General features: G+C 41.3%; 1 protein-coding gene and 1 pseudogene across 4 annotated transcripts; one reads left to right on the top strand and one right to left on the bottom strand.

The window, feature by feature from the left end:
• Nucleotides 1–53,934: 53,934 nt before the first annotated feature.
• Nucleotides 53,935–59,690, bottom strand: LOC143750700 (trace amine-associated receptor 13c-like; annotated as a pseudogene).
• Nucleotides 59,691–104,566: 44,876 nt separating this feature from the next.
• apbb1 (amyloid beta (A4) precursor protein-binding, family B, member 1 (Fe65)) lies at nt 104,567–262,345 on the top strand. 4 transcript variants are annotated; one of them, XM_077243453.1, is made up of 15 exons: nt 104,606–104,932; nt 135,831–135,898; nt 182,133–182,910; nt 186,229–186,419; nt 186,507–186,563; nt 186,646–186,722; nt 187,055–187,115; nt 187,190–187,336; nt 193,793–193,920; nt 208,306–208,420; nt 235,516–235,588; nt 235,867–235,947; nt 237,114–237,229; nt 240,127–240,303; nt 260,170–262,345. In XM_077243453.1, the coding sequence occupies exons 3-15, from the start codon at nt 182,142–182,144 to the stop codon at nt 260,329–260,331; spliced, it is 2,154 nt and encodes a 717-aa protein (XP_077099568.1). In that variant the 5' UTR covers nt 104,606–104,932; nt 135,831–135,898; nt 182,133–182,141; the 3' UTR covers nt 260,332–262,345. The 4 variants fall into 4 exon arrangements, with proteins under 4 accessions (XP_077099567.1, XP_077099568.1, XP_077099570.1 ...); XM_077243452.1 differs by lacking the exon at nt 135,831–135,898 and having other exon boundaries at nt 104,567–104,932; XM_077243455.1 differs by lacking the exon at nt 135,831–135,898 and having other exon boundaries at nt 104,651–104,932; nt 182,280–182,910.
• The last annotated feature ends 7,445 nt before the right edge of the window (nt 262,346–269,790 follow it).

Here is a 269,790-nt window from a genome sequence, read left to right as displayed (position 1 = left end):
TGGTATGCTTCGCCCCTGAAAGCAAACCTCAGGAACCTCCTGTGATGAGGATGGATAGATAAGTAAGCGTCCTTTAAGTCTATTGTGACAAACCAGTCCTCGGACTGAATCTGTGACACAATCATATTTAGCGTAAGCATAATATGCTGTTTAATTGACGCAGGTCTAGAGTAGGACGCAACCCCTCATCATCTTTCGGAACAATGAAGTAATGGCAGTAAAACCCTGACTGTCTGCCGGGAGGAGGAACCCCTTCTACAGCTCCTTTTGCAGAAGTGTCAGTACTTCCTGCTCCATAACCAAAGCCTGCTTGGGGTCCACCACAGTGGGGAGGACCCCTATAAATCTGGGCGGACAAGAACCGAATTCTGAACCCTTTTCTATAGTGTGCAGGACCCACCGAGAAATATGTGGCAGTAGTTTCCACGCTGCCAGAAATTCTACTAGGGGAACCAGTCTCTCAAGACTGGCCTCTGGATTTGGTTGAACAGTCAGTACGGTGCCCTGAAGCGGCGAACCGGCAGGGAACAACCGAACTGACCATTCTACGACCCTCCTCGGAGGATCGTATGGGGACGCTGACACCTCGGTGCCCTGAACGGCGAACCGGCAGGGAACAACCGAACTGGCAGCGCTGCGACCCTCCTCAGAGAGTCGCACCCCAGAGGGCGCCGAGGAGAAACGATTTCTCAAAACCGTCCCTGCCCCGAAGGAGCCCTCAGAAGCTTTATTAGAGATGACAGTCCTCAGATCTTGCCTCCCTTTAAATAACTTAGTTCCAATGGCCCTCCTCGGAGGATCATTGGAAAAAGCAGGCACCTCGGCACCCTGAAACAGCGAACCGGCAGGGAAACCGAACTGACTGCTCTACGACCCTCCTCGGAGGATCGTTTGGGGACACTGACACCTTGGTGTCCTGAACGGCGAACCGGCAGGAAAACCGAACTGGCAGCGCTGCGACCCTCCTCAGAGAGTCGCACCCCAGAGGGCGCCGAGGAGAAACGATTTTCTCAAAAACCATCCCTACCCCGGAGGGGACCACCCTTTAGAAGCCTGATAGCCTCGGCATCAGGGCTTCCTATTGTCCAAGCTTTTTTAGAGATAAAATAGTCCTCAGATCTTGCATATCTCTAACTGGCTAGACTGCTACCGCCACCCAAGTCCCCTTTGATTGTGGAGGAGCCCAAATGGCGATGCTCGCTGTGCTGCGAGGAGCTTAGTAGACTGAGACTGCTCCGCCCAGCAGTCTCAGGAACATAGATTGGTGAGGAAGAAACCTCTGGAACGCCGCTGAACGGTTTATTCTTAGTTTTTTGAAAGCGGAGCATCCAGAAGAACAGACATAATTTTATCTTATTTTTCTTTACTTTTAAATCAGAAAAACGTATAAATATATATATATATATATATATATATATATATATATATATATATATATATATATATATATATATCAGTCCGTGGCCACCAGCAGGAAAACAACCGAACTGGCCGTGTGCGACCCTCCTCAGAGAGTCGCCACCCAGAGGACGCAGAGGAGAAACGATTTCTCGAAACCGTCCCTCCCCAGTATAGTTTATCTGTTTTTGCACGACGCAATTCTCGAATAGCGTCAGTGCTGACAACCTCACATTCATCCATGTCTTTATAATTTACCCACCAGCGTTGCCTAATAAATTTTTTTTATTTAGATGGCTGGTGGGTAACGTCGGGGTTAAAGATTATGACGCCGACTCGGGAGAGAGAAAGCTAGCAAGCGTCTCTTTAACCCGAGGCACTGTCATACCATGATACTTAATACCCATAGCATTACTATAGTTAGACGTAGGGCATTAAACACATAAAATAGAAACCGACTTATTCCACGATCTTGACACCTCAGTGTGGTGTGGAGATAGGGAAAAACGGCAGTCCCCGACGAGGAGGCTGAGATACAGAGTTTTTCTGTTTTTAGATATATTTCATCTAATAAACTCCTTATTTTCACTCTCATAAAGCTCAGCTGGCCAGAAAATATTTAACTAGCAACAGCACTAGATAAACCTCCTTTTAAAGCTCCTCTTTATTCAACAGAGTTATGAGCTGACTTATTTATTCATTTATTGAAAACTCAAACATCTGCCTTTTTTTAATATCTTTATTTGTTTTGTTCTCTTTTTCTAAACAAAACACTAACGATACCAATTCCTCGGAACTGGAAATCGCCAGCACTGGATCTGGCAGGTGAAAGCTGAGAGAGGGCGGAGCCCGTCCCAACCCCCGCTGTCAGATCCGTTTGCGAACCCCAAAATGCGAGTCGCCGCCGTGCATCGGCAACAGCGGGACCCGCGCGGGGAGCGCGAACCGAACCGTCCTCCTCGAAGAACGCCCGGCGGGAGCGGAGCGTCCTCACGGACAGTTTCTCGCAATGCTCACAGTCAGCCCCCTCGAGAACTGACTGTGGCATGCTCCACTCCCAAATAGTAACAAAAAGCTGATGTGTGTGTCCCCACCCGTGATATAACGTGGGCAGGGAACAACACAAAAGCTGCTTGCTCTCTTTTGCCATAATATATATATATATTGCAACTTGACAGACAACAATAAATATGACAAGGACAGAATACACAGATCGCTTGCTGAAGGCAACAGAAGCTGTCGCGGTCTGTTTTCTGGTGTGCTTTAAATCTGGTGGATTCCTGGTCTATGACGTCACCGCCTATGACGTCTCGCTCTTCCATTGGACTGATTATACACGTGCTTCACGACGCAATCACGCAGAGCGTTCCCACCACCGCGTCTCAACGCAGCTCGAGTTCCCTTGAAAGGGAACTAACTTTAGCTGGAAAAAACATTTTTCAAGAGCCACTATAAAACCAAACCAATCTCTGTTACCTTAAATTATATCTTTATCTCTGTAAAGCTGCTTTGAAACAATCTACATTGTTAAAAGCGCTATATAAATGAGGATGACTTGACTTGACTGACGCCAAATTCCATTGGCTCGTTCAATAGTAATCGAAGATGATAGGCTCCCTAGCGTGATCCCATTTCAGTCGACGTCGACTACGTCTGACGTTATCGACTAAAAGGGAACTGGTGGATTCTTTATGCATGGGGCATTCTGAAAAAAATTCAAATATGGTTATAATTAGTAACAGACATAATTAAAAGAAAAAGTTCAACAAACATCTTCTAAACAATACCATGCGGGTCACGGATAAAGCAATTTTTTAAAAGGAAAATCAAAATTGCAGCTTAGTGTTAACATATGAACAGGACTGTTTTCATTGATGTTACAGTAATATGGCAATGACCATTTTTTAGACATGGGAATTCCCATAACACACCACACTTGTGTGTTTTTGTCTTTTTTTTTTGTTTAAGTTACAGATTTTATTGTTTGGAGACTTTCTTTTTACAATGCTCACATGCTCATGATAAAGTAGTCACTCGTTACGAGATGTAATTATTATTCCTGCAGTTACATCTTAGATTTATGTTTTTTAAACACTGTCGTGGGACACTTAATTTCATGATTTGTATGAACACGGGGAATGGTCAAAACAACAAAAATTCTTTACATATACATATATGTAAAGTGTAAATACACATATATATTTAACTTAGAAAAGCTAAGAGTGCCACGGCATTTGTTCATTCAATGTGTTTGACTTCCAGAGTAATATGCTTTCAATTTATTAAAATTGATTAATTAAATAAAGCTGTACAAGCTTTCAATTTCAAAAGACATTTTCAATTTTATTATCATAACCGAACACACTGGTTCATAGCACATGTACTTCACTTTGTTATTCTTCTATTCATATACCTTTAGATGGTAATAAATCGGAAGGCTCGCACATTCAAAGAAAATAGCTTACTTCCAATGGTGCAAAATAAGATGGATACTAAATGTATGTTTCTTAATTATATATTTTTTTGCATTAAATAATTTCGCAGACGCTTTTATTCAAAGCAATTTACAAATGAGGAGAACAATAGAAGCACTCAGATCAACAGGAGGGCTTAGGTACTGTATGGTCATAACACTGAATAGCTTGCTATAAATATGTTGCAATGTGTGCAAAAGAAAATATTACAATATGTACATTGGTAGAATTCTAACCCAGTCCTTTTCAAAAAACAATGAGAAAGGCCCTGTTCTTTCAGCAATAGAACTGTGATCACATTGCAAAATCAAACATAGCTTTGATTCATATGTCAAAGGGAAAATCCTCAAATCAACAAATCCACACATACCTTTATGATCTGCTTTCCTCTTTATTTGTCTTTTTTTCGTGAGGAAGAGACTAGGCCTGGACTGCCTAGCTCAGGGGACAGTTTAGAACAGGTAGAAAGGGTAGAGGCTGGTGGCAGAGGAGAAGCCAGAGAAGAAGATAAAGGAGACTGAGAGGAGATGAAAACGGGATGAGTCAGGGGGGAGACTGGAGGAGCAATGGATAAAGACATAGGAGATGTCAAGGAGGTCAGAACTCTCTCCCATCCTGCTTGCTTCTTTATCTGCAATTGCCACTGTTGGAAAAATAAAATTGTGATATGAACCTTTGCATAAGCTCCTGCAATCAACACATTTAAAAGAAAACTCTATTTAAAGTCTGGAATACACTATACAACTTGTAGCCTCCGTTCTGGGAACAATAAACTAAAATATATGTATGTGCGTCATTGCTTAGGAAACACATGACCAAATAAAACAATATGGCCCGGTTTCACAGACAGGGTTTAGATTAAGCCAGGATTAAGCCTTAGTTCAATTAGGACATTTAAGTAACTTATAAATGTGCCCTAGAAAAGTTAAAGTGGTTAAAACAGCTCAAACATGCATTTTAGTCTGGGACTAGCTTAAGCCTTGTTTGTGAAACAGGGGGAAAGTCTTATAAAAATTGTCTTAAATTATAAAGACAATTATTTTTTAGCTTCAGCCTGAAGCTAAAAAATAAATACAAATAAAAGTCTGCGGCTATCATACACTACTTGATTTTCTGTTAAGTCTTACTGCCTAGAATGTGTAGGCTGGCTCTGACCTTCGGCAACTAGCATCAATTTCTGAATCGAGGCAAAAATATGGGCAAAAGTCATGTAGTGTATTCCAGCCGCACAAAGAATGAACAAGTATACACCACAAATGTACAGTTACAGTTCATACAATGTCCTCACCTTAATATAGTATAATATAGTAATCTATGGAAAGAAATTGTAGAATTAAACAACATATATTTGTTGTATTGTGGTGTTGTTTTCAAGGATGAAATATTTATGATTTTATGAGTGTAATAAGTGTAATGAGTGTAACTCCTAGGGTCTGCATTTGGACAGATACTATTATTTGGTGCGTGACAGGTGATAAGACCACAAGACTGTTTGCTGTGCAAGAACATGTCAGTTCTATTGAATGAGACATTTTACCATTACATGTGAGGCGAGGTGTGGACTCTGATGCTGGGTCTGCTGGTGGAGTCTCTGTCTGTGAGCTCTCTCCCATGCTGCTTGCTTCTTTATCTGCTATAGCCACTGTTGGAAAAAAAAAACTGTGATGTGGACATGAGAATAATAATAATTCAATAATAATTCAGCAAAAACAAATAAATAAAATAAAGTTTTATTATGGCTTTGTAGTTTTATTCATTTTATTATTATTACGTTTAAGTCCACATATGAGTTGTATTTATTAATGTAATATCAATTTGACATTATCAAATAACACCCCGCTCAAGTTTTCTTATGTAATTTCCAATATGTAAAAAGGTTGGGAATATTATTTTTATATACATTTTTTAAAACCTAAGGTGAGAAAAAATAAAGTCTGCTTGGCCATGTGCAAATGTATATATACTGTCGGTAAAACCTATTACTACTGTCTTTTCAAATTAATTCTCAAATCAATTGAGGATGCACTAATATGCATTGCACATTTGTGTTTATTACCATTAAGAAGACTTTCATACAGCCTCTTTATTGTAAGAAAAGCATCCTGAGTATCTTCTGTATCCATCTTCCATGGACAGAAGCACTCAGCAGAAAAAACATTTGAGGTTCTCCTGGCAAGGATTGGGATTGGGAACCTCTCTAAAAGTTCCCACTTGTGGAGCTGGAATGAAATTGAGACAATTGTAAAACTGAGAATATTATAAATAACTACAAGTTCGCACAGACAGACAGACAGAGAGAGAGAGAGAGAGAGAGAGAGAGAGAGAGAGAGAGAGAGAGAGAGACAGACAGACAGAGAGACAGACAGAGACAGAGAGAGAGACAGACAGAGAGAGAGAGAGAGAGAGAGAGAGAGAGAGACAGACAGACAGACAGAGAGACACAGAGAGAGAGAGAGAGAGAGAGAGAGAGAGAGAGAGAGAGAGAGAGAACTATTTGAATTTACTGAGAGTTCAGAGATAGTTAACACATTTATATTTGGGCTGTCAAATCGAATAACGTGTGTGTGTGTGTGTGTGTGTGTGTGTGTGTGTGTGTGTGTGTGTGTGTGTGTGTGTGTGTGTGTGTGTGTGTGTGTGTGTGTGTGTGTGTGTGTGTGTGTGTGTGTGTGTGTGTGTGTGTGTGTGAAATAAATACAAACTTTAATTTTAGATTAAACTAATCACAATTAATCGATTTGACAGCTCTAGTTTATATTTAATCTGATAAAAAAATGAAAATGTTCCTTTTCAAGTTTTGGCTTCTTGTCTATGCATCTGAAATTTGCTTGAATGGGTTTTTAGTTATTGTGATACTACAGTATTTGTATTCTATTCCAGGGGTGTTCAATCCTGCTTCTGCAGGGCCACTATGCAGAGTTTAACTGCAACCCCACTTAAACACACCTGAACCCGAAGTTGGAGCTAAAGAATGCAAGACACTGACCCTCTGGGACCGAGTTTGGACATCCCTGGTCTATACAAATTCTTTTTTATTATACTTTCTAATGTCATGCACAAACTTCTAATTTAGTGTTCTTTATCAGACCAGAGTACACCGGAAAAATACACAGATGTTACACCTCAGTTGGTTTGCACTGAAAAAAGAATTGCTGAATTGCTGTATATAAATATAACAAATGCATGAGTAAAAGCTAAAGATCAGGGATTATTTACTTACTATTTTATGACTAACATCTGAAAGATAAACCTACCAGTAGATTTGTTGCATCATAAACTTTGTTCACACTGCTGTTTTTTTTTGAGGGTCTTTCCATTCTTAGGAAAGCTGTTCTTTTCTTTTCTCAAGCTTTTTCTTATATGGCTGCTTGGCACTACAGTGTGGACATGTTTTGCTTGCTATTCCAATTTTTTTACAGCACATGTAGCAATCCTTTAGAGTAGGCATCTGTAAAAAAAAAAAAAAAAAAAAAACATAAAACATAAAAAAACATAAATGATATGTGCTATGGGGGAATAATACATTTTTTGTTTTACCCCTACTATGTTGACAAGATTCAGTCTCAGAAAATATTAATAATAATAATAATAATAATAACTTCAATTTATATAGCGCCTTTCAAAGTACCCAAGGACGCTTAACAATCAACATGAGAAAGGGAAGGGTAGAATTAAGATAGGGGCAAAGGCCAGGGGAGCTAGAGTCCATAGGCCTCATTGAAAAGGTGTGTTTTGAGCTGGCATTTTAAGGTTAAAAGTGAGGAGGCAGAGCGGATCTCATGGGGAAGCTTGTTCCAAAGTGACGGAGCACCAACACAGAAAGCTCTATCACCAAATGTCTTAAGCCTGGACTTAGGAACAGCAAGCAGATCCTTGTCAGAGGAACGCAGGGACCGTGACTGAGTGTAGGGATGGAGAAGATCAGTAATGTACTGGGGTGCAAGTCCATGAAGGGACTTGTACGTCAGGAGGAGGATTTTATATTTGATGCGGGACTTAACTGGCAGCCAATGAAGCTTCATCAGGATGGGAGTAATGTGAAGACCAAGTTTTGTGTGTGTGAGCATCCTAGCCGCAGAGTTCTGCACATACTGTAGTCTGTCAGTGGCTTTGCTGGGTAGACCGAACAGGATGCCATTGCAATAGTCAAGTCTGGAGGTGATGAATGAGTGGATGAGGGCCTCAGCTACAGAGTTGGAGAGGCACTGTCGGAGTCTGGAGATGTTCTTGAGATGATAGAAAGCAATTTTAGTGACGTTTTTGATGTGTTGTTGGAAGGAGAGAGTGGAGTCCATGATGACGCCCAGGTTGCGTACTTGAGGAGATGCAGAGATTGAGCAGCCATCCACATCCAGTATGATGTCATCAACTTTTTTAAGAAGTGACAGCGGGGCAAACACCATGAGTTCTGTTTTGTCTTTGTTCAGTTTGAGAAGGTTACTGTCCAACCAGTGCTTTATGTCCTTCAGGCAGTTGATAAGTGCCACTGGTGGAAGAGAAGTAGAAGGCTTGGTACTGATGTAGAGCTGAGTGTCGTCAGCATAGCAGTGGAAGTGTAATCCATGCTTCCGGACAATCATCCCAAGTGGCAACATGTAAATATTAAATAGCAGTGGGCCAAGTACAGATCCTTGTGGCACGCCATGCAGGACTGGCGCCAATTTAGAGCAAGTCCCCTTGAAGGTGACATATTGTTGCCTGTCGGTGAGATAGGATTTAAACCAGGAATACACTGTATCAGTAAGGCCAATGAGTTCAGAGAGACGTGTGAGAAGAATGGAATGGGAAACTGTATCGAAGGCTGCAGAGAGGTCAAGAAGTATTAGAATGCTGACATGGCCAGAGTCAGCTGCCATGTGGAGGTCATTCGTGATTTTGATGAGGGCAGTTTCTGTGCTATGATGTGTCCTGAAACCAGATTGAAAAGGCTCATAGAGGTTGTGCTGTAACATGTGATGGTTGAGTTGGGAAGCCACAGCCCTTTCCAATAACTTAGAGATGAAAGGTAGATTTGAGATAGGGCGGTAATGGTTTAAATCGTCTTGGTTCAGGCCTGGTTTTTTAAGTGTAGGGATCACCACAGCAGTTTTAAAGCTGGTGGGGACCACCCCAGAAGACAGTGAAGTGTTAATGATGTTAACCAGTGTTGGACCCAAAGTTGGAAGACATGCCTTAACCAAGGCTGTCGGCATAGGATCCTGTTTGCTGGTTATGGCCTTTGCTTTTGATACTAGCTCAAGGACTTGAGCTGTGTTGAGCGGGGAGAAGGAGGAGAGGCAGTCCTGCGGCACGAGAGCGGTTGAAGAGTTTGTGTCAGACAATGGTAGTACGGTTGATTGAGATAAGCTGGACAGCTGCAGTTGTTGGTGGATGGTTTCAACCTTTTCCCGGAAATGAACCAGGAATTTAGAACATAAGCCAGCAGCATCAGAAGGTTGAGGAGGGTCAGGTGGGCAGAGTAAGCGGTTGATAATGGAAAAAAGCTGTCTAGGATGGTGTTGTTGTTTGCCAATGAGTGTAGAGTAGTAGTTATTTTTCACCTTGGATAGGGCATCTTTGTAGCTCTTAACGTGGTTCTTATAGGCTAGCTGGTGGACAGTAAGGCTAGATTTTTTATAGTACCTTTCCAGCCTCCGCCCTGTAGCCTTCATTGCGCGGAGTTCAGCATTGAACCAGGGAGCAGGAGAGGAGAATGAGACAGATCGCGTAATGAGGGGGGCAACAGAGTCCAGACTATGTGACAGGGCCAAGTTGTAGTGAGTAACCAAGTCATCAACTGTACAGGATGGAGGACAGCTGATAAGATGGCCTGCAAGAGTGTATGATAATTTGTGAATGCACACTTGTTTGATGTTTCGATATGCAATAACATTGTTATCATGCAATGATAACCTTTGGGACGCTGAATATTGTCACCACAGTGACCTAACTTTCAAAACATTTAAAGAAAACTGCAACAGTATAATGCTACTCAGAACCTGGTTTCGAAAATTGTTTTATCAACTTAAAGTCGACATGAAATCAAAATTGACCCTATTTGCTTTGTTAGTGTATATTTCTAGTCTTGTGGTGAACGTCCTGGTTGCGTATGCAACCCACCGTTCCCTGAAGGAGGGAACGGAGGACGTAGTCAACGGTCGACTGAATTGGGATCTCGCTAGAGAGCCTATCCTCTTCGAGTACTATTGAACGAGCCAATGTAATTGGCGTGCGTGATTCGCATCACACACTCCGCCCCCGCGGCGCGGGTATAAATACGGAAGTGGATGCACGCACTAGTTGCTTTTCGCTGAGGAGCCGAGAGTAACCCGGGGTCAAGCGTGGTCCAGCGGTAGTGGCAAGGGGACTACGTCCTCCGTACCCTCCTTCAGGGAACGGTGGGTTGCATACGCAACCAGGACGTTCCCTTTCAGTCGATAACGTCAGACGTAGTCGACGGTCGACTGAATTGGGATAACCTTTGAAAACGCCACTAACGCTGCCACCTTCCAGTGCCTAAAGCAAAGCCTCCTGATGCCCCCGCAAATTTAAGGCGGGGAAGGACAGGGCTTAGGCCAGGGAAGTCACTGCTGTTCCTACAGGACCACTGGGAAAGCGTTCCCCGTACATTGGAAGGAAGGGACGCTGCGGAAGCCACATCCAACCCAGAGGGAGATAACGTTGAGAATACACATATGAACTGGGCGGAAACCGGGCAGTCTAACATATGGAATGTCACTGGGGTGGCTCCAGCCTAAGACGGGGGGAGACACACCGGACAGTGACGGCAGAGAGACTCTGCCGAGGGAAGACACGGGCTCGCCGCAGGGAGCCGTATCTTGGAAGAATACACATATGGGGTCGCCGTAGGGACCGCAACATATGGACCCAGCCTAACACAGGTTCCACACTGCTTTCGAGTGGTAGGCCTAATACCAGACGTTCTGCACATCCGACGTCAGAGGGGTGTGGAGGAACTCAACAGGGTTCAATTTTAAGGGAACTCAACTGGAGTAGAAAGGCGCACGTATCCAGTCCATAGGAGGGGAATGGCGCAGCAAGCCGACACTTGAACCGGGCTCACAGTGAAACTGGCTTCATGAGAAGGGAGCCCACGGGAAGCAGCGGTTCAACTAGGTGTCGTCCAGCCCCCAACTCTAGAATCTGTTTAGCAAAGCATATCGTCAACGCCCAGGCGGAGCACTTTACACTCATCATAGAGGAGCTCAACACAAGTGGACATGTTGCATCTCGGATTTTTACCGAAATGAAGGCAAGCACTAAGTGCAACTTTGCATGGAAACAGCCTTCCCTCTCTGCTGAGTTCCAACAGATATTTGTAGAGCTGGTCTGAGGTCTATGTCTTGCATTCTGTACACGTCCAAGCGAATAGACAGAGAAGCCAGGGCTGGATCTGCCTCCTCCAGGGCAGCGCTTGCAGGCTCACCACCTGCTCTTATTACGGGAGAGGTAGGAACCTTGGGCACAATCCGAGCCGGGGTCTCAGCTTGTGAGAGTTAGCCGGCCCAGACTCCAGGCACAATACTTTGACCGAAAGCGAGCAAGTCCCTACCCTCTAGTAGAGACCACGTGAGCAGGAGAACTGATATAACAGAATTTTTAACTCACTGCCTGCAGTGGCTCAGGGGCGGTCTCTGCAGTGCAGTCGCACCAGGGACAAGGCCCAAGAGGATAAAGAGGGACGCAAGGATTTACAAGACCTTGCTCCTCAGGAACCTGACGATCAGAACGTGCGTCTGCACACTTCTGCAACACGATGAGCGTCGTTTAAACACCGAGGCAACATCATTTTGAGGGTGAAGGAAAACAGCCTACTCCAACCCATTTTGCAGGAAAGAGAGCACTGAAGTGATCGAAAGCTTTCAGGATCTCTTCTGGAGAGAAGACGCACTCAACGACTAGGTTCCACTACTAAAGGCGTAAGCACGCTACCCATTTCTAGGGGGTGCTCGCAGAAGTGATGGTAACTATCACATGTCCCTGTGATAGCCACCTGAAACTCCGCGTTCAGATGTAAGAACGCCCGGAATCTCTGGGGGAAGAACGCGGGTGCCCTCGTGCCCCGTCCCTGAAAGAGTTTTCAGGGGAAGTCAGGAAGGCTGTCGATGGGAACCAGGTCTAGTTGGGCCAATAAGGGGCAACTATGAAGACCTGTTCCTCTCCTGACTTGGCACGTAGGTGCAAGCGACGGGCGCAAAAAGACAGGAGCATTGCTCAACACAACATGTGAAGATACTGGGCTTCCGGAGCATTTTCTGCTCAGCACTTGAGTGTGATAAGTTCACTGAGCTTCAGGAGCATTCCTGCTCAACACCTGAGTGTGATAAACTCACTGAGCTTCAGGAGCATTTCTGCTCAACCCTTGAAGAACTTCACGGAGCACCAGGAGCATTTCTGCTCAGCACTGCGTGTGATGAATTCACTGAGCTACAGGAGCATTTCTGCTCAACACCTGAGTGTGATGAACTCACTGAGCTACAGGAGCATTGCTACTCAACACCTGAGTGCGATGAACTTCACTGAGTTTCAGGAGCATTTCTGCTCAACATGAAGTGTGATGAATTCACTGACTTGAGCAGACGCAAGGCGACCATGAGTCGCAGTCGCTTTTAGAAGGCTCACTGGGGTTAAACGCATTTCTGCGGGCCCCTGGGGCAGCTGAGAGCCAGTGTTTGTCCAAGGGTAGTCCGCTCGGTTTGTACAAACACTGGCAGGAAGACGAAACCGGAGGGGCAACTGAGCGGCCCCGGAATGGTCATGCCCCATCTGGACCCCGGGGATGGAGTCTCCACTTGCCCTGGCTATAACTGTCGTGAGGCTCGATGGCGGCACGATTGAGTAGAGCGGGAAGAGTGGAACAAAGCGTCCTCAGAAGCTTCTGACTCCAAGGAGGAGGTGACGGGTGAGTTGTGACATGCAAGGGAAGCTTGCGCAACGGTCGCAATGTCTAACAACTCGAGGCACGAATGCCCGTGTAGTCGAGGGTCGCCCAGGCCCCCGTTAAAACACGCCCTTTGTACATGGCCCCTCTGTTGAAGAGGGTTTTTCAGCAGACCGGGATGAACTATAGTCACACAGGGTGAGCTGCTCTGCCACGGTCACCTCGGGACTCGATCATGAAGCTAGCATTGAAGCGGTCACATATGGAGGAAGCAAATGGCTGCAACTACCATATACCTCAGGAGCCTCTGAAAGTTCTTTCAGTGGGACCCTTTCTCGTTTCAAACACCAGCTGAACACATTCTCATTGGAGAGACGTGTTAGACCGAGTCCATCTCCAAAACTGAAAAAGAGATACTCAGCCTGTGGGCGAGATTAATCTCTTCCAGTTGACCTGAAGACCCAACGGGCTCTGGAGCACTCGAAGGGAAGGACACTGTACTGATACTCCACCCTTACACGCAACCCACAGGATGGCCTGCGGTGCGGAAGGTAGAGATCTGTTTTAAGCACATGTCTTACAGGTCGGAGCTGCAGACCAATCTTGGGCCAAGATGGTCACGACCCACCATCTAGTAGCACGAAGAACGAGTTTACAACTGGCCTTCGTACCGGCTGGAGGAGCGGCTATATCAAATCCTTCGCCAGCAGGATAAGATAAGCACACACAAGTCAGGAGCACTGCTCAACACCCGGTGTGATGAATATCACTGAATTTTCAGGAGCACGTCTGCTCAACACCTAATGTGATGACTATCACTGACTTGAGCGGCAAAGTAGAGAGAGTGGTGTTAGTGTGCTGTGCAACACTTACCTGTCTCCACAAGCGGCAGGGGGTGCGTGAGAAGGCGGATGACCGGGTCCTCGAACGCACCAAGCTGCCTGCTGGCGACCAAGGGGGAGCTGAGGGGTGTAAGGCTATACAGGGTCACACCCGCCAGACTGGCCCTCTTGGGACCCAGGAACAGATGAAATTGCTCTCTCTTTGAAGTGTGGGTACCGCTTGCTCCGCTTTTTTCTTTTTTTTTTTTTTTTAGGGAGCCAGCGGCGGAACAGACAGACACACAAACAAAGGCTCCACCCGGCCCTCACCCGGGGGGAGGGAGTGACCGTGCCACTCCAAGAGCATCTCATCCATTCCTGGGCGGCCCGCTCCGGAATGCTTTCGCTGTCGCTTGCCACCTGGCTTGGCAGCGCCTGGAGCGGGCTGGGCGTCTCTACTGCGGCCGGCTCCATGCTGAGGCCTGGGTGGAGGCTGCTGCGGAGGGCCAGCAGGAGCGGCGGCCGGGGAACGCCCACGGCGACGAGCAGGCGGAGGAGCTGCCACCAGCGGCGGGTGGAGGCAGCAGCTGGCCTCCGGGGCAGGATGTGCCGGATGACCTCCGTCTGTGCTTGAGCAGTAGAGAACTGTTGGATGCAGTTCTCCACCGCGTCGCCGACCAGCCCAACCTGGGAAATTGGAACCGAACCTTGTCCGCAACCGCCATACCAATCAGGCTGAGCCAACGAAGGCGCTACTGGATCACAAAGGTGGACATCGTCAGACCGATCACGCATGATACGACACTCATGCCCCGGAGGGTGAGGTCGGATGCAGTGCGGTGCTCACCGATGAGCGCACGGTCTGGATTACCCTCGTGCATGCCATGGGTGCCCTAGCCTGCAGCAACGCCATGGCACGCGAGAGGAAGCGGCTTGCCCACAGGCTTTGTAAGCTCTGCCCGTCGGAACGGACGAAAACTCACAGGCCTTAGGGGGGAGACGAGGATCCCCCCAAAAGGCAGCGGCCGCCGGACACAGGTGCACCAATGGAGGGACACCTCGCAACCCTTCACCGTTCCTCCATCAAGGGTAATGAGGGAGAAAAGCTATTCAGGCAGTTTCTGGCAGAGAAAGATGCTGTTCACTACCTGATAAGCTCTCCATGCATTTCGGGAAAGAAAGGCACTGGGGCGGCTAGCTGAGAACCAGCGCGGCCCGCCCCAAGATACCAAACTCCAGATTCCAACCGAGACTGAACGGGACACGGTGGAGGTTCCACTCGAGCCCGGTAGCCTCGGCGGCCCGTTTCAGCATAGCTGATCATTCTGGATCCGGCTCGGGCAACATTGAACTCCCGGAGGGAGACAATGCAGCCGAGTCATCATCTCTAGAAGTCAGCTCACCCTCCGATGCTGCAATCGGCATCCTGTCCTCCAGGGGAGCCCCAAGTGAAACCGCTGGCCCACCCATTACAGATGGACCAGCAGACAACACAGGAGGCTCCAGTGGTTGCAGTGGAAGGGAGGAGTGAGGAGCCCACAGGGAATGGTTACCGGGCGGGACATCCAACACTATCCTCCGGTCACCCATCCCACACAGCACCCGAGGGTGGGGCATGGTAATGGGGACTCGCTCTCCGCGAACGAAGGCGAGTCTCGCCCTCAACACTGCAACAGTCATGTTCCCACAGTGAAAACATGAGCTGTCCACAAAAGCTGTCTCAGCGTGCTGTAAGCCCAAACACGTGACACAACAGTTGTGACCATCAGAGAGAGAGAGGGAACGACCGCACCCAGAAACGCACGGGCGGAATGACATCTTGAAAAAGACGCAAACGCACCCGTGTTGCTCTTTCAGAAAATAGGACCGTCATCAGTGCCGGAGCACACAGGGGAATGACCGCGGCAACACTGGACAGAGAACTGCAACAGTGAAGCACTCACTTTTCCGCCCTCTAACCAGCCATCAACACACACAAACATTTAGAAATTTGTTGCTGTTAAAACAGCAGTTGAGAGCTCAAAGCTCGCGATCACCGCTGCACTCGCGCTGTAGAACACCAGCACTGGGAGAGTCTTCCTGAAGAACACCGACACACTCGCTCGTTGTAGACAACAGCACTCTCAGAGACATCAAACGATCGGCTCCGAAGCGAAAGGCAACTAGTGCGTGCATCCACTTCCGTATTTATACCCGCGCCGCCGGGGCAGAGTGTGTAATGCGAATCACGCACGCCAATTACATTGGCTCGTTCAATAGTACTCGAGATAGTGCTAGAGATAGCGAGATCCCAATTCAGTCGACCGTCGACTACGTCTGACGCTATCGACTGAAAGGGAACAATTAATCCATGCAAGTTAATGCACAGAAAAAAAATTATTGACGTGGTGTTCTTTAATCAAAATCCGAAAAGTTACTTCCGGTCTGGAATGGTGTTCCAAACCGAGATTGAAATGAGGAGCGCTAAAGTAAAAACCTGCCCTCAGTTTACTATTCCCTTTCACTTGGAAATACATCACAACACTGGAGAAATGCCGTTTGCAACTTCCGGTTCACAGGGACTTTAAGACAATTTTTTGTATTTGTGGTAGCCTTCTATCAGAAGCACCAGAAGAGGGCTATAGAAGAGGTTTGAGATAAAATGTTATAATAAATAATTATAGACTGTTATAAAGAGTTATACATTATATATATGGTATGTTTGTATAAATACCCATATATATATATATTGAGGCACTGTGTTTGGGAAATATAATCTGATCATGCTTAAGTGAAAAGTGAAAAATCAACATCAGATTCCTTTTGTTAATCACCTTTGTTGTCTGTCCTCTAGCCTTGTTCGTCGTTCGAACAATGTTTGTTCTGTCCCTGGCTTTACACCTGTATGAAGAAATCAGAGAAAAATAGCACAATATACTATATAGGCAAGGCAAGGCAAGGCAAGGCAAGTTTATTTATATAGCACATTTCATACACAATGGTAATTCAAAGTGCTTTACATAGAAGAAATTAAAATAATCAAAAGAAATCAGAATAATTAAAACAGTTTAGAATAAAAGATAAAATACAGAAATAACCAAATCAAATCAGAATAATTAAAACATAAAATAAAATACAGTGCAAACAGTCGGACGAACAGTGGCACAGTGCTCATTCAGTAAATGCACAGCTAAACAGAAGTGTTTTGAGTCTGGATTTGAATGTGACTACTGTAGGAGCACATCTGATCTCTTCTGGAAGCTGGTTCCAGCTGCGGCTGGCATAGTAGCTAAAAGCAGACTCGCCATGCTTAGAGTGAACCCTTGGTATTTCTAGCCGATGTGATCCTAATGATCTGAGTGATCTGTTGGGTTTATATTCACTGAGCATATCTGCAATGTATTGAGGTCCTAGGCCATTGAATGATTTATATACCAGTAATAATACTTTAAAATCAATCCTAAATGTAACTGGCAGCCAGTGTAAAGACCTGAGGACTGGTGTGATGTGTTCATATTTTCTGGTTCTGCTCAGAATCCTAGCAGCAGCGTTCTGTATGAGCTGCAACTGTCTTATGGTCTTTTTGGGAAGGCCAGTGAGAAGTCCATTACAATAATCCACCCTGCTGGTGATGAAAGCATGCACAAGTTTTTCTAAGTCTTGACTGGAAACAAAGCATCTAATTCTTGCAATATTTTTCAGGTGATAGTATGCTGATTTAGTTATTGCTTTGACATGACTACTGAAACTAAGGTCTGACTCTAGAGACACACCCAGATTCCTGACTTGATTTTTAGTTGTTTGACCCCTAGACTGAAGGTATGCGTTCACATTGAGAATTTCATCTTTGTTTCCAAACGCAATGACTTCAGTTTTGTCTTTGTTTAACTGAAGAAAGTTTTGGCACATCCAATTGTTTACTTCATCAATGCATTGGCAAAGGGAGTCAATGGGGCTGTAATCGTTAGGCGATAGGGATAAGTAGAGCTGTGTGTCGTCTGCATAGCTGTGGTAAGCGATTTGGTTCTTTCTCATTATTTGGCTCATTGGGAGCATGTACAGGTTGAATAGGAGTGGCGCAAGAATTGAGCCTTGAGGGACTCCACATGTCATGGATGTCCACTCAGACTTATGGTCTCCTATACTCACATAATAACCTCTGCCTCCTAAGTATGACCTGAACCATTTTAGGACTATCCCAGAAAGCCCGACCCAGTTTTCCAGCCTGTCAAGAAAGATTTTGTGATCAACAGTGTCAAATGCAGCACTGAGGTCGAGTAGTACCAGCACTGATAATTTGCCTGTATCAGTATTTAAGCGAATATCATTTGTTATCTTTATGAGCGCTGTCTCTGTACTGTGGTGCGGTCGGAAACCAGATTGAAAATGGTCAAAGTATCCATTCGAGCTTAAGAATTTGTTCAGCTGATTGAAGACAACTTTTTCAATGATCTTGCCTATGAAAGGAAGATTTGAGATCGGTCTATAGTTGTTTAATATGGTCTTATCCAGATTGCTCTTTTTCAGGAGGGGCTTGACAACAGCAGTTTTCAGGGAGGTTGGAAAACTCCCAGAGAGAAGTGAGGCATTTACCACTTCTAGGAGATCTGCTTCTAAGCTGTGTAACACATTTTCGAAAAAAGATGTGGGAAGTGCGTCAAGGGCGCAGGTTGATGTTTTTAGGTGCTGTATGGTTTCTTCCAAAATTTTGCCATCAATTTCTTCGAAATCAGACATAGTGGCTACTTTCTCGTGCTGTTGTCTGATCTGCCTGACCCCAGCGCAACTCAAGGATGAGCTGAGCACCTTTCTGATATTATTGATTTTCTCAGAGAAAAAAGAAGCAAACTCACTGCACTTTCTCACTGAGAGCATTTCACTGGGAATCTGGCTTGGGGGGTTTGTCAGTCTCTCTACTGTAGCAAAAAGAGTGCGTGTGTTGTTTATATTGCTGTTTATAATATTCGAGAAGAAACTATGTCTAGCTTTGCTTAGTTCCTTATTGAAAGCATGGATGCTGTCTTTGTAGATGTTATAATGGACTACAAGTTTTGTCTTCCGCCACATGCGCTCTGCTTTTCTGCATTGTCTTTTCATATTTTGCACTGCTGTTGAGTTTCTCCAAGGTGCTTTTTGTCTGCCATTCTTCTTCCTGACTTTCACAGGAGCAATATCATCAATTACACTCTTAACTTTTGAGTTAAAAGAATCAAGGAGAAAATCAACAGAGTCAGCAGATATGCTTGGTGTTAAAGATATAGCCTTCAAAAATAGTACACTAGTGTTCTCATTTAAGCATCTCTTCTTGACAGACACAGATCTAGCTTCAATGGCAGGAGAGATCAATATATCAAAGAAAATACAAAAATGATCAGACAGTGCTAAATCCTTAATAACAATTGATGAAATGTTTAGACCCTTACTGATAAGTAAATATAGAGTGTGTCCACGATTATGTGTGGGTCGATGTACATGCTGAGTCAGATCAAAAGTTTTTAAAACAGTTTTGATTTCTTTTGCCATATTGTTTTCTGCATTATCTATGTGAATGTTAAAATCTCCAGCAATGGCAAAGCAGTCAAACTCTGAGGAAATTGTTGATAACAGTTCTGTTAAGTTCTCAGCAAAAGCTGGAGAGTATTTTGGAGGCCTGTAAACAATGATAAGTGAAATGCGTGGAGCACCTTTTAACACAATACCCAGATATTCGAAAGACGGGTAATTCCCAAATGATATTTGCTTACATTGATAGACATCTTTATAAAGAGCAGCTAAACCTCAGCCTCTTCTGACAGCTCTGCAGACACTCATAAAAGTAAAGTTAGGAGGGGCTGTTTCATTGAGGACTGTTGCAGTGCAACTTTCTTCTAGCCAAGTTTCATTTAGCAACATAAAATCCAGGTTGTATGTGGTTATTAAGTCGTTGACTAAAAGTGATTTATTTTTAAGTGAGCGGATGTTTAAAAGTGCTAACTTAACAGTCTTACTTTTTGTCCCCACAGCAATCTTGGTATGTCGTGTAATAGGCACCAGATTAGATGGGTTTGCTGTACGGCTTTTGAAGGCCTTAGACTTCCTATCATGTAATCGAACAGCAATAGAAAAAGATCCAGGCACACTGGGTTCCCGCTTGTTCTGTAAACATTTGAGAAAGTTATTGTTATCATAGCGGGGACCCGACACATATCACTGAGAGCTGGTATCAGTTGTTTTTGGTTCACCTCGAGCCGCTGGAGGAGAGTGTGGGCCCTGGCGCTGTGGCAGAGGCCGAAGAGCTCTCACAGGGGGAGGGAGAGGGCGAGCTGGGCCCACAGGCTTTGGTGGTTGTGGGGCCTGGCGTTTTTTGGTTGGTATCTGGGGGCTCGCAGCAAAAGAGTGGGATAGTCTAGTTCCAGCATGCACCAGTTGTTCCATTTTCTCTGAGAAGCACAGAAGTGGAGATGCTGGAGAGAGTGATAACGTTTCCCTTGAGAGGGATTGTTGCTCTGGTGTTATTGGAGGCTGTAATATGCTGTCCTGGTTTCCCTGGCTGTTTTCCAGAAAGTCGTCCTTGGGTGCTGTATCTTGGAGCAGTGCTGGTATGTCACAGTCTGTCTGTGGTGAGCTCTGTGGGCAGGGCTCAGCTGAGATTGTGTCCGTGAGCAGAGGTTGTTGTGGCTGAGTGGTGTTATCACTGTCCTTGTGTGATGTGTCAACCGCATGTCCATTTAGGTGCTGAAGTGAAATCCTGTGGTCATTCATACTGTATCCAGGTGTGTGTGTGCCATTCAGGTTGAGTGGATTGGCACACATTGCAGAAGGATGACGGAGGGAGAAGTAGATATTGTCCTTTAGCACTCTTGAACCAAGTTTGTTTGGGTGGTGGCCATTCTGTTGAAACAGTTGCCTCTGACTCCAGAAAAGATTGAAGTTGTCAATAAAGTTCACTCCTTTTGTATTGCAGGTTTTTTGCAGCCATGTATTAAGCCCAAGCAACCGTGAAAACCTGTTTGTTCCTCTTGCTGGGAGTGGTCCACTGATGAATGTTTGAACTTTCAGTCTTTTAAGTGTTTCAAAGAGCTCATTGAAATCCTTTTTAAGAAGTTCCGACTGCTCTTTATGAATATCATTCTTCCCCAAATGAATTATGAGTCGATTTGCAGTCTTATGTTTCATCAGAATGTTCTCAAGTTCCCTGTTTACATCAGATGTTGTTGCTTGTGGAAGGCAGCACGTTGTTGTATCCCTGCTATTAATGTTTCTGATTACGGAGTCGCCCACTATCAGAGTCCTGGGCTCGGCTGCACTGTGAGCTGAGTGCCGCTGTCTGCTCGACCTTGAGCCCCAGTTAGCATCAGTGTTAGCTACTGGCTGATTCAGTCTGTGTGCAATCACATTCATCAAATTTGGGGATTCCTCATTCATTAATACTTCAAATCTGTTCCCTAAGATGTATAGGCGGTGGTAGGAGACCAGTGTTTGCAGTCCTTGTCAGAGCCGTATCTGGGGTAGAGGATGCTACTGTAGAAATATGTGATGCTCGTGACAATCTGATGTCTCGAGCGCCTTTGGGTCTCGCACCCTGTTTGTGCCATCGATTAGTAAAACGATCGGCTTGTTTCTCTACACTCAGTATGGCCTGTCGAGAAGCACTAGATTCATGGGACTCACCGGCTGTATGCTGAGGACGTCCATGACGAAGCTCTGTTGTGTGTTCCGTCTGGTTTGGTGGTCCCGCAATTAACTTTGTTTCAAGAATTGCAATCCTTTGTAAAAGTCTGTGGCAGTTGGAACAGCAAGTGGATTCCAGAGGAGGCATTTTATTATCCTTATGAATGTAGGCAGTTGTGTTTTCTCTTCCCCGGAATGTAAGCTTTCAGTGGGAGGCTGGTCGAATAAAATAATTCTGCTTTTTTTGTAGTAATCCAAGCGTTTGAGCACTGTGCTGATTTGCTGAAGTTAAAATTAGGTGATAAAAGGAGATAAAATACAGAAATATAAAAGCGATAGAGCAAAGCGCGGAGCAGTAAGCGAGAGCGTCCGAACATGAGCTGAGCAGTAGCAGTATAATGCTTTTATTTGAAATAACCATTACAACTATTTTATTAAATATGTTAATGCGTATTTAGTATTAATATCATTTATTATGATTAGGCTATATTTCAGTATTTATTTATTAATTTCCACAATTGGATATTTCTGGAAAATATCATATCGAGTCAGATTAACGAAATATGGAAACTATGAACGTTTTAACAAAATGTGTAGACTTTTTACATGGTCCCTTACACACAACGTTTCAAATTTCCGAATAATTTCACACTAAATACTAACTTTAAAATTCTGATGTGACCTGCTCAAATGATTTAAATATGTTAAAATAATGAGAAAAATTGCGTCCCTTAATGGTTTGAGACGCGACGAACATTCAATAGGCCTATTGAATAGACGACAGAATCATTGGCCTAATATTTGTACAGTAACAATAATCGATCTATTTCTAATGTTGTTAAGATGGATATGAATAAAAGCGAAGATTAATGTCACGTATGATGTCTAACTTTTCCAATTAGGCCTACTTTTGGAGGTTTCATATTGTTTTATATTTCATACAACGTTATTCCCAAGTAAAAACCTGTAAGTTAACAAGTTACAACTAACGTTAATCACCACAAAGCAAGATGAAACAGCACAAAGCGCCTTGCATATTATTTTGTTCTAAAATTATATTAGCTATCAAGGTTCGCTGATAAAATAGCCTACCTGTAATAGCCTCAATTATCTCGTAGAAAACCCACAATGCATTGAGGCGACTCTGTGTGGCATGTCTCCGTTCGCCTTTAGGGGCACTATTTTAGGAAACGATGCAGTGGGTCGTATTTGAGGAAAGGTGCAAATGACCATTATGGTCGTATAAGTTGGAGCTTTTATTTCTGTTTTAAATCCTGAGGTGAGCTCTGAATGTCCTTTTTGTTTTAAAAGAGAAACTGTTTTTCATGCATTTATGGAGTGCTCTAGATTAAAGCCCTTATTTGATATGTTAGGGAATATTTTTGATGCTTTTAATGAAACCTTTTCCAAGGAAATATTTGTTTTGGGTGCAAAGTATGTGCAGAAAAGACAGATTGATTGTCAATTAGTAAATTTTATCTTGGGTCAAGCTAAACTAGATATCTATTCAAGTATAAAAAATAAGATTGAACAAAGGCCTGGACATAATGTTATTGTGTTGTTTCTAAATCTTATAAAGTCTAGACTCTAGAGTCTTGATTGATTTTAATTTTTATAAATCTATGGATGATATTATTTCATTTTAACTAAAATGGTGTAGTAAAGGAGCATTGTGTTCTATGATTGAAGATTAATTCTTTTTTACAAATTTTCTGTAATTTTATCCTCTGTGTTTGATTTATACCTTGTGAATTGTTTTATGTAGATTTGTAATAAAGAGCATTTAAATTCTAAAAGAAAAAAAATCTAAAATTTTCTCTCTCTCTCTCTCTCTCTCTCTCTCTCTCTCTCTCTCTCTCTCACACACACACACACACACTCACACACATCTTATCCCGCGATTGTCTTAGAGTATATTGTTAAAACGGCTGTCCCCAAATCAATATTTGACGCGATTTGCCCCATATTCTTGAGCAAAGGACTGTTCATTTCTCCCTCACTTACCGCATCTAGGTTTCTTAATTCCTTCGGATGAGTTTTGCCGCTTTGCACAACCAAATGTAACAGCCTGTTAAAGAATGTAAAAGAAAACACAAAGCCAATCAGTTTAGTGATATTCAGGAGGCGGGACTCAGATCTATTAAACGTTTGTGTAATTGGCCATTTCAAAAACTTAACTTTGCAGAACTTTTTCATCCACTTCAGGTTCTGGTTTGGAGAGGACGCTGGCGCACATTTTGGCTGCCGTTAGTTTGTTTATTATTTTAATTCATTTTTAACTCTCATTTTAAACTCGCTTGAATCATTTTAAACTTTGTTTCTGGTGTTGAAATCTTGCTCCTGGATTTGCACATACTTATCTTGTCTGAACCAACGTTTTAAAGTGTCTCTCCTGGTCTGTCTTATGCTGGTATCATCTGCTGCCGTGTTTTCCCTGCACTGTCCCTGCTGATTGCCTGTTGCTTGCTGTTGTCTCCGTGTGAGATCAGACGGGTCCCAGGTGTTGCGTCAAGCTCTCCGTGTGTATTGGCTGTATAACAACTTTTGAATGGCATCATGAGGCTTGACTTTATCACCTGGATTATCGCAGTCTTTTTATATCAGGAAGTAGCATTAAAGGTGGGGTATGTGATTTGCAAAACGGCCGGCAGATTTTGAAAATACACAACTCATAAGGTCCTACCTACTTCTCCTCCAACGCTGGCTCTGACTCCACCCATTCGAAAAACATGGACGCGCAATCAAGCACGAGCGAAAACTCAGATGCCCATAACGTTACATAGATACAATCGCTCACATCAGCTTCCTCCCCAAACAGGTTGTTTAGCTAGCTAGTTCTACATATGGCTGGGCTATAACGTTAGAACAGCTACAATTCTCGTGCACATATCGTCAGTAAAGACAGTTCCCTGATTAGTAGTAAATACTACAAGATAATCGGCTTCTCACCTGTCAAGCAGAAAAAATGCCACAGCCGCATCTGTTGGTAGTCCTTCCTGGTCCTTCAGTTGCCGCCAACGTTGAAAAGCATCGGCTAGAATGACCCTTGTTTTAGACCTTTCTCTTTCGGCCGTTTTGTTCGTAATTGCTCTCTCGAAAATAGATTTCCTTTTCTGTGATGGTGTCTTGTCTGACATTCTCCAAACGGAAGCAACTATACCTTCTCCTTCTCTCTCTGTACCGGGGTGACTTGCACTTCCTGTGACTGGGTCACGAGCTTTGAGTATGCGCACGAACGGGACACGCGCGCGAGGGGGGTGGGGGGAGGTCGGGATGGTAAGACCGTTTGAGTGACGCATTCTCTGTCCAATGATTCTAGACGGTCTTGAAAATGATTGGCTGGAGTTTTTCGAGTCCTGCCCGTTCCACAGATGATTAAATTGCTTAATTTTCATTTCAGTGCTTCTAATTTACAGCCAGCAAGTGGGTCAGGAATAGGATTTCAAGTAATTTTGAAAAAATGGTCAAAAAAGAAAATCACATACCCCACCTTTAAGCAGTGGACTGAATGCCTGGATATCATCATGCTAAGGTACTCTTTATCTGAACTTTTATCTCTGGATCACCATGGCCGTCCAAATATCAGCGTTATACAATCTCTGCGCTCCTTGCACCTCCTCCGCCGGCCTAGTTACTTTAACAGAGGCTCTCGTCAGAGTCGTTCTGTTGCCGGTACTGGAGTTGCTGGAGTTACTGCGTTTTGGTCGAACAGCAGGTGCTCGCTACGTCATACTTTTGTACACCGCGGAATCTGTCATGGAAATTTACGCTATCCAGAGGCTCTATCTCGAAAGTCGGTGGTGAATGTGTTCAGCAGCAATATGCGAATGGCTCATTTTAACACGAGGTCAATAAACAATAAAACGGCACATATCACTGACACTATTTTCGATAAAAATATAGACATTCTGTGTCTCAGCGAAACATGGCACAAAGACAATGACTATTTAAATCTGAATATGTGTGCCCCATCTGGATACAAATACATCGACGTGCCTCGAGCTTCTGGTAAAGGTGGTGGTCTGGCTGTAATATTTGGACCTAATTTATCAGTTAATGTTAATGACGTTCCTAGTGTTTCATCATTTGAATGTCTGACTTTTAAAATTAATGGTGTTTCACCTGTTCTTGTGCTGCTTATTTATCATCCTCCAAAACCAAATCCTGTATTTTTTTCTGAGTTTACTGAGTTGTTGACACTTCTTAGTCCACTCTGTCCTGCTATGGTGTAAACTGGTGCTGTCAATTTTTATATTGATAATCCTAATTGTGTTAATACTGTTACCTTTCTGGACATTTTGGATGATTTTGATTTTACACAGCATGACACTTTTCCGACCCATAGGTTGGGCCATACATTGGATGTGGTTTGCTCTGCTGGTGTTGGTATTCAATCCCTGGATACTATTGATATGAGTATAAGTGATCACAGATTTATTAATTTTGACATAAATGTCATGTCATCACGATCCACTTCTAGACGTATCATTAAATTCCGTAACATCAAGCACATGGACTTCACTTTCTTTTCCATTACTATTTCTGAGCTTCCTATTACTAACTCCGTAGAGCACTATAACTCCATGCTCTCTGCACTTCTGGATGAGTTTGCACCTGTGCGGGAACGGGCTGTTACATTTAGGAAACCCTGTCCATCGTATACTCCGGAGTCAAATGAAAGCTGTTGGAAGGCAATTAGAACGGCAGTACAAAAAATCTAACCTGACGGTACATGGGCTTCTCTACACTCAACAACAGTCTGCTTACCATTCTGCTCTGAATACTGCACGTAAGAACGTCCTGGTTGCGTATGCAACCCACCGTTCCCTGAAGGAGGGAACGGAGGACGTAGTCGACGCGACTGAAATGGGATCACGCTAGGGAGCCTGTCTTCTTCGAGTACTATTGAACGAGCCAATGTAATTGGCGTGCGTGATTCCCATCACACACTCCGCCCCCGCGGCGCGGGTATAAATACGGAAGTGGATGCACGAACTAGTTGCTTTTCGCTGAGGAGCCGAGAGTAACCCGGGGTCAGCGGTGGTCCAGCGGTAGTGGCAAGGGGACTACGTCCTCCGTTCCCTCCTTCAGGGAACGGTGGGTTGCATACGCAACCAGGACGTTCCCTTTCAGTCGATAACGTCGGACGTAGTCGACGCGACTGAAATGGGATCAACCATTGAACACGCCACTAACGCTGCCACCTTCCAGTGCCTAAACCAAAGCCTCCTGATGCCCCCGCAAACTTAAGGCGGGGAAGGACAGGGCTTAGGCCAGGGAAGTCACTGCTGTTCCTACAGGACCACTGGGAAAGCGTTCCCCGTACGTTGGAAGGAAGGGACGCTGCGGAAGCCACATCCAACCCAGAGGGAGGTAATGTGGAGAATACACATATGAACTGGGCGGAAACCGGGCAGTCTAACATATGGAATGTCACTGGGGTGGCTCCAGCCTAAGACGGGGGGAGACACACCGGACAGTGACGGCAGAGAGACTCTGCCGAGGGAAGACACGGGCTCACCGCAGGGAGCCGTATCGTGGAAGAATACACATATGGGGTCACCGAAGGGACCGCAACATATGGACCCAGCCTAACACAGGTTCCACACTGCTTACGAGTGGTAGGCCTAAAACCAGACGTTCCGCACGTCCGACGTCGGAGGGGTGTGGAGGAACTCAACAGGGTTCAATTTTAAGGGAACTCAACTGGAGTAGAAAGGCGCACGTATCCAGTCCATAGGAGGGGAATGGCGCAGCAAGCCGACACTTGAACCGGGCTCACGGTGAAACTGGCTTCATGAGAAGGGAGCCCACGGGAAGCAGCTTTTCAACCAGGTGTCGTCCAGCCCCCAACTCTAGAATCTGTTTAGCAAAGTATATCGTCAACGCCCAGGCGGAGCACTTTACACTCATCATAGAGGAGCTCAACACCTAAGTGGACATGTTGCATCTCGGATCTTTGCCGAAATGAAGGCAAGCACTAAGTGCAACTTTGCATGGAAACAGCCTTCCCTCTCTGCTGAATTCCAACAGATATTTGAAGAGCTGGTCTGAGGTCTATGACTTGCATTCTGTACACGTCCAAGCGAACGGACAGAGAAGCCAGGGCTGGATCTGCCTCCTCCAGGGCAGCGCTTGCAGGCTCACCACCTGCTCCTATTACGGGAGAGGTAGGAACCTTGGGCACAATCCGAGCCGGGGTCTCAGCTTGTGAGAGTTAGCCGGCCCAGACTCCAGGCACAATACGTTGACCGAAAGCGAGCAAGTCCCTACCCTCTAGTAGAGACCACGCGAGCAGGAGAACTGATATAACAGAATTTTTAACTCACTACCTGCAGTGGCTCAGGGGCGGTCTCTGCAGTGCAGTCGCACCAGGGACAAGGCCCAAGAGGATAAAGAGGGACACAAGGATTTACAAGACCTTGCTCCTCAGGAACCTGACGACCAGAACGTGCTTCTGCATACTTCTGCAACACGATGAGCGTCGTTTAAACACCGAGGCAACATCATTTTGAGGGTGATTTAGGAAAACAGCCTACTGCAACCCATTTTGCAGGAAAGAGAGCACTGAAGTGATCGAAAGCTTTCAGGATCTCCTCAGGAGAGAAGACGCATTCAACGACTAGGTTCCACTTCTAAAGGCGTAAGCACGCTACCCATTTTCTAGGGGGTGCTCGCAGAAGTGATGGTAACTATCACATGTTCTTGTGATAGCCACCTGAACCTCCGCGTTCAGATGTAAGACCGCCCGGAATCTCCGGGGGAAGAATGCGTGTGCCATCGTGCCCCGTCCCCGAAAGAGTTTCCAGGGGAAGTCAGGAAGGCTGTTGAAGGGAACCAGGTCTAGTTGGGCCAATAAGGGGCAACTATGAAGACCTGTTCCTCTCCTGACATGGCACGTAGGTGCAAGTGACGGGCGCAAAAGACAGGAGCATTGCTCAACACAACATGTGAAGATCACTGGGCTTCAGGAGCATTTTCTGCTCAGCACTTGGGTGTGACAAGTTCACTGAGCTTCAGGAGCATTCCTGCTCAACACCTGAGTGTGATAAACTCACCGAGCTTCAGGAGCATTTCTGCTCAACACTTGAGTACGAAGAACCTCACTGAGCGACAGGAGCATTTCTGCTCAGCACTTGAGTGTGACAAGTTCACTGAACTTCAGGAGCATTCCTGCTCAACACCTGAGTGTGATAAACTCACTGAGTTTCAGGAGCATTTCTGCTCAACACTTGAGTGCGAAGAATTTCACTGAACGACAGGAGCATTTCTGCTCAGCACTTGAGTGTGACAAGTTCACTGAGCTTCAGGAGCATTACTGCTCAACACCTGAGTGTGATAAACTCACTGAGCTTCAGGAGCATTTCTGCTCAACACTTGAGTGCGAGGAACTTCACTGAGCACCAGGAGCATTTCTGCTCAGCACTGCGTGTGATGAATTCACTGAGCTACCTGTGATGGACTCACTGAGCTACAGGAGCATTGCTGCTCAACACCTGAGTGCGATGAACTTCACTGAGTTTCAGGAGCAATTCTGCTCAACATGAAGAGTGATGATTTCACTGACTTGCAGGCGCAAGGCGACCATGAGTCGCAGTCACTTTTAGAAGGCTCACTGGGGTTAAACGCATTTCTGCGGGCCCCTGGGGCAGCTGAGTCCCAGTGTTTGTCCAAGGGTAGTCCGCTCGGTTTACCCAAACACTGGCGGAAAATTAAAACCGGGGGGGCAACTGAGCGGCCCCGGAATGGTCATGACCCAGCCGGACCCAGGGGATGGAGTCTCCACTTGCCCTGGCTATAGCTGTCGTGAGGCTCGATGGCAGCACGATTGAGTAAGCGGGAGGAGTGGAACAAGGCGCCCTCAGAAGCGTCTGACTCCAAGGAGGAGGTGACGGGTGAGTTTGTGACATGCAGGGGAAGCTTGCGCAACGGTCGCAATGTCTAACAACTCGAGGCACGAATGCCCGTGTAGTCGGGGGTCGCCCAGGCCCCCGTTAAAACACGCCCTTTGTACATGGCCCCTCTGTTGAAGAGGGTTTGGCAGCAGACCGGGATGAACTATAGTCACACAGGGTGAGCTGCTCTGCCACGGTCACCTCGGGACTCGATCGTGAAGCTAGCGCTGAAGCGGTCACATATGGAGGGAGCCAAAGGCTGCGACTACCATATACCCCAGGAGCCTCTGAAAGTTCTTTCAGTGGGACCCTTTCTCACTTCAACACCAGCTGAACACATTCTCATTGGAGAGACATGTTGGACCGAGTACCTCTCCAAAACTAGAAAAGAGATACTCAGCCCGTGGGCGAGATTACTCTCTTCCAGTTGACCTGAAGACCCAACGGGCTCTGGAGCACTCGAGGGGAAGGACACTGTACTGATACTCCACCCTTAGACGCAACACACAGGATGGCCTGCGGTGCGGGAGGTAGAGATCTGAAGCACCTGTCTTTCAGGTCAAAGCTGCAGACCAATCTTGGGCCAAGATGGTCACGACCCACCCCCTAGTAGCACGAAGAACGAGTTTACACTGGCCTTCGTACCGGCTGGAGGAGCGGCTATATCAAATCCTTCGCCAGCAGGATAAGATAAGCACGCACAAGTCAGGAGCACTGCTCAACACTCGGTGTGATGAATATCACTGAATTTTCAGGAGCACGTCTGCTCAACACCTAATGTGATGACTATCACTGACTTGAGCGGGGTAGCCGAGCCTGAGGTGGGGCAGCAAAGTAGAGAGAGTGGTGTTAGTGTGCTGTGCAACACTTACCTGTCTCCACAAGCGGCAGGGTGCGCGTGAGAAGGCGGATGACCGGGTCCTCGAACGCACCAAGCTGCCTGCTGGCAACCAAGGGGGAGCTGAGGCGTGTAAGGCTATACAGGGTCACACCCGCCAGACTGGCCCTCTTGGGACCCAGGAACAGATGAAATTGCTCTCTCCTTGAAGTGTGGGTACCGCTTGCTCCGCTTTTTTTTTTTTTTTTTTTTAGGGAGCCAGCGGCGGAACAGACACACACACAAACAAAGGCTCCACCCGGCCCTCACCCGGGGGGAGGGAGTGATCGTGCCACTCCAAGAGCATCTCATCCATTCCTGGGCGGCCCGCTCCGGAATGCTTTCGCTGTCGCTTGCCACCTGGCTTGGCAGCGCCTGGAGCGGGCTGGGCGTCTCAACTGCGGCCGGCTCCATGCTGAGGCCTGGGTGGAGGCTGCTGCGGAGGGCCAGCAGGAGCGGCGGCCGGAGAACGCCCACGGCGACGAGCAGGCGGAGGAGCTGCCACCGGCGGCGGTTGGAAGCAGCAGCTGGCCACCGGGGCAGGATGTGCCGGATGACCTCCGTCTGCGCTTGAGCGGCAGAGAACTGTTTGATGCAGTTCTCCACCGCGTCGCCGACCAGCCCAACCTGGGAAATTGGGGAGACCAGGAACCGAACCTTGTCCGCATCCGCCATACCAACCAGGCTGAGCCAACGAAGGCGCTACTGGACCACCAAGGTGGACATCGCCAGACCGATCACGCACGCTACGACACCCGTACCCCGGAGGGTGAGGTCGGATGCAGTGCGGTGCTCACCTATGAGCGCACGATCAGGATTACCCTCGTGCATGCCATGGGTGCCCTAGCCTGCAGCAACGCCATGGCACGCAAGAGGAAGGGGCTTGCCCATAGGCTTTGTAAGCTCTGCCCGTCGGAGCAAACGAAACTCACAGGCCCTAGGGGGGAGACGAGGATCCCCCCAAAAGGCAGCGGCCGCCGGACACAGGTGCACCTGTGTCGACAGACCGCTCCAATGGAGGGACACCTCGCAACCCTTCACCGTTCCTCCATCAAGGGTAATGAGGGGGAAAAGCTAGTCAGGCAGTTTCTGGCAGAGAAAGATGCTGTTCACCACCTGACAAGCTCTCCATGCATTTCGGGAAAGAAAGGCACTGGGGCGGCGAGCTGAGAACCAGCGCGGCCCGCCCCAAGATACCAAACTCCAGATTCCGATCGAGACTGAACGGGACACGGTGGAGGTTCCACTCGAGCCCGGCAGCCTCGGCGGCCCGTTTCAGCATAGCTGATAATTCTGGATCCGGCTCGGGCAACATTGAACTCCCGGAGGGAGACAATGCAGCCGAGTCATCATCTCTAGAAGTCAGCTCACCCTCCGATGCTGCAATCGGCGTCCTGTCCTCCAGGGGAGCCCCGAGTGAAACCGCTGGCCCACCCATTACAGATGGACCAGCAGACAACACAGGAGGCTCCAGTGGTTGCAGTGGAAGGGAGGAGTGAGGAGCCCACAGGGAATGGTTACCGGGCGGGACATCCAACACTATCCTCCGGTCACCCATCCCACACAGCACCCGAGGGTGGGGAATGGTAATGGGGACTCGCTCTCCGCGAACGAAGGCGAGTCTCGCCCTCAACACTGCGACAGTCATGTTCCCACAGTGAAAACATGAGCTGTCCACAAAAGCTGTCTCAGCGTGCTGTAAGCCAAACACGTGACACAACAGTTGTGACCATCAGAGAGAGACAGGGAACGACCGCACCCAGAAACGCACGGGCGGAATGACATCTTGAAAAAGACGCAAACGCACCCGTGTTGCTCTTTCAGAAAATAGGACCGTCACCAGTGCCGGAGCACACAGGGGAATGACCGCGGCAACACTGGACAGAGAACTGCAACAGTGAAGCACTCACTTTTCCGCCCTCTAACCAGCCATCAACACACACAAACATTTAGAAATTTGTTGCTGTTAAAACAGCAGTTGAGAGCTCAAAGCTCACGATCACCGCTGCACTCGCGCTGTAGAACACCAGCACTGGGAGAGTCTTCCTGAAGAACACCGACACACTCGCTCGTTGTAGACAACAGCACTCTCAGAGACATCAAACGATCGGCTCCGAAGCGAAAGGCAACTAGTGCGTGCATCCACTTCCGTATTTATACCCGCGCCGCGGGGGCGGAGTGTGTGATGCGAATCACGCACGCCAATTACATTGGCTCGTTCAATAGTACTCGAAGAAGACAGGCTCCCTAGCGTGATCCCATTTCAGTCGCGTCGACTACGTCCGACGTTATCGACTGAAAGGGAACTATTATTCAAGCATCATTGGTAATGCTGCAAGTAATTCTAAATCTTTATTTAAACTGTTGAAAACCTTCTTAAACCAACTAAGGCCACTGTTCATTGCTCTGTTGACCAGTGTAATAAGTTTCTTCATTATTTCTCTGCAAAGATTGAGGGCATATACAGCTCTTTAATCACTATCTCTCCTGTTGAGCTAGTTGATACTCAGCCTTTAAATCCTCCGAACACTTCTTTTTCATAAAATTTAATGGCCAATTTGTAGAGCTCTAATGGCAAATTTTTAAAATCAATTCTCACGTTTATAGGAAGCCAATGCTACTCTCTAGCGAGATCCCATTTTAGTCGACCGTCGACTACGTCTGACGTTATCGACTGAAAGGGAACTAAAGAGAAGTACAGTTTCTCCTGTCTCAGCTAATTATCGTTAATGTGTTCACACCCACTCGCAGAGCGCGCTATTCATAAGACAATGTGTTGAGGCGATCTATGCAAAATAGATAAACGCCCCCCAGGTAAATGCCTTAAAAGCAGCAAGTTCCATCATTCATTCACTTTCCTGCGGGTTTGGAAGATGGCACGCTACACCGGCGAAGAAGCTCTTCAGCTCGTCCTGGATAGTGACGACGACTTCACATTTTCCTCAGAAGAAGAGTGGGACTCCGATGACGAACGTTTGTATTTTGAAGAGCGACTTGATCCAGCCGTGGATACAATTTCGGATGAGTAAGTGTGAGGAAATAAACAGCAGGATGCAGTATGCAAGTAAAACTCAGTTTAATGGATTAAGCAGACTGAAACAATGAAGCAGGCACAAGTCGGGGACAACACTCAGATGGACAGTGAAGCAGGGACGAGATGGCGATCCGGTGGAAAACAGGTGATGACGTGCTCGAGTGAATCCCAGGGAAAGTGAACATCCAGATGACACGACGAACTGACGAACATCCAGACGACACGACGAACGAAACTCCAGACGGGGAACAGCAGACGAGGAACAGCAGGCGAGGAACAGCAGACGAGACACGAGCACAGGAAACACACCGGGGAACAACCACAACGATCTGACAACAAGGGAGAGAATTGCTGGGTATATAAAGGGAACTGGAATGGAAGACAGCTGGTGACACTTAATCAGCACAATGAGTAACCACACCCACACAATACACTCACGCAGACACATCAGCGTGAGAGAGCCGATTCAAAAACCGTGACAGTACCCCTCCTCCTAAGAACGCCTCCTGGCGTTCTCAGACTCCCTTACCTGTCGATTGTAATCATCGATAAGGGAGTGATCCAGGATGTCTCTAGCCGGTACCCAACTTCTCTCCTCCGGACCGTAACCCTCCCAGTCCACCAAGTACTGAAATCCTCGTCCCCTCCGTCTCGAGTCCGCAGAATGCGGTTAACCGAATATGTGGGTTCCCCATCTACGAGTCGCGGCGGGGGGGGAACCGGGGCAGGCGGATTAATGTGAGAATGAAACACGGGTTTGATTTTAGACACATGGAAAGCGGGGTGAATTCTCCTGTACGCAGGAGGGAGTTTGAGTCGGACTGTCACCGGACTAATAATCTTGGTGACAGGAAACGGGCCAATAAATTTAGGAGCTAACTTGTTAGACACGGAGCGGAGAGGAATATTCTTGGTAGAAAGCCACACTTTTTGACCCACGACGTAAACGGGAGGCTTTGACCGGTGGCGATCGGCCTTGGCCTTCATGCGCCTCCCTGCTTGGATTAGAGTCTCACGGGCTCTAGTCCAAGTATGGTGGCACCTCTGGACGAATGCGTGAGCGGAGGGGACCGCGACCTCGGATTCCAGACTCGGAAAAATTGGTGGCTGGTAACCTAAACTACACTTAAATGGCGAGAGGCCCGTGGATGACACTGGTAATGAATTGTGGGCGTACTCCACCATAGAAAGCTGTTGGCTCCAGGACGACGGATTCTTGGCAACCAAACATCGCAACATTCTCTCGAGGTCCTGATTGGCTCGCTCAGACTGGCCATTACTCTGGGGATGATAGCCCGAGGACAGACTGACCGTGGCCCCCAGCAATTTACAAAATTCCTGCCAAAATCTGGATACGAATTGGGAACCCCTGTCAGAGACCACGTCCATCGGGAGGCCATGTAACCGAAAAACGTGATCTATGACAGTGACCGCTGTCTCCTTGGCTGAAGGTAATTTGGGCAAGGGAATGAAATGTGCCGCCTTCGAGAACCGGTCCACTACGGTTAAAACAACCGTCATGCCATTGGAAGGCGGGAGGGCGGTGACAAAATCTAGAGCGATGTGGGACCAGGGTCTCGAAGGGACAGACAGCGGTCGAAGTAACCCGTCTGGGGGTTGGTTAGATGTCTTACTAGTGGCACAGACTGAGCAAGCCAAAACAAAATCGTGAATGTCGCGAGCCATCAATGGCCACCAAAATCGTTGTTTAACTAGAAACCTGGTGCGAGTCACTCCTGGATGACAAGCCACGTTGGAGCAATGACCCCATCTAATAACGTCGGACCGTAACCCCTCCGGAACAAATAATCGGCTCGGTGGACAACCAGGCGGAGGCGTTACCCCTTCTAAGGCTGTCTTGACCTTCGACTCGACCTCCCATACCAGAGTGGAGATGACAACTTTCTCAGGTAAAATACACTCGGGAGTCACCGGGCGTTCGGATGGATCAAAAATACGAGATAAAGAGTCGGGTTTGATGTTCTTGGACCCGGGGCGGTACGAGAGAACAAAATCAAAACGACCGAAAAAAAGAGCCCACCGAGCCTGCCTGGAGTTGAGTCTTTTAGCAGATCTGATATATTCAAGATTCTTATGGTCGGTCCAAACGATAAAGGGAACCCCCGAACCCTCTAACCAATGACGCCACTCCTCCAACGCTAGTTTGACTGCCAACAACTCTCTATTACCAATGTCATAATTACGTTCGGCAGACGATAGTCGATGAGAAAGAAACGCGCAGGGATGCATCTTGTCGTCTGAGGAAGCGCGTTGTGAAAGCACTGCTCCTACTCCCACCTCTGACGCGTCGACCTCCACCACGAACTGACGTGTGGGATCAGGGGTGGCAAGAATGGGAGCCGAAACGAAGCGACTTTTGAGGTTGTTGAACACTGCCTCGGTAGTGTTCGACCACCTGAACGTCGTTCGGGGGGAGGTCAAGGCAGTCAGAGGTGCGACTAGTTGGCTGAAATTACGAATGAAACGTCGGTAAAAATTGGCGAATCCCAGAAACCGCTGTAGGGCCTTACGGGAATCTGGACTTGGCCAATCTACCACAGCCTTAACCTTGTCAGGATCCATGCGCACTCCCTCAGAAGAGATGATGTACCCTAAGAAGGGAACAGACTGTGCATGAAACGAGCATTTCTCCGCCTTGACAAAAAGCCCATTCTCTAACAACCTCTGGAGCACTCGCCTGACGTGTTGAACGTGTTCCTGGAGAGACGAAGAAAAAATCAATATGTCATCCAGGTAAACATATATGAACTGATCTACCATGTCTCTCAACACGTCATTCACGAGTGCTTGAAAAACCGCTGGGGAGTTGGAAAGCCCGAACGGCATAACCAAATATTCAAAGTGCCCCCTAGGGGTATTAAAAGCGGTTTTCCATTCATCCCCCTTCCTGATGCGAACCAAATGATATGCATTACGTAAGTCCAGTTTCGTGAAAATGGATGCTCCCTGCAACCTCTCGAAAGCTGAAGACATCAACGGCAAAGGGTAAGAGTTCTTTACCGTGATGTTATTCAGCTCTCGGTAATCAATGCAAGGTCGCAGAGAACCATCCTTCTTCCCAACGAAAAAGAACCCCGCCCCCGCAGGAGAAGAGGAAGGTTGGATGAACCCAGAGGCCAGAGAATCAGAAATATATTTCTCCATGGCCTCCCTCTCGGGAACAGAAAGAGAGTAAAGTTTGCCCTTAGGCGGAGATTTACCTGGCAGTAGATCTATCGCACAGTCATAGGAACGATGCGGAGGAAGAGAAGCAGCGCGAGACTTACTGAACACCTCCTTCAGGTCTTGGTACTCCGCGGGCACGTTAGACAAATCCGCTGCCTCACTCTGAAACATAGAACCAGACACAGAAGGACAGGCAGACACTAAACAAGACTCATGACAGTGGTTACTCCATGTGGAAACGGTGTTAGTGCACCAATCGATCCGGGGGTTGTGCCTGGAAAGCCACGGGTGTCCCAAAACCACTGGTGCAAGTGGTGAGTCCATGAGAAAAAATGAAATGAGTTCTGTGTGATTTCCAGAAGTGATTAGGGTAATGTCTTCAGTAGCATGTGTAATAAGGGGAAGTTCTTGACCATTGAGTGCGTTGACTGTAATCTGGTGCGAAAGAGGAGTGACGGGAATCTGAAGCTTAAGTGCAAGTTTGAAGTCCATGAAATTACCCTCCGCTCCCGAATCCAATAGTGCGTTGGTGCAGTGCGTCGACTGTCGCCATCTCAGTCTTACCGGGAGGAGGGTTGATGATGGTGATGAGGTCTTCTCGGCGGAGATCCCACCCGATAGTAGCCTCATACTTACTACCGGGCTTGCTCTTTTACCGGGCAGGAGTGGATGAAGTGACCTGCCCGGCCACAGTAGAGACAGAGTCCCTGGGATCTCCGCCTCTCCCTCTCCTCCCGGGAAAGCCGAGCTCTCCCCACCTGCATGGGTTCGTGGTCGAATGCGGGGCTGACCGCGCTCGCGCCACCGAGCTGGTGGTCTTCCGGGCTGGACTGGGAACGGCTGGGGCGCGTCAGTCTGGTCACACGATTCAGGCGCGAGTCCACTCTCAGCGCAAGTTCCACCAGTCCGTTCAGTGTCTCGGGTAAGTCCATCGCGTATATCTCCCTCTGAACGCGGTCAGCCAACCCATGCAGGAACATATCCCACTGCGCCTCCTCGTTCCAACGGCACTCTGCGGCCAGGGTGCGGAACCGAATGGAGTAGTCCGCCACCGAGCCTTCTCCCTGTCGCAGTTCGGCGAGTAATCTGGCCGCCTCCTTACCCGCCACTGCACGGTCGAAAACCCTCTTCATCTCCTCGGAGAGTGCCTGGAACGAGGTGCAGCAGTCGTCTCCGTTCTCCCACACCGCCGTTCCCCAAAGTGCTGCTCTCCCTGACAGCAGGGTTAGCACGAAGGCTACTTTGGTCTGTTCGCTCTGGAAAGTGCGTGGCTGTAAGGCAAAATGCATAGAACATCTTGTGAGGAATGCTCTGCAATACTCCGGTTCACCGGAATATCCCTCTGGTGTGGGTAGGCGTGGCTCTGGTCTCTCAACTGCTGCAGGCATCGGTGGTGGGGGGACGGACGGTGTGGGGGGCGCAGTGGGAGTCTGTAAAAGTTGTACCTGTTGGGTGAGCTCGGACACCTGCTTCACGAGTGCTTGCACCGCACGACCTGTGCCCGAGATACTCTCTGCTTGTTGGTCCATACGTGAGATACTGTGAGCGATGAAATCGTTGAGCTGTGATGAACTTGCTGCATCCATGGTTGGTCAGATCGTTCTGTGAGGAAATAAACAGCAGGATGCAGTATGCAAGTAAAACTCAGTTTAATGGATTAAGCAGACTGAAACAATGAAGCAGGCACAAGTCGGGGACAACACTCAGATGGACAGTGAAGCAGGGACGAGATGGCGATCCGGTGGAAAACAGGTGATGACGTGCTCGAGTGAATCCCAGGGAAAGTGAACATCCAGATGACACGACGAACTGACGAACATCCAGACGACACGACGAACGAAACTCCAGACGGGGAACAGCAGACGAGGAACAGCAGGCGAGGAACAGCAGACGAGACACGAGCACAGGAAACACACCGGGGAACAACCACAACGATCTGACAACAAGGGAGAGAATTGCTGGGTATATAAAGGGAACTGGAATGGAAGACAGCTGGTGACACTTAATCAGCACAATGAGTAACCACACCCACACAATACACTCACGCAGACACATCAGCGTGAGAGAGCCGATTCAAAAACCGTGACAGTAAGTCTTTTAGTTTAACTTACATTAGTTGACAAGCTATTTTGTATAAACTTGTACATATTTTACTGGTTGGACTATTTCCAGACTTGCCATCCAGTATTGAAATTTAAAATATATCTTAATAGGCCGCTTTTAGTTACGTTTAAATTGTCTAGACTATGCTATATGCTGTATGATATGAAAAATTATATGTACAAAATATTATGTATGTTTAGATTATATTTTTGACTATAGTGTTTATGCTGCATCATTTAACTATAGTGCTGCTGCTGCATCATTTGACTTTAGTGTTTATGCTGCATAATTTGACTATAGTGTTTATGCTGCCTCATTTGACTATAGTGTTGCATCATTTGACTATAGTGTTTATGCTGCCTCATTTGACTATAGTGTTGCATCATTTGACTATAGTGTTTATGCTGCCTCATTTGACTATAGTGTTTATGCTGCCTGATTTGACTAGTGTTTATGTTGCCTCATTATCATCAATGAAGCGTGTGCTCGCTAATGTCTGTTGTAAATGTGCTGAAATGTGTAAATATTCCCGTTGATGAAGTGCACAAATGTGTTATGTTTGCAGTGTGCTATCTCCGGTAATGGCCCATTGACACGCATATACAGCCATTATTCACATCAGTTATTCATATAGGCTAATGGTACTATACTTGGAAATATTTATGTAATAATAGTTTTCAACTTTTTTTTAAAGGAATGTAGCTGCATTACTACCTTCACCTGCAACTCGTAGGGCGCACAACAACACAGTCAGAAATCAGAAAGAGTAAGTACATACAGTATTTATCCACTATTTTACAGATGTTAGTTAAATTTTGTTTATATACTTAGTGATGATACAACATGAGCTTGTATGACTTTATTATTTGTTTTTGGAGGTTGGTTGATAAGGTTACATATGTTTTCTTTGTGTTATCAGCACGCCTATGCCCATCAGTTATGCATGTGGTGAAATAGTAGCTTACTCTATAAAATATATGATAATAATAGTTTTCAACTTTTTTTAAAAGGAATGTAGGTTGCTCACTCTCACCTTCAACTGGAACTCACACTAGGAGGGCGCGCAACTACACCGGTGGAAATCAGAAAGAGTAAGTACATATTTACCCACTATTTTACAGATGTTAGTTCAATTTTGTGTATATACTAAATGTATATGTGCCTGTGTGGCTTTGCAAAAATTCTTGTTGTTATGAATGCACAAAATTAAAATTAGTGATTGGTAATGTTAATATGAAAGAGCTTATTTTCTGTTGTTTTATCAACATGTTGATTGCCCATCAGTTAAGCATGTGCTGGTATAGTACTTTGTTCAACCTTTATTAATATTAATATTTTTATAGGAATGTGGTAGCATCACGTCCCGGGTTACGTATGTAACCCTAGTTCCCCGAAGGGACGGACGCTGCGTGAAATCGCAGTGGGAACGCCCTCAGCGTGACGCGTCTGAAGCATGAATGAAATCAGTCAATGGAGAGAATGAGCGTACGGCGAGTGACGTCATCGACCAGGAAGCTATAAATATCCCCTGAGTACACGACACGCCAGCTTAAAAGTTACTGAAGCAGCGACACAAGGGGATGCCGAGAGTATGGCAGGACACGCAGCGTCCGTCCCTTCGGGGATCTAGGGTTACATACGTAACCCGGGACGTTCCCCTTCAGGGACTACCGCTGCGTGAAATCGCAGTGGGAACGCAATACCCGCATCCCCATACGACCAAATCCCCGTCGTGTGTCATTAGGAGACACAAACCGACGAGAGAACCTGAGCCCCGGGAGTGGAGCTAAGATCGAGGGAATAAAATCTAACGAAAGTGTGCGGTGAGGACCAGCCTGCCGCATCACAAACGTCCTGAAGAGAAGCTCCTGAAAGAAGAGCTGTAGAAGCAGCCATACTCCGGGTGGAATGAGCCCTTACAGCCAAAGTGAAGGCTGATGGGCCGAACCATAAGCAAGTGGGATGGCCTCGACCACCCACTTGCTCATCCTTTTTCTAGATGCAGGACACCCTTTCTTAGGTGACCCAAACAGACGAACATTTGTTCCGATCTCCTCCACAGGGCAGCTCTGTGGACGTAAGCATCAAAACCCAAACTGGGCACAGCAAATTAATTTTCTCCTGGTCTGACGTCAGAAAAGGCGGAGGACAGAAAACCTGCAGAACTATAGGTCTAACTGAAACAGTTGGAACCTTAGGAACATAACCTGGTCTCGGAAAGAGAAAGGCCTTAACCAACCAGGAGCAAATTCCAGGCACGAGGGAGCCACCGAAAGTGCTTGAATATCTCCAATTCTTTTTAGAGATGAGATAGCGAGAAGAAGGATAGTCTTTAGAGTAAGAAACTTTTCCGAAACTTCCTCGATGGGCTCGAAAGGAGCAAGGGAGAGACCTTCTAAGATGATGGCCAGATCCCAAGCTGGTACCCTTGTGCGAACTGCAGGCCTCAGCCTCAAGGTGACACGAAGGAAGCGAGACATAAGCGGGTGTTTCCCGAGGGAACCTCCACTTGAAGGGGTGTGGTAAGCAGCTAAGGCCGCCACATACACCTTCAGTGTGGAGTGGGATAACCCTGTGGAGAGACGGTCCTGCAGGAAATCCAGGACTGTACCAACCGGGCAGTTAACTGGGTCCTGCTGGCGCTCTCCACACCAAGAGGTGAAAAGTTTCCACCTCGCGGCATATAACTTCCTCGTGGAGGGAGCTCTGGATCGGAGGATGGTCTCAACGACCTCAGCCGAGAGACCAGAATCTATGAGCTGGGCCCCCTCAGAGGCCAAGCCCACAGCCTCCATAGCTCTAGACGGGGGTGAAGGATCGACCCACTCGCCTGAGAGAGCAGATCTCTCCTGATCGGTATCTCTAGGGGAGAGCCGTTGAGGAGAGACACTAGGTCCGCAAACCATACCCGGGCCGACCAGAACGGGGCTATTAGCAGGAGACTGAGCCCGTCCCGGCGAACCCTCTCCAGAACTCCTGGGAGCAGAGCGATCGGGGGAAAAGCGTACAAGCGTGACCTCGGCCACGGATGTACCATCGCATCCAACCCCAGCGGGGCTGGATGGCTGAGAGAGAACCACAGCGGGCAGTGTGATGTTTCTCGAGAAGCAAATAGGTCTACCTCGGCAAGACCGAAATGTTTCCATAGGAGTTCCACCACCTCGGGGTGAAGACTCCATTCCCCGGGCCTCGGCCCCTGTCTTAACAGGATGTCTGCCCCCTGATTGAAATACCCCGGGAGATAAAAGCTCTCAGAGAAAGAATTTTCCCCTGGGACCATAGAAGGATCTGACGTGCCAGTTTGTAAAGCGGGCGAGAACGCAAACCCCCCTGATGGTTGATATAAGAAACCACCGATGTGTTGTCTGTCTGGACAAGAACATGGTGGCCCCTTAGGTCTGGGAGGAAGTGTTTCAGAGCCTGAAACACCGCCAACATCTCTAGGCAGTTTAAGTGCCACAGACGATGATGGTCCTCCCACAGACCCTGAGCCCACCCGTGAGAGAGGCATCTGTCATTAGCATAACGCGACGACAAGGAGCTCCTAACACAGGGCCTTGGGACAGAAACCAAGGATCTTTCCACATGATCAGGGCGTGATGACACCGTCGCAAACTCACGATCATGCGAAGCGGATTTCCCCTCGGGGAGAATCCCTTGGTCCTGAGCCACCACTGTAACAGTCTCATGTGCAAGAGGCCAAGAGGTATCACGTTGGACGCAGCTGCCATGAGACCTAGCAGTCTCTGGAACTGTTTTACAGTGGATTACTGGCCTAGCTTGACCTGATCTACTGCAGCGAGAATCAAAGCAATACGAGCAGGTGACAATCGTGCCTGCATCGTCGTTGAATCCCACACTACACCTAGAAAAGTGGTTCTCTGTAATGGAGAAAGAACACTCTTTTTGGCGTTGAGCCTCAGCCCCAGTCACTTGATATGAGCAAGAACGACATCTCGGTGCCGAACCGCCTGTTGTTCCGATTGAGCTAGAATCAAGCAATCGTCTATATAGTACAGAAAGCGGATGCCCTGTAACCTCAGCGGGGCTATAGCAGCATCCGTACACTTCGTGAATGTTCGGGGTGACAGTGCTAGGCCGAACAGAAGAACCCGATATTGGTACGCTTCGCCCCCGAAAGCGAACCTCAGGAACTTCCTGTGTTGAGGGAGGATAGATACATGGAAGTAAACGTCCTTTAGATCTATCATGACAAACCAGTCCTCGGATCTGATTTGAACATCCCCAGTGACAGACACAGCGCCCTGTAACGTACTGGCAGGGAACAGCTGGTGTGGGCACTCCACAACCCTCCTCGGAGGGGGCGAGCGTCCCTCGGGAAATCGCTCGCCGAGTCTCTCTACGCCCTGTGAAGGCAGGGTTAGTAGAGCAGACCACTGAGGGCATCGGAAAAGACAGGGCACCGTGTTCTTGTGCAGTGAACTCAGGTCTTTCACGATAGGGACCACCCTCAGAACCCTGACGTTCAGCACGTCAGGATTTTTTTTTTTTTCGATGAAGTAGTATCCTAACTCCCTGCTGGGTGGGGGACCCATTCCGCCAGGAACTCTACTAAGGGAACCAGCGTCTCGAGGCTGGACTCCGGATGAACATCCCGAGTGACAGACACAGCGCCCTGTAACATACTGGCAGGAAACAGCTGGTCTGAGCACTCCACAACCCTCCTTGGAGGGGGCGAGCTTCCCTCGGGAAATCGCTCGCCGAGTCTCTCTACGCCCTGTATAGGCAGGGTTAGTAGAACAGACCCCTGAGGGCATCGAGAAAGACAGGGCACCGTGTTTTTGTGCGGTGAACTCAAGTTTTTCCCGATGGGGACCACCCTCAGAGTCCTGACGTTCAGCCCGTCAGGACTTTTTCGACGCGGCCTTTCTGGCGACAATGACTGTCCTCAGATCAGTCCTGCCCCGAGAAGGCCGCGCCGGAGAGCACCCCGCCTCGTCCCTCCAGTTTCTCTGCAGGGGGGCACGAGACGTGACACTCCGCTTCTGCTGTGCTCTTTTTGAAGACGAACTCGACGAAAGACTTTGCTCTGGTTGAACATTCTGCGTGACAGACACAGTGCCCTGTAACGGCGCACCGGCAGGGAACGTCTGGTCTGAACACACTAGAACCCTCCTTAGAGGCGGCGAGCGTCCCTCGGGAAAGCACTCGCCAGACCCTTCTACGCCCTGTTTCGGCAGGGTTAGTAGGACGGGCCCCTGAGGGCGCCGGGAGAGACAGGGCACCCTTAAGGGAGGTGAACGCAAGTCTCTCTCGGCGGGGACCCCCCTCAGATTTCCTTTGAGCAGGTCGGCCTGAAAAGCCTGCATAAAAGTCATCGTATGCAAACATGCAGCCGCCTGCCGAGCCACCGAGTAAGCCTTCCCCACCAGCACAGAGGTATATATATTTATTTATTTATTTATTTTTTGGTGGAAGAGCCGGTGCTTTAAGTGAAGACGATGAAGCAGGAGAGAGATAGCTCGCAAGCGTCTCCTCCGCCTACAGTATCGTCACATAACCAGCAGATTTAGCACCAACAATGTTACCATAAGCATTGGACTGATTTGTGTAAATTCTGCTTGAAACCGGTCTAACCCAGGTCTTTGAAACCTCAGCATGAAGATCTGGGAAGAACGGTAAGCACCGGCTAGAAGGTTGAGGTCGTGCAGACAGAAATCTATCATCTAGATTGCTTTTAATTCTAGAAACCTGTCTATCAGCTGGCCACTCGATACTGTTATTTTTTTATTTTTTTTAGCTTTTCAACAGCCCGAGATAATACATCCATCAAACCTTCTTCATTTGCAGTATAATGTGATAAACTAGTTTTCTCTGATAATAAACTTTCGACATCCAGCTCCTCAGAACTGGAAAATCTCAATTCAACATCATCATGTGCCTCCACCCGGGCAGAAGTAACCGCCGCAGCGCGTGCTTCCAGAGCCGGGTGAGAGGCACTAGATCTCGTCGGAGATAGCTGAGATAGGGCGGAGCCCGTCTCAACGTCGCCAGCGAGATCCATCTGCGAGCCCCAAGACAAGCGCCGCCGCTCAGCCTCAACAGAAGCGGGACCCGAGCCTCGGGGAGCTCGCAGCAAATCACTCTCCTCGAAGAGCGATCGCCGCGAGCGCAGAGTTCTCAAGGGAAAACGCTCGCAATGCTGACAATCGACTCCCTCGAGAGCCGACTGGGCATTGCTGCACTCCCAAACAAGCCACACTTAGCTCGTGTGAATCCCCACCCGTGATGTGCCGAGTACAGGGGGGAACACACTTCTTATACTGCTCGCTCATATTGGTTTTTTTATATAAAATATATATAGTGAAAACTCCTGACAAAACAGACAAACACAATCGACAGATTCAGACACACACAGAGCTGCTGAAGTAACTAAAAGCTGGCGTGTTGTGTACTCAGGGGATATTTATAGCTTCCTGGTCGATGACGTCACTCGCCGTACGCTCATTCTCTCCATTGACTGATTTCATTCATGCTTCAGACGCGTCACGCTGAGGGCGTTCCCACTGCGATTTCACGCAGCGGTAGTCCCTGAAGGGGAACTCTCACCTTCACCTGCAACTCGCACTGGGAGAGCACGCAACAGGAGTCGTTCAGTTTTGAGAACAATTGAAAATGATACTTAGTAAGTACACTTATTCCCTTCCTTTCAGATATTAGTATAATTCTGTTTACGTATTCCGGTTTTACATAGTCCATACAAAAATCATGTTTCTGTATGGCTTTGCAAACATTTTTTTTTGTCAATGTCTGGCCATTATTACTTTTAGTGATTGAAATACAGTTTTTTTTGTGTAATAAACATGCTCACAGTTGTTTGTTTGTTTTACAGCTATAAAGATGATGGTGATCATCAGACACCCGTTGCAAAGAGGGCCACATTTGATTTGCTTAGAGCAAATTTAGAACATTGAGTTCCTCCACATAGAGGAATTACAATAAAACAGATTGAAAAACAAAACCTTTGAATCTCCTCTCATTCATTATTCAGGCTGCTTCACTTGATGGGCCATTAACCATTGGGGGAGTGTCTATGTCACACCCCTGGTCTGAATCTCATTAATATTGATAGGCCATTACCACTCCCACGCATAAACCTCTTCTGACAAAAAACCTGTTTTTCAAAGTTTAAATCAATGTATTGTTTTATGTGAACGATTAGGCAGGATGATTTTCACATCATTTTGAAGCCAGAACTCGAAGCGACAACATCCATTAGTCAAAAGTCTTGTGGACACATTTAGTATGTGTTTTGTGGTCTTATTTCAGCAACTTTCATTTTTATTTTTTTCAATAACCACGCATAAACATCCACGCAACACACGGCATGTCAGCCACAGTGCTCAACGGTGGCTCTGAATCTGAGCCATTTACTGTAGAAACTGGGGTAAAACAGGGATGTATCATTGCACCCACCCTATTTGCCATCTTCATTGCAGTCATACTTCACCTTACTGGCCAAGAGTTGCCACAGGGGATTCCAATCCTTTATAGGACTGACGGGAGGCTTTTCAACCTCAACAGGTTTAAAGCCAAGAGTAAAGTCAGGAATACCACCATCATGGAGCTGCAATACGCCGATGATAACACCATAGCAGCGCACTCCCCTGAAGACCTCCAGGGCATTCTGAATGCCTTTGCCAAGGCATACAGAGCCCTGGGTTTGGTCTTGAATATCAAGAAAACTCAGGTTCTGTATCAACCACCACCTAACCAGCCATCACTACAGCCCATTATCAAAGTGGATAACACCACTCTGGAAAACGTGGACCACTTTACCTATCTTGGCAGCATTCTCTCCTCCAAAGCTGATATAGACTGTGAAGTTAAACATCGCCTGAGCTGTGCCAGCGGAGCCTATGCCAAACTTAGGACAAAAGTCTTTGATGATCGAGACCTGAGGGCTCAAACCAAGGTCCTGGTTTACAGAGCTGTGATTCTCCCAACTTTGCTATATGGAGCGGAATCCTGGACAACCTACAGCAGACATCTTAGAGCCCTGGAAATATTCCATCAAAGAGCCTTAAGGAAAATCCTGAGGATCAACTGGGAAGACAAACGTACAAACTCCAGTATTCTGGAAGAAACAAATATGCCCAGCATCACTACCACCATAATGCAGCACCAACTCCGATGGACAGGACATGTCATCCGGATGCCCAACAACCGTCTCCCAAAGCAGATCCTGTACTCCGAGCTAAAGGAAGGACAGCGAGCCCCTGGTGGGCCAAAGAAACGCTTTAAGGACAATATTAAGACCAGCCTGAAAAAGTTTAACATCATGTCCGGCGACTGGGAAAATCTAGCGTTTAACAGGGACTACTGGAGAAAGGCAGTGCTTGAAGGTGCAGCTCACCACGAAACAGAACTCCGCCGTGCCGCAGCTGTAAAGCGGAAACAACGCAAGGACAAACAGAGGAAGGCTCCTCCACTACACAATACCTCAACCTTCCAATGCCAACATTGCAGCAGAATCTGTGGATCACAGATCGGCCTTTACAGCCACCTGAGGATCCACAAATAAAAATGACCCGACGGGGAGGACAGTCATACTCGTCTCGAGTGACCGCCGAAGAAGAAGATTCTCTTAAAAAATACAAACATATACATACATGTTGATCACATATTATGGTAGCCCCGTTTGTGCTATATAGAGTGAATGTACACCTTTGCTATTAATATGTTTATAAGCAACTGAAAAAAAGCACAAATGTCAGGGCATGTCAAAACATCTCAAGGACCCCAAAAACACCTTGGACCCCAGAGGGTTAAAAACGTCCCGGGTTACGTATGTAACCCTAGTTCCCCGAAGGGACGGACGCTGCGTGAAATCGCAGTGGGAACGCCCTCAGCGTGACGCGTCTGAAGCATGAATGAAATCAGTCAATGGAGAGAATGAGCGTACGGCAAGTGACGTCATCGACCAGGAAGCTATAAATATCCCCTGAGTACACAATACGCCAGCTTAAAAGTTACTGAAGCAGCGACCCAAGGGGATGCCGAGAGTATGGCAGGACACGCAGCGTCCGTCCCTTCGGGGAACTAGGGTTACATACGTAACCCGGGACGTTCCCCTTCAGGGACTACCGCTGCGTGAAATCGCAGTGGGAACGCAATACCCACATCCCCATACGACCAAATCCCCGTCGTGTGTCATTAGGAGACACAAACCGACGAGAGAACCTGAGCCCCGGGAGTGGAGCTAAAATCGAGGGAATAAAATCTAACGAAAGTGTGCGGTGAGGACCAGCCTGCCGCATCACAAACGTCCTGAAGAGAAGCTCCTGAAAGAAGAGCTGTAGAAGCAGCCATACTCCGGGTGGAATGAGCCCTTACAGCCAAAGGTGAAGGCTGATGGGCCGAACCATAAGCAAGTGGGATGGCCTCGACCACCCACTTGCTCATCCTTTTTCTAGATGCAGGACACCCTTTCTTAGGTGACCCAAACAGACGAACAGTTGTTCCGATCTCCTCCACAGGGCAGCTCTGTGGACGTAAGCATCAAAACCCAAACTGGGCACAGCAAATTAATTTTCTCCTGGTCTGACGTCAGAAAAGGCGGAGGACAGAAAACCTGCAGAACTATAGGTCTAACTGAAACAGTTGGAACCTTATGAACATAACCTGGTCTCGGAAAGAGAAAGGCCTTAACCAACCAGGAGCAAATTCCAGGCACGAGGGAGCCACCGAAAGTGCTTGAATATCTCCAATTCTTTTTAGAGATGAGATAGCGAGAAGAAGGATAGTCTTTAGAGTAAGAAACTTTTCCGAAACTTCCTCGATGGGCTCGAAAGGAGCAAGGGAGAGACCTTCTAAGATGACGGCCAGATCCCAAGCTGGTACCCTTGTGCGAACTGCAGGCCTCAGCCTCAAGGTGACACGAAGGAAGCGAGACATAAGCGGGTGTTTCCCGAGGGAACCTCCACTTGAAGGGGTGTGGTAAGCAGCTAAGGCCGCCACATACACCTTCAGTGTGGAGTGGGATAACCCTGTGGAGAGACGGTCCTGCAGGAAATCCAGGACTGTACCAACCGGGCAGTTAACTGGGTCCTGCTGGCGCTCTCCACACCAAGAGGTGAAAAGTTTCCACCTCGTGGCATATAACTTCCTCGTGGAGGGAGCTCTGGATCGGAGGATGGTCTCAACGACCTCAGCCGAGAGACCAGAATCTATGAGCTGGGCCCCCTCAGAGGCCAAGCCCACAGCCTCCATAGCTCTAGACGGGGGTGAAGGATCGACCCACTCGCCTGAGAGAGCAGATCTCTCCTGATCGGTATCTCTAGGGGAGAGCCGTTGAGGAGAGACACTAGGTCCGCAAACCATACCCGGGCCGACCAGAACGGGGCTATTAGCAGGAGACTGAGCCCGTCCCGGCGAACCCTCTCCCGAACTCCTGGGAGCAGAGCGATCGGGGGAAAAGCGTACAAGCGTGACCTCGGCCACGGATGTACCATCGCATCCAACCCCAGCGGGGCTGGATGGCTGAGAGAGAACCACAGCGGGCAGTGTGATGTTTCTCGAGAAGCAAATAGGTCTACCTCGGCAAGACCGAAATGTTTCCATAGGAGTTCCACCACCTCGGGGTGAAGACTCCATTCCCCGGGCCTCGGCCCCTGTCTTAACAGGATGTCTGCCCCCTGATTTAAATACCCCGGGAGATAAAAGCTCTCAGAGAAAGAATTTTCCCCTGGGACCATAGAAGGATCTGACGTGCCAGTTTGTAAAGCGGGCGAGAACGCAAACCCCCCTGATGGTTGATATAAGAAACCACCGATGTGTTGTCTGTCTGGACAAGAACATGGTGGCCCCTTAGGTCTGGGAGGAAGTGTTTCAGAGCCTGAAACACCGCCAACATCTCTAGGCAGTTTAAGTGCCACAGACGATGATGGTCCTCCCACAGACCCTGAGCCCACCCGTGAGAGAGGCATCTGTCATTAGCATAACGCGACGACAAGGAGCTCCTAACACAGGGCCTTGGGACAGAAACCAAGGATCTTTCCACATGATCAGGGCGTGATGACACCGTCGCAAACTCACGATCATGCGAAGCGGATTTCCACTCGGGGAGAATCCCTTGGTCCTGAGCCACCACTGTAACAGTCTCATGTGCAAGAGGCCAAGAGGTATCACGTTGGACGCAGCTGCCATGAGACCTAGCAGTCTCTGGAACTGTTTTACAGTGGATGACTGGCCTAGCTTGACCTGATCTACTGCAGCGAGAATCAAAGCAATACGAGCAGGTGACAATCGTGCCTGCATCGTCGTTGAATCCCACACTACACCTAGAAAAGTGGTTCTCTGTAATGGAGAAAGAACACTCTTTTTGGCGTTGAGCCTCAGCCCCAGTCACTTGATATGAGCAAGAACGACATCTCGGTGCCGAACCGCCTGTTGTTCCGATTGAGCTAGAATCAAGCAATCGTCTATATAGTACAGAAAGCGGATGCCCTGTAACCTCAGCGAGGCTATAGCAGCATCCGTGCACTTCGTGAATGTTCGGGGTGACAGTGCTAGGCCGAACGGAAGAACCCGATATTGGTACGCTTCGCCCCCGAAAGCGAACCTCAGGAACTTCCTGTGTTGAGGGAGGATAGATACATGGAAGTAAACGTCCTTTAGATCTATCATGACAAACCAGTCCTCGGATCTGATTTGAACATCCCCAGTGACAGACACAGCACCCTGTAACGTACTGGCAGGGAACAGCTGGTCTGGGCACTCCACAACCCTCCTCGGAGGGGGCGAGCGTCCCTCGGGAAATCGCTCGCAGAGTCTCTCTACGCCCTGTGAAGGCAAGGTTAGTAGAGCAGACCACTGAGGGCATCGGAAAAGACAGGGCACCGTGTTCTTGTGCAGTGAACTCAGGTCTTTCACGATAGGGACCACCCTCAGAACCCTGACGTTCAGCACGTCAGGATTTTTTTTTTTTTTCGATGAAGTAGTATCCTAACTCCCTGCTGGGTGGGGGACCCATTCCGCCAGGAACTCTACTAAGGGAACCAGCCTCTCGAGGCTGGCCTCCGGATGAACATCCCGAGTGACAGACACAGCGCCCTGTAACATACTGGCAGGAAACAGCTGGTCTGAGCACTCCACAACCCTCCTTGGAGGGGGCGAGCGTCCCTCGGGAAATCGCTCGCCGAGTCTCTCTACGCCCTGTATAGGCAGGGTTAGTAGAACAGACCCCTGAGGGCATCGAGAAAGACAGGGCACCGTGTTTTTGTGCGGTGAACTCAAGTTTTTCCCGATGGGGACCACCCTCAGAGTTAGTGATCGACCGATGTATCGGTTTACCGATATTTTTCCCGATATTTAAGCATTTTCCCATAATCGGGAATCGGTTTTGTAATATCGGATTTTCCGATAAACGGCGCCATCTTGTGGCCGTTTTGAGAATTCCGCCATTGCAGCCCGCGTCTGAGGAGATCAGTCAATAACAACTCTGTGCACAGGTAAAGTATATGTTCTACTTGCTTTGCTTTAATTATTCAACTTTATTTAACATAACAGACATGCAGAAATGAGATTTGAGACATAAATGCCTGATATAGTTTATTTATGCAGCTTGGTTCTAAAAAATTGAGACTAACTCATTGAGCCACGTAGCTTAATCCGTCACGTCCTTCCCCAATAAAGACGTAACTTTACACTAATTAAATAAAACAGACATGAATGAGTGCATGTTGAAAATAAAAGCGCTGAATTTAATTCTCTATCTGTTGTATTTGCTCACCATTAGTCTCGAAAAAAAAGTTCGTTCATATTGCTGAGCACTCACTGGGTTGATGATCAGGAATGCTCGAGCACGGCCACTGAATGAAACTTTTGACAAGATTATCTTGTTTAAACACCCTAGATTATATTATCATTTACTACATAGCAATTATTTCGCTAATACACATCTAAATATACCGCTTTGTGGAAATTAATTATTTATTATCTGCACGCGCGATCGCGGTTGAGTAACGTATAGCCTAATGTTATAGTTATGTGTAAATGCATAGATAAACAGCACTTTGTCATAAAGCATTTCATGATCTAGACCGACAAAAATATTAATAATAATTAATAACATACTAGTTGGAAAATGCAATGATGTGTATGCTGTTTTATTTGTTACTTTCCTGATGTTATAGGCTATTCCAGCTAATATTATGCAGTGAATTAATATTACCCAGTGAATTATTCCTCACTCTTATTTTAAACCTATTAAACGACACATAAACCTTCTAAAACTGTTTAAAATGAATTACATTTCTGCAAAGGTGATATGACTCCCCTGTCAATTATTTTTTCCATATGAAAACATTAGACTTTTAACATTTATTTTGCCTATTGTTAACATTGTTGCTGCTGATGCTTATAAATATATAATTTAGATATAAATTATATAATGTAATAATATAAATGTTTTTATTGTAATTTGATTAGTTTACCATTTATGAAAACAAATAAACATATCCAAATATGTTAGAATAGTTTTTGTGCTTTATTTTTTACCTCATCAAAGCTTTTATTTTTAAACAAAGACACTTAGTAACAGTGCACTTTATTTTTTTAACTCAGACCCCTCTATTTATTTGTGTATAAATATCAATGTTTTTTTTTTGTATGCAAGGAGGGAGTGATTGTTATAAATAAAATGGTTTGTTCAGTTCATTTGTGTTGTAATAATTGTGCCAAAAACAGAAGTATAACAGTAAATAAATATCGGTTCTGCATATCGGTTATCGGGCACATACACATGCAAATAATCTGTATCAGTATCGGTTATAAAAAATCAATATCGGTCGATCACTACTCAGAGTCCTGACGTTCAGCCCGTCAGGACTTTTTCGACGCGGCCTTTCTGGCGACAATGACTGTCCTCAGATCAGTCCTGCCCCGAGAAGGCCGCGCCGGAGAGCACCCCGCCTCATCCCTCCAGTTTCTCTGCAGGGGGGCACGAGACGTGACACTCCGCTTCTGCTGTGCTCTTTTTGAAGACGAACTTGACGAAAGACTTTGCTCTGGTTGAACATTCTGCGTGACAGACACAGTGCCCTGTAACGGCGCACCGGCAGGGAACGACTGGTCTGAACACACTAGAACCCTCCTTAGAGGCGGCGAGCGTCCCTCGGGAAAGCACTCGCCAGACCCTTCTACGCCCTGTTTCGGCAGGGTTAGTAGGACGGGCCCCTGAGGGCGCCGGGAGAGACAGGGCACCCTTAAGGGAGGTGAACGCAAGTCTCTCTCGGCGGGGACCCCCCTCAGATTTCCTTTGAGCAGGTCGGCCTGAAAAGCCTGCATAAAAGTCATCGTATGCAAACATGCAGCCGCCTGCCGAGCCACCGAGTAAGCCTTCCCCACCAGCACAGAGGTATATATATTTATTTATTTATTTTTTTGGTGGAAGAGCCGGTGCTTTAAGTGAAGACGATGAAGCAGGAGAGAGATAGCTCGCAAGCGTCTCCTCCGCCTACAGTATCGTCACATAACCAGCAGATTTAGCACCAACAATGTTACCATGAGCATTGGACTGATTTGTGTAAATTCTGCTTGAAACCGGTCTAACCCAGGTCTTTGAAACCTCAGCATGAAGATCTGGGAAGAACGGTAAGCACCGGCTAGAAGGTTGAGGTCGTGCAGACAGAAATCTATCATCTAGATTGCTTTTAATTCTAGAAACCTGTCTATCAGCTGGCCACTCGATACTGTTATTTTTTTATTTTTTTTAGCTTTTCAACAGCCCGAGATAATACATCCATCAAACCACCTGGGTACATCCATCAAACCTTCTTCATTTGCAGTATAATGTGATAAACTAGTTTTCTCTGATAATAAACTTTCGACATCCAGCTCCTCAGAACTGGAAAATCTCAATTCAACATCATCATGTGCCTCCACCCGGGCAGAAGTAACCGCCGCAGCGCGTGCTTCCAGAGCCGGGTGAGAGGCACTAGATCTCGCCGGAGATAGCTGAGATAGGGCGGAGCCCGTCTCAACGTCGCCAGCGAGATCCATCTGCGAGCCCCAAGACAAGCGCCGCCGCTCTGCCTCAACAGAAGCGGGACCCGAGCCTCGGGGAGCTCGCAGCAAATCACTCTCCTCGAAGAGCGATCGCCGCGAGCGCAGAGTTCTCAAGGGAAAACGCTCGCAATGCTGACAATCGACTCCCTCGAGAGCCGACTGGGCATTGCTGCACTCCCAAACAAGCCACACTTAGCTCGTGTGAATCCCCACCCGTGATGTACCGAGTACAGGGGGGAACACACTTCTTATACTGCTCGCTCATATTGGTTTTTTTATATAAAATATATATAGTGAAAACTCCTGACAAAACAGACAAACACAATCGACAGATTCAGACACACACAGAGCTGCTGAAGTAACTAAACGCTGGCGTATTGTGTACTCAGGGGATATTTATAGCTTCCTGGTCGATGACGTCACTCGCCGTACGCTCATTCTCTCCATTGACTGATTTCATTCATGCTTCAGACGCGTCACGCTGAGGGCGTTCCCACTGCGATTTCACGCAGCGGTAGTCCCTGAAGGGGAACTACATGTTAGCATTAGAGTTTGTGCTATCAGTGGGGGAAAAATAATAACAAAATCAACACCCACATTCAATTATTCTTAATCCGTAAATATGTCCATGAGAGAGGAAGATGGCTCCAATATTTTAAGAGTTAGGATGTGTTTAACTGATATTTAAAACCAGCGGTAAAATAAAGCATAGATAATGGGATTCAGACTTGAGTTAAAATACAAAGTCCATATTAGACATGTCATAGTGGCAGACACTATGTCATAGTGTCATAGTACATAGTCACAGACAATATACAGTATGGGATATAGCACAGCAGATAAACTGTCACAATGATTCCTAATGTCATTGCAGCCTTTCTCTCAGATCTCCTCCTTACGGAACCTTCCATTACACATTTTCCACCCTTCATCAGAGAGTTTAAAAGTTTCACTTGCTTACGTGCAACATAAAATATCCTTAAATATAAAACTATAATAAGGGTACAAGGTAGCAAGAATGAAAGGAACAGGTCTATAAATGTCCATGAAAAACTAATTACTAAATAGCACTTTCCATAGCACACATCTGGTCTATGGGAACTTTCAAAATATCTGGCACTAATTAAATAGCCAATATTGTAGGTATAGGAGAAGAAACAGCAGAGACAGATGCTTATTAAGGTTTTAGTTGTGGTTATTTTATGTGGGTACTGTAAAGGGTGACACACAGCCACATATCGATCAACAGCAATTAAAACTAAATTACACATAAATGTTGAGATAAGCAATCCCATGATTATCATATACAGATCACACAAAGTGTCTCCAAAGAACCAACACAATCAGCTTGATGGCATCCACAGGCATAACAATAAGTCCAACAAGCAGGGGCCTGTTTCAATAAGGAGGTTCAACCAACTCTGAGTTAAAACTTGAACTCTGAGTTGACTTACCCTGAGATGGAAAACTCTGAGTTTTCGGTTTCAGAACAGCTGAAATGAGTAAGTACAATCAACTCTAAGTTGACTGACTCTGAGTTAAGCGTGCGCACCACAACTATAAAAAGCCATTATCAATGGAGCGCAGATATTATGAGTCACCATGGTAACAGCGCCAGACAAAAAGAGGTCTGCATATTTCTCACCAGCAATACGCAAACTTTTTTTTTTAAGCAACAATATAAACCTATATATTTTTATATAGGCTGTTTTTTATATTTCCATATATTTTACTTTGGGTTGGGTTTTTTACTGCTCCCAACAGATTCTGATGGTAATATCTGTATTTTGGAGCCTCCTGTCCCAACAGAACCCCAGACAGTTGTAAGTAGTCTACTAAATACACCAGAAATTATGACAAATAGTATTAAAAAATGTGCTCAACCAAATGCTCATCTTCACAGGACGATGGGGATGAAGAAACAGTTTCTGCTGCCACAGAGAGGGAGGAAATGTTAATATTATGTGTCTACACATCAAACAATCTACACATTCACATTTCTTCACATTATTTATGTGGAGTAGCCTATAGAATCTAAGTTTATATCTAAGTATAAACAGATATCTCTCCCCCGTCCCCAGAGTGTGGAAGAACAGTAGGAGGAAGGTCCATCAACTTCTGGTTAACAGATGAACACACTTCAGTGATTTTCAGTGAATGCCACAGTTTAATTCTGTAGAATTTGTTTAGAACTACATGATGTAACTCTAATCTACTGTATTTGCAGTTGCCAGTTAAGAAGTTATATAGACTTCATCTTATTAAAAAACTTGGGGGAAAAAAACAGCAATGAATAAATGTACCGAAAGAATGAATGAGGTGTTTAAACACTGCTTCCTCTTTAAAAAAGGGGAGGAAACCGAAATAAACTCTGGGTTTACGGACGTAAACCTGCTCCCGAACAGGTTAGGTTCACAGAGTAAGTTACCATGGTAACTGACTCTGAGTATAAGTTAGCTCTCTTTCAGAAATGGGCTTGACTTACCCTGCTTTCTCAGGTTTGACTTGCCTCCCATTCTGAAACAGAAAACCCAGAGTTTCCCTCATTTCAGGGTTAACATACTCAGAGTTTTCACTTAATCTCCTTTCTGAAACAGGCCCCAGGTCAGCCACAACCAGAGAGAGAATAATCAGGTTTGTTGGAGTGTGAAGCTTCTTGAAGTGAGAGATGGAGATGATCACCAGCAGATTCAGATACACAGTCCATGCTGACAGCAATGATACAAACACATACATGATATTGTATTCATGATTGGAGTGTTTTCCCTTGATACATGATGAGTTGATGGCAGCAAAGCAGTATTGAGTCTCATGATCCTCTGTTCGCGGGAGATGTAGACGTCAGAGTAGAAGAGTGAGCAGTTTGCAATTTGTTCATTTGTTATTTCATTACTGGCTCGAAAGTGCACACAGTAATTCTGTGTTAATAGTTTGTAATGATAATTTGCATTTTATTACATTTTGTTTCCTTTTGGTGATTTATTTTGGCGACTCACTGCGCCGTTTTGCCTACTAGTTGCTTTTCTTGTCAAAGTTAACTTGTGCAGTACTACAGAAGAGGACATAGTAAGCTAGGCTGAGTTAACTTTTTTCCTGATGAGGGAAGAGGGTGAGAGGGTCAAGGTTCAAGAGTCACAGTTTGCTCACACAAGGGCTAATGAGACTAACTACTAGACACAGCTGGAAACAGACCAACAAGGGGAAACTACAAACTAAAAGACTATATAAAATAAGGGCACAAAGACATACCTTGACAATGGGAGCTTTTCTCAAAACTTTTTTTTCACATTTTATTAGTATCTCTTGTGTTTTGATGAGCCGCTGAACTGTTATTCAGACAGTCACTTTTTATCTTTGTTAATTTGACCATCAATTACAAATTTCAGACAGAAACTAATCATCTAGGGACATCCACTTGTGTGTCTATTATGTATTTTAGAAGTTAACCTGAGGGTCCTGTTAACACCTGTTCTGTATTCAGAGTTCTGCTGCACTGACAATCCTCCAGTGATCTGTTCATTAAGGGTGTGAAGAAAACATAGGCAAACAAACACACGCAATACACTGACGTTGCATTGTGCCCAGAGGTCTGTGAGTTTGTTTTGATATTGCAAAACTTTTAAAACTTTTTAGTAACAATAAGCATAAATATATAACCACCAATTAGATAATTATTCACAATTAGTACCACACAAAGTTCAAAAAATCTTATTTAATGATGAATTATTTAATATTGCAGCGACAAGAAAGGTGGATTAGCCCTGCCTAAAGCAGTGTTTATGTGTGTGCATGTTTGTCCACTACAGCCTGTGGATACCATGTGTAAGGAATATAGGCCGTGACACACCAAGCTGACATTAAAGAGCTAATGGCAACAAATCTGACTGCTGTGTTGCCTTGCATCTTCTACATCTGCCATCAGCCAACTAGCATGTATTTTCTGTCCCTGCATGAGAGGAAATGTTGATCCCTTGGTCTTCACTTTCTTCATTCCAGAAGACCATGCTATCATGAAAATATTTGTGAATTGGAATACTCAGATAACATGATTTAAAAGTTTGTGTGGCTTCTTAACATTGTCATTTGCTTGCTTTCATCACTTTCATTTTTCTTCGTGTGCACCGATTCCCTAAACTGTACTGCCAACTAGAATGATCTCTCACACTGACAGCTACACAACACCGAAAAGCCAGTGATGGTGGTCGACTATGCCAACGCTGCAGAACACACTGCAAAAACTGACCTGAAAGATGCTCAACGACAGCCGACTGTCAGCTTGGTGTGCCAGTTTCTTATAATATAGGGCTGTTTCATATCAAAGGGGTCCAACGGGTGCTACCAGAAAGACTCAGGAGGCAAAATAACGTAACAAGTATGCATTATTAACAGCCCAGCAAGCAAGTATGCTTTACATTTCTTTGGCATAGGCCCCGTCCGTAGCTCGCAATCCGAGTGTACGGAATCTGTATTTCCTGCCTGAAGACGAAGGCAGGGAGGTTTTTGAAGGGACCATCCTGGTGGTGGTGGGGATGATGGAGGGGAAGGGACTATCCTTGTGGTGGTGGGGTGGATGGAGGGGAAGGGACTATCTTGGTGGTGCAGGGGACGATGGAGAGGAAGGGACTATCCTGGTGGTGGTGGGGAGGATGGAGAGGAAGGGACCAGCCTTGTAGGTGGTGGTGGGGAGGATGGAGGTGAATGTAAGCATCAGCATCTGTGAACTCAGACATGTGTAAGTACCGATCTTTTATACTACAAGTATTAGAACACGACTGGATAGATGAGAAGGTAATAAGTGACGTAACAATTGAGTCTTCCTGGCAGAATGCTAATGCTAAAGCTTGTATTTCCAAGTTGTATAGACATTTTACAGCAGAACATTAGTGCAGTAGTACTCATACTGGCCTAACAATCATCTACTACCTTCCCTGATGCTTCATAATGCAATAATTACTTTCTATCCACAGTATTAACCTTGGGAGTGAAATGTTTTTTTTTCTCCCTGTACAGACTAGATGGCTATGCACAAGACAAAAATGAAATCAGAAAATTCTGCTTTTATGTCATGTTATATCAACATTTACATAGATACTGTGATGCTAAGCAGTAATATCAGTGATAAATGGGTAAAGGTGAGTCTGGTGCAAGGTCAGCAACCTCTCCTAATTATTTAAATGAATATACGAGTGATGCTTTTATACATAAATGCTGTAATTTAGACACTTTATGTAAACCAGCCTACATAAGCAGTAGCTCTTCATGCAAAGAGCACAGGAGACTCAATTGATTTTTAAAGAGTTTGATGCTAGCATGTAGATTATATAATGTTGCGATACTTTAATAAGCATTAAAATACACAAAACACACTGTAACACAGTTTAGATGTTATGGGAAGAATGAGGCGGGAACGGGAGAACATTCAATAAACTTTAATAAATAAATAAAACAAATACAAAATGAAAGTAAAAGACATGTGCAGACAGCCCCCCCCCCCCCCCCCCCCACAACATCTGTTCTATAAGATTACTAACTAAAGTACTCAACAATATCAAGCTTGTAGCTTAAGATCACACATTTAAGAGACTTTGTTAGGTGAGCAGCAGACAGAGACAATCAAGCGTATAATGGGTATTAATAAATGAAACAATTTAAAACATACGACTACATTTAAACAAAGAATACATATAGGGTTGCCACCCGTCCCTTAAAATACGGAATCGTCCCGTATTTGTGAAATAAACAGCGCATCCCGTTTTGAATCAATACGGGATGCGGTTTGTCCCATATTTCCGATTTGTCGTAAACGCATCATCCCATGCAAATCAAAGCACCATCTCACAGTTCTTCATACCGCAAGCATCTCCCGAAGCAGATAGTGTAATGACAGTTTTATATCATTTATATTATTGACAGCTCAATAATGTTCTGATTGATTACGTTTTCATATGCTGCCTATGCCCATTTGTTAAGAAATAATGTTACAAAGTAAATGAATTATATCCATATTCCATACATTATGGTATGATTTGTTTATTATGGTTAAGGTACACAGTCAGACACATGCATTTTTTAAATAAGAGAGATATATATTTAAAGGGCACCTATTATGCAAAATTCACTTTTAAATGGTGTTTGAACATAAATGTGTGTTGGCAGTATGTGAGCAAAACCACCCTACAATGATAAAAATCCAGCAAGTCTTTTTTTTACAATCTCAATAAATCATAAGCACTGTCTCAGAACGAGCTGTTCTAAGATTCGGCTCAGTGCGACGTAGAATTGAGCAAGCTCCACCAACGTGGTTTGATTGACACTATGGTTTTGGCATAGACCCCGCCCTCGGTGATCTGTTCACCATCCTCCATTGTTTCAACGACAGCCGGTGTTCTAACGATTTGTCCTGCCTTGTCGAAAATGTCTCCTAAGAAACATAACTGTTCTGTTGTGGGATGTAATAATGTTCATAGTAGTTTTCACTTACTTCCGACATCAGAGCCACTGAAAGCGCAGTGGATGGGTTTTATCTAGGAAGGAAAGGCACCACTTAAACTTCCAAAATACGTTTATTTATGTGCAAATCATTTTCTGACAGACTGTTTTGTGAACGAGGGTCAATTCAAAGCAGGTCTTGCTTCAAAGTTATTCCTCAAGTGTTGATCGTTGCCTACTGTTCGCGATCCAACGTCACCTCCAGTAGAAGTAAGTGTATTTTATGATTTTTGAGCAAATAGTCATTTCAATCGATGTCAGCCAATTCAACAACAAATTTGTCTAAAGTTGTTGTCGTCATCGTAGGATGTCTGTGTCATAATTTAAACCTTGTTTGTATAGTGTGTTTATACACGTTTATAAATATATTTTTTAAAGATATTGTATTAAACATCAAAATTGCTGTTTCATCCGTCTTGTCACATATTATTTTTTGCAACAATTACAAATGTAAATAAATTAATACCTGTTCTATCTCCCTGCAGCATATATTTTCTTGTTCTGTAGCCATCTTCTCACATTTGCCACATAAGCACCTGGAGCCGATGTCACCAACAGGGCTTACGCCTGGTCTTAAGGTAAGTAGGTCTTAACTCAGCATTCTAAGTCCGACCTAATAGTTACGGCCGTTGCACCATCCAGGCTTAAGTCCTCTTCTCGCTAAGACCGGGCGTAAATCTTACGCCTAGTCAGTAGCAGGCGTAAAGTCAAAATCGAGGCAAGTTTCTATAGTAACCACTTGATAACTCAGCAGTAAAGACATGGCGCGCCTTATACACAGACTTTACAATGAGCGGGCTATTAGACGGGAGAGAGTTATTAGGGACAGAAACAATCCATTGGACATTTACAATGATGAGGAGCTGATTGAGAGGTTTCGATTCTGTCGGAGAGATATATATGAACTTGTTGAAGAGCTGTCACCCGACTTACAGTTTGTGTCGAACCACAACGCAGCATTGCCACCGGCATTACAGCTGTTGATAGCGCTACGTTTTTATGCAAATGGTGCATTTCAAAACACTGTTGGAGACCTGATTAATGTCCACAAATCCACCGCATGTCGGGCCATCCGCAGAGTATCACTGGCACTGAGCCGCCGCCTTCCGCGATCTGCTCACCTCCCCACTGAGGCTGAGTGTGCGGTGATGAAACACCGATTCCGCCGGGCCTCTGGCATTCCTGGTATTGTGGGCTGCATCGATGGGACTCACGTCCGGATCCAGGCACCATCTGAGCATGAGTATCTGTATGTCAACCGCAAGGGATACCATTCAATCAATGTGCAGATTGCGTGTGACGCCAATTATAACATCTTTAATTTGGTGGCGAGATGGCCTGGATCTGCCCATGACGCACACATCCTCCGGGAGAGTGCGTTATACCAGGATTTCGAGGCTGGAAGAGTAAACGGGCTGCTTCTCGGCGACAGTGGATACCCACTGAAACACTGGCTGATGACGCCAATAATTGCTCCGAGGACTGAGCAAGAACGACGGTATAACACCATCCACACCACCACTAGGTCACTCGTTGAGCGGTGCATCGGAGTCCTCAAGCGCAGGGAAAATCCTTTGCCTGTGCCGCTATCCATGGTACTGATATAGTGCGATCACTGAAAACTATATAAATAGACTAGGCCTAGGCTATATAACAAAATATAAAATTGCGTCTTTAACAGTTGCTGTCTGTCGCATCCTGTCACAGTAAACTGATCTGCCCATCATCTTGTCGCAGTTAAAATCCTCCACATTTCGTTTAATTTAATTTCCTACCGAATCGGAGAGAAATGCAGCAGCACGTTGACCTGCAGTCGCTGAGACTCTCCTCATATTAATGCATAATGATACATTTAAAAGTCAATGGCCAAACGGATCTTTATAAAAGCCCACATTGTTATTGCAGATACAATATAACACGGATTACATTAAATATTTTTTTTTATCAGGTTAAACTTTGATTAGTCACCAATGGGTAAGTAATCATTAACTATTTTTTCTAGGTTTCATTGTCTTCATGGAGAGATACGGATGCACCCTGAGCGAGTCTGCTCCGTAATATTATCGTTCACTGTCCTCCACAACATCTGTGTCACCAAGAGTATCCCTCTCCCTAGGCAACACTATCAGCCGGTGCCGGAGGAAGGTGTCGAACCTGTGGACCATGCAGGGCATGAAGATGTCGGTGGACGACTAGTCCGTACACGCATTATTAATTCTTTATAAATGTAAAACTATAAAATGTAAATGTAAACTATTATAAAACTATTGCTTCACTTAAAATAATTCTACTAATTATCTGCAGGTTGTAAACCATAAACCATAAAAAAATAAACCACAAAGAAAGTCCAGTAGGTCTATAATAAACTTTTTTTTAAATTTACATATAATTGTCATTGATTCATTGCACACAATTTGTCATTAGGTTTATTTACAGAATTACAAAAGACCGCCCATCCTCTTCAGAAATAGGCGAAGATGATCTGTTTAGGCCTATCTGTTGTTGGAGCAACTGTATTTCTAATGATATTTTTCGCTTTTCAAGTTCCAGCTTTTCCTGCTCGGTCTGTAATTTTTTAGTTTCAGCCTCCACTCTAACAATTTCTTTTTCAAGAAGTGTCTGCTGCAGATTATCCAGCCTCCTCATCCGTTTCGCCCGCGGTGCACCACTGCTGCCTTCATACGAACTTTGTGGAGTGACTGGCGGCTCTATCGAGTCTGAAAATACAGAGAATCTGTCATAGGGATACTGGTTATCTGACAACTACTAAAACTGTTATTGTAGGCTACTCTAATATATAGGCTACACACCTTCACAATTCACACTCTCGCTTGAGTGGTCGTCATCCATCTCTGGAGACACGGCAGTTTCTAGGTCGGTACCGCCACTTTCCGCACCGACCAAACCAATAAAAGCCGGGGAATCCTCTCCAAAGATATCAACAATTATGTCACTGTACACAGACGTTTTTGGGGGTGGACCCCCGCCGGTCGGGTGGTGTTTTTTTGAAGAGACATCTTTTTTTGCCTTGCTCAGGAGGTCTTTCCACTTTTTTCTTACATCGCTCTCTGTCCGAAAGCAGCCGGAGTCAGAGCAATCGTTAATCGCTTCCGTTATCTGTCTCCATGTTGTTTGTTTCTTCTTGTTAGTTATTGCGTTTGATTGCTTGGCAGTCAGTGTGTGTCTGTGCTGACTGTACATCTCTATTAGTTTTCGTATCTCAATGTCGGTGAAATTTCCTTTCCTTTTTCTTTGATCCTCCATTGATACGGCTACAAGTTAACCATACAGCGGAAGATAGTTTACAACGTAACCACAGCAACGCACGCTGCTAGGCAACCGCTATAGTTCCGTGGCCATTCACAGGAACGCGCATCGCTAAAACCAGGCGTAGTTATGCCTAGGCTTAAGTTTGGTTGGTGCAACCGACGTTAGGGCAACTCTAAAGACTGGTCTTAACTAAGACCTACTTAGCAGTTAGGACCAGGCTTAGTAAAGCCCTGTTGGTGCAACTGGCTCCTGTACGACAAGTAATGTAAACATGACGCAACAGGTCCCTTGCATAAATGTAATTTCGTTTGTACGTAGCAAACGTTATCACAGTATTTGTGTTTGTAGTTTCAAAAATTGCGCCAACGTTATCACAGTTTGTGTGTGTCTTTGTGTGTGTTGCACATCCATAATTGCAAAGGGGACGCTATTACAACTCTATAAGTACATAAATGTATCAAATAACCATTCCGAGGGGTCCTGGTCCATTCTCATTTGTGTTTCTTCTGCCGGAGTCTCTTCATCATCTGGGTCTGATTCCGGTTCAAACATGTACGGCTGAATGCCATACAAAACAGCGGGTCTCTCACTGTCAGCCATTCTGCTGACATTAAGTTTGCTTGTGAGAGCCAACTTACTGAAATCCTATTTAAACTTATTACTGTAAGTTGGCCTGTGAGAGCCAACTTACTGAAATCCTATTTAAACTTATTAAGTTGGCTTGTGAGAGCCAACTTACTGAAATCCTATTTAAACTTATTATTATTCTTTTTATGAGCGCTAAAATTTCTGACTCTAACTCCTCCTAGAGCTTTAACTCTACAAACTCCAAACTCGGCTCAGACACTCAAACTGTTCTGACTTAGTGTGCTATATCTTTTCTAACCAGTATTAATTTCGTTAACGAAAACTATGACGAAAAATGTTCGTTGACGAGCTTTTTTTCCCTGACTAAGACAAGACGATGAGAGACGACACCCACGCCATTAAATTATAACTGTGACTATATCAACACATGCAATAGCGTTGACGGAAAAAGACGAGACTGAAATGTGTTTTTTAAAAAAATTTAACTTGACCAAAACCAATTGTTTTTGTCAAATAAAAGAGAACGGAGACGACATCACATTGACTGTTTTTACGAGCGTTCAAGCTTACGGTTGCCAGATTTCAATCATTTAAACCCCAGTCAGAGCTTTTCTGATAAAAGAACACGTTTTTTACCCGGTCTTTTCAATAGTATCTGGCAACCATGCGCGCGCTCTCTCTACACTGCTGAAGAAGCGCGGATCTGAAAACACAGAAAAGTAAGCTGGAGTTCAGCTATCTTCATTTGAGATGTTCTGTGTTCTGTCACGAGCCGCTTGATCTGCGATCAAAATGCAGGCATCCAGCAGTGTTTTTAATGTTGATCATATTATTCGAGCAAGACTGCAATATGTTTCCTGAATATCCGATTTCAAATGTGACATCGATTTTATACAGCAGTTCAACAAACAAAAGGGTAACATTAAGTGATGTAGCCTACTACATTTAAAACAGTATTGTCAGTAGGCTTATTGCTCTATTTTGCTAAGAAATCCATAGCAGAACTGCAGAACACTCGATGACTCACTCATAAAGACAGTGACTTACCGCCACCTACTGGCGACTTTAATTTAATATTAAAAGTATCACTTCGTTTTTACCATCATTGTATATTTATTGAACATTGTTTTATTTAAAGCATTATTTATTTTTATAAAGGTAAAAAGGTAAAAATTGAACTGGATTTAAGAAGGCAAATATTGTCCACTGAACAACCACTGAACTAAGGAAAAGGGATATAGAATTGCACAAGTGCTACTGCTAAAGAGTGCAATGTCAATACAGCCTGTTACCATAATTAGAATTTCTCATAAGCTTAATTGAATTGGCCTAGAGAGAAAAATGATTATATGATATTTTTCTGAAGACTAGGCTACATATAAATAGCTACCAAAATTAATGTCGGTAACTGCAGTTTGACTAAAAGTTGACAAAAAATGCAATGACTTTTCGTCAACTAAAACTAGACTAAAACTATGAAAGACAAAATGACTAAAATGTGACTAAGACCATTATTTTACTGCAGACTTATCAACCTTATTTATTTACTGCAGATTTTATCAAAGGCACGAATTAACTCAATTCATGGCAGCAATAATAAAAGAAGAAAAAAAATGAACAATTGACAGATGAACTGACAGATATTTTATGTAAACAGGCAAAATCTCTGCATCTAATGATGGCCATGTGTTTTCGCCTAGCATAAGTGGTTCAAGCTCCTTTGAGATCAATATGACTTCTGCCAAATCAAATGTGACGGCAAATTGTAAGTGTAATACACGAGAAACTATTCAAACAGTTTTCGCCTATGTAATGTATAAAATTTATCTTAATTAAGCAGTCGTAGTTAACTATTTGGGGCCAATTTTAAGGAAGGTCGCATTCTGGTCTAACATTGGCATGTGCACATTTGAAATACAGATTTTTTTTTTTTTTTGGTACTATTGGATCGAGTTTTGTAGAATAAACCAAGATTAATTTGTTTTATGCGGTGTCTACTCCTGGATTATTCAGACTCAGAATTGTAACTATTACTACAGCCTTCATCAGCCATTTAATTTACTGCAGACTTATCAAACTTATTTATTTACTGCAGATTTGATCAAAGCCAAATACTGCCCAAACGGGGATACTGGGAAAGAAGAGAAACAGGATAACACAAGGTTAGACTCAATCTTTATATTCTTTCCCATTTTGCCTTCATTTTCCTTTTTCCTGTTATTGTTTTAATTTTTATATTCTCAGATCATCAAAGGTTTCTGAAAGCAAACACCAGTCAGTGGGTTGAAAAAGTGAAGAATATTGATCCAATAATTGACAATCTTGATTGCTCAATGAATCAGTTACAAATGTGCGAGCGAATCCAACACACCAGATGAAGACGAGGGAACCACTGGACTATATGAATTGTGAAAGCATTGCCAACGACCTGGTCAACGCTTTGTTCAAGCATGAAGAATCTCTCATGAAGAAACTGCAATAACAACTGTTGTAGCCTATTGTTTGGCATTATGTACCTTAAACAGTTTTTAAAAAAATAAAATGTTTTTAATAATTGATTGGTGATGGAGTTTTAATTTTTGTATTTAGAACCAAGTATATTGTACAAGTAAGAAGAAACCAAACTGGCCATATAATGATATATGGCACATAATAAACAATGGCAAAGTTTGTATTCCTTAAAAAACAGGCAATGTTTGAGAACGTCTCAGGTTACGACTGTAACCTATGTTCCCTGAGAATAGGGAACGAGACAATACGTCAACGACGTTATGGGGAACGCCTCAGGCGTGACAGGTGTCTGAAATCACTATCAAATCACGTCAATCATATTGACCGGCGACAGCCCGTGAATCATTAGCGTGAATGATTAACGTGCGACCTGGAAGTATAAAAGGGCGCCTTGCAAACATGACAAATCACCTTATCGTCTGAAGGGACTGTACGGTAGGCAAGCCCCTAGGCATGGCAGGGAGACGTATTGTCTCGTTCCCTGTTCTCAGGGAACATAGGTTACAGTCGTAACCTGAGACGTTCCCTTTCGAAGGGAACTCAACAATACGTCAACGACGTTATGGGGAACGATATACCAACGCCGCCATGCTAAGGGGAGTGCATGCCAAGTGGCAGTGACAACTGTCAGAACCAGCAACTTCAAATGAAACGCTAGAACCACTCACCCTCAGGTCACACTGGGCTGTCAGTGACAGCATTCCCTACGGTCATAGCCCAAGCTACAGCCTCACAGAAAAACCTTCATAAACATGGTTAAATGAAAGGTCTACCTGGGCCGGCTCCGGGCCTGGAACCTCAGCTTCCAATTAGAAGGGGTCCCGTCTAGGGAATGTGGCTAGGGAACCCAAGGGAACCCCAGCCAGTCACTATTCAGGGGAACATACTCACCCCGAAATGCCACCAGGACGGCCTGACCTGGCGCCAGTACATAGACACTTAGTCTGGCCAAATCCTGTCTGTCTGAAGACAGAGCCTCTGGACAAATGCCTTAAGTAAGGCATCCAACCCGAGGGACTGCGAAGCTGGCAGAGAACCACTCGGCCCGGATCTCAGAGACGGGATATCCCGGAGAGTATGACTCAGCATAGTGCTTTTCAACCCTTGCTAGCGAGGGGAGTTCTCTACTCGATCCATGGATCAACCCAGTGTCTGTGTTTCAAAACACTGAGGAGGCCTGTGAAGGCCTAAGGGCTGATCTAACTGGGAGGCCTCACGAGAGGCCTACGACCGTCTGACCAGACTCAGGAAGCCGCATGCTCATAGAGACCCTCGGTGAGGGGAGCACAAGGTCTGCCTGGTAGGCAAACCAGGCTGTAGGCAGAAAAGGTTCCGGGAGGGAACCAATAGCAGAGAATGAACACTTTAGCGAGCCAGGGCGCAAGCTCGCCTTCAGCAGCTGCCTATTAAGGCTAGCTGAAACTGATAGCAAGTGACCACTAGCTTCATAAACCCAGCACCGCTAGGGAACGTTACAGGGAGGCCCGGAGAGGCCTACTACCTGATAGGCAACGTAAGTGGGAATTCACCTTCAGGGAGGCCCGTGAGGCCTACTACCTGAAACCACAGTATGTGGGGTGCTCACCTTCAGGGAGGCCCAGAGAGGCCTACTACCTGATAACCACAGTATGTGAGATGCTCACCTTCAGAGAGGCCAAGAGAGGCCTACTACCTGATAACCACAGTACGTGGGAACTCACCTTCAGGGAGGCCCGGTGAGGCCTGCTACCTTACAACCACAGTATGTGGGGAGCTCACCTTCAGGGAGGCCTGGTGAGGCCTACTACCTGGTAACCACTATCTGTGGGAACTCACCTTCAGGGAGGCCTGGTGAGGCCTACTACCTGACCGTTCTCATTCAAGGAGGCCTGGAGGAGCCTACTACCTGATAATCACAGCATGTGGGAACTCACCTTCAGGGAGGCCTGGTGAGGCCTACTACCTGACAGCCACAATATTTGGGAGCTCACATTCAGGGAGGCCCAGAGAGGCCTACTACCTGATAACCACAGTATGTGAGATGCTCACCTTCAGAGAGGCCAAGAGAGGCCTACTACCTGATAACCACAGTACGTGGGAACTCACCTTAAGGGAGGCCCGGTGAGGCCTGCTACCTTACAACCACAGTATGTGGGGAGCTCACCTTCAGGGAGGCCTGGTGAGGCCTACTACCTGACCGTTCCCATTCAAGGAGGCCTGGAGGAGCCTACTACCTGATAATCACAGCATGTGGGAACTCACCTTCAGGGAGGCCTGGTGAGGCCTACTACCTGACAGCCACAATATTTGGGAGCTCACATTCAGGGAGGCCCAGAGAGGCCTACTACCTGATAGCCAACGTAAGTGGGAATTCGCCTTCAGGGTGGCCGGGTGAGGCCTACTAACTGATAACCATCTTAAGTGGGAATTCACCTTCAGGGAGGCCTGAGTGGCCTACTACCTGATAACCACTGGTAGCTTTGAGCCCTGAGTCAGGGTGATAGTATAAGTTGGCCTGCTAAGGCCAGTCAGCTGGGGACTCGCCTATCAGGGAGGCCTGGTCGGGCCTACTAGCTAATAGCAAGTCATATTCTGCCATAAAGTACACTGTTGGAAACCATACTACACAGCATAATTTACTAATGGGCTTCCAGTAGCGCTATAAGGTATGTCCCACAATGTTGGGACTCACCTCCGAGGAGGCCTGTTTAAGGCCTACTACCCATCAGTGAGTCAACTGCCCGAACCACCAAGGCCAACCACGTAAAGTGAGCTGGCCTACAGTGCCCTCTAGGGGGCTGTCCAATCAAGGAGGCCTGCTGAGGCCTACTACCTAATGGCGCAGCCTTCGTTGGCAGAAAAACTGTTTACACAGCGCCTACAGCATCCTGGTGCCTAATCACATTGCCCATGGCAGTGTACTCCGCAAGAAAGCTAGCACCCTTAAAACAAGGGGAGTACAACATACGCCACTCTGCCTCAACGGAGGCCCCAGTTAGTCAGGGGCCTACCATCTATGCATGGGCGTCAGCTCAGGGCAATGCTCTGGCTTCAGGGGAGCGTACTTCGACCAAAGAAGAAGTGAAGCTTACTTCATACTCGACCCGAGCCATAGTGGTGCGAGGTAGGATAAAACAGAACTGGGAGTGAAGTGCTCAGACCTACCCTGTATCACAGGGGAATACTCACACCTCACCCTGAGGTTACCAGGGTGCGGGCCTGCCAGCGGCTCTAGGGGTGACAGAAATGTATCTGTGCCCAACCTAGGGGAGTGGGGCTTGAATGAAAGCCAACCACCTACAACCTAGCGCTCGAGCAGTAGCTCAGCGAGGTGAGTGAAGCCTAAACTGGCGGCCTAAATCCGTAGGCCAGTTCTGCATGGCAGGGTCGGGCAGGAAACCCAGTCTTCCTCGTGAAGCGAAAGACGGCCTAACCCTGCTCAATAAAGACATATATACCACGGAGGCCTGTTTGAGGCCTACCATGTCCTTACAAACCATCCTCTGCACCACGCTGCATTACTCTAGTCACCCTAGAATGCAGAGAAGGGGGCGGGCCTTGGCCTAACGACTCCCACGGGAGGAGGCTGTTTATACAGGGATGCTAGAAACCAACATTCACAAAGTGAAGGGTCAGAGGAAGAAATGCTAAATTTTTTAGCAGAGCGCCTCTATTATCCCTGGCACAGCCTAGGCCAGCTACAGAGGTGGCCCTGGTGAGGGCCAGCCTGCAAGCATAGATCAATCTGAGGGCTCGGAGGAGCCACAGCCTTACTAAAGAATATAGTCTGTATTATTCCATACAAAGGGCTGCAGAATCGCTCAGCCTAATGAAACCCAAACAGAGCTCAAGGGGCGAAATACTCAGGAAGAAGTCAACGGACCCGTGGGCCGGACATAAGATCTATCTGAAGCTCTAGCGTCAGTCAACACTCTAAGTAAAAAATTCTAAGAGAGAGACCAACTACTCTACCCTGAGGTGGCTAACAGCCCGAAGGCTAACATAGTTATCGTTCTGGCCACCTAACGGGGAACTTCAGGGCCCTAATGATCCAGGAAACTTCTCTTACCTTATTACCTTGACATGACCCCATAGCTCTATACAGGGAACGATGTCTGTAGAGAGATACATCTCGGAATTTTAATTCACAAAAAAAAAATGACTCTTAAAAGACCAGTCAGCTCACCTGCGGCGTGCGGAGTGAAGACTCGCCAGATAGTTCTTTATGACCCTGGGGTCCACCACTTTACATGCCTGAAAGAGGCGTTTCTACTAGCCAAGCCTAGGCGGGCCATTGGAACATCGTTCTTATCATAGGCCCAGCCCCAGGCCTGATGTAATGAACGTCTGGGGAGTCAGAAGAGTGGAGAGGGCTGGATTTCTTTTTAATGAAGCCCTCCGGGGAGATTATCCATCAGCGACACTGTGTGCGCTTGTGCTGGATAACCTCCCTCAGATCCCTCTTCTTGCGGGAGTCACGCCTCTTCTGCGCCCTGTTCCTCCACGGAGGGGGCGCACGAGAGGCGACACTGGCTCTCTGGCCCTGTCTACGGTCCTCGGACCGTGAAGGGCCAGGCCCTCCCGCCTGCCTGGGTGTGGAACCGGATCTCAGCGGTATGCAGGATCCTGCAGCAGGTCGGCCTGGTATGCCTGCAGCACCGCCATAGTGTGCAGGGAAGCACCAGCCTGAACCGCTGTCGTGTATGCTCTGCCATTCAAACGTGCTGTTGACTTTAGCGGTTTGGATGGCAGGGTTGGAGCTCTCAGTGTCGACGCCTGCCCAGACACGAGATAGTTCGCAAACGACTCGTCAAATGGGCGGCATCGACACATACCCATGCTCTGCGATACCCTCAACATCAGCGAAATTAACCCGCTGATGTCGGTGAATACGGGCAGAGTATGGGCTCTTCCATGCCCTCTCGATCTCCGTGTGAAGATCAGGAAGGAATGGAAGGCTCACCTGAGCTGGTGGTGTATGGCAGGGGAGAAACCGATCGCCAAGCCTACCGCGAGCGATCTCTCCTCTAGCGCGTCGCCATGGCAGCTACAACCTGTCGGCGGCGCTGCACAACATCCACCAGGTCTGCATACACGGGGCAGGGTGGCTGAGAGGGTTCAGGATCTACCTGATTATAAACCTCCTCAGCCATCTCCTGCTCGTCCTGAAGAGCAGCAACTGCAGGAAACCATTGGTGCCTGCAGTTCGCCCTCGTCAGCCGTCGAATCATTTGAGAGGTTTACAGGACTCTCAAGATGATCGATGAGCTCTATCTGGAAGCCCATGATGCAAGTCGCCGCTCTGCCTCGGCACGAGCGGGACCACGCGGACCAGACGTTGAACCCCCTTCACTCGAGAAGAGGGCCAGACGAGAGCGGAGCGTTTTAAGAGAAAAACGCTCACAGTTCACACAGAGGATTCCCTCGAGAACCTCTCGTGCGCGCTCTTCTCCCAGGCAGGAAAAAAACACACTCGTGTGCTGTACATTTCATTTTCTTACCGTTTCATTGAGTAGCGTTTTCAAACAGACAGTCCCTGAAGACGATGAGATGATTTGTCATGTTTGCAAGGCGCCCTTTTATACTTCCAGGTCGCACGTTAATCATTCACGCTAATGATTCACAGGCTGTCGCCGGTAAATATGATTGACGTGATTTGATAGTGATTTCAGACACCTGTCACGCCTGAGGCGTTCCCCATAACGTCGTTGACGTATTGTTGAGTTCCCTTCGAAAGGGAACCCTAATATTGGTGTAATCTCTGCCAGGTCTCAACCACAAACGCAAAACTTTGTGGTGATACGGGCATAGCTTTACTAAAGGAAAATATTATGGAAGTAATTTTCAAACTATATTTTATTTATTTATATTATGGTTTTCATGTTGATTTAAAGTTTTTGTTATTAACTAATACCTTTATTTTTTACATCCAGCACAAAATTTTGTTCAAAAATCGTTCTCTGACCCCAAATAATCAGATAATGGTGTGTTCACAATCTACAATTAGATATTATCCTGCTTAGTATGTGTGTAAATAGTTGTGCTTAAATGTTTGGATGTATTTTTAAACGCCAACATATTTTGTCACACCGTAGTGATGCAAAGTTCCACACTCTTGTAAAGACTATGGTCTAACTTTAAAACATAATCTTTATACATGAATTCAAAAGACCAAATCACTGAGAAAACAGGGGGTGAAAAGCACCGTTTATAATAAATAGACAAAGTATTAACGCAAAAAGTAAGTGTATGCTGTTTCACACTTAAACTATTACAACAGAATCACATCTGACTATGCAGATAAAATTGCACAAAAGTAAATTCTAGTGATCAACTTGCTAAAGAGTAAATACAAAATGAGCCATTTAAAGCAAATACGAAAAGACACTTGTGTTTAGATTTGTATGTTTTTAATTTAAATTTTATATAGTAAATTAGGCCGTTTACATCTTGCTTCTTTTTGTTTTTGTACATTTTGCAAAAACTAGAGTTTCCGAGCGTGGTCAAACATATAGGAATTTATGAAAAACATGAACAGATATTTCTACATTTGATATTTCTTTTAGAACATCTTTCAGCTATGTCTACGAAACATCGAAATGAAAGATGAGTATTGCTGTTTTTCTGTTACCTATAAAACTATTATACTTCAAACTCGTCTAGCTATTGCTCATTTTACAGCACAGTCATAGATACATAGTTATTTTATGTATGTGGCTAAACAACGGTTAAGCTAATGAATTACCGGCTATATTTTTACGTGAATGGCGGGATGATTCATTTTTTAATCCGTCTACACCGATACTTTGACACAAGAGTTTTAGGTCTGATCCAGAAAGCAGACGGTAAGCAGTAAGTTATGAAAACATGTGATAAGCAGTTTTGGCCTCATCATCAAAATGTTTTAACATACAATTGTTTGATAAATTATCTAACGATTATACCTAACTATCAACAGTTATATGTGAAATAAGCTCAGTCACATTAGAATTGGATTCTTGTTTATATTGTACATTGTTATTGAACCGCATGTTTAACAGTGCTAGTGTTCTTAAATTGTTTACCACGGTTTCATTTTTAACAACACTATCGCAACACTTATCGTATTGCCGGGTGTGATTGTAATGTTTTGTATGGTGTCTTCTTTACACTTTCACCCCATGGATATCTGTTTCCTACAGTTAGCTGTAGTGAACTCTAGGTCTTCTCTTTGTTCATATACAACAGTATGCACATGAATTGGCTTGATTTAATAAAATGATGGTTTAAACCACATTATTTTATTATACCATTTTTAAATAGCGCTTAAATTTATATTTTATATTTTAACCCTTTATGCAAATATAGAATAGGCCTACCGCACAAGGATCTCTGAAATATTTTTTTTGTGTAAAACATCTATGTTGATCTATCTATGTTTTTAAAAATACAAAGAAATCTTTCTACCAGCGACCCTCAAAATCTGGGCATACAACAAAACACAGTGCATCCGTGTACGATGATTGATCAGAAAATTACTTTTGTCGCTTTGTTTGAAGAAACACTTTAATCAGCTGGTGCTTGATAACTATTAAAATTATTAAACAACCCTCAATTCGGTAATGATGCGATATTGATATCACGTTTTAATTTCAACTCAATGCGCTAAAGGTCTATAAGTGAACTTTAACATCTTAATATTTGGTAAAAGTTAACTTAAAGCCTTACTTTCTAAACGCTTTTTACGGAACTTGTTGCGAACATTCAGCCATCCATATGTTAAAAAAAAAAAATATATATATATATATATATATATATATATATATATATATTGGTGTAATTAATAGAATTCTCTCTGGCAGTATATGCATAACTTCTCCATGACTTTACTTCTGATTCAATGAGGCTTTAATCCTACGTAGCGGTTTACGACGTCATGACGATGACACCCCTATACAACTCCTCCTACGGGGCGGGCTGATAAACTCTACACAGAGCCCAGCCTCAGTTATCGCACACAACCCCTGGCTCTAGCTCTAATAGTCGTGGACTGCTGTGCTACTGCAACATCTCATTGATCAAAAGTCGAAAGAATTGATCATACCTAACTATCAACAGTTATATGTGAAATAAGCTCAGTCACATTAGAGTTGGATTCTTGTTTATATTGTACATTGTTATGGCGTTTATATTGTACATTGTTATGGTGGTGATGGCGCAGTGGATAAGACACATACCTTTGGTGTGAGAGACCTGGGTTCGAATCCACTGTGAGACACCTATGTGTCCCTGAGCAAGACACTTAACCCCTAGTTGCTCCAGAGGCGTGCGACCTCTGAAATATATAGCAATTGTAAGTCGCTTTGGATAAAAGCGTCAGCTAAATGAATAAATGTAAATGTATCAGAAGTTCCTGTTTGTCTGAGCCTGCTGCAAACTACACTTTTTTCGACTCACACTTCTAACCCAAAAACTTTGTTAACGCACAAGGCCTGGACGATTGTGCTGCAAGGACTCGCTCAAGAGATTTCTGGAACTAACAGAATCTTTCACCATCGAATAGGGGACCGAAAAGTCTGAAAACTTCAGAAATGGCGACGCAAAAGCTGATTGAGAGCGACTTCCCGTCGAGTTCTGGCGATGCGGGACACAAGTATCATACGGCGTGTGTGTGCGCCACGGGGAATGGCTGTCGTTTAAGAGATACGCTAGACTGGATGTTTAAAGATCATTTTAGAGACCAGATGGTTTACTTGATGGACAGGATCATCGATGCTGCATGTGATAAGAAAACCGATTGTGAGCTGGACACCAAACGTGTCACAAATCTCAAAAAAGAAATGGATGTCATAAGGGGGTTTGTGGGGACATGGACCGATGTGACGCCCATGTTTTTTAACACCATAGAGCAGACCGGTGTAATCCTCAAAAAAGTTCTGGATGTGATGTGTGCATCTAGTGACGAATTTGCAGTCGATGAACTACTCGTTATGTGTACGTTTGTAACAGATCTCTGTGTGTCACTGGCGTCAAAAATGCCAAAACAGATCTTGGCGAAATAGTTGAAGGCCTCGTCAACTATACCCTAGACAAAGACATGGTAGCGTGCAGAGACTTTCTATTCTGGTTGGATCATAAATAAATTGAGTTATTGTCTACTTTATGTATATGTAATGCCGGTCTATCATAATTTTGTAAAGAAAAATACTGTTGAAATAAAAGATTGTACCACTTAACTCATTCTTTGCGACCGTGTCAGAGCTTTGGAGTTTCACAATTTTATAATAAAATGGTATTATAAGTCTTGATTCTTGCGCATTAATAATTTTAATAGTCATCAAGCACCAGCTGATTAAAGTGTTTCTTCAAACAAAGCGACAAAAGTAATTTTCTGATCAATCATCGTACACGGATGCACTGTGTTTTGTTGTATGCCCAGATTTTGAGGGTCGCTGTTAGAAAGATTTCTTTGTATTTTTAAAAACATAGATAGATTTACATAGATGTTTTACACGAAAAAAATATTTCAGAGATCCTTGTGCGGTAGGCCTATTCTATATTTGCATAAAGGGTTAAAATATAAAATATACATTTAAGCGCTATTTAAAAATGTTACAATAAAATAATGTGGTTTAAACCATCATTTTATTAAATCAAGCCAATTCATGTGCATACTGTCGTATATGAACAAAGAGAAGACCTAGAGTTCATTACAGCTAACTGTAGGAAACAGATATCCATGGGGTGAAAGTGTAAAGAAGACACCATACAAAACATTACAATCACACCCGGCAATACGATAAGTGTTGCGATAGTGTTGTTAAACATGCAGTTCAATAACAATGTACAATATAAACAAGAATCCAACCCTAATGTGACTGAGCTTGTTTCACATATTACTGTTGATAGTTAGGTATAATCGTTAGATAATTTATCAAACAATTGAAACTTGCGCTATGTTAAAAAATGTTGATGATGAGGCCAAAACTGCTTATCACATGTTTTCATAACTTACTGCTTACCGTCTGTTTTCTGGATCAGACCTAAAACTCTTGTGTCAAAGTATCGGTGTAGACGGATTAAAAAACGAATCATCCCGCCATTCACGTAAAAATATAGCCGGTAATTCATTAGCTTAACCGTTGTTTAGCCACATACATAAAATAACTGTGTATCTATGACTGTGCTGTGAAATGGGCAATAGCTAGACGAGTTTGAAGTATAATAGTTTTATAGTTAACAGAAAAACAGCAATACTCATCTTTCATGTCGATGTTTCGTAGACATAGCTGAAAGATATTCTAAAAGAAATATCAAATGTAGAAATATATGTTCATGTTTTCAATAAATTCCTATATGTTTGACCACGCTCGGAGACTATAGTTTTTGCAAAATGTAAAAAAAACAAAAAGAAGCAAGATGTAAACGGCCTAATTGACTATATAAAATGTAAATTAAAAACATACAAAACTGATCACAAGTGTCTTTTCGTATTTGCTTTAAATGGCTCATGTTGTATTTACTCTTTAGCAAGTTGATCACTAGAATTTACTTTTGTGCAATTTTATCTGCATAGTCAGATGTGATTCTGTTGTAATAGTTTAAGTGCGAAACAACATACACTTACTTTTTGCGTTAATACTTTGTGTATTTATTATAAACGAAGCTTTTCACCTCCTGTTTTCTTAGTCATTTGGTCTTTTGAATTCATGTATAAAGATTATGTTTTAAAGTTAACCCATAGTCTTTACAAGAGTGTGGAACTTTGCATCACTACGGTGTGACAAAATATGTTGGCGTGAAAAAATACATCTAAACATTTAAGCACAACTATTTACACACATACTAAGCAGGATAATATCTAATTGTAGATTGTGAACACACCATTATCTGATTATTTGGGGTCAGAGAACGATTTTTGAACAAAAGTTTGTGCTGGATGTAAAAAATAAAGGTATTAGTTAATAACAAAAACTTTAAATCAACATGAAAACCATAATATAAATAAATAAAATATAGTTTGAAAATTACTTCCATAATATTTTCCTTTAGTAAAGCTATGCCCGTATCACCCACCACAAAGTTTTGCGTTTGTGGTTGAGACCTGGCAGAGATTACACCAATATTAGGGTTCTCAAACATTGCCTGTTTTTTAAGGAATACAAACTTTGCCATTGTTTATTATGTGCAATATATCATTATATGGCCAGTTTGGTTTCTTCTTACTTGTACAATATACTTGGTTCTAAATACAAAAATTAAAACTCCATGACCAATCAATTATTAAAAACATTTTATTTTTTAAAAAACTGTTTAAGTACATAATTCCAAACAATAGGCTACAACATTTGTTATTGCAGTTTCTTCATGAGAGATTCTTCATGCTTGAACAAAGCGTTGACCAGGTCGTTGGCAATGCTTTCACAATTCATATAGTCCAGCTGTTCCCTCGTCTTCATCTGGTGTGTTGGATTCGCTCGCATATTTGTAACTGATTCATTGAGCAATCATTGTCAATTATTGGACCAATGTTCTTCACTTTTTCAACCAACTGACTGGTGTTTGCTTTCAGAAACCTTTGATGATCTGAGAATATAAAAAATAAAACAATAACAGGAAAAAGGAAAATGAAGGCAAAATGGGAAAGAATATAAAGATTGAATCTAACCTTGTATCATCCTGTTTCTCTTCTTTCCCAGTATCCCCGTTTGGGCAGTATTTGGCTTTGATCAAATCTGCAGTAAATAAATAAGTTTGATAAGTCTGCAGTAAAATAAATGGCTGATGAAGGCTGTAGTAATAGTTAAAATTCTGAGTCTGAATAATCCAGGAGTAGACACCGCATAAAATAAATTAATCTTGGCTTATTCTACAAAACTCGATCCAATAGTACCAAAAACATAAAATAATTCTGTATTGCAAATGTGCACATGCCAATGTTAGACCAGAATGCGACCTTCCTTAAAATTAGCCCCAAATATTTAACTACGACTGCTTAATTAAGATTAATTTTATACATTACATAGGCGAAAACTGTTTTAATAGTTTCTCGTGTATTACACTTACAATTTGCCGGCACATTTGATTTGGCAGAAGTCATATTGATCTCAAAGGAGCTTGAACCAGTTATGATTGGCGAAAACACATGGCCATCATCAGATGCATAGATTTTGCCTGTTTACATAAAATATCTGTCAGTTCATCTGTCAATTGTTCTTTTTTTTTAGTTAATTCGTGCCTTTGATAAAATCTGCAGTTAATAAATAAGGTTGATAAGCCTGCAGTAAAATAAATGGCTGATAAAGGCTATAGTAATAGTTACAATTCTGAGTCTGAATAATCCAGGAGCATTACAGCACATAAAATAAATTCAACAAAACTCGATCCAATAGTACCAAAAACACAAAACAATTCTGTATTGCAAATTTGTACATGACACTGTTAGACCAGAATGTAACCTTCCTTAAAATTGGTCCCAAATAGTTAACTACGACTGATTAATTAAGAATAATTTTATACATTACATTGGCGAAAACTGTTTTAATAGTTTCTCGTGTATTAATAGTTTCTCGTGTATTACACTGACAATATGCCGGCACATTTGGTTTGGGAGAAGTCATATTGATCTCAAAGGAGCCAAGAGTTAAACCAGTTATGATCGGCGAAAACACATGCACATCAGATGCAGAGATTTTGCCTGTTTACATAAAATATCTGTCAGTTCATCTGTCAATTGTTCATTATACATAGAGTGCAACAGTGCCTCCCCCTCTTTTTCATTCTTATTTCCCATAGTGATTTAAAAAAATTATATTATATATAAATATGCAAAATATGCATATATAGCTTATACAAACATTTCAGTATTTTGAGAGGGTAGGGAGATTATGTTATTCGCAGTGCTTCATGGGAGTGGGCAGAGCTATTTTGGAGTATGTATAAAATAGGCCTATGCACATATAAGCATGTCTGACTAAAATAATCTCTAAATAAGATTTAAAACTGAATAAATCCAAAACATTTCTTTTAAGGTCCTTTATGGCAGCTTAAATAAACGATGCTGCAGATTTTAGTTACATCAGATAAAAAAATACAAAAGTTAAAACAACATAGCATAATGCAAAATAAACATTGCTGTAAAACAGTCATGTTAAACTGATACTTTTGTGATATGGTTTAAAAAAAAACATAGCATAATGAACATAAACAATTTTGTACATTTTTAAAATCATACTTTATGATAAATGAATATAGTAGATACATTTTAATATCTGTATAACATCAATATCATAATACAATGATCCATATTTTTAAACCCATACTTTGATAAATTAATATAGTAAATACATTTTAATATCTGTATCACCAGTTAAAGCAGATAAAAATAATAAAAGCATAATGTGGATAAAACAAATACGTAGCCTGGGCTATTTAAAACATTAATGAAATATACAGTCTTTTCCTTATGTATAAGCAATTTTTCAAATTAAACATCATTGCATAATACAGATAAACAGCACCGTAGCATAAATTAATTATAGAGAAAGTCCTTACTGTTTTGCATTTTTGATGAGGTGGTCATAGAAGAGAGGGTGCAAAAGATTTTGGTCGAGACATGGGGTATGGCACACGTCCATGTGTCTTGGCTATTTTATAGCCTTTTACAGTAAGAGCCTGTGGAAAACTATGGTGAAAATGGCGGAGCTGTGTGTCCACTATATTCTTTCAGTACTCTATGAATGGAACTGTTTAGTTTCAAGGCCAATTCACATTCCCAGGGGGTAGGCAGACCTTTTGATTACACGAGCGCCATATTTCACTGATAACTGTCACTCCTGAAAATAAGTCTTATGAATTAAAAGTAATTTATTACCAGTGGTACGAAAACAGCGATGATATCACTTATTTGTCACGCACACTGTTCATGCTGGCAGGCACTACCTGTGTGATTTTTTTCTTCAACCCTGGTGAAAATGTAAGATGATTTTATTTTTATCTAAATCTAACATAATTGGTACAGTAAATTTGTAAAATATTTATTTTAAATGAACAGAATGCTTTTCAACTTCAGTAATTTAGTAAGATTTTTTAATGAACAGCATGATTTTCAACTTCAGTAATTTAGTAAGATTTTAAATGAACAACATGCTTTTCAACTTTAGTAAATTAGTAAACTATTTATTTTATATATGATATATTTTAATTTATACATTTTTAAAGGAACACAATGCTTTTCAACTGTTGTGTAAGATATTTCTCAATGGGCTCAGGAACGTGTCACAAAAACAGATACCAGGCCAGCCACACGCTGGTGTGACAGAGAGAAAAGACTTCAGGGGAAACACTGTTTTTTCAACCATGGTGAAACAGTAAGATGATTTTATTTTTATTTTAATTTATATACTTTTAATTGAATAACATGGTTTTTAAACTTGAGTCAGTGTCAAATATTTGTGAATGACTAAATGTAAATTTTATAACCATTTCATTTAAATGAACATAATGCTTTTTCAACTTCTGTGTCAGATAAACTTCCAACGTCCTCAGCAATGCGGAAGGGAGGGGAATTCCTGCTTTGACACACACACACACACACACACACACACACACACACACACACACACACACACACACATACAGCGCTCCCTATGTTTTGAGTCAGTGTGAGATCATTCATACATTGTATTGTTTTGTTTTTTTTCTACAGCTCTAATACATTTTAACTGTTTGGAATATTTTTGTGTCTCCATTTTATTTAAACTGATTTGCTTGCTTCAGTGAATAGTCCTACATTTATTAAAACTTTTTGTGTGAGGTTTTATTTTATATTCTTTTACAGAACAGATAAACTTCCAAAAATTTTTCTTATCACTTTCACAGCTGCCCCGTGATAAAGCTCAGGGATATGTAGGGGCGGTGACAAAACAACAAATTCAAACGATCAAACTAACTGTCACATCAAAGCTTATGTTAACATCAAAGGCCAATACCTCCCTTTTCTTGATCAAACTAACTTCAAACGATCAAACTAACTGTCACCATCCATCATTTTGACAGAAAGTGTAACCGCAAGGGGCGGAACTACATCAAAGGTGATCATCAATCATTTTGAAAGAGAGTTTAACCGGAAGGGGCGGAAACTAGCTCAAAGGTAACAGGAAGGGGCGGAAACTAGGTCAAAGGTAACAGGAAGGGGCGAAAACTAGGTCAAAGGTAACAGGAAGGGCTGGAACCGGAAGGGGCGGGACAAGGGGCAGGGCATGAAGGGGAGGGACCAGAAGGGGCGGGTCAAGATCAAAGGATAGCCACGCCCACCTGTCAATCAATCTTTTTGACAGGGGGTATAGGCTATTTACTACTTACTTTGTAATCCAATGCATCAGATGGTAAAATACAGCTGATAGCAGAGTCAATACAGTCAGAAAAATCAGTGGGCGCGACAGACCTCCACTTACGGTAGTGAATAATATGGGAAGTAGAAGTAGATAAATCAGGTAGCTCCAAATTAAAAAGTATGGCTAGGTGATCGGATAGCCCAAAATCAGATACAGACAACCCAGACACAAGTGTACCATTTTGAATCACAAGATCTAACAAATGGCCTTTGTTGTGCGTAGGACAATCCACAACTTTATGTAGCTCAAATCACTCTAATAAAGATGTAAATTATCTGGTCGATGAAGTGTCTTTTTTGTCCACCACCACCTCTTCCCGTTGAACGTGGAGGAGTCCACGTTCAGGAGTCAGTTCATTAAAGAGTAGACCATCAGACTCTTTATGCCAGGTTTCTGTTAAGCATATGAGATCCCAATTTTGGTCGATAATTAGATCACATACAGTCAAGGCTTTGTTATTAATCGAGCGCACATTTATCAGTGCAGATTCCAACAATCGCACCGGAGCGGCCGAGCCAGGTGTAGCCTCCTCACGCAAGACTGTCAAATTATTAAAATCAGCCTCCGTTGGTCTCCATGGCAACTTCAGCAGTTTACGCAGGGCTATCGGATAAAAAACATTATTTTGAGACAAACCTAGGTGTCCACTCCGTGATGATCGATGTAGGTAACGTTTTTTGCTAAGTATTCCATAGTTAGTGCAAAGTGCGCGTGGTTCAGTCCCCAAAGCATGATTCCCATTAAGATTCAGCAGCTGGCGAGAAGTGTACCTTATGGCCATTGTAGAGGAGTCCACGCAGATATCAATATCACAATTGTGTAAGTCCTGGGTCACACAACTGTTGATGATTAATAATCCGCAAACACCCAGAGATAGCAGCAGAAGTCCAATGACTGTAACACGATTCCACATCACGATGGAAAACATGAGGGTCATGTACAGGCTTGTTACCTATGATGCTTACAAGGTCATTTAAAAAAAAATATATAAATATCCAAATTAAACATTAAAACCAAATGATTAACGGGAGAAAGGAGCGGCCACCACACGCGCCACCGTGCCCTTTCAACCGGAACTGGAACTGATATCAATATTGTGATTGATATCAATGATATCAAAATACATATTGTGCACAAGTTTTATTAACTAAATCACGAACATAACTAAACTAAACAAATATACATACATGTATACATAAATAGATGAGTGATAGGATAAAATTGGAAACCGGAATTGGAACTATGGAGAAGATACATGTAACTATGAAAAGAACGATCTGCTTATCATTTCCAAAGTACCTCATTAAATGTATATACTTGCATGGCATTTGCAGCGGACACATTTCTTGAAGACCGTGGAAAAGGGTGAAGATGTTTCCTTTGAGTGTCAAACATTGAAGTTGCAATCGTATTTTTTCTCCGTTGGATGAAGAAGATGATCAACTTGCATGGGTAGTTCTGGTTGGAGGTTTTCTCTCTCTCCATGAGCACATGGCTGAGCACAATGCAGATTGTGTGACCTGCCGGCCCTGGGCCGGACAGGCCATGCAGGCAACCAAGGAGTGAGGAAGTCGGCGTAGTTGGTTGCCCATTCAGTGATGGTAAAGTGGTAGTTTTTCTTCTGAGTTGAAATTAAGAAAATACAGTCTGACTCTGTTAGGAGAGTGAAGGCATAGCAGGTTCCCCAGTATCAGCAGAAGCAGTGTTGCGGCCGGATGAGGAAAAACTAAGAAGCGGTGAGGTCACTGTGAACTGTCTCTAATAAAGCCAGAGAAAAAGTCCCACCTCCGAGTTTGCTTTACCAATGAGAAGGGTGGACTTTCTGGCGGGAGTTTCCTCTGTGGGTAAGATTTATGAGTCTTTGTCAGAAGTGTGGTTAGACCACTGCCTTACCCTTTTTCTGTTCATTTATGCTCAGATAGCTATAACAAATCCACACTGTATTCTAAGAGAAGGTGATGTACATCAAAGTGTGAGTCATTAAATGAAGATTAATTAGGTTGGAGACATGATACAGGTGAGGTTACATTGACATTTTAAATATCCCTTTTTTCGTATTATTTATATATGCCTCTTTTAATTGTTAAAACGTTTTTTTAAATGATAGAAATATTTCAAATAATAGAATGGGTAGAACAAAGGTATGTTCTCTTTTCGATTTTTCATATTATTATAAAACTGTTAGCCTTGATTGAACTAACCAATGCAACCCTGTTACACTTATTATCAGAATAAGACACACTAATTTAAAGGTTTTCATCTTCTTTTTTAACATAAATTTGTTTAACATAAATAAACTAAACAGCTAGCTTCTATTCATGAGAAAAAGCTAACATTAGCATTAATTTGCAACCCTGTTACCCGCAACCCTGTTACTATAATTAGAGTAACAGGGTTGAATCTCCTTCAATCCACTCATAAGAGACAATCTATTATCAATAGTTCAGCTAAACAATTAAAGGGGTGATGAACTGAGAAATCAAATTTTCCTTGAGCTTTTGACATCTAAGAGGTCACCATATTATAAGAATATCCTGTAAGTTTCAGAACTGAAAACGTCCTTGTTAGTCCAATAAATGCTTTTATTGACACCAGGCTCAGCAAACAACTCGTTTTTCAAACTGGGGAACTATGACGTCAAAGAGGATAAAACAAAACCCCCGCAGAAGAAGATCAACGCCTACTTCAACACGGCCGGTTTAGCCCCACCCACCGATTCGCGCAATACAGGCATAGCTAAATAACATAGACCTACCTCGTGATGACAAACCGGATCGAGCTACCGAGCAGTAAACATGCCGTTTACTAAATATTGTGCAGTGCCTGGTTGTGGAAGAAGACAGTCACTGCATAAGCTTCCTCTGGATTCCAATAGGAATGCATGGTTAAAATTTATTTTTAATGAGGTTCCAGCTGATGTGGGTAAAACATTGTCCGTTTGTTCGCTTCATTTCGCCGAGGACTGTTTTGTAAACAAGACACAGGTCGAGACAGGATTTGCAGACCGATTAAGATTGAAAAACGGTGCTGTGCCTTCTATATTGGATCCGACAGGAATGGTGCAACACACTTATGTGAGTAAAATTTCTATAAAAACATTAAAGATAGCCTACATTAGAAGTAGCATAAACAATTAACAATAACTTACCATGCTGTCACAGGCTGAAGTATCCGTTGTATTTGAGGTGTTGTTGGTTCATTGTCCTGCGATTCGGGATCGGACTCTGGGTCTAACATGTATGGGCGAATCATTCCGGTTGCCATTTTACAACATTGGAAGTTTTCAAAAAAAATTCCCCCACGTGCACTAACGAGTGAGTTGAAACTCATTATTATGCAAAACTGTTATCTACTCACAGCATTGGGCGTTTACTTCCAAGTCTTCAATGCGAGACGCCCATAAAAACCGAACGTTTTTGAGCTAGGCTCAAAACTAGGGTAGAAAATAGCCTATTACTTATTCATTTTGATGTTTTTGAATGTAAAAACCAAGCGAACGTCATAAGTTGACCTCAGACAACAATATAATTTTTTTAAAAAGCCAGTTCATGACCCCTTTAATATAATTTGTGTTCCTGAGCATTTGTCACATTATTGACCTGATATTTAATCAAAAGTAATGTATCTATCCAACCCCTGTAACTTTTCGCAACCCTGTTACTTAAATTTCCACCCTGTTACCATATCATTTTTATTAAAATAATCATAAATTACTTTGTTAGCTCACAGGGGCTTGAGCTATTGTCCTTGCCGTAGTTTGAAGGATTATATGCATTATGCATTTGAGCAAATACTTGAAAATATATACTGAAATCAGTCAAATTAAACATGTCACAGTTTAAAACTGAGTGATTGTGACTTTCTTTACTAAATGGCAGGAAATTATATATTTTTTAAAAATCAATAAATATACTTTTTTCAGGTTCCTGAGTGTTGTGAATTTGGCCCTTTTTCTTGAATTTCTTTCCCTTTTTTTCATACATTTATTTGTACTACATATCCCACAATTCCAAGCAAACTACACTACATTACCCATACACCCCTTGGTCGAGGTCTATAAGTAGACCTCATTTCCTTCCTTTGTTTCTTTTGCATTGGTGAGGTGTGGGTGTTTGAATGGACACCCAACTATGTCCTTTGAGTCCTTTCCTTAGGATGTGTTAAGTAAGTTTGTTTTGCTAATTGTATTGTTTGGATTTGTTTATTCGAATTGTTTGGATTATGTATAAATATTTTGTTGATATGTTTGATGAATTACATGAGTTTGATTTCCTTTATTGTATTGTTTGTAGTGACTTAAGACCATCTTGTTCATCCTGTCCATCCTTTAACACCTGTCCATTTACAACGTGTGAATCAGCTCCATGTCAATCTATGAACTTCAAGTCATGTGAATTATCCAAGACTTAATCATCCTGAACTTAAAATAAAAGAGAGAAAAAGGACTGGTATTTGTCCCGTGTTTTAATCAGACACGCCATCAAGTCTCTGCAACTCCAACGAACTTAGGATATACTTAACAACTGATATTCTCCATATGGTCCTTCGAGCCGGAGCTAGAAATTTGGTGAAAAGGATTACCATGCAAGACCTGCAATCCGGCGCAGTCTAAGAAGGAGAAGACCTCCTGCCCGTTTTGCTGACTGTATGGTGAGAAAACGTGCTCCTTCTCCCCCTCCCTCACCAACACTAGTTGTAAGTGATCATCATTGAACCCAGTATGGAAATCCATCTTCTTTAAGACCTGCCCCATGCTCATCTGCTCATTGTGAACAGTATCAACATGATTCACTCGATATGGATGTTAAACAAGAAATACTTGGACTTAAGAATATGATTGGTGAGATGATGTCTAGAATGTCACCGTTAGTAGTTTTGTCTAAACATTCTGAATTTTCTGAGTCTTTTGATGATGCTTCTGATGATGATGATAATGCCTTCGTTAATGCGTCTATTGTTCAAGAATTGTGTGCATGTATTAAGACAGCTAAACAGAAATCTACATGTGAGAAATGTAATTCTTCAACTGTTCCTTCACCGTTTCCATTGAGTAGGCCTAGTCCTAGTTCTGCCTCTTCCTCCTTCCTCGTTGTTACGTAGTCCAGCCCAACATATGCACACGCATGATATAACATCACAACTACAATTAAGTTGTAGGTTACAACCTTCTATTGTGCCATTGGTTCCTGAGCCTTCTAATTGTCATTCCTCTCAAGTACAAACATCACCGGTGTTGGTACAATCGACTCGTTCACCACAGCCAGGTCTACCATGTAGCCCTTTTTCCCCTTCCATGGTTCGTACTCCTTTATCCTCAAGTAACATCAGCACAGTTACCTCCTCAGCCTCGGTATGCTGTTTCTCAGTATTCACAGCCATTAGGACCATTTTCTAGCTTGTCGATTCCACACGTATCCTCAACTAATGTAGGTCCTCATAGTCAACCACAGTCTGTAGGTCAGGTAGGTAATCTTGTTGTACAACATCCTGCTCCGTATATTCAACCAATTGTTCCCACTACCCAGACAACCTCAAGACCATTCCCTCATCCTTACCCATATTCCCAGCCATGTTATGCTCCATATCCTGTTCCTTCCTATCCTACTTCTTGTGTCCAGGGAACTTCCTTTCCTTTCTTGGTGAATGATGACCCCCAAGAATTTGCAATCTTGCAGTTAGCCTTGACAAATTTGTTGTCACCCCATGAGCCAGAACTTTACAAATTCCAATATATTGCTGGATCATTTAAAATTTTCTCCAGCTCGTGATCTAGCTTTAGCTTATGCTAACGATCCTAGGCCTTACAGTATGGCTCTTTTTGCACTACAGCAGAAATATGGGCAACCTCACCAACTAGTTTTGAGAGAAATCAAAGGCATTCTAGCTCTCCCTAGGGTGAGACCAGGTGACAGCAGAGAATTTTGTAGCTTCGCACTAAAGGTTCGAGCTTTGGTTGGCATGCTCCAATCTTTGGGCCAAGACCAAGTTAAATCTGAATTATCCTGCGCATCTCATGTACAGCAACTACTCCGTAAACTGCCCACAGAGCATGTGACCAACTTTGCCCGTTATGCCCGTACGATCCTAAAGGGTCAAAATTACAACCTGATTAACTTTTCCGCTTGGCTCCAAGAAGAGGCTGAGTGTCAAGCAATAGCTGACCAGGTTAGTGACTTTCCAAAACCACTCCTGAGTAAACTTCAACCAAAGACCTATGTTAACACTCGAACAGTCTTGTACGGAGTCAACGGTAATTCTGTTGTGACAAGATCCACAAATAAGCAACCCCAGAATTTGAGAGCTGGAGAACAGAGTTCTAAGTATTCATGTGCATTTTGTTCCAGCAGAGATTATTTCATTGGCATGTGCCCCTCTTTTAGATCTCTAGAAGACAGCAGGAAGGATGCATGGATTAGAGAGAACAATAGATGTTGGAGATGTGGGCTTAACCATCTAGCTGCCAACTGTGATTTGAAAAAACCCTGTCCACAGTGCAAAGGCAGACATCTTTGTATCCTTCATGGAGTCAATTGTCGTGATCAGGATAACGGTACATTCTACCTTAGTCGCCTTGGAGGTTCTGGCAAGGTACTTTTTAATGTTGTTGAAGTACTTCATCATAAAGGTAGATCCTTGCAAACCTATGCCATCCTGGATGATGGATCAGAACGTACCATGCTGCTACCTCAAGCATCTGATTTTTTGGGCCTCAATGGGGTAACTGAGTCCCTAATTGTTAGAACTTTACGTCAAGATACTCTTGCACTTGAAGGCTTTTCTGTAACCTTTGAAATATCCTCCATGGCCAATCCAGGAAAGAAGTGTTCCATTTCCAATGCCTTTTCTGGTGCCAGATTGGGACTGGCAGACAGACGTATCCCGTTGAGATCTTGCAGAGACGTTTTAGACATCTTCGAGACTTGCCCCTTCCAGCATTCGCTAAAGTCCAACAGCTTGTTCTTATTGGTGCAGACTACCCACACCTGATAAATCCAATTGATCAGGTGTATTTCGGGCCTCCTAAATCCCCAGCCGCAATCCAGACCAGACTAGGCTGGGTACTTCAAGGCCCAATACCGATTCCTAACACTGATGAGATACAGTGCCTTTTTACCATCGCTGATCCACTAGAAGAACTTCACCATGATGTGGAGAAATTATGGAAAGTACACATCCTTCCTTTCAGAAATGAGAAAGTCATTACTAGGTCCAAGCAGGACCAAGAAGCTATGGACTTGTTGGCCTCCAAGTCTAAAAGAGTTGATGTGGATGGTGTGCAACGATATGCCACTCCGTTATTGCGTGCTGCTTCCGCCATAAGGTTACGAGCTTCACCAAATGCAGTTTTATCTTCTCTCAGATGTATCGAGCGACGCCTACAAAGAGATCCTAAAACTGCTGCTGTGTATGACCAAGAAATAGCCAAGTTGGAGGAGTCCGGTTATGTTTCCAAAGTGGAACTTCCTCATGACTCATCTAATGAATCATGGTATATTCCTCATCATATTGTGGAGCATAATGGGAAAAAAATAATAGTCTTCAATTGCTCCTATCAATATAACGGTGTGTCACTTAACAGTCAACTTCTTCCTGGTCCACAATTGGGCCCTTCCTTACTTGGTGTCTTACTCCGGTTTCGTCAGTGCCCAGTGGCAATTAGTGGGGATATTAAATCTGTTCCATCAAGTTAGGCTACTACCAGAAGACCGTTCTGTTCTACGTTTTCCTGTGGCGCAAAATGAAAAGGTCAAATCCACCTGACATCTACGAATGGCAAGTTTTGCCCTTTGGCACAGTATGTAGTCCATGTTGCGCAAAATATGCTCTACAAAGGCATGTCCATGATCACCAAGAAGGATATGAAGATATAGTGAGTTCTGTACTTCAGTCATTCTATGTGGACTACTGTTTAGAGAGTTTCCCAAATGTGGAAAATGCTGATTCATTAGGGTATCGATCCCGAACTGTGGAGTATAAAACGACCACCCTGCGCAATTATATATAAAGTCCTCGCTAGTCAGTATGACCCCTTGGGTTACATAACCCCCTTTAGAACGCGAGTTAAAGTCATCATACAACAATGCTGGATGAAGTCCCGGGGCTGGGATGATCCCCTTCTGCCAAATCCTATTCAACAGGCCTGGAAGGCTTGGGAAACCGAGCTTACTGACCTGTCATTGATACAGCTTCCTCGTTATTTAGGTTTACCTTCCAACCGAATCACATCCAGAGAGATGCATATTTTTTGCGACGCCTCAGAGCGCATATGGGTCAGTAGCCTATTTGCGAATGGAAACTGACAAGGGTGTGGTACATACTTCCTTTATTATGGCAAGATCTCGAGTGGCCCCCAAAAGGCAAATATCCATCCCTCGTCCTGAACTTTGCGCTGCCCTAACAGGTGCACAGCTTTGTAAACTCCTGCAGAATGAATTGACTCATCCTTTGACAAATATTGTCCTATGGTTCGATTCGACAACTGTCTTGTCTTGGCTGCATTCCCTCTCCTGCCGTTACAAAGTTTTTGTAGCTAACAGAGTCACTGAAATCCTGGAACTCACTGATCCCTCTTCTTGGAGGTATATTCCTTCTGTACAGAATCCAGCAGATGACATTACGAGAGGCAAAACTCTTGTTGAGCTAGCCAAATCTGATCATAGATGGCGACAAGGTCCAACGTTTCTGAAATTTCTTCCACATGAATGGCCCAAAAATCTAGTATCTAGACCTGGTAGTCCTGATCCTGAGCTCCGCAAACCACTCTTTTGTGGGTTAACACAATTGGATGATATTGTACTCCCAGATCCTTGTTTCAAGTCATGGTTAGAGTTACAGTTCGCAACAAATGAGTTACTGCGACAACATGGGGAGGATCCCTGTGACTCCTCTTTAGTCCAAAACCTCCTTTTGAGACAAGCCCAGCAACAAAGTTTTCCCTCTGAGTACCAGTGTTTGAAGGAAAGCCCATTGAACCTCAAAGTTGTCTCCTTACACATTTCTCCCGAGTTCAATGAAGAGACGGGACTTATTGTAGTGGGTGGTAAGCTCAGACGTGTAGAGGATATGGAACCTGGAATGGTTCATCCAATCGTCCTCGACCCCAAAAATCCATTATCCCATTTAATTATCAAGGACAGTGACGAGAAACTTTTCCATCCTGGTCCAGAGAGAGTTTTCTCAATTACTGGATAATTAGAGGGAGACAAGGCGTAAAAAAAACATCAGTGGTCTTGTTTGCAATGTAGGAAGTGGAGAGCTAAGCCATCTATCCCTCAAATGTCAGATCTTCCACTCTCCAAGCTCTGACTGTTCAAACCTCCCTTTTGGTCCACTGGAATGGACTGTTTTGGTCCCTTCCATGTCAATATTGGCTGTAGAACGGAGAAGAGATGGGGCTTTCTGTTTAAGTGTCAGACCACTCGATGTCTGCATCTTGATTTGTTAAGCAGTTTAGATGTGGACAGCTTTCTAATGGCCCTACGCCGATTCATATCCAGGAGAGGTAGGCCGTATGTGATTCTTTGTGATCTAGGAAGTCATTTCCGTGGAGCTGCAAGAGTTAGTGGTAAGATTCTGGAAAGCTTCCTTTGAGTTACAAGTCAAGTTGGGAAATCAGCAGATTAAATTCAAGTTTAATATACCACAAGCTCCTCATTTTGGGGGGTCATGGGAAAGAGAGGTCCGTTCAGTTAAAACTGCTTTGCGGGTGGTACTTGGCAGTCAAACCGTATCAGAGGAAATCTTACGGACAGTTTTGACAGAAGTTGAAGGAGTGCTAAATTCAAAGCCACTTGGTTACGCCTCTTCAAACATTTCCGACCTCGACCCTATCACTCCAAATCTCCTCCTCATGGGGCGGCGAGATTCTTTACCTCAAATGATTTATGCCAATACTAAGCTCCTTGGCCGCAGATCTTGGCGCCACAGCCAGGTCCTCGTTGACCAGTTTTGGACATCCTTCATCCGATATTATTTACCAGGTCAGCAACTCCGTCAAGTCAAGTCATCCTCATTTATATAGCGCTTTTAACAATGCAGATTGTTTCAAAGCAGCTTTACAGAGATAAAGATATAATTTAAGGTAACAGAGATTGGTTTGGTTTTATAGTGGCTCTTGAAAAATTTTTTTTCCAGCTAAAGTTAGTTTTGATTGATTCACTTCCATCTAAATGATAGTTTGTTTTTAAATTAGGGGCCGCTAAGACGACACCGTTCTCTCTAAACAGACTTTAAACGTGAACCTGTGATAGACGCTGATGGCGTTCACATGCGCATTAAGAATTGATTCTATAGTTATGTGCGTTTGAATATATGTGCGCAGGTTTATAATTCCTTACAAACCATGCCTAAACAAACTACTTGTCTATAAATTTTGATGCAGAATTTTTATTTTATCTTATCACTTTGGGTAGGTACGCGAACCGAAAAATTCCACAACGCTTTATCTGTAGAGTGGTATAGGGATCCTCCATAGGGTGAGGCTAGTTGGCACTTCAGCACTGCATTGTCATCGGGTCCAGGCGAAAGTCCTTCGTCAGATCTGGAAACGGCCTGGATCCGGAAGGCTGCGGGAAAACCTCGGGATAAACAAAGACACTAAAATTAGCGTAGATGCCATTCTTCTTATGATGTAACGAGTACATCAGGATTTGAGGGAAGTGTTCCCAGTTCCGGCTGACCTAATCTAAGCAGCCTAATATTAAATTATAGAAGTCTATAGAGTGTTATGTGAATGCTAGGTCAAAGAGATGTGTTTTTAGTCTAGCTTTGAACTGACAGACTGTGTCTGCTTCCCGGACAATTTTAGGAAGATTGTTCCAAAGTTTTGGTGCTAAATAGGAAAAGGATCTACCGCCAGCAGTCGATTTAGATATTCTAGGTATTATCAACTGGCCGGAGTTTTGAGATCGCAATAGACGTGAAGGACTATAATGCGTTAAGAGCTCGCTCAAGTACTGGGGAGCTAAACCATTTAGTGCTTTGTAAGTAATCAGCAATATTTTAAAATTTATACGATGTTTAATAGGGAGCCAATGCAGTGTTGACAGAACCGGGCTAATATGGTCGTACTTCCTGGTTCTGGTAAGAACTCTAGCGACTGCGTTTTGGACTAGCTGTAGTTTGTTTATTAAGCGTGCAGGGCAACCACCCAGTAGAGCATTACAATAATCTAGCCTTGATGTCATGAACGCATAAACTAGTTGTTCCGCATTTGTCAATGAGAGCATATGACGTAATTTAGATATATTTTTCAGATGGAAAAATGCGGTTTTACAGACACTAGACACATGACTTTCAAATGAAAGATTGGTATCAAAGAGCACACCCAGGTTCCTAACTGACAGCGAAGACTTAACAGAGCAGCCATCAAGTGTGAGATGGTATTCTATGTTATTACGTGTGGAAGTTTTTTGTCCAATAATTAGAATCTCTGTTTTTTCAGAATTTAGTAGTAGGAAATTACTAGTCATCCAATTTTTAATATCAACTATGCATTCCGATAATTTTGTGAATTGGTGAGTTTCGTTATGTTTGGAAGAAATATAGAGCTGAGTATCATCAGCAAAACAGTGAAAGCTAATTCCATGTTTCCTAATGATATCTCCTAAAGGTAGCATGTAGAGAGTGAACAGCAACGGTCCTAGTACTGAGCCTTGTGGTACGCCATACTGAACTTGTGATCGATAAGACATCTCTTCATTTACTGCTACTAACTGATAGCGGTCAGATAAATATGATTTAAACCATGCTAATGCAATTCCACTAATGCCAACATAGTTTTCTAGTCTATTTAAGAGAATGTTGTGGTCAATGGTGTCAAATGCAGCACTAAGATCAAGTAACACTAATAGAGAGATACAACCACGATCGGATAAGAGCAAATCATTTGTGACTTTAATGAGAGCTGTCTCAGTGCTATGGTGCGGTCTAAATCCTTACTGGAAATCCTCGCAGATACCATTTCTTTTAAGAAAGGAACACAGTTGTGAGGATACTGCCTTTTCTAGTATCTTTGACAGAAAAGGTAGATTTGAGATCGGCCTGTAATTGACTAATTCTGTAGGATCGAGTTGCGTTTTTTTAACAAGCGGTTTAATCATAGCCAGCTTAAAGGTTTTTGGTACGTATCCTAGAGACAAAGATGAATTAATGATGTTAAGAAAAGGATCTATGACTTCTGGAAGCATCTCTTTCAGTAGTTGTTCGGATCTTTTTAGATTTTCAGCCATCCGAATGGGCTAGTGACAGGCAGCACACATGGCACGACTCGTGTTTGTCATTAGTCTTGTATTTTTGTTTATACAATTGACCACAGGTCATAAACCTGAAATAAGAAATAAACCAGTGTTACAAATATATCCATTGAATATATAATGCAAAATAAACAAACATGAAATAGTTACAATAAAATAACTAGATCTATTTCTGTTGTAAATAAGAATACACTATCATATAATCCCCTATACAGTTTTACACAGCTGCGTCAGAACACCGCAGAAACTACATTTCCCATAATGCATAGCATCACTCCTGCGCAGAGTATAGCTATCACACGAGTAACCAGGCAAAGTGCATTAATCATTACAATGTTTTACCAAAATGAATGCAATTCCGTCGCCTACCACAACCATCTGCTACATTAGTTTACCTGGTAATTTGTTAATTATCCAGAGTTCGAACATATCGCAAACCGAGAGAACTGAACAGTGCACGCACTAACTTAACTACAATTAAGTCTCTCAGCACGGACTAAGCGCGGCAAATGTCAACAATTACACACGCACGAAACTTTAAACATTCCTCAATTAAAGTACAGCAGACTGTACCTCCTGGTAAACATTTCAAAAGGTTCTAAATTCGCTACATACCAACGGGCTGTGTGCTCCTGATGATGGGTTGTGTGCTCAGGGCATTCCGGCCGTGAATCAACAATAGACGCCACTCTACGCTTTTCTGAAGCTTACGGCACAACTGCGCATGCTCAAACCATCATGCAACAAATACTCATTATGAAATAAATATAATTCGCTTAAAATAACCCCTACTGTTCTCAATATTTTAAGCTATAACCATGTATCCTACCGATATATATTTTTTTCTAGTGACCCAAAAAACCGAACACCTCCCACTTGGCCGACTGATGCAAATTCAAGGAGGCCACCACAAAGTAACTTGATTTTTTTTTCTTTCTTTTTTTTCTGTTCAGTAAACAACAACTTAAAGTCAAATTTTGTAGCATACACAGAATTAACAAAATGCTTTTCAATGTTGTCATTTTCTCAAAAGGACTCACTAAGGAGGTAGGCCCCACCACCTTACCTCCTACTGAGTGTAGGTTTGCCCTTGAACCACTCAGCCGCCTCCCAGGGTTACCCACTAACTAAACATCTCTTGGGTACCCAATGGTAAGGACTTTATACTTTGTTCTGGTCTTCAACAGGAATCAACACGACCAGTCTCCGCACATCCCTGCGAAGGACGATAGTAGAAGGTAAGGTAGAATCTTTTGCCTGGGTCCTGGCAACAAGGGAGGTAGGAAGGCCTATACAGGTTGCCACGTCGGCATCTCGGACCACTCCAGACTTGTCCGGATAGGTGACGACGATTCGACCAAGCCGGAACTGTCCTCTCAGGGCATTCTGGTCTGCGATCCAAACAAGATCTCCAACCTGGACATTTCTTTCCACTCTGTGCCACTTATGCCGGATAAACAAGTTCGGTCCCGCTAATTCACTCCACTTTGACCAGAATTTGTCCACTCCCGCTTGAACGGCCCTCAGCCTACGCCAAGAGTGGGTTTCCAAGTCAATACTGTGCATATCTCCTCTTTGTTCGGTGCGTCCTAGGATGAGGGAGTTAGGAGTCAAGTACTCTACTGTATCCTCTTGCTCTTGCGCCTTGGCGTCGATGGGTCGTTCGTTAGTTAGGTTGGCTGCTGAGTAAAGAAGAGTTTGGAACTCCCCCCAGGTGTAGCTGCCGGTTGTTCCGCCGAGGCTATTGAGAGCTCTTTTGACAAGTTTGACAGCTGCCTCGGCCGCTCCATTTCTGTGGGGCGAGTCCGCAGGATGGAAATCCCACTGCCATTCAGTTCCATTTTTTGCTGCTATGTCCTCGACAGCCACCTTCTGTAAGCATGCTAAGTGGTTGTGTAGATCTCTCAGAGCAGACTTGGCACCCACGAAATTTGTGCCTTTGTCAGACCATAACTTCCGAGGGTGCCCCCTCAGGGCAGTGAATCTGGAGTAGGCTTGAAGAAAGCTCTCGGTAGACAAGTCGTCAACGAGGTCCGCGTGGATAGCTCTGGAAGCCATGCAACAATATACAACTCCCCAAACCTTTTTCTTGGTCCGTTTCTTTACTGCATCTCTGACCTCAAAGGGACCGAAGAGGTCCAATGTGGTATACTCAAAAGGGTTTGCTCTGCTAGTACGCTCATGAGGAAGGTTGCTCATTACTTGTCGGCATAGCTTTGCTCTTTGCTTCTTGCAAGTCACGCACTCGTTAATAATCTTCTTGACTATCCTTCGACCTTCTATGACCTAAGCTTTTCTTCTTGTACGTAGCAGTGTAGCAGCAACACCTTCATGATTGGCCTTGTGAGCTTCTCTAGCCAGCAAAGTCCCCAACCATGACTGGAAATCAACCAACGGTACCGCTCTACCATCTTCACTCCAAGATTGTACTCTACCGCCACAAAGCAAGAGTCCTGTGTGTTCATCTTTGGTTACAACTAGGCGGTTCAAGGCTGTAGTCTTAAAGTTCAAGCCGTCCTGGGCAGCAAGGGCTAAGTCTTGAAAAGCAATTTTTCTCTCTTCTACAGACAGCCTAGAGCTCTTTGCCTCCCACTTTGCTGAATTCAAGGCTTTGTACCTCACACTTAGCCAAGATTCTGCAGCTCGTCGAACCCAAGCGACAGTTCCACATAGTTTTGACAAGCTACTGAACCGTTTGGGCTCCACCAGGTGCACAAGAGCCACGCCCCAAAGTTTCTTTCTCTGCCTTTCTACTGCTTGAGTTGGACCTTGGTCTTTTGGCAGTGGTTGTAGTATATTAACTCCCACGTTAGCGCCATTATCAGTGCTGCAGGGTCTTCCAATCTTTTGCGATTGAGCTCTGGTAGTTACAGCTGAGAATGCTTTTCTTTGTAACTTTTTCACCTTATCAGCAACCTTGATCACAATTTCGCTGGCCATCTTCACAGGCCATTCAGCTTCAGGCCTTTTTAAGAATTCGGGGCCTTGTTGCCATTCCGACTCTTCATTGAGCTCTTCAGGAATTGCTCCCCTAGTGACGATGTCAGAAATGTTGAGGTTGCCGTCAACCCACCTCCAGTCAACCACTGGCCCAGCCATCTGTATTTCACCGATTCGGTTGGAGAAGAATGTTTGGTAGCCATAACTATCCTTCTGGATCGCCCCTAGGATAGTTAGGCTATCCACGAAGTGGACCCAGCGTTCGACCTCAAGGCGGCAGTGCTTCTGCAAGTACCTTTTCAACCTTGTTGCAAAAACAGCGCCACATAACTCTGCCTTGATCACGTCCCCTTTCTGGTTGAGAGGAGTAAGTTTGGCTTTCGATTCAACAAACCTCACAACAACTCCTCCTTGCGTTTCCCAGCGGAGATAAAGCACGGCGCCGTAGGAAGCCTCACTCCCATCCGAGAACGTGACACCCATAGGGCGGCCCATGGCTCCAAAAGGTGTGAGACTTCTTTCAAACGTTATCTTGCCAAGTCTCACATACTCTTCAAAGAGTCTAATAGCAGTCTCCCGGATTTTTGGCGACAGTGGGTCATCCCAAGTATCTTTAGTTGGATTACCTATACTTGCTTCTTGGTAGGATTCCCTTACGAGCATTACTCCTTTCTGCTTTGCTGGAGTGCCAAGACCGATAGGGTCGTAGAACCCAGCGACCTGACTTAGAAGCACTCGACGAGTCAAGGGGTTTGGGGTTCCACTTCTTACTTCATCTTCCTTCAAATCAATTCCTGTCCGCATCTTGCCTCGCTTCTTTGAGAAATTGATGGACGTCATCACCCGAAGTTTGTCGGTCTCTGGTTCGTAGCCGACACCCAGCGCTTTACTTTCATCGTCTCGCACCTGATTAGGCAACACCAGAGTCTTAGGCGCAGACAAAGTTGTCTCAGGGTTACTGGAGTTGGCTGCAGTTTCCAACCTCCCACTTCGGCCTGTCAAAACCCACGGTTTTAGGGAGAAGCCTCCAGCCTCTAAGATCATTTCAACTCCATTGGTGATCTTTTCCAGTGTTTTGCTGTCATTGTGGGATGTTAATATGTCATCGACATAGCTGTCTTCTACCAGAACACGGCGTTCTTCAACCATGGCTGCAAACTGTGGAAGATTAGCAGTCTCCCTCATAGCGACCTGGGCAATGCAGCCAGCAGGTTTATCCCCGATGTTAACTCTGACGACAGCGAAGGTTTGAATCTCATCCTCTGGGTTGTCTCTCCAGAGGAATCGATGGAGATGAACTTCTTTGTCTTTAAGCCAGACAGAATTATACATTTTTTTCACGTCGCCTAAGGCGGCGTACAATCCAGTCCTGAATCTTAGGAGGACTCCTCTGATCTGATTGAGGACGTCTGGGCCCTTGTACAAAAGGTCATTCAAACTTACTCCGCGGAACTCTTGGCTGCTGTTCCATACAATTCTTACAGGGGTAGAGGATGAGTGTGGATTTGGTGCAACTAAATGGCTGATGTACCACTTCGGTCCCTTCCAGCTATCAAGTTCTTCTTGAGTTAGTTTGGTGGCAGCTCCCCTTGAGATCATCTCGTGGATTTGCTCCCTGTACGCAGCCTTCCATTCCGGCTCCCTCTCGAGGCGTTTTTCAGTGTTGAGGAAAGTCGCCTCCACTACTCGTCGGTTGTCTGGCAGTGTCGCAGGGTCTCCTTTCCACGGATAAGTTGCATCCCAGTGAGGAGACTTGCTGTGCTTGTCTGCTTGTACATAGGTGAGGCATTCTCTGATCTTTTCTATTTCTCTTTCCTCTCCTAGTGTCATTTCTTTACCACCAGGGGGACATCTACCGCATTTGCAGCCACCACATTGAGGGTCGCAGGCAGCGCCGACGCTGTCCCACTTGAACCAATCAAAAATTTCTTTGTTGGTGACCACAGTACTCCTGAGAATTGTTTCTCCACTAACCACTTCAGTTTTAGCAAGTTCAGTTGGGTCAACAAGGACTTCTTTATAAGCCTTCGAAGCTGATCTCATTGAACGTGCAAAATGAGTTTCGGACCTGTGCACTTCTAAATCTACTTTCTCGAAGAGATCAGGATGAGCTCCACCGACCGTTATTCCCAGAGGACCGTCCCAGAGGACGAGGTCTCCTTCCACTTTGATTGGCTGTGGGACCAGGCGACCTTCCCTGTGACTTATTAGTAGGTCAATCTTCTCTGGACGGACCAAGTCGTGAGCGGCGATGTTAGGAAAGAATTTCAGTAGTTGCTGTGGCGTGACTGCTTGGTTCACTTTTGCAATGTTCTCCAGGCCGTAACACAGGAGCTTGTGCTCCGCCACTGTACCCTTCTGAGTTTTTACTCTTAGTCTCAGAGTAAACCTTTTAGTAGCAACTATCTTCTCCATTCCTCCAACTCCTTGCACAATCAGCTTGATATTTTCGCCGTTCAGCTTAAGACGCTCAGCGGCTTCATTTGAGATATAATTGGTATCTGAAGCAAGATCAATTAGTGTACCGATTAACTGGCCCGAGTTAGTCGTCACGGAGAGTAGCATCATTACTACCGGGTACTCTATTGGCTCACTGTCTGAAATAGTGCACACTGTTGTTGAAATTTTATTTGAGAAAGCTTCTCTGACCTCAGCTTTTAGCTCTGGAGAGAGTTTGGCAAGAACCTCCTCTTGTTTGTCTGTCAATCCAAGTCTCTTCTTCTCTACTCTCACTTTGCATTGCTCCTCATTCTTTTTCTCGTTCTTTTCCGTCTGTGGCAACGGGCAGAGTAAGTAGTTGTGGTCTGAGGACCCTCCTTTCTGACAGTCTTCTTTGGAGCATAGAAACCTTTTAGTGCAGTAGCCATCCTCAAAATGGATCCGCAAACATTTGAGGCATACTCCTGACTTCTTTAACTGAGCTTTCTTGCTTGACAGGTTGAGCTTCTTGAAGGCTTTGCAAGCAAACAATCTACCTGCATGCCTTTCGTCCCCACAGGTTATGCATGACCTAGGTTGAGAGCCCTTTTGAATAGATGTAGCCTTGGTAAATGCCTTCTTTTCTCTACTCCTTTCCTGTAACCTCTCCGTATAGTCTTTTGAGCTAGGCTGCAGTTGATCTAACTCTTCAAGAATGTCCTCCTGTTTTTTCAGGTACTCCAGTAGACAATCGAAGTGATTTCTGGGTGAAAAGCCGCTTGCAGGGTCATTCTTATGAGTTAGCCACTTTTCTTTCAGGGAGTCTGGTAACTTGCTCTCAATTGACTGTGCTACTAACCGATTTTTCACAGCATCTCCCCCAGGACTTGGAGGTCACGAAGAGCTCTTTCCACAGCTTGAATTAGTTCGATTGTCTTTCTAGGGCTGTTTCCCCTTACAGGTGGTAGGTCATGTACTTCTTTCGAGATAAGTAGCACTATTTTCGGCTTATTTCCATATTTGTTGTCCAGGAGCCTGAACACGTCAGTGGCAGAACCACAGCTGGACAAGACGAGGTCTCTTGACTTTGTCGTCTAAACTTCCTATAAGATGGAACTTTCTTATATTTTCCAAACCGTGAGGGTTCCCCAGCTGCTGAAGGTCCTCCCATTCAGCCTTCCAACGGTAGTAATCTCTCATGTTACCAGAGAATGTAGGTAGGCGTGCACGTTCCAGCATGATTTGGGGCTTGAACTGGAAAGGCCCTGGGTACATGTTGGGAGCACCTTGGACTTGCAATTGCGTGCTTGTAGCATTTGGAAGACCACCATGACTGAGATAGGTGGGAGTTTTGGGCGGGTTATGCCGAATTTCGCTTATAGGGATGCGACTGTCTACTGGACAGGACAGTTTCCGGTTTGGAGAAGAACTTATAGATGCGGCCTGCTCACCGGTCTGGCTTTCCTCGTCTTCGTCTTTCTTCCCAGTAACTTTAAGTTTCACCAGTTCTTTCTGCTCCTCTTCGTCATCAGACCAAGTGCTGCGTCTCCATGCCCATTTATCCCACAGTTTCTCTTGTCGCTTTCTCGCCATCCTGCTACGGTCTCTAGATTCCGTTAGTACGGCTTGAGGGATCATTTCCGTCCACGCAGTTACTACATTGCTGACTTCACAGACCTCTCGTTCTAAGTTTCTATTTATCAGTTCACACTCCTTCCTAGACAGCTGCAGATGATCGGTTGCTTCGGCCTGATCCAGGGCTGAATTAGCCTCTTTTATGAGGGTGGAGATTTGCTCCTCAGCAAATCTGGTCCAGAAGCTGTTTTGGATGAGATGTTTAACTGCATCAAACTTGCGATCGCATTCCAATGTTTTCTCGTCAACCTGATCTGCCTTTTTTGTGGCCTCCTCGTCTTCTAATTCTCGTAAGGCCATAGCATACTCAAATCCTGCATCTTCCACTCTGGTATGATCTGCTTTGAACTCTCTCCACTCAGCCTTTAGATCCCTTTCTTCTAGCGCATTGGCCCTGGAGGTAAGATGGTTGGCTCTTTTAGTGAACGCAGTCTGGGCTGCTGAACGCTTCTGCCGTAACCTCTCTATTTTCTCCTTTTCTGCCATCTTGTTAATTTGCTTTTTTTTTCTTAGGTTTGCAGACTAGCAAGTGAATAGGCAGTATAGATGGGCTTTTTTTTTTTTTTAACTTAACTAGATAAGGTAACCAGTCACTGATTTATTTTCTGGTCTTCAGGCTTTGTCTTGGCTTCAGAACAGGGCCACAATGTTTGAATGGCAGGCCTATATGGTTTATGACTGGTCGGATCTTTTTAGATTTTCAGCCATCCGAATGGGCTAGTGACAGGCAGCACACATGGCACGACTCGTGTTTGTCATTAGTCTTGTATTTTTGTTTATTTATACAATTGACCACAGGTCATAAACCTGAAATAAGAAATAAACCAGTGTTACAAATATATCCATTGAATATATAATGCAAAATAAACAAACATGAAATAGTTACAATAAAATAACTAGATCTATTTCTGTTGTAAATAAGAATACACTATCATATAATCCCCTATACAGTTTTACACAGCTGCGTCAGAACACCGCAGAAACTACATTTCCCATAATGCATAGCATCACTCCTGCGCAGAGTATAGCTATCACACGAGTAACCAGGCAAAGTGCATTAATCATTACAATGTTTTACCAAAATGAATGCAATTCCGTCGCCTACCACAACCATCTGCTACATTAGTTTACCTGGTAGTTTGTTAATTATCCAGAGTTCGAACATATCGCAAACCGAGAGAACTGAACAGTGCACGCACTAACTTAACTACAATTAAGTCTCTCAGCACGGACTAAGCGCGGCAAATGTCAACAATTACACACGCACGAAACTTTAAACATTCCTCAATTAAAGTACAGCAGACCGTACCTCCTGGTAAACATTTCAAAAGGTTCTAAATTCGCTACATACCAACGGGCTGTGTGCTCCTGATGATGGGTTGTGTGCTCAGGGCATTCCGGCCGTGAATCAACAATAGACGCCACTCTACGCTTTTCTGAAGCTTACGGCACAACTGCGCATGCTCAAACCATCACGCAACAAATACTCATTATGAAATAAATATAATTCGCTTAAAATAACCCCTACTGTTCTCAATATTTTAAGCTATAACCATGTATCCTACCGATATATATTTTTTTTCTAGTGACCCAAAAAACCGAACAGTAGTTTAGTCGGTATAGGGTCTAACATGCATGTTGTCGATTTAGATGAATTAACGAGTTTGCAAAATTCTTCCTCTCCTATGGCAACAAATGAATCAAATTTTACCTCGGGGAGACTATAATGCACTCCCTGATGCGATGCTGTAGTAGACTGTTGCATAGTTATAATTTTGTCACTAATATTATCAATCTTATAAGTGAAGAAGTTCATAAAGTCATTACTGCTGTGTTTCCTGGAAACTTCTGGGCTTGAAGCTTTCTTTTTCGTTAGTGTAGCCACTCTTTCAAATAAATACCTTGGATTATGTTTATTTTCTTCTAATAGGGTTGAAAAATAAGCAGATCTAGCAGCTTTTAAAGCCTCTCTGTAAGCAAAATGGAATCGACAACAACCTGATCTAAATGACTCTGCTGTCGTGTTAGTTATTGATTCTCAACTTCCAAGAGCATCATGGCCCATGGTACATTTATTTGTACTACATATCCCAAAATTCCAAGCAAACTGCACTACATTACCCATACACCCCTTGGTCGAGGTCTATAAGTAGACCTAATTTCCTTCCTTTGTTTCTTTTGCATTGGTGAGGTGTGGGTGTTTGAATGGACACCCAACCATGTCCTTTCCTTAGGATTTGATAAGTAATTTTGTTTTGCTAATTGTATTGTTTGGATTTGTTTATTCGAATTGTTTGGATTAAGTATAAATGTTATGTTTGATGAATTACATGAGTTTGATTTCCTTTATTGTATTGTTTGTAGTGACTTAAGACCATCTTGTACATCCTGTTCATCCGGTCCATCCTTTAACACCTGTCCATTTACAACGTGTGAATCAGCTCCATGTCAATCTATGAACTTCAAGTCATGTGAATTATCCAAGACTTAATCATCCTGAACTTAAAATAAAAGAGCAAAGGACTGGTATTTGTCCCGTGTTTTAATCAGACACGCCATCAAGTTTCTGCAACTCCAACAAACTTAGGATATACTTAACAACTGATATTCTATACTGAGTATTGGTAACAGGGTTGCACCGAGCACAATAAATAAATAAATAAATAAATTAAATTATCCAAAGTGTGCCTTTGATACCTGAGCTGGCGAATCAAATTATTGAATGGTATATTGCCTGTTTTTATGAAATACATAATAAAAAATAGTAAAATAAAGGGCCAATTTTTAAAAATGATGGATGCCTAAATCGTCCTCCAATTCTGGAATGACCCATAAACACTTTCGATGATCTGTTTGATATTGTTCTGTTTTAAGAATGATTTTTATTAACATAGTTCAGTTTAGAGAATAGCTAAGCTTTTCTAAAGCACGTCTTATAATACGTTTATTTTGGTTCTATTTTAAGAATATATTAATTGTTTTTATGTGGCTCATTTTAGGGCATAACCACTAAATTGTTATAAAGCATTATCCATACGTTTTCTATTATAAATAGTCGTATTTATTTTTTATAAATATATTAGGGGCTCAGTTTGGGGTGTAAAGTGTTCAGTGCAGTACAAAGTACTTTGCAGAAAGGCAGTTTGTATGTTAATAGAATTGATCTTTTAAAGTTTCAGTAAATTAAATTACATTAGAAACTTTGTTCATTTTGTTTCGCAAATGATTTCTCAAAGGTACATTTTTTGAATGAGGAAAATATTGTCAGTGTAAACTGGATGAATGTCAATAAATATTTCTAAACTAATTTGAACTCCTTTTGAATCAGAACTCCTGCCATGAAAGCCTTTCTTTTTGCAGTTTTAATGTCTTGCAACTGCACTTTCTTTCTGATGCTCTACATTGTATCTTGAGTTAGTAATCTTTTTTTAAATCCAAAATGCCTTTCTCTAATTGCCCCTGTGCATTCTTCAGACCACCATGGTACATCTTTTAATTCTTTCTTTCATTGTCATTAAAGAAATCTATATTGCTGCAAAAAACAATTCCTTCTACTATTTTATTATATTTTACTACAACACTTCCTTCCAAATTTATATTATTGACTTTTTCTTCACACAACATATAAAATCACATTTTGCACACCAATTAGGCTACTGTCTAATGTTAACGTTTTTTTCATTCCATTTGACACAAGTTATGTTATATACCATAGACCATAGACATCACATAGTCTATTATTATGTCTATGCCATTTACTGTAAAAAAAGAACCCCAAACAGCAAACAGGACTTGACGCTATCTTGGAAGTGACGTCAAATCACGCCTCGCTGAGGTCGGGGCTATTTTTTACAGTCTATGGGTCGGGGTTGATCGATCTGTCCCGAGTTCACATGTTGGATATCCGAATTCCAGCGGCGTTCCAGGCGTTATTTCCAAGTAGGATATCGGAAACATCCAGATTCCCAGTTGTCTACAGCATTAGCTGCATCGCCTACATACGTCATCGTCACGTCTCGGGTGTTAGCGTGGGCTAGCGTTAGCTTTAGCAGCGTTAGCTGTAACGTTATAACGGTGATGGCGGAGAGTGAGGATTTCTGAAACATCAACGGAGATCGACATTCATGAGAGGCGTTTATTAATAGTGAGGTGAGTGAATGTTTTCTTATGTACAATGAGTGCGTTGTGTTGATCGCTTATGGCGTGAGTGATGAATGTGTGAATGTGATTGAGTGAACGACAGATAAACACATCAGCAGGGAAAGACAGACAGATTATATCCACGGTCCTCTTTAGTCCTGCTGTAATCTTTTATATGGTTGTGTATCTATGTATAAATAAATATATCACTGATTCTTGAGATAAGGGACAAAACATGCCCTACACAAAAAGTCTTCTTAATGTTAAAAAAAATAAAGGTCCAGAGCTCTACGTTAATATTTTTCTTTAGGAGCACAATCAAAAAATTTTGAGCACTTTCTGATCAATAACAGACACTTTCCTTTACAGGGCGATATTTGCCCCTTTAAATGAATTTCCAGGGGCATTTTTACCATTATTTAAGAGCATTTTTTCTAATCTTATTAAATGAATGTGTCATCTTTTGTCAATTTCTTAAATCAAAATAGTTTTTTTTAAAATAGTAATTTAAACAATAAATTGAGTAGACAATAAATATTAAAATAAATAGATTAAAAAAACAGACAATCAATCAGACTGTTTCCAATCAAATTAAATCAGCATCAATAAATCTTTGCACTGCAGAAGTGGCACAGAAGTGCCACATAAAGTGGTATTAGACACTCTTAACGCGTGAGGCATTCATTAAATCGTTGCCAAAAATCTAGTACCAATATTACCAAAAGTACACAATAGTCGATACCAAAGTCAATACCATGGTAAAAAAACAATAATAGTTAAACATATAGGCTACCTCTAGGGATGCACGATATCGACCACATATCTATATCGGCCGAAAAATTGTCATTTTTGATGTTATCGATCCGATAAGAAATTAAGATAGATATGAATGATTGAAATCTCTTCAAAAAGGAAGATACAGTTAAGTGCAACACAAATCTGTCACATAGGCTTCATAATATTATAATAAGAGCACGTCTGTAAAAGCATGTTGTGAATTCTTGTTCGCCAGTGTTTCAGCGCGTCGAGCGCATTGTCCGCGGAAAGAGCGCGTTTATGGAGTTAAGCCTTCATGATAAGCACAAACAAGATCACTTGAGCAATCGCAGCTTTTTGTGTCAAGTTGTAATGTGTTTATTTTGTGTGTAGGCCTATATCTGATTAATCTAATATAGGGTGCATTTGGTTGAGTTAATGAACGATGCAGTAAAGCGCTTAATTGTCCTGGTGATCATCTTTATCTTTAGCGTGCAGCTCAAACAGCAATGCACATTAATAACTATGATTGGGACTGTCACATGCCATTATAATGAGAATACTATTGTAATGAAACGTTGTGAATTCTCTGGGCATTGTTGTGGAAATTACGCGTTCAGAACAGTGATTACACGTTCTATACAGCAGTGTCAAGTAGGCATGTGCCGGTATCAAATTTTCATGCTGCGATTAATTGATTGAGCTTTTATCACGGTATACGGTATTATCACAATATTTTAATTACACAAGAGAAACGGATGGATTGGGGGTATCTAAAAAAAAAAAAAACAACTTGCATCACAATGTGTAATTGTGATTGTCAAAACATTTGGTAACTAAACAGAATTTTTTTAAGTTTAGTGACAACATGTTACAATGTTTACATGGTACAATGACTAGTAAGGCTACTGTTTATATTATTGCTTAACACAATTTTCACGATTTCTGTTCAATTCTTGATTTAATTTCAATCTTGATTCAATATTGACACATTTGGATAAATATTAGTTAGGTTATAGTAGATAGCCTGCATGTTAATTTACTGATAAAATACTGATACTGATACTGATAAAAAAAAGCCTGATACCGATATATCGGCCGATATTATTTGTGTACAGTAGCAATATTATTTATGTGTATTATAGTACAGTACCAGTCAAAAGTTGGGACACACTTTCCTATTGGTGTGTACAAACTTTTGATGGGTACAGTATATAGAATACACAGTATAGGGCTGGGTGATATGGCCTAAAAATAAAATCTCCGATTTTATTTTTTTTAAATCGATTTACGATTTTTTTCGATTTTCCCCCCTATTTATTAAGGAAAGCAATAAGTACAAACGGCAGACAACTTAAAACAAATTTTGCTTTTATTTAATCAAAAGCAAGACAAATGTAACCCCCATTTCTGGGATGAATAATAAATAAATGAACACCCTCTTGGAATCAAAGTCCCAGCTGTGTTTTAAGTCACACTTTGTAGTCTAGACTAAAAGGAGACAAACATTCACCTTGAGAGTAGCACCATTTTCTAAAGCATTAACAATACATTCAAATCTGAGGAAAACTAGACAGTGACATTTTTCATTGTATCTAGCCCAAACAATGCAACAACATACAGGGATACATGGCATGGACATGCACTGCATCTTACTCTTAGCAGAATTAAATTTTTCAAACCAAAATGAGAAAAAATACTCCGTCTTTAATTGCACTTTGCATAGAATTTTAAATAACACCATAAAGAGGCAACACCCCTGTTTTGGGTAAAATACTAATGTAAACAAAAATTTAGCAGAGTACAAAATGTGCAAAATAAATAATACATCAACTCCAACTGAAATTGATAAAGTGCAAACTTTGCTTTAAAAAATTAACCGTGCCATTTGTGTCCCTGAATGTATGAACAGGAAAGAAAAATCACATTTTGGTTGAGGTGCAGAACGTGAGATATGTGCTTAAGTTGCTGTCAATAACATTTAAACATTTTTGGCAAGGAAAATCAGCCTGTCCACTGCCTCTGGCTTGAGGCAAGCTCTGCTGCATGTGACAACTCCTCCCCCCACTCTGAAAAGCCTCTCAGATGGGGCACTTGTTGCAGGGATACTGAGGTATTTCTTGGCCAGGTGACTGAGCCTTGAGAAGTTGGATTTGTTGATCTTCCACCACTGCAGTGGATCAGTGTCAGGGTCTACCTCTGGCAAGAGCAGATAGGTTGCCAGTTCAGTCTCTATTTTAGCTTCTTCCGACTGGTCAGAGGTTGGCACAACAACACTCTTCTTGAAGAAGGTTGCTAAGGTCTTTTTCCTCTTGGGGTCTGGCTGAGGCCTTGCCTCTTCCTGGTCCACCTGCACAACTGGACCAGGCTGTGGTGTGCTTTTGTCAGCGGGGAAAGACAGAAGTTCACTGACAGCTCTTCTTTTAACTTGCTCCACCTTGTCTGGGTCGATGTAGGATGTCCGGAACCTTGGATCCATCAGAGAGGCCATGTCCAAGAGCTCATCCTTGACAGGATCACTGTATTTGTCAACAAGGTATCCCAGTATGTTCCTTTTTATTGTTTTGGTAAGCTCTGTGTCGTTGTCCTCAGGCTGCAAAAGACTGGTTTTGAACAGATGGATAACAGGCTTGACGTATGAGACACTGACATACATTTACCCTGATAGCACATCCGTAAAGTCTTGGAGTGCTTTAACCGCCTTGTTTACTGACTCCAAAACCTCGATGTCTTGCCAAGAGGGCACAAGATGGCGGCTTTTAACATCAGACCCCAGGACACGGGCTATAGCCTTCTCCTGTTCCAGGAATCGCTCGATCAGCTTTTGGCGGGAGCCCCATCTGGTTGGGGATTCTGTTGTTAGCTGATGAGGGGGAAGGCCAAGCTCTGACTGAGCTACACCCAGCTCTCTTCTTTTCTTCCAGCTGTAAGAAAAAGCAGCGACTATCTTCTTGCATACTCCAATGGCACGATATATGCGGGGATCCTTAACACCATTCTCTGTATGATAAAGAATAAAACACAAAGACAAACATCACTATTGGGCACTTTAATAAATATCAGTCTACATCCATCTAAAAATGATTTATTTTCTTCTGTATTTCAAAACTTTATCATTCCAAAACTCAGACACTGCAGATACACAAATATAATTTTTGTTTACTATAGGCATATGTGCAGTTTGTGGAGAAATTTGAATCCATTTTATAAAATAATCCATTCGACTGTCTTTATGAATCAAATACAGATCAAATGGACATGCCATATTGAAACATTCTTGCCGAGTTTTTTTTGTTTGTTTTTTTGGCTAGGCCTAATAATTTTTTTTTTTAAATAAATCACGTACAGTACTTAAACTTTTTAAACGGTGGATGAACCGCAGTCAAGTAGTCAGACAATCGTCTTTTCGTAGTCGAGTCAGCTTGACTAAATGTTGGGTTGGCTGACTGAAAAAAAAAAAATAAGAAAGAAAAAAAAACCTCCTCTATATATATCGCATAAATTATCACGGACGTATCGCCTACGATAATTAATGCGATATGGCTCAGCTTGTCAGTGAACTATGGCTCTGTGTAGTAAATGCCGCTCCATCTGAAAGCAGGTGATGGCGATTTACTACTAATCAAGGAACCGGTTTTACTGACGAGATGTGCATAACAATGTCATCCGATATATCGCCCAGTACTAGCTTGACTGCGTTTTGGATGAGGAAAATATGTGCTCTGTCAAAATTGAATATTTTATTTTACTTATTGTTAGACTTACCAATAGCGTTGTGTAGTTTGTGTCCAAAGCACTGGAGGTTTGGCCATCCGTTCACACTCAGGGCTTTAATCATGTTGGTGCCGCTGTCAGTTGTCATGCAGCATAGACGATTCTCAGACAGGTTCCAGCAGTCGAGAGCGTCTCTCAGTCCCTTGGCAACAAGTTCACCGGTGTGGTCCTCGGGAAAGTATGACGTTTGGAGAGAAATACTCCGCAAATCCCACTCATTGTTAATGAAATGCACCGTTAAACTCATATAAGGTTGCATAGTCCGACTGGACCAAATGTCGGTTGTTGCGGAATAAAAGGACAGCTCCTCCAGTTCTCTGCTGACTTTCTCTCGTGTGTTGTTGTACAGCTGGGGCAAGGCGACTTCACTGAAGTACTTGCGGCTGGGTAGCTCATATCTGGGGTCTAAGGTTTTAATCAAATTAATAAACCCCGTCTTCTCCACGGTATATATGGGTACAGGGTCCGAAATTAACAAGTGCCAAATGCGGGTAGATTTTCCGTTTGGCGATTAAATCTCAAAAGACTATCCGCCCCCTGGCGGGTGAATGTGCATATCAAAATAGTAATGTAATAAAATGTTTATTACAATTGCATTTTGTAATGTTATAAAATATCTAGCATGATGGCTACGGACATGACGGAGTTGTTGTGTTTGCGGGATGGGAATTGAAAGTGACATGGCGCACCTGAAGAACGAGCAGAGAGAGAGAGACAGACAGCGAGAGAGAGAGAGAGAGAGCCCTGGTCGCGCGCCCGCACTCTTTCTCTTCGAAACCAGGCGAAAGTATAAACAAGGCTTCACCGTCTCCTAATCGCTGTCTTGCTCTCTCTCCCTGGCACATATTCATCAAAATAAATCGACACAATGGTAAAGGTCGGAAGATCATAGTTTCATGTGGAGCATTCGGATATTTTTTTTCCTGAATTACCGCTGGGTGTGAACTGTGAATTGTGCTAAAATACCTTATCTTCTCTGAAGCCTTCCGCACATTCAGCTGACATAAACCACACTTTAAATAAACGAAAAAACCTATCCAGTGATTAAATGTTTTCTGTGTTGACACAAATCTTGAGGGATGTCCTAGCTGCCGGGATAATCACACAACGCGTACATATCCCATAATGACACGTCCAATTCGCGAACTAATGACTCACTCCTTTGAACCGATTCATTTTAATGAAGGGTTAAAAACAACTGATATTTCCAGTCCTTCAGTTACTGATCAGTCAGAGTAAATGGAGTAAAAAAATAGGCAGAGTAAAACTAAATATTTTTTTGAAATAATTATAATATATTATTATTGCATACTTTTTATTAAATATACAATTAATACATTTCATTTGTACAGAACTATTTTTATAGGCACCACCACAAAAATATTATTTTAATGTGTGTAAATTGTGTAATATGTGTGTGTAAATAAAAGTAAGAATGGAAAATAATAGACCAGAAATATAATGCCAAAAATGTTTAAATATAGCCTATATAAATTAATGTATATGTGACTCAAAAAGGCTGTTTATTATTTTGGCCGGTAAAAAATATGCTTGGCTGGTGGATTTTTTCATCTACCAGTCCCAGTGGCAGGTGAGCCAAAAAGTTAATTTCGGACCCTGTATGGGTACCATGTCTTTGGCTATGTGCAAAGCGACCGCTTCGGTGATTGTTCTCCACCGTGCCCCTTTCCTGTCATATGTGGTGCCTTGTGCAAAGGATTCGACTACAGTTAGCTGTTTTTTAGCTAAGGTTTGTTGGTCACTGCGGTTTTGTTCGTCTCGGAGAGACTGGCATTTTTCATATTCGGCTGGATGTCTCTGTTTCAGGTGTTGGAATAGGTTTGTGGTGCTGCTGCCTTTGACTGCGATGGGCTTTAGGCAAATGTTGCAGCGTGGGGTCTCTTGCTCCACGTCTGTCACAGCAAACCCATATCAGTTCCAAACAACAGATGATTTTATTCCTTTCTTGGGAACAAACTTCCCACTCTCACCGGTAGCCATGTTGTCGCTTGCTGTATAGGGGTGGGAATCTCTAGGCACCTCACGATTCGATTCGATTACGATTCAGAGGCCTGCGATTCGATTCTAAAGCGATTATCTGAATCTTTGTGTGTGTGTGAATATAAATACTTTGCTTTAAAAGTACAAAGTAATGCCCCATAAAGAATTAACGTACAATATATTTAATTAACATTGCAAAGAACCAACAGGAAAATAAATGTGCGCCTGAACTAGCAGCATACTTGTAGTAAATTAATAATATAACAACAACAGGTGTTCTGACGATTCATGCTACCCATCGAGATGTGCTACTTACTGGTTATGCACATGTACAGACTCTTCTTTTTTCTTCTGCTTAACCACGCCCATAAATCTATGCATCCTTGCCGTGGAGACTTGTAGGAAACTTTGACAGGTCAAAGATGAATATTTGATGATAATTTTTACTTTTCACACCGTTTTAAAAATAAAAACAGTACATTATACTGTACTCTTAACTTCGAGTTTTATTATGATTTTATTTCATATAATAATATCATTTTTACTTGTTATATCAAATGTGATAATTGCTAGTTCATTTAAAATATCAAAATATGCTCCCGATACACTTACCCTGATTAAAATGAAAAAACGATGTCATAATATTGTGAGATTTACACCATTATGGAAACAATAGAGAATGAATCAACATTATCTGTGATCGATTCACGTTTGGGTAGCATTTTTCGACAAGGCAGCAGAAATCGTCTGAACACCGATACAGCCCAGAGCCATAGAGAGAAACGGCTCTGGTACAGCCGAGTGTTTTTCCTCCTCTGGGTGGAAACGTGTCATATGGCTTCTCATATTTGTCGTGTTGCCGAAATATTTTAGTTTTATTCTACAAAGCTTACAACTAGTGTGGCTCTTGTCCAGCTCCTTTCCCCCTCCAACTTCATAGAAGCCAAAATATTTCCACACGTCAGCTTTTAACGAGGAGGGTGTTTGGATTTCGCGCTCAGCCATCGCGTCTCTGTTATGTGCACACGCCACAGACAGACGGTCCGGGCACTGCACTTCCGCGCTGCAGAGTTCCGTCTTTTGCGTTCCGTCAATATTAGGTCATTATAAATTTTTTTTTTTTGAAAATCGATTTTTGACATTTGTGAATCGATTCAGAATCGTCCACGTCCGCATCGCGATGCATCTAAGAATCGATTTTTTCCCCCACCCTTATTGCTGTATGCTATTGCCGTTTCGTGTGTGCTATGATGTTGTTGTTGTCGCTTGCCATACTGCTATGTGAAACGTCCTGGTTGCGTATGCAACCCACCGTTCCCTGAAGGAGGGAACGGAGGACGTAGTCGACGCGACTGAAATGGGATCACGCTAGGGAGCCTATCATCTTCGATTACTATTGAACGAGCCAATGGAATTTGGCGTGCGTGATTTGCATCACACACTCCGCCCCCGCGGCGCGGGTATAAATACGGAAGTGGATGCACGCACTAGTTGCTTTTCGCTGAGGAGCCGAGAGTAACCCGGGGTCAGCGGTGGTCCAGCGGTAGTGGCAAGGGGACTACGTCCTCCGTTCCCTCCTTCAGGGAACGGTGGGTTGCATACGCAACCAGGACGTTCCCTTTCAGTCGATAACGTCGGACGTAGTCGACGCGACTGAAATGGGATCAACCATTGAACACGCCACTAACGCTGCCACCTTCCAGTGCCTAAACCAAAGCCTCCTGATGCCCCCGCAAACTTAAGGCGGGGAAGGACAGGGCTTAGGCCAGGGAAGTCACTGCTGTTCCTACAGGACCACTGGGAAAGCGTTCCCCGTACGTTGGAAGGAAGGGACGCTGCGGAAGCCACATCCAACCCAGAGGGAGGTAATGTGGAGAATACACATATGAACTGGGCGGCAACCGGGCAGTCTAACCTATGGAATGTCACTGGGGTGGCTCCAGCCTAAGACGGGGGGAGACACACCGGACAGTGACGGCAGAGAGACTCTGCCGAGGGAAGACACGGGCTCACCGCAGGGAGCCGTATCGTGGAAGAATACACATATGGGGTCACCGAAGGGACCGCAACATATGGACCCAGCCTAACACAGGTTCCACACTGCTTACGAGTGGTAGGCCTAACACCAGACGTTCCGCACGTCCGACGTCGGAGGGGTGTGGAGGAACTCAACAGGGTTCAATTTTAAGGGAACTCAACTGGAGTAAAAAGGCGCACGTATCCAGTCCATAGGAGGGGAATGGCGCAGCAAGCCGACACTTGAACCGGGCTCACGGTGAAACTGGCTTCATGAGAAGGGAGCCCACGGGAAGCAGCGGTTCAACCAGGTGTCGTCCAGCCCCCAACTCTAGAATCTGTTTAGCAAAGTATATCGTCAACGCCCAGGCGGAGCCCTTTACACTCATCATAGAGGAGCTCAACACCTAAGTGGACATGTTGCATCTCGGATCTTTGCCGAAATGAAGGCAAGCACTAAGTGCAACTTTGCATGGAAACAGCCTTCCCTCTCTGCTGAATTCCAACAGATATTTGAAGAGCTGGTCTGAGGTCTATGACTTGCATTCTGTACACGTCCAAGCAAACGGACAGAGAAGCCAGGGCTGGATCTGCCTCCTCCAGGGCAGCGCTTGTAGGCTCACCACCTGCTCCTATTACGGGAGAGGTAGGAACCTTGGGCACAATCCGAGCCGGGGTCTCAGCCTGTGAGAGTTAGCCGGCCCAGACTCCAGGCACAATACGTTGACCGAAAGCGAGCAAGTCCCTACCCTCTAGTAGAGACCACGCGAGCAGGAGAACTGATATAACAGAATTTTTAACTCACTACCTGCAGTGGCTCAGGGGCGGTCTCTGCAGTGCAGTCGCACCAGGGACAAGGCCCAAGAGGATAAAGAGGGACACAAGGATTTACAAGACCTTGCTCCTCAGGAACCTGACGACCAGAACGTGCTTCTGCATACTTCTGCAACACGATGAGCGTCGTTTAAACACCGAGGCAACATCATTTTGAGGGTGATTCAGGAAAACAGCCTACTGCAACCCATTTTGCAGGAAAGAGAGCACTGAAGTGATCGAAAGCTTTCAGGATCTCCTCAGGAGAGAAGACGCACTCAACGACTAGGTTCCACTTCTAAAGGCGTAAGCACGCTACCCAATTCTAGGGGGTGCTCGCAGAAGTGATGGTAACTATCACATGTCTTGTGATAGCCACCTGAACCTCCGCGTTCAGATGTAAGACCGCCCGGAATCTCCGGGGGAAGAACGCGTGTGCCATCGTGCCCCGTCCCCGAAAGAGTTTCCAGGGGAAGTCAGGAAGGCTGTTGAAGGGAACCAGGTCTAGTTGGGCCAATAAGGGGCAACTATGAAGACCTGTTCCTCTCCTGACATGGCACGTAGGTGCAAGTGACGGGCGCAAAGGACAGGAGCATTGCTCAACACAACATGTGAAGATCACTGGGCTTCAGGAGCATTTTCTGCTCAGCACTTGGGTGTGACAAGTTCACTGAGCTTCAGGAGCATTCCTGCTCAACACCTGAGTGTGATAAACTCACCGAGCTTCAGGAGCATTTCTGCTCAACACCTGAGCACGAAGAACCTCACTGAGCGACAGGAGCATTTCTGCTCAGCACTTGAGTGTGACAAGTTCACTGAACTTCAGGAGCATTCCCTCACTGAGCTTCAGGAGCATTTCTGCTCAACACTTGAGTGCGAAGAATTTCACTGAACGACAGGAGCATTTCTGCTCAGCACTTGAGTGTGACAAGTTCACTGAGCTTCAGGAGCATTACTGCTCAACACCTGAGTGTGATAAACTCACTGAGCTTCAGGAGCATTACTGCTCAACACTTGAGTGCGAGGAACTTCACTGAGCACCAGGAGCATTTCTGCTCAGCACTGCGTGTGATGAATTCACTGCGCTACCTGTGATGGACTCACTGAGCTACAGGAGCATTGCTGCTCAACACCTGAGTGCGATGAACTTCACTGAGTTTCAGGAGCAACTCTGCTCAACATGAAGTGTGATGATCTCACTGACCTGAGCAGCGCAAGGCGACCCTGAGTCGCCGTCACTTCTTAGAAGGCTCACTGGGGTTAAACGTATTCTGCGGGCCCCTGGGACAGCTGGGACCCCGTGTTTGTCCAAGGGTAGTCCGCTCGGTTTACTCAAACACTGGCGGAAAAATAAAACCGGGGGGGCAATTGAGCGGCCCCGGAATGGTCAAGACCCAGCGGACCCAGGGGATGGAGTCTCCACTTGCCCTGGCTATAACTGTCGTGAGGCTCGATGGCGGCACGATTGAGTAAGCGGGAGGGGTGGAACAAGGCGCCCTCAGAAGCGTCTGACTCCAAGGAGGAGGTGACGGGAGAGTTTGTGACACCCGCAATGTCTAACAACTCGAGGCACGAATGCCCGTGTAGTCGGGGGTCGCCCAGGCCCCCGTTAAAACACGCCCTTTGTACATGGCCCCTCTGCTGAGGAGGGTTTGGCAGCAGACCGGGATGAACTATAGTCACACAGGGTGAGCTGCTCTGCCACGGTCACCTCGGGACTCGATCGTAAAGCTAGCGCTGAAGCGGTCACATACGGAGGAAGCCAACTTAGGCTGTCGCTATCGTATACCCCAGGAGCCTCTGAATCTTTTCAGTGGGACCCTTTCTCACTTCAACCCCGGCTGAACACATTCTCACTGGAGAGACGTGTTGGATCGAGTACCTCTCCAAAACTGAAACAGAGATACTCAGCCCGTGGGCGAGATTACTCTCTTCCAGCTGACCTGAAGACCCAACGGGCTCTGGAGCACTCGAGGGGAAGGACACCACGTGTCCTTCAGGCCAAAGCTGCAGACCAATCTTGGGCCAAGATGGTCACAACCCACCACCTAGTAGCACGAAGAACGAGTTTACAACTGGCCTTCGTACCGGCTGGAGGAGCGGCTATATCAAATCCTTCGCCAGCAGGATAAGATAAGCACGCCCAAGTCAGGAGCACTGCTCAACACCTGGTGTGAAGAATATCACTGAATTTTCAGGAGCACGTCTGCTCAACACCTAATGTGATGTTACTATCACTGACCTGAGCGGGGTCGCCGAGCCTGAGGTGGGGCAGCAAAGTAGAGACAGTGGTGTTAGTGTGCAGTGCAACACTTACCTGTCTCCACCAGCGGCAGGGGACGTGAGAAGGCGGATGACCGGGTCCTCGAACGCCCCAAGCTGCCTGTTGGCGACCAAGGGAAGCTGGGGGATGTAAGGCTATTATACAGGGTCACATCCGCCATACTGGCCCACTTGGGACTCAGGAATAGAAAAATTGCTCTTTTTCTGAATATGTGGGTACCGCTGACCCCGTTTTTATAGGGGCCAGCGGCGGAACAGACACACACATAACAAAAAACTCCAGCCGGTCCAACCAGCCAGAGGGAGTGGATCGGCGACCACTCCACAAGCAACTCCTCCATCCCTGAGAGCCCGTCCAGGTTCAGCGTTTTCTTTTGCGCTGGAACTTACCACCTGGCTTGGCAGCGCCTGGAGCGGGCTGGGCGCCCCTTCCGCGGCTGGCTCCGCGCCGGAACCTGGGTGAAGGCTGCTGCGGTGGTTCGGCGGGAGCTGAGGCGGCTGCAGGCGGACGCCCTCGGCGACGAGCAGGCGGAGGATCTGACCTCGGGGGGCGGGTGAAGGCAGCAGCGTCCCTCCGAGGCAGGATGTGCCGGATGGCCTCCGTCTGCTTCTGAGCTGTAGAGAACTGTTGGGCAAAGTTCTCCACAGCGTCGCCGAATAACCCAACCTGGGAAATGGGAGAGTCCAGGAACCGAACCTTGTCCGCATCTCTCATATCGGCCAGGTTGAGCCAGAGATGGCGCTCCTGGACCACTAGTGTGGACATCGCCGAACCCACCGCGCGAGCTGCAACCTTCGCCGCCCGGAGGGCGAGGTCAGTTGCAGTGCGGAGCTCACCCATGAGCTCAGGGTCCGAACTACCCTCGTGCATGTTCATGAGTGCCTGGGCCTGGTGGACCTGGAGCAACGCCATGGCATGCAAGGAGGAAGCGGCTTGCCCACAAGCTTTGTAAGCCTTGCCCGTAAGAGCGGACGAGAACTTACAGGCTTTAGAGGGGTGACGAGGATCACCTCTCCAGGAAGCGGCCGCCGTTGGGCATAACTGCATCGCAACGGCCCGCTCCACCGGAGGGATAGCCTCGTAACCCTTCACCGCTCCCCCATCAAGGGTAGTGAGAGGGGAGGAGCTACTCAGGCGGTTTCTGGCAGAGAAAGGTGCCATCCATGCCCTCGTAAGCTCCTCATGCACTTCAGGAAAGAAAGGAACCGGGGCGGCGGACTGAGAACCAGTACGGCCCGCCCCGATATACCAATCATCCAACCGAGACGGCTCGGGACACGGTGGAGGGTTCCACACGAGCCCTACCGCCTCGGCGGCCTTTTTCAGCATAGCTGACATCTCTGGATCTGGCTCGGGCAACACTGGTCTCCCGGAGGGAGGCAGCGCAGCCGAGTCATCATCTCCAGAGTTCAGCTCCCCCTCCGATGCTGCGATTGACAACGTATCCCCTGGAGGGGCCCCAAATGACACGGCTGGCCCGTCCATTACAGAGGGACCAGCGGGATCAATGGGGAGCTCCACCGGTTGCGGTGTGAAAGAGGAGTGAGGGACCCACGGGGCGTGGCCGGGCGGATTACCCCTCACTGTGATCCTCAGATCACCCAGCTTGGACGGCACCCCAGTCCTCCTCTGGGAAGGTAACCCAGAGGAAGAACAGGGGCGGGGCCCAGAGGTGGGGACTGCGCCAACGCTTTTAACGAAGGCGAGTCTAGATCTCAACACCGAGATGGACATGTTCCCGCAGTGAGAACATGTCTCATCCACGAAAGCTGCCTCAGCATGCTGTAAGCCCAAACATGCGACACAACTTTCGTGACCGTCAGAAGGGGATAGTGCCAGACCGCACCCAGAAACGCACGGATGGAATGGCATCTTGAAAAAGACGCACTCACACCCGTGTTGCTCTTTTAGGAAATGGGACCGTCACCAGTGCCGGAGCACACAGGGAATGACCGCGGCAAACACTGAATAGTCTTTCAACTAACAGTGAAGCACTCACTTCTCGCCCTCTAACCAACCGTCAACACACAAACAAACAGTAGAAATTTGATGCTGTTAAAACAGCAGTTGAGAGCTGAGAAGCTCGCGATCACCGCTGCACCACGCTGTAGAACACCAACACTGGAGAGGTCTTCCCGCAAGAACACCGACACACTCGCTCGTTGAACACAACAGCACTCTTCAGAGACATCAAAGACGAACGGCTCCGAAGCGAAAGGCAACTAGTGCGTGCATCCACTTCCGTATTTATACCCGCGCCGCGGGGGCGGAGTGTGTGATGCAAATCACGCACGCCAAATTCCATTGGCTCGTTCAATAGTAATCGAAGATGATAGGCTCCCTAGCGTGATCCCATTTCAGTCGCGTCGACTACGTCCGACGTTATCGACTGAAAGGGAACTAACGCTACGGAAGCTCCGGGGAGCCAAAAATGTGCCATTACACAAAAACTTGATTTATTATTTTTTAAATCGCCTGCAACACAAAATTCGAATTAATTCATTCAATCGATTTTTCGCCCAGGCCTAACACAGTATTTAATAGGGATGGGAATCGAAAACCGGTTCCACTCGAGAACCGGTTCTAAATTTTACGATCCATCGATATTGTATGCCCTCGACGTTAACGAGTCCTCTTATCGATGCTCCTGCTCTGAGTCAGCCATAGTATGTACAGACCGTGAACTCACAACTGTCCCTTTTGTCCTTTATCAAGCACCATAGCACCGCGTCCAAAGATAATCTTTGTCCTGCAAAGTCTTATTTGATCAGTGAGTAAAATTGTCTCTCTCTGGTAATGTAGATGAACCGCTGCACTTGTGACAGGGCGCATGTTAAACTGATCGAGCAGAGAGAGAGAGAGAGAGAGAGAGAGCCCCGGTCGCGCGCACTCACTCTCTCTCTTCGGAGCAAGGCGAAAGTAGGCTTCACCGTCTCAAAACTAAGCGCTGTCTTCCTCTCTCCCTCGCACATATTAATCAAAATAAACGACACGATGGTAAGGTAGGGAGACTAAAGTTTTATGTGGAGCATTCGGAGATTTGTTTTTCCTGAATTGCCGCTGGTTGTGAATTGTGCTAAAATACGTTGTCTTATCTTCTCTGAAAAGTCTTCCGCACATTCAGCTGACATAATCACACTTCAAATAAACGAAAAAAAACGATCCAGTGATGAAATGTTTTCTGTGATGACACACATCTTGTGGGATGTCCCAACTGGCGGGATAATCGCACAACGCGCACACGTCCGATAATGACACGTCCAATTCGCGAACTAATGACTCATTTGAACCGATTCGTTTTAATGAATGGTTAAAACAACTGATCTTTCCAACACTGAACTCACGGGACGTTTAATCGGTGTATAACTAATCGGTAACACTTTACAATAAGGTTCCATTTATTACAGAAATTACATAAAAAGTACAGTTTGCTTAGTCAAGTGTAAGCATTAAAACGACTTGTTTTCCCCCCCGAAAAAGACTACTTTTTCCCACACAGTGCTATCAGGAATCGATAAGAGAATCGTTAAAGAATCGGATCGATAAGCAGAATCGTTAGTGGCATTGATATTGATAAAATCTTATCAATTCCCATCCCTAGTATTTAAACAGAATAAATATATAAACGTTTTGCAATGATCACTCAAATGTGGTGATCAAACACTTGTGTGACAAAGATATGTAATGGAGGCAGGGGGAATGATAGAATGAGATACATTTGAGCAGTAACCAAACTAGTTTGCATTGCATGTTATATTACATTATATTCTAAATACTGTTGCATAATTTTCACTAACGAATTTGTCTTTTAATTTAGTCACGTTATATAAAACAACTTGTATCAATAAATATATCAAAAGTGTCTCTGACATTATCTTCAATTTTTAGTCTTAATTCCTCTAATCTCTACCAGTGGAGGTAGAACTCAGATCTTTTTACTAAAGTAAAATTTATAATATCATAATGAAAACGTTTTTAATTACATAATGTACAGACTTTTATACTATTTTAAATTGGTAAGCAAAATGTACCTACTAAACGTGAAACTAGGCTACTCTTAATGCAAAATGGCCCTATATAAAGTGTGATAATTATATAAAGTATTGGAATATTGATTGATGTTGTAACGTAGTGTTATAGGCAGAATGAGCTTTAACACTGTCTCTACACCGGACGCGGCCGTTATTGCTCGCGTGATTCGCAACAGCTGTTTACCCGAGACGCGTAAAAGCACCCGTTACAGAGCAGAATGGGCCATCCGTTTACTGTCGGAGAGTTGTCGCTCACGCCACGCATTTTAATCAATGTTTAATCAATCAATTGCCTGAATTTAATAAATAAGAAGTAAATATAGCAGACAATATAATCAGGACTTCTCAGCTGCGCGCTTACAATAGTCACAAGCTCACACAATACGTGACAGAGGCTGGCAGCAGAGAAATCAATTCAGTGAATTACACTGCACAAATCAAAAGTAATAGTCTACTACCCACTGGATGAAGAAGGGTTGGCTCTCAACAGAACATATAATATTCATTTTATTTTATTTTTCGTGTTCGCATTTATGAGGAAAAAACGGAAGCTCCGAAAGTGGCACTAAAGTGCTTTAAAACTTTCAGAGACCTCGAACAGAAAGCACAAAGCCTTTAATTAAAGTCAATTTCGTTTTGTATTAATTATATCTTAATTTTAATCAATGTTTCATCAACCAAATGCCTGGATTTAATAAATAAGTAAATATAGGCCTAACAGACAATAGATACTCTCAAAACGGAGGCGCCGGCGAGTGAACTGCAACTCGTCTCATAAATGAACCGAAACTCAGCTTATAGACCTGAGAAATATATCTATTGAAATGTCTACTTTTAAACAGAACAAATCAAAACGAAAGACAAACTGCTCTATGCTTATGTAATCCTAATGTACATTTCTCTCTGGCGCATTCAAAGTTCGCGAGTCCGCATCCTCAACTTCATCTTTGCAGCCCACAATGACTGAAAACACTTGTTATTAATAAACAATTAAAATGTCTCCTTGCTATATTTGATGTATTCATATCATTGCTTTTGGTAGTTCATTGTGACAGCTTTTAGGTGGTTTATTGGCAGCGCCACCCTTACATGAATCACCGCACGCCGCATTTTTTTTATATTAATTTATCGGCCATTATAAATGCCGATACCGATTAGTTATGAAAATGCCTAATATCGGCTGATAATATCGGATCGCCGATATATCGGTCGGTCGGGCTCTAGTTTTTAGGGGTGCAACGGATCAAAAAACTCACGGTTCGGATCGTTTCCCGGATCAGAGTCACGGATCGGATCATTTTTCGGATCAGCAAAAAAAAAAAAAAAAAAATTGCCTCATGTCTGCACCTATAAACACACTGATAGCTAGGCCTTTCACGATAACAAATTTTGCTGGACGATAAATTGTCCAAGAAATTATTGCGATAAATGATAATATTGATAATAAACGATAATATTGTCGTTCTGAGACCATTTTCATCTAAAATAATGATAATGGCATAATAATGCAGGTATACCTTTTCAAAGATCAATAAACTTATTTCTATAGACTATTTAACACTGAAAACATTTTAAATATCCGCAATAAATGAACAAAACCAAAAACAATAAAAGCAATGGACTCTCATTCTCTGTTAACAAAAAATGCACTTACCAATGTGTGACTTATGTTCACACTGAGAATCATATGCATCATGTACTGTGTGAGCATGCGTCTCATATGAGTATGTGCGCTAGTGTGTGTGCTCGAGTCTCATGAGTATGTTCGCGGAGAGTTTGTGTGTGTGCTCGCGTCTCATTGAGTTTGTGCGCGAGTTTGTGTGTGTGTGCTCGTCTCATATGAGTATGTGCGTGGAGAGTTTGTGTGTGCGCGAGTTTGTGTGTATGCGCGTCTCTCATGATTATGTGCGTGGAGAGTTTGTGTGCGCACATCTCGTGTGTGTAAAGTTTGCGTGTACGTGAGTGAGCGACTTTAGGTGTGTCTGTGCATTTCATATGTATTTGTTCGAGCTTTCAGCAGTATACATGCATGTTTGACTACTTAGTATAGGTGTATGCAAGTGTTTCATATTTATGTGCGTGAATGAAGTTTGATTTAAGCCGTAGATGGCACCTCATATGAGGGAGAGAGAGTGCGCGCGAGAGAGAGAGGGTCGAGCGAGGGGTAGTGCTGCGCGAACGCCGTTTGTCATGGCTTTAGCCCGCTCTGATTGTGCAACAAGGGGTTGCTTAAATGCCGCAGTGATAAGCGGGTGTTGAGCAGCCTTCGTTTTCACTCCTGTGAGTGAAACATCGGGGCGATGTCGCTTCAAATGCATGGCCATGCTGCCACAGTGCCTACACACCGTCACGGGTTTTATCCACTAACCTCTTTCCTTCATCATTATATTTGACAGGGAAGCCAACATGCTCCCATACAGGGGATTTAAATGACGCGGGGCGTTCAAGCTCCTCCGTTCGCCATGATCACGCTGTGTGTGGATTGAATATGCGCACAACTTTTTTTTTTTTTCATAAATCAATCCGCGGATCACGCGTGTGCCGAACCGAAGATATTGATCCGAACGGATCACGGATCAATGATGATCCGTTGCACCACTACTAGTTTTCATTATAATAACAATTATGTAATGACAAGAAATAAATATGTAATATGGTGCACATATTTAGCAAAATACTCCTCTCTATAGCTATTTTTTCTAGTCAACTAACGTGGTGGTCATTAAATGGCTTTCCTGAGGTAAATGTAACGTTCTGTGACATAATTGTTCTCCTGCAGTTTTATTTACCTCTTTCCGTGGTTGAAAAACACTGATTGATAGATATTATGTATGAGGCATGCACCTTTCAGTAAATTGTAAGGTATCTTTAAATAAAAAGTAACAGATGATCGGTTTACTTGAACTGAGTAGCTGGAGCGATCTGTCACGTCACATTTACAAGCGCCAAAACGGTATTTATTGTCTGAATTTTGTAAACAAAATTGACAGAATCTGAGCGCTGAGAATTTGTTCCTACCAAAAGTATCCTGCTCTGTCTAGTCTGTCGGTGTCAGTGTCCTCTAAGCTCTGCGTTTTTTCTCTGCATGAGGAAATGGATGTGTGGCGTGTAGGGCTGTCACTTTTACGTTCGAAAATCGATTGCACAATCGATCAGACCAACCAACACAAGTTTCGAAAATGAAAATAGGGAATCCACGCAGATTTGGCTTACACGAACTTCCCCAGCAAAATGAGTAAACATAGAAACACGCCAAATTGGCTCGTGATATGACAGCGTTACCCGCCAAAGTTAATTTTTATCCGAATTTGGCGGGTGTTAATTTCCATCCTTGAATGTTGCACTCCTGTTTGTCATTGTGCAAAAAACTTCACGCCAATAAATCATCAGAAATATTGCTGACTTGTGCGCGTCTCAAGCGCCCTCTTTACGTTCGTCCTAATGCCTGTTAGTTGTCCGTGGATTTGCCAATATTTGGTGTTGAAAATGGAAACGTCTTTAGACATAGAAAAAATCGATTTTACAATCGATTCAATGAACACATATGTCTCAAATTGAACAGGATTTTTTCACAAAAGTGACAGCCCTAGTGGCGTGTGAGCGTTTGAAAAGTGTCGATTACGTGAGTCTCAAGCTGAATGCGTGAGTCTCAAGCTGAATGCGTGAGAGTTGGCAGCCCTGCTTTTAGAAGGGGAATAAATCGTCGGCAGCATTCCTCCTTCCGCCATACTTCTCCATTTGAGGATTGTTTACATTAGACTAGAGTGCGGTGCGCGATGCGCAGCACACAGTGCTAATGCTTGTCGGGATTGTTTACGTCAGAGTGCGCACATGTTTTGCTCAGCATATATACGCATTGTTTTTTTTAAGTGGTTTATGGAAAATAAGCTAATGCGCGTTCTAAAAATCTAAATTCGGATCTAATATTTTTCACGGTATTTTGAAGTGCCAGCGATAACAATATCGTGCATATTCATTACCGCGATGTATCGCATTACCGAAAACCGGCACATGTCTAGTGTCAGTTCATTTGTGCATTCAGGTAATTTTGTGCAGATATAAGTCGTAATTTTAAGTTTATGTAATAAATATCTGATTAATCTCACATAGGATGCATTTAGTTGATTTAAACAACCCGCTAGAAAAGTTATTCAGTTTCCCGGTGCTCGTTCTCTTCAGCTTCATCGTGCTCGATCAAACAGCAATGTGTAACCTTTGGCAAAATATGAAAAAAAACCCAGACTACGCCACCTAGGTTACTTCTCCACCCAGGAAAGTATAAAAATAAACAAAATACCCCAAAAAGAATTAAACCCAAAAGAATTACAACAATATAAAGGACCCTGCTGGTTCGGATTGCGTCAAAGACAGAGACGGGACTTCCAAAAGTATACAGGTCCTTCTCAAAAATTTAGCATATTGTGATAAAGTTCATTCTTTTCCATAATGTAATGATAAAAATTAAACTTTCATATATTTAGATTCATTGCACACCAACTGAAATATCACAAGGTCTGATAGAAGCGACTTGTTGGAGGGGCTCTGGCAGGGAACTTCCAGGAATCATATCTTCCAGCACAGGTCCAGCAGGGTGCTGTCGGGAGAGTGCAAGAGCATTCTGATTACTCCGTCCAAAACGATACCTGATGCTGGAGTCAAAAGCGGCGAGTTGGGCAGCCCACCTTTGTTCTAAAGCACGAAGTCTAGCGGTATTGAGGTAACTCAGGGGATTATTATCAGTGTAGACCACACACTTGTGTCCAAGCAAATACTCACAAAATTTCTCAGTCATTGCCCATTTAAAGGGCTAGTTCACCCCAAAATGAAAATTCTGTAAGTATTTACTCACCCTCATGTTGTTCCAACCCCGTAAGACCTTCGTTCATCTTCGGAACACAAATTAAGATATTTTTGATGAAATCTGAGAGCTTGATCATACCTCCATACTAATCCATAGGTTTCTTCAGGGATTGAAACTTGCCGGCCTCGAAAAGTTATTAAAGACATCGTTAAAATAGTCCAAGTGACTACAGTGGCTCAATATTAAGTTTATCAAGCGACGAGAATACTTTTTGTGTGCAAAAACAAACATAAATAACGACTTTATTTCAACTATTCATTTCCTTCTCTTTGGGCCTCTAGTCAGTTAAACTAGTGTAATTGCTTAGAGCTACGTCACACGTAGGCTCACTATTGGCCGACGCTGGTCATGTGGGTGATGCGTGTGACGTACAACAACAGAAGCGTACACTGTTAACACTCAGTCTCGCTTTTTTCTTATCAGTGCAAAAGAGACTCAAAATACTCTGTACTTGTCATACAGGCACGAGTGTTTTTCCATAATGAAGCTTGAACTCTCTTCTTTTAAATGAATTAATTTATATAAAAAACAAATATTCTCAGTTTATATAATCTGTATGAAAAGAGAGAGATGTCAGTCTTTTTCTTTCCAGCTCATTATACCTAATTACGCGTTAATGTGCCACGCCCACGGAGAGCGCGCGGTATTCAAGCGCAAATGATCTAAGGCAAGCCATTCAAACATGCCAACGCCCACCAGCTGGATTATAAAACAGATCAAGTTTAGTAAGTATCTTACTACCGCTGTGAACACGGCGTATCCCTACGCTGTGAGGAATAATACTATCTAATAATACTGGAAAATGTACCAGAAGTGCTGGTAGTTTCATTTCGAGGAGCAATGGATCCAGCTGATGTAGTAAGTAATTTATTCTTAAGTGCTTTGTTCTAATCGCGATATCTGTAAACCGCAAAAAGACTGTTTAAATATGAATTGCATGTCTGTGTGTAGGCTAAATGATGAATGAACAGCACAGATGCGCGCGCGTTGTTTACTACAGTTATACAGTGCGTGTCTGTGCCGTTCATTCACTCTCGCACCTACATTAGTAAACATGTACATGAACACATCCAAACTATATTGCTATCCTACTAAGATGAGTAAAAATAGACTGAAATATGTTGAAATAAAATGTCTGTATAAGCAACAAACTGTAAACACGATATGTTACAGACTAAATATGAATGTTTAGACAAGATTTTGTGATTAGTTTGGGATAGATTATAAAGTTTTGACTGTAAAAAAAGACTACAGTCACTAGGGCTGCACGATTCATGCTAAAATGTGAATCACGATTTTTCTCCATGGGAATTGAGATCACGATTCTCTTACACGATTCTCATTTTTTCAACCAAAATTTACTGCACTCAAGTACAAAAAAAACAACAACAACGAAAAACACAGGTCATTCAGTATAATAAAGTGCAGGAGTAACAAAAAATTGTCTTTGTCTATTTCTTTGTTTTATAATATAACTTGCTTTTCATTTATTACTTAAAGCTCACTTGAAGTTTTTCGATAGCTACATTAAAAACTAATAGCCTAACTGATAAAGTTCACTCATTATTTAAAACAAGTGAACAGTCATTAATAAAATAAGAACAAATACACAAATTACAAGCAGAGATGAATACTAAATAACAAAGTTTACAAAGTCTAACAGTAGTATTCAGGTACAGAAATTAAGCCTAAAAGTAAAACAACACTATTTGTTCACTGTATAAATTAAATATAGTTTCATCTTTGTTAAATCTGTATTTTGTTGTTTTATTAATATCAATAACACAGAAAACAGTGTATGTATATTAAGTGTGTGCTGTCACTTCAAGACCGACTGCACAGCCTGGAAAAAAATGACATAAACGAGAGAATAGTTGTTGAGACGTCCATTTAGACAGGTATTTTGACAATTTTTTGTTTATGTGTCCGTTCAAGCGCAAGGAAACGCGAAAGAGGAATCAATTCTGTAATCGAGCGCTGTCTGACACGCGCCTCTCTCTCTCTCTCTCTCTCTCTCTGTCTCTCTCTCTCTCTCTCTCTGCACTTCGAGTGTGCGTGGCTGGGGGCTGTGCGCACAGATAACGCGCGAGTCCGGGTTTTCGTCTCTTCTTCTGCGATTAAAATTGTTTGAATGTGTAAATTGGCATGACAATACACGTCCAAATGATAAACTTTCACTCTATGATGGTTATATTTAGCATATATATATTTTTTAGTTAATCCGCGAATCACATGCGTGCCGAACCGCAGAACCGAAGTGCGATCCATTCCACCCTTAGCGCGTTATCTCGTTGAATATCATTGGCAGAATCGTAGAAATGCAGGATTAAGATCGCATGGGGGGGTTGAATCGAGATTGCGATCTTTTAACGATTAATCGTGCAGCCCTAACTGTCACATTAAATAGGCTTTTGTTCGCCAATTTCTGCTCATATGTTAAATATACTATAGTATGGGATGTTTTGTCAAAAATAAAGTAGGTATATTGAATTATCAACTAAGATGTTATTTAGCGTTTGTTCCAATATTCAAACCAATTAATCCTTACCTTTTTTAATACGTATGATAAAATGTATACTTACATGCATTACTCCTTGCATTCTTTGGGACCCTGTGACACACCTGTGTGAAAGGCTAATTAATATGCAGCTCATTATGTATGTGGCACATTATCCGGCCTTTGTCTTCTCAGGTGTGAACACGCCTCCACGCATATTGGGTCTCATTCATGAAACATGAGCAGAACGAATTTTTGTGTAAATCGTGTGTAAAGTGGTTCTGGCGTAAATTTTTGGATTCATTAAAATGTTCGAATTTTCCAAATGTTAGTTGGTACGCAAGAAATCTACACCTGCTCCCAGCCACGAGTAAATAGCGCTTAACACCCGAACGTTTTGCTCATTAATAAGGCTGCATTTTAATTCACCTTAATCGGGTACATATTTACACAGCATTTTGAAAAAATATTATATATAGTAATTACATACGTTTTTTCTTATTATGAGAGCCAGTAATAGCATCTGCGATGATGGTCCTTCTCCAGTTTTAATACGATTTTTCCGAAGTGAATAATTCGTTTTTTGCTCTCAAGCTTAATGTCGAACCATTTTCTTCTCACTTCTGGGAATGTTCGATTAACAGATGAAACTCCATTGACTGCATCTGTAATATGCTGCCAAGCTTCATTTTTTTTTAGGACCCGATACGCCACTATGTACGCTTGAAAATAAAATGTGGCGTTTTGAATGAACTTCTGATAATAAAACTTCAATTTCTGCATCTGAGAAATTTTTCGTCATAATATGATGCCCATATATAGTTGTCAGTCGGATTTAATGAGCGGGATTTATGGTAATTGAAAATGAACGTGCACGTGCATTAGGGCTGGACGATTTTGGCTAAAATCATAATCGCGATTAATCAAACAAGTTACCTCGATTACGATTATTGAACGATTATTTAAAATAAATTATTTCTCATGTGTCACTGGCAAGGCTTATACTGTAAATATTCACGGTTATTTTTTTTAATAAAAGAATGCATAATCCTATCTTTGTGATTCTAAAATAAGGAAACACACAGATAGCTTTTAATGCTTACTTATTAAATATTTCAAACAATTGAATCAAACAAAGCATACAATGCTTGAAATAAAAACATCTTATAAAAAAGTAATTAAGTTTTAATGTAAAAAGAAAGTTTCCTAAAAATGTAGAAAATAGTTATCTTTGTAAACAAAATAAATTATTGTAAATATTGCCATCTTAAAAGTAAAATATAACTTGCATAAAACTAAAAAAACTAATCCTTTTCATATTGTGTAGCATTTGTAAATGCTTGTGTTATTGAAACCTGCTTTGTTGAGTGGAGGCACTTGTTGCTGGCCGTTTGTCAGTCTCTCTCTTTTTTCGCGTGTTTCTTTGGTACAAGCGGCTCCTGTTGCCTATCCCAGCGGCGTCTATAATTTGCTTATGAGCTGTGATTTCTCTCGAGAAGCCACGCTTGTGCATTTTTTTTTCTCTGATTCGATCATAAACTAGCGCATTACGAACCGTTTCACGCTGGCGAACGATCCCGGCTTAGCGCCATCATTACGACACTGCATTGATTATGGCTTTTGTGTACACCGCGCGCGTTCCGGGACTGAACGCGTCAATGTTACTATGTCCCCAGCCTGGCATCAATCCCGGTTCGTGTTTGCGTTCACAGAAGGTGTTTGTTCTGGCAATTTCCCGGGATCAACGCGCTGTGTGAAAGGGGCTCATGTTGCTTCAATGTCGCAGACTGGACGGGGCGGAGTTACGTGACTACACACGCGGTAAAATGTTTTAAGGGGAAAGTACATTAACACACAGTGGGCGGAAATATTAATAGGATTAAAAAAACAAAATAACGACATGGTAAAATTACGTCGGTTCTAGGCTCTGAATTTCGGTTTCGATTATTTTTCGATTAATCATCCAGCCCTAACGTGCATCCCATTTACGACTGATTGGAATTCATTAACACACACACACTTCACTATCACATCTGACGTTTACGAAGTATTTGTGAATTTGCGCAAATCACTCGCATATTTACTCTTATATTTAGGAATGTTTCATGAATGAGACCCATTGCCTTTCCAAACAAAAGGTGTCTTATAAAATTTAAATCAATGTATTGTTTTGTGTAAATGATTAGGCAGGATGATTTTCAGATCATTTTGAAGCAAAAACTCTTGGCAACAACGCCCATTAGTCAAACGTCTTGTGGACACATATTTAGTATGTTTTGTGGCCTTATTTCAGACACTTTAAGTTTTAGTTTTCAATAACCATGCATAAACAATATTCTCTCAAAAATGCAAACATGTACATACATTTTCCTCACATATTTTGTTAGCCCTGTTTGTGCTAAATAGAGTGTAATTACACCTTTGCAATTAATATGTTTATAAGCAACTGAAAAAAGAATAAATGTCAGGGCATGTCAAAACATCTCAAAGACTCCAAAAACACCTTAGACCTCAGAGGGTTAAACTAGTAACCTGACTTGAGGCCCAGAGAGAAGGAAATGAATAGTTGAAATAGTCGTTATTTTTGGGGGTTTTTGCGCACAAAAAGTGTTCTCGTCGTCTGATAAACTTAAGATTGAGCCACTGTAGTCACTTGGACTATTTTAATGATGTCTTTAACTTTTCGAGGCCGGCAAGTTCAATCCCTGAAGAAGCCTGTGGACTAGTATGGAGGAATGATCCAGCTCTTAGATTTCATCAAACATATCTTAATTCGTGTTCCGAAGATGAACGAAGGTCTTACTGTGCGTTCACACCGGACGCGAATAGCGCGTCAAATTCGCGTCTACCGCGTCTAGTTTGACGCTTGACCACTTTGTGTTAATTCGCGCGTAAAAACAAAAGTTTGAAGCGAAATTTACGCGCGTCACGCGCGTCAGAATCGAAACCCGTTGGCGGCCATCTTTTTTATGTTGATCGAGCATTCATCGGAGAGTCACCCCTCTGTATTTGCTCTGGAGAGCAGAACGGCGGCGTAGGGGTAATCGTCGCTGTATTTGTGTCCATCAGACCCTTCGAAGGCGAACCCAGTGTGGCGAGTTTCACCATTGGCTCGCTGCAGGAGCTGCGCCTGGATGACGGCGGCTTTCAGCGGTACTTCCGCCTGTCCCGCGCCCAGCTTGATGACCTGTTGTCCCGCATCGGAGCGAGGAGCACCCTCGCCCTCATCCACCTAATCTGTCATTTATTTTTGTTTTGATGATAAATGGAGCCAGCCTCCAAAAGTGATTAATCTGTCCTGTGATTTTTCTCTCTCTCTCGAACAACACTGTCCAGACACGAACTTATGCAGTATGTTGGTTGTCTTTACATTAATAATATTTCATATATCTAGATATGGAATAAATAGCATTCAATACAAAATAAATATGTCTCATATATCGAAATCAAGTTTTATGTGATAAAATATTTGCTCTGTTGTGCATTAGAACCAGTCATATTACAAAATAATTTATTGAAGCCTCCAGATACTTCACCACATGACAGCAGCATGCAGCTAGGCTCCGGATTGGTTAACGCGGCGCGAATTGACGCAGAAGTTCAGATTTTTCAACTCGGGCGGCAGACGCGAATTCGCGTCAAACGCGTGAATGCACAAATAGCACTAACTAAATCATTCGCGCGTAACGCGCTTAACGCGCCAGCCGCTTAATTCGCGCCATTCGCGCGAACTTGACGCGCGAATGAGGCGAATTCGCGTCTACCGCGCCGCGCTCTACGCCTCATTCGCGCCGCAGGAATTTTTTACGCGCGTAACGCGTCTTTGCATTGACTTAACATTGAAATCACTCGCGCCTGACGCGCTATTCGCGTCCGGTGTGAACGCACCATTAAGGGGTTGGAATAACATGAGGGTGAGTAAATACTGACAGAATTTTAATTTTTGAATGAACTAACCCTTTAAGGGCAAGAAATTCAAGTTTCATGGAACTATAATTGGACATGTTCCTCTCCGAAGGCCTTAAACCACGACTAGCATAGGCTACTGGTCGAACTTCCCCCCCCCCCGTTCCTGCGACAGGACTGCTCCCAATCCGCTATAACTGGCATCCACTTTTAAGATAAATGGCAAGGAGAAGTCAGCATAAGCCAACAGGGGAGCACTCACCAACCGTTGCTTCAGGGTATCAAAGCTCTGCTGACACTGCGAACCAAACATGCGCTCTATCAGTCTCTGAAATATGCTAGGTGCATTGCACAGGCCGAAGGCCATCCTATTACACTCATAAAACCCAAAAGATGTGCAGAAGGCAGTCTTCATCCTGTCCTTCTCAGCCACAGGGACCTGATTGTAGCCACTAGCAAGATCCATTGAAGTGAACCACCTGGCACGTGCAAGAGCATCCAAAGGTTCCTCAATTCTAGGTAATGGAAACAAATCTTTTCTGGTCTTACTGTTAAGTTGACAATAGTCAAGTGATCCTCATTTATATAGCGCTTTTAACAATGTAGATTGTTTCAAAGCAGTTTTTTACAGAGATAAACATAAAATTTAAGGTAACAGAGATTGGTTTGGTTTTATAGTGGTTCTTGAATAATGTTATTTCCACCTAAAGTTAGTTTTGATTCACTTCCATCGAAATGGTCATTTTTTATTAAATTAGGGGCCGCTAAGACGAAAACGAAACGCGGACCTGTTATATACGCTGATGGCGTTCACATGCGCATTAAGAATTGATTCTATAGTTATGTGCGTTTGAATATATGTGCGCAGGTTTGTAATTGCCTATTATAATTCCCTAATTTACCATGCCTAAACAAACTACTTGTCTTGCCTATAAATTTGATGAAGAATTTTATTTTATCACTTTGAAGTAGGTACGCGAACCGAAAAATTCCACAACGCTTTATCTGTAGAGTGTCAACACACATTCACTGGCTACCATCCTTTTTCTTCACCAGGACAATGGGAGAAGAATAGGGGCTACTACTTTCTCTTATAATTTGCGTTTCCAGCAACTGATTAATATGAGCCTGAACGGCTGCATATTCTGAGGTAGGAATACGTTTGTAACGCTGCCTAACTGGAACCTCATCAATCAAGGGAATGTCATGTGTGATCAAAGTAGTACAGCCCAAATCGCTGTCATGTGCTGAAAACACAGAAGAGTACTTGGATAGTAAAGCCCTGACCTCACACTGTTCTTCAGGGGTCATCGGAGACAGATCAACAGAATCTATCTTGTCTTGTATGGGACCTACAGTCATCTGGGAAGAAACTGTGGCCTGCACACTCAAGGGAAAATCCTCTACACCTTGGGGTAAACTCACCACATTTACTAGACTAATGGTACCAAGAACGGTTCGTGCATAGAGGTTAACATCCACTACTCCTACGTTAATAACTGGAAAATAAACCTGTCCACGAACTACCTTAACAATGGCAGTGGTAGCCAGAAAACCAGCTGCTAACCCACCACTAGAAGGCTCAAATACTACAGTCAATCCAGTATGGTGCTGATAACAAGTAGCCGAAATAAACTTCATGGTGCCGTCTGGTACACAAATACACCTGCCTCCTCGAACTCGAACTCGGGCTGAAGAATCCGAAGGGGCATGAACTTGATGGCACTTCTGTAGGGCTTGTTGCCAAGGATTAGGGGAATGCTGGATTAGGGACATGCTGCACTAAAGCGGGTTCAAAGAGAGTCAGCCCATATTGCCCAAATAATTCGTGATAACATTCTCAAATAACATTTATGCCCAAAATACCGGAGACCTGAGTAGTAGTACCTTGTGAATCTTTAACTATGAGCACGCCACATTTAGGAATTACTTTACCAAAGAGTAACTTACTTTTCCACATCCATTTCTAAATAGCCTATATATGGAATATCTAAGCCATTGGCAGCCTTAAGAGCCTGCAACCAATGACAGGAGTGAAGTTTTTACAAACCCCACGGCTCAAAGTTCTGCAGATTAAAACTTTCAGCCACCGTCGACATCATTGAGCCAGTGTCTAACAAACAGGGGACTAACACCCCACCAACACTAACAGTCACGTGGGGGCATGGTGACAATAAGGGGGCCGTGTGCTCTACATCGGGAAAAGCAGCATCTGAGCCAATCACGTACCCTTCTGATCTGTGGCTCGGGAGCACAGAAAGTTCTAGTTTTCCAGAAAGGTAACAGGGCTGGGGCCTTGGGACTTCTGGCTGAGGGTGACGTGAGGGAGAGGGATTAACCCTCGATGACAAACTTTGAGAACTACATTCAAGGGCAAAATGGCCAGGCTGTTGGCACTTCCTACAGATCACTGAACTCCTATTAAAGGTACTTGATGTAAAAGGGAGACTTCTTGGGGCATTATAAAGCGAAGTCACATTACGGGTTAACTGATCAAGCCCTTCTTGCTGCTTTTTGCAGGGCTGTGATTTTTCCGAATTTTCCGATCTGAAAAAAAAGGCCGGGCCTTTGATCTAGAGACTTGCACTCCCAACGCAAAAGAGTGCGGCGCAGGACTAGATTTGATGGCCGAGTGCGACAGCTGGCGCGGCTGGTAATGCACTCACTCTGTGTGTGCGGGTTGCTGGAGAATAAAACGATTCGCGGGACTCCTGCAAACTAGAAATATCTATGAATAAATTGTATAAAAATTAATACATTTTTATTCATCTGTTGCAGAAAAGCAACAAGTACAACTAAAACAAAATAGAAATGATTTACAGGCCAAAGTTTCTTTTTATAACATGTTTGCAGCGTTGAGTGATGTAGCCAATCACAGACATAATTGCTGATTTCTTGAACGCAATGGCCAATCAGAAGCATTTAAGATAGACTCCCCTCACTGCTCAAAACGGACTTTTTGTTCAGAGCTGAATTCTGTATGCTGGCAAACCCTGTAATTATAACAAACACAGTGTGTATAAAATAGAGGTGGGCATAGATTAATTTTTTTAATCTAGATTAATCTCACTGGAATCTTGGAATTAATCTAGATTAATCTAGATTAAAATGACTCATTTGAATTCTGCCGAAGGCATTCAGAATATGTGTGCTACCCAAAAAATGACTAAAAGTAAGTCTTTGAGAATAGTTCGCCTCGCGTAGGGATGTGAATTTCTGCCAAAAATGCCATTCGACAATAGAGGAGCAAAAGTCGAATATCGAAAAAATTATAAAATAAAATAAATAAATAAAACGCACAATTACAATGACAGAAAGGGAGGCCAATTTCATCTTTAGCGATTTGTCATCAAACAAACTGTTTATTAATTGAACAAGTAACATGTTTTCGTCGTTTTTTTTAACATAGTAGGCTAATTGGAAGAAGAAAAAAACAATAAGCACGACTTAGCTAGAGTCCGTTTTTGCATCGCCAAACCAGATGCTCGTTAGATCAAAAAATAATGTCATATGTCATAATGATTTTATGTGAACCTGCCTTTACCGGCAATAGCCTCCTCCTTTTTAAACAAATTAGTTCCAATCAATGTAAACTATTCGTGTGACTATGCCCCTGCGCAATACACACACATTACCGCGGGATGGCGGGTGTTCATTTCATAAACTGTACACAATGGTAACTTATTGAACCTGTTAACCTTTGCCAGTGCGCCGACGCTCTGAAGCGTTTTTTTTTGTAGCCTATAAATTAATGTATATGTCCAACGGATAATGTCATACTTTTTAGTAGTGCTATCGTGGCGTAATAATAGTGCTATCGTGGCGCGAGCAGAGTGCACATCAGAAAAAGAGGACAGGGGGTGTGTGAGTGTGTGTGTGTGTTCATCTTAGCCTCATTGGTCTGTCACTGCTCGTCAATGTCAGAATATTTGAGATGACCAATCAAATTGGCGGGCTTTATTTCACAGAAGCTGCTGAGCGCGAATTTTAGCAGAGTGACTGACGCTTCAGTTTATGGTCAAGTGCGAGATAAGATGTAAGTAGCTAAACTAAACATTTCATATTTGACAGTTTTTTGAGGTCATAAATGTTAAACGAATGACAAAAATAATCAGGCAAACTAATAGGCTTATGTAACGTGATTCATGTAATGTTATAATTAGTTTACTGTCATTGTGAGGTGGAGGAAACATTAACAAAGCCGTTTGCATCATGTTGTGCACAAGATTAATAATGAATGTGTACATGTTGAGAATTAATATAATACAATTTGTAGCCTTCAGTAAATTGAAAAAGTTCATTTTTCTGAGGGGAAGAGACAGGGCAACATGAAGAGACTGAGAGAAAAAGAAAGAGTGATGGAGAAGAGAGAGCAGGTATTGACAATCTACTGCCACTGACATGGTTTTAAAGCTATTTCTTATCCTTTTTTGGCCTTCAAATGTCTTGAAATGCACACATCAGAGAAATAAAAAATTTGAACCCCCTGACAACCTTAAATTTAGGACCTCTTTGATAATAAAGCCCTGTCTACGGCCCTGTGTCAGGAATACGATCAATAATGAATGTGTATATTGTGAATGAATTTAATAAACTTAGTTAGGCTACCTAGCTTTCCTAGTAGCTTTCAGTAAATGGACGCTTCTGAGAAAATTATTCATAAATCAACCTATCAGTTGACCCTATGTTTACTTTCTTCACTGAAATAAGGAAAATAATCAGCTGCATGACATATTTTTAAAGTTATTGTTATCCAATTTTTTAGGATATGTAGATCAGAGAAATAAAAATTTACTCGAACCCCCCTAACTAGCCTACCTCACATCCGGGACCTCAGTAATTATAAAAGCCTGCCATCTGCATGTTAATGAAACTAGTAAATAGTGAGCATTAGACACAAAACAAAAGTGTTAACTTTTTTAGTCATAACCTCATTGGGGGCTGAGCCACAGACTGATTCATGTTCCAAACTGGTCACACAAATTTCAGTTCAGTTAGAACCAGATGCATATTTGTATTGATGATTCTAATTTGATTATTTTATATCCTATTGTTGATATTTGTGTTTTGAAAAAGTTTTTGATTGATGTTTGACTCCTAACCAATTTTCTACATTAAAAATTGTCTTTTTATTTGGGCTAGTAAAATCCATTTCGGGCTACCAAAATCTGAAGAGTGCCTGCCCGAAGAGCTACCAGCGATTTTCAAATTTTGCGAGCCCTGAAAAAGAACCAGCGCGCTTGGAATAAACTCATTTAACAACATGTGAAGTAACGAGAGGAACGTCGCCCAACGTAACATGTAAAAGTATACACCTCGTGTCCCTGACAGGAAAATACCCTGCTGCGCGATTTGCGCAAAAATAAAACGATATTAGAAAAAGCTATTTTATGATCCCAACCCAACTTTGAGAATAGATTAACGGCGATATTTTTTTTATCGCCCGATAAGAGTCTCACGTTAACGCAGCACGTTAACACCGATAACGGCCCACCACTAGTATATTATGAAAAATTCATTGTGCAGTCAGCTTCAAGTCAAGTCATCCTCATTTATATAGCGCTTTTAACAATGTAAATTGTTTCAAAGCAGCTTTACAAAGATAAACATATAATTTAAGGTAACCGAGATTGGTTTGGTTTTATAGTGGCTCTTGAAAAATGTTTTTTCCAGCTAAAGTTAGTTTTGATTGATTCACTTCCGTTTAAATGATCATTTGTTATTAAATTAGGGGCCGCTAAGACGACACCGTTCTCTCTAAACAGACTTTAAACGTGAACCTGTGATAGACGCTGATGGCGTTCACATGCGCATTAAGAATTGATTCTATAGTTATCTGTGTTTGAATATATGTGCACAGGTTTGTAATTCCTTACAAACCATGCCTAAACAAACTACTTGTCTATAAATTTTGATGCAGAATTTTTATTTTATCTTATCACTTTGGGTAGGTACGCGAACCGAAAAATTCCACAACGCTTTATCTGTAGAGTGGTATAGGGATCCTCCATAGGGAGAGGCTAGTTGGCACTTCAGCACTGCATTGTCATCAGGTCCAGGCGAAAGTCCTTCGTCAGATCTGGAAACGGCCTGGATCCAGCAGGCTGCGGGAAAACCTCGGGATAAACAAAGACACTAAAATTAGCGTAGATGTCATTCTTCTTATGATGTAATGAGTACATCAGGATTTAAGGGAAGTGTTCCCAGTTCCGGCTGACCTAATCTAAGCAGCCTAATATTGAATTATAGAAGGCTATAGAGTGTTATGTGAATGCTAGGTCAAAGAGATGTGTTTTTAGTCTAGCTTTGAACTGACAGACTGTGTCTGCTTCCCGGACAATGTTAGGAAGATTGTTCCAAAGTTTTGGTGGTAAATAGGAAAAGGATCTACCGCCAGCAGTCGATTTATATATTCTAGGTATTATCAACTGGCCGGAGTTTTGAGATCGCAATAGACGTGAAGGACTATAATGTGTTAAGAGCTCGCTCAAGTACTGGGGAGCTAAACCATTTAGTGCTTTATAAGTAATCAGCAATATTTTAAAATTTATACGATGTTTAATAGGGAGCCAATGCAGTGTTGACAGAACCGGGCTAATATGGTCGTACTTCCTGGTTCTGGTAAGAACTCTAGCGGCTGCGTTTTGAACTAGCTGTAGTTTATTTATTAAGCGTGCAGGGCAACCACCCAGTAGAGCATTACAATAATCTAGCCTTGATGTCACGAACGCATGAACTAGTTGTTCAGCATTTGTCAATGAGAGCATATGACGTAATTTAGATATATTTTTAAGATGGAAAAATGCGGTTTTACAGACACTAGACACGTGACTTTCAAATGAAAGATTGGTATCAAAGAGCACACCCAGGTTCCTAACTGACGACGAAGACTTAACAGAGCAGCCATCAAGTGTTAGACGGTATTCTAGGTTATTACGTGTGGAAGTTTTTTGTCCAATAATTAGAATCTCTGTTTTTTCAGAATTTAGTAGTAGGAAATTACTAGTCATCCAATTTTTGATATCAACTATGCATTCCGATAATTTTGTGAATTGGTGAGTTTCGTTAGGTTTGGAAGAAATATAGAGCTGAGTATCATCAGCATAACAGTGAAAGCTAATTCCATTTTTCCTAATGATATCTCCTAAAGGTAGCATGTACAGAGTGAACAGCAGCGGTCCTAGTACTGAGCCTTGTGGTATGCCATACTGAACTTGTGATCGATAAGACATCTCTTCATTTACTGCTACAAACTGATAGCGGTCAGATAAATATGATTTAAACCATGCTAATGCAATTCCACTAATGCCAACATAGTTTTCTAGTCTATTTAAGAGAATGTTGTGGTCAATGGTGTCAAATGCAGCACTAAGATCAAGTAACATTAATAGAGAGATACAACCACGATCGGATGATAAGAGCAAATCATTTGTGACTCTAATGAGAGCTGTCTCAGTGCTATGGTGCGGTCTAAATCCTGACTGGAAATCCTCGCAGATACAATTTCTTTTAAGAAAGGAACACAGTTGTGAGGATACTGCCTTTTCTAGTATCTTTGACAGAAAAGGTAGATTTGAGATCGGCCTGTAATTGATTAATTCTGTAGGATCAAGTTGCGTTTTTTTAACAAGCGGTTTAATCATAGCCAGCTTAAAGGTTTTTGGTACGTATCCTAGAGACAAAGATGAATTAATGATGTTAAGAAGAGGATCTATGACTTCTGGAAGCATCTCTTTCAGTAGTTTAGTCGGTATAGGGTCTAACATACATGTTGTCGATTTAGATGAATTAACGAGTTTGCAAAATTCTTCCTCTCCTATGGCAACAAATGAATCAAATTTTACCTCAGGGAGACTATAATGCACTCCCTGATGTGATACTGTAGTAGACGGTTGCATAGTTATAATTTTGTCCCTAATATTATCAATCTTATAAGTGAAGAAGTTCATAAAGTCATTACTGCTGTGTTTCTTGGAAACTTCTGGGCTTGAAGCTTTCTTTTTCGTTAGTGTAGCCACTTTTTCAAATAAATACCTTGGATTATGTTTATTTACTTTTAATAGGGTTGAAAAATAAGCAGATCTAGCAGCTTTTAAAGCCTCTCTGTAAGCAATCGAGCTCTCCTTCCATGAAATCCGAAATACCTCTAGTTTTGTTTTCTTCCAGTTGCGCTCCATTTTTCTGGCTTCTCTCTTAAGGGCCCGGGTGTGCTCGTTGTACCACGGTGTTGGACTATTTTCTTTAATCTTCTTTAAGCGCAACGGAGCAACTGTATCTAAAGTGCTGGAAAGAAGAGTGTTAAAAGTTTCTGTTGCAATATCAATTTCTTCTAAGCTATCTGGGATGCTGAGACGATGAAACTGATTAGGAAGAGAATTATTGATAAAGCAATCTTTAGTGGCAGAAGTGATAGGTCTAACATACTTGTGACACGGAGTTGGCTTTGCAGCCTTGGCTAAATGTAATTTACATGAGACTAGATAATGATCTGAGATGTCGTCGCTCTGCTGCAGAATTTCAACAGCATCAACATTGATTCCATGTGATAATATTAGATCTAGAGTATGATTACGACAATGAGTAGGTCCTGACACGTGTTGTCTAACTCCAATAGAGTTAAGAATTTCTTTAAATGCCAATCCCATTGCATCTTTTCCATTATCTACATGTATATTAAAATCACCAACAATTAGGACTTTATCTGCAGTCAATACTAATTCTGATAGAAAGTCAGCAAATTCTTTGATAAAATCTTTATGGTGCCCTGGTGGTCTGTATACAGTTGCCAGCAGAATTCTCAAACTTGATTTATCGTTTACATTATATATTTTTACATTAAGCACCAACACTTCAAAAGAAATATATTTTAAACTAGATTTTTTAGTGGTTTTGAAAATATTACTATAAATTACAGCAACACCTCCCCCTTTGCCTTTCAGGCGAGGTTCATGTTTATAAGAGTAATCATGAGGGGTGGACTCATTTAAAGTAATGTAATTGTCTGGTTTTAGCCAGGTTTCTGTCATACACAGCACACCTAGGTTATAATCTGAAATCATATCATTAACTATGAGTGCTTTTGAAGTAAGGGATCGAATATTCAGCAACCCAAGCTTTATCGTTTGCTCATCTGTATTATATCTATTTTTTATTTGTTGAATATCAATTACATTTTTAACCTTAGATCGGTTTGGACGTTTTATGGATTTCCAAATTCGGGGAACAGACACAGTCTCTATATGATGATATCTAGGTGAAAGAGCCTCTATGTGATGGGATTTATCTGACCTTGGTGACGCGAGGCCGCTAGCAGACGGTCGGTTTAGCCAGTTTGTCTGCTTCCTGACCTGAGCCCCAGATTGTCATGTTTTGTCTCTAAGACTATGAGCCAAATTACTAGAGAGAAAAGCAGCACCATCCCAGGAGGGATGAATACCATCTCTTTTCAACAGGTCCGGTTTGCCCCAAAAACTTTTCCAATTGTCTATGAATTCTATATTATTTTGCGGACACCACTTAGACAGCCAGCCATTGAGTGATGACAATCTGCTAACTATCTCATCACTTCTTTGAACAGGAAGGGGGCTAGAGCAAATTACAGTGCCTGACATCGTACTTGCGAGTTCAAACACCTATTTAATATTAATTTTGGTGATCTCCGACTGGCGGAGTCGAACATCATTAGTGCCGACGTGAAAAACAATCTTAGAGAATTTACGATTAGCATTAGCCAGCACTTTTAAATTTGCTTTGATGTCAGGCGCTCTGGCTCCCGGCAAACATGTGACTATGTTGGCTGGTGTCCCTATTTTCACGTTCCGTGTAATAGAATCGCCAATTACCAGGGCACAATCAACAGAATTCTCAGTGGGTGTTTCACTGAGTGGGGCAAATCGATTTGTTGTGGTAATCGGAACGGAAGAGTGGTTTTTTGATCCGTGACTAGAGCGATCCCTCACTGTCACCCATCTGCCTGGCTGCACAGGCAATAATTCAGCCGGAACCGAATCATGTAAAGAGTTCACTATGCTAGGCGCATCCAAAGTAGAATCTAAGGCTCTAGCACACTTACTATCCTCAATTAAAGTTTGGATGCGTGTTTCAAATTCTGAAATCTTCTCCGTCAGCCTGACTGTTTCCTTGCATTTATCACATATAAACCCTATATTGCCGACGGGGAAGGCTATGCTAAACATGTAACATGAAGTGCAGGTGACAATAACAGGACAAGACATTACTCACCGTGTTTGTTGACTGATTCTTACTCACCTGGGCTTTTTATGAACTCAGAGGCAAGGGCGCGTGAGAGAAAAATAAATAACTGAGCGCACGGGTGGCGCGTTAACAGGCTAGCGAGTTACTAGCGTGTTGTTCTAACAATAACGGAAGCTAGCGATGCCAGGTTAATCTGAGATGTTGTCTAAGCTGTATTTAGTAGTAAACAACTAGAAATGGTAGTAAATGATGGTTCAAAACAGAAAGAAATACAAAGCTAATACGAGGCTTAGACAGAGCTTACAGCCTCGAAGCAAACAAAACACAGAAGGCAGCTAGGCAGACAGGAGCAATCGATCAGGATCAGGAACAGCAATCATTGATAATAACAGAGATGTTTGAGATCGCAATGAACTGATGTCAGCTTTTTAGGAATTATTAAGGGAGCGCACTTTGTGCGCATTCAGTCATGCCAAACCATGCATGCAGTAGCCCGCTTGCTTTTATGTTATAACAGTGGTTTGTGTGTTAATGCTTTAATAACAAATAATTTATCAGGAGCATTTATGCTGATGTGTATGATGGTGACACGTAGGCTAACTTGAAAGTATTTGGAGGTACAGAAAAAGTCTATTTGCGGGCTTTTGCGGGCGGGAGCGGGACAAAACAAACGTTGCGGGCGGGAGAAAGTAACATAGAAAGTAGTTGAGAGCGTCAGTTATAATGACCGATGTATTAAAAAATGGTCGGGTTTAAATTGGGTTCGGGCTCATAATTACAGTTAATGTGTCGGGCCGGGCTCGTACACAACGTGCACGGGTTCGGGTCGGGTCGGGCTTGATTTTTTTTGGTCCCAATCTAAGCTCTATGCCGGAGTGAAAAGGAGAGGATATGAGGACATCTACAGGCTGACGTGCGTACAGATTTTTTCCTTCCTTTCCAAGTATCAACAAGGACATATTTGCGTTCAGCTTGTTCACCTGCTCAATTTCGTACCTCAGTCGCTCTCGCGCTACAGTGGTTTCGTTGTCAGCGCTACCTCATATATTTACCGACAGGCAGACAAACGCTCCTCGAGCCAACGCAAGGTGCTCTATGGATGGTAACCATGGCAGCGTATTATGTGTACTACTGGGCGCGATCCCATGAAACTGTCGCGGTCACTTTCGTCTAACCCACATCAGAGTTGAAGTGTCTTGAACTTAATCTTATTCCTATAGTTTATCAATAGACAAAGACTGATCTGGCTGTTTGATCTGAGTTTCTTGAATAATATAACTGTTTCTTTATCAGTGGATGGTCCAGGTCTTAAACAGGCGACAACCTTTACTGCTGTCTCTTATTCATTAAAAATAATCTAATAACTTTAAGGTTAGACTACACAGCTAGAGCAGCACTCTTTAAAGCTGATGATACACAAGGGCAACTTTTTGCTAGCTTCTTGCCCAGCAACATTGCTCAAATAAGTTATTGTCATTGTTGTTGTTATAATTATTATTACTACTATTATTATAGAATGGTGTTGATGGCGCAGTGTATTAGACACTTGGCTTTGATTTCCACTGCGACACATCCACCAAATAAGTTGTCATTTGTCATATTGTACAAAAACAAGTTGCATGTATCTAGCTGTAAAACAAATTAAAATGTATTTTTTGTTCAAATAAGTTTTTATGGGTCGTACTTTACTATTCATATAAATCCACCACCAGTTTGATCGGCGTGTGGGGGGTGGGGGGGGTCTCAGTATATTTTCCTGCTTTTTTGTCCTTAGCCAATCACATGCCTGTTTTTGAGCATCTCTTTTAGATCTGATAATTCAGAGCTTGTCGAAGTTGGCGCTGACCCATAAGCCGCATGCTGCAGCCCATAAGTAGAAGAGGTTGAAAAACTACGATCCCTAGTACCCCTCAATTTGCCCTCCCGTTCCCATCTAATGGCTTCCTCCCTAACATCAAGTAAGGTAGCCCTAGTGTTTTGGAGTACTAACTGTTTTAATTCCCTTCGAAGGGCAGAGTCCAACACATACTCAACAAATTGGTCACGCAAAAGAACATCAGAATTGGGCATACTATTTGGAGCATTTTTTATTACTTTTGACATCAAACCAAAAAGAGCGTGTGGAAATTCCTGAAGCGTCTCCCCCTCTAGTTGTCGTCGAGAGAAGAAATTCTCCTGCAAAACAATATATGCATCCGGGCAGCCGTACAGCTCAGTAAGTATTTGAATAACTTTATCTGGATCTTCCTGGTCTTCACTGAGCCTAAATTTTATTTCCTCCCTAGCTTCTCCCTCTAAATGGTCATACAGGAAGTGTGCTTTGTCAAAAGTAGATAAATGGCGAATACGCATACTGGCCTTCACTTCCTCTAGCCAATCAACCAAAGAAATTCCGGTGTGGCGTCTAAAAGCAGGACATTTCCTTTTCCTAGGGACATAAATGAACCTTTCTGTCACCACTGAATTACCATTGGAGGAAGACCTTGGGCAAATGTTAGATGCCGCCCCCCTATGATTAGACTCAGAGGGCGCAACACTAGGACTTGCCTGAACCTCAGAACGTTCTTGTCGCAGGGCATGGAACGGTACATTTCTTTCCGTTCATTATCAGCCTTAAAGGACAAGTTCGGTATTTTACACTTAAAGGCCTGTTTTAAGATAGTTTCTGATGAAATAGAACAGTTAAAATTGAAATTTGGTCAAATGCTGCTGTCCCAAGAATTTTCGGTTTCTGTATTAGCACCCCCCCACCTCGACAATGGTTTCATAGGGGCACTGGAAGAATCATTCATAACACTTTAGTTTACAAAGACATGAAACTCACCGAGTGGTTTGGGGTGTTCACTGATATGCTCAAACAAAAGTCGCTGCAAAAGATGCTTTCCAACAGGTGTTTTACCTTTCATTTGTAAAACTGTGGACCTATTATTTCAAACACCTCACAACTGGACATTCTTCCGTTGAAAGCTTGAATAATAGACTCTCCAGCCCAGTTGGTGGCGATAATGCACCTTTGCCAACGCTTGGATAACGTAGCCTACGATACCGCGACTGCATAACTACAGAAAGAATACAAACAACCCCATTTCTGTCTCTGGCGGCGGAGTAATACCGTTACTTCACAGAACATCCTATACAAGTCAATGGAGTTGGACAAAAACTACGATAAAACCTGTTGGAAAGCATCTTTTGCAGCGATTTTTGTGTAAGCATATCAGTGAACACCCCAGACCACTCGGTGAGTTTCATGTCTTTGTAAACTAAAGTTTAATGCGCTTTATAAATGATTCTTCCAGTGACCCTATGAAACCATTGTCGAGGTCAGGGGGGGGGGGGGGGGGTGCTGGCAAAGAAACCGAAAATTCTCGGGACAGCAGCATTTGTCCAAATTTCAATCTCAACCGTTCTATATCATCAGAAACGATCTTAAAACAGGGCTTTAAGTGTAAAATGCCAAACTTGTCCTTTAAATTCGGCCACCAAGTCTCGCAATTGCTGCATCTTATCCTCCCTAGTGACAGTCTAAATGACACAGACAAAACACAAGGGAGGGGAAAGTACAATAATTCTAATGCGCTAGCTGCTGTTTAAAAAAAAAAAAAAAATCTCAGATTGATGTCACAAAAAATAATAAAGTCACGTCTCTGCTTTACACGCCAATTGCACCCTGCCGACTAACGCCAAGATTGTAACCTTTGGCTAAATATAAAAAAAAAAAACGACTACGCCACATAGGTTATTTCTCCACCCAGGAAAGTATAAAAATAAACAAAATACCCCAAAAAGATTTAAACCCAAAAGAATTATAACAATATAAAAGGATCCTGCTGGTTCAGATTGCGTCTAAGACAGAGACCTGACTTCCAAAAGTATACAAAGTTTATTTCACACAGGAAACATTCATTTTAAAACGTCCTAGAAATAGATCTCATACACAGTTTACAAATTAAATACCCACAGTTGTTAAGAGACGGTAATTAATCCACTTTAGCCGAAGGGACAAACCACACAACAAACCAGTGAATAAAAATTCTTAACCCTCTGGGGTCCTTCATTTCAGAGTCACACTCAGGACCTTCGGGTCCAAATGGGCCGGAAGGGTGGGATTCATATTTATTTAAAGAAAATCATAATTTTTTTTTTTACTTGTTTTTTATAATATTTTTTCTTTTATTTTTTGGTGTTTTGAGAATTTTATGATTTATAATTAATATTTATGCAATAAATATGACCCATTTCCCCCCAGTTTTCCCCCAATTGAATATAATAGAAAATTATTAAAAACAATTTTTCATTTTTTTTAAAGCTATATTTCATTTTAGAGTCAAGCCTAGACCTCATGAAAGCAATTTTTGAAATGAGATGGATGCCATCTGGTGGACAAACTGAGCATTTTAAAAATGCAAAACACATAGGTAATCTGAATTTATTGGTTTGTTTATGCATAAAAGTGTGTTTGTGTGTGTTGTGTGTGTGGATGTGTCTGTTTTGCACTCTTGATGTTTTATAGATTCACCCCTTCACTGTATTGTGCTTTTTTTCTGGATCGTGGCTGATTTGTAGATTGTACGCACAAAAAAACTCGGTATTTTCACATTTTTGCCAATTTGCCATTCATTTCCTATCCGGGTCCATTTGGACCCGAAGGTCCTGAGTGTGACAATTTTTTTTACAACGACTTAGATTATTCAAATCCTGTCCCCAATTTTTTTGGATGTTCATATACCAAGTACCAAAAAAGTCACCACATTTCAGACCATTCCGATGAAGCTATGATTTAAAAAAATATATATATTTAAATGCGTCGGGTCCATTTGGACTGAAGGACCCCAGGATGTGATAAACGAAAATAAAACAATATCAAAATAAAACAAATACACTCCTCTTCTGCTAAGCCTCAATATCACAGGTCAAATAATTCAAATTCAAACGTACACTGGCAAATACATTTTTAATACCAAGGAAAGAAAAAAAGAAAGACAAAAAAGGAAAAGATTACATAGACAATCAAACTGACACAATATTTAACATCACAACATTTATAATATAACATTTAAGATCGTTCAGGCTGCTTTGACGGACCAAACTACCAGCGTGTTAGTTTAATTTAATAGCCCATAAAACATGGATGTCCAATGCTTCAACACCTTTTATACTGACCGATTAGGGCAGAAGTCGTTAAAGAGCTTGATCAATAAAGCAGCTCGAAACCGCAAACGTCCAATTCCGTCAGCCGTACGAACAGGACAATGAAACAGCAACACAAACGGGTATATAAAAACACAGCAGCTAGCGCTCTGGGCCGCACCTGCAATAAGAATACAATAAAAGCACAAATAATGCATCAATTTCAAAAGATTTCCCCCCTCACAGAATAGGAGAAAACCCACAATAAAGTTTCTTACCTTATAGGTGAAATTTAGACTACAGTGAGCTTTAGGTTACCTGCGTTCGCCACTTCACGCACACACACATCCCTAATGACAAACACATATTTAGACCGTGATCTACAACTATGAGAAAGAGCATGAAATCAAACGACTCACCAGGGAATAGCAACAAAAAAAATATAAACATATAGCCTTCTACTACATGCAGCACGGAGGAGAATGACAACGGCGCATTTAGACAAACTTTTTATAAAGCCACCAGAACCCAACGGAGCCAAGAGTCAAAACAAATATTAAAAATTCTCAACCCGTCACAAATGCAAAACATTAAAAGCTATGATTGGGACTGTCATATTATTATATTTGTATGTACTTGTTTAGTTGCATTCCTCAGCAACCTTTGAGTTGATTAACCTTCTAGCAAAGAGCTTCACTTTAACGCTCGTTCCCTTCAGCTTCAGCACGCGCAGCTTAAACAGTAATGATGTCATTTGAAACAATAAGCCTAATATTAAAGATGTTTACTATTACTGTAATAGTAAAAATATTTAATTTCTTTTCAAAAACATTGATGCGTTATTAATAACTTGCATTTTTTGTTCTCGTATTATTTTCATCAACAATATGGTTTGATTAAAATAACTTCCTTATTGTCCGTGCGAAGCGATTCCTTTTTTTTTATCCATGGCACATGCATTTTGTTTCTTTATATGCAGCCCAATGTTATCCAATGACTTGTTTGCATTATAGCCTATAAGTATTTTATTTTCATTTAATTTAACTTTTTTGTTAGGCAATAGATTTTTTCGTAACACTTTACAATAAGTTCTCATTTGTTAATGCGTTAACTATAACATGTGGGACAATAAAGGTGTTAACCACTCCTCTTTCATACGGAGAGTGTCGGATAGCCAGCCTGATGATACAGAGCAGGCAAAGTTCCTTTCAGGATAAATCTCTGTGTCCAAATGTAGGCCCTATCTTATTAAATTATAGGCTAAATATTGCAGCTAATGTATTTAAAGGTTTTTCATTAAAAAAAAATCAATTGTAGTGTTCAATCCAGTTGTTTCAACTGGTTTTTGTAGAGTTTTAGAGTGTTTGAGCAGTGTGTATGATTGTCAACAATCTTGTATAGGGTTGCCACCCGTCCCTTAAAATACGGAATCGTCCCATATTTGTGAAATAAACAGCGAGTCCCGTTTTGAATCAATACGGAACGCGGTTTGTCCCGTATTTCCGAAACGCATCATCCCATGCAAATCATTCCACCTGCATTCTGTGAAGACTCGCCCTATTCTACACATGATTGGGTTATACTCACTGCCATTGTTGGTTTGATTGGTTTGTTTAATAACATCAGGTTCAGGGCCAATCAGAGTCAGAGGAGGGCGCGTCTTTTGGCAGAGAGTCAATACGAGACAATGGCGGAGGCAGCTCCTATGATTTATTACGGTTAAAGGGACTCTCCACCCATTTGCATTAAGATTTCCATTGTTAGAAATCCAGTCATACTATTGAATGGTCGTGCAATACACTTTCATTTTCCCCTGAGACGAGAGAAATCCTCTATTTACCTTTTTCACTTCCTCTTACAATGGCGCAAAAATCGCCATTTTACGTCATTGTAGGAGGAAGTGTAAAAGGGGGGGATTTCTGTTAAGACTGCTAGCACTAGTTCCCACCCTTTCAAACCCGCCCATAGGGGGTTGGACCTAATGCGCTAACAGACCTATCACAAATATTGGTCGACCGATATGGGTTTTTTGATGGCTGATACCAATGCCGATATCTTAGAGAGCAGGGTGGCCGTCAATCTTAGTCAATGCACTGTGAACTAACATGAACACACATATTTTATTAACTACTATAACAAAGGCTATTGCTCTCTGTTAGTTAATGCATTAACAAATGAGACCTTATTGTAAACTGTTATCAAAAAATCTATTACCTAACAACAAAAAATAAAATACCTAAATAATGCAAACAAGTCATTGGATAACATTGGGCTGCATATAAAGAAACAAAATGGATCAATAAAATGGAATCGCCTCTGCACGGACAATAAGGAAATTATTTTTATTAAACCATATCGTTGATGAAAATAATACGAGAACAAAATAATGGTAGTTATTAATTATAACACAATATTTTTGAAAAAAATTAAACATTTTTAATATTACAGTGATAGTAAAAATCTTTAATAGCTTAGTTACTGTTTCAAATGACATTGCTGTGTGAGCTGCACGCGCTGAAGCTGAAGAGAACGAACGTTAAACCAAATCGCTTTGCTAGAAGGTTAATCAACTCAACGGTTGCTGAAGAATGCAAACCCAAAGAATTTACAAATTTATTACAATAGTGAATACAATTATAATTATATGACAGTCCCAATTATAGCTTTTAATGTTTTGCATTGTTGTTCAATCTGCTCGTGCTTAAGCTGAAGAGAACGAGCACCGGGAAACTGTAGAACTTTTCTAGCAGGCTGTTTAAATCCACGAAACGCATCATATGTGAGATTAATCAGATATTTATTTTACATCAACTTTATATTACGACTTATCTGCACAAAATGACGTGAATGCACAATCGAACTTGTGCTGGTCACAATGTTGTAGTAATCCCTGTTCTGGACGCGCTATTCCCACAACAACGCGCTGAAACACGGCAACTAAACCCAGAGAATTCACAACGTTTTATTACAATAGTGTTCTCATTATAATGGCATGTATATGACAGTCCCAATTATAGTTAGGAATGTGCATTGCTGTTTGAGCTGCACGCACGCTAAATAGGCTATAAAGATGATCACCGGTACAATGAAGCGCTACTGCATCGTTCATTAACTCAACCAAACGCATCCTATATTAGATTAATAATATAGGATAATATATATAATTATATATAATATATATAATAATACAGATATATATACACAAAATAAACATATTACAACTTACAATGGCACAGAATGCTGCGAATGCTCAAGAGAACTTGACTATGCTTGTCATGAAGGCTTAACTCCATAGATGCGCTCTTTCCACAACAACGCGCTCGTCGCGCTGAAACACTGGCGAACAAGAATTCACAACATTCTTTTACAGGCGTTTTTATTATAATGTTATGAAGCCTATGTGACAGATTTGTGCTGCACATGTTGCACTGAACTGTATCTTCCTTTTCGAAGTGAATCCAATCATTCAGAACCATCATGGCGAACAGCGCGCATCTCTCAACTGAAGTAAATAATCTATTATCTATCGGCTTTGATATATCGGCCAAATTTTCTTATCGGATCGATAACGATAACATCAAAAAAGACCATTTATCGGCCGATATCGATATATGGTCGATATATCGTGCATCCCTAGTATATATCAAACATATATATATATATATACACACACACATATAATATATATATATATATATATATATATATATATATATATATATATATATATATATATACACTTTATATAAATCAATACTTAATAAATTAGATAAATTTAATAAATATTTAAAAATAAACATGCTTAGGCCCTATACTTTAGATGGCAACTTCTTGAATCTGCAATCCTATTACAGTATTTTTTACAAATGAAGTAATTGTTTAAAAATATGTGAATAAAAAGGAAGTAAACACTGTAACGGCACTCAGTAACCTAGTAATTTCATGCGCACTGATAATCATATTTTTTTTACTTTGACTTTTGACAAGGTAACTCTAATTTTACATACAGCACACAGTGAAAACGACATGAATATGACACAGTGGGACACTGGATATAGCACAGCATATTTTAAAATGAAGGATTTAAAGTTTTTCGATCGCGTCTCCTGTGAAGCTGATCTTTTGTTTGCATTTACTCACTTCGCACGGACCGTCACTCGCAGGAACACGTTTATGCAGGCTACAAATGCACACTTCACAAGATATCACAGTTGGATTCGATTAAATCTGCAAGGTTTGTGAAATTAAATGTTTATTAGATACTCAGAGATTTTGTTTAAATGATGTAGATGCGCATTTGCTGAATGTTGAAGGTAAATGAGAAAGTATTTTAGCCTGATTGTTTGGCTTTTCGGTTACAAATAATATAAAAGCAAACGCATTACTTTTTTCACATACCATTTACTTTCTTTGATTAGCAGTTCTGTAGCCACCGGTTCTGTCTAACGAAGTATTAGATATGACTGACAGAGAGACGGAGAATGTGAGTGAGCGCTGTGTGATGAGATTCAGGCGCTGCCGTTCTCTTCTCAGGTGTGGTGTTCTCAGCGCCGCCCGTCAAAATAAAAGTCTGCAGCGCCGTCAAAATAAAAGTCCCGCTTCCAACACATCGGCCAATCAGAAAAACTTATCGGCCGATGCCGATATTTTAAAAAAGCCAAATATCGGCCGATATATCGGCCGTGGCGATATATCGGTTGACCACTAATCACAGATCAGTGCCAGTGCGTTTGATTTCACCGGCAGAAACTTTTTGAAAATATGGACGAAGGTACTGAATACGCAGACGGATGCATTATGGAGGATATGGATTTTGACGAAGTTATGGTAGAAACGGATGTTCGTGGCTACCTTTATGAGCCACAGTATAGCGACGAGCAGCTGAGGGCTATGGAGGAACAGGAGGCGGCTGAAGCTGCTGCCACCACAGCCGATGCAGACGATCTGCCTGCCGCGGACGAGGAGCCCGCAATGGCTCGAGCTGGGGCAGATTGGGGGTGCCTGTGCTCTCACTGTGCGCCAATGGACACAGAACAAAAGTCTGTCTGCTGCCGAGAATTCCAATTTCTAATTGACGAAATTACGGAATTGGAGGATGACACGGACGTGTGTGTAGTTGCTCACCCGAGTTTTGCACCCCATATGGATAGCGGCATCCTGGAGACCTACTTTAGAATACTTAACCTCAACTGGCAACGTCACCCAAAGCCTACAGGGTCAAATGGTCATCTTTCTGTAAAGTAAGTTTATTTTCATTTTGTTAACACGCTAACGTGGCAGGTTCATTGCACAAATATCTTGCAGTTATGCTAGCTACTGTGGTGGCACGGAGTAGTGGGAGTGGCCTGCGGAGCTGAGCATGGCCATAATATGTTCACAACGCCCTATACAATTACTCAAGTTCATTAGTTTATTCTCATCTAACTATTCCCTTCTAGGTTACAGCTCTTGATCACTCTCAACTTTGAGCAGTCCTGTTCAGAGTTTTACTGTAGCTGTTTGAAAGACAAACAGCTACTCAGTGCTGCACGGAGTGACGAAGTACACTTATATAAAAAAAGTAGGCCTAACATAGTCCAATACTGCACAGTACTACTTTTGGTCTATTGATGTTTTTGATGTTCAAGATCCTTTGCTAAAGTCTCCTGCACTATATATTTTTTTCCAATCAAATTTAGTATTTGTATCAATGCATTTGTTTAATTTATAGTGAATAAGTAATGGATCTGGTAATTTAATAAGTTAATAAAGTATGGTTAACATCTCACATACATCTCAGACGAAAGGCAATTTTTTTGTGGTCTCATTGTCACACTTTGTTAACGTTGTTTGTGTGATAGAGAGTGATTGCATCTATTCACGCTGATTTCAATAGCAGATAGCTTATTTAATGTCCATTGGTACTGATCTTATTACTTTCCTGAAAATATGTTTTGATATGATATGAGACAAAAGAAACTTGCTAAAAAGAGATCCAGCGTGAGAGAGAGGCAAAGAAAAACGCATGTTCTTAATTTGTTGCTTTTCATTTTGCACTGTTTTAATTGTACGCAGCAAAGATGCAATTTCTTTGGCAATACAAATTTATAATTTACAAATGTCGCAAGAATAATATTCTGTTTCTCATTTTGCACCGCAAGGGGAATAAACGCTACACTCGATGCAACCCTGTTTTAAATAAATAAACTCTCCCGACACTTTATGTAAACCTTGAAATGTGCGATGGGGTTTTAAGTGTTCATTTACATTTTCATTGATTGTTATATTGGAAGCAATACTATTTAGTTAGTCTGTTATATTGGAAGCAATACTATTTAGTTAGTCTATTATTTTTTCCAAGTCAACAAAATGTCAAAAGTCTTTTTCTGATTTGTTCAATGTATGGATCGTTTTTGAAAATTTTCTTTCGTTGGGCATCACTGCCAGTCATCTCAATTTCGTGAATGATTCTGTAATGAGGTTAGATGTGACGGAAAGGAGGAGGCGTGAACCGGTGAACATTCAACAAACATAAATAAATAAACAAATACAAAACGAAGGTAAAAACTGCAGCCCCTCACGGATGACCGCTGTCACATATAATCAGGGACATCGTTAGGCCTATTTTAGGGTGGCTGAAGCTACCCCAAAATGTTCCTAAACCCCCCTAAATGAGTATCCTCATTCATATTTTGAATTAGACGCAACAAATGATATATATCCAGCTTCAAAAAATAGCCGAAAAGTCGGAAGTTCGACAGGAGTACAAAGAGTCATTGTGATATCACGATGATGCACCGCACCGTCTCATTGCATTGGTGTGAACTGGCAGCTTTCAGAGCGTTGCAAACCGGAGCGCTGCAAGTAACTGGAGGATTCATCTTGTGTCGTCGTTACTCTAGTTTGTTCTGAAGTTGAACTCGCTATGCACCCTCCCGCCCACACACCGATACACACGCTAATGGTGAAAGGAAGATTGGTAAGTGTCGTGATACAGAGTGAAATTGTAAGTTGTTTTTAATTACCTGCTTACCTTTTGCTACGTTTTCTTGAGGTAACGGAAAGGGGATACGGGATATTTTAGTTTGCTTTGGCAGAACAATCCCCCCAACAAAACTGAACAATCATCACCAATCCCCCCACCCCCCACCCCTGTCAACAAGACCGAACAATTAGCCTTTCCAAATTACTTGGCTATATAAAAACTGGGCACAGTATGTTAACGTTTAGCCTACTTTGCTTAAATTTGATGCAATAATAGAAGCCTACATTTGTTTCAGTTTTAAATTTGTACTGAAATTTCAGTATTGTTATTATAAATTTGTTTAACTGCAATTAACAATGTTTCACTTATATCTATCACAGTTCTCAATGAGCCGCGGCAGATTACGCAATAGGGAGAATAAACAGAATCTTTTCAAAGTCTGTGAAATAGCGTCACTTAGCAGTAAAAGGCAACAAATACACCCCCCAATTTTGGCGGCAGCAGTAAAAGTATTATTCTGGTTGAGTACCAACTGTAACCGATGCGAATATTTGCCAAGACGCCCATTTTGACATAACTATGTGTGTATTTGAACTAGGGCTGCACGATTAATCGCAATTTCCATGTAATCGGACTCACAAATCACTGTGATTATTTTTTTATGCGCAGCTTGTCATTGATGTACGGCTCTGTAAACGCTGCTTCATCTGAAAGCAATGAGTTTGTCACTTATAATGTGCATTTGAAAAAGTAACACACGTCAAACAGCTTTCCAAACATGAGAAGCGTTTAATAACCTCTTGTCAAACAAAAGACAACATTTAATGACATGCTTTTACTCCAAACTCACTTCATCAGGACAGTTGAGCTCATCCTTCTGAGATGATGACACAGAATAAGGCAGTTCTGTGTTTATTAGTCATGTTTAATCAAAGCATTTCAATCTTCTGTTTATTCAGCTACAGCGATGATGCCTGATAGGGATTTCCTGGAATGATGTGTGTTATCATACTATTGTGGGGCATATGTGTGTGTGAGAGACGCTCTCTGGTGTTCAGATAGAGTGTGTGTGAGACGTGTTCAGATGGAGTGTGTGAGACGTGTTCAGATGGAGAGTGTGTGAGACGTGTTCAGATGGAGTGTGTGTGAGACGTGTTCAGATGGAGTGTGTGTGAGACGTGTTCAGATGGAGTGTGTGTGACACGTGTTCAGATGGAGTGTGTGTGACACGTGTTCAGATGGAGTGTGTGTGACACGTGTTCAGATGGAGTGTGTGTGAGACGTGTTCAGATGGAGTGTGTGTGAGACGTGTTCAGATGGAGTGTGTGTGAGATGCCCTCTGGTGTTTAGATGGTGTGTGTGTGAGACACCCTCTGGTGTTCAGATGGAGCAGCATGCCAAATCGCGTGCGGTTTCAGTGTGATTAATTGTGCAACCCTAATTTGAACATTTACGTGTAATAATCCGCTGTAATCTGATAATCGCGAATGACTGTGTGTGCATTTGCGCATTTTGAGAGGGGGAGAGAGAGAGAGAAGACGCAGTACTGCTGAATCACTCACACTGTTTGTGAAATTTACGTCTCGCATAAAGTTTTAAAATGACTGATTTGCTCTGATAATCTGTTTAGGTTCAACCTACATGCTGTTTGGTACCATCAGTACTTACGGTCCTATTGAAAAACAAGTACCATCAGGTACCATTTCATCAGGATTTTAGATACTGACTTGGTACTGAAATATCGGTTTTCGTGACATGTTTTATTGTTGTGTTTTTAATTAAGAATAATTCAAGAAGAATCATTGCCGCCTCCGAATTGCTGCTAATTCGAAATGGTATTCATAACGGTGCTTGTTTTTTATAAAAGTTTTGGTGGCATTTTTGCCCCAAGCCCCCATTAATTTTCGACCTTGCTTATGATAATCCAAATGTAGTATTTCCAGTCAATTACAGGCTGATCTCGAATCTACCTTTTCTGTCAAAGATGCTAGAAAAGGCAGTATCTTCACAACAAGGTTCCTTTTTTAGAAAGAAATGGTATCTGCAAGGATTTTCGGTCAGGATTTAGACTGTATCATAGTACTGAGACAGCTCTAATTAGAGTCACAAATGATTTGCTCTTATCCGATCGTGGTTGTATCTCTCTATTAGTGTTATCTGATCTTAGTGCTGCATTTGACTATCGACCACAACATTCTTTTAAATAGACTTGAAAATTATGTTGGCATTAGTGGAATCGCATTATCATGGTTTAAATCATACTGACCGTTATCAGTTTGTAGCAGTAAATGAAGTGATGTCTTATCGATCACAAGTTCAGTATGGTGTACCACGATCACAAGTACAGTATGGTGTACCACAAGGCTCAGTACTAGGACTGTTGCTGTTCACTCTGTAACACTTAGGAGATATCATTAGGAAGCGAAGCATGGCATTAGTTTTCACTGTTATGCTGATGATACTCAGCTCTATCTCTTCACATCCTGACGAATCCTTCCGATCCACAAAATTAACGGAATGCATAGCTAATATAAAAAACTGGATGACTAGTAATATCCTACCACTTAATTCTGAAAAAAACATTAATTCTAATTATTGGACAAAAAACATTCTCACGTAATAAACTAGAATACTGTCTAACACTTGATGGCTGCTCTGTCAAGTCCTCGTCGTCGGTTAAGAACCTGGGTGTGCTCTTTGATACCAATCTTTCTAAACTATGTAGATACACAATTTACAAGCATTTTATCTGCATTATGTTCTGTAAAAAAAAAAACATTTTCATATCTGCGTCATATACGGCGATACCGATATATCTGCAACAGGCTCATATCGGCTGATAAAATCGGCAGAACGAACGGTCAGGCTCTAGTGAAATTCAAAGCCAAAGAAACATTTGGCTACATGAAACATGACGTTACATTTGGAGAGAGAATGCGAGTAACTTTTTGGAGCTGTATTGTTATCGAGCAGTTGTTGGCCAGCTGTAGGTTAGGCTACAGGTAGACACGGTACCAAAACATGCTAAAGAGCCCAGCGGCTGAATCATTATAGTGGCCTGCATTGCATAGATAACCTCCGACGTTATCACTTGTGTTTCTGTACCGGAGAATTCCTTTCCCCCTGAGGCTGCGTGTGAGACGGAGCAAACAGACGAGGCATTTATACTTGACGCGCTTACGTGATCTATTCTCTGAAACGACAGGGAGCGACTCTGAATAATTGTATTACTATAAACAACTATAAACTTTTATCCCAGTTCTTCTGTGATAAGTTCTGAATTGTCCGGTCTGGTTTTGTAAAAAAAGTTTTAATAGATGCATGCGAATCTTTGTCATTCAGGAATAAGATTGTGTGGGTGTTTGAATCGAGATCGGAATCTTTTAATGATTAACCTAATCGTGCAGCTTAACAGCACTATGTAGGCCTATATCCTAATGTTTTCACGCATATTGCAACTGCATGGGGATGAAAACAGAAATGAGCTTTCTTTAAAACTGATGCACACATTAATAGATAATATTGCAGAAATTCAAACTTGGCAGCATGATTTTTCTTAATTTAACTTGTGCATTTGATTCCTCAATCTCACATGCTCTGTGTTTGATATGGCAGCGCATGTTGTATTGAACCCATTTTATTCAGTTTTTTTCAACTCAAGAAGTATGAAAAAGTTAAAAATAGGCTATTTAGTGCTATTTGGTTAAACAAAAAAATCATACATAGGGCTCTACTGCCCTATTATGTCCAAAATGATATCAAAATAGTACATAAAACTCAGGTAAGCCTATTGTATTTATATATAAATATATTAGGTATGTGACTGTGAGGATATTTTCCCACAGAGTAATCGATGTTTGACACCAGCGATCCCTAATATAAAAGTGAAAGTATAATACGGACGTCTGCACGGAAATTGTAGTAATGAACTAAAAAACGTTCGCTCTGTCCTGCTCGCTTCTCGCCGTGGACACGCACTGCTATGAATGCCCTTGCAGCTGTGAACTTTTTTCTCCTCAAGTCAGTTAGTAATTCATACTGTAACATTCGTTTGTTCGTTGTGTCAAGTTGCAGTTTGTTTGAAGTAGGGCTGGACGAATTTGGCTAAAATCATAATCGCGATTAATCGAACAAGTTACCTCGATTACGATTATTGAACGATTATTTAAAAAAAATTCTTTCTCATGTGTCACTGGCAAGGCGTATACTGTAAATATGTTCACGGTTATTTTTTTTAATGAAAGAATGCATAATCCTATCCTTATGATTCTAAAATAAGGAAACGCACAGATAGCTTTTAATGCTTACTTATTAAATATTTCAAACTATTGAATCAAACAAAGCATACAATGCTTGAAATAAAAACGTCTTTAAAACTTAATTACTTTTTTATATGTAAAAAGAAAGTTTCCTAAAAATGTAGAAAATAGTTCTTTTTGTAAACAAAATAAATCATTGTAAATATTACCATCTTAAAAGTAGAATATAACTTGTATAAAACTAAAAAAACTAATCCTTTTCATATTGTGTAGCATTTGTAAATGCTTGTGTTATGGAAACCTGCTTTGTGGAGTGGAGGCACGTGTTGCTGGGCGTTTGTCAGTCTCTCTCTTTTTTCGCGTGTTTCTTTGGTACAAGCGGCTCCTGTTGCTGAGTTGACTCAGTGTTTGACTGAGTTCCCTTTCACACAGAGATTCCGGAAAATACACGGATAAAGTGGCCCGGGATTTGACCCGGGTTCGTCTGACTTTGGTTCATTCACACTGCCAGTGATTTTCCGGAATCAAGAGAGTGCGTTCACACAGACACACACAACCCGCAAAGACACGTGACATGTCCCAGCGGCGTCTATAGTTTGCTTATGAGTTGCGATTTCTCTCGAGAAACCACGCTTGTGAATTTTTTTCCCTCTGATTCGATCATAAACTAGCGCATTACGAACCGTTTCACGCTGGCGAACGATCCCGGCTTAGCGCCATCATTACGACACGGCATTGATTATGGCTTTTGTTCACAGCGCGCGTTCCGGGACTGAACACGGCAATGTTACTATGTCCCCAACCTGGCATCAATCCCGGGTCGTGTTTGCGTTCACACAGAAGGTGTTTGTTCTGTCAATTTCCCGGGATCAACGCGCTGTGTGAAAGGGGCTCATGTTGCTTCAATGTCGCAGACTGGATGGGGCGGAGTTACGTGAATAAACACGCGGTAATATGTTTTAAGGGGAAAGTACATTAACACACAGTGGGCGGAAATATTAATAGGATTAAAAAAACGAAATAACCGACATGGTAAAATTACGTTGGTTATAGGCTCTGAATTTCGGTTTCGATTATTTTTCGATTAATCATCCAGCCCTAGTTTGAAGTAACAAACCTGTTCACCCGACGGAAAACTCGATAAAGTGCTATTAGAAGACATCCTGTCATAGCTTTTTGGTACATAACAATTAGCGTTGATGCAACACGCCTTTGAAAAAGTGAGGCGCTGGAGAGCACAATTCGTTTGAATGCAAAATACAATTTCACCTCTAGATGGGAGAAATTCCTACACAATGTCCCCTTAAATGTATGCTTCATCTTTCATTTTTAATTTCTAAATTTGATCAATATATTCTAGGGGTGGGGGAAAAAATCGATTCTTAGATGCATCGCGATGCGGACGTGGACGATTCTGAATTGATTCACAAATGTCAAAAATCGATGTAAAAAAAATATATATATTTTTTTTGATATATAGCCTATTTATAATGACGTAATATTGACGGAACGCAAAAGACGGAACTCTGAAGCGCGGAAGTGCAGTGCCCGGACCGTCTGTCTGTGGCGTGTGCACATAACAGAGACGCAATGGCTGAGCGCGAAATCCAAACACCCTCCTCGTTAAAAGCTGACGTGTGGAAATATTTTGGCTTCTATGAAGTTGAAGGGGGAAAGGAGCTGGACAAGAGCCACACTAGTTGTAAGCTTTGTAGAATAAAACAAAAATATTTCTGCAACACAACAAATATGAGAATACATATGACACGTTTCCACCCAGAGGAGGAAAAACACTCGGCTGTACCAGAGCCGTTTCTCTCTATGGCTCTGGGCTGCACCGGTGTTCAGACTATTTCTGCTGCCTTGTCGAAAAATGCTACCCAAGCGGGAATCGATCACAGATAATGTTGATTCATTCTCAATTGTTCCCATTATGGTGTAAATCTCACAATATTATGACATCGTTATTTCATTTTAATCAGGGTAAGTGTATGTGGAGCATATTTTGATATTTTAAATGAACTAGCAATTATTACATTTGATATAACAAGTAAAAATGACATTATTATATGAAATAAAATTATAATAAAATTCGAGTTAAGAGTACAGTATAATGTACTGTTTTTACTTTTAAAACGGTGTGAAAAGTAAAAATTATCATCAAATATTCATCTTTGACCTGTTAAAGTTTCCTACAAGTCTCCACAGCAAGGATGCATAGATTTATGGGCATGGTAAGCAGAAGAAAAATGAGTCTGCACATACGCATAACCAGTAAGTAGCACATCTCGATGGGTAGAATGAATCATCAGAACACCTGTTGTTGTTATATTATTAATTTACTACAAGTGTGCTGCTAGTTCAGGCACACATTTATTTTCCTGTTGGTTCTTTGCAATGTTAATAAAATATATTGTACGTTAATTCTTTATGGGTCATTACTTTGTACTTTTAAAGCAAAGTGTTTATATTCACTCACTCACACACACACGCACACACAAAAAAAAGATTCAGATAATCGATAATCGCTTTAGCATCGAATCGCAGCCCTCTGAATCGTAATCGAATCGTGAGGTGCCTAGAGATTCCCACCCCTAATATATTCAATTATTTAGAATGAGACACTATAGGGCTGTTACCCTAGGTAGGGCTGATCAAATTAAATATTTTACTCTGAAGAATAACAATGCTAGGGGTGTCCCCGACTAAGGATTTATTCGGGGACCGAATCAGAATCGTCAAGTCTTCCCTATAGTCGACTAATAGTCGAATCGTGTGTGTGGGGTTGGGGAGGGGGCGGGGCTTTAACATTTTAAAGCCGCGATGTACAGAACATCACACAAAGATATAGAAAACAATGTAGAAAAACATTTCGGATCAATACAACTAAGAAATAACATAAATAACTGCAGAAAGGCCACACTGCAGACAAGATTTGCATTTCACATGCAAATCAAATTAAATAGGCTAAATTGCCTGTGCGAGCAGGCTCTAAGTACCTACATCTATGCACCGAAAAATAATCAAGAATTAATTTTATTCAGAATTAAATTAGAACAGAATATACCTTTCTTAAAAATAAAAATAAAAAAAAAACGAAATAAGTCTGAATCAAGTCACAAGATGCAGAACAAATGTGTGCAAAGTGCCTAAAGTGCAGGGGAATATATATTCAAAACACAAGCCACAAATAGTTAAATTAGACTACCCTGAGTGATCAATAAATAATAAAAAAATAAAGATATTATAAAAATATCGAAAGTATAGCCAGAATGGTCAACTTTGTCTTTTTAACTGCAGAAACAACAATAAACGCTGAACGAGCGACAGTTTATCTAAACATGTTCACAGCATCCAAAAATCAAATTAGAACCGGCTGAAATTTTTTGAAATCACTTGTACCCTACCTGATCGAGAGAGAAAAAAATCTAGACTTTCACTCTGTCTGTGTCTCTGTGTCCGTTTTGAGTCTTTTCAAATTGTGCGCGGATAAAATACATTCTAAAACGCTTAACATGAAAAACGTTTAACGGCTTAATGTCCTAAGACAGTTATATTAAAAGATCAAATTCTATACACGCCTTATTAATAAAGCATACTGTATAGTCTACAGAAAAGCAGATGATCCCAAAATATGAACGCAACACGTTTAATTAAACGCTAATTTTCCTCCCATTGAAAACCGTTATTATAAAGAAAACGCTTTACGTGACTTTCTATAGGAGGAACACGTTGCGTTCATATTCTGGGTTCATCTGCTTATCTGTACCTTGTATGGTTTCTTAATCAGGTAGCCTACTATACATTAATTAAGCCATGTAAAAGTGCCCTGGCGTTTTAAAAGCTTTTTTCACGTTAAGCTTTTTAGAATGTCCAGAGGAAAACCATTGTTTTTAAGTGCGATCAACAAGTGCGGTCATGGTTTTCCTGATGCTAAATTCAGTCTGGGAAAATATCCTTTCTGATGGTGTGCATCCACACTTTAGATTTTCTTATCCCAGACATTTTTAAAGATTTAAATCCCTGCCGCCAGAACGCTCCTCTATCGGTCACGTATCGAAAGTGAAACTTAAAGCTGTCACGGGATGTTTAGATTTATTCATGCACGTTAAAAATATTTATTTAAAGCTTCTTCCTTTGCACATTTGTATTTACAGCATTATCGTAACAGGCTCTTATATTAACGTATTGACAGAAAACCAGTAGTTCTATGTGAAATCAGACATTGAGCACCCTTATAACCTCTGAGAAGATTCGACTGTGAGATTGGTAGTCGAATCAGGCTCCTCCTATCGATACATCGAATCTTCGACTGTTCGGGGTCACCCCTAAACAATGCATTAAATAATGTTATGAGATTGTTTTAAATATAAGTTAATTAACAATCCTTGGAAAGAATGATACTTTTAAACATAACACTAAACCGCCATTAGGTGTCGTCAGGCAACCGTCTTAATGAGCGAGTCATCGATTCATTCATTCAAACGATTCGTTCGAACAACTAAGTCATTCATGAATGAGACAGAGGTTTATGGATTGATCATTGAATCTTTGAGTCAACGGATTCATTCAAAATACTGAATCATTCAGTAATGAGAAAACACGTTGCTGTGAGATGTGCAATGGTTCTTCTGTGATCTTTTTTTTTAAACAATTTTCACTGCTGAAACAGAACAAAAACAGTCAATATTACTAGGCCTGTCACGATAACAAATTTTGCTGGACGATAAATTGTCCAAAAAATTATTCCGATAAACGATAATATTGATAATAAACGATAATATTGTCGTTCTGAGACCATTTTCATCTAAAATAATGATAATGGCATAATAATGCAGGTACACCTTTTCAAAGATCAATAAACTTTCATTTCTAAAGACTATTTAACACTGAAAACGGAAAACATTTTAAATATCCTCAATAAATGAACAAAACAAACAAAAACAATAAAAGCAATGGACTCTCAGTCTCTATTAACAAAAATGGACTTGAATAAATACCAAAAACAATAAATAAAATGGATGTAAACAAAATTGCTCTTCAAAAATTATTAAACATTAGGCTTAGACATAAATTGTGATGCATTCCATAACAGGCAAAACTGCCAGTTAGGACATTTGTAAACAAACAAACAAACAAAAAAAGCCTCAACAGGCCATATGCAAAAAACTTTTGAAAAATAATTTCGCCAGCATAAAGCTTTATTCAAATAAAGCAAAAGTGAATTGCAGTCTATGTCCACCAAGCGAGCGAATGAGGAAGAGAGGGCGCGAGAGGTAAGGGTGAGAGTGAGAGAGAGAGTGAGAGAGAGAGTGAGAGAGAGAGTGAGAGAGAGAGTGAGGGAGGGACGAACGAGCGAGAGGTAGTGCTGCTCCAATGCGCTACGGCGCTCTGCAATCAAATACGATTTTAAATAGGCTTAGTAAAAAAACAATAATAATAAAAAAAACATTCGAAAATCAATGTGTGTCGGTCAGCGTTATTGTGGCGGGCCGCCACAAATAAAGGAACGTATGGGAAACCCTGCCATGTGACTGACAAGCGCCGCCTCCCCACACAAAAGATCATGCAACTGACAAGAGGGTTCACCGAGAGTTGTCATCCAGTCTCTTTGGTAGAGAGCGAGAGAGACGAGGAAAACAAACAAGCATGCAAATGGAAATTATCATGGCCTGAAAAATTATCGAGCTCATTTTTTTTCCGTGCGATTTAATTGATTTATTGACTAATCGCGACAGGCCTAAATATTACATCTAAAATGTAAGTGACTTAATTGTAACTGTTTATTGAACTGTTGTAACAAATCAATGTCACAGTTTCAATCGTGACGGTATTCAGGAAAGAGCACTCGTCATGTGAGGTTGCTTAACTGTATCATATGTTAAACATATAAAAACTCCATATTTATAGGCAGTATATTGTTAACTGAGTTTTTTTTTGTGTGCTGCGCTCATTTGTTTAGCTACTTTTCTCCTCAAGAGGCTGCAAACCTCAACAGCAGAACATTGTTACTATCAGTAATGTATTTATCCACTATCAATCGCAGCATACAATAAATGTCATAATCTAAATCATTCTCTCGGTTTAGTGATTCCCTATTTTTAATTTTTTTTGTAGTTGTCATTGACGTTCTAATCAGGTCGGGCAAGTAAAATTATTTCTGTCTTGTCCCTTCAGAAAAAATAAATTTAAATGATCTCATGGATCTTAGCATGATGCAGTAGATGTGGCGTATTCAGACAATTTTGATAAGTTTCTTTTACCGGGTTTAACTTGCCCGTCGTGCATGGTTACCCTAAAGGGCTTGGGCCCGTCACCACTGCTCGCAGCTATATTTATTATTCTTATTCTTATTTTTCTGTCAACCTTTCGGGTAGGGCTGGGACGGTTACCGCATTACCGCAATACAACGGTCACGTGACTCCAACCGCGGGTCTGAGCTCGTAACCGTCATCAGCGCAAAAAAAAAAAAAAACGTTGGCCTGCACATGTGTTCACGTTGTGTCTAACGACATGGCTTCATTGATTCTAATGACATGGATTATGATATCTAATGATATTGTGTCTTACATGGATTCAAGGTTTTCTAAACTAAACTTATCATCAAAAGATGTAGCAAATCCGATCTTTCGCGAGTTGGGGAGCGCAATGTTCCATGACGCATAATAACATTACATTCGTATTAGAGATGCGCGGATGGGTTATTATTATTTCGTCCGCAACCGCATCACAAAACTCATCATCTGTCCGCACCAACGTTTTTTGATCAATTTTCCAAACCGCATCCGCGGCGCTGACTGTTGGGTCTATGAGCGATGCAAGGCGCTGCTGCTGCGAGGCTAGAAAGCTCTAGGCTGCTCTAGAAAGGAGACTGATCCAATGCAGCAAAGATATTTAAAGGCTAAAGTCCCTAGTATAGCCTATTCATACTTTGCAGTCACGTGACTACCATGACCGTGACTGCCTGGCGGGCAACCAACGCTGACTAAATGGCGACAAACAGTGGCCAGCCAGAATAGTGAGGCTATTTTGTTTCCATAGCACATTAACAAAACGTGCTAATTTTTAACATTAAAAAAATATTAATAATATCACTAAAATTATATAGTCTTTAGTTCACGAACAGCACAACTCTGCCATCTGTGAAAATCAAAAGCAGCTTCAAAAACTTGTTTAAAAAGTAATATTCTTCAAATTTTTTACTGTCATTAATGTAGGTCCATAAGAGAAATATTAAGCCAGTAAATTAAGATAGTCGCTATACCGTTATATCCATCGTCGTCTCTGAGAGAATGCGGCGTTAATGCAGCAACAGATGTTGAAAGCTCAGTCCGTTTCTACTTTCACTTTCGGGGAATGAGCACGTTGACATGCACGTTCTTAACCCGATTATGCTGAATAATAGTGCATCCAATCACACAACAACTATCTGGCATGTTGTTTACCCCTCAAAACACCAACTTTTGTATATTAAAACTGGCGACGTCCTGGCAAGATCCTTGTTTAGTTTACTGGGTTTGGTTGCTAGAGAACGACGTTCTTGCCCGCCAGCCATTACTTGTGACGTCACGTGCAAAGTATGAATTGGCTATGTTGTATTCCCAGAATATCAGCAGTGAACTACGTCTCCGATCGACGCACAGGGATAAAAATAAATAAACAAATAAAAAGCCTATAATGCACATCGGCAAACCTGACCTTACCTGACTAGGCTACTGTAGCCTAAAATTGTATAATTTCGTTTTGAATTTTGTTTATAAGTAGACATTTTAAGCTTTCTATTTATTTCTCATGTCTGTGAGGCAAGTAGGCCTAGCCTATACGCTGAGTTTCGTTTCAATAATGAGACAAGCTCCAGTTCACGCGCAAGAGATCGCACCGGGGCTTCCACGTCCTCCTGATTATATGTCTGCTACATTTGCTTCTTATTTATTAAGTCCAGGCAATTAGTTAATGAAACAGTGATTAAAATTAAGATACAATTTATACAAAACGAAATTCAATTTAAAGAAAGGCTTTCTACAAAAAAAAACTTCTGACCCATGTCAGACCCATCTTATGATCCTATCTTACTCATGCTGTTCACTTTTCATATAATCGACATATATTAAATAAAAAATAACATTATATTATGTAAACATTAATATGGAATATAATTTTTGTAATTAAGACATGTTGGAAAAGGTGTTCATCTTTCATTTCCAATGTGAACATCATAATGTATTCTCCTGAAAATGATGAATTCAATGCGAATGTATCTGAGAATATTCTTAAATAAGGAAATCTATTCATTGATTCATGCTAAATTACTGCTTGATGAAAATTTGATTATTTCAAATTGTGCTTGTTTTTTTTCGGATGTAGGTAACAATATTTAGCAAAGTCTGTCAAGCAAAAATGACTTCTGGTGTGTGCGCGAAAGTCTGTCGGGGTCCAAAAACTTGGTCCATAAATCAAACACGCTTGCATGTAATATGAAACTGGTACACATATAGATCTCATCTGGCCGAACAACTTTCGTACTCTTACTTTTCGTTTGGAGCACAGTCTCTTCTGTTTCGCATGTGTGCTCTTGCTCGCTCGCTCTAGATTCCTGGAGATTTTAACTAATTAGCTGGCATTAGAGAGCCGCTATTAATATGCAGGAGACTTCCGGAACTTCCGGGAGACTTGGGATGTCTGCTGATAGCGAGGGGATTAATGAAGATGCCGAAGACAAACGCTCCAAGGTTTGGCTGCATTCACGTGTAAAATTACACGTCAGAACGCCCTCTGGGTGTGCCTATTGTCTGAAGCCCATATAGAATCACGCAAATACATTGGGCTGATGGAGCCAGCGCCACCTCGACGCTCTTACGCCATCATATTATATTGGCGCCTGCGTCATCTGCTCCTCAGATTTCTCTGCCGAAAAAGGAAGCTTGTCGGCGGCGCTAGGAGCTTAGGAGTGCACGCAGCGAACGCAGCGTCTCGTTCCCTATTCAGAGAACATAGGTTACACCAGTAACCAGAGACGTTCTCTTTCATAGGTTAACTCAACTCTGCGTAGCTAAGACGCAGTGGGAACGAAATACCAAACTCGCCAAGCTAAGCGCTGCCGTAACTAGTACAACCATCAGATAACTTACATGGCTGGTTCAAGCAGACAAAACATGGGAACCTGGAATGTCGAGATTAGATTACCCTGGTAGTAATCTCTATTAATCTCCAGTATTATTACATTGTTTGATACAATATTGTTTTATTTGATATTATGTAAAATCGAACTTTTATTTTATATTGGTTTATTTATTATTACCATATGTTGCTTGTATTTATATTGTTTAAAGATTTAAGTTAAGATTGTGTCCAGTTTGGCCCTGTAAATAAAAGGGTATTATTTTTGGACAAAGTATGTGCGGTTAGGTTTTCTTAAGTACCGGTTCAAGAACCGTTTACATTTACATTTAGTCATTTAGCAGACGCTTTTATCCAAAGTGACTTACATCTGAGGACTAAAGCAAGCGAGTCATCGTGAAGAGGGAAGAACGACGCAAGAAGTGCTCAAAATACAAAGTTCAGGCATTGCTCAGAGTAGCAAAAGCCAGACAAGGGAAGATTTAAAAGGGAAGGAAAGATTTTAAAGAGAATAATTTAAAAAAAAAATAAAAAAAAATTATGTTAAGTACTCACGGAAGAGATGAGTTTTCAGTTGTCTTTTGAATGCTGTCAGGGATTCTGCATTACGGACGAGGGTGGGGAGATCATTCCACCAGCATGGAACCGTGAATGAGAATGTTCTGGAGAGTGATTTAGTGCCTCGCTGTGATGGCACCACGACCCGTCACTCCTTTGCCGATCGTAGGCTTCTGGTAGGGACGTAGACTTGAAGTAGGGAGTGAAAGTAGGACGGAGCTGAGTCTGTGGTAGATCTGTAAGTAAGCGTCAAAGCTTTGAATTTGATGCGAGCAGCGAGTGGTAGCCAATGCAGTCAGATGAACAGAGGAGTGACGTGAGCCCTTTTGGGCTCGTTGAAGACAAGGCGGGCTGCAGCATTCTGGATCCTTTGTAGAGGTTTAGTAACACATGATGGAAGTCCAGCTAGAAGAGCATTGCAGTAATCAAGCCTAGAAATAACCAGGGCCTGGACGAGAAGTTGTGTTGCATGCTCAGTTAGGAAAGGCCTGATCTTCCTGAGGCATAAAAAAAAAATTTGTTTGGTTCCGGTTTCCGACCGACCCAGTCAATTTATGTGCGACCCAAATTTATTTTATGAGCTTGGGGAAGAAATAATACAAATTAAATAAATACACAATAAAAAACTTTGAGGCGAACTATAATTTATGTTTATGTACAGCACCGTATTTGTATAGCCTGTTGTCCTCCAGCAATGCTAACAAACCAGGCAGCCACAGGCATTCACACATCGTTGTTGTCATGTAGATGCACTGCCGCGCTTGTGACAGGGCGCATGAACTGAACGAGCAGAGATAGATAGAGAGTCCCGGTCGCGCACGCGCTCTCTCTGCGGAGCCAGGCGAAAGTATAGGCTTCACTGTCTCAAAACTAAGCACTGTCTTGCTCTCTCTCCCTCACACATACTAATGAAAATAAATCGACACAATGGCAAGGTCGGAAGACTAAAGTTTCATATGGAGCATTCGGAGATTTCTTTTTTCCTGAATTACCGCTGGGTGGGAATTGTGGTAAAATACGTTGCCTTATCTTCTCTGAAAAGCGTTCCACACATTCAGCTGACATATAAACCACACTTTAAAAAAACGAAAAAACTATCCAGTGATGAAATGTTTTCTGTGATGACACAAATCTTGTGGGATGTCCTAACCTCCGGGATAATCACACAACGCGCACACGTCTGATAATGAGACGTCTAATTTGCGAACTAATGACTCATTTGAACCGATTCGTTTTAATGAATGGTTAAAACAACTGATCTTTCCAACACTGAACTCACGAGACGTCTGAATCGGTGTATAACTAATCGGTAACACTTTACAATAAGGCAACCCCGTTTGCCCCCGCGCACACATTTTAAATCAGCGTGTGTGTGTGTAACATGCTGGGACACACAAGGTGGTAGAGTACATGTACAGGTAGGCTATGTTATGAAAAAATAGAGTTGCTTATCAATCGCTACTGTAAATAAATAATAATAATTTCCTATCCCTTGCTGCCACTGGAAAAAAAAAAAAAAAAAGTCCCTACCGACCCATGATCTCAACTGACAACCAACCGGAACCAAACTTTTTTTTTTTTTACGCCTGATGTTATACATTGCAAACCTGCATAATCGAGCTATCTTTGTAATGTGGTCTGTGAAGGTCAGCTGGTCATCAAATATTACTCCAAGATTTCTGACCGACCTTGATGGGATGACTCTAGCTGGGTAGTGATGTCGTGCTGTAGAGACGGCTTTGCAGGGAGGACGAGAAGCTCAGTCTTTGCCAGGTTGAGCTGCAGGTGATGTTCCTTCATCCATGCCGAGATGTCCGCCAGACAGCTTGAGATGCGTGTAGATACTGTGGGATCATCTGGTTGAAATGAGAGGTAGAGCTGGGTTATCATCAGCATAGCAATGGTAAGAGAAACCATGTGCCTGTATGATGGGTCCCAATGATGTGGTGTAGATGGAGAAGAGGAGCGGTCCAAGAACTGAACCCTGAGGAACCCCTGTTCAGTTGATGTGCTTTGGATGCCTCTCCATGTAACCCTGAAGGACCTACCTGTGAGATAGGACTCAAACCAGTGGAGGGAAGTTCCTTTGATGCCCAGTGATGAGAGGGTGGACAGAAGGATCTGATGATTCACAGTGTCGAAGGCAGCAGAAAGATCCAGCAGAATGAGAACTGAAGATTTGGAAGCAGCTTTTGCGATCCGCAGGGCTTCTGTGACCGACAGTAGTGCAGTCTCGGTTGAATGGCCTTTCTTGAAGCCAGATTGGTTGACATCTAGCTGGTTGGTCAGAGACAGGAAAGATGACACTTGGTTGAAAGCAACTCGTTCAAGTGTTTTCGCAATGAATGGTAGGAGAGAGACAGGTCTGTAATTCTCTAAAAGTGATGTGCCTAATGTTGTTTTTTTAAGTAGTGGATTTACCTGAGCCTGCTTGAATGCTGTAGGGAAAATGCCAGTGTGGAGGGATGAGTTGATGATGTGTGTGAGTGCTGGTAGAAGTGTGGGAGAGATGGCTTGTAGAAGGTGTGAGGGGATGGAGTCTAGAGGGCAGGTGGTAGGATGACTGGAGAGGAGAAGTTTAGATACTTCTTCCTCTGTTAGCGGAGAGAAGGTAAAGAGAAGGTTTCTGGTAGTGGGAGAGGATGGTTTGGGTTCCTGTGTGTGTGGAGTTGAGAACTGACTGCTGATAGAGGTTGTTTTGTTGGTGAAGAAGTTAGCAAAGTCATCAGCAGTTAAAGAGGAGGTGGGTGATGGTGGAGGTGGACAGAGGAGAGAGTTAAATGTCTTAAAGTGTTCGTGTGTTAGAAGCGCTGTTGATCTTGCTGTGGAAATATGAAGATTTTGCAGCGTGAACATCAGCAGAAAAGGAAGAGAGCAGAGATTGATACATACTCAGGTCAGACGTGTCTTTTGATTTGCGCCATTTCCTCTCCATAGCCCTGAGTTTGGTCCGGTGTTAACGAAGAACCTGAGATAACCAGGGGTTAGAGGGAGTAGCGCGTGCTGGCCTGGAGGAGAGAGGGCAGATATTGTCTAAAGAAGTTTAAGTGTAGCATAAGGTATCTGTTGCGGTATTCACATCTAGAGATGAGAATTGTGAGGGTGAGGGAAGTGAAGGTTCAAGAACCGTTTAAGCACCGGAACCGTTTAAAAAATACTGAGTAGGTACTGGTGTAGGATAAAACCTAGCCGATACCCAACCCAATTCACAAAGAAAATCGGTGTCCTTAAAGGTTGGATTTTTCCTCATTTTTTAAAATTAAGGCATTAAGATCAATTTCCAAAAGATGATTTTTTTATTCCTCTTTTTAGTCAACTTTAGCATGGGTGTGTTCACTTATGTTATCCAGTGTGTGTGTGTGTGTGTGTATATGTATGTGTATATATATATATGTGTTCAAATGTTTACTTATATCTTACCTTGATGCGATTTTGTAGGCTAGTGTATTCTTTTTATTACATAAATGGACCATGGTGAATATATTTACACAGGTTTTCAACCCTATTTGAATATAAAACCCAGTTGATTATAAAAAAGTGCAGTTCAAATGTTACTCCTGCTCGTCATCGGTAGCTGTCACAGTTGCTAGGCGACAAGAACAATCGTCCGTCATATTTTTAAATAAAAATGCTGTCGTCACCGGCGCGCAATCCATTTATGTATCCTTTCTTTCACGGGGAAACGAAGGGTGCATTTGGCATCGCTTTTGAATCAGGATAGCCTTTGTCGCGCCGCGATGACGCAACCGGCCTTCGCATACAGCCTTCGAAGGGTGGAGAATTGAATTGGAACAGCCTTCATCGCATCACGATGACGCAATCGCCCTTCAAATGCGACCTTCGAAGGGTGCAGCCTTTGAATTGGGACATCCTTCGTCGTGCCGCTGTGACGCCATCAGCCTTCAAATACGGCCAATCTGCTTTCAAATACGGCCTTCGGAGGATGCAGCCTTCACATTGGGACACAGCTAATATCTGGTCTCATTTTTGAGTAAGGACTCTCTTCCCTGTATCCTTTACCATCCCATTGATGTCAAGTGTTTTCGTCTACCTTCCAGTGTTTCCTGCGTCTCCTTCGTCTTTCTGGTTCCAGTCTTCATCCCACAACTTACCTCTCTCCGTTCTACTCTGCACGTTCCAGCGATCTCTCACTACAGCATCCACAACCTCCATCATCTGTAAGAGCACAATAACCTTCAGTATATCCCATCGTCATTTACCAAAGACATTCTCCATCATTGTCAACTACTGGTACTCACCGTCACTCATATCAATAAACCTGTCTCTCAATTGTAACCTTTTGTCTTGAGTCTCTGTTCAAGGTTCAAAGCACAAAGGGAAGAGATATTGATGTGCATTTTATTATATCAATGCAACAGTTTGATCCTTTTCTTTAAATTTCAGTTACTGTGCACGTGAAGAACAATTCATAGTGCTCTTTACTCCAGTGTTATGATCTAACAGACACCAGGGAGAAAGATGACTAAAGCCCTATTCGCTTGGGATTAGTATTATCTGGGGACCTCGTGTGAATTAGAAATTACCCCCCTACATCTGAATTTCGTGGGGCGCATTCGCACGGGATAACCGAAGCATGTGATTTTACTTGAATTTACTGACTTATCTCCTGGATATGATGTCAATAGGCTATTGCTTGGAAATGTCTTGTCGTTATAATAGTTTTGCCCTTACCTTACCACTCCCTAGAGTGTGTTCGGACGTTGACGTAATCATGTACGCTTATGATACGGTGATCTTGACTTTTGGGGAAAACGAGCTGGAGGTTACTGACAAATTATCAAAAGAGATGCAAAAAGTTGCAAAATGGTAGCAGACGTCTTGTTTGACCTTAAACGTTGATAAAACGGTCTCAATGTTTTTCCTCAAATAAACGTAAATTACAGCTAACTCTAGAAATTCAAGTAAATGGACGAGAAATTAAAAATGTAAAAGAAACAAAATATTTAGGTCTAGTACTTGATTCGAATCTTGGTTTTAAAAGTCATATAAAAAAAAATAGGTAATAAATTGAAATTTAATTTGAAGAACTATAAACATATTAGAAATTCATTAACTACGGAAGTCTCAAATATATACCTCAATATACCTCAATCATAGATTGTTCCACATCTACTGTATGGCATGTCTAGCTGGTCTCAGGCGTATAAAACATTGTTAAAACTACTTGAATCATTATATAAAAGGGCCATGAAAATTCATGATAAAAAGCCTCACCAGTATCATCATTGTAAATTACAAAGTAAATATAACATTTTGAGTTTTGAAAACTTGATTAAATAATCAAATTTCTGCTTTATTTAAAATGATCCATAACATCGCTGCTCCCCCTTTGAGAAAATTTGTCACACTACACTCGGAGAGAACTTCTAGAGCCACACGGTCGACAGTCAGGAGAGTGCACATATGGTCAACAATTGTTCTTTTATAAAGCAGTGAGATTTTGGAACACTCTTCCAAATGAAATTATTTCATGCACAAACTACAGTACATTTACATTTACCTGACCAAACAGTGGTTATTATCAAAGCAAACCTGTACGCACTGAAAGACTGTGATATGAACGACGTAAATTGTGAGTGAGTGAGTGACAGTTTCCTGAAGTGGAGAGTGTTTTTATGATGTGAGTGAAATAATGCTTCCATGTATTATTCTGTATATATTTTATGAATTTCTGTATTATTCTGTATATATTTTATGAATTTCTGTAAGTATAACATCAATCTGAACATCAATCTGTCCAGGGACAGCGGGTGGAAATTAGCATTTTTTTTTTGCTATAACCTGGCACATGACATTTCTTATTTAGACTAATGTTTTTTTGTGCATTGAATAAACTAAACTAAACTACTGCATGCTGCTATACATGTCATTCATTTCATGTGGGGATGAATTAAAGGAAAATAAATGTCTTAAACCTTGAAGTTTTATTGATAAAGTAAAGGCATAGAACCAGTTTATTTGTAGTGCATTGACTATTTTTATATAATTAGTGTATTAATTAAATACAGCAGGCCTAAACCAGCCATGGTACCAGTACAAAAACACAATCAGTAATATAGCTGCGAGCAGCAATGACGGGCAGGCACCGGGGTGGCGGATGAGCATGTACAGCACTCAATGCTTAGTTGTGGCTCCTTTTGCCTGAATTACTGCAGCAATGGCATGGATTCGTGGCGTGGCATGGATTCGTGGCAATCCATTCGTGGCATGGATTCGATTAGTCTGTGGCACTAACAAAACTGACAAAAGGTTATTGCTAAAGAGGCTGGCTGTTCACAGAGCTCTGTGTCCAAGCACATTAATAGAGAGGCGAAGGGAAGGAAAATATGTGGTAGAAAAAAAGTGTACAAGCAATAGGGATAACCACACCCTGGAGAGGATTGTGAAACAAAACCAATTCAAAAATATGGGGGAGATTCACAAAGAGTGGACTTCAGCTGGAGTCAGTGCTTCAAGAACCACCACGCACAGACATATGCAAGACATGGATTTCAGCTGTCGCATTCCTTGTGTCAAGCCACTCTTGAACAAGACACAGCGTCAGAAGCGTCTAAAGACAAAAAGGACTGGACTGCTGCTGAGTGGTCCAAAGTTATGTTCTCTGATGAAAGTAAATTTTGCATTTCCTTTGGAAATCAAGGTCCCAGAGTCTGGAGGAAGAGAGGAGAGGCACGGAATCCACGTTGCTTGAAGTCCAGTGTAAAGTTTCCACATTCAGTGATGGTTTGGGGTGCCATGTCATCTGCTGGTGTTGGTCCACTGTGTTTTCCGAGGTCCAAGGTCAACGCAGCCATCTACCAGGACGTTTTAGAGCACTTCATGCTTCCTGCTGCTGACCAACTTTATGGAGATGCAGATTTAATTTTCCAACAGTACCTGGTTTAAGGACCATGTTCTTAATTGGCCAGCAAACTCGCCTGACCTTAACCCTATAGAAAATCTACGGGGTATTGTAAAGAGGAAGATGTGATACGCCAGACCCAACAATGCAGAAGAGCTGAAGGCCACTATCAGAGCAACCTGGGCTCTCAGAACACCTGAGCAGTGCCACAGACTGATCGACTTCATGCCACGCCACATTGCTGCAGTAATTCAGCTAAAAGGAGCCCCAACTAAGTATTGAGTGCTGTACATGTTCATACTTTTCATGTTCATACTTTTCAGTTGGCCAACATTTCTAAAAAATCCTTTTTTTGTATTGGTCTTAAGTAATATTCTAATTTTCGGAGATACTGAATTTGGGATTTTCATTAGTTGTCAGTTTTAATCATCACAATTAAATTAAATATATCAGTCTGTGTGTAATGAATGAATATAATATCCAAATTTCACTTTTTGAATGGAATTGCTGAAATAAATCAACTTTTTGATGATATTCAAATTATATGACCAGCACCTGTATATGTATGAATGTATATGTGTATATACACACACACTGTTTAAAAGCAAAACATATATATCCAACCTAATTTAAAAACAGTCTGTCGGGTGCCATCTTTTGGACATTCATCATATTTTATTGGTTTTCATTTCTTGACCTCAAACAGAGCTCTAATCTGTTTATTTTGAAGTTACACAGGCTACATTGATTAAAAAAGAAAAATCAAATGTGTTTTTAGTGGTAGTATTATTTTATACAGAAATAAATTATTTATAATTCAGATGAGAATAAAGTTAGTGTTGATTAAAATGAAGGAAAACAAATATATTGATCTGAAATATAACACATAAATTTTAAATTCATTTAGGTTCAATTACCAAACATACAATCTTAATTTAATTTAAAGCAAACAATAGATTTAAAAGATATGGGTTATATGAATATTTTGGAGTAATAATAATATATAATAATATATATATATATATATATATATATATATATATATATACAGGGGTTAAATTGGGATTTATTATGTGGGGGTGCTCTCCTCTCCCTAGGGGGGTCCGGTGGCATGAAAATAAACCATTAAATAGCACTTTCTGGAGAGTTTTGTGCAAAGAAATGGAGAAATTGAGTATTACATGATATCTGAAAAACTGCAAGGTATATACTTTGCATTGTTGTAGTATCAACAGGTATTAGACATTTAGCATTTACATTACTGTTAATCAGTCATCACTTGATTACACATTTTATTACCTTGTTATGATATAGTGACCCATACAATGTGCCAAACATAATGTGCCACATGAAGAGACAGTGCAGAATATGACAGTAGCAACAGCTGAGAAGATTTGGGTCTGTGGTGACCAGGTCCACCTCACACACACTTCCTTCTCCCATTCTTTCTCTTTACTACTACTACTACACACACACACACACACACACACACATCCTACTCTGCATCATTTCTCATCAAGATATGCACACGTCACAAAAATAAAATCAATCTATCCTTGTGTAAAGGTTGCTTGGTAGCTAAATGTAGGTCTAGCAAGTCTTATATTTCTGTAATTCACACAGATCAAAAACAAATAGTAAAAAAAAAATTGAGTAGCCAGCTAGCAGTTCTCTTGGCAGTTTGCTTATAATCCGGTGTCTGAAGTAAAATGCTCAAAACATCTCCTGAGAAAGATCACATGGTCAACCTAGTCTTGGTTATTTAATTTTGATTTAGTCTTATTTTCCTTACCTTGTCATTCAAGGCCAGGGCACTTTTTGTACATTTCTGGAACTTTTGCGCGCTTCCACATCCCGCGCAACTACGGATCTCCCAGGAATGTTATAGTATATCGCTGCGTACATTTATCCGTGTCACCTAGATGCGCGTGCGGTGCGCGATCATGGTCGGCTGACAACGATATTAAGCAGCTAACAAGAATACGACCGTGTTCCGATTGTTCTCAGAGCTCCGCCGAGACAAAATAGACATGCCATTTTAAAAATCTTTCATTTATTGTCAGAAATATGTTTTCAAAAGCATCACTTTCATCAAATTTTATGTGACATAATTTCCAGTAGGCAACTGACTGCAAACGAACAGGCTTAAGCCTGTTTTATGCTTCTGCGTCGAATCGACGGCGTACCCCCGCAGACCCCTCTGCGTCGCCGCGAACCCCTCCGCCGTAGCTCGACGTGCACCTCCAAAAAATTTTAATTACGCGTCGAGGCGACGCAGACCCCAAGGGCTGTGATTGGTCAGATGCACCGCGATGCAACTCAACCTGACGCAGAACCATAAAACGGCCACGACGCAGTAGGAGTGACGGTGTAGCTACGCCGTGGAGTTGCCTTTATGTGCCGGGGCTGAGCCCCGGAGAGCCCCGGCCCAATTTAACCACTGTATATATATATATATATATATTATATATATATATATATATATATATTATATTTATATATTATATTTATATATATATATATATATATATATATATTATATTATATATATATATATATATATATATATATATACACAAAAAGACAAGGCCTTAAACTTGAACAAGGGTTAAACTCTCGTCACTATGACAAATGAGTATAACAACAAATGAACTAAATTGTTTATTTTTAAGTTACACATTCTACATTGATTAAAATAGAAAATCAAATTAGTTTTTTAATGGTAGTATTATTTTATACAAAAAATATAATTCTGAGGAGAATAAAGTTAGTGTCCCTAAAATTAAGGAAAATATTGATCTAATATATATAGCACATATATATATATATAAGGCTATAATGAACAGGCTTGCGATGTCAAGATTGCAATGCTGGAATGTGTGTGTGTGTGTGTGTGTGTGTGTGTGTGTGAGAATGGGTGTGGCGCGGGCACGATTGAACAGTGTTACACATAAAAACATACTCCGTCATTTTGTTCATACAGGACATAATTAAAACTGCAAAGTGTTTACTTATATTTGTGTACACTCGCAATAAAACACAACATTGTGTTTTTGTTAAATAAATTCATCAATACGTCCCCCGAAATGGCGATAATTTTAAAATTAAACTAAAATGCTCAAGGCTGCACAAGCATTCATAACTGTGCGTGTCCACGGTGAGGGACAAGCAGAACAGAGGGAACATTGTTTAGTTCATTCCTACTTCCATAGAAATTAATTGAAAACTCTCGCTGTCTTGTGCGGACGTTTCGCTTTCAAGTTAATGATTTAAAAGCCCCCAGTGGTGTCACACATTGATTAACCGGTGGGAAAAAATTCCCATAGTCACATCCCTAATATATTTATATATAAATCCAATAGGCCTACCTGATTTTGAACACAAGAGGGCAGTATAGCACTATGTATGATTTGGATTTATTTATTTTTTGGTCTAAACAACCCTTCTGGCTGTTTTTAAACTTAAACATAGTTCTTAAATTGAAATAAAAGAAATAAAATGGGTTTAGTTCTGATATTTGTATAATTGTATATAGAAACAAATGGTGTATAATTAAATTTTTAGAAGATATGAGGCTTTTAGTGTTTCCTTTTTTGGCATTACTTTAATCCCTTGCCATAGCAAAACCGTTTAAGATATTCAATATCCGTTCAAATTTAGCATCTTTAAAGGATTTGTTCACTTTTTAAAAAAACTTTTGCTGATAATTTACTCACCCCCATGTCATCCAAGATGTCCATGTCTTTCTTTCTTCAGTCGAAAAGAAATTAAGGTTTTTGATGAAAACATTCAAGGAATTTTCTCCATATAATGGACTTCACTGGGTACCAAACAGTCCAAGGTCCAAATGACAGTTTCAGTGCAGCTTCAATTGGCTTTAAACGACACCAGACAATGTATAAGGGTCAGGAACGATCAGTGATTTCAAAAATAAATAAAAAAGTTTAAGTTTTATAAGCACAAATGCTCGCCTTGCTCTGTTCTGTGATGCATGTTCGTGACTCCTGTTCGAACTCGTTCATCAAAATGAACAAATATTTTTTCGAGTAATTTCGTTGCTGAGAACGCCAGCCTGAGCTCACAGCGCTCGCATTCTCCGTGTTCATTAGTTTACGATCTGATCTGTCTAACACGTTATTAGATAGAACTGTTGAACAAAGAAAGTAGACAGTATATGGAAGTCGGATATATTCTGGAGAGATGTCACGCCTGTAAATTTTTTTTTTTTTCATTGAGTTTCAAAAACAAAAATGTAAATAAAACTAGGGATGGGAATTGATAAGAATTTAACGATTCCGATTACATTATCGATATTGCTTATCGATTCGATTCCTTATCAATTCTCTTATCGATTCTCATTGGGTGAGGGAATAAGTACAAATGTGTTTGTTTGTATTAATTCGCTTTAATATCTGATCAGAAGACACAGCACAGAGTATTAGTGGTTTGAACCTACACTGGTCTCATGGTTCGGTTCGATTACGATTATCATGTCATCGATTCAGTTCAATTCGATATCTCGATGCATTACGATGCACTGCATCCAATTTTCAATTTTACTTCGAAAGTGATGTGTGCGTGCGTGTGTGTGTGTGTGTGTGTGTGTGTGTGTGTGTGTGTGTGTGTGTGTGTGTGTGTGTGTGTGTTCGCCTGTTCGGGAAGTCGAAGTGACAGAAACAGTGACATTCCAGTTAAAGTTTCATGGGACTAATGTCTGTTTATGCCATTAAGAAAATGAAATTCTGTCAAATCAATTGTGTTTTAAAGAAATGTTCATTTAAAAGCAGCGCTCATTCATCAGTGTATAATTGCACTGGCTTAGCCACGGGTGTGCCAGGGTGTGCCGGTGCCACCCACAGTGGCAGCTGGCACACCTAAAATAGATGCAGAATTCTTTTTTAAATTTGTAATAAAAACGTTTCCTAAACTTGGACTATTGTTGTTTACTTAAAATATTTGTACATTTAAAATGTATTTTAATTTTTAAATTATTATCGTTAAAAAAAATATCTGCCGACATTCGGACTGCCAAACAATCCTTCAAACAGCCGCTGACTGGTAATACGGTTGTGATGTTGAGGTTCGCGCAGCCTTATGAGGAGAAATGGAAACAAATGAGCGCAGATCACACAAAGAAACTTAATGAACATAGAGCGGTTAAAAAATTAATGTGGAGTTTTTATATTTATAACATATGATATCATAGTTAAGCAACATCACAGTGACCAAGAGTGCTGAATACCATCACGATTGAAAATATAACACTGATTTCATATGACAGTTCAATAAACAAGTAATTAATATCAAGTCACTTACATTTTAGACACAATATTGACTGTTTTTTGTTCTATTTGAGCAGCGAAAATAGTTCCAAACAAACATCCCTAGAACCACAGCGCAGCTCACCGGAAAACACAAGCGCATTAATGAATGATTCAGTGCTTTTAATGAATCGATTGAGTCAAAGATTCAATGTCCCATTAAACAACTGCCTCATTCCTTAACGATTCAGCCGTTTGAACGAATCATTTCAATAAATGACTCAATAACTCACTCATTAAGACGGTCACCTGCCGCCCCCTACTGGTGGTTTAGTTTCGTGTTTAAAAGTAGGCTATAATTCTTTCCAATATGTCATATTTGTATCTTCAAAAAATATTTAAAACAATCTCATAACATTATTTAATGCAGTTGTAATTTTTCAGTGTAAATTAATTAATTTGATTGGTAACAGCATAGTGTCTTATTATTTCAATTGAATTTATTGATCAAATCTAAGAATTTAAAATGAAAGATGAAGCATACATTTAAACCGATTTCTGGATTTTAACTTGGACAAGAGAATGGCCGATTTACTTGTTCGAAGGACAAGCACAAGTAAAGCCTTAATGTTGAGTCCTGAGTTATATTTTATATACTGTAGGCCTAGTATTATGTTTATGTGGCAAGCCAGTTTTACACATCAGCCCAGTCTATTCTGTAAAGTTTGTGATAAGCCGGGTCCGAGTTTTTTTGCACATTCATTTGACAATAAATGTGGCACACCCAATTTTTCTTATGCACACCCAGAGACGCTTTTCTGGCTACGCTAGTGGTATAATGATACCCTGAGACACGCGCATCCGTCAACGAGTCCGATGTTGAAGACGATCATCCGTTTATAATCACGCGTAACAACACAGAATACTTGTAATTTGACCATCGGGTCCGGATACCATAATCAGATAACATCAGGGCGGGTGGATGAATTGGTTTTGGCTGCAGATCCGGGTGATTATTGGAGCTCATGTAACCCTGCAGGCGTTATAACAGCTCGAGTGAACACGGCTAACGTGGTATTTCAAGTTAGTGGTATTACCTCCGGCATATTCTATTTGTGCGTGACATGAGCGCACACGCACTGTCTCTTCTCCAGGTCGTGCTTACCAGGTTGTTCATAAAAGCCGAAATGTGCCCAGATGTAGGCTTTTAAAGTAGTTGGAGCATTTTTAATTACTCACACTCGCGTCAAATTAATTGCATGCTGTGTGGCCAAATGTTTCTGCATAATGGAGGTAGTTCCCTTTGACGAAATTGAAATTTTACAAGTGTTGCAAGTGACCGTATTGTCGTGAAATATAACCAAAACAACGTAGCGCGCGTGACGTCATGACTCATTTGCAACGAGCGGAACCGTTAAGAGGAATCGTTAAGCAAGCATGCTAACGGTTCCAAGGAATCGGTTCACTGTTCACCGGTTCTGAAGAAGAACCGGTTCTCGATTCCCATCCCTAAATAAAACGGATATTTACATTCACTTAAGGCATAAACGGTTGTGTTTACGTGAGCACACAACAATCTCTGCATTTTGACATATTTTTGTGTGTTCTACCGTTAAAGTGCTTATATGAGGCTCAAACTTTGCACACCGCTGAAGGAAAGGACACACAGTAACACATCGGATTTGGATCGATTCCATCTGATCGATACCCAATCCAACAAAAAGGTTTTTTGTCAGTGCTGAGACAGATCAGGGTATAAGATCAGTCATCCCTAGCTGTCAATAGTAATATTGAAATGTAGAATGATTAACTCCAATTTTAGCATGTTTTTCACAGTGAGTTTGTGTGTGAAATGTTCATGTCTTTAATGGCGTTACAGTGAAGGTGTTTTTGTGTTGTTGTTACAGCTCTGTGTCATGTCTGTGAAGAGCCCCTCAGACCTGCTCAATGAAAACACGTACATCCCACCTTCACTGACCCTTGACCTCCATGTATCTTATGAAAGAAAGTTGGGCCTGAAACATACTCCTGGTTCAACCTCTTTCTCTCCAAAGAGTCGACACAACTACGCCAGCACAACCTCCATCCAGCTTCTCAAAGGCATTATGGGAGGACTAGAGAACGATGATGCACCCCTCCAGCACCAGGAAGATGAATGGAGCAGAAATCAGGAAAATGAACATAGTCTTCCAGTCTCTGAGAGCAACACCAAGTGGATGAAGGAAGATCAGAACCAAATATGCAAATTAGCAGAGCAGCAGCAGCAAGACCAGAATCTCAACCTGGTTGAAAACAAGAACGAATCCACTGATAGAAACCCAAACCAGAACTCACAGCGGCGAAATGAAGAAAAGAACAAGACCCTGAAAGCGCTGTGCTCCGACCTGCAAGACTGGGCGGCTGATGAACCTCTTCTCATTTACTCTTCTGCCGCCATGATGGAGAACAATCAGGAAAACCAACAGCAGATGAGAGACAAGGAAGCTGATAGAGGGGAAGAGGAAAGCTTGAACACCTGTGTATGCGTGAACACAGACCCTGAGGTACAGAAGAGAGCCGGCGAGGCTGGCGGCAGGAACGCTGGTCTGCTGTTGGGCCGGACTGGCGTGACCAGCGACGAGGACTCCAGCTGCATGTCTCTGTCCCAGGGTAGCACTGCGAGCAGCACCCCCGACGAAGAGCCAGGTACAGCACACACACCAGCAGATGAGCACAGAGAAACACCCTACAGCTAAGCTGATCAGATAAAACACATCCACTCAAACCGCATCCAGAGCTAGTTCCAAACATTTGTAGTGTTTCTGTCCGCTTATCTGTTCTGACACATTCCAATAACACTGGGTTTAAAATATTTGCCAGTAATGAGGGGCTTTAAAAGGACATATTTGGAAAGCTTCAAAGAAACTGCTGTTCGCATTTGTGTATAACGAACATTCAAATCGACCCAACCGTTAATTCCTCTGGTTGTACTATAGGATGATGCAAAATATACATCAAATTTTGTTTTGTATTTTAACTAAAAATGAAAATAAAACTGAAAAAATGAAGCGTAGTCAGATTAAACTATACAGGTCCTTCTCAAAAAATTAGCATATTGTGATAAAGTTAATTATTTTCCAAAATGTAATGATAAAAATTAAACTTTCATATATTTTAGATTCATTGCACACCAACTGAAATATTTCAGGTCTTTTATTGTTTTAATACTGATGATTTTGGCATACAGCTCATGAAAACCCCAAATTCCTATCTCAAAAAATTAGCATATCATGAAAAGGGTCTCTAAACGAGCTATTAACCTAATCATCTGAATCAACTAATTACCTCTAAACACCTGCAAAAGATTCCTGAGGCTTTTAAAAACTCCCAGCCTGTTTCATTACTCAAAACCGCAATCATGGGTAAGACTGCCGACCTGACTGCTGTCCAGAAGCCCATCATTGATACCCTCAAGCAAGAGGGTAAGACACAGAAAGAAATTTCTGAACAAATAGGCTGTTCCCAGAGTGCTGTATCAAGGCACCACAGTGGGAAGTCTGTGGGAAGGAAAAAGTGTGGCAAAAAACGCTGCACAACGAGAAGAGGTGACCGGACCCTGAGGAAGATTGTGGAGAAGGACCGATTCCAGACCTTGGGAGACCTGCGGAAGCAGTGGACTGAGTCTGGAGTAGAAACATCCAGAGCCACAGGCGTGTGCAGGAAATGGGCTACAGGTGCCGCATTCCCCAGGTCAAGCCACTTTTGAACCAGAAACAGCGGCAGAAGCGCGTGACCTGGGCTAAAGAGAAGCAGCACTGGACTGTTGCTCAGTGGTCCAAAGTACTTTTTTCGGATGAAAGCAAATTTTGCATGTCATTAGGAAATCAAGGTGCCAGAGTCTGGAGGAAGACTGGGGAGAAGGAAATGCCAAAATGCCTGAAGTCCAGTGTCAAGTACCCACAGTCAGTGATGGTCTGGGGTGCCATGTCAGATGCACAGTCCACTGTGTTTTATCAAGGGCAGGGTCAATGTAGCTAGCTATCAGGAGATTTTGGAGCACTTCATGCTTTCATCTGCTGAAAAGCTTTATGGAGATGAAGATTTCATTTTTCAGCACGACCTGGCACCTGCTCACAGTGCCAAAACCACTGGTAAATGGTTTACTGACCATGGTATTACTGTGCTCAATTGGCCTGCCAACTCTCCTGACCTGAACCCCATAGAGAATCTGTGGGATATTGTGAAGAGAAAGTTGAGAGACACAAGACCCAACACTCTGGATGAGCTTAGGGCCGCTATCGAAGCATCCTGGGCCTCCATAACACCTCAGCAGTGCCACAGGCTGATTGGCTCCATGCCACGCCGCATTGAAGCAGTCATTTCTGCAAAAGGATTCCCGACCAAGTATTTAGTGCATAACTGAACATAATCATTTGAAGGTTGACTTTTTTTGTATTAAAAACACTTCTTTTATTGGTCGGATGAAATATGCTAATTTTTTGAGATAGGAATTTTGGGTTTTCATGAGCTGTATGCCAAAATCATCAGTATTAAAACAATAAAAGACAAGAAATATTTCAGTTGGTGTGCAATGAATCTAAAATATATGAAAGTTTAATTTTTATCATTACATTATGGAAAATAATGAACTTTATCACAATATGCAAATTTTTTGAGAAGGACCTGTATGTCAAGTCATCCTCATTTATATAGCGCTTTTAACAATGTAGACTGTTTCAAAGCAGCTTTACAGAGATAAACATTTAATTTAAGGTAACAGAAATTGGTTTGGTTTTATAGTGGTTCTTGAAAAATGTTCTTTACAGCTAAAGTTAGTTTTGATTGATTCACTTCCGTCTAAATGATCATTAGTTATTAAATTAGGGGCCGCTAAGACGACACCTTTCTCTCTAAACAGACTTTAAACGTGAACCTGTGATAGACGCTGATGGCGTTCAAATGCGCATTAAGAATTGATTCTATAGTTATGTGCGTTTGAATATATGTGCGCAGGTTTGTAATTCCTTACAAACCATGCCTAAACAAACTACTTGTCTTGTCTATAAATTTTGATGCAGAATTTTATTTTAACTTATCACTTTGGGTAAGTACGCGAACCGAACAATTCCACAACGCTTTATCTGTAGAGTGGTATAGGGCTCCTCCATAGGGAGAGGCTAGTTGGAACTTCAGCACTGCATTGTCATCAGGTCCAGGCGAAAGTCCTTCGTCAGATCTGGAAAACGGCCTGGATCCGGCAGGCTGCGGGAAAACCTCGGGATAAACAAAGACACTAAAATTAGCGTAGATGCCATTCTTCTTATGATGTAACGAGTACATCAGGATTTAAGGGAAGTGATGTTGTTCAATAAACCTCAAACAACACACCAAACAGATTTTTGGGAATCAAGCATTTGGTTGGTCAGATAATGGTCTTGGATTAAATTGATACCTTGATCCAGATCACTCATATCTTGCGGAGTTTTGCACTGTTGTTGCTATGCTGCATTTGAACTTACAGTGATTTTAATGATGGCAATAAAGAATATCTAGCTCTCAACTATTTGTTATAGTAACCTATCAATTAAGTTTCATCCAATGTTTTCCCCTTTTACCTGAGTAAAGAGTAACCAATAATATCATGGCGAATATATACATACTCAAGATTTCACAGAGCATCTTCTGTATGTCTGATGTCAGTGAGATGGATTATAGGATAACAATGGACTAAAATAACAATGAGCATTCTGCTCAAAACATATCTACTACAGAAGGCTCATGTTGTGTAACAGAGCTGGGCCTCTGTATAGGGAAACATAGTTCTAATTAACTGTTTAGTCCATAACGACCATGCTGTTTTTGGCGAGTAAACTATTGAGAACTATTGAAATCCATATTTGCGAGGCATATTACTGCCAGGTGTTAAACGGCCATCCGCCTCACCTGACAACTTTTGATCAGATCACTCGAAATTTTAATACCAGGTGTAAACAGGCCCAAAGAAACGTTTCATTGTTGTTGCAGAGTCCTATTGGGATGGTAGTGCGTTTGAGACGGACACGGACCTGCCCGCTGGCTGGATGCGAGTGCAGGACACATCAGGCACCTACTACTGGCACATTCCCACAGGCACCACACAGTGGGAGCCGCCCGGGCCCCTGGAGAAGAGACCTGCCAGCGCCTCGCCTGCGCTCACACCCGCTGTCCAGCCACAGGTGCACACGGTTATTAATATCACATCAGTATAAGGACTGTTGTAACCAAATGCTTGTGTCTTTAAACATGAACACATTTGTAATTAGATTACATGGAGCGGTGTTTCACAACCAAACACATTCAGTGTTGAAGAACTCTGGCAGGTAGGTTCATAATGGTGTTACAGACGTACAAACACCTTATTCTGTTTTTTTAAGTCCCTTTAATGCTGTTTTTATCGCTCAGAAGGAGGATATAGCTTCTGATGAAAGTCTGAAGGAGTTTGAGGGAGCGACTCTACGCTACGCCTCCATCAATCTCAGGTAAAAGATCAATCAAACATTACTCTGAGCATGACACAGTATCACGCCACAATAACATTTACATGGTGTTGCATTTATGCATTTCTTAGACGCTTATCTAAAGCAACACACGTTAAGACTACTGAAGGGGTGCCCAATCCTGTTCCTGGAGAAAGTTCAGCTTCAGCCCTATCAAACGCAGCTGAACCAGCAGATTAATATCTTGAAACACTTGATAATCACAGAAGTTTGCAGGAGCAGGGCTGGTCCCGCACTCAGCAGGATTGGGCTCTAGTGTTTGAGCTACTGGAGCATTGACCCATCTCTGTGTGTCATCATCTTGTTGTGTGCAGTTTTTCTCAGTCTGAGGAGGAAGAGGAACAGTCTTATGTCCGCAGTACCGAGGGGGCGAAGGTAAACACACTGATGACTGACCACATACACATCATCTAGATGTTGGTGTTCTTCATGCTTGTGTGTGTTTGCAGTGTTTTGCGGTGCGATCTCTAGGCTGGGTGGAGATATCAGAGGAGGAAATGGCTCCTGGCAGAAGTAGTGTTGCCGTTAATAACTGTATCCGACAGCTGTCCTACCAGAAACACAATCTCGACGACACGGCTGGCATCTGGGGCGAGGTGGGTGCATGTGTCTGGAAATTGTTAGAATTTGAATAGATGAATGAATAAAACAGACATTGGCTATGTTTGGTAGCAGTTAGACATGTGACTATCAAATTTTCATATTACAGTAATTGCTGAAGCTTTTGTCACGTATATTATCAGTATTGAATTTTGCAAATCCTAAAAGATTCCTCTGATCCTAGGCTAAAATCTGAAGTCTTTAATCGTTAGTTTGACATGTTCACCGACAGCCGTTTAATGACCGATGCAAACAAATTTTACCTCAGACGAAATTCTGGCAGTTTCAGAAGATTTGACTCTCAGTCCTGCAGTGACTTCTCCTACGACGACCGTCAAATTGTCTTCGTTTTTCAAGAAAAGCCATGACCAAAATTAACTGTAACTGAACTGTCACCATCCCAATAGGACTCTCATTGATTGATGTAAAACTCGGGACAAGTTTTCTTATTTGCGTGCGTTTTTAACGCGTCTTGACTGCCGTACAGTGTGACATTAATGAGAACTGAGATCTTATAGTGACATGACTTACAGCGAGGCTCATGTTCGTACAGTCTGACAGGGAATAATCGTTAAGGACTATAATAAATCACACAGTGTGCACCCTGTTTAACAAACGCTGAACATTTAAACACAATAAATCAACACACAAAAAACGTATACAGTAAACAAACATTTTCAACCGTTTAAAGTACAAATAACTATAAAGAACAATAATGAGGAATCCGAGCATTTTCAGTCAATATGCAAGCATGTTGTAGTCTGGATTAATATGTCTTAAGTATTTGGGGCTGTGATGAACACCATAATGAATACAAAAATCTTGTTAGGGAAAATAAGGTAAATTTAGCTCAAAGGTAATTATTAATTCATTCATATGGAATCACTTATTTTACGGCCGAACAATTGAATCGTTTAGCTCTCAATTGAATGGGCCATAACTATAATCTCTGTAGCGAATATTAATGTCCACACTATAGTGAAAACACTATTTTATTAGCACGGTAAAAAGATCAGCAGTTTAAAGGGTAACTAAACCCCTGGTCAGAGCCTGACTCCACCCACTGGCAATATTTCAAAAATGCTGGAAAAGTGGGCAGAGCCCAGCGGAGGGGCCGTGCACCTGAGACGCATCTGTCTGTATGGAACTTGCCTACATCATCAACAACCCCTTACGTCACGAACCACCCCAAACATCCAACAGGAAAATTCAACTGCAGTAGCCACCGTTCAACCTGAAGAGGGCAGCACTCAGCCGTTTTTACACCATATATTGTAGAATTAAAACACTTTATACACAAATGTCAAAAAGTTACTCGAATCAATGAACAGTACTAATAAAGCCCCATTCTTACAGATCATTAACTAAAAAAAGTTGGTTTAGGGTTTAGTTACCCTTTAAGTAAGAGGTTAAGACATTAAATCCGTAAGCACATGACATAAGAACACTTCTCTTTAAATTCAAATGAGAATTTATTGATTATTTCTTTATTGATAAAGCATTATATGCACTTTATAAGACCTGACCTGAACGAACCATCAATCATTTATTCAACCCTTCTATTGTTTCTTATGTGAAACGTATGGTTTTCCTTTGGAGACTCAAGATGTGCCATCTCCAGACCAGTCGGTCTTGTTTAACTAGGCATTTTAAGTGTTTGTTCTCTAGTTGGAACAATCACTTAAAAGCGTGCATGGTCTTAATCCTGGTTAGCTAGACTGGCTGACACTCAAAATTACAGGATCTTCCGATTGATCTGTGGAATTCTGTTTCTCGGTCAGTTTGAATGAGTTATCTGTCGGTTTCGCTCCGTTCCTACATTGGACACTTGTAAAGTGATATGAGCGGGGCAAGATTGTGATCGGATCTTCCAAGTGGGGGGAAGCCACGGGAGCTATAAGCCTCCTGAACATTAGCATACAATAAATCAAGAGTTCTGTTCTGACAGGCTGAACATTATAGAAACTAATGAAAAGTTAAGCAGAATTGATAAGAGAGATGTGATTAAAGTTTTTCCGAAATGGCAATAAAGGCATTTGGTTGTTGTGTTTGCAGTCTGGCTATCATTAGCCGTGTTTCCACCATTGGGCCCAAAGTGAGTGTGCTAGTGCGTTCCGGGGCCAGTTGCGTTTCCACGGTCACTTCCGGGGCTCGATCGGGCCTCGTCGGGGCTTCCTCGGGGCCAGGGGTTTGTGGCCCGCCGAATACCTTGGTCCAAAGCAGGCCAGCTCGGGCTTGTGTTGTGCTTACAAACAGAGGAGTTTACATGAGTCTGGAGATGCCAGCGACGGATGATTTCTTATACCAGCTAACATCAGCATTAAAGACTTTTAAAACTCACTTTCAGACAGCAGGTTAGAGAAATGTATTATGGTCAAGTATCACTTATTTGTATAATCCTTTAGTTTTAAATCTTTAGGTAAACACCAAAAATACCAACAAACTGCCTTTTATCATGTTCGTTTTGCAATCTCTCTCTATAGTTTCCAGTGCATTCTTTCTGATTAGTTCTCTGATAAAACTTCCATTTGTTGGTGAAATGATGGGTTTGTGTGAGGTTGTTCCAGAGAGGCCTGTTACGGGCGGGTTTTAGTGAAGCACTGAGGAGCTTCTGGCCCCACAGTGGAAACTGTGGCTTTGGGCTCAGTGCTCCAGGTGTCAGGCTATTAGCCCCGCTATCAGGCTATTATCCCCGCCCGGCCCGTTTGAAGCCCTGCTCACACTGGCTCGACAGTGGAAGAGTGGCTAGTGTGTATATGACGTCACACACTATCTCCGCATTAGCTGTAGACCGAATATACACAGCAACAAATATGACGTAGGGCAGGTCTTGATTTTGTCCATCTGGAAATTACTGGATCATAGGAGGTGTGTGTTGCAAAAAATATGGAGGCAGATCTGCATGCAAGCTTGCAGTCAGTTGTGGAGAGACCGGCTTCCGCAGCAGTGTTAATTTTGACAGCAAATTTTGATTTAGTTTTAGTCTTTTGACTAAAATGCCATTTAGTTTTAGTCATATTTTAGTCATCTAAATTGTTTTAGTTTTGGTCTAGTTTTAGTCGACGAAATACAATAAGATTTTAGTCGACTAAATCTACAGTAGATTTAGTCGACTAAAATATTATGGGTTTAGTTAAATTGTTATGCATTAATTTAGAATTTCTCTAAAATGTCCAAACCAATCCCGGAGAAAACATTTATTAACCTATTAATATGAATGATTTTTAGGTTTGGACATGCAATACAGATACAGATTTAACTATTGTGACTTTAAAAATATCTTAAAATTAAATAAAACCACTCTTCTAAAGTAAAACACAGTCTTCTTTTCAATGAATGATATATGCATTCTTTATAACTACTTGCATACATCTTTATTTATTCTTTCAAGCAGACATATTTATTTGTATGAATTAAATATAATTAATCCGTATTAAAGCTATTAACAAACAGTGAATGCTTTTCTTTTGTTGAATTGAATATTAAGGACACATACCGCATTAGGTTTATTGCCACTGTCACTTTAAGAAATCAGATCATGTCCAATGATATGTGGATACAATTGCACTGATACCCATCCGATGCACTCACAACTGTTTAAGACATAAACAACATAGTTTACATGAATACTCTCCAAAATGGACATTTAGACATAATGCTTTGTGTATTTGTTCATTCAGACACGAAAGAGAGCTCAATTCAGTCCTCGCGCGCTGTATAGGTGTCTATTGTGCATGGCTGCACGCTTCAGGTCGGGTGTGTGCCGTACGGAATAGAGCTCTTTTTTAGCTCTTATTCAGATCTATATGTCTGCTCTACTCATTCTCCCAGACGTTTAAATTGTTTAAAGTTTTATGAGACCACTGGGTAGATCAGCACGTTACAGTAGCCTACACATGTGCGCATCTACCACACACGCAGGACATCAGTTCTGACTGGATCGCTTCCCAGATCGTCACTATCTAACATTTTGGTCTAGTTTTTATTCGTTGACGAAAATGTCAATAGATTTTCGTCATAGTTTTTGTCATTCAAAAACTATTTTATTTAGTTTTATTTAGTTATCATCTCGTTTTCGTCTGTGAAAAATGTCGTTCCGCAGGAGGAGGGATTGAAACTCATCTGGACAACCTTATTACCCTCGAGCCAGAACACACATAAAGGAGAGATGTCGTTGCAAGGGGCCATGTTAATGTTTTTGATGAAAGAATTTTTAAATTTAAATGCAACATAACATCAAGATGAAACAATTACCGGTTTCACGATAAACCACGATAAAAAGTCCCAACTGTTAGTATTATCGTTTAAAATGTATTTATCATTAAAACCATGTTTGATTATCATGATTTTGAAAACTTACCATAAGTCCTGTCCGGTCAGTATCAGTTTGATGCAGACGACACATGTAACGTGTTTTTTGTTCGAGAAGATATGGCAGATGGCAGTGACAGCGCTCGGGAGATTTTCAGCCTTCTGAGAAGAACAAATCTGAGGTGTGCTCATATTTGACCTTTTACAAAAGTCTGAGGGAAACTTATTAGAGGATCACCCTGTCTGCATGCTAAAAGAAAGCAAAAGATGTAACACTTTAAATCATCTTCATGACCACATCCCTTTGCATATCAAATGTAAGGTAAATTAACTTTTACCTAATACCAAAAATAAGTAGGGGAAATAATTGGATACAAAATATTGTTTTGAGTAGAAATATTTCACTTGTAAATAGCGCAAAGCTTCAGCAAAGAAAAAATAAACATGTTCAAATAAGATTATTAAGAGTGACATTTAAGGGATAATAAATATTCATTGTACATTTACACACAGATTTTTGTTTACCACAGAAATAACTGCGGGGCATGAAATATTGAACTGATGTTTTAAAATCGTATCTGTTTATAAATCCATTTTTACAGTGTACAAAACAATCGTGCAGACAAGATGAACAATACAACAATATTATAGTAGTATTACTACTAAAGTCCTCTGATTTCATTTTCAGTACAATCAAATCAAAAACAGAGACGCAAGACTCATCTGAATGAAACGAGAGAACGCGTAATAATGTGTTGCTATTGACGACGGACATATAATTTAAAGCTGCAGTAATAACTTTTGCATGCGTCTTGCGGAAGAACATTGTAGCCGGAGCTTCTTCTCTGTTTGTCTATGACAAATCATGCAAGGACACTGGGCTACTCCAGAGCGGGCGACCCGAACCAGTGTAAAATAGTCCCAATATAAACACTTATTATAGGTGTACCGTCGTAGTGATTCAGGATAAGACAAAAACACGGTTTGGAATATGGATTCATGATGCAATCGCTCAACATATACATTTTGTAGATTTTAAACACAAAAGAGTTACATACTGCAATTTTAATGTTTTTTATGCTTAAAAGAAGTGCATATAGCTGCTAATTTTATGTTGTTTGTTGATTTGTTTGAAATGTTTTCAGTGTTTATCAGTTCTTTTTTAACATTTCATTTTAACAAAACCATGAGAAAATCGCGATAAAGCGGTTTCATCTCTAATCAAGACAATAACTGACAATGAATGCAAACTGAGGAAGGTTTAAATACACAGGGTAATGATAAATTAAACAAGACACAAGTGAAGAACCTAGTCAGTAACCATATCGACAAACCCAAACTCAGGAAACACTAGCATGGTGAAGTAAGAAACAGAAGAGCAAAACAGTTTCCATATTAGAGTATTCCATAATAAAGTCCTTCTGAAGCAAAGCGATGTGTTGGTGTAAGAAAAATATCCATATTGAAATTTTTATAAAGTAAAATAACTAGTTTTCGGCCAAACGAACATACGGATTAGAATTATGTGTAAAGCTCAACTTATGTGAGTAATGCAACGTACTGCTGATATTTACGCTACGCCATGACACACTATTACTGACATCACAAGTTGCGCAAGTTGTGTTTTAGACGCTAGTAGACTGCATTTGGCCGGAAGCTATTTTTACTAGCAATTTACACTAACTCATCGCTTTGCTTCAGAAGGCCTTTATTAACCCCCCAGAGCCGAGTGGAGTTCATTTATGATGGATAGATGCACTTTTATGGACTTCGAAACAGAAAAGGCCATTCACTGTCATTATAAAGCTCGGAAGTGTCAGGGTGTTTTTTAATATAACTCCGATTGTATTCGTCTCAAAAAAAGAAAGTCATATACACCTAGGATGACTTGAGGGTGAGTAAATCATAGGGTAATTTTCATTTTTGTTGAACTATCCCTTTAAGTGCCACATCCCTGATAATTATTTGCAGTTTTTTACAATGCTATCAAAGACAAGAGATCAAAGAGAAATGGGAAGTCAAGTTGAGTACACTGCACTCTGTGTTTTAGTATATATCACTGTGTGCTCTGTTTGTGTACTGCATATGGAGTAGGGCATCCAGGATTTGAGTATATTGTGTATTGTGTGTGCTGTGTTTAGGGGAAGGAAATGCTGCTGGTGCTGGAGAACGAGACTATGAATCTGATTGAGCCTCATGGACGAACACTGCTCCATTCTCAGCCAATCGTCAGCATCCGTGTGTGGGGAGTGGGACGTGATGATGGCAGGTGAGTCTGGAAGCAACTTCTGTAACAGCAATGCTCTTACTGATGCTTGTTTTTTATAATTAAGATGATGCTGAATTACTTTGTAATTGTGTTTTCATTTTGTCTGTCCTGCTGCATCCCGGATCCCAGGGAGAGGTAGTTTGTTGCTGTGTATTATATTGTATTGTATTGTTTGCTGTGTGTGCTAGATGTTACAGTATCAAGCATAATGCGTAAAACAATTAAATTTCTGTCATATTTCTCACCCACATATCAATTCAACTTTCATCTGTGTAACACAAAAGGATAATTCTGGAACAATTTTGATGCCACTCTTTTACAGTTAACTACTGTTCATACATTGATGCCACAGCTGTTAAGCTTATAAACAACAACATAAAAGTGTTATGCCCTGTCAGGGGTTTTCAAAGTGTGGGTCATGCTAAGTCACTTGGCTGCTGCTAAATGTTTCAGTGAATGAGACACACACACACACACACACACACACACACACACACACACACACACACACACACACACACACACACACACACACACACACACACACACACACACACACACACGATGGGCTGCACAATGTACCAACATTAAATGAGAATCACGATATTACTTTGTGTGAATTTCGAATCACAAGGGCTGCATTTTAATTAAATATCAGCTTGTCAGTGCAGTGCGGCTGATCGGTAGTAAATGCTGCTCCATCGGAACACCAGAGGGCGTCACACACACCACATATCCCTCTGAACACCAGAGGGTGTCTCTCACACACATATGCCCCACAGAAGTATGATAACACACATCATTACAGGAAATCCCTATCAGGCATCATCGCTGTAGCTGAATAAACAGGAGATTGAAACACTTTGATTGATTTAACATGACTAATAAACACACGAATGCCTTATTCTGTGTCAGAAGCATACCATCTCACAGAAGGATGAGCTCAACTGTCCTGATGAAGTGAGTTTGGAGTAAAAGCATGTTATTAAATGTTGCGATTTCCATGTTAATTGCAATTAATCATGCAGCCCTTGTGATGTATCTGATGTGCCCTGACAACACAGATTTTTTTATAAGATAAAACATTTCATGGGGCCATATTATTGTATTGTAAATTCTGAATTTTACAGAATTAAAACCGATTTCATTAGGCTCTTGTTATTTTTAATACATTGTTGTTCTATTGTATAAGCTTTATTAGGTTACACTTTATTTCGATAGTCACTTTAGACATTCTACTAACTATAAGTAACTTTTCAACTACATGTCAACTAACTCTCATTAGAGTATTAGTAGGCTGTAGTAGAATGTCAGTAGAATAGGTTAGGGTTAGGTGTTAGGGTTCGGGATAGGAGAACAAGTTGACTTGTAGTTGCTAAGTTACTTATAGTCAGTAGAATATCTTTTGGGGGACCAAAAAAATAAAGTGTTAGCAGATATTAAGCAGACAGTCTACTAATACTTTAATGACAGTTAGTTGACATGTAGCTGCAAGGTTACTTATAGTTAGTAGAATGTCTAAAGTGGACTATCGAAATAAAGCGTTACCCTTTATTATTTAAATTAGTTGCACATGCTTTGTGATTACTGAATTTGAACCTTGTAACACTCTCAATATTAGTGAGGATACAACAATAAAGATGCAGAGAATTCAGTCATTTCCTGATGCACAAAGATGTGTATTATACAAAACCCCAGAATATATCTTTCATCACATGAGCAAAGTTCATCTTATCATAACTCGGAGTAGTTCACATAAGCAAAGTCCATCTTCTCATAACTTAGAGCAGTTCCCATAGTCTTTGCACAAACAGATGAACCGCATATCTCTTACCGCTCACGTAGTTAGGCCCATCCCCATGTACCCCAGTCCGTTGTGTGGCATTGTATCAAAAAGTCCAATCAGTAACGACACTCTCCAAAAAGACACAAGTAAATCCTGCCAGCGAGGCATTAGCTGCAAACAAGGATATCCACCTGGTAACTAAGAGATCCGTCAACTGGAAAAGTTCCCGGGAAACAACCACCACCACACATTGGTTCCTACCCCTTATATACATCTGAACTCATCATTCATGAAAAAAAAAAAAAACACCAGACAAGAAGAAACAAAAACAGGACATAATACAAGAGCACAGCATTATAGAAAATTGGAGTCATAAGAACTTCATAGTATTAGAAATCAATATATACCACTTGATAACCTTAATACAATTTCCACTCTTACATAACACACTGACATAAATTAAGTATACATATGTAGAGGTGCTACATAGTTCCCTCCTTCAATTCATGGCATAGTAGGAATAGGACCATAGTACCTTTTCAAATTAACAACATTAATACTGTCAGCTTTTTCAGGAGAACCCCATCTCATACTGTAGTTTACTGGGCCCAATTTCTTTTCAACCCTAGCAGGCCCCTCCCATTTAGGTGCAAGCTTGGCGGAAAACCTGTTAGGAGCACTAGAGATAGGATGTGTATGGAACCAGATCACCTGGTTTAAACTGCGCATCTTTATGCCCGGCATTATAATATCTGGCTTGTCTGGCACGTTGCAACCCCACTCTATGTGCTACCTCATCTGCCAATCTTCTTTGTCTGCCTAGCAAGGTATAGGCAGCTTGACTCGGAGATGGTGATTTATATAACAGTCCTTCAAGCGGACCTTTCAAAGATCTTCCAAGCATCAGTTGTGCCGCAGTCACACCAGTGGACTCATGATGTGCTGAACTGATAGCGAATCTTAGCTCTGGCAGCCACTGATCCCAATTCGAATGCTTATCTCCAACAAATGAAGCAATCTTAGTTTTCAAGGTCTTATTTACTCTTTCGGTTAAATTTGTTTGGGGATGATAACTGGTTGTTAATTTCTGCCCCACTCCCCAATCTTTACATAGTTCAACCAAAAGATTTGAAGTGAATTGAGGCCCCCTGTCAGATATAAGATTTCGAGGTACCCCCCACCTGGTAAATATCTCTTCCTTTAGTATTTTCTTTATCTTCGGTGTTGTACTATCTTTTAATGTACTATCTGTTGACTGCATAAGCCCAGACGGCTTGGAACATTCCCCCTTATATCTCTGGCAAATGTTACATGTCTTGACATGTTCACAAACATCTTTGCGAACAGTAGGCCACCAGGCCACCTCTAGGACCCTCATGAGTGTCTTTAATCTGCCTAGATGTCCCCCCAAGGGGTTATTATGGAAGTACTCCAAGAACGACTTCACCAAGACTTGTGGGACCACAACTTGAAATTTATGCCTATCCTGTTTTAGAGGTACTCGTCGATACAGAATGCCTTGATGTTCCTCCATTTGTATCCTCCCTGGTTTCTGAGACATATCTTGCTTGCTTTTCTTCAATGATGGAATGTCAGGGTCACTAGCCTGGGCTTTAGCTATCTCAGACAGATTATGTGGCAAATCAGTTGTGAGTTTGGATCTTGTTATAACCATGCAGGGTATCAAATCCTGCAAGCTGGTCGGATATATTCTTGAAAGAGCATCTGGGACCTGTTTGAGACAACCCCGTCGATAGAAAACCTTGAAGCTAAAAGCTTGCAGTCGAAGAATCCACCTTGTCAACCTTGAAGACGTCTTCGGGCAATTTAAAGCCCAAGTCAAGGCTGCATGGTCTGTATAAACTTTAAACTCCACTCCTTCTAAGTAATGCCTCGACTTATCCACAGCCCAGACTACTGCCAAGAACTCTTTCTCTGAAGTTGAATAATTAGTTTCAGCCCCCTTTAGCATTCTTGAAGCATAGGCAATCACCTTCTCACCTTCTTCAGTACATTGAGTGAGGACAGCACCTAGACCCACGTCGCTTGCATCGGTATGTACCGGTAATTTTTAATGTGAGTGAAAAATTAGGCTGAGACAGCTCAGGAGGATTTACGACTGCACGTTTCAGTTGTTCAAAACTGTCTTGACATTCCTGCATTCAATTCCATCTCACTCCCTTCCGTTTCATACGATTCAAAGGCTCAGCAACGTCCGCAAAATGAGGTATAAACTTGATACCATCCTAAAAGTCCTAAAAACCTTTGTAGTGACAGGATATCACCGGATATTCGCTTATGGCTTGAGTTTTGTCAGGATCCACCTCCACACCATTTTCTGACACTATGTATCCCAAGAACTTAAGCTGACGTTGGAAAAAATTACACTTCTTCATGTTCAGACTTCATCCTGCTTAAGACAATCTCTTCATCACCGCTCACAAAATCGACTATATGTTGTTCTTTTGTTTTGGAATATATGATGATATCATCAATATACACGAAACAGTTCTTTCCAACGATCTCCCTCAATACAGTCTGCATCAACCGTTGGAAAATGGCTGATGAGTTCCGAGCTCCAAACGGCATGGTCTTTAATTGAAACAGACCTTCTGTAGTAACAAAGGCTGTTTTCTGCTTAGAAAACTCCTCAGCCATTTCCACCTGCCAATACCCTGACTTCAGGTCTAAGGCGGAAAACCACGTTGCCCCGTCCAAGGACTCCAAAATATCGTGGATTATGGGCATAGGATAAGCATCTAAAATGGTCTTACTATTTATCTTTCGGTAGTCAACACCGAATCAGAATTTTCCATCGGGTTTCTCTACCAGGACTACTGGTGACGACCAAGGAGACAGAGAGGGTTCAATGATGCTTTCTCTCAACATCTTCTCTACTTCTTCCTCAATTATCTTCTTTTTAAATGGTGAAACCCTATAAGCCCTGGATTTTACTGGAACTTCATCTGAGGTCTGAATTTGATGTTTTACCATAGACGTTCTTCCCAACTCTTCCGTCACATTCGGCCATTCCTGCATCAGCTGCTGTACCTCGGGAGGAAACAGATTTCCGTCACCCATTCCCAGCACATCCTTTCTGGCTCTTAAAATGGAATACGATTGTTCCTCAGTTATTTAAAATCTAATTCCAGCAAAACTGGACAGACCAGGTGGGACTTTTCCATTATATACAACTACTTTCCCTCTTTCTTGGTGCCAGTCATATTTCAGCTCAACTTGTCCCTTCGATTGATGCATCTCTCCATCAGCCATCACAAAACTCTGCTTAACATTCTGAATTTCATCATGCATACCTGCAATCTCCTTCCATCGGCTCTATTGCATCAAGGTAAAGGCACTTCCCGTATCCACCACAGCCTCAACCTGCCATCCATTCAGTATGATCGGAACCACCAGAAGGGATGCTGGACTATGTTGATTTCGATGGGAATGTTGCTGTATCACTGATAGACCTGCTGACACACTGGGAGCAACTGGTTTGTTAGAGCCTCTTCTATTTATCTTGTCTTTACCAGCTTGGTCATTGACTTTTTGCCAGTAATCTTTTATGCTCCTACAATCTTTTTCCACCAGGGACCCTATTTTAACTAATTGCTCAACCGAATGTACAGTGCCCCTCAAGGAACCTGCTATTTTGGGATTGACATTATTGAGGATTTTGTTCACCATCTCTTCCTCACTCAACTCAGGTTTCCATTTCATGCACAAAGCTTGGTAATCATATGCAAAGTCTCTGAGCTTTTGTCCAGGTTGCTGCATCATCATTCTCAGCTTCTCCACCACTTCACTCATATAGTCTGCCGGGAGAAAGGCTGCCATAAAAGCTTCTTTAAATGATTTCCAATCATGGACTGTACCCTCCGCAGCCCTCCACCAACTCGAGGCAGAACTTTTTAAAACTATAGTCAATGTCCCCAGCAACTCAGGCCATGACAGAGGCTGCACCTCCATGTAGCTTTCACTTCGTTCTAGGAAATGCAAGACATCTGCAATTTCCATCGATAGCCCAAACTCCGGAAACTCTAGTCTAATCGGAGGATTTGCACAGAAGGAGGATGCCCCAGCCAGACCAGTCAAATTATGTGAACTTCTCTGAGTTATGATAAGATGAACTTTGCTCATGTGATGAACGATTTATTCTGGGGTTTTGTATAATACACATCTTTGTGCATCAGGAAATGACTGAATTCTCTGTATCTTTATTGTTGTATCCTCACTAATATTGAGAGTGTTAAGACCTATAAAATGGAATCCAGAAATGGGATGGAAAAAGTTAGCGAGGCAGTATTATATCGATGCATCGCGATTCTTTCTGGATCGATTCTGATGCTGCATGCTTGCTTACAATTCCTCACACACAAACACCACTCCAACCCTCCATAAAATAATCTTTCATAAAGTTCGGAAAGGTTGAAGCAGATCACAAGGACATTTGCGGGCTTCATTGCACAGTATTATTTTTCTGAGGTTGGATTTTAGAGTTTTCTCATATATCTACAAAAACTCTCCTTTTGTTAAATAAAGAAAAAAAACAGGACGTGCTTTCTGCAGTCTCGGTTGTTACTCAAAATAAACACAACGTTTATAGTTCATACAACTTTATTCAGTGCATGGAAAAGTTTCACACAACTACCATCACCGTCACCTGCACAGAACAGTACACTGCTCATGCACTAACCCTCAGGCACACCGTGCCGTATTCAACAATGTAGAAGCACCTTGTTCCGTAATGCACCGTGTAGAGGGGAAATAACATGTTAACAATCTCCTTATACTTAAAACAAAAAAACATTGTTTAGAAACAAAAATGCTATATATATATATAAAACGTATATAAAAGAGTCCACAGTTACCACAAACAAAACACTTGTTGCACATACAAGTGAAAGTTTTTTTTAAGCTTAGTATCCACAGTCCTTAGCGGAGTACTTTCCATAGCACCAGAGCATACACTCCCTTTTTTGTAAGGCTGTCAGCGAGTTTCTCAGCCTTGAAACTCCCATCCCCAATATATATTTAAAGTTGCTGTATGTAAATTATGCTGTAAAGCATAAAAATACCATATGTTTTCAGATATTTAGCAAACATGCGGAGTTCACATATTCTTTGCAATGAAAAACATTTAGTCAAACCCAGTTATTTTACTTTGAAATGTGCGTTCCGTGTCTGTTTTTGTTTTGGTCTGCGCGATACCGGACGTTACTGATTCACCCAATGGTATTTCGCCTCCACAGGGTGCCAGTTGGCGGAAAAACATTGTAGTCATGGAAGCCAGAAAAAATCTGACTGGGTTAGAGATTGCAGATTCTACGTGACCTACAGTTGCAATCGAAATTATTCAACCACCATTGCAAATCAGGTTTATTGGCAACATTTACAGACTTTCAGCTGTTTTGCAATGAACAAATCAAACAAAAGTAATTGAAATAGCTCAACACAATACATGGTTTTCTCCAAATTCTACTCAAAATGCAACTTTTAAAAACTTCTGCTGTCTCTAAATTATTCAACTCCTTCATGGCAAGCATCTTTAGTACTTAAAGGGCACCTATTATGCAAAATTCACTTATACATGGTGTTTGAACATAAATCTGTGTTGGCAGTATGTGAGCAAAACCACCCTAGAATGATAAAAATCCACCCAGTGTTTTTTTTTTTACAATCTCAATAAATCATAAGCACTGTCTCAGAACGAGCTGTTCTAAGATTCGGCTCAGTGTGACGTAGAATTGAGCAAGCCCCACCGACGTGGTTTGATTGACACTATGGTTTTGGCATAGACCCTGCCCTCGGTGATCTGTTCACCATCCTCCAATGTTTCAACGACAGCCGGTGTTCTGACAATTTGTGCTGACTTGTCGCAAATGTCTCCTAAGAAACATAACTGTTCTGTTGTGGGATGTAATAATGTTCAAAGTAGTTTTCACTTACTTCCGACAATCAGAGCCACTGAAAACGCAGTGGATGGATTTTATTTAGGAAGGAAAGGCGCCACTTATGTTTGCGCAAATCATTTTCTGACAGACTGTTTTGTGAACAAGGGTCAATTTAAAGCAGGTCTTGCTTCAAAGTTAATCCTCAAGTGTGGATCGTTGCCTACTGTTCGCGATCCAACGTCACCTCCAGTAGAAGATTACAACTCTATAAGTACAGACATGTATCAAATAACCATTCCGAGACGTCCTGTTCCATTCTCATTCGTGTTTCTTCTGCCGGAGTCTCTTCATCATCTGGGTCTGATTCCGGTTCAAACATGTACGGCTGAATGCCATACAAAACAGCAGGTCTCTCACTCTCAGCCATTCTGCTTCTACCGACTGTTGTTTGCAAGTTACGCCCTCATCTAAAGGCTGGGCGGCGATATGCAGCTCATTTACATTTAAGGTGGTACACACCAAAACAGCTCTTTTTAAAACAGGCCACAAAAATGACATTTTCAAATGGTTATAATAAATTAATTGTGGGGTATTTTGTGCTGAAACTTCACAAATACATTCTGGGGACACCCGAGACCAATATTACATCTTGTAAAAAGGGCCATAATAGTTGCCCTTTAATAGAACATCCTTTTGTTGTTATGAGCTGCTGCAAATGCAATGTATAACCAGACACCAGCTTCTGGCAGCGTTTCTGAGGAATCTGAGCCCGTGCCTCATGATCAATGGCCTCCAGTTCAGTAATATTTTTGGGTTTGTGTGCTGCAACCACCGCCTTCAAATACCACCAGAAATTTTCTATAGGGTTCAATTATAGCCACAGTAGAACCTTCCAGGACTACTTCTGCAACCAAGCCTTGGTGGAATTTGAGGTATGCTTGGGATCATTGTCCTGTTGGAAGGTGCAGTGACACCCAAGCTTTAGCTTCCTCGCTAATGGCATGATGTTTTCTCCTAGGATTTTCTGATACTTCAATAAATCCATCTTGACTTCCAACTCACTGCAGGTTTCCAGTGCCAGAGCATATAAAACAGCCCCAGAGCATCACAGAGCAGCACCATGCTGAACTGTAAACTGAGTCTTCACAGCTTATGTTTCATTCTTCTTCCTCCAGACATACCGCTGATCCAGAGGGCCGAAAATATCCATTTTTGTTTCATCGCTCCACAGAACAGAATCCCAAAACTTCTGTGGTTTATTTATATGATTTTGAACAAATTGGAGCCGACTTTTCTTGTGCTTTTGGGTCAGTAGTGGTGTAGTCTTGGAGTTCTGGCATGTAAACCATCTGTGTTTTGTACGTGCCTTACTGTACAGCTGACAACTCAGTCCCTGTTGCCACCAAGTCTTGCTAGTGGTCTTTTGCAGTCACTCAAGGGTTTTTCTAAACCTGCCGCCTTAGAAATCTGGTTGCAGGCGGTAGCTTCCTTTTTCTGCCCTGTCCAGGTAGTGTAACCACTGTTCCTTTAACTTTGAACTTGCAAACTTTGCTATCATTATGCATCCTGTTCCTTGTTTGTCAAGGGTGAAGAAATATTCTATTAACTTTTTTGACCATTCTTTTGACTTTTTTGACCATTCTTTTGCATATATTTCAAACATGGAGTCCAACGTGACACTCAACAAACCTAGCCAGTTCAGATATTTCATGTGTTCTAGCTCAAGTCAAGTCACCTTCATTTATAAAGCGCTTTTAACAGTATGGATTGATTCAAAGCAGGTTTACAGTGATAATAGAAATTATCGTAACACATTGTTTAGGCTTTACAACAGCTCTAGGATAAAGTTATTGTCCAGCTAAAGTTAGTTTTGATTGATTCACCTCCGTTGTGAAGATCATTAGTTATTAACACAAGTTATTAACACAAATCTGTATTTTAAGTAGACGCGTTGCTACTTTTTATAAGAGCCGCGTCTGGATATTATTGCAGTTTAAATTGCATAGCACTTAAGTGAGTCACTGGCCAACAGCTAGTTTCGATCTCTGAAATTTTTGGATTATTCGAGGGTGCTGTGTTAATTGCTTTTCTGCTGATGTTCACGCCGCAAAATCTTCATATTTCCACAACAAGATCAACACCGCCTCTAACACACAAACACTTTTCAAGACACTCTCTCCTCTGTCCACCTCCACCACCACCCTCCTCCTCGCTAACTGCTGATGATTTTGCTAACTTCTTCACTAACAAAACAACAACCATTAGCAGTCAGTTCTCTCCTCCACACACACAGGAATCTAGGCCAACCTCTCCCACAGCCAATAACCTTCTCTCCTCCATCTCTCCACTAACCGAGGAAGAAGTATCTAAACTTCTCCTCTCCAGTCATCCTACCACCTGCCCTCTAGACTCCATCCCCTCACACCTTCTACAAGCCATCTCTCCCACACTTCTACCAGCACTCACACACATCATCAACTCATCCCTTCATACTGGCATTTTTCCTACAGCATTAAAGCAGGCTCGGGTAACCCCACTGCTTAAAAAACCAACATTAAACACATCACTTCTAGAGAATTACAGACCTGTCTCTCTCCTACCATTCATTGCAAAAACACTTGAACGAGTTGCTTTCAACCAAGTATCATCTTTCCTGTCTCTGAACAACCAGCTGGATGTTAACCAATCTGGCTTCAAGAAAGGGCATTCAACCGAGACCGTATTACTTTCAGTCACAGAAGCCCTGCGGATCGCTAAACCTGCTTCCACATCATCAGTTCTCATTCTCCTAGACCTGTCTGCTGCCTTCGACAATGTGAATCATCAGATCCTTCTGTCCACCCTCTCATCACTGGGCATCACTGGAACTTCCCTCCACTGGTTTGAGTCCTATCTCACAGGTAGGTCATTCAGGGTCGCATGGAGAGGCGGCGATATCCAAAGCATATCGACTGACCACATGGGTTCCCCAGGGGTCAGTCCTTGGACCCCTCCTCTTCTCCATTTACACCACATCACTGGGACCCATCATACAGGCACATGGTTTCTCTTACCACTGCTATGCTGATGACACCCAGCTCTACCTCTCATTTCAACCAGACGATCCCACAGTAGCTGCACGTATCTCTAGCTGTCTGGCGGACATCTCGGCATGGATGAAGGAACATCATCTGCAGCTCAATCTGGCAAAGACTGAGCTTCTCGTCCTCCCTGCCAATCCGTCTCTACAGCACGACTTCACTATCCAGCTAGACTCATCCTCAATCATCCCATCAAGGTCAGTCAGAAATCTTGGAGTAATCTTTGATGACCAGCTAACCTTCACAGACCACATTTCAAAGACAGCTCGATCATGCAGGTTTGCAATGCACAACATCAGGAAGATCAGGCCTTTCCTAACTGAGCATGCAACACAACTTCTTGTCCAGGCCCTGGTTATTTCTAGGCTTGATTACTGCAATGCTCTTCTAGCTGGTCTTCCATCATGTGCAACTAAACCCTTACAAATGATCCAGAATGCTGCTGCTCGTCTTGTCTTCAACGAGCCCAAAAGAGCCCACGTCACTCCGCTGTTCATCTCCCTGCATTGGTTACCACTCGCTGCTCGAATCAAGTTCAAGGCGCTGACACTTGCTTACAGATTGTCCACCGGCTCAGCTCCCTCCTACTTTCACTCGCTCCTACGGGTCTACATCCGTACCAGAAGCCTACGATCGGCCAAGGAGCGACGGCTCGTGGTGCCATCACAGCGAGGCACAAAATCACTGTCCAGAACATTCTCATTCACTGTTCCATGCTGGTGGAATGATCTCCCCACCCTCGTCCGGAATGCAGAATCCCTGACAGCATTCAAAAGACAACTGAAAACTCATCTCTTCCGTGAGCACTTAACATAGAAAAAAAAAAAAAACTTTTTCTTGAAATCTTCGCTTGTCTGGTTTATGCTTCTCTGAGCATTGTTTGAACTTGGTATTCTGAGCACTTCTTGCGTTGTTTTTGCCTCTCCATGATGACTCGCTTGCTTTAATCCTCAAATGTAAGTCGCTTTGGATAAAAGCGTCTGCTAAATGACTAAATGTAAATGTAAATTAACTTAGGGGCCACTAACACGACACCGTTCTAACAGAAAACCCTTAACGCGCTCCAGCCGCCCATCCGCACAAAATAGTGCCTGGTAACAGACTAATATTAGCGTAGACGCCATCCTCCTTATGATGTACAAAGTACATCAGGATTTCTCAGCCGTGGAGATCGATGTTCTCGCCAGGGCCGTAAAAGAAAGAGAAGTGACATTGGGGTTGGGACAAACCCACCCAGATTAGCTTCGGTTAAACATGCATATAATAATTTGGGTAAATGTGTAGCTTTATGCCTATTTTCCTCATCGTCATGGACACAACAATGATTTCCCTCGTGTTTTAATATTTTTCCTTATAATAATTTATCATTTGCAAAAAGTTAAATGCATCTGTGTAGATGAGAGAATAAACTACAGTGTATGCGAGTTGTTCACACTCTGTATTATGGCCAAGCATGTGCGCTTAAAATAGCATCTGAATGTACGCGCAACGCGCCACTGACTTTAGACTAGTTTTTTTCTGGTCAGTGGCGCAATTGTTTTATAGAACAGCAAAATAGCATGAGGGAAAGTTTGCGCCGGAACACCCCTTTCAACTCTTTGCGCTGAACCACCCCGGGGAGCGCAAGTGTATTTCTTAGTTAACCGACGTGTGTCTGTGGAGGGAAAAGTCCGCTTTGCGCGGGTGCAAAATATGATACATGCGTCAGTGTACAAAGTCATTTGCGCTGGGTGCAAGATAGGGCCCTGTGTCTGCTTCCCTGACAATGTTAGGAAGATTGTTCCAAAGTTTTGGTGCTAAAAAGGAAAAGCCATCAAGTGTTAGACAGTATTCTAGGTTATTACGTGAGGAAGTTTTTTGTCCAATAATTAGAATCTGTTTTTTTATTATTAAGTAGTAGGAAATTACCTCATCCAGTTTTTTATAGTTGCTATGCATTGCATTTTCAGTTGAAATTGGGGAAACCATTTGAAACATTTGTTGTGTTGAGCTATTTAAATTTTGTTCGATTTGTTCATTGCAAACAACTGAAAGTCTGTAAATTTAGCCAATAAACCTGATTTGCAATGGGGGTTGATTAATTTTGATTGCAACTTTAAAAACTCTTGGCATCCATCTAAAAATCTCTTTTTGTAAACCTAATGGTGCGTTCACACCGGACGCGAATAGCGTGTCAGGCGCGAGTGATTTCAATGTTAAGTCAATGCAAAGACGCGTTACGCGCGTAAAAAATTCCTGCGGCGCGAATGAGGCGTAGAGCGCGGCGCGGTAGACGCGAATTCGCCTCATTCGCGCGTCAAGTTCGCGCGAATGGCGCGAATTAAGCGTCTGGCGCGTTAAGCGCGTTACGCGCGAATGATTTAGTTAGTGCTATTTGTGCATTCACGCGTTTGACGCGAATTCGCGTCTGCCGCCCGAGTTGAAAAATCTGAACTTCTGCGTCAATTCGCGCCGCGTTAACCAATCAGGAGCCTAGCTGCTTGCTGCTGTCACGTGGTGAAGTATCTGGATGCTTCAATAAATTATTTTGTAATATGACTGTGGTTCTAATGCACAACAAAGCAAATATTTTATCACATAAAACTTGGTTTCAATATATGAGACATTCATTTTGTATTGAATGCTATTTATTCCATATCTAGATTATATGAAATATTATTATAATGTAAAGACAACCAACATACTGCATAAGTTCGTGTCTGGACAGTGTTGTGTGAGAGAGAGAGAAAAATCACAGGACAGATTAATCACTTTTGGAGGCTGGCTCCATTTATCATCAAAACAAAAATAAATGACAGATTAGGTGGATGAGGGCGAGGGTGATCCTCGCTCCAATGCGGGACAACACGTCATCAAGCTGGGCGCGGGACAGGCGGAAGTACCGCTGAAAGCCGCCGTCATCCAGGCGCAGCTCCTGGAGCGAGCCAATGGTGAAACTCGCCACACTGGGTTCGCCTTCGAAGGGTCTGGTGGACACAAATACGGCGACGATTACCCCTACGCCGCCGTTCTGCTCTCCAGAGCAAATACAGAGCGGTGACTCTCTCGATGAATGCTCGATCAACATAAAAAAGATGGCCGCCAACGAGTTTGGATTTTGACGCGCGTAAATTTCGCTTCAAACTTTTGTTTTTACTCGCGTCAGTTTCACTCTTGACACGCGAATTAACACAAAGTGGTCAAGCGTCAAACTAGACGCGGTAGACGCGAATTTGACGCGCTATTCGCGTCCGGTGTGAACGCACAGTAAGAAAGGGAACATTTTTGGTTAGTATATAAAAGAAAACTAGGTTTCCTTTGTAGGGAATAAGACGCTGCGTAGCCAGCCATGCTCAGTCTCTGATTGATTTCCTTTCTAGGAAATCTATCTATGATAGCATGACTACATTCTTAAAAGGCATCATTAAAGCAACAGCTTAGTAGAGAATGCTGCTACTGTTGGTGTTATTCTATGCTTCAGACAGCCGTCAAACCAGAGCGTGTTCCCATAGTGCCAGCTACTGATCCAGCGTCTCATTCCTACATTTATTACTGTGAACACAAGTTTATGGGTGCGTGGATGAATCGAAATGATTATGAATGCATGCAGCTGTTTAGTTTTGTTTCTTGTCTCTTATTGCAGGGACTTTGCATATGTGGCTCGAGACAAGTTGACTCATGTGCTCAAGTGTCATGTATTTCGGTGTGACACCCCTGCAAAAAACATAGCCACAAGCATGCATGACATCTGCTCCAAGGTAAGGACATCTGAGCTGCTGGCTGAAAATATTCATATTTTTGTTCTTGTTTAAACATTGAAGATGTTGTGCGCTGCAGTGTGGAAAATATCCTTGATTTATTGAAACAACAGCGGTTCAGGTATTTATGAGCAGGGAATAATAATTGGAGTGTTTACTTTGAAAACCCCTTGAGAGTGATGTGACTAATAGTATGCGATGTTGATGAGAACCTAACTTTTGTTGGGTATGAGGATAAAGGTTAAAAAAGTTAATAAAATATGTGAATACACGGCCCTTGCATCTATTTAGAGTCTTGAGTAAATAGATCCAGTAGCCTATGTGCCACTCAAGCACCATAAACATGTTTTGCTCAAACCTCCACTGAATCGGAGGGTAGATTTTTAAGATTGATATTTTTTGTACATGAAAGTATGTGCCATCACTATTTGAGAATATCCTTGTACAGCAGGTATTTTTTGTGCTGTAGAACATTTTGAACTCTTTAAAAATTGATTATGCTTATGTTGTATTTGGGTCAATGACGTGACGCCTAAATTTTCTGTCCGATTGCATTTGTTCAGGTAAAAACGGGTTTAAATGCATAAAAAGATACTGTATATTTGTAGTACATCTCCCATGTATGTACTCACTTTAACTTTTAAAAAAACAGTTATTTGTAACTTTTTTGATATTTTAAGTGTCAAAATATCATGTGGTGCGACCGTCTAACTTCTGTTTTGAAAACGTCTTTGAAATTACTCTAAATTTATTAAAAAATATTTTCTGCACTCTTTGGCATGATTTCCACAGTTTTGTAATTCTGTAAAAAAAAATCAAAGCATTTGTAGTTATATTTCCATCATAATACACAAACAAACTTTGTCCGATGATGATGTCCATTTTATTGAATATCATGTGGTGCGACCATCAAGGAACTACCATTTTGGGACTTTTATGTTGAAAACTATTCAAACACAGGAAGTTACATCATTTACCAATTTACCAAGGAACCATGGAAGCAACAAGCAGTTTTGTAATTCTCTCAAATAGGAAAAAAAAATCCTTTGTAATGGTTGGTATTCAGTTACCAAAGTTGGATGTCATGTGGTATGACCTTAAAAAAAATAATATTATATATATATTGACCTTTTGTGGAAAGCTAGCTTGTTCTGTTTAGGTGACCAATTCTGTGCCTGTAAATTGTTACTGAATTTGAAAATATCATGTGGTGTGACCAAATATCATGTGGTGTGACCACTGCAGACTGTTTTTCATGATAGATGCAGGTCCTTCTCCAAAAATTAGCATATTGTGATAAAGTTCATTATTTTCCATAATGGAATGATAAAAAATAAACTTTCATATATTTTAGATTCATTGCACACCAACTGAAATATTTCAGGTCTTTTATTGTTTTAATACTGATGATTTTGGCATACAGCTCATGAAAACCCCAAATTCCTATCTCAAAAAATTCGCATATTTCATCCGACCAATAAAATAAGTGTTTTTAATACAAAAAAAGTCAACCTTCAAATAATTATGTTCAGTTATGCACTCAATACTTGGTCGGGAATCCTTTTGCAGAAATGACTGCTTCAATGCGGCGTGGCATGGAGGCAATCAGCCTGTGGCACTGCTGAGGTGTTATGGAGGCCCAGGATGCTTCGATAGCGGCCTTAAGCTCATCCAGAGTGTTGGGTCTTGCGTCTCTCAACTTTCTCTTCACAATATCCCACAGATTCTCTATGGGGTTCAGGTCAGGAGAGTTGGCAGGCCAATTGAGCACAGTAATACCATGGTCAGTAAACCATTTACCAGTGGTTTTGGCACTGTGAGCAGGTGCCAGGTCGTGCTGAAAAATGAAATCTTCATCTCCATAAAGCTTTTCAGCAGATGGAAGCATGCTCCAAAATCTCCTGATAGCTAGCTGCATTGACCCTGCCCTTGATAAAACACAGTGGACCAACACCAGCAGCTGACATGGCACCCCAGACCATCAGTGACTGTGGGTACTTGACACTGGACTTCAAGCATTTTGGCATTTCCTTCTCCCCAGTCTTCCTCCAGACTCTGGCACCTTGATTTCCGAATGACATGCAAAATTTGCTTTCATCCGAAAAAAGTACTTTGGACCACTTTGGCAACAGTCCAGTGCTGCTTCTCTGTAGCCCAGGTCAGGCGCTTCTGCCGATGTTTCTGGTTCAAAAGTGGCTTGACCTGGGGAATGCGGCACCTGTAGCCCATTTCCTGCACACACCTGTGCACGGTGGCTCTGGATGTTTCTACTCCAGACTCAGTCCACTGCTTCCGCAGGTCTCCCAAGGTCTGGAATCGGTCCTTCTCCACCATCTTCCTCAGGGTCCGGTCACCTCTTCTCGTTGTGCAGCGTTTTTTGCCACACTTTTTCCTTCCCACAGACTTCCCACTGAGGTGCCTTGATACAGCACTCTGGGAACAGCCTATTTGTTCAGAAATTTCTTTCAGTGTCTTACCCTCTTGCTTGAGGGTGTCAATGATGGCCTTCTGGACAGCAGTCAAGTCGGCAGTCTTACCCATGATTGCGGTTTTGAGTAATGGAACGGGCTGGGAGTTTTTAAAAGCCTCAGGAATCTTTTACAGGTGTTTAGAGTTAATTAGTTGATTCAGATGATTAGGTTAATAGCTCGTTTAGAGACCCTTTTCATGATATGCTAATTTTTTGAGATAGGAATTTTGGGTTTTCATGAGCTGTATGCCAAAATCATCAGTATTAAACCAATAAAAGACCTGAAATATTTCAGTTGATGTGCAATAATATTGTACTAAAATGTGCTAAAATATTTGAAAGTTTAATTTTTATCATTACATTATGGAAAATAATGAACTTTATCACAATATGCCAATTTTTTGAGAATGACCTGTATATGTCCTAGATTGGCAGGTTTTGTGCGTTTATATTCAATTGATGGTTTATATACAAAAAGTACTTTAATTTAGTATAATTTGGAATAGATTTTTATGCAAATTGGGATTTTTTTTTTATATTTCAGACGGTTTGTTTACTCTTTGTACAATATGAGAAAAATGCAACAAAAAAGTTATAGCATGTAATTTTAGTTTAGTAATTATGCATTTATTAGTAATGTATTTATTATTGCCTATTTATTTATTTAAAACTATTTTAATCTATTTTACCAGATGCCAATGCCAAGGGAAGTAAAAATTCTGACCCTGCAGGAAGAGTGGAGTACCTTGCTAGGATAAGAGTGTAATAATATTACAGTTTAAAATAGCTGGTTTCTATGTGAATATATATAGTAAACTGTAATTTATTCCTGTGATCAAAGCTAAATTTTCAGCATCATTACTCCAGTCTTCAGTGTCACATGATCCTTCAGAAATCATTCTAATATAATGATTTGCTGCTCAAGAAACTTGATTATTATCGATGCTGATCTATGCTCTAGATCTAATGCTCAATTTCCGGATTGAGGATTATAGTTATACTATTTTTGTTACTACTGGAAATTGTGGAAACTGTGATAATTTTTATATGTCAGGATTATTTGATGAATAGACAGTTCAAAAGAACAGCATTTATTTTAAATAGAATCTTTTGTAACATTCTAGCCTAAATATCTTTACTGTCACTTTTTTATCAATTTAAATTATCCTTGATTAATAAAAGTATTTATTACTTTAAAAAAAAAACTATTGACCCCAAATGTTACCTATATACAATATTTGTATGTGTATATATATATATAACTGTGATGATGTTCGTGTATGTGGGTGAAGGAAGAAGAAGACAGGGTCGGCGAACTTGGGACTCGCACTTTATTTATAACAAAAAAAGAACAAAAGAAAAGGTGCGCTCGTGCGCCTTCACCGTAGCATACCACTACAGATATGAAACCACTCTGCCCGTTGTATAAATAGCTCAGTCCGTTCAGTCAAAACTCTTGTCAATCCGCTCGTTCACTGTGGGTAACGGCTGCGGGACGCGTGCGAGTCCCAGGAGCTTCTCTCTCTCGCTCTCTCCTTCCTGGCAGCTTATATGCGGTCTCCACGCCAATCACTGCAATCAGACACAGGTGTTCATCATCTGCACTTGACCTACTTACTCACCGCACAGCTCGCTGACTCGTCTCTCGCTACAGACTTCGCGAGACCACGCCCCCCCCTCGCCACAATAACATTATTATTTGTTAGAAAGAAATTCTAAGTCAAGTTAAATGAAATGGTGCACTTATGTTTGCGATGTGATTTTTTTTATAAAAAAAAATGTTTATAAAATGTTTGTGTTCAGGAAAATTCTGTGAATTTTGTATAAAATTTGGTGTAAATCTATTTTTTGTATAAAATGCATTGTTCATTGATCTCTTTAAATAGATTTTTAACTATATAAGGTCTTCGTTGTCACTCATCATGTGGTGTGACCAATAAAAGCAATCTCTGTATTAAATTTAAAATAAAATATCTTATTTCTGTGGCTGAAATATGAATCACTAATAAAGTATGCTTAAGTGAATGATATTTTTAAAACATTTTTATCAGTTTTATGTGATTTACAGGAAAAATAAGTGTTAACTAGATTTAAGGCGGCAACTCTAAAATTATAGAACAAAAAAATTTGATCATTATTGTAGGATTACAAATACAGGAAATCTCTGCAAACGGTAGGGGTTCCCAGCGGGATATTCCTGACTGTCCCATCTCAGTACGAGACGGCTAGGATTTTCCTGTTCTTGTTGTCTCAGCTCATTTACATGCTTTGTTCATCACAATGTAATCCCTTGTGTATATATGAATGTATATATGAAATCAATTTATACTGCCTTAGTTAGACTTGACTTGACTTGGGTACGAAGCAGACTACAGCAAATAAAGAATCCTGCTTAAATAAGTCTCCTGGTTTTCGCTTCTGAGTTTTTCTACACTGAAGAAGGAAGAAGTTTACAACAGATGGTGGCTTTGACCCGGATGGAGAAACTGAAACTCAACAAAGAATGAACTTTTGAAACTTCAAAGCTCAAAGATTTCAACAAAGATCTGATTTTCCAGTTCCAGACTGAATCTTTTGAATCCAGAAAGATCTCAACAAAGCTGCCTGAGTTTGCGAACTGAATCTCAACAAAGATCTCAACAAAGCTGACTGTGTTCCAGAACTGAATCTCAACAAAGATCTCAACAAAGCTAACTGAGTTCCAGAACCAAGCTCAACAAAGATCTCTGACTGAGTTTCCAGACGGAATTTTTCCATACAACAAAAATTTGGTGAGTTTCACTCCATTCAAAGAACCGTTGAAAAACCAGTAAAAATTATCCTCTGTGCCATCAGAGAAGTAGTTAACAGACAGCTGTAGGGTTTGTTAACTAAAGTTATCCTCTAAAGTTGGTTTAGAGATGAAATGTATCCTCTGTTTTTCAGGCAGGGAAGATTAACGTACATGTTAATACTGTTTACCCTCTGCTTTGCCAGGGAAGTGTTTTATCCTCTATAAAATTAGGGAAGATTAGCATCAGGTGCTAATATATTGTACCCTCTGTTTTCAGGCAGGGAAGGTTAACATTACGTGTTAATATTGGTGAACCTCTGTTCAAACAGGGATGTGTTTATCCTCTAAAAGTTAGGAAGGTGAAAGATCCTTTGCATTTCCTTTTAGAGAAGATTAGTGTAACGTGCTAATATTTTGTGTGTTACCCTTTGCTCTGGGCAAGGAAGGTTAACTGTGTTATCGAGTGTAGCCTCTTTTGATCAGAGAAGATTTAGTGTTTTTGTTTTATCCTTTAAAAGTTAAGAAGGTGAAAGATCCTTTTGCATTTTTCTTTTAGGGAAGATTAGCGTAACATACTAATAGTTTGTGATCTGTTGGTAACAAGGAAGTTTAACAATAGTTGATTTGTGTTAACAAGCGTACCCTCTGTGATCAGAGAAGTTTAGTGTTTGTTTGTGTGGTAACAAAGAAATCCACAAAATGATTAAGAAAAGTGCTAAACTAATCTCCACAACTAAAAAAGGTGGTCTTGCTACTCCTTTGTGGTCAGATAGTGAATTTAAAACACTGTTAGGAGAACAGATGGACTCCATAGTGACTGAGTCAGTCAGATTGGATTTGAGAAAGAAATTTGGTATTCACCCAGAAAAAGTATGGTCTATTGAAGAATGCAAGAAGGTGTTGGGTGCATGTATCAGGAAGAGAAACATAAAAGGCATTATTTTCTGTCACATGGAATTTAGCTTATCCATTGCACAAGAACAATCTAGGTGTATAGCTAAATTAAAAGAACAGAACAAACAAATGCACACTAAGGTGCGCCATAACAAGGCCTCAACCAAATGTGACTCAGAAGACCAACAGTCAAATGAAACTTATCCTGACTTAAAAGCATTCTTTGAAACAGATGTAGACATCCCATCAGTAACTGATAAGCCTGTAGATTCAGTAAAGGTTTGTGTTGCAAGAAGATCTCAGGGAGTTGAGGGAACTGAAAGTGTTCCTCCCAACTCTTCTGTTGTCCAAAACCAAACTGTTGCCAAAGCACTCGGACCTAGAGACATAGAAAGACTATCCCAAAGCTTACCTTCAGTACGCACTGATTTTTCTGAATTTAGAAGGGCATTGATCAGTAAAATGCGTCTTTACGACATGTCGTTGGCAGAAGTCACACAGCTGATGTCACAAATTCTAACTGAATCTGAATTCAACACTTTTGAGTCTGCTGTTACGTCTGAACTACAACATGCCAGAAAAGATGAATTGAGAGAGGGAGTTCTGAAAACATTAAAGAACATTGTTGGACCAAACATGGACTGGTCAAAGATCACTAGTTGTGTACAGAAGAAACATGAGAATGTTAGTGAGTACACCGAAAGATTTTGTCAGTCAGCAGCAGCATACAGTGGTATAGCTGACACTTCAGCGAAGGTGCTAGAAGATAATGGTCCCCTAGTTCGCACATGGTTTGATGGTCTGTTGTCAGAACATAGAAAAGCATTGCCTTTCGTAGACTTAACATGGTCCACTAGAACCATACAAAACAACTTAGACAGTTTGGCTGCATGGGAAAGAGACTCTGATGTCAAGGAAAGAGTCAAAATTGCAACAGCATCCTTTAAGGTCAACACAGAGAATCAACAGAAACGCAAATGTCCTAAGAGAGAGGGCAGTAGTTGTTATTATTGTGGTAAACATGGACATTTGGGAAAAGAGTGTAGGAAAAACAAAAAGAACTTTAAACAAGTTAACAATGTTACTCAGCTCCTACTCAGTCTGCTTGCTACTCTGAAGCAGCCCCTCCCCTCATCATTAAACTGGGGCAGCTGGTTGACGCGTTAACCATTTGGGCTGTGAGTGCTTTATTTCCCCACTAACTTGCAAAAGAGATAAAAAAACTTCTGTTTTTGTTTAATAGAACAAAAGGAAAGTGACTATCTCAGTTTTTTCTTTGGGGGACACTGGTTAAAGTAGACTCACAGCCTTAAATGTTATTTTACAGCACAGGCCTTTCATCATTAATAGTGTTAGGTCAGACTGTAAACGTAAAAAAAAGCCCTCATGCAGTGTCCACAATAATGCCGAATATTGTCTTACAGCGTGCACCTGTCACGAATCCGTCCTCATGTATGATGTCTGCTATGACTGAAGTTTGTTAGAGGATGAAGGAGAAATTACTACAGACGAGCAGGTTATGCAGTAACGTCCATCACGGAAGTGTTAGCTTCAGGACGTCTTCCAAATCATTATTCAGCTCAAGCTGCAGAACTAGTAGCCCTAACGAGAGCATGCACGCTAGCTTCAGGATCAGTTGCTAATATCTACACAGATTCCAGATATGCTTTTGGGGTAATTCATGATTTTGGTGTCATTTGGCAAACCAGACAGTTTCTAACTTCTGCTGGATCCCCCATTAAGCATGCTGAATTAGTGAAAGATCTAATGTTTTCCATGAAACTTCCAAAGAAATTAGCAGTGATCAAAGTGAAAGCACATCTCACAACTAATACTACGGAAGCTTAAGGTAATGCTCTTGCTGATATGGCAGCTAAACCGGCTTGTTTCTATGCAACTGTACAAGTTTGTTCAGGTAGTGCAGCACAGAAGAAAATTATGCCTCCTGAATCAATAATTGATCTGTACAAAGACGTTTTCCTCCATTAGAACCAGACTGATCTCATGAAATGGCGTATGTATGACACGCCAATTCGTATTTCCATTTTTGGCGTGCTATCAACACGCATAATCGCTTTTCAGCGTGTTTATCAACGCCTTTGACTTAACGTTATATTACTGTATTATGTATATATAGATATATGACCTACCCCAACCCCGTCCCTAAACCTACCCGTCACTGGGGTTAATACCATTTATGAGTGTTCTCCTACCATCCTAGGAAAAAAAAGATCGCTCCACAGATGTAGATATAGATTTTGCTTCGTTTCGCTCGGACATTTAATGGCGTACACATACACGCGGAATCACTCGGACATTTAATGGCGTAGACATACACGCAAAAGATTTCGGCGTGGACATACACGCGGATAGCTCAAAATGCGTATAGATAACACGCCACTTGACTTGAAAGTGGCGTGTATGTTTACGCAAAGTCATGATGTCATGTTGATTAGAACCAAAGTGGCATGGGCCACATCAAGTGATGTTGATTACAGCAGCTGCAGTATTGTGTCAGGGAATGAAAACATGGACTAATTGTACACACTGTAAAGTGTTCCCCCACCTACAGGGATAGGATAGGACACGAACCAATGGGGAGCCGAGGGAAGAACCGATTGCAACAGGCGTCGGGGGGCCAACCCTTCGGTGAAGAATCCCTCATAGGCCTTCCCATCCATTAATCCATCCTCACCTCACTGTGTTCTTTAGGTGTCAAAGGAATTAAGAAATGGGGAAAGATGGAACGACAATAGCAGACCCAGAAAAAGTTTACAACCCTAGTGTTTGAACAAATACTGCTCTACTGCTTAGCAGACTCGGAAAAGTTTACAACCCTAGTGTTTGAACAAATACTGCACTCCTGTCTTTTGTTTTCTTTCTTACTCTGTGCAGATACCACTGATGACTTCCCGAGACCCATACGCACTGACCTCGTCATCTGCGTATGAAGCCACAAGAAAACCTCAAGAAACAACTTGACCCACTTCTGAGCCAACTATCACAAAAGGATAAAGAAAAGAAAAAGAAAAAAAATACACAACGCAGAGACTCACATACGAAACCTTCAGCCATCCATCAACATGATCAAGATTGTCGTACCAGTAACATCACAGACACTCTCGCTTCGCACAAGATAATGATCTTACAGAACAGAGTGGCCTTGGATTACATTCTAGCAACGCAAGGAGGAGCCTGCACCATCATCGGACCTGAGTGCTGCACCGGGTTAATGGATCCAACAGAGAACTTGAACAAAATCCAACAAGACATTCTTGATCTTTCAGCAAAATTACACCAGATGACTGAAGTTAATTTTTCATGGTTCGGAAACTTGATTGGGAAACCCTGGCTGTGGATAAAGGAAATAGCAATTCTGCTGTTATTTCTTCTAATAGCGTACTATCTATGCGTCCACAGTATCAAGTGTTTCATTCAACAAATGACTCACGCCCCTCACATAGAAATGACAGTTCCAAACAGAAAAGACTATTACCCTTAAGAACTTCACGGACCCTAAATTTGCATGTTTGTTTCTGTGTCAGCATGCAATTGCAGAAACAGCAACACAGAAGCCTGTGCCTGTAACAATCACAAGTTACAAGAATTAACTTTTAAGTGTCTAAATTTGTATTTTGTGAGAGTTATTTAGAACTCTCAAAGGGGGAAATGTAGGATTACAAATTTATTTAAATGTTTATTTTAGATTTCCAATACAATAGTATTTTATATTGAGAAAGTTTAGAAATGATGAGACCAGGAAATCTCTGCAAACGGTAGGGGTTCCCAGCGGGATATTCCTGACTGTCCCATCTCAGTACGAGAAGGCTAGGCTTTTCCTGTTCTCGTTGTTTACCGGGTGAAGAGTCATGCTGAGCAAGTTTGAACACCTGTTATTTTATTACTGAGACCATTTGTCTCATCTCAGTACGAGAAGTCTATGCCTTTCCTGTTCTCATGTCTCAGCTCATTTACATGCTTTCTTCATCACAATGTAATCCCTCCCCCTTGAAATGTATATAAACTACATGAGACCAGGAAATCTCTGCAAACGGTAGGGGTTCCCAGCGGGATATTCCTGACTGTCCCATCTCAGTACGAGACGGCTAGGATTTTCCTATTCTCGTTGTCTCAGCTCATTTACATGCTTTGTTCATCACAATGTAATCCCTCCCCCTTGAATGTATATATGAACTCAATGTATACTGCCTTAGTTAGACTTGACTTGACTTGGGTACGAAGCAGACTACAGCAAATAAAGAATCCTGCTTAAATAAGTCTCCTGGTTTTCGCTTCTGAGTTTTTCTACACTGAAGAAGGAAGAAGTTTACAACAGATTTACAAAAACTTAAAAGAAATGCAAATACTTTGTTTCTAAACACTTTAACTACTAAGAACTTGTAAAAAAAATGTTAAGCATGTTAAGGAAATTAATTAATTTTACGATAAATCACGGTCACACCACATGACATTTTTTAAGGCTATGGCCAATTCATCTAGATGACAAAACACTAAAATCACTTAAATAAAAAAATGTATATGAATTTATGTGTACACAACATCCTTAATGTTCGAACAATTGCAACAGGTATTATTTTTTTTTTTGTATTTTAAAATCGGCCTGTTGAAAATCCTTATACGTCATTGACCCAGTTACAAAAAAGTTATGAAAGACCTAAACTTGGTCATTGCTCAGTGAGGGATTGACAATTAGCTTACATGAGGATGTAAGAAAAACTTATGTAAATACCCAATACCCATGTGAAATGAAAATAACTCTTTATAGAAAACAGGTGATCACCTTAATTAGACATTAGGTTTTCAAAATAATCTTCGCGACTTTGAATTTCCTTCCTGTGTAAAACAAGGCATTCCAAATCTTCCCCCAGGTAATTATAGGTGTGGCAATTGCGCCCAGTATGCCTTTACACACAAATGCAATTACACTCACCTAAAGGATTATTAGGAACACCATACTAATACTGTGTTTGACCCCCTTTCGCCTTCAGAACTGCTTTAATTCTAGTGGCATTGATTCAACAAGGTGCTGAAAGCATTCTTTAGAAATGTTGGCCCATATTGATAGGATTGCATCTTGCAGTTGATGGAGATTTGTGGGATGCACTTCCAGGGAACGAAGCTCCCGTTCCACCACATCCCAAAGATGCTCTATTGGGTTGAGATCTGGTGACTGTGGGGGCCATTTTAGTACAGTGAACTCATTGTCATGTTCAAGAAACCAATTTGAAATGATTCGAGCTTTGTGACATGGTGCATTATCCTGCTGGAAGTAGCCATCAGAGGATGGGTACATGGTGGCCATAAAGGGATGGACATGGTCAGAAACATTACTTAGGTAGGCCGTGGCATTTAAACAATGCCCAATTGGCACTAAGGGGCCTAAAGTGTGCCAAGAAAACATCCCCGACACCTATACACCACTACCAGCCTGCACAGTGGTAACAAGGCACAGTGGTAACAAGGCTACAAACTAGAAGACCAGCCAGGAGAGCATTACAATAGTCCAGTCTGGATAGAATAAGCACTTGGACAAGGAGTTGAGTAGCATGCTCTGTTAGGAAGGGACTGATCCTCCTAATGTTGTGCAAGGCAAATCTAGATGACCGGGCAGTTCTAGCAATGTCAAGTCACCTTCATTTATATAGCGCTTTTAACAATATGGACTGTTTCAAAGCAGCTTTAGAGTGATAATAGGAAATTAAAGTAACAGAGATTGTTTTGCCTTTACAGCAGCTCTAGAATAAAGTTATTGTCCAGCTAAAGTTAGTTTTGATTGATTCACTTCCGTCGCAACGATCATTAGTTAATAACTTAGGGGCCACTAACAAGACACCATTCTAACAGAAAATTCTTTAATCCGATCCGGACGCTCATTTGCATAAAACAGTGCCTGGTGGCTCTGAGAATTTTGTGTCGCTTCCTCGTAGCCACATGAATCGGAAATATCCAGACAATGTTTTATCAGTACAGAGGTAAAGGGAAGGAGGCCTTCACAAGGGAGAGACTAGTTGACACTTCAGGACTGCGTTGTCGTTGTGTCCAGGCGCATATCCTTCATCAGATCTGGATCCGGCAGACTGCGGTAAACATCGGGATAAACAGAGAGACAAATATTAGCGTAGACGCCATCCTTCTTATGATTTACAAAGTACATCAGGATATATGGGAAGTGTTCCCGGTTCCGGCTGATCTAAACTATGCAGCCTAACATTGAATTATAGAAGTCTATAATGTGTTATGTGTATGCTAAGCCAAAGAGATGTGTTTTTAGTCTAGATTTGAACTGACAGAGTGTGTCTGATTCCCAGACACAGATACCTTGGAAGATTGTTCCAAAGTTTTGGTGCTAAATAGGAAAAGGATCCACCGCCAGCAGTCGATTTTGATATTCTAGGTATTATCAACTTGCCGGAATTTTGAGATTGCAATAGACGTGAAGAACTATAATGCATTAAGAGATCGCTCAAGTACTGAGGAGCTAAACCATTTAGTGCTTTGTGCTTTGTAAGTAATCAGCAATATTTTTAAATGTATACAGTGTTTAACAGGGAGCCAATGCAGTGTTGACCGAACCGGGCTAATATGGTCATACTTCCTGGTTCTGGTAAGAACTCGAGCTGCTGCGTTTTGGACCAGCTGTAATTTGTTTATCAAGCTTGCAGGGCAACCACCCATAAGAGCATTGCAACAATCTAGCCTTGATGTCATGAACGCATGAACTAATTGTTCTGCATTTGTCATTGAGAGCATATGATTCAATTTAGATATATTTTTTAGATGGAAAAATGCGGTTTAACAGATACTATTCACGTGACTTTCAAATGAAAGTTTGCTATCAAAAAGCACACTCAGGTTCCTAACCGACGACGAGGACTTGAGAGAGCAGCCATCAAGTGTTAGACAGTATTCTGGGTTATTACGTAAGGAAGTTTTTTGTCCAATAATTAGAATCTCAGTTTTTTTTTTTCAGAATTAAGTAGTAGGAAATTACTAGTCATCCAATTTTTTATATCAGCTATAGATTCCGCTATACATTAATTTGGTGAATTGGTAAGTTTCGTCAGGGCTTGAAGAATATCATCAGCATAACAGTGAAAACTAATGCCATGCTTCCTAATGATATCTCCTAAAGGTAGCATGTACAGAGTGAACAGCAGCGAACCTAGTACTGAGCCTTGTGATACGCCATACTGAACTTTTGATCGATAAGACATCTCTTCATTTACTGCTACAAACTGATAACGGTCAGATAAGTATGATTTAAACCATGCTAATGCAATTCCACTAATGCCAACATAATTTTCGAGTCTATTTAAAAGAATGTTGTGGTCAATAGTATCAAATGCAGCACTAAGATCGAGTAACACCAATAGCGAGATACAGCCACGATCGGATGATAAGAACAAATCATTTGTGACTCTAATTAGAGCTGTCTCAGTACTATGATACCGTCTAAATCCTGACCGGAAATCCTCACAGATACCATTTCTTTCTAAAAAGGAACATAGTTGTGAGGACAGAAAAGGGAGATTTGAGATCGGCCTGTAATTGACTAATTATGTTTTAACCCTCTGGGGTCGAGAAACGCGCCAGCGCGTTTTGCTGTTTTTTTTCCACATAGCAGCAACATAGACTTAAAATAATCCGTCATTTTTGGTCATATAAATAAAATCAATACATGATTATAAACTATAGAGGGTCTTCTTTTTTTTGTGTACACTCACATTAACATCAAAACCGTGTGCTTTTGTAAAATGAAGAAAATAAACAGGGTGTGCTTTCTGCCTCTCTGTCTCCGTTAAATTTTTTTCTGGTGCACGTCTCTAAACGTAAACAAAGCTCAGCGAATACTATTCACACAAGCACGAGCAATATATCTTTATAATCATTTAAGTTTGTACTTTTAAAATATCTAATTCAAAACTAAAATAAATATTCTCTGTTTATGTAATCTATTAAAAAAGAGAGCGGTGTCAGCCGATCTCATTATCGTTCTCTCAGCTCATTATTCTGCTAATCTGACACGCCCACGGAGAGCGCGCGGTATTCAAACGCAATTGATCTGAAGCAACACATGCAAACGTGTCAACGCCCCTCATAAACACGATAACACAACAAATGTAATCATCAGATTAATTTACTATTTCTTCTTGCGAGACTGTGTGAGGAATAATCCTGGGACATTTACCTCAGAACATGTGCTCTGGTTTTTTTTTCATTTCGAGGAGCAACGGATCCATCTGATAAGTAAGTTTTTTATTATTATTGTTCTAATCGCGATATCATAGTGTATGTAAACCGCAAAAAGACTGTTTAAATATGAATCGCGTCTGTGTGTGAATGAATTAACTGAACAGTTTTTACCAAACCCTATTGCTATACTGAGATGAGTGAAAATCGACTGAAATATGTTGAAATAACGTTACAATGTCTTTGTATTAGCAACGTATTAAACTGCAAATTAATATTTATGCCCTAATATAGGCTAATAAAAACAACAAAAGATATGCCTATGTTACAGACGAAATATGAAAGACAACACTTCGTTGACTAGTTTTGGATAGATTATTAACTGTTTACTGTAAACTAGACTACTGCCACATTGAATAAGCTTTTGTTCACCAATTTCTGCTCAAATATTATATATTAGGCTATGTTTGTTTTGTCCAAAATAAAGTCATCAACTAGGATGCTATTATAGTGTTTGTTCCAATGTAGGCTTTATTCAAACTAATGAATCTTTAACTTTGAAATATGTATGATAAAATCTATACTTTAGTTTTTACAAAGAAATATGAAATATCCATCTGAGAAGTACGTTTTTTTTATTATTGTTCTAATCGCGATATCATAGTGTATGTAAACCGCAAAAAGACTGTTTAAATATGAATCGCGTGTGTGAATGAATGAACTGAACAGTTTTTACCAAACCCTATTGTTCTACTGAGATGAGTGAAAATCGACTGAAATATGTTGAAATAATGTTAAAATGTCTTTGTATTAGCAACGTATTAAACTGCAAATTACTATTTATATGCCCTAATATAGGCTATCATAAAAACAACAAACAATATGCCTATGTTACAGACAAAATATGAAAGACAACATTTCGTTGACTAGTTTTGGATAGATTATTAACTGTTTACTGTAAACTAGACTACTGCCACATTGAATAAGCTTTTGTTCACCAATTTCTGCTCAAATGTTAAATATATTAGGCTATGTTTGTTTTGTCAAAAATAAAGTCATCAACTAGGATGCTATTATAGTGTTTGTTCCAATGTAGGCTTTATTCAAACTAATGAATCCTTAACTTTGAAATATGTATGATAAAATGTATACTTTAGTTTTTACAAAGAAATATTACACTTGAAATATTGTTATTTTAATTGTTGCTGTAACTTTTTTAATAAAATAGCAAATAATATATTTACAAGGTAGATGTAAACAAAATCTTAAAAGGTCAATATAAGCCTTCTCTTCAAATTATTTGTATTGTGTTTTATTAGTGACAAATTTGGGGAGAGGATACACATCCAAAACTTTCTGAAAATACAGTATGAGAATTAACTACACAATTACTAGAAATGTTCACCTTGGATATTATACAATTTGCAAGCAAAAATACAAGTGGAAAAATACTATTTTTTATAGATGTTTCCAACTGTGAACCAATTTTGTAGTATATATACATTTCTTTTCTTGTGTCATTGTATTCTTTCTTGTGGCTCAGTGACACACCTGTGAAAAGCTCATTATGCAGGCTCATTAAGCAGGTCTTTTGTCTTCACAGGTGTGAATCAGACCATTATACATGAGTCACGCCCATTTCGCATATTGCCTTTCCAAACAAAAAGTGTTTTACTAAATTAAAATCAATGTATTGTTTTATGTGAATGATTTGGCAGGATGATTTTCAGATCATTTTGAAGCAAAAATCCTAGGCGAGAACATCCATTAGTCAAAAGTCTTGTGGACACATATTTAGTATGTGTTTTGTGGCCTTATTTCAGAGACTTTAAGTTTTAGTTTTTTCAATAACCATGCATAAACAATATTCTCTCAAAAATACAAACATGTACATACATCTTGCTAACATATTATGGTAGCCCTGTTTGTGCTATATAGAGTGAATTTACACCTTTGCCATTAACATGTTTATAAATAACTGAAAAAAGCACAAATGTTAGAGCATGTCAGAACACCTCCAGGACCCCAAAAACATCTTGGGCCCCAGAGGGTTAACCCTCTGGGGTCTGAGGTGTTTTCTGGGTCCTGGAGGTGTTCTGCAGGGTTCCCGTCTGTCCTTAATGTCTTAAATTCACTTTTCATAATTTTAAGGCCGTAAATAGGCTTTCATTTCTCAAATAGTGTGATAAATGTTAATTTTCCTTAAATTAAGGAAAGGCGAGGTGTATTCACCCTGCTGAGGGGGATGTGATAAAGCCTGGATTGGAGCGAAAGCACGTTCCTCTCTCCACTCTAAGCATTCTGTAATCACATCGCTCATGGTCCACTCCGGGTTTTCAATTCCCGCTCACGGAAAAACTGGTCCGTGTTCACTCAATTAATCTTAGTTTTTGAGAAGTGCATGTAAGGCTACAGCACGTTTGCTGCGTTCCGAGCCCGAGCCCGTTTGTTCCCGGCGCCCCCCGCAGCGTTGGTCTGGTGGGTTTCACTGAACTTGATTCTATCGAACCCTGGTGCGTTTGCTTGCATATTAAGTCAACGCAAACGTGCACGGCTCATGATAGAAAACAGAATGCGGGTCAATATTGGCCGTTTCTCAATACCAAGTACGTAAACTTCGGACTTGCGTCCTTGGTAGTTCGGACTTGCCAAGTTCGAGTCGGGAGAACAAACTCCCGAGGACGCGAGTCCGGTTATTCTGCAAATGGAACAGCGGCGTTCTTGATCGCGTCACTCAGCACGCTCTGGCTACTCCGGTATATGTTAGGCAACAATAAAACGAAATATGGTATAAAATACAACTCTGCCTCTTTTCATCAACAATAAAACGAAATATATATAAAACACCACTCTGCCTCGTTTCATTTATAAATGAACATATTATCATAAACATATTAATGGCCACACAAATGTGGTTCAGGCAACGCACATTGATTATCTTCACTGCATATATTTATAACAACAAAACAAAATATAAAATACAACCCTGCTTCTTTTTGTTTTCATTAAAAAAATTATGAAACATTATTGATCATTAAAACTGACATTTAACAAACAGAGACAGGGTTGTATCGTTTTATTTTATTATGCTTGTACACATACAGTGAAGAAAATGCATAGTAAAATATATATAAAGAATATTTTAGAATATATAACATTACACAACCCTGTCTCTTTTTGTTAAATGTCAGTTTTAATGATCAATAATATCTAGTAAAAAAGTATAAGTAATAGGTAGGCTATAATAAGCTACAATGAGAAATAAAGCAAACAATTCAGTCAAACATTAGTCAGCTCTCTAATAGGCTACAAAGCTAAAGTTAAATAGCCTAAATATATAAAGTTAAGAAACTTCACTTTGCCCTCAGCTGAAACGATTTGCCATGGAACAAACTACATATTAATATAGTTTAGCATTGTTTGGTCTTATAAGATAAATAAAAACATGCACTTTAAAGTTATGTAGATGGTTGATTATTTGTCAAGCTAAGTATTTTTTTTTTTCATAGATTAAAATAGCTTTTAAAATACGCAAACTGGCAATATTAAAGCGGTTTAAAACATCTGCCCTCAAAACGCTATTGGTCTCAACTATTTAAATAAAGTTAAAGGAATATGATTTAGCTTGAAAAAAATTTCAGTCAGAAGAATTTTTTTCACTTTAATCCCTGATATTTGCTTCAAAACTATGTGGAAATCATCCTGCATACTCATTTAGATAAGACAATATATTGATTTAAAATTTGTATGACGTGTTTTGTGTGAGAAAGCTTTATGCGAGGAGGCGTGAATCTCTCATTAATATGAATGCATTTTACACCTGAGAAAGACAAAGACCCCTCCCCTAATGGCTAGGGCTGGTCCGAATACCATTTTTTGAGCTTCGAAGCTTCGGTAGTAATGAACATCGAATATTCGAAGCTTCGGAATCTCTAGCCTATGTCAGTCTGCATTTTGATTATTTCGAGAACCGTTCATCCAAACGACTTCACAAGGGAGTGCAGTGTCGTATTTGGTGCAATATAGATAGACAGGCGAGACGCGACACGTTCAGAATTAATAAACTTTTAATAAACTACAGAACAGCGCGAGTCGGATGCGTGCGTGCCTCACGCGAGCAGAGCTGATATGCTCAGAGAAAGGACTCTGCACTAGTGATATAAAACACACACAGGTCTGTTAACTTAAGCAATATTTTTAATAAGGTAGTCTAATATTTTTCTCACTAACAAATTACTGACAAAGTAGGGTAGATTTAAATATAGAAGCGGCGCGCCTCACGCATGCAGGGCTTATATGCTCTGAGACCGGACACTGCGCTAGTGATATAACACACACACCACACACACACCACATACACACCACATACACCACACACACACACACACACACAGGTTTTTTAACTTAAGTAATATTTTTAATAAGGTAGTCTAATATTTTTCTCACTAACAAATTACTGACGAAGTAGGGTAGGCGCGCCTCACGCATGCAGGGCTTATATGCTTTTAATAAGGTAGTCTTATAATATTTATCTCACTGACAAAGTAGGGTAGATTTAAATAAATAAAAACGAAATTTAAAAAAATAAAAACGAAATTTAAATAAAGAAAAACGAAATTTAAATAAAGAAAAACGAAAAATAAACGTGACGTCCCAGTAAAATCTCAAAGTCTCCTATATTTAGCTGTAGATTAATTTAGATTGATAAGGGTAAAAAGGATAATACATTTTGTTTCTATTATTCTATGTTCCACAATGTCAAAGCAACGCAGCTTAACCCAAAATACAAGCTCATGCATGCACTTCTGTCCATACAAACTCCGCTGTTCTGCGCTCTAGTCAGAGAATACTCCCGTTGCAGGAACACATTTAGTAGTCCAAGAAGAAGCAAATATATTTATTAAGTAGATATAACAAAGTTATATGTTAAGTATTATATTTCACCAGATTTTATAGTTTAAAACATATTCAAGCGCGAATGAGAACCGTTTCGAGGGGGATGCCAGGTGTGCAAAAACAAAAAAAAGAATATTCGAATGTCACATTTTCAAATCGAATACCAACACACCGAACGAATATTCGAATATTCGCATATCCGGGTCCAGCCCTACTAATGGCCCTATCAGGTGCTATCAGGCCCGATCATTATGAGGAGCCTTGCACAAAGAATGAGGAGAAATTAAAAAAAGAATGGCTTTTAGATTGTCTGGATTTATTTACAACACAACATAATCCAAAGATACACAACAAAGGAAAAAAAGCACATTAGTAAACACACTGATCTAAAGACAAAGACTTAAACAGTCACACACCTTTGTGCCATTCCTGAAACATAGTAGCCTACATACCTGTCATTTCCAAGGTGTTTGACTTTTCATTTTACCATGTTCATGTACAGAGACTCATGTGAATGTTGAAGTCAGCAGGACTCATCCAGTGACATCTGGTCCCTTTCTAAAAAATAAATAAATAAACACCTGTAAACATGTTGATATCAAGACAAACTATAGGGCTGCACGAATCTGGGAATACATTTTAGATTTTTCACTCACACACACACACACACACACACACACACACACACACACACACACACACACACAGACACACACACACACACAGACACAGACACACACACACACACACACACACTGCCGTTCAAACGTTTGGGGTCGGTATGATTTTTACTGTTTTTAAAAGAAGTCACTTATGCTCACAAAGGCTGCATGTATTTGATTAAAAATACAAAACAAACCCAGTAATATTGTGAAATAATATTTCAATGTAAATCAGCTGTTTTCTATTTAAATATATAGTAAAGTGTAATTTATTCCTATGATCAAAGCTGAATTTTCAGCATCATTACTCCAGTCTTCATTGTCACATGATCCTTCAGAAATCAGTATAATATGATGATTTGATGCTCAAGAAACATTTTTCATTATCATCAATGTTGAAAACAGTTATTTACATTTTATTTCAGGATTCTTTGATGAATAGGAAGTTCAAAAGAACAGCATTTATCTGAAAAATAATCTTTTGTAACACTACCGTTCAAAACTTTGGGGTCAGTAAGAATTTTTTTTTTTTTTTTTGGGAAATAAATAAAATGGATCAATACTTTTATTCATCAAGGATGAATTAAATTGATAAAAAGGGACAGTAAAGACATGTATAATGTTACAAAAGATTCTATTTCAAATAAATGCTGTTGTTTTTAACTTTGTTCATCAAAGAATTCCAAAAAATGGTACACAACTGTTTTCAACCTTGATAATAATCATAAATGTTTCTTGAGCATCACATCATATTATACTGATATCTGAAGGACCATGTGACACTGAAGACTGGAGTAATGATGCAGAAAATTGAGCTTTGATCACAGGAATAAATTACGCTTTTTACTATATTCACATAGAAAACAGCTGTTTTACATTGAAATAAAATTTCACAATATTACTGGGTTTTTGTATTTTTAATCAAATAAATACAGCCTTGGTGAGCATAAGTGACTTCTTTAAAAAACATTAAAAATCTTACCAACCCCAAACTTTTGAACTTCAGTGTATATATGTATATGTATTTTGTAAATATATATGCGAACACCTAGTTTGTGGTGCCTTGTATATAGGCATGTGTAGGGCTGCATAAAATAATAACAATAGCCTAGATAGCAGGCAGCCTATAAATTGTTAAAAATGAACACTTCAGTAACTCTACACTAGACAAACATATATTGTTTATCATGTTACTTCAAATATTTCTATTCGTTGTGAAATGAGATGAGTTTGGCGTGAAGCCTAATGTGTGGTGTGTTTTGCTTTTCAAACACAGCGTGACTCAGACCCAAACTCACCGAGTGCAGCGATCGAGCCGCTCCAAACTATGAAACATTATTGTTACATTATACATCTACGTTTGAGCAGATATCCACAAACACAGTATTTAACAGTAAACACAGGTCTAAACATGAAAATATTCACCATATTAGAATAAACACTCATACTATCATACTTGTATCTCATTTCATAACATTTTAGGCTGGCACCAGTTTAGTAGCTACAATTTAAAGTTTATGCAACAATGAAACACTTACTATTATGTCTCTTACCTTAAAAATTGTTCTCATAATCAAAACATGTCCTTCTGAGGTAAATCCAAGGTAACTCCACAGCACAAACAGTCTTCCAAACTGATGAAAAGCAGAGAAATAGCTCTGGGTTCCTTCACGTGAATCATTTAAATGAGCACAGCTCGCACGCGTGGGGGTGTGGTCACATTAAAGTTAATGAGCTTGGGCTGGAGAAACTGTACATGTCGTTGCTTTCATACGGATTTTTTAAACCAAGAATATTTGAAAAAAAGGAGACTACAAGCTTTGTAAAGACATTACTTTTGTGTGGGTGGCAAGTATTGGCTGAGTTACAGATCATTTTCTGTCGCGTTTCAGAATGAACTTCACATTGAGAGAGAAGACAGAACGTGCATCATGTTTTTTTCCTTTATTTTACGAAAAACACAACTTTTTGTTTTTATTATTAGTGTACACAAATAAAAGAAGAAAAGTTTAGAAATAAAAGTGCAAAAGTTTCTTTTGCACTGATAATACAAAAAGCGAGACTATTGCGCCGGCGCGATAGCCGACCCCAGGGGTTTAAATTCTGGTTTAATCATAGCCAGCTTAAATGTTTTCGGTACGTATCCTAGTGACAAAGATGAATTAATGATATTGAGAAGAGGATCTATGACCTCTGGAAGCATCTCTTTCAATAGTTTAGTCGGTATAGGGTCTAACATACATGTTGTCGATTTAGGTGATTTAACGAGTTTAGAAAATTCGTCCTATAGCAATGAATGAACCGAATTTTTCGTCAGTGAGACTACAATGCACTGTCTGATGCGATACTGTAGTAGACGGTTGCATAGTTATAATTTTTTCCTGATATTTTCAATCTTATAAGTCAAGAAGGTCATAAAGTCATTACTGTTGTGCTGCTTGCAAACTTCTGGGCTTGAAACTCTATTTTTTGTCAGTTTAGCAACTGTTTCGAATAAATACCTAGAGTTTTGTTTATTTTCTTCTAATAGCGTTGAAAAATAAGCAGATCCAGACGTTTTTAAGGCCTCTCTGTATGCAATCGAGCTCTCCTTCCATGAAATGCAAAATACCTCTAGTTTTGTTTTCTTCCGGTTTCGCTCTATTTTTCTGGCTGCTCTCTTCAGGGCCTGAGTGTGCTCATTTTACCACGCCGTTGGACTATTTTCTTTGATCTTCTTTAAGCGCAACAGAGCAACTGTGTCTAAAGTGCTGGAAAAGAGAGAGTTAAAAGTTCTATCGCAATATCGAGTTCTTCTAAGCTATCTGGGATGCTGAGATGAAACTGATCAGGAAGATTATTAATAAAGCAATTTTTAGTGGCAGAAGTGATAGGTCTAACATATTTGTAACACGGAGTCGGCTTTGCAGCCTTGGCTAAATGAAGTTTACACGAGACTAGATAATGATCTGAGATGTCATCGCTCTGCTGCAGAATTTCAACAGCATCAATATTGATTCCATGTGATAATATTAGATCTAGAGTATGATTACGACAATGAGTAGGTCCTGACACGTGTTGTATAACTCCAATAGAGTTCAGAATGTCTTTAAATGCCAATCCCAATGCATCTTTTTCATAATCTACATATATATTAAAATCACCAACAATTAGAACTTTATCCGCAGCCAGTACTAACTCTGATAGAAAGTCAGCAAATTCTTTGATAAAGTCTGTATGGTGCCCTGGTTGCCTATATACAGTAGCCAGCACAAATCTTAAACGTGATTTATCATTTGAACTATATATTGTTAAATTAAACACCAACACTTCAAAAGAATTATATTTGAAACTACACTTCTTAGTAATTTTGCAAATATTACTATAAATTACAGCAACCTCCCCCTTTGCCTTTCAGACGAGGTTCATGTTTATAACAGTAATCTTGCGGGGTACACTCATTTAAAGTAATGTAATCGTTTGGTTTTAGCCAAGTTTCTGTCATACACAGAACATCTTCAGACTATAACCTAGCCTGTAATCATATCATTAACAATAAGTGCTTTTGAAGTAAGGGATCGAATATTCAGCAACCCAAGCTTTATCATTTGTTAATTTGTATTATTTCTGTTTTTTATTTGTTGAACATCAATTACATTTTTACCCTTAGATGGGTTTGGAAGATTTTTTTTTATTTCCTAATTCGGGGAACAGACACAGTCTCTATAGGATGATATCTAGGTGAAAGAGCCTCTATGTGATGGGATTTTTCTGACCTTGGTGACGTGAGACAGCTGGCAGATGGTCGGTTTAGCCAGTTTGTCTGCTTCCTGACCCGAGCCCCAGATTGTCATGTTGGAGCTCTAAGACTACAGTATGTGCCATATTACTAGAGAGAAGAGCAGCACCATCCCAGGAGGGATGAATACAATCTCTTTTCAACGGGTCAGGTCTGCCCCAAAAACTTTTCCAATTGTCTATGAATTCTATATTATTTTGTGTTATTCACTATAAAATCTGCCAAAATACAATACTCTTTTTTACAATTATCTTAGCTTAGCCGTTTTTATTAGGATGGACAGTTGAAGGAACCCAACATTGTTATATAATATATTTGCTTATTCTTAGCCTACTAAAGTGTTCCCTGCACCTCGAGTATTCTCGGTCTAAAGCGCACAACTGCAGCTTGTTTTTTGGGAGCTTGACATTGTGGAAAATAGAATGTGGGAAACAGAATAATAGAAACAAAATGTATTAGCCTTTTTACTAGTTATTTAGGACTGTGCTGGTAAACTTGACAACAGCTGTGGTCCACAAAAACAATTTTGTTTTGTATGTGAATGCTGTTTAACTGTTTTACATTAATATTATGACACGGGTGAAGCACAAAGCATTGTTTACAAAACAAACAAAAGGTTAACAATGAAATGTTGCATCGCAGCCATGGAAACATTTGGATTCATGACGAATGAGAGAGTTGTGCGTGAGCCCATAAAAATTTACGCTTTGTCGGCTTTGTATTCAGGTTTGCGATCTGGTCTCCCGATTATCAGTATTTAACCCTCTGGGGTCGGCAAACGGTCATACAGACTTAAGAAATATAAAAAAATAAACTGTTGAATGTCTAGTTTTTTATGTGTCCACTTACAATCGAAATAAAACCTGCTTTTGTAAAATAAAGAAAATAAACAGGGTGTGCTTTCTGGCTCTCCATCTCCGTTAACCTTTTTTCTGGAGCACGTCTCTAAATTTAAACAAAGCTCAGCGAATACTATTCACCCAGGCATGAACAATATATCTTTATAATAATTTAAGTTTGTACTTTTAAAATATCTAATTCAAAACTAAAATAAATATTCTCTGTTTATGTAATCTATAAAAAAAGAGAGGTGTCAGCCGATCTCATTATCGTTCTCTCAGCTCATTATTCTGCAAATGTGACATGCCCACGGAGAGCGTGCGTTATTCAAACGCAAACGCCCCTCATAAACGCGATAACACAACAAATTTAATCATCAGAATTATGTACCATTTCTTCTTGCGAGGCTTTGAGGAATAATCCTGGGACATTTACCTCAGAACATGCGCTGGTTTATTTTCATTTCGAGGAGCGACAGATCTAGCCGAGAATTGTGAGTAAGTTTTTTATTCTTGTGCTTTGTTCTAATCGCGATATGGAATAGTGTCTGTAAAGGCAAAAAGACTGTTTAAATTTGAATCACGTTTCTGTGTGTGAATGAATTAACGGCACAGGTGGGCGCTGTTGTTTATGTTTACTATGTTACAGATGAAATATGAAAGACAACATTTCGTAGTTTTGGATTGATTATAACGTTTTTATTCTAAAATATCAAATAAGCTTTTGTTATCCAGTTTCTGCTCATCTGTTAAATATATAGTATGTTCTTTCAAAAATAAACTCATCAACTATGTTATTATTGTGTCGGTTCCAATGTAAGCTATATCAAACTAATGAATCCTTAACTTTAAAATATGTATGATAAAATGCATTGGCCTACTTTTAAAAAGAATACTTTATAAGAAATTTATGGGAAAGACAATTTTCTTTTCAAGATGTTTCCAACTAACTTTGAACAAATTCTGTAGAATGGCCCATATAGCCTATTTGAACAGGATTTGTTTCCAGGTATGACTATGTACTAAAAATGTGCTTTTGACTTTCATTTATATTTGGATTAATTCATTTATATTATATTCGCATTCTTTACTGTGGTACCCTAAAGTAGAAAAAAACACTGTAGGACAGGTAGCCTATCTTTTTACTTGCATGTCAAATTATTTTTCAAAAAGCTCAAACAATGGTATTCGGACCAGCCATACTGCTAACTACCTCATCACTCCTTCAAACAGGAAGGGGGCCAGAGCAAATTACAGTGCCTGACATCGTACTTGCGAGTTCACACACCTCTTTAACATTCATTTTAGTGATCTCAGACTGGCGAAGTCGAACATCATTAGTGCCGATGTGAATAATAATCTTAGAGAATTTATGATTAGCATTAGCCAGCACTTTTACATTTGCATTGATGTCAGGCGCTCTGATCATCAATTACAACTCCAAGGTTCTTGGCTGACCTTGATGGAGTTATGGATGATGAGCCTAGCTGAATGAAGAAGTTGTGATGAAGTGTTGGGTTGGCCGGGACCACAAGTAGTTCTGTCTTCGCAAGGTTTAGTTGAAGGTGGTGGTCCTTCATCCAGCCAGAAATGTCTGTCAGGCAGGCTGAGATACGAGCAGCGACCGTCGGATCGTCAGGCTGGAATGAGAGGTAGAGTTATGTGTCATCAGCGTAGCAGTGATAGGAAAAACCATGTTTCTGAATCACAGATCCTAGTGATGTCATCTAGATGGAGATGAGAAGTGGTCCAAGCACTGAGCCCTGGGCACTCCAGTAGCTAGATGTTGGGTCTTAGACACCTCACCCGTCCATGACACCCTAAAGGACCTACCTGAGAGGTAAGACTTGAACCATTGGAGTGCGGTTCCTGAGATGCCCTTTATCTTTAGGATTGACCGCAGGATCTGGTGATTAACTGTGTCAAAGGCAGCAGATCCAGAAATAGGAGAACTGAGGATTTGAAAGCTGCTCTTGCCAGTCTCAGAGCTTCAATTACTGAGAGCAGGGCAGTCTCAGTTAAGTTTCTTCTTTTGAAACCAGACTGATTGTTGTCCAAGAGGTTGTTCTGTTCTGTTTCTGTTCTGAAAGGAAGAGATCTGGTTGAAAACAACTTGTTCAACTCGTTCCGTCTTCTGTCAGCTCGCTTTCTGATTGGTTATCTTTTCGTTCCATCTGACAATCAACAGAGTACGTTCACTTTTGTCCTCGGGGTTCCCCCCACACATCAGGATTTCTGATCTTAAATATTCAACATGTTCTTCCGAGCAGGTTCAGTCACTCTTAACACGAGAACTTTATTCATGACATGTTGCACAACTTTTTTTAACATCATATACACTATATAGCAATTTCAGCCTTTAATACCCTCTATACACAAGTATAGAGGAAGTTTACGGTTACGTTTAGAAGCGCTACTTCTATTTGCATTGACAGCTGTGTGGCTTACACTTTGAGATCAATTTGGAGATCGAGACCGCAACGTGCAAGCATCAGACTCGTGACTGGTAATGCAGTAATATCCATGCGCTTTTTGTTAATAGTTTGCTTTATTTGTTAATCTTTTTCTCCAGATCATGGCCCAGAGGAAGTCTTCCGGCAGACTAAATACCGATCCCTCCAGACTTAGGGACATCCCTTTCCAGGGTAACATATGACAGATATGCTGAATTTAGCTTTTGTTTTGTCGATAATCTCCAGTGCGGATCTAAATGTTATACAGTATGTAACGCTGTTAAAAGTGTTGGGTTTGACTACAATTTTTTTAAATGTTTGCAGCACCTGTAATTTTTTTTTACAATTGAAAAAAATTGTAAAAAAATGTTTACAATTTTTTTAAATGTTTACAGCACCACTTTAAATGAGTATTGTAATGGATAATGGTAATGTACTATTATGACTGATTCTGATCTTTTCTCTTCCAGAGTTCCCAGCTCCCAAGAATGAGCTGGCCCAGCACTTCCAGGTTTGGTATTTGGGTTGTGTGCCGGTGACAAAGCCAGTTGGTAGGATGCCGTCTGTTTATTAATGCTTTTCTCTCATGCTATTATATGCACGCTTTACCTGTTTTTTTTGCATCAAAACTGATTGCTGTCACATGTTTTTATGTGGCTATGTCATTAGAGCTGTCGCGGTGAACGAAAAAATTCCCTTTCGGTAATTTTGAGTGGCTCAATAGCACGATATGTGGTATTATCGCCATTTAATCATTGGTTTATTTATATTCATTTATTGCTATATAAATAAGTGTTATGTTGTGGTCAGCAGGCACAAAAACGAGGACATATTCAGTAACCCATGTAACCGAAACTAAACAATGTTGAAACAGGAAGTAAAGTTAACAGAAGAGAATGTCAAAATAAGGGTAGGCATAACAGAACATAAACCTTGGAATTGCATAACTCCTGACACAAATTAAGACAAATACTGAAACTTGAGTCTTATATCTTTTTAATGATGTTTGCCTGATTATTTTTGTGATTCGTTTAACATTTATGACCTAAAAAAACTGTGAAATAGAAAATGTTTAGTTTAGCAACTTACATCTTATCTCGCACCGACCGTAAACTGAAGCGCGTCGAGTCACTGCTTTACTGTCTATGAGTCGCTCTGCTAAAATTTGCGCTGCGAACATAAAGCCCGCCTACTTTGATTTGATTGGTCATCTCAAATATTCTGACATTGACAAGCAGTGACAGACCAATGAGGCTCAGATGAACACACACCCACCCACCCACCCACCCTGTCTTCTGTTTGTTCTGACGTGCTTGGCGCCGCTGCGGAAGAACGTGCTGATAACAAGACTGAAGCGAACACGAAGGCTTATCACATATTTAAAGATTGAAAGGGAGGAAACAGGACAGAGTAACACGGCGGATATCGCTCATCATTTTTTTTTTTTTTGACGACGTAGTTAAGGCGGCAGGTGTGTGTTGCTTAGGCGTTGTACGTTTTTAAGAAGGGCATAGCCTTATGAAAAAAGAAAATGCGAATATTGCGGTTGCTTGCATTCCTCTTGTCAGTATTGCGGTATTTCAATATTGCGGTTATTGCGACAGCCCTATGTGTCATCACCTCTGAGCACTCAAAATAACATCTATTTATTGTCATGTTCAAATCAAATGTAGCTGCCTGAAATCAAAGTGGAGTTGTGTTGTTATGTCTCCTGAAGGCATGGAGGTTATTAATGTAGCGCTGGAGACGGCCCTCAACAACAAAGACAAGGAGGATTGGACGGCGGTGAACGTGAACGTGGCGTCCGCTACACTCACCATTTTAACTTCTGAGGTAAAGTGTGTGTCTATTGACAATCTTTCAGTACTTCAGTATCATACCGTTTTGGTCAGAATTTTTGGAACCTCTGGTAAATATAATCAAAGATGATTGTAAAAGTAAATCTGCATTGTTTATCCTTTTTGATTTTTCATTCAAAGTAATCGCAAAATCTAACCTTTCATTGAAGTAAAAGAATTGAAACTGGGGGGATTTACAAATCACATTATGAAATGCATGCTGTATGAAATTAATGCTTTTCTCCAAAACCCATTGGCCATAATTATTGGCAACCTTTTATTAAATACTTTTTGCAAGCTCCTTTTGCTAAGATAACGGCTCTGAGTTTTCTCCTATAATGCGCAATGAGTTTGGAGAACACATGACGAGATCAGAATCTCTCAAGATCCTTCATTCCTCCATACAGAATCTCCCCAGATCCTTCTTTCCTCCATACAAAATCTCTTCAGATCCTTCACACAATCTCTCCAGATCATTCATACAAAATATTTCCAGATCCTTCATATAGAATCTCTCCAGATCCTTCATACAGAATATCTCCAGATCTTTCATTCCTCCACACATAATCTCTCCAGATCCTTCATACAGAATCTCTCCTGACCATAGAATCCAGTCCCTTTAAAGGGTTAGTTCACCCAAAAATGAAAATTAAGTCATTAATTACTTACCCCCATGCTGTACCAACCCCGTAAGACCTTCGTTCATCTTCGGAACACAAATGAAGATATTTTTGATTAAATCTGAGAGGTGGATCACTGCTACATAGGCTGCCTGAGGGAATGAAACTTGACGGCCCAGAAAGTCATTAAAGAACATGTTTAAATATTCCATGTGCCTACAGTGGCTCAACTATAAGTTTATCAAGCGACGAGAATACTTTTAGATTTCCACGACGCATGCGCGAGAACTGAACAAGAAGTATTAGAAGAAGAACGTCCTCTTCTCAGTTCTCGCGCATGCGTCGTGGAAATCTCTTGAACTCTCGTCTCAGGCCCACAAGGAAGAAAAGGAATAGTCGAATAAAGTCGTTATTTATGTTGTTTTTTTCGGAAAAAAAGTAGTCTTGTCGATTGATAAAGGGCTTTTCCACTGGGCTCGTTTGCTGCGGTCCGAGCCCGAGCGCGTTTGTTCCCGGCGCCCCCCGCAGCGTTGGTCTGGTTTCACACTCAACTTGATTTTATCGAACTCTGGTGCGTTTGCGTGCATCTTACGTCATTGCAAACGTGCACGGCGCATGATAGAAAACACGACGCGGGTCAATATATTGTGTTTTTTATTAATTTGGTGCCTGATTATTTGCCTATTCATATCTGAGTAAACAACCCAGGTTAACTGTGTGTGTGTGTTTCGCATAAGCTGTTTTTCCGCTGCTTGCAAATGGACTCTTTTGAGGAGACAGTGGATTTCCATTAATTTGTTGCCCTGATTGCACGCACTATGCGCGAATACACTGCAGACTCACTCTTGCTCGTATCCAGGGTAAATCTTCATCCCTTACGTGTGTTTTATTTAACTAAATACATCATAATCGACTAAAACGCATGCGCAGGATACTTTACTTCCTGAACAAGTGCGCACCCGAGTCCATGTAGTTTTCACATACACGCGAATCGCAGCACGGTTCGGGAGCAACCGAACTCAGACCACCTCCTCCAGGTAGTCTCGGGTTCGGTACCCCAGTGCGCACCCGGGTCCCATGACAGCGTTCACATTAGCGATTTTTCATGCGAACCGTGCCCCGTTCCGAACTAAACTGCCAGTGTGAAAGCCCCCTTATAGTTGAGCCACTGTAGGCACATGGAATATTTAAACATGTTCTTTAATGACTTTCTGGGCCGTCAAGTTTCATTCCCTTAGGCAGCCTATGTAGCAGTGATCCACCTCTCAGATTTAATCAAAAATATCTTCATTTGTGTTCCGAAGATGAACGAAGGTCTTACGGGGTTGGTACAGCATGGGGGTGAGTAATTAATGACTTAATTTTCATTTTTGGGTGAACTAACCCTTTAAAGTTCCAGTCATGTCTGACAACTGAATATGCTGGAGTTTGTTTTTGGGTGAGCAAGGAGGATTTTTCTTGAAACCCTCCCAAACAACATGCGGTGATGTAAGGATTGTTTGAATTTAAAGACATTTTTTTTAAGGCTTTCTGACCCCAAGACTCCACCAATTCTCCATCTGTGATCCTTGATCTTCAAACTCTTGCTTTGGATGATATAAACACACGTCCTCTTCCAGGCAGATTCATAACATCTTTGGTTGATTGGAACTTCTTAATTATTGCCCTGATGGTGGAGATGGGGATTTTCAATGCTTTAGATATTTTCTAATAGACACTTTCTATTTTGTGAAGCTCAACAATCTTTTGCTGCACATCAGAATTAGTTTTATGATTAAGGGAATTTTAATTGTTTCCTTTTTTTTCTTTTTTTCTCATATTTATACTCCTGTGAAACAAGAAGTCATAGCTAGACAATTTTATGCTCCTAGTCACCCTGGTGTGCTAAAGAATGTAAATAATAAAGGGAATATACTTCAGAGATTTTTTTACTTATAAATAATTCTAGGCGTGCCAATAATTGTGGCCAACGTGTTTTGGAGAAAAACATTTTTCATAATGTGATTTTCTCCCCACTTCTAATTATTTTACTTCAATGAAAGGTTAGATCTTTGTGAATTTTTTTTTTTTTAATTGAAAGATCCAAAAGATAAACGATGCAGAAACATTTTTTTTACAGCCATCTTTGATCAAATTTACCAGGGGTGCCAATAATTCTGACCACAACTTTATGTTATACTATGACGGTCACAAATACGTAATAATGTATTGTAACAATCTGCTTAGATTAATCATTTCACTGATATTGCACCTCTCAATGTCACCAACCCAGTCCGAGGAAATTCTTTCCGAGTGTCGTGTGCGTTTCCTGTCGTTCATGGGAGTCGGGAAGGATGTGCACACGTTTGCATTCATCATGGCAGAGGGACCTGGAGACTTCATCTGTCACATGTTCTGGTGTGATCCTAACGCAGCCAGTCTAAGTGAGGCTGTACAGGCGGCCTGCATGGTAAGCTTATGTCTAGTTAATCATCTACAGCACAAATTCAACACAGAATTTGATCAAAATCATCTTATTTACTATAAGTGAAATTAATTTTTCACTGCACATGTGAAAGAGATACAGATAGTTCATGTTGTTGCACACAGTGCAGGGCTCCAAACTGCGACTAAAACGGTCCAAAAACATTCATTTGTGAGTGATATTTTTGCTAAGATCGCCACAATATAAATTTATGTTATGATTAAAAATTGTGTACCTTTTTACCTGCTTGTTCTGTGATGCTCCATAACAAACTCATAAATTAGTCCATATGATTTTTGCTTTATATTCCAAGTCTTTTTGGAATATACAGAAATCATGATTGATTTGGGGAATGAACCCAAAATTTAAGTTGTTAATCCCCCCCATTGCAGCTCTCATAATTGAATTTTAATGTGATTAATCAATGAACCTGTGGTGTTTGGAATCACTGGAATTACAAACTTCAGTTTTAACAGTATAAATTCAATAATTTTGATAAATTAGATCATTCGGGAGCAAAAGTATTGGCATAATTTATTGACACTTTTTGTGCAAAGTTTGTTGCTTCAGTATTTGTAGATTATTTGGAGCAGTATACTTGAAAATAATGGTAAGAATTTCATGTTTTAAAGGATTTTATTTGCAAAAACTTTCAGTGTATGCAAAGAGTCAATATTTAAAGTATTGACCCCTCTTCATAACCTCTGCCAGTTCGCTTGAGCATGTTGAATATAAGCTTCCTTTTCTAATTAAGTTGTTCAAAATGGCGCCGCAGTTTGGCGACTTGGTTTTGCTCTCCGTTTGTTTGGTCTACTTGTTGTTTTGTTTGTTTTTGGAATCCGGCGATGGACTCATTCGGTATGACAGAGCCGAACTCATTCATATCCGAGACAATTTGCCGGTTTCACAGATATTTGTGGTAGATCCACACCCTAGTTTCCCTTGGAATTACCCAAAACACCGGCCGAGGAAGAGAGGCAAGCAAAGAGGAGCATTGGTTCGGTTAAGACACCGGGGGCACCGGCTAGCCCTCCCGAGCCTCACTCTCTCCAACGTTCGCTCGCTAACAAACAAGAAGGACGAGCTTACTGCCCTCATTCTTTCCCAACGTGATTTTTGGGATTGCTCTGCCATTTGCCTGACAGAAACTTGGTTGCATAAGAATACTCCTGATTCTGCGCTACAACAGGGGAGCTTCACCTTACATCGGGCGGATCGCACCAGTGAATCCCTTAAGCAGCGCTGTGGTGGTGTTTGCGTCTACACCAACCAGAACTGGTGTACGAACAGCAAAACTGCTCACCGGACCCCGAATATCTCACAGTTAAGTGTATCCCTTTTACTTACCAATAGAAATCTCCTCCGTCATATTGTGCATGGTCTACATTCCACCGAGCGCTGCGACGACGCCGGCGATACAGCAACTGGCTGACCACATCTCCGCCGCGGAAAACTCCAACTGTTGGGAGATTTTAACCACGTCTCTATGAAGAAAGCTCTTCCTAGATACAAGCCTCAGATTTACATTCCCACCAGGCTGGATAAAACATTGGACCAGTGTTACTCCTCCATTCCGGAGGCGTATCAAGCTCTAATTAGAGCCCCGATTGGTGAGTCTGATCACAACACTATATTCCTCGTTCCCAAATACCGTCAGAAGCTCAAAACATCTAAACCAACGACAAAGAGGGTCAGGTGGAGATCTCCCCCGGCCATACACGTGTTACAAGACTGTTTTGATATTACTGATTGGAGTGTTTTTGAGCATGATGATAGACATTTTCAATGATACCGTAATGTCATATATTTATTTTTGTGAGTCTGTGTGTATCCCCATAAAAAAACTGTCATCAGTTACAGTAACAACAAGCCCTGGTTTAATAAGGATGTAAGATTAGATTAAAAAGATAAAAAAAATGCTGCATTTAGATGTGGTGACAGCGCAATACAGACTCCTTAAATACCAGCTTCAAAGGCAGTTAAAACAGCTAAAGTCATTTATAGAGTAAAACTTGAAAACAAGCTCCAAGACCATGACATTAAGGGTGTCTGGCAGGGCCTGCATACAATCACTAACTATAAGATCAAGCATCAGGTTTTAGATAGTGACCCCTCCCTCCCTGAGCTTAATGATTTTTACTGTTGATTTGATACGAGTGAAGCTCAGACAAGCTCTCTTAGTTTTCCCCACCTTGGTTTGGTTGGTCAATCCCCCCCTTTTCAATCTCAGAGCATGATGTCAGGAGGTTGCTCCACCATCAAAACATCAGAAAAGCAGAGGGGCCTGATGGTGTCACACTAGCTACGCTGAGGAGCTGTGCAGACCAGCTTACTCCCATACTCACTCACATTTGCAATTGGTCTCTCACTACATCAATAGTACCTGCTTGTTTTAAATCAGCTATGATTATTCCAGTGCCTAAGAAAAATAACATCACCTGCCTTAACGATTACAGGCCTGTTGCACTCACATCTGTTGTTATGAAGGTGTTCGAGCGCCTAGTCTGTAGGAACCTAGCGCATATTACACTTGATCCTTACCAGTTTGCCCACAGGGCAAATAGGGGAGTGGATGATGCAGTGTCATTAAGCGCACATTTTATTCTCCAACATCTTGAGTCTAAGAACACATATGCTCGTATTTTGTTCCTTGATTTTAGCTCAGCTTTTAACACTATTATCCCTGTCAGGCTGTTTAACTCTCTTCTAGCCATAGGTGTGTCAATGGATTTTTAACTTTTTATCCTGTAGGAAACTGTGTCAAAATTAATAATCAAGTCAAGTCATCCTCATTTATATAGCACTTTTAACAATGTAGATTGTTTCAAAGCAGCTTTATAGAGATAAACATATAATTTAAGGTAACAGAGATTGGTTTGGTTTTATAGTGGTTCTTGAAAAATGTTTTTTCCAGCTAAAGTTAGTTTTGATTGATTCACTTCCGTCTAAATGATCATTTGTTATTAAAATAGGGGCCGCTAAGACGACACCGTTCTCTCTAAACAGACTTTAAACGTGAACCTGTGATAGACCAGAGCCGGCGCCAGCCGAGAACTGATGAGGGGGCGTCTGGAATACCGAGAGGGGGCGTTCACATTAACGCACGTCACCACTTTTTTGCCAGGGTCGATATTCTCCCCACCACTTTTTAAAACATCTTTGCGGCATGTACCAATTTGTACCAATACAAATAATAAAACATCTCCAGTTAACTAGCAGAGCATTCATTTTGTTCGTTTGTCAAATTAGAGTCATTATAGCGCTGAAATGTGTAGTTTTTTTTAAATCAAGTGATCAAAGTGCTCGTTGCCGCTTCGATCAGTGAAATTTTAAAACACACTAATGTCTATGGAAGCGGCAATAAATAATAATCCTTTCCATAACAATAAGACGACACGTTTTACATGTTGGATACACACTCTGTAAGTAGCTTTACATTTTGCTCTTTTCTTCTTCAGTTCACCGGCCACTTATGTATTTCATGATTAGTGGAGAAATTACGTGTTGTAAATCCAACAGATCTGATTCTCTGAACTGTGGCAGTGGCACAAACCACATGGCGCCGCCCATCGCACAAACAACAAAACACATCCACATGCACATATTTGACAATCGGAATATCAGTGTTTCATGCTATAGCTAATACATTTGTGAATATTTTGAATAAAAAAGGAAAAATGACATAAAAGCAGATCATCATTCATTCAGCGCTGTGTTGCGGTTGCGCTCTGTCACGTGACAAGCAATGACGCGTCACCATGGAAACATTAAAGCGACAGGTTCTAAATAACGGTCGCCTTGAAAAACTCACGCTGGGTGGTCAGTTAGAATATTTTAAACTTACGAGTGAAAGGGCTAACTAAAATATAAATTTAGGTTAATATTCACGAAAATGTGAAAATGTAATTGGCAAAATGTGATTTTTAAATAGCATATTTTATCACTAAAATCCCGTTTACATTCATGGTGATCTGAGGGGGCGGGAGAGTCCCGTTGAGGGGGCGTCGCCCCCTCACGCCCCCCCGTGGCGCCGGCCCTGTGATAGACGCTGATGGCGTTCACATGCGCATTAAGAATTGATTCTATAGTTATGTGCGTTTGAATATATGTGCACAGGTTTGTAATTCCTTACAAACCATGCCTAAACAAACTACTTGTCTTGTCTATAAATTTTGATGCAGAATTTTATTTTATCTTTCAAAACTCTTACAGACCTCTGGGGCCATGAGTTGAACATGCCCAACGAGTTTCATGCTGATCGACCTCCATTAACCTTGTCTAATAGGTGCTCAAATTCATTGGCCGATGGCGGCCATGTTTTTTGAGATGCGCCAATTTCCTCAGACATACATGGCACCTTGGACCAAGACTCTGCATACCAATTTTCAAGTCAATCGGACTAACCGTCAGGTGGTCAGACCCGTTTTTGTGGTTTTTTCCCATTACAGCGCCACCTAGTGTTCAATCGTCGCGATTTTTTTACTGTGACCTCAAATTGAACTCATACACACTCATACTCATTTACTTCTCGAGTTATAGCCATTTTAGTAAAATAGGCTCCGCCCACAACGTTCCTTTTGCACCCCCTAGCGAACCTGAATCAAAATTTCAACTTTTTTTCGATAATTATTGATATTCAGACTCCAGAGAACATTTCTGCACTTGTTTGGTTCCGATCGGGCGAAAAACCAGGGACTAGTTCGCAAAAGTAGTTTTTATACAAAATTCAAAATGGCGTAAAATCCATCATGGCGGAAATAAAATCGGATATATATGTTGTTTCATAGACATCATATAGAGACTAGATGCCCCATTGGCCGCTGTGGCGCAAGAAATGCGGCCGCCATCTTAAACCGGTCATACTCCTATTTGCGTTGCATAGCAGCAGTAGATGCCAGAGCACTGTGCAGCATATTCCTGCTCAAATCGGCGGACCATCACTCGGGGATTACTTTTCACAAGTAATATTTAACATTTAACATTACCGTACTATTGTTTGTATTTTGTGAGTAAAATAAAAAATGTGTCCTGTATCGTAGCTACGTGTATGACCTTTGCAGCAAAAGTACCCGCGTGAAAATCAGTTCGGTATTCAGTGAGATATGATTAATTAAATGCGCTGGCAGCTCATTGCACCTGCCAAACAGATTACACTGAGCGGAGCGGGTGACCGGTTTAAGATGGCGGCCCCACGGCTCGTCCGCGCCAATAGGCAGTAGCGGTGGATAGGGCGTCTATCTATATGATGTCTATGTGTTGTTTACTTCAGGTTTCCAGCTTTCCAGTGATATAAGACACTTGAGTCTACGACATACGGTCTAGGAGTTATGAGCAGTTTCGCGCTTTTGGTTGCTATAGCGCCACCTATGGGCCAATTGGGCTCATAATTTGATAACCTCTCCTCGATTTTTGTACTACCATCTGACAAAGTTTCAGCTCTCCAGCACTTATGGTTTGGGCTGCACGATGCGTTTTACGGCAGAATAATAATAATAATAAAAATCAGCACAAATACAATAGGTTTTCAGCACTTCGTGCTTGAACACCTAATAATAATAAAAATCAGTACAATTGCAATAGGTTTTCAGCATTTCGTGCTTGAACACCTAATTAAAGCTGCAAGCAGCATTTAGCGGTGTTCAAGCAGTTAAGGCAGTTAAGCTCAAAAGCATCAAAAGACATTAAGTTTCATGTAGCAAGCATTTAAACACTGACATCATAGATGGAATAGACCTTGTTTTAGCATGATTTACCATGATATACCAAACTTTAGTGTGATTTTTCATGATTTACCATGTTCCAGTATGATTTTCCATGAATCTAGCATGATTTACCATAGTTTACCATGATATACCAAGTTCTAGTATGATTCACCATGATTTACCCTGCTCTAGCATGGTTTACCACAATTGAACACATTCTAGTATGATTTAATATGATTCTAGCATGATTTATCATAGTTTACCATGATTTACCATGTTATAGAATGATTTACCATGATTTACCATGTTATAGAATGATTTACCATGATATACCACATTCTAGAATGATTTACCAGGATTGTAGCATGATTTACCATGATTCATCACATTGCTAGCATGATTTGCCATGATACACCATGTAATAGTATTATTTACTATGATTTACCATGTTTCTATCGTGATTTACCATGTTTTACCACATTGCTAGCATTGATGTGAAGTGTCAATAGCAATGAAGTGATAAACTGCCAAAAAAAAGATTGTCTTATAATAGTTAACATGGAAAAACAGGTTTGCTTTAGTGTAGAATAGTGATGAAAATCAAGTCTGTCAAAATGAAACTGAGCCAATAAGTGGTCTTCTACTGCCCTCTGCTGGCCATTATACTTATTAATAAAGTGTTTTCACAGGTCTCTTATTTAGACATATGCTTACACACACACACACACACACACACACACACACACACACACACACACACACAAAGACAAATGTTGTTGTTGATTTTGTCAATGCTATTGGGATGTGTCATTATGAAAATATACTTTAATGGTCTATAAGTATTTCACATAATGTCTTTGTAATCTATTAACCCGGTTATTCAGCATTTATTCAGAAATATAGGACTACACACACACATTCTGTTGTAGATACAGACATTTGAACTATGTGATGGAAAAAATGTTTACTGCAAGTCTCCTTCAGGATTCACATTTCTCAATGTGCCACAATAGTCAGTAGCAATACTTCAATAGATGAATTTTGACTAAATGTGAGTGTAAATGTTAAAATAGTGATTTTGTAAAGTCTAAATAAGAATTATAGAATCATATTAGTTAGTAGCATGACAAAATGACTTTTTTAAACAGCAGGGGGCAGTAGAATACCACTTATTGGCTTAATATGCCATTATGTTCATATCATTTTCACCTTTTTAACTGTTTAAAAGGCATATTTGCTCCAATTTGTCTGAAAATTGTCATGCTTATTTAGAGTTACATGTTCTGACTTGTTTTTAAGAAGATGTGAGCATTCATTGAAGAGATATAGGCTTTCATGGACACTTGGTCAAGGCCACATTTTGAAGTGACCCTATTAAAGTCATCCAAATGCAGAAGTTCAACTTTTTCTGATAATTATTGATCTAGAGAGTCCAGAGTATTGTACTGCACTGATTTTGAACATTATGATATGAACATTATATGATCATAGATGGAGATGGAAAAAACCATTTACAGCCAATACAGGTAATTTACCATAGGAAATACATGGTTTTGAAGCTTTTTAACAGTTATAGCGCCACCTATGGTCCGATCTCCATGGAACTTTGCATGCTTCTTCACCATGTTATGACACATATGCTCATCAATTTTTGTGATGTTTTGACTTCTCGTTTAGGATTTATAGGCTTTTGACTGTATTTTGCCCTGCCCCTTTTCTAAATGACCCTGTTACAGCCACCCAAATACAAAATTTCAAATTTTTTTCGATAATTATTGATCTAGAGAGTCCAGAGAATAGGCCTAGACTGGTTTGGCTCCGATCGGGCGAAAAACCAGGGACTAGTTCGCAAAAGTAGGTTTTGGACAAAATTCGACATAGCGGAAAATATTTCTTGCCTAAATCGAAATTGGAGATATACATTTTGTCCGACTTGGGCCAAGGATCACAGTGGTGTAAAAAGCACGAGGCTAGGACCAACGGTCGATGAGTTATGAGCAATGTAGTACTTTTTGTTGCTGTAGCGCCACCTATGGGCCAATCGGGGTCATACTCTGATAGGTTCTCCCCAAAAGTGTGGCCTACCATCTGACCAAGTTTCAAGTCTCTAGGCCTTATGGTTTGGGCTGCATGATGCGTTTTAGGGGATTTTTTTTTTCAAATAGCAATTACAATAGGTTTTCAGCACTTCGTGCTTGAACACCAAATAATAATGAGACCTTTTTGACAGTTATAGCGCCACCTATGGTCCGATCTCCATGAAACTTTGCATGCTTCTTCACAATGTTATGACACATATGCTCATCAATTTTTGTGAAGTTTTGACTTTTCATTTAGGATTTATAGGCTTTTGACTGTATTTTGCCCCGCCACTTATCTAAATGACCCTGTTACAGCCACCCAAATGCAAAATTTCAACTTTTTTTCGATAATTATTGATCTAGAGAGTCCAGAGAATAGGCCTAGACTGGTTTGGCTCCGATCGGGCGAAAAACCAGGGACTAGTTCGCAAAAGTAGGTTTCGGACAAAATTCGACATAGCGGAAAATGTTTCTTTCGATAATTATTGATCTAGAGAGTCCAGAGAATAGGCCTAGACTGGTTTGGCTCTGATCGGGCGAAAAACCAGGGACTATTTCGCAAAAGTAGGTTTCGGCCAAAATTCGACATAGCGGAAAATTTTTCTTGCCTAGATCGGCAAGGACCAAAGGTCGAGGAGTTATGAGCAATTTAGTACTTTTGGTTGCTGTAGCGCCACCTATGGGCCAATCGTGTCATACTCTGATAGGTTGTCCCCAAATTGAGGCCTACCATCTGGCCGAGTTTCAAGTCTCTGGGCCTTACGGTTTGGGCTGCACGATGCGTTTTAGGGGAATTTTTTTTTTTCAAATAGCAATTACAATAGGTTTTCAGCACTTCTTGCTTGAACACCTAATAATAAAAATCAGTACAAATACAATAGGTTTTCAGTACTATTACAAAACCGAGGTCCTTTATTTTGACATTCACTCGCGTGAGTGGATATAATGTTTTGATTTATTAGGTGTTCAAGCACGCGAGTGAATGTCAAAATAAAGGACCTCGGTTACCACAACACAAATGAAACCCAAGATAAAAAAATTAAATACCATACAAAAATAAACAATAAATAAATAGTTTAAGGACTATATTATTGTCATATTTTCAAAGCAGACAACATAACAAAGTCATTAACACTCCCACCAAATTATGAGTGCAAACCTCATCAAATGTACAAGCACGAATAATTTCCCTTTTATCCCTTTTTTCTTTGCCCATTTTTTTCTGTTTTTCTTTCTTTTTTTAAAAAATCAACTATGACCTCAAACCAACATTAAGAATTCTAAACCATGAGTTTAGAAAAATTTAAATGATACTCATTGACCTTTCAATATCTCGATGACAAACTTCCAAATGAAAAAAACACTAACATTAATAAAATGAGTTTTTGCATTGTTCTTTCAATTATGGACGGTTTGTTAATACGCTTGCCTTTTGCATTAAGCTTCGGGTCGCTTGGAAAAATCTTGGCTCTTCTTACAAGCCCGTCATCACTTGAAATAATTTCCTTTATTCTGCCAAGCCTCCATTAGCTTCTAGGTCGATCAGCAGGGTTTTCCTCCGTTGGAACATACTTCCAATGCTGGGGAGTTATACTGAGGCGTATTCTTTGTACTTGATTAGCTACAAAAGTATGAAATCTGCGTGCCTCATTACTTGTATATCCCAATACTACTTTGAAGTCTGTCCAAAACGTCTCCACGAAAACAGCATAGTCCAGTTCTCTCTTAAGCATACTGCTCACTTTGACAGAAACAACGGCAGCTGCTAACTCTAATCTGGGGATTGTTGTAACTTTAAGAGGTGCAAATTTTGATTTCGCCATCACCAGTGCACAGCGAATGTCTCCTTCCTCATTTTTGAGTCTTAAATATGAACATTGACCATATCCATGGACACTAGCATCAGAAAAGTGATGTAATTCAACTTGAATAGCTCTTCCGAAACTAGATGGTGCATATGTTCGCGGTACATCTATTTTCTTGTCTCCATGGCTCCCACCTTAGATTAAGTTCATTCGATAGAGGGTCATCCCATCCACTGCCACACTTACATCCTGCAGTATTTCTTTTCCACTCAACAGCACAGGTGCAATAAGTCTTAGAGGATCATAAACAGAAGCAACAATAAACAAGATGCCACGTTGAGTAACAGGTTGATCTTTCAACTGAACTTGGAACTTGAAACAGTCCGATTCTCTTTCCCATTGTATGCCAAGAGTTCTTTCTAGGGGTAGCTCATCAAATGAAAGATCAAGATTTTTCACGTCAGAGAACTTTTCTGAAATTGATGGTACATTTTCTCTACATCACGCATAAGTGCGATGGGGTGTTGACGAAATCGAATTAAGACACGCAATTTGTCTGCCTTCTTCGGATGGAAAACACTGTGGTGAGGCAAGTACCATATTTCTCCTTCCTTGCCGTCATTATATACCTCCTCAGCATCTCCTCTCTGCAAGATCTCACTAATGAATTCATTGTAACGTTTCTTATACAACTCATACTTCGCCATCTTTCTTTTGAGATGGTTGAGTCTAACTATAACACATTGTTTGTTGCCTGGTAAGTTGGGCCTCACTTTAAAAGGAAGCAACATTTGATAATGACCATGAACATTCCTCTGTATACCTTCCTTTAATTTCTCAAGAAAAAGAACATCATCCTGGGAAACCTTTGCACTCTCTTTTTCAGTGTCTTTAAAATCACTCTCAAGGACATGAATGACATCACCTGGTGTGATGAAGGGAAGCTCCTTAACCCCAATGCTGTGACACAATCTACTGACTCCAGGTAAATCAGAGTGTGGTGAAGAACAACGTACTATACTCCATCCTAAGTCTGTCCGAATGGTGTAGGGTTCATCATCTCCTTCTACTATTACTTCTCTGGGAGTCATTGACCTTGAACAGTTGTAGCCCATTAAAAGAGCAACATCCCAGTCCTGCAATGGAGGTATCTTGTCCACAATGACTGTAAGACGATTCCAGTTTTTAGCGACTTTACAAGTAGGAATGTGGCTACGATTAACTGGTATGCACTCTTTGGTTATAGGTAGGTGGTAAATCAATATAATTACCATATTTGTATCCTCTCATTTGGAGTCCTGATACTCTCTCTCCCTGCAGGAGGGTATCTTTTCCAAGCATGGTGATAAGCTTCAATTTTATTGGAAACGTTGTTGCCTGTGGAGCATCACTCACTCCTTTATCACTCCTCTGAGAACCCAAAAGCGCATACACCAGTTTCTCACAACTTGGATTTTGTTTTACAGATACCCAGAGAGGTACAATCATTGAAGTATACGTATTTCGCTCTTCTCCACTTACACTCAAGGCCACTGCATTCATTGTACCATCAGGATCACTTTGAGTCTGAACTGCAGAAGATAAAGTCTTTACCATTTTCACAAAGTTGTCATGTAAGCTAGTAGTATGCTGCCTTCTTTTGCAGCTATTACCAGTGAGACGATAACGAAACTCCTTTGCATTGCGACCAGACTTCAAGCATCCAAAGCAAAGCCTCTTTTCTTGGATAAATTTCTGTCGCTCCTCCAAAGGTTTGCTGAGGAAACTGAAACAAGTTGATGGCTATCTTTCTGGCAAAGTATACACAGAATTTTGTTCACTGGTTTGAGAACTTTTCGACTCTCGATGTTCGTTTGAGTGGTGAAAACTCTAACTCTGTTTCTCGTGGTCTCTTTCAGATTTGCCTTTTCAGTGACAGGTTCTACAACATGAAGAGCATAAAATGAGGTTACTGGGTTGCAAGCAATCTCCGCTTCAGTAGACACAAAAGCAGCAAATTCTTTAAAAGTGGGATACTAATGAATTTCAGAAAGAAATTTCGTGACTTGACGATTCCATCTGCCGATTGCCCAGTCTGGTAATTTCAGCACACGTTTCAGATTTTCTTGGGAATCATTTAAAATTTGAAGGCCTTTGACATGTGGCATGGTTACTTCTAAAGCTTTTCTTACAGGACCACTCACATATTTCTTGAGATAAAACATCTTATCAGCAGGAGAAATAGTTTTCTCGTCAATAAGTGCTGCAAAGGATTGCTTAAACTCAATGAAACGAATGGGGTCACCAAAAATAACAGGAGGCTCTAGCACCGACAGCTTGCTCATGGTCAGGCCATCTTGAAATGCTTGAACAAGAAGAGGTATATCAGTCGCTGATGCTTTAATGACACACCTTTTGAAACTTGAAACTTATTTCAGTAATTCCATTCTAAAAGTGAAATTTGGATATTATATTCATTCATTACACACAGACTGATATATTTCAAATGTTTATTTCATTTAATTTTGATGATTAAAACGGACAACTAATGAAAATCCCAAATTCAGTATCTCCAAAAATTAAAATATTAATTAAGACCAATACAAAAAAAGGATTTTTTGAAATGTTGGCCAACTGAAAAGTATGAACATGAAAAGTATGAGCATGTACAGCACTCAATACTTAGTTGGGGCTCCTTTTGCCTGAATTACTGCAGCAATGCGACGTGGCATGGAGTCGATCAGTCTGTGGCACTGACAAAACTGACAAAAGGTCATTGCTAAAGAGGTCGGGTGTTCACAGAGCTCTGGGTCCAAGCACATTAATAGAGAGGCAAAGGGAAGGAAAAGATGTGGTAGAAAAAGTGTACAAGCAATAGGGATAACCACACCCTGGAGAGGATTGTGAAACAAAACCTTTTCAAAAATGTGGGGGAGATTCACAAAGAGTGGACTGCAGCTGGAGTCAGTGCTTCAAGAGCCACCACACACAGACATATGCAAGACATGGGTTTCAGCTGTCGCATTCCTTGTGTCAAGCCACTCTTGAACAAGACACAGCGTCAGAAGCGTCTAAAGACAAAAAGGTCTGGACTGCTGCTGAGTGGTCCAAAGTTATGTTCTCTGATGAAAGTAAATTTTGCATTTCCTTTGGAAATCACGGTCCCAGAGTCTGGAGGAAGAGAGGAGAGGCGCAGAATCCACGTTGCTTGAAGTCCAGTGTAAAGTTTGCACAGTCAGTGATGGTTTGGGGTGCCATGTCATCTGCTGGTGTTGGTCCACTGTGTTTTCTGAGGTCCAAGGTCAACGCAGCCGTCTACCAGGAAGTTTTAGAGCACTTCATGCTTCCTGCTGCTGACCAACTTTATGGAGATGCAGTTTTCATTTTCCAACAGGACTTGGCACCTGCACACAGTGCCAAAGCTACCAGTACCTGGTTTAAGGACCATGGTATCCCTGTTCTTAATTGGCCAGAAAACTCGCCTGACCTTAACCCTATTGAAAATCTATGGGGTATTGTGAAGAGGAAGATGCGATACGCCAGTCCCAACAATGCAGAAGAGATGAAGGCCACTATCAGAGCAACCTGGGCTATCATAACACCTGAGCAGTGCCACAGACTGATCGACTCCATGCCACGCCGCATTGCTGCAGTAATTCAGGCAAAATGAGCCCCAACTAAATATTGAGTGCTGTACATGCTCACATTTTTCATGTTCATTTTCAAGTAATATTCTAATTTATTCTAACATATATATATATATATATATATATATATCTTTCTAACTAATCTTTATTTCTTTCTATCTAATCTTTTTTCTTTCTTTCTGACTAATCTTTCTTTCTAACTAATCTTTTTTTCTTTCTTTCTAACTAATCTTTCTTTCTTTCTTTCTAACTAATCTTTCTTTCTTTCTAACTAATCTTTCTTTTTACCTAATCTTTCTTTCTACCTTTTCTTTCTTTCTTTCTAACTAATCTATCTTTCTTTCTTTCTAACTAATATATCTTTCTTTCTAAATAATCTTTCTTTCTAACTAATCTATCTTTCTTTCTTTCTAACTAATCTATCTTTCAAGCTAATCTATCTTTCTTTATTTATTCTTTCTTTCGAACTAATCTTTCTTTCGAAATTAATCTTTCTTTCTTTCTAACTAATCTGTCTTTCTAACTAATCTTTCTTTCTTTTTTCTTTCTTTCGAATTAATCTTTCTTTCTTTCTAACTAATCTTTCTAACTTTTTTTCTAACTAATCTTTGTTTCTTTCTACCTAATTTTCTTTATTTTTTTCTAACTAATCTTTCTTTCTTTCTAACTAATCTTTCTTTCTTTTTTCTAACTAATCTTTCCTTTCTAACTAATCTTTCTTTCTAACAAATCTTTTTAACTAATCTTTATTTCTTTCTAACTAATCTTTCTTTCTAACTGATCTATCTTTATTTCTAACTAATGCATCTTTCTTTCTAACTAATACATATTTCTTTCTAACTAATCTTTCTTTCTTTCTTTCTAACTAATCTATCTTTCCTTCTAACTAATCTATCTATCTTTCTAACTAATCTTTCTCTTTATTTTTTTCTAACTAATCTTTCTAACTAATCTTTCTTTCTAACTAATCTTTCTTTCCAACTGATCTCTTTCTTTCTAACTAATCTTTCTTTCTAACTAATCTTTCTTTCTTTCTACTTAATCTATCTTTTTTCTTTCTAACTAATCTTTTTTTCTAACTAATCTATCTTTCTTTCTTTCAAACTAATATATCTTTCTTTTTTCTAACTAATCTTTGTTTCTTTCTAACTAATCTATATTTCTTTCTTTCTAACTAATCTATCTATCTTTCTTTTTTCTAACTAATCTATCTATCTTTTTTCTAACTAATCTTTCTTTCTTTCTAACTAATCTTTTTTCTTTCTAACTAATCTTTCTTTCTACCTAATCTTTCTACCTAATCTTTCTTTCTTTCTACCTAATCGATCTTTCTTTCTTTCTAACTAATCTTTCTTTCTAACTAATCTACCTTTCTTTCTTACTAATATATCTTTCTTTATAAATAATCTTTCCAACTAATCTATCTTTCTTTCTAACTAATCTATCTATCTTTCTTTCAAGCTAATCCATCTTTGTTTATTCTTTATTTATTTATTTCGAACTAATCTTTCTTTCTTTCAAATTAATCTTTCTTTCGAATTAATCTTTCTTTCGAATTAATCTTTTTTTCTTTCGAATTAATCTTTCTTTCTTTTTTCTTTCTTTCTAACTAATCTTTCTAACTAATCTTTCTTTTTTCTACCTAATTTTCTTTCTTTTTTCCACCTAATTTTCGTTCTTTTTTCCAACTAATCTTTCTTTCTTTCTAACTAATCTATCTTTATTTCTTTTATTTGTGACCCGTCACAGAAACCAGGGAGACAAGTCGGCAGCACAACTTTCGAGCAAAATGAGAAAGAAGAGTTTTTTTTCAAAATTGGTGATTTTCAATTTTTTGGAGAATCTGTTAATTGAAATCATGAAGAAGCCTCTCCATGTTTGAGATAGCAGTATTGGTATATTTAAAAGCTTACATTTTGAGGTTGAAATCGGCTTGTTTTCGGAGATTCTAGCATGCAGTAGGGGCGTGGCGTGTCATTGTCTGTGTGTATTTCCATACTGAATAACCCGGCGCTTTTGCCCCCGCCCTCCAAGTCAACCACATGGCTACTTATTATGCTGTGCTCTGGCCAGCTCTCTCTGATATCAAAATTCAATGAAGATGGATGTCGCAAAGATTGTCGCAGACGAGATGAACCGTCTGGCAGTTACACCGAAAATGTTTTCGCCGCACTTCGTGGGCTCGGGAAACTGAACCGGAGGTATGGGCGCAGCGCGCCCAGTGCTTCAATACGGCGGCTCGGCTCGCTGACAGCGGTGGCTGGCTGTTTCATATGTGACGGAGAATCGAAATAGAGGATGCAGTTAAGACCTTTGCTGCGATGAAGGCCTGCCGTGCGTGTTTCTGAAATGTAAGTTCAGCTTCATTTGCTCTTTAGTCGTTATTTAAGATGCTGAACCTGCTGATGATATAATGTGCTTGGGGACATTTCATTTTGTGTGTGTATACGCACATAAGAAAGTGGTGTAAAGAGATTTGCAACAGTAATTTGAGGAGGTGAAATGTGATTATTTGGAAAATTGCAGAAATGACTGCTTAAAGAAAAATGCCAGCAGGCATTTGCCTCCTTCATAAACTTTAATATTGTTGACATTTTGGGCACACGAGCGTTGCGCACTATTTGCGCTATATGTAGGCCTATGGCTTATTGGTCTTTGTTTGTTGTTGGTGGTTTTGCGTTATATATATATGGCATATTGGTCTTTGTGTGTTGTTGCTGGTTTTGCGTTATACTGTATGTATATGGCATATTGGCCTTTGTGTGTTGTTGCTGGTTTTGCGTTATATGCAGGCTATATGGCATATTGGTCTTTGTGTGTTGTTGCTGGTTTTGCGTTATATGTATATGGCATATTGGTCTTTATGTGTTGTTGCTGGTTTCGCGTTATATGCAGGCTATATGGCATTATTGGTCTTTGTGTGTTGTTGCTGGTACGTTGCAAATAGAGGGGCAGCACGATTGTTTTTCGCCTAGTGCGGCAGAAGTGCACTCATTCGAAGTGTAAAAAAAGCTGTAAAGCACATGGAGGAGCTTTACAGGGGGTATGGCTTATCTAAATGAGATGTAAATGAGCCCTATTGTCACCCCCAGCAGCAGAGACAGGTGAGAACTGCACAATCTTTAGAGCTCGTTTTCTCCTCTTTGAGCTTTTTTAAGTGCCTACTTTAAAATGGCCACAACTTCTCCAAATATTATCAGATTTCCACATGTTACACATCGTTGGAAAGCTTGGATATTACACTCTCAGAATCTATGAATAACTCAAAATGCCCCAGAACCGACTTGTGTCCCTAGTTTCCGTGACTGGTCACATTTCTTTCTTTCTAACTAATATATCTTTCTTTCTTTCTAACTAATCTATCTTTCTTTCTAACTAATCTTCCTTTATTTTTTTCTAACTAATCTTTCTCTATTTTTTCTAACTAATCTTTTTCTTTCTATCTTTCTTTCTAACTAATCTTTCTTTCTAACTAATCTTTCTTTCTAACTAATCTTTCTTTCTAACTGATCTCTTTCTTTCTAACTAATCTTTCTTTCTTTCTACATTAATCTATCTTTCTTTCTAACTAATTTCTTTCTAACTAATATATCTTTCTTTCTAACTAATATATCTTTCTTTCTTTCTAACTAATCTTTCTTTCTTTCTAACTAATCTTTCTTTCTAACTAATCTATATTTCTTTCTTTCTAACTAATCTATCTTTCTTTCTTTCCAACTAATCTTTTTTCTTTCTTTCTAACTAATCTTTCTTTATTTTTCTCTTTCTTGCTAATCTTTCTTTCTTTCTTACTAATCTTTCTTTCTTTCTAACTAATCTATCTTTCTTCTTAACTAATCTATCTTTCTTTCTAACTAATCTATCTTTCTTTCGTTCTAACTAATCTATCTATCTTTCTTTATTTTTTTATTTTTAACTAATCCTTCTTTCTGACTAATCTTTCTGACTAATCTTTCTTTCTAACTAATCTTTCTTTCTAACTAATCTTTCTTTCTAATATTTCTTTCTTTCTTCTAACTAATCATCTTTCTTTCTAACTAATCTTTCTTTTTTAACTAATCTTTCTTTCTAAAAAATCTTTTTTCTTTCTAACTAATCTATCTTTCTTTCTAACTAATCTATCTTTCTTTCTTTCTAACTAATCTATCTTTCTTTCTAACTAATCTATCTTTCTTTCTTTCTAACTAATCTATCTTTCTTTCTAACTAATCTTTCTTTCTAACTAATCTTTCTTTCTAACTAATCCATCTTTCTTTCTTTCTAACTAATCCATCTTTCTTTCTTTCTTTCTAACAAATCCATCTTTCTTTATTTCTTTCTAACTATTCCTTATTTCTTTCTAACTAATCCATCTTTCTTTCTAACTAATCCATCTTTCTTTCTTTCTAACTAATCATTTTTCTTTCTTTCTAACAAATCCATCTTTCTTTATTTCTTTCTAACTAATCCTTATTTCTTTCTAACTAATCCATCTTTTTTTCTTTCCTTCTTTTTTTATTTCTTTCTTTCTAACAAATCCTTCTTTCTAACTAGTCCATCTTTCTGTATTTCTTTCTAACTAAGCCATCTTTCTTTCTAACAAATCCATCCATCTTTCTTTCTTTCTTTCTAACAAATCCATCTTTCTTTCTAACTAATCCAACTTTCTTTCTAACAAATCCTTCTTTTTCCCCCAACAAATCCATCTTTCTTTCTTTCTTTCTTTCTTTCTTTCTTTCTTTCTAAGTAATCCATATTTCTTTCTTTCTAATCTATCATTTTCTAATCTAACTAATCTTTCTTTCTAACTAATCTTTCTTTTATTGAAACTAATCTTTCTACCAAATAACCAAATCTTTCTTTTCTTTCTAACTTATCGTTTTCTTTCTTTCTTTCTTAACTAATCCATCTATCAAACTTCAAACTACTTTAAACTTCAAACTATTTTAAACTCCTACAACTTTCTGGTCCGGCTTTTTCAAGCCAACTTAAAGTTTGTCTCATCAAACTTTTTTTCTAGTTTACATTTAACATTCAAGTTAATTTGATAAAGTATGTTCAGCAAATTCACTTTAACCACATGTGCTGAAACATCACACTTAAATGTGAAACTCATTTGATACACTTTAGTCCATTAATAGGCGACCTGCACGCAGCAATGTCCATCAACCTTTAAATCAGATACGATAAATGAGAAAATATTTCTCTTCGGAATTAATTTAATTTCTTTGTCTTTGATACTCACCGCGATCCACCACACAATTCAGAAGAATTCACTGCCCTTTACCAGTCCATTAAATTGGTCCAACTGCTGCCCGTAGATTTGTAGAGCCGTCCGCTGGAACTTCACTTGAAACTTGATCCATATAGAGAACAATCACCCAGTCCATGACGAGCGTGCTGACATTAAAGTTCCTCCATCAACCATGGCGTTCCTTGAAGCAACACAGCGATTTGATGATGGCAAGCTCTTACTGAAGCTGCCTGGCTTAAGAAAGTTTTGACTCTTTGACTGATGATTCCCACACTTTATTTGAATGTCCTCATAAACCTTTGACACCATGACCATGTATGTCTGGGTCTCGTTCCGTACTGAAATGTTTGGAGCACATTTTAAAATCATTGGAGCCTTATATCCGCTCATGCGAGTGAACGTCAAAATAAAAGACCTCCGTTACCACAACACAAATTAAACCCAAGATCATAAAATTAAATACCATACAAAAAGAAACAATAAATAATTTAAGGACTATATTATTTTGATATTTTCAAAGCAGACAATATAACAAAAGTCATTAACAGGAAGTACTTCTTCCCTCATTTTATATCAATCAGTTTGCTCTTCTGATCCAATCCAATCAGAATGATTGAGTGATTTCTGAATGATAGTACTCATGTGCTGATATGATGATTAGTGAAATAATGTTAGATGGTAGCGTGTGCCAGAAGCGAATACCTTATTCTGAACGGGATCGAAAATTAATAATGCAGTCTACGGAGCCCTAGCATAGTTAGGCTTACTGCGGTAGTCGGTTACATTACATTACTTGCCCCCACTGTCGTTTATTTATTTATTTATTTTTATAGAAAAAAAAAACGTTTAGTTTAGTTGGACAACAGACGCTTTAATTATAAACTGAAAGCATCTGCTCTGCTTCATGCATCATTGACAAATATCTTGTAAAAAATCATACACATACACATGTGTGATCGCGAATTCGAACATAAAAGTGAAGTCATGTTTCCCATCTATCCCATCACCATGTCCTTTAAGGGTCTCCTTAGAATGTGCTGGGTTTTTTGTTCACCTTTAGCCACGTCTAGCTGGTCTTTTATGCCAGGGCCAAAACATGGTGAAATGGGCATTTTTGTTATAATGTTCGTTCTTTTTTTCTTTTTTTTTCTTTTTTGCCAATGAAGCTTTTTGAAATTATTTAAAATGCATCTGATCACTCTGCACAGTAATCTACAAAATAAAATGACTCAACACCACAAATACTGAAGCAGCAAACACAAAATAAGCAGGAAACACAACATTTGTCACTGCCAATACTTTTGGCCACAGCTGTACAGAGTGTGTACAATCTAATAACTAGTTTGTTGGAATATGTTGCTGTTCTTCTAAAATGTTTTAAACAATATCTTTGATGATTTCCAGCTGAGGTATCAGAAGTGTTTGGACGCTCGGCCTCCCAGCATTGGCTCTTGTCTGCCCGGCCCTCCTGCTGATTCTGTGGCCCGCCGGGTCGGCTCCAGCGTGAAGAAGGGTGTGCAGAGTCTGCTGGGTAGCTTCAAAAGATCTGGGTCTCAGACACCCTGAGAAGGGGAACAGTCCCCCAGCAGTGCTTACTGCACATTATTCCTTGTGTGTTTCGTTGTGTTTTTATTGGCCTTAAAGTAGAGGGTTTTGAATGTCACTTCATGTCCTCCTGCAGTTAGTGCGCAATATGAGTGAGAGCCACACAAGTTACATTCATAGATATTACATTATCTCACACTACATTTTCATATGCTTTATCCACGTTTGTTTACGTTAGCGGATGTACTGTAAAAGTGATTTAGCAGCACGGGGTATGAATGTGACTTACCAAGATTGGATTTTCAATGTAGTGGATGTTATGTGGATTACTCAACCTTAAAGACACTAAACATTACGCATACTATCACAAAACACTAAAATGAGCTTATACACTATGCAATGTGCTTATTTATTATTTGTTTTTCTTCCTGTGGCTGTGTTGTGACACATATTGTGCTAGCTTTGACTGCTTTTCTTTTTTTTTATCTTCTCCTAAAGAAGTGATTCTTTCCCAACCTCAACACAGGGACAGAACCCAGACCGTGTCGTTCACCCTAAAAATGCAAATTTTTTACGTTCCAAAACTGTATGCCTTTCTTTCTTCTGTGGAAAACAAGATATTTTTTAAAAATGTCAGTGTTGAAATAACATTTGACGTCAGTGACTTTCGTTTTATGGTAAAAAAAAAGGGGGGGCAAAAATTAAAGCCTTTTAATTTCCATTATTTCTTTGCTGATATTGATTTTTTTTTTACAAATTAACTCAATTGAATTATATTACACATTATTGTACATTCATACCCAGTCTGTCGGTTTGTGAATTTGACTACTTTATTATGTGTAATGAAATAGCATTAACATATCCTAGTCTTCCAAAGTGGATTTGCTCATTAGAAAGCCTGCTTTTTTTATTTTATTATCTTGTAATTTTATGTAATGTTTTCACCCTATATGTTTGTTGTGTTGGATGGCTTCATCTGGATTAAATGATCAAAACTGCTCAGTCCAAACATCAGCGTAGTGTGTTTGACAGAGTGTGTGACGTACACTGCTTCTCCAGAGGTGCTCTCTGCGTTTGCAGTTTCTACAGTCACAGAACTCGTTCCTTCCCACAATTTTAAACAAAAATGAATATTGGAAGTCTGATTATCTGCACAATTTTCATGTTTATTGGAAACAATCTTTGAAAATATATATTAAATGCTTTGCAACCATAGTGGTCCTGCTGTATATAAACATTATTTCTTTCAAATACACATTGTAACATATTGCAATGTCTTAAACTCTTAAGAATGTGTGAGAATTCATTAATATCATGTTGTGTTAATCGTGGTTCAATTAACTGGTTCAACATACTGACTTTAAAACACTAATAGTGCCAGACAGCTCTGTTTTTCATCCGTTTTTAGCCTCATTTTCATGTCCAGTTACATCTGTTGTTAAAGATAAATGTTTGAATGCACTCGAGTGTTCAATCTGATTTGTGTATCTGAATGCTTCATCTTGGCCCTTATAACATTTTGTGTGTAAGTCTAGATGATGTAATCGTGATGTTTAAAATGGGCTGCTTTTGTTAACGCTTTTGTAAAGAATTTATTGTAGAATAAGTGTCCTTACTCAGCATATATTCTGCATTACATTGAGAACTGGTAACAAAGAAAATGTAATTCTTTCCACTTAAATATCATGAAGGGTACTTTGTGTGCCAAAGCACAGCTATAAAATCACAAGCTGTTTCTTATAAATCGAGGAAATGTTACTTAATGGATAAATCTTCACTGATTGGTAACATGGTAGAAAAGCCTCAAGTACATTTGCTTTTCAAAACAAGGCAAGTTTTAGCTATGATACTCAGAAAATTGAAGGATCAATCCTGTAAATGCTTGCGTAGACACTTGTGTAGAATCTTGTAAACACTAATGTAGAATGGTTTAACCATTACATTTTTAGGGAGAGTTGGCAACTGATTTCTTAATGTAAATGTAATGTTATATAGATACATATGTGACTGGATGAAATAAAAAACTGAAAATTCATTTAACACTTAACTGCACAGTTTAATTAAAATACTAAGGCAGTTGTTAAAGCCAGGGGTGTAAAGCACTATTTTTGAGTGGTAGGGGGGAATGATTGTTTCAGGTGAAACAATCATTCCCCCAAATAAACCCCAAATAAAAAAACTATTCTTATTTGTAATAAAACTTTACTTTTGCTTTCACTGTAATAATTACTGCAATGTCTTCGTGTCCAATTATACTTTTGAATTATCGAAGCGATAGATTATAGAAACACACTTACAAAGGTATTTACTGTTGCTATTCCATCCAGATTATTAGTATTAGGCCTATAAATCCTGCATCGGTTCAGTCTTCCATGTATTTTGTAGCTTTTAGAAACAAACCGTTACTGTTCACTCTACATGCTACCCTTAGAAGATAACATTAGGAATCATGGCATTCGTTTTCACTGTTATGCTGATGGTACTCAGCTCTATATTTCTTCACGCCCTAACGAAACTTAATCCACCAAATTAACCGAATGCATAACTGATATAAAAAACTGGATGAGTAGTAATTTCTTACCACTTAATTCTGACAAAACAGATTCTAATTAATGGTCTAAAAAACGTCCTCACGTAACCTAGAATACTGTCTAACACTTGATGGCTGCTCTGTCAAGTTGCCGTCATCGGTTAGGAGCCTGGGTGTGTGTGTGTGCTCTTTGATACCAATCTTTCATTTGAAAGTCACATGTTTAGTATCTGTAAAACCGCATTCTTTCATCTTAAAAATATATCTAAATTACAAACCGGGAACCCTTCCCATAAATCCTGATGTACTTGTTACATCATAAGAAGGATGGCATCTACGCTAATATTAGTTTCTCTGTTTATCGCAGAGAGGTTTACCGCAGTCCACCGGATCCAGGCAGTATCCGGATCTGAAGGACGACCTGCGCCTGGACACACACATACATACACACACTCCAGATCTGATGAAGGTCCTGCACCTGGACACACACACACACATAAACACACTTCAGATCTGATGAAGGACCTGCACCTGGACACACACACATACACACACTCCAGATCTGAGGAGGGACCTGTGCCTGGACACGATGACAACGCAGTCCTGAAGTGTCACTAGTCTCTCCCCTGCGAAGGCCTCCTTCCCTTTACCTCTGTACTGATAAAACGTGTCAAAATAATTCCAGCCTTTTCACATAGGCATATTTTTTCTTCTCTTTTTTATTTATTTATTGAAACTTTTGACATTGACAGGGTTTAAGCATAGTTGGTGCATCTGAGCTGATGCAAATTGCCTAGGTGGCTATTCATTGATTTCTCTGCAAAATGGACATCAAAGTACATTATACATTATCCATTATTACAAGTAAAAGTAAAATAAAAATAATTACCACACGAAGGGGGGAGAAAGGGGAGAGAGAGAGAAAAAAACCCCCTAGAATAAGCAAACCAATAAATTACATCACCATTGGGTAGTTCCCTTTCGAGAATGGTCACTTCGTATTGCGTAGAGTGTACTTAGTGGGGAAACTCCTTTTACTCAAAATATTGAAGCAATAATTTAAAACGTAGTACAGCTATGCACAGCAAACCCGCTCACGGGTGGCTGGGAATGTTCTCAAATCAGTTAAAGCACGCACACTATCACTGCTGTCAGCGCACCCGCTGGAAAGCGTGCGCCACGACAGATAGTCACCGCTTTAACAGCAGCTCTGATAGAACGGGACATGAGTGTTCACAAACCAGTCCAAGCTCGTCACAAGACACGCTCCTCTGAGAGAGAGTATGTGCACAAATCACATCACAAGGGTGTTAGGCCCCCCTGTACTAGGTGACCCAGCCCAAATAAATGTTCCAATTCTAGCCACAAGGGCCCTGGCCTGGCAAGCCATCCCCGATGTGTCACACCCGATGAACATCATAAAGCAAGGCTACTCGCTCCAATTCGCTCGCAGATCCCTGCGTTTTCAGGCGGTCGTCAAGACCTGAAGTGCAAATCTGCTAGCAAAAGGGGCGATCGAGCCGGTTCCTCCACAAACAGGGTTTTACAGTCGTTATTTTCTTTACCAAAGAAAGATGGCGGCACCCGCCCCATATTTGATCTGAGACATCTGAACAAAGCCCTCTTGAGACGGCCATTCAGAATGATAACTTCCAAACAATCCTCGCGCAGGTTCGCCCGGGGGATTGTTTTTTTATGGTAGACCTGAAAGATGCTTATTTTCACATTCAGATATCGCCCAGCCACAGGCCATTCTTGAGATTCGCCTTTGAGGGGCGGGCATATCAATACAAGGTCCTGCCGTTCAGCCTGTCCCTAGCACCTCGTACTTTCACGAAGTGCATGGACGCCGCGCTTTCTCCCCTGAGACAACGTGGAGTGCGCGTGCTGAATTATCTCGACGACTGGCTCGTCATGCCTCAGTCAAAGACTGAATTACTGGCGCACAGGTCGATGATACTAGACCATTTGGGAAACCTGGGTCTCAGGATAAATTTAAGTAAACTGTCACCCAGCCAGAATGTAACCTGTCTGGGCACAGTTATCGACTCTGTGACAATGAGAGCGCGGTTTACACCAGAGCGTGCGCTCTCTGTTCAACAGCTGGTAGCCTCCTTCAGGATAGGTGCGTGCACGCCCCTCAGGGAGTTTCAGAGGCTCCTCGGTCTGATGGCCACCGCATCGTCAGTACTCCAACTGGGGTTACTGCATATGCGCCCCCTTCAGCATTGGTTGAATTGCCGTGTGCCACCCCATGTATGGGGGTCAGGCCGCATGCACATTATGGTGAACCAGCGCTGCGTGGAAGCCCTGGTCCCCGTGAAAGCCCAGAACTGGTACCAGTCGGGTGTGATTACGGGTGTGGCCCCCCAGGAGGAAAGGGATTTTCACAGACGCTTCCAACCAAGGTTGGGGAGCGCTGTACGAGGGGAGGCCAGCCTCCGGCTTCTGGTTGAACCTGGAGAAGAGCTTACATATCAACTGCCTGGAGATGAGACTAGTTTGGTTAGCCCTGAATACTTTTCTACCAGACTTCAAGGGACACCACGTTTTGGCCACGGTCAGAAAGCTCCTCCTTTGGGTGCATGCAAACCTACTCTCCCTGAGAGTTGCGCATGTTCCAGGAGTCCAAAATGTGGGCGCGGACATGCTGTCTTGAGACAACACTCCCCCGGGTGAGTGGTATCTAGACTCTCAGATGGTTCGTCTGATATGGAGCGTGTTCGGCAGGGCAGAAGTAGACCTTTTTGCCTCAGAGAGCAACGCTCACTGCGCAACGTTCTTTCCGAAGAACAGGGACGCTCTGGCCCATCCATGGCCCAGACACCCTCTGTATGCGTTTCTCCCGGTCTCTATGATCCCTCAGGTCATTAGAAGGATCAGGGAGAGCGGATGCTCGGCCCTCCTAGTGGACCCCCTCTGGAAGACCCAAGCGTGGTATCCAGAGCAGGCACGGATGGCGGACACTGCCCCATGGCCAGTGCCATTGAGGAAGGATCTCCTCTCGCAAGCGAACAGGGAGATCTACCACCCTCGTCCCGACCTATGGGCCCTTCAGGTGTGGTCCCTGATTGGGTATCCGGGGCCCTTCCAGGGAGGGTTGTAAACACCATCACTGAGGCTAGAGCGCCATCTACGAGACGCCTTTATGCTCTAAAGTGGTCAGTATTCACTGACTGGTGTTCAGCCAGACGGCTTGAACCCCACTCGTGTGAAGTTTCGGTGGTGCTCTCCTTCGTACAGGAGCCTTTGGACGCGGGTCGCTATCCATCTACGTTCAAGGTTTATGTGGCAGCCATGGCAGCCCACCGGGCTCCTGTGGCTGGCCAGTCGTTGGGGAGAAACGACCTGATCGTTCGTTTTCTGAAAGGTGCCAGGAGGCTAAACCCACCTTGGCATCCTACTGTTCCGGCATGGGACCTTTCCACGGTTATTGGCGCCCTGAAGGGCCCCCCGTTTGAACCTCTACAGTCGGTTGATCTCAAACCTCTTTCGCTGAAGACTGCTCTGCTGCTGGCTTTGGCATCAGTCAAGCGAGTGAGTGATTTACAGGCGCTCTCCGTGAGCCCCTCCTGCCTGGAGTTTGGAATAAATTACTCTAGAGTCATTCTTAAGCCGAGGCACGGTTACGTACCTAAGGTGCTCTCAACTCCGTTAGGAGCTCAGGTCATTACCTTTTTACCGCTCCCTCCCTCAGAGGATGATGGGGAGGCTAACCCTCTTTGCCCTGTTAGTGTTCTTAAAGTATACTTGGAGCGTTCTGCGCTGTTCAGGCAGACGGAATAGCCTTTTGTTTGCTTCGGTGACCGCACCAGAGGGGGTCCGGTTACGAAGCAGAGATTATCCAGATGGATAGTGAACGCTATCTCACTGGCATACGCCTCTGTGGGCCAGGATTGTCCCATAGGCGTCAAAGCCAATTCCACAAGAAGCATGGCCTCCTCGTGGGCTTGCTTGGTCCAGTGGTGTTTCAATTCAAGACCTTTGTGTGGTGGCCGGCTGGTCTTCACCGTCCACGTTTGTCAGATTTTATAATCTAGAGGTACCGTGCCTGCAGGCTAAGGTCCTCTCTGTGTGATATTTGACCACGACGGTGTTTGGTTATCTGTCTAGTGTGTTACTGTCCATAAGTATAAGTAGTTCTGGGATTGTTATGAGGCTGGTTAGTGTATTATGCTGGGAGAGAGCTTTTTGGCTTGTTCTGTTGAGCCTCGGGGTCCCTAGGCTCCAGTTTTTCAGCCAGATGCTAATGTGCGGCATTTTACATTGCGTCCCCACGGCGTACTTTCTACGCAATACGAATGGACCGTTCTCGAAAGGGAACATACTCAGTTACTAACGTTACCTCGGTCCCCTGAGAGTAGTGAACGAGTATTGCGTAGCCTGCCGCACTATTGCACTCTGTCAGGTGTGTCGCTTCAGTCGATTTAAAGGGATAGTTCACCCAAAAATGAAAGTTCTGTCAGTAATTACTCACCCTCATGTTGTTCCAACCCCGTAAGACCTTCGTTCATCTTGGGAACACGAATTAAGATATTTTTGATTAAATCTGAGACCTGGATCAATCCTCCATGGGCTTCTTAAGGGATTGAAATTTGTTCCACGAAAAGTTATTAAAGACATTGTTAAAATAGTTAAAGTAACTACAATGGCTCAATCTTAAGTTTATCAAACGACGAGAATACTTTTTGTGCGCAAAAACAAAACAAAAATAACAACTTTATTTCAACTATTAATTTCCTTCTTGAGTCAGTTAACTAGTCTAATAGCGTAAGCTTCTGTGTTGTACGTCACATGCATCACACCACATGACCAGCGTCGGCCAATAGTGAGCCTCCATGTGATGTAGCACTACGCTTCACACTACGTTAAATGACTAGAGGCTGTTGATAAAGTTGTTATTAGGGGTTCAAGCACGATGTGCTGAAACCCTATTGTTATTGTACTGATTTTTAGGTGTTCAAGCACAAAGTGCTGAAAACCTATTGTAATTGTACTGATTTTTATTTTTAGGTGTTCAAGCACGAAGTGCTGAAAACCTATTGTTTTTGTACTGATTTTTAGGTGTTCAAGCACGAAGTGCTGAAAACCTATTGTAATTGCTATTTGAAAAAGAAAATCCCCTAAAACGCATCGTGCAGCCCAAACCGTAAGGCCTAGAGACTTGAAACTCAGCCAGATGGTAGGCCACACTTTTGGGGAGAACCTATCAGAGTATGACCCCGATTGGCCCATAGGTGGCGCTACAGCAACCAAAAGTACTAAATTGCTCATAACTCATAGAACGTTGGTTCTAGCCTCAAGCTTTTTTACACCACTGTGATCCTTCGCTCAAGACGGACAAAATGTATATCTCCAATTTCGATTTAGGCAAGACTAATTTTCCGTTATATCGAATTTTGTCCAAAACCTACTTTTGCGAACAAGGCCCTGGTTTTTCGCCCGATCAGAACCAAACCAGTCTAGGCCTATTCTCTGGACTCTCTAGATCAATAATTATCGAAAAAAAGGTTGAAATTTTGCATTTGGGTGGCTGTAACAGGGTACAGTCAAAAGCCTATAAATCCTAAACGAAAAGTCAAAACTTCACAAAAATTGATGAGCATGTGTCATAACATGGTGAAGAAGCATGCAAAGTTTCATGGAGATCGGACCATAGGTGGCGCTATAACTGTCAAAAAGATCTCATTATTATTAGGTGTTTAAGCACGAAGTGCTGAAAACCTATTGTAATTGCTATTCGAAAAAAAAATTCCCCTAAAACGCATCGTGCAGCCCAAACCGTAAGGCCCAGAGACTTGAAACTCGGCCAGATGGTAGGCCTCAATTTGGGGACTACCTATCAGAGTATGACCCCGATTGGCCCATAGGTGGTGCTACAGCAACCAAAAGTACTAAATTGCTCATAACTCATCGACCGTTGGTCCTAGCCTCAAGCTTTTTACACCACTGTGATCCTTCGCTCAAGACGGACAAAATGGATGTATTCAATTTTGATTTAGGCAAGAAAAGTTTTTCGCTATGTCGAATTTTGTCCAAAACCTACTTTTGCAAACTAGTCCCTGGTTTTTGCCTGATCGGAACCAAACCAGTCTAGGCCTATTCTCTGGACTCTCTAGATCAATAATTACCAAAAAAAAAGTTGAAATTTTGCATTTGGGTGGCTGTATCTGATCTGTATTTTAAGTGTACCTAGATAAGTGTCATAGATATATGAGTTTATTAGTTTAAATGTTTCTCAATGGCTCATATAGTATATAGAATGGCAGTTTGATTCAGTCTAGGGCTTCAAGGAGTTTAGATTTGAATTTTTGACAGTTGGGGAGTTTGAAAATCTGAACATTCCGCAATGTTAAGTCAATGGGAGTTTTTTCCGAATTTGATCGTCATTTTTAGGAAAACTGTAAGTCCGATCAGTTAGAAAAGATATAGCACACTAAGTCAGAACAGTCTGAGTGTCTGAGCCGAGTTTGGAGTTTGTAGAGTTAAAGCTCTAGGAGGAGTTAGAGTCAAACATTTTAGTGGTAATAAAAAGAATAATAATAACTAGAAAAAGTTCGTCGAGACAAACTTTAAGTTGGCTTGTGAAAGTTTGGACCAGAAAGTTTAAAGAAGTTTAAAGTAGTTTGAAGTTTACATTAGTTTAATATGTAAATTAGTTTAAAGTGTAACTTAGTTTGAAGTTTAAAGTAATTTGAAGTTTAAATTAGTTTATAGTTTTAATTAGTTTAAAGTTTAAATAAGTTTAAATTAGTTTAAAGTTAAAAGTATTTAGAAGTTTAAATTAGTTTAAAGTTTAAAGTAGTTTGAAGTAGGTTGAAGTTTAAATTAGTTTATAGTTTAAATTTGTTTAAAGTTGAAATTTAGTTTGAATTTTAAAGCAGTTTGAAGTTTATATTAGTTGCTAGGGTGTTCTGGGTGGTTGCTAGGCAGTTGCTAGGGTGTTCTAG

Source organism: Siphateles boraxobius, unplaced genomic scaffold (assembly GCF_051911475.1).
Source record: "Siphateles boraxobius isolate OS27281-9 unplaced genomic scaffold, OSU_SipBor_1 25, whole genome shotgun sequence".
NCBI lineage: Eukaryota > Metazoa > Chordata > Actinopteri > Cypriniformes > Leuciscidae > Siphateles > Siphateles boraxobius.
The sequence above is the reverse complement of the archived record's forward strand: the minus strand, read 5'-3'. Positions and strand labels throughout refer to the sequence as shown.

Bases quoted from the DNA above. Each gene is read 5' to 3' on its own strand.
- apbb1 (XM_077243452.1), top strand. From the start codon at position 182,142: ATGTCTGTGAAGAGCCCCTCAGACCTGCTCAATGAAAACACGTACATC. The intron at 186,723-187,054 runs GTAAAAGATCAA...TGTTGTGTGCAG, and splicing joins TACGCCTCCATCAATCTCAG to TTTTTCTCAGTCTGAGGAGG. The intron at 240,304-260,169 runs GTAAGCTTATGT...GATGATTTCCAG, and splicing joins CTGTACAGGCGGCCTGCATG to CTGAGGTATCAGAAGTGTTT.